Below are 243,793 nucleotides of genomic sequence, written 5' to 3' on the forward strand. Positions count from 1 at the left end.
ATTTCATTTTCAAATTTGCTGCGGCGTTAGTGCATGCAAGAATTGTCACTCTTTCTTTGCTATGTTTGTAGCCTGGAGCTGCCTTTTTGGCCTTTGACACTGATGTTTCTTCTGGTAACATTTTGTAATTGAGACCAGTCTCATCGCAGTTAAAAATTTGATCGCCTGTTAAGTTTTCCTTGTCCAATACCTTGTGAAGTTTATTCCTAAACAATTGAACAGCTTCAAAGTTTTCTGAAAGCTTTTCACCACAGACATTAAGTTGCCAAATTTCGTATCTTTTCTTCCATCTATCGAGCCAGCCTACACTAGCTGTGAAATCAGGTTCACCTTCGTTTAGTTCGTTATGAAACTTTAAGGCTTTTTCCTGCAAAATAGTCCCCGACATGGGTACACCTTTATCTCTATGTTGAGTAAACCATAGGAACAAAGCTTCACTTACTTTTTCATAATTACATTTTTTCATGGTTTTCCGATCTTCCAAAACAGCCGAGGTTGCTCACTGAGAACACCACTTCTCAATTTCATTGCGATTCCTTTTCCAGTCTCCAACTCTTGTTTTCCCGACGTTATAATCTTGCACCACTTTTAATAAAGTTTCACCATTGTCTATTATTTTTAAAGCTTTAAGTTTTTCTTCCATTGAAACGACCACCTTTTTCGGTTTTGAAGCACAAATTTTTTACAATAAACAAAGTGCAACACGTTCACTCCACTACGGATCTAAGTTAGCACTGAGGAGTGAGGAGTAGCAGACAGTGACAATGAACTGAGTATCAACAAACAACACGTTAGTCACTGACCTGTCATCGGCTGGTGCACGGCTGGCGTGGTGAAAGGGTTGGATAACACAGAAGGTTGGATAACCAAAGATTGGATAATCGAGACTCTACTGTATATAAAAAATGTAGACCTCTTAATCTATATTTATCACTTCGTAAAGGTACATGATATAGCTCTTTGGCATGTCACTATCAATTACCTAGCTGTACTATGATCTTTGCCCCTGTTGTGATCTGGGAGCTGTTTTGCGGTTGCAGCAGTTGGGGTCAAACTCACTGTGAGGCGGAAGGATGTGCTCGTGGGAACGAAGGAGGAAAACACGCAGGCTCGGCCATCAGCGGTGCGGTCGGTCTACCTTGCAGACGGTTGCGAGTTTGTGGTGGACTTGCCTGATGTCAAATCTGGGCGCTGTTCCTCACATTGCCTTGGTGCCTGTTTTCTCGGAGAGAAACATCCCTTGAGACCATTTCGAACAACGCTCTCCATCGAAGGTGTAAGTGATTTTGGTGCCTTTGTTTCAGTGAACGATTTACGTTGCAGTGAGTGCACTTGTTGGTTGATTGCCCTAACATACACATTGCTGAAGTAAGAGCAACTGGCAAGATGTGTGACCACATGGAGAACAGTAGTCAATACTTCCTTTAAAAAATCAGTGTTCCCACATGAGGTAGTAACTGTAAGGTATTGAAGATACAAGGTCATAGTCTAGCTGTAATTTTCTGCATGCCAAGCTTACACAATTGGCAGCTACATTGCAGACCTATGCAATCAAATCAAAGTACACAAAACCTAGTATCATTGTGATGTTGTGCATTTGAATAATGTGGTATTATCTTGAAATTTTTTCCATTTCATCTTTGTACACATTGTCGGCCTTAATCACATGTGGAAATAATGTTTGGCAAACTATGAGAGTGTAAAAGTCTGATACTATATTTTCAGCATTGGAATTGTATACAGTTCTTAGTTTAAATGTTTTACAGCATTGATATTGCCATAAAACTTGTCACTTCTGTTGAAAGCATTTATTGGTTCTTCATTTATATTGTTGTTTATTGATCTCTTAACTTATATTTATTGATGTTTGCTTGGTGTTTGCCATGTTTTCTGCGATCTGTTTGTGTTCCAGTTTTCTGCGAGTTGGGGTGTGTGGGAGTGGCGCCACATTCTGCTTTGGTGCTCAGAAGCTGTGACTTGTCATCTAATGGGAAGTGACTCCCGGTTGGGCCCCAGCATTTAGGTGTTGTTTTGGAAGGCTGGTCTGCTGCTTCCCACATTTTAAGTTAAGTCACCTTTTGCCCAGGGCAGCCTGGCATCACTGCCCATTTAACCTGTGTCATGTATTTAAAAAAAGGCGGTTTTTTAATTTGCTTGTGAATCGATTGCATTAATTAACTTGTTGTGCTCCTTGTGTTATTTGGGTTCGTAACGAACTGGTGTGCTTGTAAATCACTTTCATATTGAAGATTCTTGCCTTAAAAAAACTATCTTTGCCACCTTTTAAAATCACCTTCAGATTGTAATTTATGTATCTTAAGTATTGAAATCTCCGTGGCTAATCTTATAAGTCATGTGATTGTGTATGTTGATATTGTTTTAAACATGGCCACACGTTGATTGCCTCTTATCTGTCTTATAAAAGCTCGTTTTGAATAAATTGTCAATTATTGATTTGCTAGTTGTTGTGTTAATGAGTGACATAGTAGGGCCCTTGACCTTCCATGCTAAGTGAACCCCTCATCCCGACTTCCTAAGTCACAGACATTATCGTCACTATCATCTTCCTCAGGCTGCCTGTACCACCCTGGTGGTGGTGCATCCTGCAGTGGTGGTGGTGGTGGTGGTGGTGGTGGTGCTAGGCGGTCCAGTATTTCTTCTGGGGGGTGGGGTGGGGGGGATTATTTCTATGCCTCACATGCACACAGCATCAGTTGTACACTGAAATCCACCATGAATTTTCTGTGTATTAGCAGACTCTGCCATAGATACTCAGGCATTTCGAGTCAGATACTATCGCTTTTATCATAAACCTTGCATATATTGATCGGTACTCGTAACTGCAAAGAGCACTAACCAATACCGCATGTAAGCTGTATAAAACTAGGTTCGCAGAATTTTATTTTCCCTCATTGAATGTGTTGTTCCCAGTCACACAGTATTGCTTCCAACCACAAGTGGACTTATGTATTCATTAGATTCCTGTAGGAATCAAGTAGTGTCAACATAAATTGAAATAAAGATGATGTATAATTTATATAATTAATGTATAATTAATTAATGTATAATTTAATCCCCCCCCCCTCATGAACCATGGACCTTGCCGCTGGTGGGGAGGCTTGCGTGCCTCAGCGATACAGATGGCCATCCCATAGGTGCAACCACAACGGAGGGGTATCTGTTGAGAGGCCAGACAAACGTGTGGTTCCTGAAGAGGGGCAGCAGCCTTTTCAGTAGTTGCAGGAGCAACAGTCTGGATGATTGACTGATCTAACCTTGTAACAATAACCAAATCAGCCTTGCTGTGCTGGTACTGCGAATGGCTGAAAGCAAGGGGAAACTACAGCCATAATTTTTCCCCGAGGGCATGCAGCTTTACTGTATGGTTAAATGATGATGGCGTCCTCTTGGGTAAAATATTCCGGAGGTAAAATAGTCCCCCATTCGGATCTCTGGGCGGGGACTACTCAAGAGGACGTTGTTATCAGGAGAAAGAAAACTGGCATTCTATGGATAGGAGTGTGGAATGTCAGATCCCTTAATCGAGCAGGTAGGTTAGAAAATTTAAAAAGGAAAATGGATAGGTTAAAGTTAGATATAGTGGGAATTAGTGAAGTTCGGTGGCAAGAGGAACAAGACTTTTGGTCAGGTGAATACCGGGTTATAAATACAAAATCAAATAGGGGTAATGCAGAGTAGGTTTAATAATGAATAAAAAAATAGGAGTGCGGGTAAGCTACTAAAACAGCATGGTGAACACATTATTATGGCCAAGATAGACACGAAGCCCACGCCTACTACAGTAGTACAAGTGTATATGTCAACTAGCTCTGCAGATGATGAAGAAATTGATGAAATGTATGATGAGATAAAAGAAATTATTCAGATAGTGAAGGGAGACGAAAATTTAATAGTCATGGGTGACTGGAATTCGAGAGTAGGAAAAGGGAGAGAAGGAAACATAGTAGGTGAATATGGATTGGGGGTAAGAAATGAAAGAGGAAGCCGTCTGTCAGAATTTTGCACAGAGCATAACTTAATCATAGCTAATACTTGGTTCAAGAATCATAAAAGAAGGTTGTATACATGGAAGAATCCTGGAGATACTAAAAGGTATCAGATAGATTATATAATGGTAAGACAGAGATTTAGGAACCAGGTTTTAAATTGTAAGACATTTCCAGGGGCAGATGTGGACTCTGACCACAATCTATCTGTTATGAACTGCAGATTAAAATTGAAGAAACTGCAAAAAGGTGGGTATTTAAGGAGATGGGACCTGGATAAACTGACTAAACCAGAGGTTGTGCAGAGTTTCAGGGAGAGCATAAGGGAAAAATTGACAGCAGTGGGGGAAAGAAGTACAGTAGAAGAAGAATGGGTAGCTCTAAGGGATGAAGTAGTGAAGGCAGCAGAGGATCAAGTAGGTAAAAAGACGAGGACTAGTAGAAATCCTTGGGTAACAGAAGATATATTTTATTTAATTGATGAAAGGAGGAAACATAAAAATGCAGTAAATGAAGCAGGCAAAAATGAATACAAACGTCTCAAAAATGAGATCGACAGGAAGTGCAAAATGGCTAAGCAGGGATGGCTAGAGGACAAATGTAAGGATGTAGAGGGTTATCTCACTAGTGGTAAGATAGATACTGCCTACAGGAAAATTAAAGAGACCTTTGGAGAAAAAAGAACCACTTGTATGAATATCAAGAGCTCAGATGGAAACCCAATCCTAACCAAAGAAGGGAAAGCAGAAAGGTGGAAGGAGTATATAGAGGGTCTATACAGGGGCGATGTACTTGAGGACAATATTATAGAAATGGAAGAGAATGTAGATGAAGATGAAATGGGAGATATGATACTGCATGAAGAGTTTGACAGAGCACTGAAAGACCTGAGCCGAAACAAGGCCCCGGGAGTAGACAACATTCCATTAGAACTACTGACAGCCTTGGGACAGCCAGTCCTGACAAAACTCTACCATCTGGTAAGAAAGATGTATGAGACAGGCGAAGTACCCTCAGACTTCAAGAAGAATATAATAATTCCAATCCCAAAGAAAGCAGGTGTTGACAGATGTGAAAATTACCGAACTATCAGTTTAATAAGTCAGAGCTGCAAACTGGTAGAAGCCGACCTCGGGGAAGATCAGTTTGGATTCCATAGAAATATTAGAACACGTGAGGCAATACTGACCTTACAACTTATCTTAGAAGAAAGATTAAGGAAAGACAAACCTACGTTCCTAGCATTTGTAGACATAGAGAAAGCTTTTGACAATGTTGACTGGAATACTCTCTTTCAAATTTTAAAGGTGCCAGGGGTAAAATACAGGGAGCGAAAGGCTATTTACAATTTGTACAGAAACCAGATGGCAGCTATAAGAGTTGAGGGGCATGAAAGGGAAGCAGTGGTTGGGAAGGGAGTGAGACAGGGTTGTAGCCTCTCCCCAATGTTATTCAATCTGTATATTGAGCAAGCAGTAAAGGAAACAAAAGAAAAATTCAGAGTAGGTATTAAAGTCCATGGAGAAGAAATAAAAACTTTGAGGTTCACCGATGACATTGTAATTCTGTCAAAGACAGCAAAGGACTTGGAAGAGCAGTTGAACAGAATGGACAGTGTCTTGAAAGGAGGATATAAGATGAACATCAACAAAAGCAAAACGAGGATAATGGAATGTAGTCAAATTAAGTCGGGTGATGCTGAGGGAATTAGATTAGGAAATGATACACTTTAAGTAGTAAAGGAGTTTTGCTATTTGGGGAGCAAAATAACTGATGATGGTCGAAGTAGAGAAGATATAAAATGTAGACTGGCAATGGCAAGGAAATCGTTTCTGAAGAAGAGAAATTTGTTAACATCGAGTATAGATTTAAGTGTCAGGAAGTCGTTCCTGAAAGTATTTTTATGGAGTGTAGCCATGTATGGAAGTGAAACATGGACAATAAATAGTTTGGACTGGAAGAGAATAGAAGATTTCGAAATGTGGTGCTACAGAAGAATGCTGAAGATTAGATGGGTAGATCACATAACTAATGAGGAGGTATTGGATACAATTGGGGAGAAGAGGAGTTTGTGGCACAACTTGACGAGAAGAAGGGACTGGTTGGTAGGACATGTTCTGAGGCATCAGGGGATCACAAATTTAGCATTAGAGGGCAGTGTGGAGGGTAAAAATCATAGAGGGAGACCAAGAGATGAATACACCAAGCAGATTCAGAAGGATGTAGGTTGCAGTAGGTACTGGGAGATGAAGAAACTTGCACAGGATAGGGTAGCATGGAGAGCTGCATCAAATCAGTCTCAGGACTGAAGACCACAACAACAAACAACAATTTAATTGATATTTGCTTTTAATAGATTGAACTGAGACCTCATAATTGATTAGATGGCTAACAAAATATTAATGCATGAAGCCTACAACTACCACCGTCACACCTTAGCAAAAGATCCAGCATGGAACTGAGAAAATTATGGTCATATGTAAAATCAGTAAGCGAGTCTAAGGCTTCTGTTCAGTCCCTTGTTGACCAGTCCGGTGTGACAGTTGAAGACAGCAAAACAAAAGCCGAAGTTTTAAATTTCATATTCAAGACATTGGTCACACAGGAGAACCGTACAAACACACTATCATTTGACTTTCGGGCAGACTACCTTATGATCACATATAAAGAAGTGTACCTGACATAGAGAAGCAACTGAAAGATTTCAAAACAAACTGAAATATTTGAAAATAAACAAATCATGAAGTCTGGGTGTAATCCCATTTTGATTTTACAAAGAGTACTGTAAGGCATTGGTCCATTACCTAGCTTGCATTTTATATACTTAAATGATTTGAATTATTAGCCCACACTCTTAGATGACTGGAAAAAATAAGTGCTAATGACGCCAGTATATAAGAAAGGTGAAAGAACAGACCTGCAAAATTACAGACCAATATCCCTAACTTTGGTTTGCTTCAGAATCGTTGAACGCATGCTCAGTTTGAATATAATAACCTTTCTTGAGGCTAAGCTTCTTATGTTCACAAATCAGCATGGTTTTGAAAACATCACTCGTGTGAAACTCAGCTTGCCCTTTCCTCAGATGATATATCGAGAACTATAGACCAAGGGCAACAAGCAGATTCTGTATTTCTATATTTCCAGAAAACATTTGACGTGATGTCCCACTGCATGTTGTTAATGAAGGTACAAGCATATGGAATAAGTTCAGAGATATGCGAGTGTCTCAAAGACTTCTTAAATAATAGAATCCAGTATGCTGTCCTCGATGGAGAGTATTCATCAGAGGCAAAGGTATCATCAGGAGTGCACCAGAAATAGTGATAGGACCACTGTTGTACACTCTGTATAAAATGATTCCAGTTGATATGCTGTATGGGAGCTAGCCGTAAATGTGGAAAAAATGAAAGTTTATGTGGATGAGTAGGAACAACAAACCTGTAATGCTTGGATACAGTATTACTAGTGTCCAATTTGACACAGTCAAGTCGTTTAGATATCCAGGCATAATTTTGCAAAATGATCATGTGAAAACTGTGATAGGGGAGGCAAATGGTTGACCTCAGTTTATTGGGTGAATTTTAGGAAGAAGATTGCATATACGATGCTGATGCAACCTATTCTTGAGTACTCCTTGAGTGTTTAGGATCTGCACAAGATCTGCAGGACATCGAAGCAATTCAGAGGAGGGCTCGAACCTCTAGTTTCAAACAAAATGCAAGTGTTACAGAAATGGTTCAGGAACTCAACTGGGAGTCCCTAGAGGGCTGCGTTCTGTTTGGGAAACTCTATAAGAGAATTTAGGGAACTCGCATTTGAAGTTGACTGTCAAACGATTCTATTGACACCAACATACAGCACACATAAGGACCACAAAGACAAGATATGAGAAATTAGAGCTCATATCAATGCGTACAGACAGTCGTTTTTCCCTTGCTCTATTTGTGAGTGGAACAGGAGGGGAAATGACAATTATTGGTATTAGGTGGCCTCTTCCATGCACCTTATGGTGGCTTGCTGAGTATCTTTGTAGATTTAGGTGAATCCAAAAATTGAACTACAGATTTTTTAATATTAATTATACATGGAGTCTACTGAACTTAAAGAATCTGAAACATACATTGTCATAGACACGTACAAAGAAAACAAAAACTCCGATAATATCTTCTCTATAATGCATTAAAATCTCAAATAGGAAATTCCCCCATGTTGCTCTTATCTAGTATTGGGACCAACATCGATCAGGAGCCGTGACTGAAATGACACATGAAAGTAACAACAGTAACAGTAAAATCGAAACCTAGGGATGGCCGTGTTTACTTGATTCATGTGCACTACCGCAAACATACCAGGCAGTCACAGTCTGGTGGTTTCCGGTGATTAAGGATGGCAGTGTGGTACTGGTGTGCAAGACTTACACTCCCTCTTGGCTGTCGAACTTGCTTGGAGTTGCTTTGCCGATCTTCTTTCAGCATAGCCGGCTGCAATATTCTGCCCAGCTTCTTCTCTGAAGAATAGATGCTACTCTGGGGGAATTTTCTATACTTTTAAGTAACCTGGTACACTTGAGAATACTTTGAACCCAATCTCACTGTATTTTCATAACACATGACAGTTTTCATACACTAAAACATTTCCCATAAGCTCGACACCTTCCGGTCCGACAGAAGCTATTACAATCATTTCTCTATAAATACAGTCTTATAAATCTCTCCAAGTTTAACAAGACAACTGTCCATATCTTATGACAGTAAGTGAGTGAATGAATGAATCAAAGTCCCTTCTTTTCTTTCAACACCCTTCAGATGTTCTCAACAATAACGTTTTACATCTCACTGAGTATGACGCATTTATTCCATGAGCGGGACGTGTAACTTTTAGACGGGCTCGGTGACTACCTGCTTGTGCTGGTCATCTGCCTGATACACGTCTGTCCTGCACACACATAACTGTGGGGCAGTAAACATAGTTCTACTTTACCACACTTATCCTTAAAATAACGTGTGTTCACGACGTCGGAATTACGAGTGTCTCTAGAATCTACCCTGAATTTCTCGAGGCGCTATATATCCCCCTCCTTAGCTCGAACACATGATATTTTATACATGTTCGTTACGTACATCAATATTGTATTTATATAACATTACTTTATAGTTCCAACAGTTTTCCTTTTAACAAGTGTGTAATTAATACTTAACTGTCTTCCTTTTTCCAATTTAATACCATTATTATCATGGATCTCTTGATCAATTTAAACTTTGTAAGGACAAGGATCTTTCTGTTCCCTTTCCAATCGTAAATTCTGTGTGTGCATTACCCAAGCATATACAGTTATTTGCTCTTACTTGACATACTACTTTCTCTGAGTATGGATTTATTCACTATTCATTACAATCTGGAGGAGCTTTGGGTCAATAAATGTGTTCTTTTCAACACAGATAACTTCACACAAATATACCAATGTGAGTGGGAACAAGAATTCAAACTTACCAGAATAATCTCTACAAAATGTGTGACTTTTGTCACGATACTGCTCTTTTCCTTGAGGCACAGTACCTATACCTTACCCAATGGTGGACACTATGAATAGACTACATCCTTCCATTTTGGTAGGTATGCCCCTTTAAACATATTCCTAATATGCTATGCTGCAGGTCAACCTCCTTCCTGGTGCCCCGGCCCGCACAGTATAGGTCAGCCTTTCTTGGGTCTGCCTACCTGCCCTTTTCCATCCAAAAAATTCTGAGTGCACCCTGCTTATCCTTCCTGAGTAGGCTTCATAGTCCATTGCCCTAGTATACATCTTTATGTGCACTATGACTCAAAACTACCTGGAAAAATTAATACCTTACTTTACCCCTCACACTCGCTACACAGTACTCCTTTAACCCTTTTGAGTCCTCCATTTCTCTTCCAGTTCTAAGTTTTTTCCATATTTCGGTACACTTAGTCCTATGTTTCCAATAGCCATCACACTTGGAAATATTATTTAATATATCTATATTCTCACTTATACACAACTCGTCCCACTATCATATAGTCGTTAGACTAACATCAAATCCAAACATATTTCCATTATCCTACAATTCATCAGAATAGTTGTTTGACTGACACCAATTCTGTCCACTTAAATATATGCTGTAACATGTTCTCCTTCTCCAACGTACACCTACTATGATGTAATACTGCCATCATAACCATGAATACTCTCAGTTCTTACCTATATAAATACCCCTATACATGACCATGAATACTCTTAGTTCTTACATGTATAAACATGTCGTCATAATAACCATGACTACCGTTCTGTACATACCTTTATGTGATGTGGAACCATCAACTCACATAACCATTTGCACATACCTATCACTAGGTGCACAATTCCTCCCCCTCCCCCTCCTTCCCAACACCTGACGGTTCTCATATTACCTTAAATTGTACTCTTTCTGTTTGTGTCTTTGTGCTTCACTGTGTGTATGCGTATGGATAGTCATGTAGCCTGATTCTTCGGCCATCTTATGTAAAATAAGTTGGAGGTTATAGAAAACCATAAAAATTGAGAAGGACTTCAGCAATATAAGTGTTTGCATATGAACAGAGGGAAACATAGATTGGTACTTAACAGAGAAGTAAGAAAGGTAAAAGTAGAAATAGTTGCTAAGATCGAAGAAGTGAAAGAAGATAGCCCCAGAGACAGGAAACCCTTCCCACCCCCCTTCACCAGGATCCCCACCTCGCTGATACTTGAGTGAGAAGCCGGAGGAGGTATGATGTTAAACATCTCCTGCAGAACAGACATTCTCACCTTCACCATTGAAGTCCCCAAAGAAAGATCTTAGTAACTCCTATGGAATGGCAAATGGTGAAGAATCAGTCACACTTGTCTATGAGGGTCATTTGAAAGGTGTTGTGTGTGTAGTGTTAATCTTGTGTACCACCACTACCCACCCCTATCAAAAGTGATACAAACTGTCCCCATTCATATGATATCTCACCAAAAGTATAAAATAATCTATAAAATTAGGAAATTATACACTATAATCAAATAGTTGTTCATTGAGTCACTTCACACTATATTGTTCTTAAATATACTACTATTATGCATTTTATGTCATCTAGGTATCATTCCCCCCATGAACCATGGACCTTGCCGTTGGTGGGGAGGCTTGCGTGCCTCAGCGATACAGATGGCCGTACCGTAGGTGCAACCACAATGGAGGGGTATCTGTTGAGAGGCCAGACAAACATGTGGTTCCTGAAGAGGGGCAGCAGCCTTTTCAGTAGTTGCAGGGGCAACAGTCTGGATGATTGACTGATCTGGCCTTGTAACATTAACCAAAACGGCCTTGCTGTGCTGGTACTGCGAACGGCTGAAAGCAAGGGGAAACTACAGCCGTAATTTTTCCCAAGGACATGCAGCTTTACTGTGTGATTAAATGATGATGGCGTCCTCTTACATAAAATATTCCGGAGGTAAAATAGTCCCCCATTCGGATCTCCGGGCGGGGACTACTCAGGAGGACGTCGTTATCAGGAGAAAGAAAACTGGCTTTCTACGGATCGGAGCGTGAAATGTCAGATCCCTTAATCGGGCAGGTAGGTTAGAAATTTTAAAAAGGGAAATGGATAGGTTAAAGTTAGATATAGTGGGAATTAGTGAAGTTCGGAGGCAGGAGGAACAAGACTTTTGGTCAGGTGATTACAGGGTTATAAATACAAAATCAAATAGGGGTAATGCAGGAGTAGGTTTAATAATGAATAAAAAAGTAGGAGTGCGGGTTAGCTACTACAAACAGCATAGTGAACGCATTATTGTGGCCAAGATAGACACAAAGCCTATGCCTACTACAGTAGTACAAGTTTATATGTCAACTAGCTCTGCAGATGATGAAGAAATTGATGAAATGTATGACGAGATAAAAGAAATTATTCAGGTAGTGAAGGGAGTCGAAAATTTAATAGTCATGGGTGACTGGAAGTCGTCAGTATGAAAAGGGAGAGAAGGAAACATAGTAGGTGAATATGGATTGGGGGGAAGGAATGAAAGAGGAAGCCGCCTTGTAGAATTTTGCACAGAGCATAACTTATACATAGCTAACACTTGGTTCAAGAATCATAAAAGAAGGTTGTATACCTGGAAGAATCCTGGAGATACTGAAAGGTATCAGATAGATTATATAATGGTAAGACAGAGATTTAGGAACCAGGTTTTAAATTGTAAGACATTTCCTGGGGCAGATGTGGATTCTGACCACAATCTATTGGTTATGAACTGCAGATTGAAACTGAAGAAACAGCAAAAAGGTGGGAATTTAAGGAGATGGGACCTGGATAAATTGAAAGAACCAGAGGTTGTAGAGAGTTTCAGGGAGAGCATAAGGGAACAATTGACAGGAATGGGGGAAAGAAATACAGTAGAAGAAGAATGGGTAGCTATGAGGGATGAAGTAGTGAAGGCAGCAGAGGATCAAGTAGGTAAAAAGACGAGGACTAGTAGAAATCCTTGGGTAACAGAAGATATATTTTATTTAATTGATGAAAGGAGGAAACATAAAAATGCAGTAAATGAAGCAGGCAAAAAGGAATATAAACGTCTCAAAAATGAGATCGACAGGAAGTGCAAAATGGCTAAGCAGGGATGGCTAGAGGACAAATGTAAGGATGTAGAGGCTTGTCTCACTAGGGGTAAGATAGATACTGCCTACAGGAAAATTAAAGAGACCTTTGGAGAGAAGAGAACCACTTGTATGAATATCAAGAGCTCAGATGGCAACCCAGTTCTAAGCAAAGAAGGGAAGGCAGAAAGGTGGAAGGAGTATATAGAGGGTTTATACAAGGGCGATGTACTTCAGGAAAATATTATGGAAATGGAAGAGGATGTAGATGAAGACAAAATGGGAGATAAGATACTGCGTGAAGAGTTTGACAGAGCACTGAAAGACCTGAGTCGAAACAAGGCCCCGGGAGTAGACAACATTCCATTAGAACTACTGATGGCCTCGGGAGAGCCAGTCATGACAAAACTCTACCATCTGGTGAGCAAGATGTATGAGACAGGTGAAATACCCTCAGACTTCAAGAAGAATATAATAATTCCAATCCCAAAGAAAGCAGGTGTTGACAGATGTGAAAATTACCGACCTATCAGTTTAATAAGTCACAGCTGCAAAATACTAACACGAATTCTTTACAGACGAATGGAAAAACTGGTAGAAGCCGACCTTGGGGAAGATCAGTTTGGATTCCGTAGAAATACTGGAACACGTGAGGCAATACTGACCTTACGACTTATCTTAGAAGAAAGATTAAGGAAAGGAAAACCTATGTTTCTAGCATTTGTAGACTTAGAGAAAGCTTTTGACAATGTTAACTTGAATACTCTCTTTCAAATTCTGAAGGTGGCAGGGGTAAAATACAGGGAGCGAAAGGCTATTTACAATTTGTACAGAAACCAGATGGCAGTTATAAGAGTTGAGGGGCATGAAAGGGAAGCAGTGGTTGGGAAAGGAGTGAGACAGGGTTGTAGCCTCTCCCCGATGTTATTCAATCTGTATATTGAGCAAGCAGTAAAGGAAACAAAAGAAAAATTCGGAGTAGGTATTAAAATTCATGGAGAAGAAGTAAAAACTTTGAGGTTCGCCGATGACATTGTAATTCTGTCAGAGACTGCAAAGGACTTGGAAGAGCAGTTGAACGGAATGGACAGTGTCTTGAAAGGAGGATATAAGATGAACATCAACAAAAGCAAAACGAGGATAATGGAATGTAGTCAAATTAAGTCGGGTGATGCTGAAGGAATTAGATTAGGAAATGAGACACTTAAAGTAGTAAAGGAGTTTTGCTATTTAGGGAGTAAAATAACTGATGATGGTCGAAGTAGAGAGGATATCAAACGTAGACTGGCAATGGCAAGGAAAGCGTTTCTGAAGAAGAGACATTTGTCAACACCGAGTATAGATTTAAGTGTCAGGAAGTCGTTTCTGAAAGTATTTGTATGGAGTGTAGCCATGTATGGAAGTGAAACATGGATGATAACCAGTTTGGACAAGAAGAGAATAGAAGCTTTCGAAATGTGGTGCTACAGAAGAATGCTGAAGATAAGGTGGGTAGATCACGTAACTAATGAGGAGGTATTGAATAGGATTGGGGAGAAGAGAAGTTTGTGGCACAACTTGACTAGAAGAAGGGATCGGTTGGTAGGACATGTTTTGAGGCATCAAGGGATCACAAATTTAGCATTGGAGGGCAGCATGGGGGGTAAAAATCGTAGAGGGAGACCAAGAGATGAATACACTAAGCAGATTCAGAAGGATGTAGGTTGCAGTAGGTACTGGGAGATGAAGAAGCTTGCACAGGATAGAGTAGCATGGAGAGCTGCATCAAACCAGTCTCAGGACTGATGACCACAACAACAACAGTTATCATTATTCTTAAACAGTGCCATCATATTATATCTTCTCCTAGAATGTTACTCTGTTATTTTTATCTCATTCTTAGAGGTCACTTTTACCGTGACTCCTTAAATTAGCCATAACCGTGCGATCATAATCACTCACTTAAACACTGATAAGATAGAATAATTTAAGAGGTTATAAAAAAATTACAGAATAGTTGAAGATTTGAAGGGAATTCGGTGTAGGAAAACTAATGCAGCAGTAACACCGAACCCAGCTCTGGAACCGATTGTCGTCACTCTACCCGTTAACACAGAATGTTAACGTCCCTGGGGTATATCCCACTTCATACCTTTGACATTATATTTTCCTTTTTCTTCTCCAGTTGTAGGATCCACTAAAAATAAGGTTTTTGGGTGGATTACTGATTGTACTCAGTAAGGCCCCACATACTTTTGAAAAAAATTATGTTTCTTTCTTCAGGGCAGAGCTCTGAAGATGTTGTTTTACTAAGACTAGATCATCTACCTTATAGTGAGGTTCTGTAGCCTCCTCGTTATGTTTGCTTTCTCTTAACTAAGTTCTTAGCAACTATCATTTGATTCAGTTGGTCATCAGTAGTAGGTTGTTCTGGCTATGTAAAACATTTAATAAGTGGTTCACCTATAAAGGGTTTACCTATTACTTCCAAAGGTGTTAGTCCAGTCGATAAATGAGGCATCTCATTTATAATAAGCTCGAAATATTTCATTTTTGTGGCATATGATGTATGGTTTTCATGGCAGTAACTGCATCATAATTTTCTAATTTCCTTCATAACTCTTTCACGTGAGTTAGAAGAAGGATTATAGTTGGATATTAGGATTTGACAAATCCCTTCCCATGCTAAAAATTCTTTGAACTTGTTACTAGTAAACTGAGGTCCATTGTCAGAAAGAAATCATTTTGGTTTGTCTACTTTGAGAAAGTATTGTTGTAGACAATGTATTACTGTTTGTGTGTTTGCTTTTTTAATTGGATAGAATTTAACATACTTCGACCAATGCTCTAAGAGGACAAAAATGTAGGCCACTGCTCCTCTTCCTTTTGGAATTGGTCCGAAGAAATCTGCAGCAGTTAGATCATGTAACGCTTTAGGAATAACTGGATGCATCTTATATGTAACGTGAGAGTTACCCTCTTTTACTTTCTGACAAATCTCACAAGTCTTAATGACTAACACCACTTTATGTCCTAGCTTTTTAAATTAACAGAACTTATTCATATGTGCAATGCATTTCTTTATACCGAAATGTCCATAACCCTTATGAACATACCACACTAAATCATCTTCCACTAGACTTGGCATGCATAAATGCCAATGTTGCGTTGTCTTACTGTCTCTCCAGAACAGATTATATTGCACAATCTTCCACCTTCCCTCTTGACTAGGTGGTAGCAATTTCCTATCACACATGGCAAAGATATCTGTAAAATAAGGGTCATTTTGGATGTTCTCTGTAATTTTCTGAGCTATCCTTTTTTTGTGTACTCCATACTATGCCTAATAATTCCTTTTCTGTTGCTGTATAATTTAATTCATGTTTGTTGAGACTCTGGCTGGCAAAAGATGTTGACCTATGGTCTATACTATTTAACCCCCATTCACCTTGGAACAGCTCTGTGGCTATACCATAGTCTGATGCATCGGTCAAAATCTTAAATGGTTCACCCATGACCAGATGGTGCAGTATCAGTGATTCTGATAGAGCTCGCTTTGCCTTTTCAAATGCTTCCTGTGCCTCTTGATCCCAACACCATAGTATTCCCCTTCGTAATAAATGCAAAAGTTGAATGTCGTTCAACTCTTGACTTGGTAAATAACGTCTATAATACCATGCCATTCCAAGAAATCCCTTCAATTGTCTTATATTTCTAGGTGGCAGACAGTCATTAATTGCCTTTATACATTCTGGATCGGGCTTAATTCCTTGTACACCTACAACATGTCCCAAAAATTTTAGTTCTTGCCTTGCAAAGTGTGACTTAGACAATTTTACTGTAATACCTTTTTCCTTAAATTTTTTCAGTCTTTTCTTCAAGGTTAGGCAATGCTCTTTCCAGGTAGGTGATATTATCAATATATCATCTACATATATAATTAAATCCTTTAATAACTCTCTACCTATAGCTTCGTCCAACGCACGAATAAACACTGATACCGAGATATTTAACCCAAATGGTAACACAATAAAATTATATGATTTTCCATCAAAAAGGAATGCTGTATATTTCCTTGAATCTGGATGTAACCGGATCTGCCAGTACCCAGCAGTCAGGTCCATCAAGCTAAAGTACTGTGTTTTCTCAAATTCGGATAATAACTCGTCGATGTTCACAGGTCTACCTCTTTCGGTTTCTATATGTTTATTCAGGGTGTGCACGTCCAGTATGAGCAGCATACCGCCTGTAGCGTTTTTCGCAATTACCAAGGGATTATTTATAATGCTTGTACTGCGTTCTATTACTTTATTATCTACCATTTTATTTATTTCCTCATTAACCGCTTCTTTTAAACTCACCGGTATCGGGTACGGTTTACAGAAAAATGTTGTATCATCTTTGATATTTATTTATTTCATATTTATTTGCCTGTAGACAACTGTTGTGTTGCATAGGCATCTTCAGATGGTTGTACAAATGATTATACATAAGGTCAGTAGTTACATAGTTATACAGATTGTGATACAAATGATTACACAAAAGTTAACAGGTATATGATTATACAAAAGGTCAGTATAGTTGTATGACATAAATTACAGTTTCTTTGATCACAGTCATATTTATAATATTAGAGAATCATATTTTTTCATTATGTAGGAATTCACTTATGCTATAGAATGCTTTCTCTTTCAACCATGTCTCTACCACCATTTTAAATCAGTTCTCATGCAATTCCCTCGTTCCATGTGATGTATTGTAAAATGTTTTGCCAGCATGTAAAAAATTATTTTGGATTTTACTCAAATGTGTCCAAGGAATGTCTAATAAGTTCCTATTTGTGGTTTCATATGAGTGCACATCTGACCTGCTTTCATACATGTGGGCATTCTCTTTGGCATGCATAAGTGCTTTAAGTATGTATAGAGTGGGAACTGTAAGAATTTTGTGCTCAATGAAGTACTGTCTACAAGAAGTTAAATTGCTCACACCAAATTTACATGTGTAATCACTTATACCACCTGGACTATCCGAAAATACCATCTCGTAGTCTAATAGAATTTCAGCTAAATCTGCTATCTGGTCGTTGGTTAATATTGGGGATTCATTTACTTTATTCTGTATGCCAGCTCGTTGTGATGCATGACTTACATTTTCTATCTCTGGTGACAATTGAGCTGTCGACGTTAATCGTAAACTCTGGTGTTCAGTTGTTTGTTTATCAACTAACTGTCTGCTAGAAACTTAATACAATATTTATCTTCCTTGAGTCTGAAATAAAGGCAGCTCTCTTCAAAATTCAATATAAGGTTAAACTCCGACAGCCAATCTAAGCCAAATAATACCTCTCTATTAATATTTTCTACTACCAGCAGTGTTTGCCGGAACGTAATATCACTGTTGTTACAGTTTTCTTGGGTTTCGTATTTAACAACCTACTTTTAGTTCCAGTTATACCGATTATATATACTCCAGTTACTGGTAATACAGGTAAGTTATTGCTAATTCTTAACGTATTAAAGAATCCACTAGAAATAAGTAACACTTCACTACCAGAATCACTAAATATGTCCACTTCAGAATCTTCTACTTTTTCCACCTGTAATAGGTTGTGGATTAATTGTAGCTGCGCTAGATTCTTCTAGTAGCAACCATTTTTTTGTTGGTACTTTATGCGTAAAGGAAACATACTCATAATGAGGTAGGCCTCTTAAGGTATTTCTACGACCTGGACCCCGGCCCTGGGTCCAGATTGCCCTATGTTTTCCTCACTATTTATAATTACTGGATGGGTACCAAACCTTGGTATGACATTTCCATTTTGAGCCCTATTATTGCCAGGTACAAATTCTTGTGTAGTTACTGGGCCTATGTTCGAAGGAGGATGTTCTTTGTGATAATTTCCATTACCCCTATTCCGCTTATATCGACGTACCCTAGCCAAATTTGTCTCATGTCTTTTGAAATTACTAGAGCTATTATTATTACTACTCCTGTAATTTTCATTCTCATTCTGATGCACATTCTCATTTCGGTCTTTATTTACCACATTAAGTACATCGACAAAGAATAATAGCTCTTCTACTGTCTTCCATCTGTTACATAATATGTCTTTCCTAGCGTAAGTGGGTAATCGCCATATCAAAATTCATACAAACTCCTCTTCTTCCATTGGTTTATCTAAATATTTAGCTCTTGTTAAATGCCAGTTGAAATATTTTCTCATTGAACCCCACGTATTTTTGTAATACTTTGGGTCCCATAAATCCGATATTAACTTCTCCTGGGCACTAGATGACCAATATTACTCCTTAAACTTTCTCCGAAAGTTCGCCCAAGACGAGAAATTTTCTATATTCACTGTTCCAGATTTGGAAGCCTCTCCTAAAAGGTAGCCTAAAGCAAACTCATCTTTTTTGCATCTTCCCAATTTTTCGGTAAGTCCTGATTAAATCGCTTTAAGAAATGGGTTGGATGCACATCTCCATCTGGTTTAAATTTGGGCACTTGTCTGGCGAGTCCAAAATTTGCTTCCCATTGTAAATTTGTTACTACTTCACTGGTCAACACTACATTCTGTGAAACTACCCCTTTTCCTACTTTATTCTGGATAAGTCTAAATTCTTCCCATAAATCATCTATGCCTTTCTTAGTATCGTCAAGTTCTGTTGCTAAACATGGTGGAACATTATCTGTGTTTACCCTCTCGGCCACTTTCCGGTCGATTAATTCCTCTGCTTGTTCCTCCAGACCACTTATATTTATGGTGTCTGAGGTTGCTAGCGTTTCCTTAAAATTTCTCTCTACTGCATCTGCACAAGTGTTGACCCCAGCAATTTGTGATTGGACAATAGGGATCAGTTTGCCTTGTCTTTCAATGGAATCATTTAAAGTATGTAATCTTTGTTTCACTGCGTTGAATGTAACGTTACACACATTTTGAAATTATCCTGATTTTTCATTAAACTCCAACTCTACACTACTACACTTGTCTTCAATGGTCAAATTCTAGTTTCTTGATAAAATTCTGTAATTGCTCCTCATGTCTTTGGTTAAAGTCCGTAAACATTTGATTAATTTGTACTGTTAAAGAATTACTTAATTCATTTTAGTTTTTCAAAAGCTTCACCATGTGCTTCAAGGTTTTCATTTAACAAAGCATTCTGAGCATCTAATTTGATGTTCAATCTGGCATGTCTTTGTTCACCGTCATGGCAATGGCTGGTTCTGCAGTTTCTGTAGGTTGTTGTTCCTTCTCCATAGTTTTAATTTTTTCGATTTTTTGATCATAAAAGAAAATAACCTCTGTAAATAATGACCACCCTAGTTTACATTCATTATCTTGAACTCACCCGGCATAGAATTGTAGGCTGTGTCGGTGAGATGTAGGATCGATACCATTGAACCACACGGGCGCCGGGAGCATCAAACATTGGTCGCGACATCAGCAGGCACAAAGTCAGCAATTCAAACAGCAACCAGCAACAATGGCATGTTACTGCGACTGCGTCGGTGCCAGCTGGTTACTGCGTGTGTGAGGGTTGTTTCCTTCCCACAATCATATCTTTTTGATCAAATCTTGCTGCCAATTTCTTCGTCTCATTATTATGTGTTATGGCAACTCTCAACTTTTCCTTATCTCAATCTTCTTCAAAAAAATTCCTCCTCCATGTCCTGCTCACCTTGGTCGCCACATTCTGGCGGTTTCCAGTGATTAAGGGTGGCAGTGTGGTACTGGTGTGCAAGACTCACACTCCCCCTTGGCCGTCGAACTTATTTGGAGTTGCTTCACCAATCTTCTTTCAGGTTAGCCGGCTGCTATATTCTGCCCAGCTTCTTCTTCGAAGCATAGTTGCTATTCTGGAGGAATGTTCTATACTTTTAAATAGCTCGGTACACTTGAGAATACTTTGAACTCATTCTCACTGTATTTTCATAACACACAACAGTTTTCATACACTAAAACATTTCCCATAAGCTTGACACCTTGTCAACAACAGAAGCTATTACAATAATCTTTCTGTAAATACAGTCTATAAATCTCTCCAAGTTTAACAAGGCAACTGCCCATACCTTATGACAGTAAGTGAGATAATGAATGAATCAAAGTCCCTTCTTTTCTTTCAACACCCTTCAGATGTTTGCAACAATAATGTTTTACATCACACAGAGTATGAAGCGTTTATTCCATGAGCGGGACATGTAACTTCTTAGGCGGGCTCGGTGACTACCTGCTCGCGCCAATCATCCATCCAATACATGTCCGTCCTGCACACACATAATTGTGGAGCAGTGGACATAGTTCTACGTAGCCATACATATCCTGAAAATAAAGTGTGTTTGAGACAGTGGAATTACGAGTGTCTCTAGAATCTACCCCAAAATTCTCAAGGCACTACAACAGTGCATCCCCCAAAAGGTTGATGAAGTTTCAGTGCTGTAAAAACGGGCAGCAAACATACCCTTTATTAGTGTCATTTTTCACTTATTTTTCTATAGAAGTAGTTTTGTGTTCATTTACCTCCATTTCCTTAATATCTGAAGTAAGTTCCCAATTTTCAATTCCTTTACTTTCTCTGTTATACGAAAAAATATATTTGTTATAGTTATGTATCGAGGAAGAAGAGTAATGGGTTGGACTGAAAGACGATGTCCTAAAGGTGCACAATTTCTGTTTAGATGACGTAATAGGAATAATATGGATGTTGACAACAATAATTCCGTTGATGTAATGAAACATAAATTTAAATGATCAGCTCACGTAGCTTCAAATAATTTGAAGGTTGTAACTATGGTTTTTGATGAATTTACAATGCGGATTCCATAATGCATATACTTTTGCTTCTGAGGTTACCTCATATAGGTACGAAAAGGGGGTTGCTACACTTTCAATTACCTAGTTTCAACTCCTTTCCAAGGTCAGCCATGTGCATGTATTTGGGGTGGGGAAAGTGGATAGTCAGGTGACCTTGAAAAGTAGTTGAAACTAGGTAGTTGAAAGTATAGCCAGCGTTGTGCATGTATTTGGGTTGGGGAAAGTGGATGAAAAGTAGTTGAAACTAGGTAGTTGAAAGTATAGCAACCCCCTTTCCATACCTGTATGAAGAAGCCTTTCTCCTCCCCATTGGTGGACGGAGGAGGCTTGAGGAAGAGAGAGACTTGATTTTCGGCAGTTAGTGACTGTACATCAAGGGGAACGCACATTCAATACCACCCCCTTTGCATTCTTTCAGGATGACAATTTTCCCCAGTGCATGTGCTGCATTATGACCCATTCATTAAGAATGCTGGTTTTTTTCATGACAATTTCGAAGTGTAATTAGAACTGTGATGCATTTTTTCCATCAGTTGTGGTATCATGTATTGGCTTTGATTACCTGAGCCGTAGGGTGGTTTTTGAGCAGGTGTCTATAGCGAACTCTTACATTAAGCAATGATAGATACTATAGGCTAACAGGTAATACACTTTTTAAACTCCTCTCTGTCCAACACCAGCAGAATAAAGATAGTACCTTACACCCCTGCCTTTTCCCCATCAGCTTGTAGGTGAAGGGTAGAGTTTGTGTGTGTCTATCACTAGTTTCCATTGGGATTGTGAAATTTTTTCCCAGCAGGATAACACTAGTTGTATGGCATCATCAATTTTTGAGCTGCATTGCAATTTTGGCCATCCTTGTGCAGTGCCATGGATATAGTTGTGTAATTGGGCCTGATGTTTATGATTAATTATGTAATTAGGATAGATCTTTGTGTCAGTTTCCCGACCAAAATAAATAAAATACACTAACCTAATCTTCCTCCCCTGCATCTGGACAGTTTCCATGTGTTGGGGGTGCACTTGGGCTCTCCATCCAGTAGAATCATGGTCCGATTTCTGGGAAGGGCACCACCATTTTTAATTTCATGTCAATTCCAAGTGCATCTGGTGGTATAATTGTGTTAGGGGTGGTGCAATTGGGCTTTCCATCCAGGAGGACCAGGGTTTGAGTCCCGGAAAGGGTACAGCCAAATTTAATTTCTCGCCAATTCCTGGGTGGTGGTGGGGGAGGGGGGAGGACAGGGGGGGGGGGGATGGGCTGTCAGCACAGCCCTGGGACAAAGACATTGCTGCTGAAATTCGAAATTCCTGCCAATAGGATAGGTTGGGGGAGGGGGCTGGGACCCACAAGCTGGGTGAGAAAAACATGTGTCATCAGAGGGTGGGAGTGGGCATGGTCAGGATGGGGGTAGTCATGGTTGGGGGTGATTAATTGATCAATTTCATTAATTTGCATATTAATTTGATATCAAAAGTGTCCTCGTGCCACCAACTCTCCACCACTCAGAGATTATTGCATAGTAGGTGTAAAACATAGTGTAGTGTCCTGCAGATAGAGAGAGATGCTGAATCAAACACATTTGGCTGTCAAGAGAGCAGTGCATTATGTCTTCATTGACTACTGCAGCAGAATATTGTCAAGTCATCTTTGATAGAACCCAAAGAGTTTCTGGTCATATGTAAAATTAGTGTCCATTTCCTAGCGAATGAGACAGGAACTGAAACTGACAACAGCAAAGCAAAAGCTGAAATGCTTAACACCAATTTCAGATGTTACTTTCCACAAAAAAACCAAGAGAATTGCCCCAATTTAATCTTTCTACCACTGAAAAGATGAATGAAATAAGTATTATTGTCAGTGGTTTATTGATTCATCCTATAAATCTTTCCAGATTGTGCCAACCCAAAGTTTGGTACAGATTTATTGATGACATCTTCATGATCTGGACTCACAGTGAAGAAGAACTCCAGAATTTCCTCTCCAACCTCAACTCCTTTGGTTCCATCAGATTCACCTGGTTCTACTCCAAATCCCATGCCACTTTCCTTGACGTTGACCTCCATCTGTCCAATGGCCAGCTTCACACGTCCGTCCACATCAAACCCGCCAACAAGCAACAGTACCTCCATTATGACAGCTGCCACCCATTCCACATCAAACGGTCCCTTCCCTACAGCCTAGGTCTTCGTGGAAAATGAATCTGCTCCAGTCCGGAATCCCTGAACCATTACACCAACAACCTGAAAACAGTTTTCGCATCCCGCAACTACCCTCCTGACCTGGTACAGAAGCAAATAACCAGAGCCACTTCCTCATCCCCTGAAACCCAGAACCTCCCACAGAAGAACCCCAAAAGTGCCCCACTTGTGACAGGATACTTTCCGGGACTGGATCAGACTCTGAATGTGGTTCTCCAGCAGGGATACGACTTCCTCAAATCCTGCCCTGAAATGAGATCCATCCTTCACGAAATCATCCCCACTCCATCAAGAGTGTCTTTCTGCCATCCACCTAACCTTTGTAACCTGTTAGTTCATCCCTATGAAATCCCCAAACCACCTTCCCTACCCTCTGGCTCCTACCCTTGTAACCACCCCCGTGTAAAACCTGTCCCGTGCACCGTCCCACCACCACCTACTCCAGTTCTGTAACCCGGAAGGTGTACACGATCAAAGGCAGAGCCACATGTGAAACCGGAACGACTCCCCACCCCCTCCCCCAAAAAACCCACATCCCCCCGTCCCTCCCCCTCCCCTCCTCCTTCCTGATGAAGCAAACTTGGGTTGCGAAAGCTTGAAATTTGTGTGTGTGATTTTTATTGTCTCTATCAACAAACCAACGCTTTCGATTGGCAAGTCACAGCACCCCCGTCCCTAGATATACACTCCTGGAAATTGAAATAAGAACACCGTGAATTCATTGTCCCAGGAAGGGGAAACTTTATTGACACATTCCTGGGGTCAGATACATCACATGATCACACTGACAGAACCACAGGCACATAGACACAGGCAACAGAGCATGCACAATGTCGGCACTAGTACAGTGTATATCCACCTTTCGCAGCAATGCAGGCTGCTATTCTCCCATGGAGACGATCGTAGAGTTGCTGGATGTAGTCCTGTGGAACGGCTTGCCATGCCATTTCCACCTGGCGCCTCAGTTGGACCAGCGTTCGTGCTGGACGTGCAGACCGCGTGAGACGATGCTTCATCCAGTCCCAAACATGCTCAATGGGGGACAGATCCGGAGATCTTGCTGGCCAGGGTAGTTGACTTACACCTTCTAGAGCACGTTGGGTGGCACGGGATACATGCGGACGTGCATTGTCCTGTTGGAACAGCAAGTGCCCTTGCCGGTCTAGAAATGGTAGGACGATGGGTTCGATGACGGTTTGGATGTACGTGCACTATTCAGTGTCCCCTCGATGATCACCAGTGGTGTACGGCCAGTGTAGGAGATCGCTCCCCACACCATGATGCCGGGTGTTGGCCCTGTGTGCCTCGGTCGTATGCAGTCCTGATTGTGGCGCTCACCTGCACGGCGCCAAACACGCATACGACCATCATTGGCACCAAGGCAGAAGCGACTCTCATCGCTGAAGACGACACGTCTCCATTCGTCCCTCCATTCACGCCTGTCGCGACACCACTGGAGGCGGGCTGCACGATGTTGGGGCGTGAGCGGAAGACGGCCTAACGGTGTGCGGGACTGTAGCCCAGCGTAATGGAGAAGGTTGCGAATGGTCCTCGCCGATACCCCAGGAGCAACAGTGTCCCTAATTTGCTGGGAAGTGGCGGTGCGGTCCCCTACGGCACTGCGTAGGATCCTACGGTCTTGGCGTGCATCCGTGCGTCGCTGCGGTCCGGTCCCAGGTCGATGGGCACGTGCACCTTCCGCCAACCACTGGCGACAACATCAATGTACTGTGGAGACCTCACGCCCCACGTGTTGAGCAATTCGGCGGTACGTCCACCCGGCCTCCCGCATGCCCACTATACGCCCTCGCTCAAAGTCCGTCAACTGCACATACGGTTCACGTCCACACTGTCGCGGCATGCTACCAGTGTTAAAGACTGCGATGGAGCTCCGTATGCCACGGCAAACTGGCTGACACTGACGGCGGCGGTGCACAAATGCTGCGCAGCTAGCGCCATTCAACGGCCAACACCGCGGTTCCTGGTGTGTCCGCTGTGCCGTGCGTGTGATCATTGCTCGTACAGCCCTCTCGCAGTGTCCGGAGCAAGTATGGTGGGTCTGACACACCGGTGTCAATGTGTTCTTTTTTCCATTTACAGGAGTGTATCTTTCCCACATGGAATGTTTCTCTCTCTCTCTCTCTCTCTCTCTCTCTCTCTCTCTCTCTCTCTCTCTCTCTCTCTCTATATATATATATATATATATATATATATATATATATATATATACTCCTGGAAATGGAAAAAAGAACACATTGACACCGGTCTGTCAGACCCACCATACTTGCTCCGGACACTGCGAGAGGGCTGTACAAGCAATGATCACACGCACGGCACAGCGGACACACCAGGAACCGCGGTGTTGGCCGTCGAATGGCGCTAGCTGCGCAGCATTTGTGCACCGCCGCCGTCAGTGTCAGCCAGTTTGCCGTGGCATACGGAGCTCCATCGCAGTCTTTAACACTGGTAGCATGCCGCGACAGCGTGGACGTGAACTGTATGTGCAGTTGACGGACTTTGAGCGAGGGCGTATAGTGGGCATGCGGGAGGCCGGGTGGACGTACCGCCGAATTGCTCAACACGTGGGGCGTGAGGTCTCCACAGTACATCGATGTTGTTGCCAGTGGTCGGCGGAAGGTGCACGTGCCCGTCGACCTGGGACCGGACCGCAGCGACGCACGGATGGACGCCAAGACCGTAGGATCCTACGCAGTGCCGTAGGGGACCGCACCGCCTCTTCCCAGCAAATTAGGGACACTGTTGCTCCTGGGGTATCGGCGAGGACCATTCGCAACCGTCTCCATGAAGCTGGGCTACGGTCCCGCACACCGTTAGGCCGTCTTCCGCTCACGCCCCAACATCGTGCAGCCCGCCTCCAGTGGTGTCGCGACAGGTGTGAATGGAGGGACGAATGGAGACGTGTCGTCTTCAGTGATGAGAGTCGCTTCTGCCTTGGTGCCAATGATGGTCGTATGCGTGTTTGGCGCCGTGCAGGTGAGCGCCACAATCAGGACTGCATACGACCGAGGCACACAGGGCCAACACCTGGCATCATGGTGTGGGGAGCGATCTCCTACACTGGCCGTACACCACTTGTGATCGTCGAGGGGACACTGAATAGTGCACGGTACATCCAAACCGTCATCGAACCCATCGTTCTACCATTCCTAGACCGGCAAGGGAACTTGCTGTTCCAACAGGACAATGCACGTCCGCATGTATCCCGTGCCACCCAACGTGCTCTATAAGGTGTAAGTCAACTACCCTGGCCAGCAAGATCTCCGGATCTGTCCCCCATTGAGCATGTTTGGGACTGGATGAAGCGTCGTCTCACGCGGTCTGCACGTCCAGCATGAACGCTGGTCCAACTGAGGCGCAAGGTGGAAATGGCATGGCAAGCCGTTCCACAGGACTACATCCAGCATCTCTACGATCGTCTCCATGGGAGAATAGCAGCCTGCATTGCTGCGAAAGGTGGATATACACTGTACTAGTGCCGACATTGTGCATGCTCTGTTGCCTGTGTCTATGTGCCTGTGGTTCTGTCAGTGTGATCATGTGATGTATCTGACCCCAGGAATGTGTCAATAAAGTTTCCCCTTCCTGGGACAATGAATTCACGGTGTTCTTATTTCAATTTCCAGAAGTGTATATAGGGTTATAATAGAGGGAAACATTCCACGTAGGAAAAATATATCTAAAAACAAAGATGATGTGACTTACCAAATGAAAGTGCTGGCAGGTCGACAGACACACAAACAAACACAAACATACACACAAAATTCAAGCTTTCGCAACAAACTGTTGCCTCATCAGGAAAGAGGGAATGAGGGGGAAAGACGAAAGGATGTGGGTTTTAAGGGAGAGGGTAAGGAGTCACTCCAATCCCGGGAGCGGAAAGACTTCCCTTAGGGGGAAAAAAGGACGGGTATACACTCACACACACACATATATCCATCCACACATATACAGACACAAGCAGACATATTTAAAGACAAAGAGTTTGGGCAGAGATGTCAGTCGAGGCGGAAGTGCAGAGGCAAAGATGTTGTTGAATGACAGGTGAGGTATGAGTGGCGGCAACTTGAAATTAGCGGAGATTGAGGCCTGGTGGATATCGGGAAGAGAGGATATATTGAAGAGCAAGTTCCCATCTCCGGAGTTCGGATAGGTTGGTGTTAGTGGGAAGTATCCAGATAACCCGGACGGTGTAACAGTGTGCCAAGATGTGCTGGCCGTGCACCAAGGCATGTTTAGCCACAGGGTGATCCTCATTACCAACAAACACTGTCTGCCTGTGTCCATTCATGCGAATGGACAGTTTGTTGCTGGTCATTCCCACATAGAATGCGTCACAGTGTAGGCAGGTCAGTTGGTAAATCACGTGGGTGCTTTCACACGTGGCTCTGCCTTTGATCGTGTACACCTTCCGAGTTACAGGACTGGAGTAGGTGGTGGTGGGAGGGTGCATGGGACAGGTTTTACACCGGGGGCGGTTGCAAGGGTAGGAGCCAGAGGGTAGGGAAGGTGGTTTGGGGATTTCATAGGGATGAACTAAGAGGTTACGAAGGTTAGGTGGGTGGCGGAAAGACACTCTTGGTGGACTGGGGAGGATTTCATGAAGGATGGATCTCATTTCAGGGCAGGATTTGAGGAAGTCGTATCCCTGCTGGAGAGCCACATTCAGAGTCTGATACAGTCCCGGAAAGTATCCTGTCACAAGTGGGGCACTTATGTGGTTCTTCTGTGGGACGTTCTGGGTTTGAGAGGATGAGGAAGTGGCTCTGGTTATTTGCTTCTGTACCAGGTCGGAAGGGTAGTTGCAGGACGCGAAAGCTGTCGTCAGGTTGTTGGTGTAATGCTTCAGGGATTCCGGACTGGAGCAGATTCGTTTGCCACGAAGACCTAGGCTGTAGGGAAGGGACCGTTTGATGTGGAATGGGTGGCAGCTGTCGTAATGGAGGTACTGTTGCTTGTTGGTGGGTTTGATGTGGATGGACGTGTGAAGCTGGCCATTGGACAGGTGGAGGTCAACATCAAGGAAAGTGGCATGGGATTTGGAGTAGGACCAGGTGAATCTGATGGAACCAAAGGAGTTGAGGTTGGAGAGGAAATTCTGGAGTTCTTCTTCACTGGGAGTTCAGATCATGAAGATGTCATCAATAAATCTGTACCAAACTTTGGGTTGGCAGGCCTGGGTAACCAAGAAGGGTTCCTCTAAGCGACCCATGAATAGGTTGGCGTACGAAGGGGCCATCCTGGTACCCATGGTTGTTCCCTTTAATTGCTGGTATGTCTGGTCTTCAAAAGTGAAGAAGTTGTGGGTCAGGATGAAGCTGGCTAAGGTAATGAGGAAAGAGATTTTAGGTAGGGTTGCAGGTGATCGGCGTGAAAGGAAGTGCTCCATCGCAGTGAGGCCCTGGACGTGCGGGATATTTGTGTATAAGGAAGTGGCATCAATGGTTACAAGGATGGTTTCTGGGGGTAACGGATTGGGTAAGGATTCCAGGCATTCAAGAAAGTGGTTGGTGTCTTTGATGAAGGATGGGAGACTGCATGTGGTGAGTTGAAGGTGTTGATCTATGTAGGCAGAGATACGTTCTGTGGGGGCTTGGTAACCAGCTACAATGGGGCGGCCGGGATGATTGGGTTTGTGAATTTTAGGAAGAAAGTAGATAGGAGATTGGATAGTTTTTTGAGGTGAAGGGTGGCATGCTGTTCTATCTCCTGGTTTCCCACCTCCGGAAAGGCAACTCACTCACCCTTCACAACCTATCCAGCAAACCTCAACCACCTCTCATTGCACACAAACCCAGTCTCTCCCATCTACTCAATCTCCCACTTCCAGCTCCACTCCCTCCAAAATCTCAAAATTCTAATCAACACAATCTGGTACCACAACACCCTAATTCAGTAGTTAACCTTTCCTCCAAACCTCTCTCCCAATCCGAAAACACCTCTGTCCTTCCCAAAGGCCTCACCTTCAGCCCCACTCCCAGATTCAACCAAACAGCCCTCGTCAAAGATTTACTGTCCTACACTCATACTCTCTGCTGGAAGTATCACTTTGCCACGAAGAAAAATGATCCTAATCCTACCCCTAATGATCCAACTCCCCAAGACACTATCCAAATTGAACCCTGCCTGGAACAGTTCCGTCCTCCGTCACAGCAGGACCCACCTCCTCTTCCTCAAAATCACCCTCTCTAAACCTTCCAGGAATTTCTAACTTCCAGCCTTGCCTCTCAATCCTTCTTAAAAAAACCTTAATCCTACTCCCAACATCACTACTGCTGAAGCCCAGGCTATCCGTGATCTGAAGGCTGACCGATCCATCGTCATTCTTCCGGCGGACAAGGGTTCCACGACCGTGGTACTTGATCGTCGGGAGTATGTGGCTGAGGGACTGCGTCAGCTTTCAGACAACACCACATACAAAGTTTGCCAAGGTAATCCCATTCCTGATGTCCAGGTGGAGCTTCAAGGAATCCTCAGAACCTTAGGCCCCCTACAAAACCTTTCACCTGACTCCATCAACCTCCTGACCCCACCGACACCCCGCACCCCTACCTTCTACCTTCTTCCTAAAATTCACAAACCCAATCATCCCGGCCGCCCCATTGTAGCTGGTTTCCAAGCCCCCACAGAACGTATCTCTGCCTACGTAGATCAACACCTTCAACCCATTACATGCAGTCTCCCATCCTTCATCAAAGACACCAACCACTATCTCGAACGCCTGGAATCCTTACCCAATCCGTTACCCCCAGAAACCATTCTTGTAACCATTGATGCCACTTCCTTATACACAAATATCCCGCACGTCCAGGGCCTCACTGCAATGGAGCACTTCCTTTCACACCGATCATCTGCCACCCTACCTAAAACCTCTTTCCTCATTACCTTAGCCAGCTTCATCCTGACCCACAACTTCTTCACTTTTGAAGACCAGACATACCAACAATTAAAGGGAACAGCCATGGGTACCAGGATGGCCCCTTCGTACGCCAACCTATTCATGGGTCGCTTAGAGGAAGCCTTCTTGGTTACCCAGGCCTGCCAACCCAAAGTTTGGGTTGATGTGACTTACCGAACGAAAGTGCTGGCAGGTCGATAGACACACAAACAAACACAAACATACACATGAAATTCAAGCTTTCGCAACAAACTGTTGCCTCATCAGGAAAGAGGGAAGGAGAGGGAAAGACGAAAGGATGTGGGTTTTAAGGGAGAGGGTAAGGAGTCATTCCAATCCCGGGAGCGGAAAGACTTACCTTAGGGGGAAAGAAGGGGTATACACTCGCACACACACACACACATATCCTTGCGGATGGATTGTCATTCAACAACATCTTTGCCTCTGCACTTCCGCCTCGACTGACATCTCTGCCCAAACCCTTTGCCTCTGTATATGTCTGCTTGTGTCTGTATATGTGTGGATGGATATGTGTGTGTGTGCGAGTGTATACCCGTATTTCTTGAATTTCAAAAAGCATTTGACTTGGGATCACACATATGTTTATTGTCAAAACTACAATCATAGGGGGTATTAACACTGCTGTTATCTTGGATGGAGTGTCATCGTTAGATGTATACTGGAGTGCCGAAGAAACTGGTGTAGGCATGAGTATTCAAATACAGAGATATGTAAACAGGCAGAATATGGCACTGTGGGTGGCAATGCCTATATAAGACAACAAGTGTCTGGCGCAGTTGTTAGATCTGTTACTGCTGCTACAATGGCAAGTTGTCAAGATTTGAGTGAGTTTGAACATGGTGCTATAGTCGGTGCATAAGCAAAAGGGCACAGCATATCAGTGGTAAAAATGAAATGGGGATTTTCTCATACACCCATTTCATGAGTGTGCCGTGAATATCAGGAATCCAGAAAAACGTCAAATCTCTGGAAGAAGATCCAGCCAAGAATGGGCAGAATGATGACTGAAGAGAATCATTCAAAGTGACAGAAGTGCAGCACCTCCGCAAATTGCTGCAGATTTCATTGCTGCACCATCAACAAGTGTAAGTGTGTGAACTATTCAATGAAGCATCATCGGTATGGACTTTCAGAGCCAAAGGCCCACTCGTGTACCCTTGATGTATGGGCCTTCAGAGCTGAAGGTCCACACACGTACCCTTGATGACTGCTTGAAACAAAGCTTTACACCTCGCCTGGGTGCGTCAACACTGACATTGGACTGTTGATGACTGGGAACATGTTGCCTGGTCGGATGAGTCTAGCTTCAAATTATATTGAGCAGATAGACATGCACAGGTATTGAGACAGTCACATGAATCCATGGACCCCGCATGTCAGCAGGGGACTGTTGAAACTGCTGGAGGCTCTGTAAAGGTGTGGGGCATGTACAGTTGGAGTGGTATGGGATCCCTGATACGTTTAGACACGACTCTGATAGGTGACATGTACATAAGCATTCTGTCTGATCACCTGCATCCATTCATGTGCATTGTGCATTCTGATGGACTTTAGAAATTCCAGCAGGACAATGCAAAACCCCACACGTCCATAATTGCTAAAGAGTAACTCCAGGAACACTCTTCTGTGTTTAAACACTTCTGCTGCCCACCAAACCCCCCAGACATTTAACATTATTGAGCATATGTGGGATGTGTTGCAACGTGCTGTTCAGAAGAGATCTCCATTTATGGACAGGCTTGCAGGACTCATGGTGTTAGTTCCCTGCAGCACTACTTCAGACATTAGTCGAGTCCATGCTATGTTGTGTTGCAGCACTTCTGCATGCTTGCAGGGGCCCTGTATGATATTAGGCTGGTATTACACTATCAAATTTCTTTGTCCAATATCTTTGTCAAAGAAATTTGATGGTGTAATAGGGAACTTAGTCAAATGTCTTCAAATATTTGATCAAACCTAGGGCCTCACTTTAGATTTGATCAGAGAAGTTGCTTGTCTTCTGTTCACTGCAATGTGACATGTTACCACGTGGAGCGCTAGCATCGCTTCAGCATTCTGTCATCTGTAGTGTTTTTATAAACATTATTGGTAAATGCAATTGGTAATACAATTGGTGTGTACCGACGACTACGAAATTAATAGAGATGTATGAAGCTGATGAGGTGCTTTACAACATGAGGCACCCTGAATACAAAAATAGATTAAGAAGATTGGAGACCTGACCTGACCTGACCTGACCTGACCTAACCTAACCTGACCTAACCTAACCTATCCCTCTCCTGTAGCAAGGAATTGGAGTGTTATTTATAGTGAGCCTGTATTCTGCAGATACAGCAGTTCTTGAGTGAGTATTGTGCTTTGTGATATGAGGATACACTTCACTGAGCACATACAGAAATATATGCTCATCCATTCTTAAGTAATTGATGTTGAATGCTTTTATTGTGTCATCGTAAAACCCACGGCTTCACCCAGGTACGTTTCCTTTTTTTCTCCCGCTTCTCTTCTGCATGTGCACACAGTGCAATTGTGGTTCATGCAACTGCTGCCGTTATTAACAAGTTGTTGTTGTTAGCCATCTTTGAACTTTGACGAAAAATATGATGACAATGTAATACCCCGTTTTAGCGCCACATCAAAGATCTTTGTCAAATATATTTGATGAATATTTGATCACACCTTTGATCAAATCTTTGACAAAGAAATTTGATACTGTAATACTGGCTTAGGCGGGTGGACAAGATGGTGGCAAATATGGGTGGGCGTGATTTTGCTGCTAAGATGAATTATAGCGGGTCGACCAAAGCGTCCGATCCCACCCGTCGGCTTTGACCCATGACATAAGGCTGTTGTGGTGTGTGATGTCATGATGGCGCAGAATTTAGTTTGTGAGAGTGGCGTGTTTGTAGGTGTCATTTTGATGTGATCGGTGGTGCTCTCTGGTGGTGTGTTAGGTGATATTTTTGGTATAGTTTGCATGCGTGTCGTGTTTATAGGTGGCGTATTGTTGTGGTTGGTGGTTCTCTCTGGTGGTGTGTTTATGGCTAGCATGTTACATGGCGTATGGGGTTCATTTGCATGATAGCATTGCAGATTGCAGGTGTGTGGTATTGGGACTGAGCTTTCAGTGGAATATTTTTCAGTGAGTTAATGATTTTAGTTTTGTTATTTCGATGCTATTGTAGTTTTTTTCTGTTTGTCATGTGTGAATTTTGGTAAATTGCTTTTTTTATGTCTTTGGTAGGTATGAATATGACTGACAATGTCAACAGTTCTCGGTTGTCGGTGATGATGGGGGACAGTGCGTTTCTTCAACTATTCGGATTTTTGGATGAAGTCGTGAAGTGTTCAGTATGTCGTGAAGAAATGAGGCTTACTAAAGTTCTGGCGTCTCGGACCAGGGACGGCTGTATATGGAGATGTCGTAAAGATAACAGATCAAGGGAAGTGTTCGATTCCAATTTGGTTGATTTGTTGTGTTTTTGAGGTAGTGATGATTGTGGACGTGGTTGTAGTTTTGGGTTTTATGATTTGGTTTCGGTAGTTTCTGTTGCCTATATAGGTCAAGGTAAGTGTTCGATTCCAATGTGTGGGATTGGGAGCTGCTGTTAAGCTATATAGGTTAAGGGAAATGTTATTTGTGGGATCGGGAGCTGATGTTGAGCTATATAGGTCAAGGGATGTGTTTGATTCCAATTTGTAGGATCAGGAGCTGCTGTTGAGCTATTTAGGTCAAGGGAAGTGGCTGATTCTAGAGGATATTGTGTTAAGTGGAATTTCGGGAGTTTTGGGTTGTCGATTTTTTTTCGTCATTTTGTGTGGTTTGGTATGGTGGTGTGTGTCTAAATTTGTTTATATTTATTTTGTCCCCACCAACCCCCCCGCCCATTTCCCATGCTTGTCTCATTAGTTTCATTGTTTTTTTTGTGGAACATGTGTGTGTAGGTTTTGCAATGTATTTTCGTGTTTGTGGTCATGTTTACGTAATGACGTCGTAGGCACCACATTGGAGTCGTAGTGTATGGTCGTTTCCGCTATATTTGTGACATCATGGCTCAAAGCAGACGGGTGGAATCGGATGCTTCTGTATTTCAATTATAGTGATGCAGCTAAAAGGATAGCATGTGTGAGGTGCAGAAGTGAAATCGCTAAATATAATGAACATATTTCAAATTTACAAAGTGTAATCAACGGCCTCAGAAGAGAAAACCACAACCTGAAGTATGAAATTATGCGGCTGAAATCGAAGCAAAACATGGATGATATATCGAAAAACAATGCCGACAATTTGGCTGAATGGACGAAAGTATCTAATAAACGGGATGCATTAGATGCAAAAATGCCACTGACAGTAAATGATACAAGGTTTGAGAATGGAAACAAATTTAATATACTCTGTTCTAGAAACAGTTTTCCAGTGAGTGCCTCAGAACTAAAGATGAATTCGAATGTTTTACAATTGACAATAACTTTTATCCAGACTGACACAGATTCAGATTCATTTATTTTACAATGATTCCTGGTCCTCAGAACCAACGGCATCGACGACAGGTAATGTGATTTACCCATGGCCTTGGCAAATGTTCCAAAAAGTGTAAATTGTGATAAAAAAGTTATGTTTATTTTGCCAAAGCCTGAACTTTCAGTGTCAAGAAGAGAAATTTCTGCTGTGAATAAAACAACAAAGCGTGTTCATATTTTTGCAGACAGTCATGGAAGAGGTATGGCCAAAATGGTAAAAAACAGTTTTAATAGTGCTGATGTTTGTGGAATCGTGAAACCTGGTGTGAAAATTCAGGATGTCATAGTAGGCTGCGATCCTGAAAGAGAAAAACACGATTATGTGATTATAATAGGTGGTTCGAACAATGTAGCCTGCAATGATGGTTTTGATGATACACAATCACTCAAGGAGAAATTAACAGCGCTTAAACATTCTAAGGTATTTATTGTGAACATTCCAAAGAGACACAACTTAATCCCACAGTCCTGTGTAAATGAAGCTGTCTATCAAACGAACTCTAAATTAGCAAAGACCTGTAAACAGTTTAGCAATAATTGTGTTGTAGATACAAATAATTTTCGAAGAGAATTATTTACCAGACAAGGCATGCACCTTAACAGGTCAGATAAACAAACCTTAAATACTCTTTTAAATGCAGCAATCATGAAATAAATCAACAAAATATCTCCTCACTCGGAACCTATTCCCCTTAAATGGCTCCAGCAATTCCATCAGACTAATTTTCAAGCTCAGAATTTCCATGAAACAGTTAACAATGAGCCTATTGTTTCCAAGCCCACAAATCCTTTTTTAGGGGACAGCAGCCGCTTTCAGCAAATACCAAAGCTATGACAATTTTTCACCGTAATGTAGGAGGACTTATAAGCAAAGTTAATGAAATTTCTGTTCTTTTAGGTGACCCACAAGAGATAAAGGATGCCGATGTTTTATGCTTTAGTGAACATCAAATGAGAACTGTTACAACTCAGTGGTTACTGTCTAGTAACATATTACTGTAGATCTATCATGAAGAATGATGGAGTTGTAATTTACTTAAAAAATAACATATCATATACCACATTGAATTTAAAGAGCCACTGTATTGAACAAGATACTGAAATATGTGGCATAGTAATTAATGTAAGTGACCGTACAGTTGTAGTGTTAGCAGTATACAGAGCTCCCTCAGGGAACCTAAAGGTGTTCCTGAGGCAGTTAGATTCTGTCTTATTGCAAGTGTACTCAAAATCCAAGAATCTAATAATTACAGGTGATTTCAATGTAGATTTCCTAAATGAAAGCAATGGTAAAGCAGTTCTAGAACATCTAGTTGATTCTTGTAATGTGACGACAGTAGTAAATTTTCCAACTAGACTTACCAAGAACTGTCAAAGTTTGATTGACAACATATTTATAGACCAGTCAACAGTATCAGTGTACAATCAATTCTTGGCCTTTCTGTTCATGGTGGTCAATTGGTTACTGTCACTGACATCAATCTGAGCAACAGGTTTGAAAATTCTTGGAAATCTTTTAGGATAATAAATGATGAAACCCTCCAAAGTTTCAACACCGGCCTGCAAGAGATAGACTGGAGTCCAGTTTTCAATGAAACAAATGTGTACAAAAAGTATAATACATTTCTGTATGAATTTATGTCTATCTTTGAAGCCACATTTTCCAAAAAAATAATTAGAAACAGTCATGTAAGCACTGTCAATAAGTCATGGATCACTGCAGGAATAAAAACATCCCGCAGAACAAAGAGGATGCTATATTATTCCCTCAGAACTTGTAATGATCCAAAGAAATGTCAGCATTACAAACTTTACGGTAGCATCCTAAAGAAGGTAGTAAATAAGTAAAGTAACTGAAATTGATAAGTCTGATAACACAATGAAAACAATTTGTAATGTAATAAAGCAGGTACAGGACACCCATTGAAATTAACCAAGGTACCAATATTGTAAAGAAGCCTGAAATGGTTGCAGAAATCTTCAACAGGTACTTTTTGTCAACAGCTGAGAAGACAGGCTGTAAAGGTTCTGTGGATGAGTCATTGGCTCTTCTACAGAAAGTTATCAGTAATAGACCTCCACAATTATGTTACAATAAAAGAGATTGAAAGAATTATTACCTCATTAAAAAATAAGAAGTCTGTTGGCGTGGACAATATTTCCTGAAAAATAGTGAAATATTGCTATAAATATATAGGTCCAGTCCTAAGCAACATATTCAATACATCTCTGCAACAAGGAATAGTCCCTGACAGGCTAAAACTAGCTGTAGTGGTATGACTCTTTAAAAAAGGTGATAAAAACAATGTTACAATCACCCAATCTCCATCTTCACCATCTTTTCAAAAATTCTTGAAAAACTCATGCATAAGTTGATTGTCAATCATCTTAGCTTCCACAATATCCTAAACAAGAGTCAGTTTGGATTTCGTGCTAGTCTTTCTACAGAACAAGCAGTATTCTGTATCACCAACCAAGTTCTGGAAGCCATGAACAAAAAAATGTCTCCAGTAGGTATTTTTTGTTACCTCTCAAAAGCATTTGATTGTGTAAACCATCTAATCCTTTTGAAAAAGGCAGAATATTATGGTTTCGGTGATACCATTGGTTTGTGGCTCCAATCATACCTAAAAGACCGAAAGCAGACTGTAATGCTGAATGGCTCACCTAGAAAACATGCCTCATCTGAGTGAGGCTCAATAAGTTGTGAAGTGCCACAAGGCTCTGTTTTGAGTCCACTGACGTTTCTCATCTTCATTAATGATCTCCCATTTTGTTCTGATACAAATAGTAAATTTACTCATTTTGCAGATGACACTACAATCATTATTGACGATTTTACAGACAACAATCTTGAACAAACTAAGAATAAAGTTTTCAATGATATTGTAAACTGGTTTTCTTCAAATGGTCTCTCACTCAATACAGATAAAACCCTTTATATGAGATTCCATACTCCACAAATAAATCTGGAAGAAATTAACATTAAGTGCAGAGATCAAGAAGTACAAAAAGCTGAGGTTACAAAATTACTGGGTGCTTATATAGACAGCAAATGTAACTGGTCAGCCCACATTCTTCATCTTTATAAAACACTTAGCTTAGAGGTATTTTCACTACATGTTATTGCTTCAGTGGCTGAAGTATACACAATTAAGGCTTCGTACTTCGGCTATTTTCATTCATTAATGTCATATGCTATTATACACTCCTGGAAATGGAAAAAAGAACACATTGACACCGGTGTGTCAGACCCACCATACTTGCTCCGGACACTGCGAGAGGGCTGTACAAGCAACGATCACACGCACGGCACAGCGGACGCACCAGGAACCGCGGTGTTGGCCGTCGAATGGCGCTAGCTGCACAGCATTTGTGCACCGCCGCCGTCAGTGTCAGCCAGTTTGCCGTGGCATACGGAGCTCCATCGCAGTCTTTAACACTGGTAGCATGCCGCGACAGCGTGGACGTGAACCGTATGTGCAGTTGACGGACTTTGAGCGAGGGCGTATAGTGGTCATGCGGGAGGCCGGGTGGACGTACCGCCGAATTGCTCAACACGTGGGGCGTGAGGTCTCCACAGTACATCGATGTTGTTGCCAGTGGTCGGCGGAAGGTGCACGTGCCCGTCGACCTGGGACCGGACCGCAGCGACGCACGGATGCACGCCAAGACCGTAGGATCCTACGCAGTGCCATAGGGGACCGCACCGCCACTTCCCAGCAAATTAGGGACACTGTTGCTCCTGGGGTATCGGCGAGGACCATTCGCAACCATCTCCATGAAGCTGGGCTATGGTCCCGCACACCGTTAGGCCGTCTTCCGCTCGCGCCCCAACATCGTGCAACCCGCCTCCAGTGGTGTCGCGACAGGCGTGAATGGAGGGACGAATGGAGACGTGTCGTCTTCAGCGATGAGAGTCGCTTCTGCCTTGGTGCCAATGATGGTCGTATGCGTGTTTGGCACCGTGCAGGTGAGCGCCACAATCAGGACTGCATACGACTGAGGCACACAGGGCCAACACCCGGCATCATGGTGTGGGGAGCGATCTCCTACACTGGCCGTACACCACTGGTGATCGTCGAGGGGACACTGAATAGTGCACGGTACATCCAAACCGTCATCGAACCCATCGTTCTACCATTCCTAGACCGGCAAGGGAACTTGCTGTTCCAACAGGACAATGCACGTCCGCATGTATCCCGTGCCACCCAATGTGCTCTAGAAGGTGTAAGTCAACTACCCTGGCCAGCAAGATCTCCAGATCTGTCCCCCATTGAGCATGTTCGGGACTGGATGAAGCGTCGTCTCACGCGGTCTGCACGTCCAGCACGAACGCTGGTCCAACTGAGGCGCCAGGTGGAAATGGCATGGCAAGCCATTCCACAGGACTACATCCAGCATCTCTACGATCGTCTCCATGGGAGAATAGCAGCCTGCATTGCTGCGAAAGGTGGATATACACTGTACTAGTGCCGACATTGTGCATGCTCTGTTGCCTGTGTCTATGTGCCTGTGGTTCTGTCAGTGTGATCATGTGATCTATCTGACCCCAGGAATGTGTCAATAAAGTTTCCCCTTCCTGGGACAATGAATTCACGGTGTTCTTATTTCAATTTCCAGGAGTGTATTTTAGGGGAACCAACCTCTCGCAAAGAAAATTTTCACTGCACAAAAAAAGCTATTAGAATAATGAGTGATGCCCATCACAGGCATTCTTGCAGGCACTTGTTTCGAAAGATGGGGATCCTTACCACCTCCTCACAATATATCTTTTCCTTGCTGACCCTTGTCTGTAAAAACCCTTCTATCTACAAAGATAACAACCAGTTTCATGACTATAACACAAGAACCAATAACAGTCTGCACATTGAACTGAAAAGCCTCACTATGGTTCAAAAAGGAGCTTATTTCTCCAGCATTAAGCTGTTTAATGCTCTCCAATCACACATCAAAAGGCCTTCACAAAAGATTGCCAGCATTCAAACAAACTGTCAAGGAGTACCTGATAGTGATATCTTTTTATACAGTTGATGAATATGTCAAAGAAAATGTATATAATCACTAAATTTGTAAATGCTGTAAACTTAGTATGTTGTTGTTGTTGTGGTCTTCAGTCCTGAGACTGGTTTGATGCAGCTCTCCATGCTACTCTATCCTGTGCAAGCTTCTTCATCTCCCAGTACCTACTGCAACCTACATCCTTCTGAATCTGCTTAGTGTATTGATCTCTTGGTCTCCCTCTACGATTTTTACCCTCCACGCTGCCCTCCAATGCTAAATTTGTGATCCCTTGATGCCTCAAAACATGTCCTACCAACCGATCCCTTCTTCTAGTCAAGTTGTGCCACAAACATCTCTTCTCCCCAATCCTATTCAATACCTCCTCATTAGTTACGTGATCTACCCACCTTATATTCAGCATTCTTCTGTAGCACCACATTTCGAAATCTTCTATTCTCTTCTTGTCCAAACTGGTTATCATCCATGTTTCACTTCCATACATGGCTACACTCCATAAAAATACTTTCAGAAACGACTTCCTGACACTTAAATCTATACTCGGTGTTGACAAATGTCTCTTCTTCAGAAACGATTTCCTTGCCATTGCCAGTCTACATTTTATATCCTCTCTACTTCGACTAGCATCAGTTATTTTACTCCCTAAATAGCAAAACTCCTTTACTACTTTAAGTGTCTCATTTCCTAATCTAATCCCCTCAGCATCACCCGATTTAATTTGACTACATTCCATTATCCTCGTTTTGCTTTTGTTGATGTTCATCTTATATCCTCCTTTCAAGACACTGTCCATTCCGTTCAACTGCTCTTCCAAGCCCTTTGCTGTCTCTGACAGAATTACAATGTCATCGGCGAACCTCAAAGTTTTTACTTCTTCTCCATGAATTTTAATACCTACTCCGAATTTTTCTTTTGTTTCCTTTACTGCTTGCTCAATATACAGATTGAATAACATCGGGGAGAGGCTACAACCCTGTCTCACTCCCTTCCCAACCACTGCTTCCCTTTCATGCCCCTCGACTCTTATAACTGCCATCTGGTTTCTGTACAAATTGTAAATAGCCTTTTGCTCCCTGTATTTTACCCCTGCCACCTTCAGAATTTGAAAGAGAGTATTCCAGTTAACGTTGTCAAAAGCTTAGTATAATTAATTTTATTTTGAGTACTATCATAGGCATATGACAATTTGGTATTCCTGTATTTAGTTTGGAATATTTAGTTTATCTTGACTCCTGTATATATTACATATCATTAACATGTGAAACAAAAATGTTCTGTTAACTGAATGTGCTGTTGTTTAGCTGATATCTTATTTACATTGTATCTTTTATTTATGTAAGATATATTTCAACTGTGTACAATCTGACACATTCCACATCATGAATATATTACTCCTCCTTAACATGTGAAACACAATTTTCTGTTAATTGATTGTGCTGTTGTTTAGTTGATTTTTATTTACATTGTATCTTTTTATTGTATTTATACAAGTTATATTTGAACTATGTAGAATCTGACATGTTCCATATCCTTGCGATTCACTCGCTACCAGGATCTATGGAACATGAAATTAAATAAATAAATATACCAGTTTCTTTGGCTCTTCAGTGAAGAAATAACTTCAAGTGTTCCCCAGGGAAGTGTATTAGGACCCTTGCCATTCATGTTGTATGTTAACGACATTGCAGATAATATTAATAGTAAAATCAGGCTTCTTGGAGATGATGCAGTTACCTACTGTTAAGTTTGATCCAAAAGAAGCTGCACAAATATTCAGTCAGATCTTGATAACCTTTAAAAGTGGTGTAGAAATTGGCAACTTGCTTCAAATGTTGAGAAATGTAAAGTTGTGTACCTTGCAAAACAGTAAAATGTAGTAGCCTATGACTATAATATCAATGAGTAACTGTTGGAATAGGCCAACTCATACAAATGCCTGGGTGTATGACTTTATAGGGGTATGAACTGGAATGATCACATAGTTTTGGTTTTGGGTAAAGCAGGTGGTAGACGTCAGTTTACTGGTAGAATACTGAGGAAGTGCAATCAGTCTACAAAGCAGACTGCTTACAAATCACTCATGCTGTCAGCTCTATAACATTGGTCAAGTGTGTGGGACCCATGCCAGATAGGACAAACAAGGGATATTGAATGTATACAGCGAAGGGCAGCATGAATGGTCAAAGGTTTGTGTTGTCCGAGGGAGAGTGTCACAGAGATACTGAAGGAACTGAGCTGGAAGACTATTGAAGGTAGATGTAAACTGTTGCAGGAAACTTTCATGAACCAGCTTTAATTGATTACTCTAGGAATATACTACAACCTGCTATGTATCGCTCACAAAGGGATTGTGAGGATAAGATTAGAATAATTACTGCATGCACAGAGGCATACAAACAATCATTCTTCCCGTGCTCCATACATGAATGGAACAGGAGGAAACACTAATAACTGGTACAATGGGATGCACCCTCTACCATGCACCTCAAGGTGGTTTGCAGAATATAGATGTAGAAGTAGGTGTAGATGAAGATTTAATTTCAATCAATAGTTCTGTTAATCGTCGTTGAATTGCTTTTATATTATCCCACATATCTCCATCAATATACAATCTACAGTTTAATTCAGATATTGCTCCATTCTCATATTTGCAAAATTAGCTATTCACAACATTTACATGTTCTCTTGTTACAAATTTCTTCAGATGACCCATGAACATGCTCTACTATATTCCATAATACCAAGTCCTAACCATAGCTTCATGGTCCTACATCATAATAATCCCTACTACATCATCATCATCAGAACCTATGCAACCATCATTATCCTCATCATGCCTAACATCAACCAAATAACCCACATAAAATTTCTAACATGCCATCATACTCGTATTGCCTCATATAATTACAATGTCATGAAAATAGCAAAACAACATTCATCTGATCATCATCATCATAACATAGACAACATTCTGTGCCATACCAGCCAATATTGCTTCATTCAAGTCAGGACAAGAGTAATATGTTTTGCTAACTTCTTTCTTACTGGACTTTCATAAAATTACAAAGTCAGACTGTTATAGATGACAGATGCTTTTATTTCCAGTTTAACACTTAATTACATCTGTACTCTCCCACTAGTCATTCATTTTCATTGCAACAGCATGGCAGTAGAAACAACAAAACTAACCCCCTGCTTATCCACAATTTTACCCACAGTGAATACAATTTTGCAAAAGGATTGAGAAGGATCACAATTTTCCGAGACCCATTATAATAATTATTGAAATGTGACCCAAGTGTGTGACAAAATGATCTGGCAAATCCACATACAGTGCAATTATAGTACTTCATATTCCTCACTTCTGGTAATGGAATGATAATAAAGAAAGCTTAATTAAATGAATGATATCAAAAGTATTACTCATGCTTCCACTCACAGCTAAGTTTTCACGAAAGTGTTTCAGTTAATAAAGTAAATCTGAAGCATTGACTAGCCTAGGCAGAGCAACAGCAAACAACACCCTCCTAAGAGCTCCTACTGTTAAAGGCAGCCAGCATATTTTTAAAAAAGTAAGATTATGTCCAAAGTTTCATTAATTACCAATTACCAACATAAATTTTAGCCCCTGACCTCCCATCCCCCTAATCAAATTCAGTGGCATCACTCATTCAACAAGACAAGAAATAAATTATGCAACTAGAAACATTGAAAATTTAATGTCATTCAATGCAGCTTACAACCATAAGTGTAAAAAAAATTCTTTATTTTTTTGGACATCCTGTAAGTAATAATTATGCTTAATTAAAATTGTACACAAGTTAATTTCATTAATTATACTAATCATGTTGTTAATTACAGCGAAATTAGTCATTAATCAACTTAACAAAATCTCCTTCCTCAAGTTAATTAGTACAGATCATGTATAGCGGGTCTGCTTATAACACAGTTTACAAATCTCAGCAGACTGACATGTAATTAATATGAATGTAAATTAAATTAATTACAATACTTAATTGATTCATCACACAGTGATAAAAAACATGATTAGTTATCAGTGATCCCAGTACAGTACAAGTTTTGCATGAACCTTGTTATCATTCAAAAAGTTTAGTCTACATTATTATACTGAAATATCTCTAATACTTGGCTTTTACGCAATGTTTGCCAAATTTATATTTTTCCTAACAGCTAAATTCTCTCACAGATAATCATTCCACCAATCAATTCTACGACAACAGTCTCTCACAAATTATTGGCTTTAGTTAATTGTAACTCAGTAAAACATTTCAACTTCATCATTCTTTCAGCAAAACCACCTCATTTAATAACTTAAATCATAAGATTCTCCCACCATATGTCAATCAACTTCATCATTCTTTCAGCAAAACCATCTCATTTAATAACTTAAATCATAAGATTTTCCCACAATATGTCAATCAGTTAATGTATCTTTCATATTATCCATTTCTGTGTCTAATCAGGATAAAACAAAATGCAAAGTTGCAGTTTTAATCTTTAATTACTCATAGTTTCTTTAAAGCACTGTTAAATAGATGTGAAGTACAAAATGAGTAAGTCCTCACTATATTCTCTGTTACTGTTCAGTATCAATTCCATGAACAGTCTTCATTATACATTAACTATTTATAATATTATTTCTTACTACAAAGTCATGATATACTCACTCAGTCAAGATAAAGAACACCATAACTAAAGTCTGTCTATAAACTGTGTCACTATAATGCATTACACCATAGAAACACCCCTGTCACTAAATTTTAATGTAATTGCCCACTTATTAGACAAAGGAATTAACTTTATTGATTATTTTTAATAATGCTGTATTTAATCAAGTTTACTGCAAATTAATTGGTTAATGACTTCAAATTAGAAAACAAAGTATTAGCAAAGACTGTAACAGTATTACTGGCAAATAATACGTAGTCACAGTTCATCGGTAGTCATTACCTCACAAGAAAAACAACAATTTTGTAGCTGTGTGAAACATGGTCTTCTATCATAATGCTATCTCAGTTATACTTAGCAATAGTAAAATCCCTTATTCTCTATGAGCTCATACTGGAACAAACAACTTTGACTGCAGACTACCTTTTTTACAGTTATCAACTACCAAACAACCTCCATGCAAAACTTAAGTACTTCAGTTTCGAACTTCACTTAAAGAATAATTATGGTGCAGTTTTTGGTATTAATCTTCACAATGCATTACACTGAGGTAACAAAAGTCATAAGAAAGCAATATGCATATATACAGATGACCATAGTGTCACATACACAAGGTATACAAGGCCAGTTCATCGACAGAGCTCTCATTAGCGCTCAGGAGATTCCTGTGAAACAGTTCCTGACGTTACTATAGCTGCATGATGGGAATTAACAGACTTTGAATGTGGAATATGAGTGGAGCTAGATACATGGTATAGTCCATTTTGGAAATCATTAGTAAATTCAAAATTTCGTGATCTACAGCATCAAGAGTGTGCCGAGAGTACTGAAATTCAACCATTACCTCTTATCACAGACAACGCAGTGGTCAACGGCCTACACTTAAAGACCGAGAGAGCAGCGTTTGCATAGAAGTGCCCTTGCTAACAAACAAGCAATGCTGCCTGCAATAATTGCAGAAATCAATTTGGTCTGTGTGGCAAAAGTATCTTTTATGACAGTGCTACAACATTTGACGTTAATGGCTTATCGTAGCAGATGGCTGACGCACAGTGCCTTTGCTAAGAGCACGTCATCACCTGCAGCACCCCTCCTGGGCTTATGACCATATCGTTTGGATGTTAGATGACTGGAAAAGTGAAACCTGGTCAAATGGTTCAAACAGCTCTAAGCACTATGGGACTTAACATCTGAGGTCATCAGTCCCCTAGAACTTAGAACTACTTAAACCTATCTAACCTAAGGACATCACACACATCCATCCCCCAGGCAGGATTTGAACCTGTGACCGTAGCAACAGCGTGGTTCCAGACAGAAGCGCCTAGAACCGCTCGGCCACAGCCGCTGGCGAAACCTGGTCAGATGAGTCCTGACTTTAGTTGGAGAGAGCTAATGGCAGGGTTCGAGTGTGGCACACATCCATGAAGCCATAGAGCCAAGTTGTCAACAAGGCACTTTGCAAGCTGGTGGTGGCTCGATAATGCTGTGTGTTGTGTTTACATGGAAAGTACTGGGTCCTCTCATCCAACTGAACTGATCATTGACTGGAAATTTTATGTTTGTCTACTTGGAGAACATTTTCAGTCATTCATGGTCTTCATGTTCCCAACAACGATGGGATTTTTATGGATGATAATGCACCATGTCACCAGGCCAAAATATTTGCAGTTGGTTTGAAGAATATTCTGGACAGTTTGAGAAAATGATTTCGCCACACATACTGCCTGACGTGAACCCAACGAACGCTTATGGAACATAATCGAGAGGTCAGTTCATACACAAAATCCTGTACTGGAAATACTTCCACAATTGTGGAAAGCTATAGAAGAGGCTTGGCTCAATATGTCTGAGGAGACTTCCAACAAGTTGTTGAGTCCATACCACATCGAGCCGTTGTCCTATGACAGGCAAAAACAGTTCACACATGATATTAGGAAGTGTCTCATAACTTTTGTCACCTCAGTGTACATTTCTTAGTATTACTCAGTACTTATCAGAACCACAAAATTACACAGTATACTAAAACACTTTTCACCAAATACTGATTAATATGAACAATATGTAATTATTAGTTCATTAAGACATCTTATTGTAGTATACTCCTTGATGTCAATCACTACATAGTATGTAAAGCTGAACAATACAGAGATCTACAAATGTCTAACTGACAAGACTATGTACAAAATTAATGTCCCCAGTAGTGAAACACAAAGATTTCTCAACATAACAACCTTCATAACAAAAAGAAAAAGAAAAGAACAGGAACTCATTCCACTAGAACTACACAAAAATTTCCTATACTAGCTATTACGTATCAAAACTGTTAATTTCCTATCATCACAGGTGAATTGGCATACTGTGCCAGATTGCCTAATATTAATTACTGGACACTGTAGATAACAAATTAATAACTAAAACTAATCACATATATTAGTAAGTATGATGAAAATAGCAAACAGCAAAATCAAATCAGCAAAAGAAATAAAGAAAAAGAAAAATGTTAGGTATTCTTGACATGACCTTAATCTTACCACAAAATCATGAGAAGCACACAATGACTAAAATTCAGCTATGCCCTCAGCATTCACAGTACAGTGTATCTCATATACTAAAACAGTCAAAAGCAACAAATATGAATCAGATTATCTCGTGCAACATAAATCAATGTCAAAAGTTACCATCTATACAGAAAACAGAGTAAAGCAAAAATTAACTCATGGAGACAAATTTCTCTGCTTTGCTAACCATATGTCAAGTTGTCTCCATAACCTCTCATTTAATACAAAACCACCATATTTCACGTCACAATTCCGCCTATTGTGCAAGTCAGTGTCATCTTTAGTACTCCTATAAAATTACTGGCAACAGCAAAGACAGACTACCAACTCAATGCAGATTAAAATCAGACTAAATTGGCGGGTGCTGCTGCCACAATTTAAATCTATACTACTATACAAAGACAAATCGATGCTGAAAATTATTGTTATGAAAACTCTCAAAAGGTTCTTGATGGATTTACTTCAAATCTTTACATGATACTCTAATAAGCATTCAGATGGACATAGGCTACATATTTTAATAGGTATATTTCATAACATAAATAAAAAAAGAATCTCAAAAATCTCTTGGCTGATTTACTTCGAATTTTAACATGATATTCTAATAAATATTTAGACAGATGTAGTCTGCATATTTTTTAAAATAATAATGTACGAGGCTTTCTGTTAAAACTGTCTGCAATAAGAAAATGTTGTGCTATGCTGCCCCCATGAAAATGTGCAGTTTCCTTTTCTTTCTCACAGTCAGTAGTTTTAACTGTGATAGCAGTGCATTTAAACAATTAGGCATATTGTTTCTCCCATATACACTCTTGCTCCTTATCTATGTAAAAAAACTGTATACACAACTACATAAATTGCATACACAACTACATGCTGTTTGGTTTTAGTTATCACAGTAGATTTTAACAGAAAAAAGGAAAGTAGCATTTATGGCTTATCAGCTTATGATTAGAATCCTACCCTACTACAGAATCTAAAATGGCAGAAACTTTATAATCCTACCCATTTTCAGATTAAAACTATGTAATGTATTGTCACTGAAGCTACTATCCTCACAGATCCAGTTGCAGGAGAGGTCTCTCATACACTGTATGATTGCAATCAAGAGTTCGTTGCCTATAATGACAGTGCTCAAGGTCAGCGAGAGGGGTAACAGGAGATGGACAGAGAGGGAGGGGAATGGACACAGGCTGGAGGAGGAGATGGACTGAGACAGGAGGGAGGAGGAGGTAGAGACAGACAGGGGGAGGAGGAGATGGACAGAGTGAAGAGGAGGAAGTGATAGACAGAGAGAAGGAAGGAGAGGGAGATCAGAATGTATATCCAGTTCCCTTTTATGTTTAGCAGTTGTGAAGCATTACCAGGTCCACTAGTAAAAAATTCTAAGTAAATCAGCCAGGAGATTTTCGAGATTATTTTTTTTTTTATCTGTGTTAGGAAATATACCTATTAAAATATGTAGCCTATGTCTATCCAAGTATTTATTAGAATATCTTGTAAATATTTTAAGTAAATCTTTCAAGAACTACACTCCTGGAAATGGAAAAAAGAACACATTGACACCGGTGTGTCAGACCCACCATACTTGCTCCGGACACTGCGAGAGGGCTGTACAAGCAACGATCACACGCACGGCACAGCGGACACACCAGGAACCGCGGTGTTGGCCGTCAAATGGCGCTAGCTGCGCAGCATTTGTGCACCGCCGCCGTCAGTGTCAGCCAGTTTGCCGTGGCATACGGAGCTCCATCGCAGTCTTTAACACTGGTAGCATGCCGCGACAGCGTGGACGTGAACTGTATGTGCAGTTGACGGACTTTGAGCGAGGGCGTATAGTGGGCATGCGGGAGGCCGGGTGGACGTACCGCCGAATTGCTCAACACGTGGGGCGTGAGGTCTCCACAGTACATTGATGTTGTCGCCAGTGGTCGGCGGAAGGTGCACGTGCCCGTCAACCTGGGACCGGACCGCAGCGACGCACGGATGCACGCCAAGACCGTAGGATCCTACGCAGTGCCGTAGGGGACCGCACCGCCTCTTCCCAGCAAATTAGGGACACTGTTGCTCCTGGGGTATCGGCAAGGACCATTCGCAACCGTCTCCATGAAGCTGGGCTACGGTCCCGCACACCGTTAGGCCATCTTCCGCTCACGCCTCAAGATCGTGCAGCCCGCCTCCAGTGGTGTCGCGACAGGCGTGAATGGAGGGACGAATGGAGACGTGTCGTCTTCAGCGATGAGAGTCGCTTCTGCCTTGGTGCCAATGATGGTCGTATGCGTGTTTGGCGCCGTGCAGGTGAGCGCCACAATCAGGACTGCATACGACCGAGGCACACAGGGCCAACACCCGGCATCATGGTGTGGGGAGCGATCTCCTACACTGGCCGTACACCACTGGTGATCGTCGAGGGGACACTGAATAGTGCACGGTACATCCAAACCGTCATCGAACCCATCGTTCTACCATTCCTAGACCGGCAAGGGAACTTGCTGTTCCAACAGGACAATGCACGTCCGCATGTATCCCATGCCACCCAACGTGCTCTAGAAGGTGTAAGTCAACTACCCTGGCCAGCAAGATCTCCGGATCTGTCCCCCATTGAGCATGTTTGGGACTGGATGAAGCGTCGTCTCACGCGGTCTGCACGTCCAGCACGAACGCTGGTCCAACTGAGGCGCCAGGTGGAAATGGCATGGCAAGCCGTTCCACAGGACTACATCCAGCATCTCTACGATCGTCTCCATGGGAGAATAGCAGCCTGCATTGCTGCGAAAGGTGGATATACACTGTACTAGTGCCGACATTGTGCATGCTCTGTTGCCTGTGTCTATGTGCCTGTGGTTCTGTCAGTGTGATCATGTGATGTATCTGACCCCAGGAATGTGTCAATAAAGTTTCCCCTTCCTGGGACAATGAATTCACGGTGTTCTTATTTCAATTTCCAGGAGTGTATTTTAGATTTTTACAAACAACTTTCTACTTTATGTGATATGTATGTATTTATATACATACATATTAAAAGAATATGTAGCCTATGTCCATCTGAAAGTTTATTTGAGTATCATGTAAAGATTTGATGTAAATCCATCAAGAATCTTTCGAGAGTTTTCATAACAATAATTTTCAACATCGATTTTCTTTGTATACCAGTATAGATTTAAATTGTGGCAGCAGAACCCGCCAATTTAGTCTGATTTTAATCTGCATTGAGTTGGTAGTCTGTGTGTGCTGTTGCCAGTAATTTTATAGGAGTACTAAAGATGACACTAGTAAAATATAACACCTGTTATATCCCTGGAGGACCTAGTGGGCAAGATTGTTGTAGCAGCAAGATATCTTCAACATACACCACGTATCTTTGAGGGGGTGCGCCGTTCAATGCAGTGATAGTGTCAGGTGTTTCTTGATGCACTGGACAAAACTTGGAACATCTCCTGTAGTGGTTGTCCATTTGTAGCACATGACTAAATTATTGCAATGCCTTTTAGTAGCCCCATATGGCCTCTGCAACCTAAGGTTCCTACATGATTACTGATCCTTGTTGTCTCCCTGATGTACCATGTCAGTTGAACCACCCTGTATATGTATACGTATTTTTGTGTGTGTGTGTGTGTGTGTGTGTGTGTGTGTGTGTGTGTGTGTGTGTGTGTGTGTGTGTGTGTGTGGTGTGTGCGTCTACAGGTCTATGTATATATTGAAAAACTTTTTTGAAGACTACTGTAAATTTAATTCAATATTTGATCTCTATTCAGAGAACATCTAACAATTTGACTGATGTACATACACTTTTGACACATGACCAAGTTTATGATGACAGTACAAGAAAAAAGGATGCGAGGATGAGGCATATTGTTTAAATGATTATTAGAATTACTTTACTTCAGTCTTCGAAAAAGTTACAGAAATAAATGATAAGCTACACAGTTCTCTACTAGACTAGAAATACAAGTTGCTGTGACTAAAAGTCATGATCACAGGGACGTAACTGTGACATTGCTCTGTACCATGTTTTTATTTGACAGAGCACATATGTTTTCTCATGGTGGAATTGGAATAACCAAGAATACAACCATTTTGTTTGCATTGGGCAAACTGTGTGTTTTTTCGTCCAAAGAGTGGGCTACGGCAGTGAGCTTTTTCCACCATTACTCTTTGTGCAAGGAAGAACATATGCAATTGTATGCATTGCATCTCTTACTTTTCGTCTTGCACTCTCCATAATTTCACAAAATGTAGCTTTGTTAGACATCATCTGATACCAATAATCAGTCGTTTCCCACTTTCAGTGCTACATTACAGTAGGAAGATTATGCACTTCCATACTAAGTCATGACTTGCCTTACACCACTGCACACTTCAGTAAGGAGAACAAGTCGATGAATAGGAACAGATCACAGTTCCACCATTTTCAGACTCTTCATACTTGAAGAACGACAGTGGGAAGGAAGAAAGCTAATATAGCACTGACATAGTAATGGACTCTTGATTTTTAAGGTATGCAACCCTCAACATTAGACTCATAATCACTCTGTTTCTTGTCTCTACTCTCAAGACGCATTTTAATGTAGACCAACCATCACTCTTTTCAGTGCAGAGCCAGGAGATGCCATATTGTATTTGAATTGTAACATGCATTTTTTGAAAGTATGCCATTTCAAGGGAATGCCACAAAGATCCATCAAAAACACATTGTTCTTAGTAAGATTTGTTATAATTAAATGTCAGTTAATCACGTATCTACTTTAAAGCCTTTAGGACATTGTAATGTACAAGACATGTCGCATGGTCTCATCTAAAATCTGAATCAAATCCATGTATAATTTGATCGCTATCATATCCTAATAAACAGAGTGAAGTTAACAACTGAATTCTTAATCACATTACCATGTAAACTATAGCAACATGAGCAAAGCCCAGTTTACAACTAGCACTCCCTTGCAGAATTTACGCTGAAATTGATCAATGAAATTGATTCAGTGGACCTGCACTTCATCATGGAACAATTATATCTCATATATCAAGAAAATTAAAACTGAATCCGAATTATTAAAGCTTTGTTCTAATTGTAAGACACATTGTGGAACTTGCCAAAATCATTCATCTCTCACCATGTCCTGGATGGCAGTCTCACTTCTGCTTTGTCCCTTAGCCTGCTTCAAACTCTCTGGGCTGGGGGAGGAAGAGTAGGCTGTCACTACGTGCACTTTATACAATGGTGACTGACCATTCTCTTACTGAAAGCAATCTCTCTGAATCTCACCAGAAGCAGATAAGCCAACACCACTGCACTATTCTCTGGCTGTGATGAAGTGCATTTCAAACAAGCTTGCAAAACCAGTTATTTATTCCACTTGCTTACTGGAGAAAATGAACAGAAGTAAGACAGGCTGCAATAAGTAAGGAAATAAATGGTAAATGGTAAAATCCACTACAGTTGTAAAAATTATTTATTTCTAAAAAGGAAAGCACTGTCCAGTTTCAGGACATATGGCTCACCTTCAGGTGCAGCCACAAAATTTTAAATCAACAATAATACCTATCCACATGGTTAAGATAATCAAAGCTTAACAGTATCAACAGAAATTCTTAGAAAAAAACTTGTACGTACATTAAAATGTCAGTCCATACAGCATGCATAACTAGATAACCTATTTTAACCTTAGATATGCATTCTTTGGGGTCTCACATTTTAATGTACTTATAGGGGGCTTTTCTATGAATTTCTGTTGGTTCTCTTTAGATTTGATTATTTTAACCTTGTGGAGAGGTAGTGGGCCATTTATAATTCATTAAAAATTTTGTGGACACACCTGAAGATGGGGCATATGTTCTCAAACTGGGTAGTGCTTTCCTTTTTAGAAATAAATAATTTTTACAAATCTAATGGCTTTTTTCATTGACAATGAACAACAGTTGTGGATGTCACATCAAAAGAAAGAAAGAAATATGACATAAGCATTCTCCTTCACCACTGGCAGACCTATCAACTTCCAGCAGTACAAAAATTAAGACCAGTTAGTTGCTGGCAACAAATTGTGGCACAAATTGCACACTAACTTTGTGAAAGCTGGGCATCCCTTTCAACATAGATCTACACAGTGATGGTTGATAGGAAGCTTGTTCACTTTTCACTACATACAAATTCTTTTACTTACCTTTTGAGTTTTCTAATAGGTTCTGAGACCTGCTTATTAATTTAATAAAAGTATATTCTGTAATATTCGGTGGTCTGTAAATATAAGTATTCTCTCTCTGGAGTTAATTTGTTCGAGTGGCTTTTTTACAAGAGATCTTACATTTACTGCAGTAAGATTTTTGTAATTTCTTGTTTCAAGTCTTGTATTTAACATGTTCCAAAGTGGCTACTGAATAGAAATAATAATCAAGTCAGAATGACTTTAGAGTTTGACTAAAAAGCGAGAATGATGAAATCATTTTTGTCTTATGTGGAGTAATGTTGTAAAATAGTATTATACTATTTGTAATGGAAATTTTATGAACTGATGTCCTTAATGACTGGAGATGAATTTTACTTTTTGCCTTATAACATGTTTGTGGGTACTGAAATTTTTGTTTACGTATATTACAGACAAAACAAAATGATTAGCATATGGACAAGGGAGGAAATATAAAGCTAATGTAGGAATTTTATGCCTGTCCATTTTCTAAATAAACTGTGTGATTTGCGAGCTGCATACAGCCGAAAACTGCCACTGGAGAACACTGTAATTGCAAATCACAAAGTATACAGGCAAATCACATTAACCAACACCTCCAATGTAATGTTGGCATTGTGTGTTGTGTGGTTGGTTTTAGCGACTGCATCGATGTCAGGCTACCTCCTCTTGTGTGAGAACAGCTTAAAGCTATCACAGCAGGTTTAAATGTATGCATTTCAAGAAATCATGTGTCACGTACTGTGTAGTTTGCACATATCACCTATAGCTGCAAATTATCACTGAAGCACGATGTGCCCCCCCCCCCCTTTCTTTTTTTTTGAGAAAACTCAACATTCATGCCCAAGAGGGGATTCAAAACCAAACCTCGAATGGAGCAGCTTCGGGAACTGTGGCATGGTGCCTTGACTACCTGCTAGCCACCCCTGTTGAACAAGGGGAGGGAGGAGGACTAATTTCTTCCTCGCCAGTGTGGCAGCACTGTCATGTTTATGCTGGAGGAACAGTCTAGCGTACACGCCAGTATTCTTATGAGTGGAATGCTGCCAACCTGTTACACGCCGTGCGTTTACTCACAATTAATTTTGCAGAAGACGAAATCTAATTTGGAAATTCGAATGCAATGTTCGATACTGCGGTTACATGTTAAGACTGAAGCAATTTTGCTAAGCCCTTCAATAGCAGCTTCTGAGTGGTTTATTCTTCCCACATTATGGAAAAAAAAGGTTGAAAATTACTACAGTCAAACGTGTCCAACACATGCAATGGCTAGAAGTATTCCAATTGGGTAAATACGCTGCGAGTAATTACAAGGGATAAAGACATTACTAATAAGCCTGGGATAAGTTGGGTTTTGATGTATTTTTGAACATTTTTGCTATCCGTTTCTGAGTGATAGTCGAACGTTTTGTTTTTGAGCCATGATACACCTGTCTCCGCCTACATGAAAAACAATTAAACTCTGACTAGCACTTTTGTTTGACAATACTACTCACACACTATCACTTTGCCAACATTTATTTACTGTATAATGTGTGTGAATCCATGTTTCATCTTAGTAAACTACTGGTCGCTTTGATTCTGATGAAAACGTGAGAAAGTATGGTCTTTTAGAAACAATGCCCTCTTGTCCGCACAAAACAAAACGTTAATTTTGACATCTTCTAAAATGGAAATCGATAGGCAGAACATTGCTTCTAAGGGTTTCCTTGCTAGCTTTGAAGCTCATTTCTGTTTGACAAAAGTTGTGCAGTTTTCACGAAGTTCATATTTCTTTCTATTGTTCATAATGCCATAGAAATTGCTGCCTCATAATATATTTATCCATAACATCGGCCACATACTTATTGTGAGCTTCTTGCTTCTTCTTCTCCTTGGGTGCTAGTTTAATCGTGGCCTCGCTGTAGCTCGTCACGTGACCTAGTTCCTGGCACTGCTGCATCGCCACTTCGCCTTTCCAGGCAATAGGTATTGTTACGTTCTCTACAACAAAAACTACAGAAATCATTTCGGTAGTTGGCCAAGGGAGTCAAGATTGGTCAGAAGCACTTTCATTGCATTTTATAAGAACAGAAGAATTGGTGTGTCCAAATTTCTTGCAACTTGGGATGTAATAGGTAAGTGCTTTTCATATAATGTACAATTAGTATTGCCCATGCACGTTACTCATAAGTTAGAATTTTTCTCCTTCAGAAATTGGCAAGTCGGTGAATAAGCATGCGTCGCAAAAGCTAAAATGAAAATAAAGTGAAGAAAAGTGAAATGATACGGCGATGACTAATTTGTTACCCCTTATTCCATAATCAGACATGAAAGAAGTGACACATGGAAATTATGACAGATGTTGAGTGTCAGTTGTTTGAAATGAACAACCGCAGTGCAGTGAGTTAATATATTTTGAATAGCATTAGTACCCGTCGATGCCCAGGTGTGTATTTATTGCATTATTATGTTACTCCATTTCCTTATACTTCCTCTCTCCATTGTCTCCCGCCCCACTCTTTGACCTGCGCCTGTAGTGAAATTCGGCCTGAAATTCAGTTTCATGCAGCTCAATTCTTATGACTTCATCTCCTGAACAGTGTATCTTACAGTAATATAATTTTCCATTTACATGCAGTGGACTATCAGGAAATTGTCTGTGAAGTGTGTTGCAAATAAAGTTAGTACACTGACATCAACAGTTAGTTTCACATAATCCTTCTTTACAGGCTGGATTGAAACATGTCCGTTGGTAGAAAAAGACTGTCTGGCAGTGAATATAGGAAAAGACAGGTGCTGAAGGAAGATGATGATAAGAAGCAAAAGGATGCACTACAATGATATTTCAAGCCAAAGAGAGAATGACCTAGCAGCAGCGAGGGTGGAAAAATAGACCCTGAAAGTACAGAAGCTATTGGAGCTATTGCACCTACATCTTCATCTTCAGGACATGACCAGAAAGTTGACGAACTCATTACTGCGAACACTGCATACAGTAACGATGCTGATGGTGGGCCATCCACAACACATTCAACAGACCTCGTCTGGACTCAAGACCTGCTTTGTGACAAAAGCTCCGAGATTGAAACATCAGGCAGAACTGAAATTAGGTGACCCGATTCGGAAAATACTGGAGGAACATCAGCTGAGGTACTCACCACTGGAGAAGGGATTGAAGGCGAGCCTAAACTGGAAGACACAATTGACTCAGATCCAAGAAGATGGCCAGAAATTGTTACCGACTGCATTTGAATGACTTTAATCATGCGAGGTCCTCCCAAGCGCATTAAGAAAGCTGAAGAATGTCCTAAAACCGCGGACAACCGACGATTCAGTCCTGTGCGCTGTAGCTATTCTTTGAAGAATTTAGAAGAAGCTGATAGACATTGGTTGGTGTACTCAAAGAGCAAGGATGCTGTGTTCTGCTTTGGTTGCAAACTTTTTTCGTCATCTACAGTAAAAATTGTAAAGAATGGTATAAGCGACTGGCGGCACCTTGCTTCGTATCTCTTAAGTCAGGGGAAGTCTACTAAGCATCTGAATGCACATAAAAAGCGGATCATGTTATCTGAGGGACTTAAAAAACCATGAACTGTCGACGCCCACCATCAAAGACTTCTGAATACTGAAAGCAAACATTGGAAAAATGTTCTTTAGGTCTTAAGAGCAATAATTCATTTCCCGAGTCGGCAGTGTCTCTCTTTGAGAGGAAGTACAGGTACACTCTTTCAGCCTGACAATGGAAACTTCTTGAAACTCATTGAATTATTTGGAAAGTTCGACACTATGATGATGGAGCACCTGCACAGAACAAAGCAAGGTGAGAACAAGGGTCATCATTATCTTGGAAAAGAGACACAGAATGAAATAATTCATGTTATTGGATCATCTACAACCAACAACATTCTATTATTAATGAAATCTGCAAAGTATTACAGTATAATTCTGGACTGCTCACCAGATATTTCAAAAGTTGAGCAGATGACAGTTGTGGTACGTTTCGTCCAGGAGACAAGACTCGACAGGGTATATGATGTCCAAATTTGGGAGCATTTCCTGGAATTTCTTCCAGTGCTCGTTTCTTAAAGCTGCACTTTGACGCAGGTCATACTCAAGTTCTTGGAAGATAAAAAAATCCTATTGCGTAATATGAGAGGGCAAGGATACGACAATGGAGCAAACATGAAATGAAAGATGTCCGGACCACAGAAAAGAATTTCAGATATGAACAAGAGAGCATTTTATGCACCATGTAGCAGTCACTTATTGAATCTTGTAAACGATGCCACTATGTCTTCTAAAGCTGTTTCCATGTTTTCGACAGTGAAAAGCTTGTATGACTTCTTCTCGTCCTCCGTTCGACGTTGGGATGCCTTGAAGAAGTATCTGCCTAACCTGTCACTGAAGCCACTGAGCGATACTAGGTGGGAAAGTCGCATAGATGCACTTACTCCCCTGAGGTTTCAAATTGGAGGCGTTTATGATGCACTGGTTCAGATATCAGAAGAATTTGATGGCATGACCATTCACGAAGCAATGTAACTTGTGAATCAAATGAAAAATTACACCTTTCTCACTTCTCTGGTAATCTGGTACGACATTCTGCTTCACATCAGTGTAGTCAGTAACACCGTCCAGACCACTGACATAAATGTTCCTGAGACCGTGGAAATGCTTGAAAAAACAAAAGCATATTTTGAGACCTGCAGAACAGAAGAAAAGTTTGTGTCTTTCTTGATGGATTCCAAAGAATTGGCTACAGAATTAGAGCTAGAAGATCTAACATTACCACAGGTAAGTGTTTCCCGGCAACGAAGTAAGAAGCCAATACACTTCACCTATGAAGGAAGGGATGAGACAATAGATGACCCAACAAAATGTTACAAGATTGAATTCTACTATTATCTTTTAGACATAGTAACCACATCTTTGGATGAGAAATTCAATCAACTGAAATCTCATTGGGATTATTTTGATTTTCTCTACAACATTGGCAAGCTGAAGAATGCACTTTCTGACAGCCTGGACACAAAGTGTAGAAACCTCGCAGCAATTTTGCAAGATCATGAGTCAAGCAACATTGATGCACTGGAGTTGAGGGAAGAACTAAAAGTGCTTTCAACATTGTTGAAACCTGGAATAGGTCCAAAAGAGACTCTGAAGTTTATAGGAAGACATAATTTTTGCCCTAATGTTAACATTGCTCTGAGAATTCTCCTAACACTCCCAGTGACAGATGTGAGTGGAGAGAGGGGTTTCTCAAAACTGAAATTGATAAAGACATACCTCTGATCAACGATGTGCCAAACTCGTTTGAATGATCTTGCAACAATATCGATTGAGCACGACCTTGCAGAGGACCTAAATTACACAGATCGTGTGAAAGAATTTGCACAAGCAAAAGCCAGGAAGGTTCAATTTGTCTAGTATTTTTTTAAATTTTTATATTATGATCAGTGTTTTTGTTATTTACTGTGTTGTTTCTTATTTTATTCAACATTAAATAGTTATTGTAAATATTATTGTTCAAACCATATTGTTAAATTTTAAACATATTTTGTTTTCCATTGAATACATTATCTGTTCACAACCATTGAAAAATGTTTATTTACATTAACTGTAAGTTCATGCCGTGTGGTATTAGCCGAACGGTCTAAGGCGCTGCAGTCATGGACTGTGCAGATGGTCCCAGCGGAGGTTCGAGTCCTCCCTTGGGCATGGGTATGTGTGTTTGTCCTTAGGATAATTTAGGTTAAATAGTGTGTAAGCTTAGGGACTGATGACCTTAGCAGTTAAGTCCCATAAGATTTCACACACATTTGAACATTTTTGTACATTCACAAGGCTTATTAAAAGTAGCTAGATTTCTTCAGTCAGGTTTGACTCCATTTTTGAGCTGGTGCCCAGCGACTGTTTTGTACAAATCTGTAGAGAATGTCACCAATCAGTCACAATTTTTGTTTTTATTTTCCAGGTATACATAGATTTCGGGCACAGTGTGGCTATTCTCAATGCTTTGAGTTATGTTTACATCTATACCGTCATGCTGAACGTAACTGTCAACATGACGGTTTAGATGTAAGCACATATTAAAAGCTTTGAGATTGCCCACTCAGTGGCCGAAACTTAGGTAGATCTGAAAAGTAAAAACAAAAATTGCAATTGATTGCTGACATTTCCTACAGATTTGTTTAAATAAAATTCCACAAACGTTTTGTAAAAAGCAGTTCGCACGAGGCAGCACTTGGGCTTGCACCGGCCCTGACTGTCTGTATGTGCATCTATGTTACTAGTGAAACATAAACAATTGTTACAGGGAAAAGTGAATGTTTGAAGCATATTTTACACGTAAGTTAGTTCCTTTCATTTTCTTTGTTTGGGCAGTTGAAGATTTCATGATTTGAGGTTTCATAATCAGACAAGGAGTGAGAGGTAAGTGTAGATTGCAGGTTGGAATTCTACTGTGGTGACTGCAGTGAGGAACTCCCATGGAACTGTAGGCTCTGAAAAAAAGACAAGAAAATCACTTAACAGGAAGCAAAGAATTGAAGCCCTGATGCTAAATTATAGCTTGTGAAATTTGAAGTACATAGGTGGGAGGGGGAGAAAGAGCATGGGGACTGGGTAAAGGTGACAAGGAATAGGTGAAAGGGAAACAGCTCTTCAACTTCTCAAAATACACTCAAGTTTACAGGATCTAATAAGTTTGACTTGTTACCTGAAGTAGGAGGGGAAGAGTCTCATCCAGCTGTAGTCCACAGCCAGGTGCGGAAGGCTTCTAGTAAAGAAACTAAGTGTAGGTCAGTGACAAAAGAGATAAAAAGGAAAAGAGTCCTGCTGCTGCGTAGTAGCCATGGCAGAGGTGGGGTTCAGATGGTACAGTGCAAATTAGGAACAAGGTGCTAGGTCACAAGTATTGTGAAGCCAAATGCTAGCCTTGGCCAGATGACAGAGGCATAGGGAATGAGTGTAATGATGTTCATAAACAAGATCAAGTGTTCATAGTAGATGGAGCAAGAATCAACTTGGCTAAAGACATAAATTATAGCATTAGGGGTGACATGGATGGAATAGGAGTATCAGCTTCACCCTCAAGTGTGAGTTTTGTGGAGGTCCGACAGTGACATGATCAGCTCTGGATCAATACTGCTGGGACCTGTGTGAACGAGTTGAGCAGGCTGCTGCTGAGTGCAATGATATCTCATATGTATGTTGTTATGGTTGTAAGATGGGAATTTTCTGGAATTGGCGTGTACCTGAATAAGAGGAGGAAAGATAGGTTGGTTGAGCTTCTTGCAGAAAATGAACATGGAGCCACCATCATACAAAGCAACATCCCAGTGGTTCTTGGTGACAGAGGGGTACCTTTATTATATTAGAGTGAGAAATCAGACATCCTGTTGTGAAATAAGTTAAAACAATTGAAGAGCCCCGTAAAATGCTTAATAATGCATTTAAAAGTAAGGTTAGTTTATTTCACAAGAATATAAGAGGACTGAATGAAAGGTAGAGGAGTTTCTTGTCTCTTTGGAAAATTTAGAGTTCTCTGTTAAGTTACACAGTGTTAAACAAGGTAAATATATAAGATTACACTTTAGCATCTTAATCATGTAGTGCTAACATGGGAAAAGGAGGAGCCGTTACATATATTAAGAAATGACACAAATTCAAAAACAATGAAAAAGCAGATTCTACAGTGATTGGCAGACAGAAGTGTGTGCTCATGAATTAATACTGAGAAATAGTTCACTTTTAATTATAACTGCGGGAAATTTTGAACTGTTTTTGAGGGCTATGGGTTACCTATTATGCAATATGTCAGACAGCAGCAAGCAGTTAATAGTCTGTGGTGATTTCAATGTGAATTTTGAAAAGGATTCTGAAATGAGAAATGATTTTGAAATCTTATTTGTATCCTACAGTTTGATCAAAATAATTAACTTTCCAGCATGGGCAGATAAGAGCAGAAGAACCTTAATTCATAATCTTTTAATATGTGACCTGGTATGAAATTTACAATGAACCAAATGCTGACATAAAATTTAATCTATTCCATTTGTGTAATTATTTGAAAATAGCTTTTCACATAAGCTAATCTGAAATGACATTATTAAAAAATAAAAAAACATACACATTAATCAGAAATCAATAATTCTGAAAACAGACTTAAGGCTATTTGGAATGTAGTAAAACTAGAGATCAGACAACAAGCCTCAGAACAGGATAACATTACTATCAATTTAAATGGAAGGGCTATAAATGTTCAATAACAGGAAGCAATTAAGTTTATTAAATGTTTCTTAAATGTAGTAGAAAATATAGTGACAAACCATTCACGGGAAAAATCCAGAGAGCAACTTGAACTAGCAACTCTCTCACAAAATTCAAACATATGGATGTCTCACCCACTTCTCATACTGAAATGAGGAAAATTATATGTTATCTCAAAAATAAAAACTTGTCTGGATTTAATGAGGTTTCCAACAGAGTATTAAAGAGTTGTTCACACGTAATAAGCAGTCTTTTCTGAAATACGTAATGCATCACTAAGTAAGAGCATTTTTCCAGAGCGACTGGCATATGACAATGTTAGACATCTCAATAAGAAAGGTGACAGGAGAGATGTCGATAACTACCAACCTGTTTCATTATTGAAATAATTTTCCAAAACTGTTGAGAAGGTCATGTGTTCTAGAATAGGGTCACACCAGAGCAAAAGTAATAACCTCAGTAAATCACAATTTGGATTGCAGAAGAGTTGTGCACAACTGAGAATGCCATTTACACACACACTCACCAAATTTTAGAATCACTAATAACAAAACAGCACCTGTTGATATTTTCTGTGCTCTGTCTAAGGCATTTGATTGTGTGAATCATAATATTCTCTTAGATATACTGAAGGTTTATGGGATTGATGGTGTGGCCAGCCAATGGATAAAGTTATATATAACTAAAAGAATGCCGAAAGTTGTATTTAATGTAGGGAAGATTCTTCCAGCTGGGGGAAACTCACTTACAGTCTTCTACAAGGCTCAGTCTTAGGTCAACTATTGTTTCTCATATATGTAAATGATCTCTCTAGCATACAACAAGTAGAATTAGTCTTTTGTGCATGAAACTAGTATTGTAATCAATCCATACATACATACAGCAGCAGAAGAAATAGTAAATAATTTTCTTAAAAGTATTATTGAGTAGTATTCTGTGACTGATTCCATTTTCCATTTCAAACAGACAGAACATCCAGAGGTATTCCACCAATGATAAGTAGAACACACGCTAAGGACATAATAACTAGAGCAGAAATGTCAAAATTTTTAAGTATCTATATTGATGAAAATTTAAACTCAAAAAAAAAAAAAAAAAAAAAAAAAAAAAAAAAACGGATTTTGGAACTCCTAAATCAACATAGTTCATGCACATTTGCGCTTCAAATCATTGCAAACCATGGACAGAGACATATCAGAAACTTCACACATTTTAGTATTTTAATTCAATAATGTTCTCAGATAACTCAACTTTAAGAGAAAGGAAGTGTTCAAAGCTCAAAAACATGCTGTAAGAAAAAATGTGTAATACTCAACCTCGATGATCTTGTTGGCATCTGTTGAAGTAGAGAGGTATTTTGACTAATGTTTCACAGTATATTAATTCCCTCATAAAAGCTGTCCACTAAAGTTCAAAAGAAACAACGATGTACATAATTACAATCTTAGAAGAAAAACAATTACATACATTACTCCACATTAAAGCGGCTATTAGCCCGAAAAGGGGTGAACAATGAAGTCACCAACATTTTTCATTACTTCCCCAATGCTATAAAATGTCTGATAGCCAGCAAAACTAATTTTGAAAACAAAGAAAAAGTTTCTCATTAACAACTCCATCAATTCTGTTGAAGAATTTCTAATTTTATAGTGTGAATATAATAGAGGGAAACATTCCATGTCTTTGAATATGTCTGCTTGTGTCTGTATATGTGTGGATGGATATGTGTGTGTGTGCGAGTGTATACCCGTCCTTTTTTCCCCCTAAGGTAAGTCTTTCCGCTCCCGGGATTGGAATGACTCCTTACCCTCTCCCTTAAAACCCACATCCTTTCGTCTTTCCCTCTCCTTCCCTCTTTCCTGACGAGGCAACCATTGGTTGCGAAAGCTAGAACTTTGTGTGTATGTTTGTGTTTGTTTGTGTGTCTATCGACCTGCCAGCGCTTTTGTTTGGTAAGTCACAACATATAATTTTATAGTGTGTAACAGGTGATGTGTAAGGATTATGAAACCATTACACTACTAAAAAAATAAAAATAAAAATCTGTAGATAATCAGATGTAGCTATATATACACTTAAATATTTAATGTGAACAACTAATTTCAAATCTTTATGATTAATCATACAAATGATGCAAAGAACATGAAACTAACTATTTAACTACCATACAGGAAAATCTGTACATTAATTCTTCCTTCTTGTTGTCCATGAGACAATCTACATATGAAAGAATGTAGACTCTCCAAGCATATACTCTTGTTGAAAAGTTTCTGGATCTCCAGCTGCATGGCAACATTGCAAATTATGTCATACTCATCATCTTCTGGCAAACTATTGTGATTATTTTCTTTTTTATAAAGAGTGGACTCCCTCCATCCCACACTATCACGATGACCATCACAAAAAGTTCTACTGCTAACTCTGCAAATGATTAGTTATTCAATCGAGGCGTTCACAGAATGTGGGTCTTGGATGTTGTCCATACATCTTGGTAAGATTACACACTAATACAGGCCGATTGTGAGATAGCAGGCAGAAACATTGGAAGAAATAGTGGGTCACAGGCAGAGGGAAAGAAGTGCCATGGCAAACACCATGGCAAAAATACCTCTGAACCAGTCAAGATGGATAGTGGGGGCAGTTAACGGACTTGCTTGTCATCTGCGACATAGCGTGCCAGGGTAGGGTCATGTTAGTAGTGGGTATCATGCAGCTCATTACCTGTGTCATTGCCTCTTTTATCATAAAAATGTCAGTTTGAATCAACACAGTAGTGCCATGTGCTGCTGTGGGGACCACTCTGTTGCAGTCTGTCATTGTTGGCTGGGCACCTCATGATGGCTGTAGTTCCTTTTCCAGTATTGTCTCCTGTAGGCTGCATCATGACCTGCAGCCACCCTCTTCCATGCAGGAGATTTTGGTTGGGGAACTCTGCTGGTGCAGTTCTGCTGTCCACAGAGATGTCTGACTATTTGGCCACTACTTCTTTCTTTCTGGTGGCTTCCAGGGGAGGCAGCCAGATGCTATGGGTGTGACTGCATGAAGTCCCGCATGATTTTTCTGCAGATGTCATCCGTCTTGCTGTGTTGCCTCTGCTGGATATTTGCTGCTGTTTGAGTGGCGCATGATGGGATGACTGTGGCAGACAATCTTTTCTTAGCTGTCCCAGTTGATTGAGCAGCAAAGATGAGGGTAGGAGACTTCTGGTCAGGACCCCCCCCCCCCCCCACTCCCACTCAGAGTGGGGCGGTTGTGGTGGCAGACTCCTCTTCAGTTTAAGCTCAGAAGCTGTGAGTAAGTGCTAGTAACAATATTATAACTTCCAGGAGATGATGAGTATGACAGTCTTCGAAATGTCGTGGTATTTTCACACTGCCTTCCAGCTGGAAACCCGAAAACTTTTTGTCATTGACATATGAAGATTCTATTCCTTTTGCAGTTAATCTGTTATTACCTGCTATTACAACTTGCAAGCCTATTACTGTTTAAACATTATTATTGTCACATGGTTATTTGGACATGTGCACTGATGGGCCTGACCCTATATACTGTTCCCTATATCTTTACCTGCAGCTGCAATTGGAAAGAATGTCTAGTAGCTTTCTGTCTTGGCTGGAGTTTTTGCTGCAAAGGTTTTTGTGATGCCTGTACTCGTTGCAACTATAGCACCTTGGACATTTTTAGATACAAACAGCCCATCTTTCTCTTTAATTCTCAGATCAGCATCACTAGTCCACTGTTTATTAAAGGCATCATCATTTATTTCACTCAGTGTTTTATTTTTTATGGAATCTTACATGATTGACAAGTTTAAATTTTCTAAGCTCACAATTATAGGTTTATATTTGTCTGGTAGCCATACAAGTAGAACATAGCCAACACAGTTTTCTTTAACACATGAGCCTTAAGCCATTTAATTTTTATGTTGTGGGAATAATCTTTGACGCCTATTCTTCCTATCGGCGAACACTTTTCAGTTCTGGTTGTCAGCAGTTTTTTTAGTAATACTGTTCATCAGAAGTAGCAAGAATCTTTGTAGATTTGCTTTAGCCCTGTGGTGACCAACACAAAGTCCACAGGGTGCATGTGTCTCATGGGGTGCTAATTTTTGACCCATGGAGATGATTCATTCCTATGAAAAATTTAACTTTTGTTTCACATAAAACTCCCAAAAGAGCAATCGATCAGGCATTGCTTGTATCATATCCCTTTACTATATGAATATCTCAGTTCATTGATGCTACAATTGTTAGGTTTTCTTCTATATTTGTGTCTGAAGAAATTCACAATATTCGGTTTACTTTGAAATGCCTGCATGCCATTTTGATATATACAGCCCATCTTGCCAATGTGCACCCAAGAAACAGCAAGAATATAAATTGCGAAGTAGGATCCATCTGTTTTACTCTACAAGTGAGACAAACAAAAAACTTGCAATGCTATCAGCAGTAAACTCACATCCCTCTACATGTATATATAGTGCGATAGACCTACTTTCAGTTCATGTAAGTAAAGCCAGCTTTTATTTTTTCCAATTAATCTATAATGTTGTCATTAATGTTTGCAGGCTTTTATCTTTACTTTACGTATCCAGTTATGGTAGGCAGGTATACCAACCAGCATTAGCACTGTTTAATTTATTAATTCAAATTTATTAGTCCAAATAAATAAGTACTAAACTGCAATAATATGTTTTACTGGTGATTAATGTGTTTAAACGATCTTCATCAAATCCTGAAGGTCTTCCTGAAAGTGGGAAATCACTAATGTCAAAACGATCCTCCTCAAAATGGGAAAATCATTTTCTTGCTATGATCTGTCCAATCGCATTATCCCCATACAAGGCAATCTCTAAATGACTAAATGACAATATGTCAACTCAAATAGCAACAGTGCACTATAAATAAAAAATGATGATAAATAACCACACATCAACTGGAATACCAACGTGCAAAACAAAAACGCTATAATCTTATGCAACAACCTAATATTAATAATATTATCAACTTTTAAGTTTAGAATAATTTAAAAAAATATTCATTGCAGAGTGAACATCAAATTTTAAGGTAAAGCTGTTAGGTCAAGTGAAACATCCAGAATGAAATTTTCACTCTGCTGTGGAGTGTGCACTGATAGGTGACGAGGTACTGGTGGAATTAAAGCTCTGAGGATGAATCGTGAGTTGTGCTTGGGTAGCTCAGTTGGTAGAGCACTTGCCCACAAAGGCAAAGGCCCTGAGTTTGAGTCTCCGTCCAGCACTCAGTCTTACTCTGTCAGGAACTTTCAAATAATTGAAACATCATATGAAAAGGATTCAGTTGCAAATTGTAAAATAGTTTTCCATTTTCTTTTATGCCTCAGTTTCCGACTTAAGCTGACTGCAATTAAAGTATCACTACAGCTAATGACATACTGTGTATGAACACCCAGTTTTCAGTTCTGTCATTCAAGTGTCAGAACTTTTGTCAGGGCACAAAACATTCAGTACCATGTACATTGTGATGCCACTTGTCTACCCCACAGCTCCATCATGGCTGTATTTTGAAACATGAACATTCTGTCACAGCCGTCATGGAGTAATTACTGCTGAAAACTGTGTTCGGCCAGTACACTGTCACAGCTTCTGGAACTACAAGAACAAGAACCTAACATTACTGTTAAATTCTCTATAGCTTTGTGTGTGTGTGTGTGTGTGTGTGTGTGTGTGTGTGTGTGAGAGAGAGAGAGAGAGAGAGAGAGAGAGAGAGAGAGAGAGAGAGATTCAATATTTGCAAACGAATGATGTATCCCATCATCTTTAAGTTCGTTACCAAAAAAATGTTAGTTGTACAGTGTTGTGGTTTGTGAGAAAAAAAAACACTGTATAAATCATGGATTGTATGCAAAAAAACAGCCCCCGAGTTTGGTGTGGCAGCTGTTAAACTAAGAACTAGTCATTTAAAATGCCTACATTAATGAATGCAATAAGATTCTAAAATCATGGGTGTGGCATGTCTGCAGATGTCTTTTACATGACAGATGTTGGTTTGCCATGGCAGACAGCATTTTTGTCTTTGAGTGTTATTTCTTTTATAAATGTGTTTGAAGCCCCTGATTTATCCCTGTGCGAAATCCATTTTCACATCCAACATTTGTTTCATCTTCATTGTATTTAACTCTTTTCACAGCTCTAATGCCATAATCTGCACTGTAACATTATTAATCTTAGGCCCAATTTTTCAGGTATAGAGGTTTTGAGTTTTAACGTTATTTTAAGTGCATTATGTTACTATATCAAAAGTATACACATATAACTTAAATCATTCTTGTGATAAATAGTTACTAGAATATTGCTGGTATTGTCTAGATAGATTTTGTAAAAAGACTGTAAACAACCATGAGTGAGAAGTTTTTGAGCTGCCATAGGTAAGTTAGTTCTGGAGTTTTATGCAACTGTTGTGACAGATGGTTACATTGTGGAAAATGTAGTAGCATGGGAACTGGGGAAGTAAATGGGTCACTTCTGTGTTATTGCAAAGTATGTTCAGGGGATAGGAAAATAGCTGGACAGGAAGGGAAAATTAGATCGCTTAAGGCTGAACTAGATAGTGGTAGGGAGGAACTGATGAGGTTATGGGGGAAGAAGGAAGAAGATAGATGGGAACAGAATGGTAGCAAGGAACGGGAGCCACAGGAAGAGAACAGTATCTGACAGTTTCATTATGGGCACAAACAATAGATTTGCCTTGCTACCTCAGTTAACGAAGGAAAAGGCTCAGGTAGATGGAAGTGTACTCAGTACTCAACAAACTTTCTCTAGAAAACCAACTGTTTCAAAAAAAGTATAAAGTAGGAGGAAAGTTCTGTTGTTGGGTATCGCCCATGGAAGAGGTGCGGGCCAGATCCTGTAGGAAAAATTAGGTGACAGACACTAGATCACAAGTTTTTTTGAGCCCATTGCATGACTTTTCCACGTGATAAGAGGATGTAAGATCATGTTGTGATAATGGGTGGAGCAGGAAACAGTATTGATAGGGATCAATGTTGGGTCTGACCTGGTAAAAATAGCATCTGCAGTGAACCATACAAATGTTGGCTTGGTTTCTGCTTACTTGTGGTATGATCGGCCCCAACTGAACAGCTCTGTCAGGAGGGTCAATATGGAGCTAGTTCAGCTGCTTTGGGCGACTACTTTGTCAGGCATAGATCTGGTTCCTGTTCATGCTATTGGTAGTAGGTAGGTGGGACTTCACATGGCATGGCCTGCATCTCAATAGGAAAGGGTAGGATACATTGGCCAGAATGCTAGCAAAATCTTTAAGGGGGGCACTGAAACTCATGGGAGTTCTTCTTTTTTAGGCTAAGACCAGTGTCCAGTGATTCAACATCAAATGAAAATAAGCTTTAAAATGAGAAGCTCGGACAGGTGCTAGAGATGTTAATATATCATAAGATTCTCAGTGAAAAATAATGTTGGTAGGCCTATGTCACTAGTTCTCATAAAAGCAAAATAAAAAATAATTTTACTATATTGAATCAAAATATTGGGGAATAAAAAAAAAGAACAAAGTAGATGAGCTTCTTCTTTGTTTAGAAGATTAGAGACTGAGGGTGGAATTGATGTACCATGCCAGTCTGAGCATCATATGGTCACAGATATGGAAAAGGTAAATGTAGGTGTCAGCTCTGTTCCTAAACAATTTTTTGTTTTCATGTATCGATCTCGTTTGTGGAAGATCAGTCAGTGCAAAAAAAGAAAAAAATCCAAATCACCATGCAAGATTTGCAATTTCACACGGAAACAAAGCATAATAATAAAATACAGTTTAAGAAGAAACAACAGCACAAAATCTATCATTCGTGAGCGCAGTGAAAATTGGTTAACTTTCGACGTTATCACACGAAGCCACTGTCAAACCTTTTTCCAAAGAAACCTTGACATGGCATGGCTGACTGATGTAGTTTATGCAGGTTAATGCAGCTAAATGACAGGTAACACGATTTAAGGGACAAAATAAACTTATGCTTTATTCGCACAACACATATTAATACATCTGACTACCAAATTATATTATTTGCCCCAACAACAAACACAGAACATGTATATTCCATAGAGTCTAATGAACTCTGCACATCATATCTTGTGTGCCACTATGCATGCTGGAAAATGTTTGTTCACATATCCCCAACACTCCCACTTGAACAAATATTTTTCAGCTACTCAACAGTATTACATCCGTAGTTAAACCATAATGTTTCACCAGCTTCTGAAATTTGTCCTTAATGAGAGGCTTGGTTAGGAGATCAGATAACATTTCTTCTGTGCATAGATAACTGAGGATTATATTCCCCTGTTCCACATGATGTCTCATAAAGTGATGCCTTATGTCAATATGTTTGGATCTTACACTGGTGACATTATTTTTTGCTAGTTTAATAGGTCCCATATTGTCACAAAATATCACAGTTGGCTTCAATACAGGAGGAGATTCTATTTCACTCGTCAGTGTACGGATCCAAAGAGCTTCTTGGATAGTGGAGGACAAGGCCATGTATTCAGCTTCTACAGTACTCCAAGCAACAGTTCTTTGTCTCTTACATGACCATGATATCAATCCACCCATTAGTCTAAAAAAAAAATTCCAGTAATGGAGTGCCTGCTTTCCAAGTCATTTCCCCAGTCTGCATCACCGTATCCTTCCAAATTTATGTTTCCAGTTTTAGAATATTTTAACTTATAATCAGCAGTTCCATTTTAATATCTGAATATTCTCTTGACTGCCATCCAGTGCTTTTCTCTCGGATCACTGCAAAACTTGCTTACTGCATTTGTGGCAAATGTGATGTCTGGTCTGGAAGTGTGTGCTAAGTACAGTAGACTTCCTACAGCTTCCAAATAGGGTACACTTTCCTTACATTTCTTGTCATCATCAGTTATTAGAAGTTTTGCATTGTTTTCCATAGGAGTAGAAATAGGTTTACAATTTTCCATATTGAACTTTTCTAAGATCTTCCTTGCATACAGAGACTGATCAATCCATAATTCTTCTCTGTTGGCACTTCTTAGAATCTTCATGCCTAAGTATTGATTAATTTCCCCTAAATCTTGCATATTAAATCCTTACCGTAACTGTTCTTTAAAAAAGTCCATCTGGCTTTCACTATTGGTTAAAATAAAAAAAACATCTACCCATAAGGCCATGATTGCAATTTCTTCATTGCTCCTTTCATGATATATACTGGGATCTGCCTTTGACTGTAACATGCCTAGTTTTATCAAATTTTTTGCAAACATTTATTCCAGCAATGGCCACTCTGCTTTAATCCATATATGCCTTTCTTCAAACGCCAAATTCTCCTTTTTCCTTGATAAGGTCACTTAACTTCATCAGGTGGACTCATATGTATTTCCTCTTCCAGTCTTCCATTCAGGTAGGCTGTTTTCACACCCATTTGATGAATTAAAAAGTCTTCCTCTACAGCCAGAGCTACAAGATTTCTTAATGATGAATACTTCACCACTGGTGAGAAAGTTTCATTGTAATCTATTCCTTCTTTCTGGGAACATCCTTTAACTACCAATCTGGCTCTGAATTTTGGTATTGCGCTCTTAGGATTTTTAATACTAAACACCCATCTTGTTCTTAGTGGCTTTTTATTTTCAGGCATGTCAACCCATTCATATGTATCATTATCTACAAAGGATTGCAGTTCCTTTTCAATAGCTTTTCTCCAATCTTGTTGAGCATTTGAACTTGCTAAAGGTTCATCAGTTGTGACTGGTTCATTGTTGATTGTTTGGGCAGCATACATTTCATAATCTGGATATTCTTTCAGTTTTGCTATACGTGAAGACCGCCTTAAACTGACTTCCTCTGTTGAATCATCTTCCTCAATTTGATTCTCAGGTAGCACATCAGCTTCCTCTTTATTCTCGTCTTCCTCTGTTTCAGTTTCCATCTCTGTTTCAGCATTATCACACATTATGCTTGGCTGTATTACTGTGTCATTTTGACTACTTTTCTTTATTTTAGGTCTATAATCCTCCAAAAATACTACATCTCTACTACTTATTATCTTCTTATTCACAGGATTATAAAATCTGTAGCCTTTTGAATCCTCACAGTAGCCAACCAAAATATATTTTTGAGATTTTGCATCCCACTTTCCTCTTAATGGTTTTGGAATCTGAACCATGGCTTCACATCCAAAGACTTTTAAGTGCTTTAGATCCGGTTTCTTCCCAGTCCATACTTCATAAGGTGTCTTGTGTCTCACAGCTTTGGTAGGTGATCTGTTCATTAAATATACTGCTGTTGACACAGCCTCTGCCCAAAAACACATCGCTTAACATGCTTCTTGCCTTTTCTACAATGGTTCTGATGGCTCGTTCTGCAACTCCATTCTGAGGAGCACTGTAGCGAATGCTAGTCTGATGCCTGACACCCATTCCATTCAACTGTTCCTTAAACCATCTGTTTACATATTCTGATCCATTGTCTGATCTAATTATTTTGATTTTCTTCCCAGACTGTCTTTTGACCATTTTGCAATAAACAGCAAATACATCATTCACTTGATCCTTGCTACTTATAAAATAAACATGCATGTATCTAGAAAAATCATCTATGAATGTCAGGAAATAGAAGCTACCTCCTAAGGATTCATTCTCCCTAGGTCCACAGAGATCTGAATGTATGAGTTGCAAGACTTCAGTAGATCTGCTCTGACTCGATTTAAATGGCAATCTAGCCTGCTTCCCTTGCAAACACACCTCACATTGAACATTATTCATTCCATAATTTTCCACCCCAGTTGCCATATTCTTCAGTAAAGTCATACTTTTCCTGTTCAAATGTCCAAGTCTCCTACGCCACAAGAAACCTTTTGCAGCATAAACAGAGTGATTTCCTGTTTCAGCAGTATTTTGAACTGTATTCACTTTGTAAATACCTCTACCCAGATAGCACAGTAAGCCGGTTTCAAACTTGTTTCCGGATGTAAAGTTCAAGTATATAAGCTTGATCAAAGCTGGAATATTCAGGCCTGGTAGTTGGATTAAAGCTTGAAACAAACATCAAAGTTGGCAGAGTTCAAGCGATATTTCAAGCTTGACTTATCAAGTTTGGCTCCAGCTGTATCTACACACGTGGAATACAGCTTGGTATTTACAGCTTGTTTTAAGCTACATAATTATTAATCTGAATTTATTGAACCTATATAATTAAGAAAATATCAGAATGGAAATGGTGTGAAAAAATTATCAAGACATGTATGTTTAAAAAATTTTATTTTCAAAGTGTTTAAAATTGTTTTATTTTAAAATTTAATTATTCTGAAGCCCCCCCAGCCCCAGCAGACAGACCAGAGCAAATATCACTGACTTCTGCTGGTTTAATGATCCTGTAACAGGTAAAAGAAAATGTTAGCCATACCTAAACATAAAAAATGTAAAAAGTTGAAACTGATCAACCTAAATATAATTTATGCCCCAGATTAGCAAAATAACTTCAAACTCACTGATGTAGTAAGAATAATTAACTAGTATAAACGTCACTGAGTAAGCAGTTGCTTCTGGTGACTTCATTCCAAAGAGTTTTTAAAGTAATTTGAAATAACTTTTTGTTTGAAATTTTGAAAGTAAAGATGAAATTTGGGTAATTTTGCGATGACTTCATGAAGAAGCCACACATCACTATTTCTAACAGTTTCAGAGCCAATTAATCTGAATTATAAAGAAACAATTACTTGAAATCATATACACCTCATACTGTAAGCTTATAAGAAAACTACCGTTTAGAAAAATGTGGACATTTTATTCTACCCACAATTATATTTTGGTGAGTAAAACTGAATCAAAATGAAATAAAAGATGAAATTGAAATGAATTTAAGAAATTACCAGTTCAGTGGAACTGAAATGTAAAAGAACAAAAAATGTTCTCCTTGTCACATTTTAATATTGCCTTTTATTAGATTTCAGCCACATTACAAATAACAATAAAAGTAAGAAGTACCAGTAGGCCTAGCAGTATTATTTCACCTAGGGAACAACAAAATTAAGAGCAATTGAAGACCAGTCAAAGCTATGTAAATAAAAAAGACTGACACCTACGCAGTGTCTGGTTCTTGATGCACTTTTCCCGTTCACCATGTCATTACTATTTGTATTAGCAAAGAAACTTTTCACACTTCATGATTATTCATTCATGGTGTGACACACGCGAGTATTTACAAGTAAACAAATGCAATAGGGCGATATATATAAAAAGGCGAAGTTTTAAAAAGGTAAAATAACAATTAAGTTTTAATTTATTGGTGCCACATACTAGAGAGCTAGTTTAAAATGACCTCTTTTTGCTGAACAACTTGTAATATGTTTTCTTAGCTGGTAATCCATTTCACGTTCATCCAGGTTCAATTTTTCTACGTAAAAGAATATGATATTTCGGGTCAACAGAAACATCCGATCTCACGCGTCGGCTTTGACCCGTGACGTAAGGGTGTTGTGGTGTGACGTCATTACGGCGCGGAGTTTGGTTTGTGAGTGTGGCGTGTTTGTAGATGTCGTGTTGTTGTTGTGGTCTTCAGTCCTGAGACTGGTTTGATGCAGCTCTCCATGCTACTCTATCCTGTGCAAGCTTCTTCATCTCCCAGTACCTACTGCAACTTACATCCTTCTGAATCTGCTTAGTGTATTCATCTCTTGGTCTCCCTCTACGATTTTTACCCTCCACGCTGCCCTCCAATACTAAATTTGTGATCCCTTGATGCCTCAAAACATGTCCTACCAACCGATCCCTTCTTCTAGTCAAGTTGTGCCACAAACTTCTCTTCTCCCCAATCCTATTCAATACCTCCTCATTAGTTACGTGATCAACCCACCTTATCTTCAGCATTCTTCTGTAGCACCACATTTCGAAAGCTTCTATTCTCTTCTTGTCCATACTAGTTATCGTCCATGTTTCACTTCCATACATGGCTACACTCCATACAAATACTTTCAGAAACGACTTCCTGACACTTAAATCTATACTCGATGTTAACAAATTTCTCTTCTTCAGAAACGCTTTCCTTGCCATTGCCAGTCTACATTTTATATCCTCTCTACTTCGACCATCATCAGTTATTTTACTCCCTAAATAGCAAAACTCCTTTACTACTTTAAGTGTCTCATTTCCTAATCTAATTCCCTCAGCATCACTCGATTTAATTTGACTACATTCCATTATCCTCGTTTTGTTTTTGTTGATGTTCATCTTATATCCTCCTTTCAAGACACTGTCCATTCCGTTCAACTGCTCTTCCAAGTCCTTTGCAGTCTCTGACAGAATTACAATGTCATCGGCGAACCTCAAAGTTTTTACTTCTTCTCCATGAATTTTAATACCTACTCCGAATTTTTCTTTTGTTTCCTTTACTGCTTGCTCAATATACAGATTGAATAACATCGGGGAGAGGCTACAAGCCTGTCTCACTCCTTTCCCAACCACTGCTCCCCTTTCATGCTCCTCGACTCTTATAACTGCCATCTGGTTTCTGTACAAATTGTAAATAGCCTTTCGCTCCCTGTATTTTACCCCTGCCACCTTTAGAATGTGAAAGAGAGTATTCCAGTCAACATTGTCAAAAGCTTTCACTAAGTCTACAAATGCTAGAAACGTAGGTTTGCCTTTTCTTAATCTTTCTTCTAAGATAAGTCGTAAGGTTAGTATTGCCTCACGTGTTCCAACATTTCTACGGAATCCAAACTGATCTTCCCCGAGGTCCGCTTCTACCAGTTTTTCCAATCGTCTGTAAAGAATTCGCGTTAGTATTTTGCAGCTGTGACTTATTAAACTGATAGTTCGGTAATTTTCACATCTGTCAACACCTGCTTTATTATATTCTTCTTGAAGTCTGAGGGTATTTCACCTGTCTCATACATCTTGCTCACCAGATGGTAGAGTTTTGTAATGGCTGGCTCTCCCAAGGCCATCAGTAGTTCTAATGGAATGTTGTCTACTCCCGGGGCCTTGTTTCGACTCAGGTCTTTCAGTGCTCTGTCAAACTCTTCACACAGTATCATATCTCCCATTTCATCTTCATCTACATCCTCTTCCATTTCCATAATATTGTCCTCAAGTACATCGCCCTTGTATAGACCCTCTATATACTCCTTCCACCTTACTGCTTTCCCTTCTTTGCTTAGAACTGGGTTTCCGTCTGAGCTCTCGATATTCATACAAGTCGTTCTCTTATCTCCAAAGGTCTCTTTAATTTTCCTGTAGGCGGTATCTATCTTACCCCTCATGAGATAAGCCTCTACATCCTTACATTTGTCCTCTAGCCATCCCTGCTTAGCCATTTTGCACTTCCTGTCGATCTCATTTTTGAGACGTTTGTATTCCTTTTTGCCTGCTTCATTTACTGCATTTTTATATTTTCTCCTTTCATCAATTAAATTCAATATTTCTTCTGTTACCCAAGGATTTCTATTAGCCCTCGTCTTTTAACCTACTTGATCGGTTTCTGCTTTCACTACTTCATCCCTCAGAGCTACCCATTCTTCTTCTACTGTATTTCTTTCCCCCATTCCTGTCAATTGTTCCCTTATGCTCTCCCTGAAACTCTCTACAATCTCTCGTTCTTTCAGTTTCTCCAGGTCCCATCTCCTTAAATTCCCACCTTTTTGCAGTTTCTTCAGTTTCAATCTGCAGTTCATAACCAAGAGATTGTGGTCAGAATCCATATCTGCCCCTGGAAATGACTTACAATTTAAAACCTGGTTCCTAAATCTCTGTCTTACCATTATATAATCTATCTGATACCTATTAGTATCTCCAGGCTTCTTCCATGTATACAACCTTCTTTTATGATTCTTGAACCAAGTGTTAGCTATGATTAAGTTGTGCTCTGTGCAAAATTCTAACAGACGGCTTCCTCTTTCATTTCTTCCCCCCAATCCATATTCACCTACTATGTTTCCTTCTCTCCCTTTTCCTACTGCCGAATTCCAGTCACCCATGACTATTAAATTTTCGACTCCCTTCACTATCTGAATAATTTCTTTTATCTCGTCATACATTTCATCAATTTCTTCATCATCTGCAGAGCTAGTTGGCATATAAACTTGTACTCCTGTAGTAGGCATGGGCTTTGTGTCTATCTTGGCCGCAATAATGCGTTCACTATGCTGTTTGTAGTAGCTAACCCACACTCCTATTTTTTTTATTATTAAACCTACTCCTGCATTACCTCTATTTGATTTTGTATTTATAACCCTGTAATCACCTGACCAAAAGACTTGTTCCTCCTGCCACCGAACTTCACTAATTCCCACTATATCTAACTTTAACCTATCCATTTCCCTTTTTGAATTTTCTAACCTACCTGCCCGATTAAGGGATCTGACATTCCAAGCTCCGATCCGTAGAACACCAGTTTTCTTTCCCCTGATAACGACATCCTCTTGAGTAGTCTCCTCCCGGAGATAAGAATGGGGGACTATTTTACCTCCGGAATATTTTACCCAAGAGGACGCCATCATCATTTAATCATACAGTAAAGCTGCATGTCCCCGGGAAAAATTACGGCTGTAGTTTCCCCTTGCTTTCCTATTTCACTTACTGACAACAAATTAGTTGCGATATTCTTTGCATAATGTACATCATGAGCAGTAACAATTTCCTTTTGCCCATTCACAAGCAAATTAAGATCCACTTTTCCTGCGAGTTCACACCTTAACTTAGATCCGTCAACTGTAGAAATTCCAATGTCAGTCCTTGACTGAACATCATACAAACCAGACGCAGCTTTGGTAATGTGCACAGATGCTCCTGAATCTAGGAACCTTTCTGCATGACCGTCACTCGCTTCATTAAAAAAGTAAAAAACAGAAAATGCCTTACCTTTATCGGTAGTCTTTCTCTCAGGACTACTAGAATTAACATGCTTCTTTTCTTTTATACTTAACTTTTCGTTACACTTTGAAGCAATATGTCCAATTTTCTGGCATCTGAAACATCTTATTGGCTTCGTCTTCTTGTACTTAGAGTATAAAGCCGACCCCTGTTTCTTTTTCTGAAGCGTTAGAATCTGGTTAATTCTTCACGTCCTGTAGAATCTTTACTTTAGCACTATCCGCTGTAATGGATATTCCCGAACTTTCCGAACCCATAATCATTGGCGAATATTTCTCAGGTAGTCCAGCTAACAATAAAGTTCCAATCCATTCATCCGCAATTTCAAAACCAATATTCCTCAGACGAGTGGAGATTCAAATTATTTTATTAACATATTCATCGACGCTTTTACACTTATTCAGTCCTGTGGTTATCAGCTCAGGAAGTAATCCTACTTTTCTGGTTAAACCACCATCTTCAAATGCGTTTCTCAGTTTGTGCGATACCTCATTTGCTGACGTAGCCTTTTCTATATGAACATAATTCACTGGATCAATCAAAAGGCTTAGTTTTGATTTCACCTTACGATCCTTAGCAGCAAAACTTGATTCCGTAGGTGTCAATTTACCGTTTACGATGTCCCATAAGATATCCAGGTGCAAATACGCCTCATCGGCAAATTTCCAGGTCACGTAATTTTCGCGCCCTACAAGCCGCGCTATTTGCGGTATCTGTGTTGTACTCATTTTACAGTTATTCTCTTCTTCGTATAGCGTACACCAAGTTCATACGAACTTCCGCACACCTTTTGCGCAAATACACGTCACCTTAAAGCTTACTCGTTCCACATCATTACGAAATATCGTATTCATGATCCATGGAACTAGCATTAATCTAATCTAATCTGATTATTTCTTTAATCCAGTACCTGGGCCCATAACCTGTTGTAGTTTATGCAGGTTAATGCAGCTAAATGACAGGTAACACGATTAAGGGACAAAATAAACTTATGCTTTATTGGCACAACACATATTAATACATCTGACTACCAAATTATATTATGGTGCCCCAACAAACACGGAACATGTATATTCCATAGAGTCTAATGCACTCTGCACATCATATCTTGTGCGCCACTATGCACGCTGGAAAAAGTTTGTTCACATATCCCCAACACTGACATGGCGTGACAGTCCGTTAACGAAGCGTCTTAATGCTAACATTTGAAATGGCATAGTGGAATGTTTTCACGTGACTTGAACTGGGCTTCGGAAGTATGGAGCCCAGCCATCAAGGAATTTTGGACATAAAGGCCGTGGTAATCATGACAGCTGCAATAGTTGGATGTCGATGAGTAGATACATTTGTGATAATCGATACACTCGTATCGGTTTTATCTTCACAGCTTCGAGATTAGGTGTTCTGTGATAGGTGATGTTGGTGTCACCGGTGTGTACTGTGTAGTGTGTACAAGTGTTGTAGTTGTTTTGCACATGTGAGTTACTATTTTCGTGAGTAGTGTTATAGTTGAAACGAATAGTTTTTGTCATCAGTCTAATATGCTTAAGAATAAATCGGCATAGGCCGAAAAAACTAATATTTAATTAAGCTCCGGAATTAGTATTTTGTCCTTGTTAGGCTGGAGTAGGATTCTGACTTACGCCCTCAAAATGTGACTCAGTAGTCGAAGCTAATACCGAGCGAAATGGCGCAGTGGTTAGCACACTGGACTGGTATTAGGGAGGACGACGCTTCAAACCCGAGTCAGGGCATATACGTTTATGTTTTCCGCGATTTTCCAAAATCGCATCCGGCAAATGCCGGAATAGTACCTTTCAAAGGGCGCGACCGATTTCCTTAGCATAATCCGTTCATATGCTCTGTCACTAATGACCTCGATATTGACAAGACGTTAAAATATATATTATTTCCTTCGTTCCGTCGAAGCTAACAATGCCAGTATGTTTGTGTTGTGTTTGAAGGAGCTTCACTGCGTAGAATAGTGAAGGCCATAAAGCCTCTGTTTCATTGTTCTCCGGAAATGTTCTGGGACGCAACATTTACTGAGTAAATGCTATGGGTACGCATTGTCTAACAGATGTTTTGTGTTCATATTGAGTACCAGTCTCTCAATCAGGTATCTGAGTGATGCTTTCTTTACAGTTATACTCGACTTAACTGTATTGTCTTGGATTGAATTTCAGCAACAGTGAAAACTCGGGCTCATGGCTGGTAGTGACATTTGAGTAACCTTATTTCAGGTAATTCATAACATGATGTTCGTGCTACTTCTTACAGAGATTGTCTAGTCTGCTTTCCACCTCATCTTTTGCCTGTGAAAAATGAGAACTGATACTCATTGTATTTTGCTTCAAATGCTGTATAGCAGCTCACAGAGTATAAATATAGATCGGTGATAATTGGTTATAGTGTACTGCTTGATTTTGAATGATAGTTATGACATGCTATCATCAGTATTAGCAGTGTTAATTCTGACACTAAAGGAGAATACCAAGTACTTTCTTTTGAGGGACAGAAATTGTTTTTTTGTAGGCTCAGCAACATTAGTCTACCCGAGCGGTTATATCCTACGACTCGTGATGTGTTCATATAGTAGAATTCACTTGGCAAAGATCTAAAAACGTGTGGGTTCAGTGAAGTTGACATAAAACAGTTGTCAAAAATTGTATGATTGTTTCCTGATTTAGAAGACACACTTTTATTTTATTTTACTAATATTTATTGTATTAATTATAATTATTCAGTGTGATTTTAATGCTGATCAGAACACAAGTTTTGGTTATATTTTTTGTCTCACTTTTTAAACACCTTTTCACTATGTTTAGTGATTACTATACTAAGGTTTTACCTGTATACTGAATTTCCAATAGTCATTATGTATGTATGACTTTTGTTAACATACTGCACTCAGGGACCAATGAACTGTGCTCATCCATGCTTATTTCATACGTACCTTTTGCTCTGGATATCTGCACTAGTGACTTTTTTCTTTGTTGCTTTGAATTTTTGTTAGTTAAAATCTCAGAATATTATTTTAGTTTCACATACTTAGTGTTTTATCCCTTTGCTATGGATATTTCATTTGACTATGAATGGAAACTGTGGAGTTGACATCAAAAGTAGATAGTGTGATGCATTGTTGGAGCTGTAGTAAATGGTTTGACTGATGGGAATGTAGTGAGGAGAACTTTTCGGGAGGTTACTGAGACACTCTTGTGCATCTGAAAAATATGCAATATGAACAGGTTAATAGAGGAGCAGAAAAGGAAGATCTCTCCCCTTCAGGCACATTTGGACGAAGCCAGGAGAGGGCTAGTGAGGAGGAGGTGGTGGAAGAAGTGGCTGTTGATAATAAGGCTAACAGGAGGATGTCAATCTGTAACAGGTTCCAACTGCCAAATTGACATGCTTGAAGATTGTGTAGGAGTAGGAAATGTGTGTCAGTAAATGTGTGAGTAAGAAGGCTAGGAATAACCTAATGAAGAAGAGTGTGCTGCTGCTGTGTAGGAATCGTGGCAGAGCAATAGGCCCTCAATTACAGTCGAATTTAGGAGAGGAGTATGAGGTCACCACCATTTTCGAGCCGAGTGCTGAATTAGGTGATTGAAGGTTTAGGGGGTCTCTGTGAAAAGGATTTCAGGAAAGTTGATCAGCTACTATAGTGATGGTGGGTGGAGTGGGGAACTGCTGGTTGGATAGGGATAGGGGGATAATGCTACATAGATGGTGAGCTATAGAATCTGTAACAATGTGTGCAAGGTTAAGCTGTTCTAGTGGCAGATGGCCTGATCTTGACAGTGCTGTATGATGCAGGGTTGGAGACGGCACTAAAGACTGCTGTCCGGTCACACATTGCACTAGTGCCTATGGGGCTGTCAGGAGATGAGGCTATACTAGGCATGGTCTGCACCTCAGTAGGAGTGGAAGTGAATTAGTGTATAGCAGTTGGGTGTGGTGTCATATGTGGCCAAATACCTATTGTCATTCATAGGATAATTAGCCTTTTTTAGTATATACACATATATAAACCCTGACATCAGGCTCCTTAAGTATGTCAACCAGTTTAGAGATTTCTTCAGTGTGTGTATGGAAGAGAGAATGTACAACACCAAAGAGTGCAAACAGCACAGAAATTTGCTCTGCATTATCTGTTTTTCATAAAAATTGACAGTCTGTTAAAAAAAAGGAACACCAGTTTGAAGTTGAATTATAGCCTTTGAACAGCTCAGTGGTATGCATTATAGAGCACTGGTGTGGAAACAAGGATAAACAGCATATTGTGCTATCATCATATGAATGTGCAAGTTGCTACTGTAAACCAAAGATTGCGATACAACCCGTTGGCTTTGATCCATGATGTCATCAAGGTGGTGGCCACCCTTCGTCAAGCGTATAGAAAATGGCACTTGTGAAAGTGGTAACTGAATGCTACTATAAATACAGCTCAGACATCAACAGTAGCAGAAAACCTATAGGCCTAATTCATTAATGGCAGCCACTGGTCACTTGCCACTTAACACTTGTTTGATAGGGTACACTAAAACAGAAATGTGACAACAGCGTAAGAAATAACTAATAATATGTATTAAGAGTGTTTTACAAAATGAGACTTTGGTACAGTTCGATGTGTGGCACTTAATATCCTAAACCTAGTACAGTAATATCTAATAATTTTGCTGTCTCTTGGCAGTCTGCTAAATAGTTATGTTGCAAACACTTTTTACAGTCCAATTACTCTGTAAATAGCAACCACTAAGCCAGAAGGTAGTCTTCAGAGAGTTGTAATGAATGGAATGCAGGTACTGAACTGATTGATTGCTGGTTTGTTACTGTTTGTGTTTGTCCATGATATGTTGTATTGTGATGTCTGTCAGTGAAAGGATTTCCGTGTCCAGCAGTACATGGCAGAAACTATGCAGTCCATGGTTGACAGTGCTCCATTCAGCAGCTGTCTACAGTATCAGTGCGCTACAGGAAGTGGCACAGAAGCAGGAAGAGGTTTAGGTTTGTGAGGGCCATCTGGAGGCTGCTGCATGGACTTGAGGAATGCCAGCCTCGTGGTTACACCTGTATGGTGGCAGTACTTGTTATGTACCTCTTGCTTGGTAAACAACTGCACCCATAACATCACTCATTACTCATACAAAGAGACAAAAATAATGGAAAAATTTTTAATTGCAGAAATAACATGAAACTTGTGAGATAACTGTGATAATTAAGGGGGTTTGGGAGGGGACAAACTAAATATAGAACAATTCTAATAATGAAGACATACCAAAAAAAACACTGATGCAAAAAATAAAGCAAACAAAATCATCAGCAACCAAAAACAAAACCAATAATAAAAAAAGGTATTGAAAATTCACTTGATCTGTCTTGTGACAGCCAGAGCGAGAGCACCAGCAGCAGCGAGTACTGTTTGTATAAAGCGTTTATTTTGCATTTTGTTTACGACCTTCCACTAAGGAAGGGATTCTATTAGTGTTTTTCTGCTCTGCATAGTAACTAACAGTTCTTGATAAAACTTTACGTAGTTTTCGTGTTAGATTTCTTAGTGTTTTCTTGATCGTTTAGAACAGAAAGCGCCCTAAAACCGTCTTTTGTTTGTTTCGTGGCCGTTAGCCACTAGTCACTTGAATCAGCAGTTGTCTTGTGACAGCCAGAGCGAGAGCACCAGCAGCAGCGAGTACTGTTTGTATAAAGCGTTTATTTTGCATTTTGTTTACGACCTTCCACTAAGGAAGGGATTCTATTTGTGTTTATCTGCTCTGCATAGAAACTAACAGTTCTTGATCGTTAGGAGAGAAATTTATTTTGTACTTATTTGCTGCGCTTAGCTTTTAAATAGTTTTTCTGGGAAAACCTAGCATAGTTTTCGCGTCTCGTATTTCAGTGAGTGTTTCTTGATTATCAGAGTAGCTCTTCAGAAGATTATCTTGGGAATTTGTCACCGTATAGAGTAGGGTAAACATAGTCATGTGTAGGGACTGTGGTTGTTGTGAGCGGACGCAAGGAGAATTGGCCACTCTTCGGGGGCAGGTGGAGGCTTTGTCTGTTAGGCTCATCGAGCTCGAGGCGCAGGCGTCGGCTCGTAGTGGCGTTGGGGCAACTGTGGTGAGACCTATGCCTACTTCGGTGGCCTTGGAATCACATGGAACCCCTGATGTCGCTGCGTCTTCCGGCAGCGAGCATCTTACCGGTCAGCCATCACTCCAGGGTGAATGGCGGACAGTGGTGGGCTCGCGCGTGCCTGGCCGAAAGGCGAAGGTGGGATCTGGCCGCGTGGCAGCTGCCTTACCCCTTTCCAACAGGTACGGGGTGCTTCCTAGTGGTGATGACATCGTTTCCGAGCCACCACAGGATGCCTCGCCTGTTGGGCCAGTGGCCGATTCTCCGGCAAGTTCCCGACAGTCACAGAGGGCGGGCCTATTAGTTATAGGGAGCTCCAACGTTAGGCGGGTTATGGAGCCCCTCAGGAAAATAGCGGGTAGGTCGGGGAAGAATGCCAGTGTGCACTCGGTGTGCTTGCCGGGGGGTCTCATCCGTAATGTGGAGGAGGCCCTTCCGGCAGCTATTGAACGCACTGGGTGTGACCGGCTGCAGATAGTAGCACATGTCGGAACGAATGACGCCTGCCGCTTGGGTTCTGAGGCCATCCTTGGTTCCTTCCGGCGGCTGGCTGATTTGGTGAAGACAACCAGCATCGCACGCGGAGTGCAAGCTGAGCTTAATATCTGCAGCATAGTGCCCAGAGTCGATCGCGGGCCTCTGGTTTGGAGCCGTGTGGAGGGTCTAAACCAGAGGCTCAGACGACTCTGCGACTATAATGGTTGCAAATTCATCGACCTCCGTTATTGGGTGGAGAACTGTAGGGCCCCCCTAGACAGGTCAGGCGTGCACTACACACCGGAAGCAGCTACTAGGGTAGCAGAGTATGTGTGGCGTGCACACGGGGTTTTTTTAGGTTAGAGGGACCCCCCCTTGGGCGAAACGATAAAATACCTGACGGCTTACCAGAGAGAACATCAGCATCGTTGATAAAGAACGTCCGTCCTCAGAGACCAAAAACAGGAAAAGTTAACGTAATATTGGTAAACTGCAGGAGTATCCAGGGCAAGGTTCCTGAATTAGTATCGCTTATTGAAGGAAATAGTGCGCATATAGTATTAGGAACGGAAAGTTGGTTAAAACCGGAAGTGAACAGTAACGAAATCCTAGACACAGAATGGAATATATACCGCAAGGATAGGATAAACGCCAATGGTGGAGGAGTATTTATAGCAGTAAAGAATTCAATAATATCCAGTGAAGTTATTAGCGAATGCGAATGTGAAATAATCTGGGTTAAGTTAAGTATCAAAGGTGGGTCAGATATGATAGTCGGATGCTTCTATAGACCACCTGCATCAGCAACCGTAGTAGTTGAGCGCCTCAGAGAGAACCTGCAGAACGTCGTGAAGAAGTTTCGTGATCATACTATTGTAATAGGGGGAGACTTCAATCTACCAGGTATAGAATGGGATAGTCACACAATCAGAACTGGAGCCAGGGACAGAGACTCTTGTGACATTATCCTGACTGCCTTGTCCGAGAATTACTTCGAGCAGATAGTTAGAGAACCAACTCGTGAAGCTAACGTTTTAGACCTCATAGCAACAAATAGACCGGAACTTTTCGACTCCGTGAATGTAGAAGAGGGTATCAGTGATCATAAGTCAGTGCTTGCATCAATGACTACAAGTGTAATAAGAAATGCCAAGAAAGGAAGGAAAATATATTTGCTTAACAAGAGTGATAGGGCACAAATCGCAGAATATCTGAGTGACCACCATCAAACGTTCATTTCTGAGGAAGAGGATGTGGAACAAAAATGGAAAAAATTCAGAAACATCGTCCAGTACGCCTTAGATAAGTTCGTACCGACTAAGGTCCAAAGCGAGGGGAAAGATCCACCGTGGTATAACAATCATGTACGAAAGGTACTACGGAAACAAAGAAAGCTTCATCATAGGTTTAAGAGTAGTCGAATCATAGCTGATAAGGAAAAGCTGAACGAAGCGAAAAAGAGCGTAAAGAGAGCAATGAGAGAAGCATTCAACGAATTCGAACATAAAACATTGGCAAACAATCTAAACAAGAACCCTAAAAAGTTTTGGTCATATGTAAAATCGGTAAGCGGATCTAAATCCCCTATTCAGTCACTCGTTGACCACGATGGCACCGAAACTGAGGACGACCGAAGAAAGGCAGAAATACTGAATTCAGTGTTCCGAAACTGTTTCACTGCGGAAAATCGTAACACGGTCCCTGACTTCAGCCGTCGCACGGACGCCAAAATGGAAAATATTGAAATAAACGATATCGGAATTGAAAAACAACTGCTATCACTTAGTAGCGGAAAAGCATCCGGACCAGACGAGATACCCGTAAGATTCTACAGTGATTATGCTAAAGAACTTGCCCCCTTTCTATCAGCAATTTATCGTAGATCTCTGGAAGAACGTAAAGTACCTAGCGACTGGAAGAAAGCGCAGGTCATTCCCATTTTCAAGAAGGGTCATAAATCAGATGCGAATAATTATAGGCCTATTTCGCTTACGTCAATCTGTTGTAGAATAATGGAACATGTTTTATGTTCTCGTATTATGACGTTCTTAGATAATACAAATCTCCTTCATCATAACCAACATGGATTCCGCAAACAGAGATCATGTGAAACTCAGCTCGCCCTATTTGTCCAAGAAATTCACAGTGCCGTAGACACTGGCGAGCAGATTGATGCCGTATTCCTGGACTTCAGGAAGGCATTTGATACGGTTCCGCACTTACGTTTAGTGAAAAAAATACGAGCTTACGGAATATCGGACCAGGTTTGTGATTGGATTCAGGATTTCCTAGAAGAAAGAACACAACATGTCATTCTTAACGGTTCAAAATCTGCAGATGTAGAGGTAATTTCGGGAGTACCGCAAGGAAGCGTGATAGGACCTTTATTGTTTACAATATACATAAATGACTTAGTTGACAACATCGGTAGCTCCGTGAGGCTATTTGCAGATGACACGGTTGTCTACAAGAAAGTAGCAACATCAGAAGACTCGTACGTACTCCAGGAAGACCTGCAGAGGATTAATGAATGGTGCGACAGCTGGCAGCTTTCCCTAAACGTAGATAAATGTAATATAATGCGCATACATAGGGGCAGAAATCCATTCCAGTACGATTATGCCATAGGTGGTAAATCATTGGAAGCGGTAACGACCGTAAAATACTTAGGAGTTACTATCCGGAGCGATCTGAAGTGGAATGATCACATAAAACAAATAGTGGGAAAAGCAGGCGCCAGGTTGAGATTCATAGGAAGAATTCTAAGAAAATGTGACCCATCGACGAAAGAAGTAGCTTACAAAACGCTTGTTCGGCCGATTCTTGAGTATTGCTCATCAGTATGGGACCCTTACCAGGTTGTATTAATAGAAGAGATAGACATGATCCAGCGAAAAGCAGCGCGATTCGTCATGGGGACATTTAGTCAGCGCGAGAGCGTTACGGAGATGCTGAACAAGCTCCAGTGGCGGACACTTCAAGAAAGGCGTTACGCAATACGGAGAGGTTTATTATCGAAATTACGAGAGAGCACATTCCGGGAAGAGATGGGCAACATATTACTACCGCCCACATATATCTCGCGTAATGATCACAACGAAAAGATCCGAGAAATTAGAGCAAATACGGAGACTTACAAGCAGTCGTTCTTCCCACGCACAATTCGTGAATGGAACAGGGAAGGGGGGATCAGATAGTGGTACAATAAGTACCCTCCGCCACACACCGTAAGGTGGCTCGCAGAGTATAGATGTAGATGTAGATGAAGTTCACAATACCACAAACCCTCTCTTAGCTCCAAAACGTAGTGCAGGAAATTTCATTTGATCGTTATAACCAAAATGATGTCCGCAGTAATAAAACCAAAACTCACCCATATAGCTAATTTCGGAAACCTAACCTCACTAGTGTAGGTAAAACAAACTCCACAATACCTACCAATCACAGTCCAACATCATTACCAACAACACAACCAAAAAATTTATAAAATATTGCATTAATAGTAATTGTGATATACCAAAAACACAAAATTATGCACATAAATGCACGTACCTCATACATACTACAGTAAAAAGAAACACACCTACCATTCAAAGTCAGCCAACACGTAAACCTAGCAATCTAATGATAGCAGAAATAATATATCATCAACACAATATTTTTATTGGGTAACCTAGACTTCTCAGACCAGGAACCCCTTCAGATAAAATATCATACATTATTCTGTTGACAAAATCACATCTACTAGACCCTGATCTGAGATCCAGCACATTTGGTCAATCTCACCATGAACCTAACACTTCACATACTCTGTAATGAAACCAAACAACTGTAGGAATTTAATCATAGTCAACATGTTGTCACCCATTGAGGATGCAGGAACCTGTTCATGAACTTCATTGTCATATCCATAACGAACAAAATACAAAACATAAAATTAAATCTCCAACCATAAACAACAAACCACACTAATATTTCCAAACCCGGAAACAAACCTATTCCCTATAACTGCCAGCTTTAATATAGCTCACTAGCAAAGTGCCACAAACTCTACCTATGTAATCTCACGAACAGCGGTCAAGAGGTATGAATTACTAACAGCACTTATAAGCTATTTAAAAACAAGTGTCCCATGCTAGGGAGTGCCATCTCATACTGCATAATGCCCTCTGCAAACACAAACCATTAAAAAAAATATGCTGCGCCACCATGACATCGTACAACATAACAAAGTTATGTAACGTTTCAAAGCAGACGGGTGGTACCGCAATCTTTTATTGATCCTCTTTAAAGGATGTGTTCATGTGTTTATATCAGAGGTGGCACACACTTTAAAGCTAAAGATGATGTAATCACAATTAGTGTAGATAAACATTTTGAATTGAACCAACAAAGATAGACAGCTATAAGAAGTTATTCATTCATTGCATGTACTGCCTATCTGGTGGTAACATAGATAACATAGGTACTTTTTTTCGTGAAATTAATTGAATTCCCAGAAAGAGTGTTGGCCTTCAAAACTAATATAATAGTATGTGACTACTGAATATTAATACAGGTGTTGAGAGTGAAATTAGTAACTTCCTAAACATATCAAACACATTTGGCGTGGCTTAGGTGGTAAATGCTGTTTGCAGGAGAGCTTCTGTGAAGTTTGGAAGGTAGGAGACGAGGTGCTGGCGGAATTGAAAGTTGTGAGGACAGGGCGTGAGTCATGCTTGGGTAGCTCAGTTGGTAGAGCACTTGCCCGCAAAAGGCAAGGGTCCCGAGTTCGAGTCTTGGTCCGGTGCAGCACACAGTTTTAATCTGCCAGGATGTTTCAAACCCAGTTTGGTTTCTGAAGTGGGAGAAGTACAATATTGACCATTACAAAGTTAAAAAAGTGGTAGTTGAAGCTCTTGACAAGGATGACTGTATTACAGGCAATTCTTAGACTTATCTGAGGCTTTTGACACTGTTGACCATAAAATACTACTAAACATGTTAGAAGCAGCTAGTTGTAAGAAGAATAGTAAACATTTAGTTACAGTCTTGTCTGGAAAACAGGGTGTGAAAGGTAGAGATAGTAGATGATGGTAAATTTATAGTAAAAAAACTGTCAGACAAGAAGCAGATAAACACAGGTGTTGCCTACGGTACTATATTGGCTCCAGTTCTACTCTTAATGCAAATCGGTGACTTTGTAGACAGCACAAGACATGGAGAAAAAGTACTGTTTGCTGATGACAGCAACATCATAGCCAAAAGTCCCAGTAGAGAAACAAAAGAAACCCCCACCCCCAAATCTCTTGGTCAGCGCAAAGTCCCATGTGACCAATATCCTTAACATCAGTTTGCTGCAGAGTTGGTGAACATATTTTCAGTTTGAATTTTATAAATTACCTTCAGAAGGGAAATACATCCACAAGTCAGCACAGTTTTAGAAAGCATCACTTGTGTGAAAGTTAGCTTGTTCTTTTCTGACATTGTACCCTGTGGTCTATCAATAAAGGGCAACAGGCAGATTCCAGATTTCCAAAAAGCATTTGACACGGTACTCAAACGCAGACTGTTAACAAAGGTACAAGCGTATGCAATAGGTTCCCAGATATGTGAGTGGCTCAGAGACTTCTTAAGTAATAGAACCCAATACGTTGTCCTTGACTGCTAGTGTTCACCAGAGACTAGAGTAAGATTAGGATTTTCCCAGAAAAGTGTGATAGGATCACTGTTATTCTTTATATACATAAGTGATGTGACAGACAGGCCGAGCAGCAATTTGTGGCTGTTTGTTGATGATGCTGTGGTGTATGAGAAGGTGTTGTTAAGTGACTGTAGGAGGATACAAGATGACTTAGACAAAATTTCTTGTTGGTGTGATGAATGGCAACTAGCTCAAAATGTAGAATAATATAAGTTAATGGATATGAGTAGGAAAAACAATCCGATAATGTTCATACATGGCGTTAGTAGTGTGGATAATATTGCAAAGCAGTATGAAATCCGGGAGAATTTTAGGAAATTGTGGTTCATCCGTAAAGGAGACCACATATAGAACACTTGTGTGACACATTCTTGGGTATTGCTTGAGTATTGGGTGCACATAGCGTATGCAGTGATGGAACCACTAAATTTTGTTCTGTGTTATAAGTTATCTGGAGAAACTTGAGTGTAAATCAAAGAACGTTATGTGATAGAGACCAACGGAATGAGGCAGAGCAGTTGTTGAGACATCGATCTCACATTCAGGGGGACAAATGACAGTGTAAATGTAATGTGCAGTGGAGAGGACATAAATCAGACAGTAGTATGCAGACTTTTTACGTCTTTTCTGTTCCTCAAAAGGTGCAACATAATCTACAGCACCCTTGGTCTGCTAATGTGAAAAGATGTTATACTTGTTACCATCACCAGCTATGTAAACTAACAGTTGTCCACCTGAAGATTATAGTGCGAACCACTTAACTGTATAGTGGCAGAAGAAAAAAGTGGCTTCTGCAGAAACTGTTTTATTTGTAAAGTAAGAACAGTTCCAGATTTTCCGAGTCGTCAGCACATTTGTGATGTAAGAAGATTTCTCAGAAGGTTCTCATACTACTGTCAATGCATAAAAGACTTCTATACCAAGGCGTACCCTTGCTAGAACTACTGTAGGGAGGTGCATGTATGATCTTTCCTTCCACTTAACGAGGCACTAACATTTTCTACAGTCCCAGCACCATATGACGACACAGAATTTCAGACCCACACAAACAGTTATGGGATAAGTGCAGTTCTACTGCAGGTTCAGCAGGTTTGCTGAAAAGATTATAGCTTATGCTTCCAGAGTACTCTCAAACTCTGAGATGAACTGCTGTACAACCAAGAAAGAGTGACTGGCAGTTGTCTAGGGCATCAACAAGTTTTGGCCGTATTTATTTGCCAGATAATTCACTATTGTGACAGATTACCATTCTCTGTACTGGCTGATGAGCTTGAAGCCTCTATTGGGTTAGCAAGTGAGATGGGCACTGAGGTTTCAGGTGTACAATGTCACGGTAGTATACAAAAGTGGCTGCAACCACAAGGACGCCGAATACGTTTCAAGGAATTCTTTGGTGGAACACAGCATCATGGATGAAATCGCAGTCATTGCTGCTGAACATGGGGGGAATCTAGCTCTGCTGAATACCGAGGATGTATGACCAAACAATAATTCCAGTTAGGAAACGGTGCATTGAGTAAGAGGCACTATGAGCCAGTGGAGCAGAAATGTTTGCTTGTCATGCCAGCTCATCCATGGCTAGGTATCCTGAAGTATTTCCTCTATGCTCTAACATCTGGTCGTCTGGGATTCGTGAAAACTAGACAATCAGATGCAGTGATTACTGGCTGGGTCTATTGATCTGTTAGATTTTATGTGAGCCACTGTAAGCCAGTGATGAAAGTATGTGCAGTAGCTAGCTCTGGGGCGTCTGGTACCAATCCCACGTGCAACAGTGTCATTCCAACAAATTGAAGTTAATCTCTTGAGGGCCTCCTGAAATCAACAAAAGGGAATCGAAGGATAGTAGTCTTCAGTGAGCACTGCATCTGTTATTGGATTAGATTGTTTTCGTTCCATAGACTCTAAAAATGAGATGATTCTCATGGGTGTAGAACAGGTCAGAAAGTATGACATAAAAACATAAAACATTTGAATATAATACTTACTACCCTGATCATTTGTCAGGAGATAGTCAAAAATAAGTTAATGCAATGCAGTAAAATGGGACAGCTAATATTTACAGAATGAACACACTGTCAGAATGAAACACTGTTATCCACTGTTAATAAAGTTATCATATGCAAAATACCTAATCTTGACTATTGTGACCAAGTGTTGTCAGAACTGAAATCTAACAGATATTTTAACTTAGGCTGACTTAACAGTCTCTGTTAAGATATTCATCTATGAATTAGGAGTAGTTGCCTATCAAAAAGTCTTTTGAACTCTGTTTAAACCATGCTTTATCTGAACAAGTTTTTAATGGTTGCTGGCAATTTATTAAAAATGTGTTCCTGAATATTGGGCCCCTTTTTGGACCAAGGTTAGTGATTTTAGGCCTTTATGTAGATTCTTCTTATTCCTAGTATTGATACTGTGTACTGAGCTATTGGTGGGAAATAGGGATGTATTACTTGCAACAAATTTCATTAAGGAATAAGTACACTGAGAAGCAGTGGTTAGAATACGAAGTTCCTTGAACAGGTTTCTACAAGATGTTCTTGAATTTACATCACAAATGATTCTTATCATATGCTTTTGCACCCTAAAAACTTTTGCTCAATTTGATGAGTTGCCCCAAAATATGATTCATATGACATAATAGAATGAAAGTAAGCAAAGTATACAAGTTATTTTTATATTTATATCTCCTACATCTGACATCATTCTCAAGGCAAATACAGACTTGTTTAGGCACTTAAGCAATTCTGTGGTATGCCCTTCCCAACTGAATTTATTATTGAGTTTTAATCCTAGAAATTTAACACTGTCAACCTCTTTGATCTGCATGTCTTCATACGTTACACTAATGCTGGAAGGAAATCTCTTACAGGTTCTGAACTGCATATAGTGGGTCTTCTCAAAGTTTAATGACAAAGGATTAGCTTTAAACCACTTATTAATATCAGTGAAAATTTGATTAGCAACTATTTCTAAATCTGTACTTGACTTGTTACTTATTGTTAATTCTAGTATCCGATACCACCCGTCGGCTTTGACCAATGACTTAATGTGTGATGTTATTTTGTTTGTGCCGCAGATTGCTGTCGATGAATATTAAATAATTTCTCTGGATTTCCTCGTTACGCGCCTATATTAAAAATTTGGTGTAGATTGTTCTGTTTTCATCTCATAATTTGTTTTCGGCATTGTTTGTTAATGAAAGTAGTCGTGATTTATAAATAGTCGTGATTTAATTTCTTGATTTCTCATGCTTTTCATTATGGATGAGTCAGTTGTTTTTACTGCGAAAATTCTGCTTCAGAAAATGAGTGACCGTAAATCAACTATAAAATTTTTTCAATCATTGGGCGAGAAGTAACTGTCATGCTAACCTACTATTTTTGTTATGAGTATTCTTGCAAATCTGTCATGCACTAAGCAGGGGTTTCGTGTGGCACTGTAGTCGACTGGTTCTCGTTTTGTAGAGAAGTCTGCGGGGAATTTATAAAGTATAGGGGGTCATTGTAGGGGCCAGAGGTCATAGTTTAAGTAGGAAGTCTTGACATCTTTAATAGAAGAATATGTGGAAGAAGGTTCTGTAGTCACATTAGGTGGGTTTGCTTCGTACAACAGGGTGGGTGAAAGAGGTTATCATCATTTGGTCGTGAATCACAATATTCAGTTTAAAGATTATAAGATGGGGGCATGTACTAATACTGTCGAGGGGTATAGGCGGGCTGTAAAATCTGTTGCGGGGGGAGGGAGAAGGCTTTCAGTTTTGAAAGGCCATTTAGATGAACACTGTGAGAGGAAGAGTATTCCTAAAGTTTATTGTTTATTTCTTACATTTGTGAAAGTAGTCAGCAAAATGTACAAGCCTCGTTTTGTTAGTTAGGTGTTGGTGGGTCTGATACGTTTTTCTTGTTTTACATTGTGTTTTTTTTTATGTTACTGTATTGTGCGAGTGCTACTTTTTTGGTTTCTCTGGAGGGAGGTTTTTATGCCGTTTTAATATTTTCTGTGGAGGGTTTATGTGACTGACTTGTAGTTTCATTTTTTTTTATTATTTTAAAATTTTACATCTGATTGAGGGCGGGTGGTAGGGTAGAACTGATTTGGGGTGTACCTCAATCACACCTGGCAGTTTGTGTTTCTTATTATTTTTTCATTAGTTATTCTGGATTTCGGTTCTTTCGTTACAGTTTCACCTTCTAACATTATTATGTCTTGTTATGCCCTTATCTCATTCTTGTCAGCCTCGATCTTTGACTCCTTTGGAAGTTCATATGCGGTAAGTTTCTTTTTATGTATCCACATTTATGTTTTCCTTTTCGATGATTTTGCTATAATGCTCTTAATTTTAATTTCATTCCTGAGGTATCAGTTGCACTGAGTGTTGTTTTGGAGCTACTGTACCTGGTGTGACTTTCGTGTAGTATAGTTATCGGTTCCAGGATTTGGTCATTTTTGCATTTTATTTCTTTGCGTGTGCAGTAATGTGTGTAAAGATTTTCATTTTTTGAAAGTCTAGTCGCATTCTGTAGTTCACTGGAATCAGTAACTAGAAATGACCTTCATAGGTTGCTTCTAGTTACCGATTCCAACTATTTGACGGTTCATTACATAGATCATTTTTGCAGTACATGTGGAAAATATAATATATGCACTCGTAATTGCTCTCGTGTTCTTATTTACTTCAGTCATCTTCAATTCATTTAAATGAAATTCATGCATAAATAATAGTCACATTAAATGTATTATTTTATGGCTTGCTACTAACGTTTGTTTACGAGTATGATCTGTTCCATTCATAGATTGTCCATTGCAGCATCTTTGCCTTACGTATGATGTCATTGGTCAAAGCTGACGGGTGGTATCGGACAATAGAATTTATCCCAGTGTTTGTATCATCTACTAACAAAACAAACATAGCATCCGGCAATGAACAGATGAGAGGTCATTAATATACACAAGAAAAAGCAATGGACCCAAAATAGAACCTTGAGGAAGACCACATGTAATTAATTCCCAGTCAGATGAAGACTGACTGCTTACTGCACAGGTATTTCGCAACAACACCCTTTGTTTCCTGTTAGACAGATAAGACCCAAACAATTTCGCAGCATTGCTGGTGACACCATAATACTCTAATTTACTTAGGAGAATGCTGTGGTTCATGCAGTCAGAGGCTTTTGACAGGTCACAGAAAATGCCAGTAGCCTGTAATTTATTATCTAATGAATTACGTACATTCTCACTGTAAGTGTAAATAGCTTTCTCTATATCAGAATCCTTCAGAAATCCAAACTGTGACTTGGACAATATATCATTTGCAGTCAGGTGCTTAAAGAGACACTATGGTGTCACCAAAGCTGTGCCAAGTGCCAGAGATCCAGAAATTGCAAAGTTCCTAGTAAGACAATGTTTTGATGCAAAGAGCAACCCACGTGATGGTCTTTGATCATGAAAAAGTTTTCCAGTAAATATTCGTATGAGAAGTAATTTCACGTTGTGACACCACCCACAGGATAACAACTGTGTACCATCTGCAATTGAATGTCACTACAGCATGCTTCAGTAAGATGTTGGCATATGTATTCTCAATTTACGTTAATGTTGAACACAGAGATTGGGGTTTAATACTGCCCTTTGTGACATTGGCATACAACGTAACTGAGCAACATACTGCAGGCTTCACACTATTCTTTCTATTGCGCGGGTTTGAGTCCGATATGATGATGGATATCATCATGATAATGCCCAGGGTGACTACTGAAACACCTCATCATCAGAACTGAATAAACAAGGTAGCTGCTTCACATAAGGACCCTGGACACCCAAAAGAAAGACTGACAGCACTATAATGCCAGCCAATGATATACAGCCATGGTGGCTTGGTATGGACTTTTATGTCTGTTTGGAAAATAGGACTATCGGAAAAGCTAATAAAGCACTACTTTGGGCACATTGTATCTGTTACTTATCATACATCACATACAAATTCAAGAATTATGCCCCTTTATCGAGAAAAGTGCAGAGATGTTGTCCTTTTCTTTCGTATGAAGTCCGATTATGATGGGGGCTTCTCATTCAAGGAAACTGAAGACCTGCTCGATGACCACAAAGGAGGGCATCACAGTGAAGTGGACGTAACAACATGACTAGGATCCAAGGATCTACCAGCACTCCCAACTGAGGACCACTAATAAGATCTAGATCCAGGATGCTGTAGTCAGCTCCAATGAGAACTTCTGAAACATTGGATCCCTATTTCTTTAGGAAATGGAGCAGTGCCATGAGCTGTAGTGTATGCAGTGTGGTGTACCGTTAAGTGTCACTGGCTGGTGTGCTGCAGACACCAATTCAAACTCAGACATCAGCAGTTACTATTTATTTAAGATTTGTATTTGCTAGAAGAGTCTCAAAATTTCTTATGTTTTTATATTCTGGAATATTCAATGTTTTATAAATATCAGCACATTCTGTCCAGGAGATCAGTTCAGCCTTGCATCTCAATCCTTCTTAAAAAACCTTAATCCTACACCCAACATCACCACTGCTGAAGCCCAGGCTATCCGTGATCTGAGGGCTGACCGATCCATCGTCATTCTTCCGGCGGACAAGGGTTCCACGACCGTGGTACTTGATCATCGGGAGTATGTGGCTGAGGGACTGCGTCAGCTTTCAGACAACACCACATACAAAGTTTGCCAAGGTAACCCCATTCCCGATATCCAGGCGGAGCTTCAAGGAATCCTCAGAACCTTAGGCCCCCTGCAAAACCTTTCACCTGACTCCATCAACCTCCTGACCCCACCGACACCCCGCACCCCAACCTTCTACCTTCTTCCTAAAATCCACAAACCCAATCATCCCGGCCGCCCCATTGTAGCTGGTTACCAAGCCCCCACAGAACGTATCTCTGCCTACGTAGATCAACACCTTCAACCCATTACATGCAGTCTCCCATCCTTCATCAAAGACACCAACCACTTCCTTGAATGCCTGGAATCCTTACCCAATCTGTTACCCCCGGAAACAATCCTTGTAACCATTGATGCCACTTCCTTATACACAAATATTCCGCACATCCAGGGCCTCGCTGCGATGGAGCATTTCCTTTCACGCCGGTCACCTGCCACCCTACCTAAAACCTCTTTCCTCATTACCTTAGCCAGCTTCATCCTGACCCACAACTTCTTCACTTTTGAAGGCCAGACATACCAACAATTAAAGGGAACAGCCATGGGTACCAGGATGGCCCCCTCGTACGCCAACCTATTCATGGGTCGCTTAGAGGATGCCTTCTTGGTTACCCAGGTCTGCCAACCCAAAGTTTGGTACAGATTTATTGATGACATCTTCATGATCTGGACTCACAGTGAAGAAGAACTCCAGAATTTCCTCTCCAACCTCAACTCCTTTGGTTCCATCAGATTCACCTGGTCCTACTCCAAATCCCATGCCACTTTCCTTGACGTTGACCTCCACCTGTCCAATGGCCAACTTCACACGTCCGTCCACATCAAACCCACCAACAAGCAACAGTACCTCCATTATGACAGCTGCCACCCATTCCACATCAAACGGTCCCTTCCCTACAGCCTAGGTCTTCGTGGCAAACGAATCTGCTCCAGTCCGGAATCCCTGAAACATTACACCAACAACCTGACAACAGCTTTCGCATCCCGCAACTACCCTCCCGGCCTGGTACAGAAGCAAATAACCAGAGCCACTTCCTCATCCCCTCAAACCCAGAATCCCCCACAGAAGAACCACAAAAGTGCCCCACTTGTGACAGGATACTTTCCGGGACTGGACCAGACTCTGAATGTGGCTCTCCAGCAGGGATACGACTTCCTCAAATCCTGCCCTGAAATGAGATCCATCCTTCATGAAATCCTCTCCACTCCGCCAAGAGTGTCTTTCCGCCGTCCACCTAACCTTCGTAACCTCTTAGTTCATCCCTATGAAATCCCCAAACCACCTTCCCTACCCTCTGGCTCCTATCCTTGTAACTGCCCCCGGTGCAAAACGTGTCCCATGCACCCTCCCACCACCACCTACTCCAGTCCTGTAACCCGGAAGGTGTACACGATCAAAGGCAGGGCCACGTGTGAAAGCACCCACGTGATTTACCAACTGACCTGCCTACACTGTGATGCATTCTATGTGGGAATGACCAGCAACAAACTGTCCATTCACATGAATGGACACAGGCAGACAGTGTTTGTTGGTAATGAGGATCACCCTGTGGCTAAACATGCCTTGGTGCACAGCCAGCACATCTTGGCACAGTGTTACACCGTCCGGTTTATCTGGATACTTCCCACCAACACCAACCTATCCGAACTCCGGAGATGGGAACTTGCCCTTCAGTATATCCTCTCTTCTCGTTATCCGCCAGGCCTCAATCACCGCTAATTTCTAGTTGCCGCCACTCATACCTCACCTGTCTCTCAACAACTTCTTTGCCTCTACTCTTCCACCTCGACTGACATCTCTGCCCAAACTCTTTGTCTTTAAATATGTCTGCTTGTGTCTGTATGTGTGGATGGATATGTGTGTGTGTGCGAGTGTATACCTGTCCTTTTTTCCCCCTAAGGTAAGTCTTTCCGCTCCCGGGATTGGAATGACTCCTTACCCTCTCCCTTAAAACCCACATCCTTTCGTCTTTCCCTCTCCTTCCCTCTTTCCTGATGAGGCAACAGTTTGTTGCGAAAGCTTGAATTTTGTGTGTATATTTGTCTTTGTTTGTGTGTCTATCGACCTGCCAGCGCTTTTGTTTCGTAAGTCTCATCATCTTTCTTTTTAGATATATTTTTTCCACGTGGAAAGTTTCCCTCTGTTATATTCTAAACATACTTTCAGCATTAAGTGTTGTGTTTCATTGACAACCGTGCTTTTGGATTTGGACTTGAGTGTGGTTATGCCCTTATAATTTTTTGACCTCTTTATTTTCATTCTATTGTGATGATAAAATCCTATATTATTGTGAAATGATCTCTAGATGAATAAATCAAATTGTAAGAAATGACACTGTGGTTAAGATGCTGAACTCTTATTTGTGATTGAGCTTCAAACCTGGCAATACTGATTTTGGTTTTGTTGTGTTTTCCATAAATTATTTGTGTCAAATGCCAGGATAGACCCCAATCTTCCCCACTTTTAGCTTATCTGTCATGACCTTGATGGATTCTGAAACTCCTAACTTTGTACAGTATTATAGTCTCCCCCTAATCTCAGTCCATTAAATTTATGTCACACACAAAGATGTAGATTCTGAGCTCAACTCGTGACCAAATTTTTGTCTAGATTTTCCATTATTTACTGCGAGCACCAACTAGCAGCTCCTATGTGAGCTAAGCAGATTTTGTTATCATCATCTGTCAGAAGGGATGCATTGACATGACCTGTGTGTTCTGTTAAAGGAACAGCTTTTAGTTAACAAAAACAAGGCAGAACAGTTGTTGTGGCCTTCATTCTAAAGAGTGGTTTGAAGCAGCTTTCTATACTAGTATATCAGTTGCAAGCCTTTTCTCTATATTTTTATTAAAAATGAAACTCCTCCAGCTGTACTAAAGATTTTATTTAAATAAAATCTTGAGTACAGCTGGAAGAGTTTCATTTTTAATAAAAACTATACCAGCTGTGTCCCACCTTCATCCAATTTAAATATGGATGTACAAAGATTTTCTCTCCATGGCTATTTCAACATATATCCACTTGAACCAGCTTGCTGTAGTCAAATCTTGATTTCTTTCTACAAGTTCCCCCCTCCCTTCACACCCACCGCCACCATTTCCTCCCATAACCAAACTGACTAGCCCTTGATGCCTCGTGGTACGTCCTATCTACCAAGCCCTTATTTTAACCAAGTTATACTATAAAGTTTTTTGTCCCCAGTTTGATTTACTACCTCTTCACTAATTATTCAGTCTATGTACCCAATTTGCAGCATTCTTCTACAGCAATACATTTCAGAATTTTATATTCTCTTCTTGTCTCTACTGCTTATCACCTATGTTTCACTTCCATGTAAGGCTGTGCTCCAGACAAATACTTAAATTTATATTCAGTGTTAAAAAATTTGTGTGTTTATTTTCAGAAAGCTTCTCATGCTATTACCAGTCTGCATTTAATATGTCCTTGAATTTGGGTGTTGTCAGTTACCTTGCCGCCCAAACAGCAAAACTCACCTGCTACTTTTAAGGTCTCATTTGATGATCTAATTCCCTCAGTATCACATGAATAAGTTACAATTTACAGGATTTCAGTTTTATCGACAAACCTTAAAGGTTTTTTTTTTTTTCATCATGAACTTTATTTATCCTTCCAGGTTTCTTCTTGGTTTTCTTTACTGCTTGATCAGTGTTGTACGGATTGAATAACGTCAGAAGGTTATGACTTGTCTCACTTTCTTCTGCACTACTGCCTCCCATTCATGTGATTTGACTCCTGCAACTGCAGTCTTGTTTCTATCCAAGTTGCAGGTAACCTTTTGCTCTCTATATTTTGTCCCTATTACCTTCAGAATTTCATAGAATGTGTTCCAGCCAACACTGTCAAAAGTTTTCTCTAAATCCATAAATGCTGTAAATGTAGGTTTGCCTTTCTTCATTCTGTCTTCTAAGTTGTCATCAGTATTGCCTCATGTATTCCTATTTATCTCGGAGATCCAAAATAATATTCACAGAGTTTGGCTTCTACCAAACTTTCCATTCTTCTGTAAATAATGTGTGTTATTATTTTGCAGTCATGGCTAATTAAACTGATGGTTCTGTAATATTCACACTTTTCAGCACATGTGATCTTTGGAATAGGAGCTATTAGATTCTCCTTGAAGTCTTTGTGGACTCTGCTTATTCCTCATATCTTATATACCAGGTGCAATAGTTTTGTAATGGGTGATTCTCTCAAGGATCTCAACAATTCTGAGGGAATGCCATCTATAACAGGTGCCTTTTTTTGACTTAGGAGTTTCAGTGCTCTGTCAAATTGTTCTCATGGTATCACATCTCCCATCTCATCTTTTTCCACTTCCTCTTTCCTTTCTCTAATATTACTTTAAAATTCCTTATCTTTGTACAGTCCTTCTGTACAGAGAGAGTCACATAAGTGTAACACCCATTTTATTTAGTGAATAATTCAAAATTTGTAAATGGGGATTTCCTCAGATGATAGTACACAGAGGAGCATGTAATTTTGGTGCTTGTTTAATCCACTTAAGTCGTGTGTTAGCTGAGATATTAAAGTTATTCTGCTTCAAAATGGGCTACACAGAAAATAGTTGTTCTCTCTGTTAGATTTTTTGATATTGGATATAATGTTAAGATAGACAACAATAATAAACTCTCTGACTTCAGAGAATTATTAAATTACCCTGCTGCATAATAAAATATGCCAGTAGCCTTTAGAAAAACTTATTACAAAACTGTGGAATCTAGTTTTCAGACAAATAACTGATTCAGCAACTTACTTTCTCCTCTTTTTTTTTTTTTTTTTTTTTTTTTTTTTTTTTAAAAAAAGAATCGAAACTTTTGAGTCAAGTGTAGTTTAAGATTTAGTTACTCACTTTACCGTACTACAAAAGATAGATAAACAGTAACATTATGAAAGACTTTATTGAAATAACACTACACGAGACATAGATACAAAACACATGTTGCTCTCTCCTTTTCCGCTACTTCAACCCACTACCCCCCGCCCCCCTCCCATCCCCACCTCTCCCCAGCTCTCAGTCTAACCTGCAGCACTTCGCTGACCACCACCACCACCACCACCACCACCACCACCACCACCATACTATCCTCCCCTTTCCCACTCCAGCCTCCTCCTTACCCCCACCTACTTGCCACTCCCATCATGCACTGGTGCTGCTCCTCGAAGTGTGGTTTCAGTTGCCTGAGACTGCAGTCGTGTGTGTGAGTTGCATTTCCGTGTGTGTGTGTGTGTGTGTGTGTGTGTGTGTGTGTGTGTGTGTGTGTGTGTGTGTGTGTGTGTGTGTGTGTGTTATTGACGAAGGCCTTAACAGCCAAAAGCTATAATTGTTAGTCTTTTTGACTCAGCATTCCCCTATATGATGAGTAGCAACTTACCTTCTCATAGTATTGTTGCATTTCATCCTAGATTTTGCATTTGTCATGAACCAAACTGCAGTTGTCAGATCGAAGCACACTCTTATCACTTACCTCAACTTCTCGCACTGTCAGTGTTTGATGAAAGATATATTGCTGCAGTAACCCCCTGTTTTTGAGTGTGGAATGGTGAGTGACCAACTGTGTGATTCTGTCAAGGGAAGAGTTCTGGTTTTCTGTGAATGCAGGATAGCAGTTGAGCCCCGTCATTACTGCTGACTGAAGAGTCTGCTTGTGGATTCTGGGTCCGCTGGGAATTGAAGGGAATTTGGCGCATACTTGCCGCATTACTCTAGTTAGCAGGACTCTGGAAGATTCCGACACTGTAGTTGGAACTTTGTTGGGGGTAGGTGGTTGCCAGGGGTGGCGACAATGATGCTGGAGGTCGTGTGATGCTGGTGGAGGTTCCTCTGGGTGTGTCCATCGGAAATATGTTCATGCTGGGCTAAAGAGTGGAGTGCCTGTTATACACGGTACGGTGTGCTTAATTTTTCAACCTGCATGAGAAATAAAACCCGGTGGAGGTGGAGCTTTGAGTGTCAGTGAGTCGCATCCCACAGGTATTTCTGATCTAACTGTATCATTAGCCTCTTCACTCACTGAAGCTGTGGGGGTGCTGTTCTCTAAGAGATGCTTGCCAGTGGGTTTTGCATTGTGGAGGCTGTGTGGGGCATCTCTGAAGCTGTTTGCTTGTGATGTAAGCAGACTTCACTCTCTGTACCGAGACTGTTGTGGCTTCACTGCTTTGAAGTATTATGAAGGTGTGCAAACAGCAGTGTAATATCTGATACGGCCTAGTGTAATGGGAAACAACAATGACTTGACTCCGCCAACACACAACCAAATGTGCAAACAATTCTGAAGATCATTGTGAAAAAATATTTGCTTGATGCCATGGCAGGCTGGTGCTGCTGGAATGAGTCACTGGGTTGTGTGCTGCAGTGTCTGTGAGAACTGTTGCAGTATGTGGATTGAGGCTGTTGTTACTTCTTGGTGCTCTATATGAGATGTGCGGGAACGGGTATTTGTTGTCTGTAGATTGGCTTTGGGCCAGGTCAGTGTCTTGTTTTTACAGTCATTCTTAAACCCCATAGTGTGACAGACAGTACTTCACTCCATGTACTTCTGTGGCGTAAGAGCACTACTTTGAGTGTTCTGTGGAGTCGTTCAACCATTTTGGTGCTTGTGGTGGTAGCTTGTAATTTCAGAGTGGACGTAGTCTTGTGAGATCAGTAAAAAGCAAGCACTCAGATTGTTGGCCACAATCTGTGGTCTCTGTGGCTGGAACCGTGAATCTCATGATCTGTGTGGGGATGAATATTTGCTGGCCGGGGTGGCCGAGCGGTTCTAGGCGCTACAGTCTGGGACCGCGCGACCCCTACGGTCACAGGTTCGAATCCTGCCTCGGGCACGGATGTGTGTGACGCCCTTAGGTTAGTTAGGTTTAAGTACACTCCTGGAAATGGAAAAAAGAACACATTGACACCAGTGTGTCAGACCCACCATACTTGCTCCGGACACTCCGAGAGGGCTGTACAAGCAATGTTCACACGCACGGCACAGCGGACACACCAGGAACCGCGGTGTTGGCCGTCGAATGGCGCTAGCTGCGCAGCATTTGTGCACCGCCGCCGTCAGTGTCAGCCAGTTTACCGTGGCATACGGAGCTCCATCGCAGTCTTTAACACTGGTAGCATGCCGCGACAGCGTGGACGTGAACCGTATGTGCAGTTGACGGACTTTGAGCGAGGGCGTATAGTGGGCATGCGGGAGGCCGGGTGGACGTACCGCCGAATTGCTCAACACGTGGGGCGTGAGGTCTCCACAGTACATCGATGTTGTCGCCAGTGGTCGGCGGAAGGTGCACGTGCCCGTCGACCTGGGACCGGACCGCAGCGACGCACGGATGCACGCCAAGACCGTAGGATCCTACGCAGTGCCGTAGGGGACCGCACCGCCACTTCCCAGCAAATTAGGGACACTGTTGCTCCTGGGGTATCGGCGAGGACCATTCGCAACCATCTCCATGAAGCTGGGCTACAGTCCCGCACACCGTTAGGCCGTCTTCCGCTCACGCCCCAACATCGTGCAGCCCGCCTCCAGTGGTGTCGCGACAGGCGTGAATGGAGGGACGAATGGAGACGTGTCGTCTTCAGCGATGAGAGTCGCTTGTGCCTTGGTGCCAATGATGGTCGTACGCGTGTTTGGCGCCGTGCAGGTGAGCGCCACAATCAGGACTGCATACGACCGAGGCACACAGGGCCAACACCCGGCATCATGGTGTGGGGAGCGATCTCCTACACTGGCCGTACACCACTGGTGTTCGTCGAGGGGACACTGAATAGTGCACGGTACATCCAAACCGTCATCGAACCCATCGTTCTACCATTCCTAGACTGGCAAGAGAACTTGCTGTTCCAACAGGACAATGCACGTCCGCATGTATCCCGTGCCACCCAACGTGCTCTAGAAGGTGTAAGTCAACTACCCTGGCCAGCAAGATCTCCGGATCTGTCCCCCATTGAGCATGTTTGGGACTGGATGAAGCGTCGTCTCACGCGGTCTGCACGTCCAGCACGAACGCTGGTCCAACTGAGGCGCCAGGTGGAAATGGCATGGCAAGCCATTCCACAGGACTACATCCAGCATCTCTACGATCGTCTCCATGGGAGAATAGCAGCCTGCATTGCTGCGAAAGGTGGATATACACTGTACTAGTGCCGACATTGTGCATGCTCTGTTGCCTGTGTCTATGTGCCTGTGGTTCTGTCAGTGTGATCATGTGATGTATCTGACCCCAGGAATGTGTCAATAAAGTTTCCCCTTCCTGGGACAATGAATTCACGGTGTTCTTATTTCAATTTCCAGGAGTGTAGTTCTAAGTTCCAGGGGACTGATGACCTCAGCAGTTATGTCGCATAGTGCTCAGAGCCATTTGATGAATACTTGAGCTGCTGTTTCTGCTGAAATATTGATAAATGATGTAGCTTTGAGCCAACGAGTAGATCAGCCTATTATTGCTAACAATTATTGGTACTTGTTAGAGTAGGAAAGTGGGTTACAATGTCCAGGTGCACATGCGTAAATATTGTTGTGATAACTATATTGCCAATAGGTCCAAAAGTGAGCCAACCAACATCGATTTGTTGACAATGTAAACAACCTTTTGCCAGCAGGCAGCACTGTTTGTCATCTCATGGCCATGTAAAGTGTTGAAATGCAATGCTTGCAGAAGCGTGAACTTCAGCTGGGACAGACCATGAGCAACTTGGAACGTATTTTCACTTTGAGTCCCAGAAATGTGTGGGCTTTGTTGATGTTTTTCAGGGTCACACCATAAGGTGATTTGGAATGCCAGAACGAAGATCTCCTTTCGCTTAATGTCATGCCAGCACCATACAGAAGTGTGACTTTGTTGACTTCTGTCTTGTGGCTGTGCTGTTGAGGAGACGGAACATCATTTGCACTGCGGTTGACAGTAATTTTTTCTTCTAGGATACTGAAACAGTACTGTAAGTCTCTTAAGATGAAGAGAAGTTTATGTTTTTCCCAATCTGCTTCAGCTTGGGTGGCATCAATCCGAGGTTCTGATGTTTTCCTTTCATTCTGTAACATTGCCATGAATCGGTGTCTGGCACTACATTTGTTGTAACACATTTGAGTAAATGAACAATTGTGTCCACCTTTCTGTGAAAGTAATAATGATAAATTGCCATGTACCATCAAAACCATACTTATTGTAGATGGCAGGTGATAGAACCACATGTTATGTATTGCATTTCCTGACCCACCAAATTACATAGGCGCCATAACAATTCTCATGGGCTTCGATTTCCGAAAGCCTTTTAATGTAGGATGCATTGGAAATGCTGTTCCTTAGGTACTGACAGGCACTTTATTACTGTACCTTTAAAGTTCTGATATGATTGCTTGGAGATGGGCAATGATACTAAGTCTTGATCCATGTTAGTAAAGGTAAGGTCTAATTTGTCTTTGGCATTGCTCAAAAATGCACTGCTCTCAAATGAAACATTCTGTTGGAAAAGTTGTCCACAAAACTGGTATCTGTATTGGAGTTGCTGGAGTTATTGATGATGTAGTTGAATTTTGCATTTGTGATGAAGTCACCGGCAACATTTGGATGTTGCAGCTGTATTAATACTGATCATCTTGTTTATATGTAGTCATTGGTGATCTTCCATTGTTGTGGTGGTGTGTTAAGTCATGCAACATGGAAGACATTATTTCTGTAATTTGAGGTCACATGTGTACTCACTCACTTTACCCTACTACAAAAGATGGATAAACATTAAAAACACAAGAGTACTTTATTGAAATAACACTACATAGGAGATATGCACAAAACACACATTGTTGTCAGGGAGTCATGAACCAAACTGCAGTTTTCAAATCAAAACAAATTCTATATCACTCAGTTTTATTATTGATGTGTGACGAATGATATGTCACCACAAAATAAATTCTTCTGTAACAGCACTATTCAAACCTTTCATATTGTTGAGTGGAATGCATATCACATATTCCTTGGATTTCATAATGTTTAGAGTTTATATATGTAGTTACTAAACATTTTCACGCCTTTGATTGTTGTCACTTGACTGTTTCAGTTATTAAAAAGGGTTGGCTGACAGCAGGATCCATGCAAGTATCTATCCGTTCGAAATGGATGTTGATTTATTGCGACCAGGAACTGTGCCCATATCTCCAGACACAATATTGTGGTTTGAGTTCCTACTAAAACCAGATTTGCTACAAGAACATCTTCAGAAAAGCAATCCTGGTATGTATTTATACGAGGAGTGTTTTTTAAGTAAGTACTGTTTTGTAATTCAAAAAAGATATGCTAAGATATCTCAATAATTTTATTTTTACATGAAAGCCTGTACTTTAATCTACACACTGACACCATTACAGTCTGATTATTCCTTGTTTACATTGTGTACTGAGTGTTTAAGGTGCCTCCGATAATCGTGAGTCCCGCCAACTGTGAAGTACGGGCTGTTATAAGATTTCTTATTGCTAAAGGCCTAAAAGTGATCAATATTCATAATGAGATCTGTTCAGTTTACGGAGAAAACATTATGAGTAATGGAATGGTAAAAAAGTGGGTGAGAGCGTTTAAAGATGGTGACACAAATGTGCATGATGAACAACGGAGTGGGTGTCCTTTGGTCGTTAATGAAAGTCTGGAGCAGGAAGTGGACAATAAAGTGAGAGAAAACAGACGCTTTACGATTTCCTCCTTGTGGGATGACTTTCCTAATGTTTCTCATAGTGTTTTGTATGGCATTGTGACCGAGAACTTGAATTACCAAAAATTGTGGGCACATTGGGTACCGAAAATGTTGATGGATGTGCACAAAACCAAACGGTTAGACAGTGCATTGACTTGCCTTGAGTGGTACCACAACAACAGTGATGATTTCTTAAGCCAAATTGTTACGGGCAATGAAACATGGGTGGCCTACATCACACCAGAATCAAAGCAACAGTCCATGGAAGTTGAGCAAGGGCATTGTTTTGCTGCAAGACAATGCCCGTCCGCATGTGGCGAATCAGACCAAAGATCTCATCACATCTTTTCGATGGGAAACTCTAGATCATCCTCCGTACAGCCCCGATCTTGCGCTCAGTGCCTACCATCTGTTCCTGCACTTGAAGAAACACCTGGCCGATCAGCATCTTCAAGACAATGATGAAGTCAAAACAGTGGTGATGCAGTGGTTAACAAGTCAGGCTTCTATGAGGAGGGTATTAAAAAACTGGTACAGTGTTATGACAAGTGCCTCAGTATTGACAGAAATTATGTAGAAAAGTAGATTAAGGTACAGGCTTTCATGTAAAAATAAAATTATTGAGATATCTTAGCATGTATTTTTTAAATCTCAAAACAGTACTTACTTAAAAAAAACATGCCTCGTAATACACTTTCTACATATTTGGGGAAATACAGAGGAGACTTTTGTAAGTAAATGTTTTTCAGATCCATCTCCAACAGATCTTATCATCAAGTTCTTGTCAATTCATAATGAGCAAAAGGATCAAGAAACCAAAGCCACTGATTCAGAAAGTGATATGGTCAAGCCAGATGATGGCGTTGGGAAGAGAAGCCTCAAGAACTTGGCTTTGAAAATATTGTCATTAAAGATAGCAGCGTATCTTAAATGGGACCTTGATATATTGGAGAACAAGTAAGTAATTATTTTTTTATCTGATATTACTTTGCTTCTTAACAAGGTCTGAAATGAAGATGTCAAACAGTAAAAATGCACAGAAATGGATGTTTGTGACTGCCTCCTAAACGGATAAAAAAATCTGACAATCTCGTTGTAGTCTTAGCTGAAGATTTCTTTCTTTCTTACACTAATGAAACTAAATGTGGAAGATACAATATACTCAGTAGCCATGAAATACTGAGAAATAATTTTGTAGAATTTTATTTTTTATGATCAGTAGTGATGAATAATGTGACTTACTACTGTCCCAGTAGCCTGAGTTCTATTTCCTTTGATAAGGGCTCTGGTTCAGGTGTGAGGATCCTCAAAATATTGGAAAAGTCAACACACTTTTGTTTAACAGGTTGTTATTTAGCATTTTGGGATCACAAAGCCCATTAAAATATTTGGTATCAGATTTCAAACAATACATCTTTAGCTATGATTTTCTAATATTCTCACATACATACACACATCAAAAAAAGTTTTGCATCAACCCTGTTCCCAGAACTCCTGAAGGTAGTCGTTGACTGTGGATATTGTATTACAGACACAGTCCCTTTGACTGTTCAGAGATGTCACTAAACCTGCCCAAAGATGTAAACAACCATGCATGAGCAGCACCTATTAGACAGAGGGGGTCTGAAAGCTGATCAGTTCCACTCATTCCACCAGGAAGGAGGTACACGGCTTGTGTTGTCTGAAGTTCAACCATGCTTAGATGGTCAATACCATGGTTCAGTCGCAACCACATTGTTATTTTGTGCCAGGAAGTGATCTCAACAAGGAAATTGTCCAGGTGCCTCGGAATGAAACAAAGCAATGTTGTTTGGACATGGAGGATATACAGAGATACAGGAACTGTCGATGACATGCCTCGCTCAGGCCGCCCAAGGGCTACTACTGCAGTGGATGGCTGCTGCCTACGGATTATGGCTCAGAGGAACCCTGACAGCAATGCCACCATGTTGAATAATGATTTTTGCACGGCCACAGGACATTGTGTTGCAACTCAAACTGTGCGCAATAGGTTCCATGATGCACAACTTCACTTCCAGTGTCCACGGCGAGGTCCATCTTTGCAACCACGACACCATGCAGCGCACTACAGATGGGCTCAACAACATGCCGAATAGACCGCTCAGGATTGGCATCACGTTCTCATCATCGATGAGTGTCGCAATCATCTGAGACGTGTTTGGAGGCAACCTGGTCAGGTTGAACTCCTTAGACGCACTGTCCAGCAAGTGCAGCAAGGTGGAGGTTCCCTAATGTTTTGGGGTGGCATTATATGGGGCCGACGTACGCCACTGGTGGTCATGGAAGGCGCCGTAAGGGCTGTATGATATGTGAATGCCATCCTACAACCGATAGTGCAACCATATCGGCAGCATATTGGTGAGGCATTCATCTTCATGGACGACAGTATCCGCCCCATAGTTCACATCTTGTGAATGACTTCCTTCAGGATAATGACATCGCTCAACTAGAGTGGCAGCATGTTCTCCAGACGTGATCCCTATCGAACATGCCTGGGATCGATTGAAGCGGGCTGTTTATGAATGATGTGATCAACCAACCACTCTAAGGGATTTACACCGAATCGTCGTTTAGTAGTGGGACAATCTGGACCAACAGTGCCTTGATGAACTAGTGGATAGTATGCCACGACGAATACAAGCATGCATCATTGCAAGAGGACGTGCTACTGTGTATTAGAGGTTCCAGTGTGTACAGCAATCTGGACCACCACCACGGAAGGTCTCGCTGTATCGTGGTACAACATGTAGTGTCTGGTTTTTATGAGCAATAAAAAGGGCGGAAATGATGTTTATGTTGATTTGTGTTCCAGTTTTCTGTACAGGTTCCAGAACTCTCTGAACTGAGGTGATGCAAAACTTTTTTTGATGTGTGTAGAATGGTCACAGCCTTTTCTATCCATATGTTGTTTTCAGTGAATTGTGTAGGAAGTGCAGCATCATTATTCTCGTGGGTTTTATTTTCAAAACTGGGTTTCTTGTATGTACTTGCCAGGTGAGTGATTAATGTTCATTCATATCCTTGAGAGAAATGTTTATTTTATATGTTTGCAGATGACCAGGAATTTACCTGTACTGTACATTTGTTCAGATACATTTGGTTTGTAATGAACAGCAAATGTTATTAATAAAACTTGTGTTATTTACAACCAATGAGACATATACATTTCAAAATACATTTTTATCCTTCTCCATACGAAACAGTTTTGTACTTAGCAGTGCTGTCATGCATGGGCCATAAGCTTAAGACAAAGTGATTGGTTGGAGACTTTTCACTGGTGGTCTCTTGCGAAGGTGTGAATGTGTAATTTATTGTCCTTGGCCAGGGCTACCTGCCGACATTAAACCTTTAGGCACCCATAACTCCAAATAGTGCAGAATGCACCGTTGAGTTAGTCAGATATAACAACCAAACATTTGATGTTGGAAAATTCCCTGGCCTCTTAAAAGCCACTATTTTTTTGCATTGTTGCACAATAGCTGAGATAAAAACAATTTTGACAATTGTTGGTCAATAACTCACATTTCTACATTATTTATGGTTTCTCAAATGTTGCATTAGAGCACAATTCTACAGTTACGTTGAAGACAGGAACTTAATTTCCACTCCCTTGTTTGGTTGTAGGCTTGTTTTGTTCAACTGCGAAACTTCTCAATACCACTACTTCCTGTTGACCATTTTCTTCAGCGCATCTAATGTATTTCCATGTATCACTCTAAGTAATTTGCCCGTTAAGTGCAATACATTAGTTCTATATAATTTTAGCCTTATTGTACCTGACTTTGACAGACTTCTTTCAATCAAGCTGTATTAAGTTCCCCCATTAGTTGTTGAAGTTTATTTGCACTAGAGGCAAACATAACAGCGTCATCAATAAAACTTAGGTTTGAATCTAGACTTTACAGCATATAATACTGATGAAATCTTCTTGAACTTCTGTCATAGTGGCTGTGAGTGCCACTCTCATCATCCCCTGGCAAAGTATACCTGAATCGCAGCCATCTCTGATTCGTGGCATATAGCAGCTAGTGCAGGGTTCTGAGCCAAAGTTAGTTGCTCGCCTTGTCACTGTTAACAAGATTGTCATGGAGCATTATCTCAGTTGATTCTTTAGTGATGCTCTCCCAAAAGCCAATAGCCAAATACAAAATCTTTCTTTCCTCAAATCTGAACAAATGTCCTTCGTTCAGAGTGTGTTCTGCCAATGATGTACCTTAATGCCCTAGATGTATGCATCTCATGCATTGCATGCAGCAATCCCTGACCTCTTGAAAGCCATTATTTTTATCTTGGTATGCAAGAGATGAGATAAAAACAATTTTGACAATTATGGGTCAATAATTCACATTCCTACAATATTTATGCATTGGGAGGGCTGTGTTTAATCGATGTACTGGTGGTCACACTCTCAAATGATGCTATATGTGCCGGATATTCCCTATTGTAATTTGTTCTTTATTAAGCCAAAAATATCTTTCGTTTTACATGGTGGTCGAAAGATGACCTTGATATTGCTGAACCCTGTTCCTTGGGGAAGGCATGGTGAATGACAGCCACCACTCTGGGTATGTATATGGGATGCCTGTACAATCTAGACCCTTCGCCAGAAGAGATGAAAATGACACTCTTCGAGACATCGTGGAATTTCAGTGCAATCACTCAGCTGGAGGCTTGAGAAGATTTCATCACTAAAACAAAAACAATGGGAACTCCAGGTAGGAATATCAACAATGTAGGAATAGATATACTGCTACTTACCACAAAGAAGACTCATTGAGTTGCAGATAGGCACAATTAAAAGACTTGTATATAAAGTTTTCGACCACAGACTTCATCAGCAAAAGAAACACACACCATTCATACACACCTCATGCACACATGACCACCAACTCCAGCATCTCGGGCCAGAATGCAAGTATCATGTGGGATGCAAGCAGAAATCTGCAGGGGGCAGGGATGAGGAAGAGATATTAGTGTAGAGGTGGGAAGAGAGATGCACATTGTCAGGCAGTGTGTGCAGGGACTAGAATTCTAACAGATGCAGTGTCAGGAGGTTGTGGAGCAGGGAGGTGTGGAAACAAAGGAGTGAAAAAGGAGAGGAACAGTGAAAGATAGGTGGGTCCATTGGCAGAGGGCAGCAAACGAAGAGGGTGGGAGATGAGAATGGTGAGAAGGTGATAAGGCAGAGGGAGTAGAAACTGTTGGGTGGAGGGTGTGGGGACAGATATTACTGTAACCTGAAGCCAGGATAATTACGGGAATGGAGAATGTTTGGTAAGGATAACTCTCATCTGTGCAGCTCAGAAAAGCTGGTGGAGCAGGGGAGGATCCAGATGGCTTGGGTAGTGAAGCAGCCATTGAAAGCAAGCATGTTATATTCAGTTGCATGTTTTGCCACAGTGTGGTCTACTTTGCTCTTGGTCACAGTTTGACTATGGCTGTTCATCCTGTTGGACAGCAATGATTTCAGCAGAGCTAGTAAACAACATGGCTGCTTTCACAGATGGCCTGGTCCCTGACAGGGTAGGATAAACCTGTGAAAGGCTGAAATAGGATGTGCTGGGTGGGTGGATTGTGCAGCTCTTGCACTTGGGTCATCCATAGGCATATGATCAATGTGGCAACAGTTTGGGATTGGGAGTTGCATATGGATGGACTAGGATGCTGTGGAGGTTGGGTGGGTGACAGAACACCTCTTTTGGAGGGGTGGGAAGTATCCTGTGTAGGATGTCCCCCATTTTAGGACATGACGATAGGTAATCAAAGCCCTGGCAAAGAATGTGGTTCAGTTGTTCCCATCTGGGTAGTACTGGGTGACGAAGGAGACACTCATTTGTGGCTGTTGTAGGCGGGTAGTGGGAGGTTGAAGGGTGTGATGGGAAATGGCATGGGAAATAGGAAGCAGACTAGGTCTGAAGGATAGTGCCTGTCAGTGAAGTCCTTGGTGAGAGACACAGCATACCCTCCCTTCAAAGGAACAATAGTTGTAGGTTAGGATAAAGTCAGTAAGACGATGACTCAATCGTCCTACCTGCAGGCAAATGTTCCACAACTTCTGTCATGAATCGCAGTGGCTTCCTGACAGAAGGCCTCTACCAATTAACTGACTCCTCTACTATAAAACTTCTAACTTTATCCTAACTCACAACTATTTCTCCTTTGAAGGGAAGGTATAAAAACAAATCCATTTCACAGCCATGGGCGCCCACATGGCGCCCTCCTTGACAACCTGTTTATGGGCCATATAGAGGACCTTCCTGTTGTTGTGGTCTTTAGTCCAGAGACTGGTTTGATGCAGCTCTCCATGCTACTCTATCCTGTGCAAGCCTCTTAATCTCCGAGTAACTGCTGCAACCTACATCCTTCTGAATCTGTGTAGTGTATTTATCTCTTGGTCACCCTCTATGATTTTTACCCTCCACGATTCCCTCCAGTACTAAATTGGTGATCCCTTGATGCCTCAGAACGTATCCTACCAACCAATCCCTTCTTCTAGTCAAGTTATTCCACAAATTCCTCTTCTCTCCAATTCTGATCAGTGCCTTCTCATTAGTTATGTGATCTACCCATCTAATCTTCAGTGTTCTTCTGTAGCACCACATTTCAAAAGCTTCTATTCTCTTCTTGTCTAAACTATTTATTGTCTATGTATCACTGCTATACATGGCAATGCTTCATACAAATACTTTCAGAAATGACTTCCTGACACTTAAATCAATACTTGATGTCAACAAATTTCCCTTTTTTAGAAACACATTTCTTGTCATTTCCAGTCTGCATTTTACATCCTCTCTACTTCGACCATCATCAGTTATTTTGCTTCCCAAATAGCAAAACTCGTCTACCACTTTAAGTGTCTCATTTCCTAATCTAATGCCCTCAACAGCACGTGACTTAATTCAACTACATTCCATTATCCTCATTTTGCTTTTGTTGATGTTCGTCCTGCATCATCCTTTTTGCTGTCTCTGACAGAATTAAGATGATGTCTGCAAACCTTGCAAGTTTTTATTTCTTCTCCATGGATTTTAATTCGTACTCCAAATTTTTTGGAAGTATTGCCCTGGCAGTGTCTGTAACCCTCAGGATTATGGAAGAATGATGATGACAAAAAAGTCAAATTGTTGGGTTCGGCCCTGGAAAGAAGGAACGGATGCAGGGGCACAAGAAGAAAGACCCGAATATCCATAGCAATTTTGGAACTTTGTGAGAATGGGTGCAATTATTTTGACAAGCTTCTGTCAATAATACCGGAAGTAATTCACTCAATTGACATAGTAATGTAGGAGGCAACTTGACCTCACTGGAAATAAGAAATAAACAGTTTGTTTCTTTATTTTGTGAGCAAACTTTCTTGCCGACTACAACTAGTTTCTCTTTCCAAGCATACTGAAGTAAAGCAAAAGATGCCATCAAATCAAACGTGATCTTGTTCCAGTTAAGGTGCTACATATACAAACTGAAAATCACACATATAAAGTTCTATGTATGTTTACTCAGAAATAAGTGAGTGCCATTGTGCCTCCTTATGATACAGCGGGTCTTGATTATCATAGACACCATACCTCGCTATATTTCCATCTTAGGAAGTTTAATACGTTTTTGTTCCTTTCCATTTGTAGAGTGCTTTTCGCAAACAGCTTGTATAAAAGAAATTCTACTAGCAAAAATTTATCAGTTGGTTAGTTACTGCATGTATGAAACTTTATTCATTGTAAAGTGCACGAAAGCTCCTGTATGAACACCTGGAGGTGGTAAACATATAGGATGTACGATGTATCTCAAATTGAACATTTTCAAACCAATCTACACCTTAGGAGTAAATAACAGATTTCTTCAAAGAAAGATGCTCTGCTTACATAGTTGCACGGTCAGCCTACAATCCTGGATAATCTAATAGTGAATTTTACAAAGAAATGTGTTTTACGTTAACTCCAGGGACCATTCACTGGAACAAACTTCAGCTACATGCATTTAAACTTTCTTAAAGAAATACTGTAACTGCAACATTCCCAAGTAGTCCACTCTCAGGAAGAATTACCTGGATTCTTGTTGTGTTGAGATATTGGAAAAAAATCAGGATTGTAATTGGCAAAGCAGCTATATGGATTTCTGCTGATGGGGTGATGGATACTGTAGGCTGTTTCATGGCTAATCTAATTGTGGGCAAGTTGGACACTGAGGCTGAATCTAAAACTTAATTAATTTATTATAAACTTTTTGGGGCAACAAATAGTTCAACAGTTGCTAAATTCATTAATGATGGACTAAGATACTATGACCGCTGACATAAAAGAAAAGAAGGTTCTGTTGATGTACATAGATCCATTCGTGTTGAAAGTGGGAAAATCATTTAATGTATTGTATCCAAACTCAGTGAAAATGACATATACGGCTTATGCGTTGCAATAAGTGGCAGAGACAAGTAGACATCAATTTACAGAAGTAAATACTGTACTCAGATATCAGCAATGAAGAAGGTTTTCTTAAAATATCCAGCACCAGGTAGCTGCTGATACCTGATCTACTTCTGCCTCTGGAGCCAGTGATAACAAGGTGGGCAACAGGATCTAAGCTGTGATTTTCTACAGTAAGCACTTTCAATCTGTGAAGTCAGTGATGGAGAACGTTTCTTCTGATCCTGCAATGTCTGTGAGTGAATCCGTGTCAGCATTCTACAGTTATGAAGAGAGCTCAGTTCAGTTTTGTACATTACAAGTCACTTCATCTGGCTTGTTGACAGTCTCAAGTAACCGGAGAATTTAAGCATGCCTATCCAAGAGGCTGTGGGAATAATAGAAGATCCAATTCGGAAGGTCAGTGTTGTACCAGGTGAAATGGGTAATGTAGTTTCCAGTAAACTACAGTCTGTGCTGAATAAAAAAACTTGGTTACTTATATCTCGTTATTTTGTCTCACTTATTTAATCATGAAATAGAAGAACCCTGAGAATTCTAGCACAGTGCCTCTGTATAAAGTTCAGGAATCTCTATTTATAGAAATCATATTGACAGACACTAGACTGTGCATGGTAACATAGCATTTGGGAAAGTGCATTATAGTAAACTGTGCATCCCATTCCACCGTGACTTAAATGCATGAATAAGAGACACTTGTACTTCAGTATTTTTTAGCAGAAGTGAACTGATTAAGAATTGCCATAGATATTTGACTAGCCTGCCTGTGAACTTGTATTTTCTAGAAAAAGAAATTGTTTTCACATATAATTGCTTTGTTACATATTTATTTATGTATTTCACCAATTTTATTTGTATACATATTTCTTAATTTGATATTACATAAAATCTGGGCTCCAGTAATTACAGTGCCATGCAAATTTTCTTGGACTGCAATTTTAGTATCTTGTTTAGTGTCCTGTAACTATAAAGCACTCCTCTAAATCCAGTATGTAATCTTTGAAGTTTGTATTTCACACTGTTGGTCGTACACTCTAAGAAGGCTGTTGGTGTAGTGGCTAATTAGAGTCTCTGATTATGACTGTGTGAAATATGACACTGTGATCATATTGTGGCATAAGAGCCATGGGATCAAGGATCAAGGCTTGACACCCTGTTAGTGCTCCTTTTTTAAATTTTACTTAAGAGTGGCTTCTCACACCAGGCAACATGTCTTGTGTTGGTTGAGTGTTGTTTGGCAGACTGAGACATTTCTCGGTAGGACAGAGGAAAGGCTGTACCTCTCCAATAGGAAAACACCTAGTTTTATTTCTGAAACTAATTTTGAAACTGATTGCTGCCGAATGTTAATAATCTTTTTGCCCAGCTGTCAGCGACTGTCTTCAGTTTTTGTTTTTTTGTTTGCAGGCTACCATTGCCCATGCAAGTTACACTTCTCCATGACTTACAGTATCTGGCACATGAAAAGGATTTTGATGTGAACAGCATGTCAGAGGCAGCTGTGACATCAGGACCATCTCATTTAGTATTTGCTGTAGCTCTGTATAACAGATGGGTGCTGAGAGCAATAGTGCATAACCACGTGTCACCAAAACAGAATCGTCAGAACTCTTCATCAATGTAAGTAAGCACAGTTTGATTCTGCTGTTTTTCAACCATACCTGTTGGACTGCTACATACTTCACCTTGGAGATGACCCCAGACAGAAAAATTTGTAGGATTGAGGTCAGGTGATCTCGTAGGCAATGTACAGTGTGTGCTGGATTTGCTTTTCTTTGAATGCCATTGACAGTGGCCAACGCATGACCTCAGCTTCAGCACTAAATATGAAAGGGCTAAATATTATTAACTGTTGCAGTAGAAAGAGATGGAGACCATGTGAAATGTTGATCACTGACTAACCACTACAGGCCCATGTGGATGAGTGTATTGTATATAATGTTCTACCTTGGTAGACACAAGCCAGCATAACCTCTTGTGATGGAGCGAATATGGTATACCATTTTTGTTTATTCTTCGTATTTATCCGTTTTTGTGTGTGCTGCAAGGTAAATGACTGTCAGTGTGCATTTATACAATCCAAAATTTCTTTAATTTATCAACATGGGCAATAAATAGATTTGTTTGCTGAAATTCAATTCTTATCAGTAATTTTTCTTTGTTTTTCCAGAGACTAAATGAAATGTTTACGATATATTTCATATATCAAATAAAATTCAGAATGAAGATAATATTGTTAAGTTCAAAGTGGTTTTTATGCAGCATTTTTAGAACTCAAATTTAATGCAGTTTTCATGGTTTTTCATAGTTATTCTGAGAAAACTCAATTTAAATGGAATAGGAATTATGCCATATTATTCAGCATTTGATTTAGAAACAATGTTTATAAATTTTTTTATGCCATCCTCAATAGGGAACTGTAGAAAAAATAAAAATAGTCGCAGCAACCATGAATCATGACAAGATCATTGTTGATCACCTGCTGTTTGTTTCATGGCAGCCCATTCAAACTTAAGTACAGTGTGAGCTTGAATATTTATTATTTAATTATTTTTTTCCAAGTTTCGGACAAGGGGCTCCATAAAACTTAAAGCTGATATCGATGTGTAACGAAAAGAGGTTCTGTGCTATGTAAGTCTTATCTTTATGAAAATTGTGCTTATGCTTAAAACATAAATAAAAGCTTTTTCAAAATTATATTAATTGTTGCTGTAGTGTTGCATACCTGCATCAACAACAGACGTTCAGCTTCAAAATAAATTGGTAGTTCACTGAATCAAGTGTAAGATTCTTGAGTTACATGGCAGGTTGTGAAAACTAGTAAACATTTAAGAGCTAGTCCTGTCCTCATTAAACACATGTAAGTATTCATATGACCCATGTTTTATTATATTAAGCTGACAGATCCTACATCATTTTAATATGATACTTGAATACATAAATTACTGATTACTAATCCTAATAGAAGACTTGACTCCAGTTATAGAGTATTCTAGGAAAGCATGTTAATAATAACATGCCAGAAATGTGAGCTGCTCATTGTGGTGCTTTCTTATAATTGACAGCTTCTGTTGTATATGGTTTCATATGTACAATATCAAGATGAAAAGTTGTGAGTCTAACAATGAGTAACTGTATTTTAACGCAGTTGTTTTCAGTGTAGTCTATGTACTCCATCCACCATTTTCTAATGAGAAGAGTCCATCCTTGAAGAGCAAATCTAGAACAGCTGTTAAGTAATCATCTGTGGGTGCCATTACCCCTTCATTACAATCAAAATGATTTCCAGTGACAAATTTCTTTAGATATGGGTAGACATATAAGACAAAAACTGCCAGACTTGCCAACTACGGTGGATATTCTAACAATCTCTATATTCTATATATCTAAAAATAAAGATGATGTGACTTACCAAACGAAAGTGCTGGCAGGTCAATAGACACACAAACAAACACAAACATACAGACAAAATTCAAGCTTTCGCAACCAACGGTTGCTTCATCAGGAAAGAGGGAAGGAGAGGGAAAGACGAAAGGATGTGGGTTTTAGGGGAGAGGGTAAGGAGTCATTCCAATCCCGAGAGCGGAAAGACTTACCTTAGGGGGAAAAAAGGACAGGTATACACTCGCGCACACACACACATATTGGTGATTGTTCCGCCCTATGTAGGTCAGTGTCAACAAAATATTTTCGCATTCGGAGGAGAAAGTTGGTGATTGGCATTTCATGAGGAGATTCCGTCGCAATGAAAAACGCCTTTCTTTTAATGATTTCCAGCCCAAATCCTGTATCATTTCTGTGACACTCTCTCCCATATTTCGCGATAATACAAAACGTGCTGCCTTTCTTTGAACTTTTTCGATGTACTCAGTCAATCCTACCTGGTAAGGATCCCACACCTTGCAGCAGTATTCTAGAAGAGGACGGACAAGTGTAGTGCAGGCAGTCTCCTTAGTAGGTCTGTTACATTTTCTAAGTGCCCTGCCAATAAAATTCAGCCTTTGGTTAGCCTTCCCCACAACATTTTCTATGTGTTCTTTCCAATTTAAGTTGTTCGTAATTGTAATACCTAGGTATTTAGTTGAATTTACAGTTTTTAGATTAGACTGATTTATCGTGTAACCAAAGTTTAATGAATTCCTTTTAGCACTCGTGTGGATGACCTCACCCTTCTCGTTATTTAGGGTCAACTGCCACTTTTCGCACCATTCAGATAATTTTTCTAAATCGTTTTGCATTTTGTTTTGATCTTCTGATGAGTTTATTAGTCGATAAACGACAGTGTCATCTGCAAACAACCGAAGACGGCTGCTCAGATTGTCTCCCAAATCATTTATATACATAAGGAACAGCAAAGAGCCTATAACACTGCCCTGGGGAACACCTGAAATCACTTCTGTTTTACTCAATGATTTTCCATCATTTACTACAAACTGTGACCCCTCTGACAGGAAATCGCAAATCCAGTCACATAACTGAGATGATATTTCATAAGCAGGCAATTTTACTATGAGCCCGCTTGTGTGGTACCGTGTCAAAGCCTTCCAGAAATCCAGGCTTGTCAATAGCACTCAGCACTTCATGTGAATAAAGAGCTAGTTGTGTTTCACAGGAACGATGTTTTCTAAGCCCATGTTGACTGTGTGTCAATAGACCATTTCCTTTGAGGTAATTCATGACGTTTGAAAACAATATATGTTCTAAAATCCTGCTGCATATCAACATTAACGATATGGGCCTGTAATTTAGTGGATTACTCCTACTACCTTTCTTGAATATGGGTGTGCAACTTTCCAGTCTTTGGGCACGGATCTTTCATCGAGCGTACGGTTGTATAGGATTGTTAAGTATGGAGCTAATGCATCAGCATACTCCGAAAGGAACCTTGAGTTGCTTCACTACTCCGAGGATATTTACTTCTACGTTACTCATGTTGGCAGCTGTTCTCGATTCAAATTCTGTAATATTTACTTTGTCTTCTTTTGTGAAGGCATTTCGGAAGGCTGTGTCTAGTAAATCTGCTTTGGCAGCACTGTCTTCGATAGTATCTCCATTGTCATCGAGGAGAGAAGGCATTGATTGTTTCTTGCCACTAACATACCGTATTTACTCGAATCTAAGCCGCACTCGAATCTAAGCCGCACCTGAAAAATGAGACTCGAAATAAAGGGAAAAAAAATTCCCGAATCTAAACCGCACCTGAAATTTGAGACTCGAAATTCAAGGGGAGAGAAAAGTTTTAGGCCGCACCTCCAAATCGAAACAAAGTTGGTCCATTGTAATATGAGACACAATTTAGGTCGAATGAATGACGATACAGCTACAGTAGTTTGGTTCGAGTCGTAACCTTAGCAGTTAAACTTTACCAGGTAGCTATTGCTATGCGTCAGGTGCTCCGTCCGTATTTATACGGGTACCCTTCCTTTTTCACGTGCTTCATCTGGTTTGAATCGATTGCTTATTTTGCTTTGATCTGATAAGTGCCGTTTTCTTTGTTATAGGCGTTTACGTCACTCTAAGCTGAAAATGCATTACTGTACTGCGTCATGCATTGTTTGACGGATTTGATAGTGCGTGTTTACGGCCTGTCGCCGCTCGCGGCATGACTTGCTTTTGTGCGCTCTACCGCCGATTAAAAAAAAAAGAGGAATCGTCTCATTAGCGAAACAATGGCAAGAGACTGCTATTTGTTGTTACTTACACTGCTGCTTTCTTTGATAATGATCAACAAGAACCAAATAATAGACTGCGTATGATAGAACATGTTCTGAACGAGAGTATAGCGAAAATTTTTCTCCTTTTGAAAATCTTTGCGGCCGCTTCTTTAGTACATCAAATTCTGCACAGAAATTAGTCATCTTACATTTAAAATCTAGTCGGTTGCCGTGCTTCATTTCTGACTATCACTATTAGGCATAAGAATAATACGAATATAAACATGACACGATACGTATATTCTTCCGCATTTGCTGTTGTCTCACTCTAGTTTCGTAGTTTATTAGGCAGACAGGATTTAAATGAGATAGCAGCAAACACGAAAGAATACATGACAAAATGTTTATATTCGTATTATTCTTATGGTGAAGATACTACTGCATGTGATTTACATTTCATCAGGTTCCTATTAGCAACCATCTCTTCTCACAGGTAGGAAAAAACTCGGAACGTAGAGTTGGCCATATTGACAAACATCCCTAACAGTCTTGCCAGTCGGATTTTCGTAGTACATTGAAATTCTGCTACATTCGAAGATGAACAATACGGAATTTGTATTTACTTCATTGGATAATGTATGAAAATGCAGTGGTCGAAACTCGAGGCGGAGAAAAAAGAAAGCTCGTCTTCTACCTTTTTTTTTTAATTTATTTACTGATGCAGAGGTTTTGGCGTCAGTATTTATCTTTATGCCCACAAAGCATGCTTGTGTAGCGCTATATATATTCGAAGGCAGAAGTTAGTTGTGGCGGCACCTACCAACATTTTTCAGAACTTCCGCTTGCTTTGCACTCGATTCTAAGCCGCAGGCGGTTTTTTGGATTACAAAAACCGGAAAAAAAGTGCGGCTTAGATTCGAGTAAATACGGTACTTCACATACGACCAGAATCTCTTTGGATTTTCTGCCAGGTTTCGAGACAAAGTTTCATTGTGGAAACTGTTATAGGTGTCTCGCATTGAACTCCACGCTAAGTTTCGAGCTTCTGTAAAGGATCGCCAATGTTGGGGATTTTGCATCTGTTTAAATTTGGCATGTTTGTTTCGTTGTTTGTGCAACAGTGTTCTAACCTGTTTTGTGTACCAAGGAGGATCAGCTTCATCGTTTATTAGTTTATTTGGTATAATCCTCTCAATTGCTGCTGGTACTATTTCTTTGAATTTAAGCCACATCTGGTCTACAGTTATATCATTAATTTGGAATGAGTGGAGATTGTCTCTCAGGGAGGCGTCAAGTGAATTTTTATCTGCTTTTTTGAATAGGTATGTTTTTCGCATATTTTTCGAGAATTTGGGGACTATAGTATTCAATCTCGCTACGACAACCCTGTGTTCACTAATCCCTATATTGGTTTTGATGCTGATTATTAACTCAGGATTCTTTGTTGCTAAGAGGTCAAGTGTGTTTTCACAACCGTTTACTATTCGCGTGGGCTCATGAACTAACTGCTCGAAATAATTTTCAGAGAATGCGTTTAACACGATTTCGGATGATATTGTATGCGTACCTCTGGAATCAAATATGTATTTTTGCCAACATATCGAGGGTAAATTAGTCACCACCAACTATTATCGTATGAGCTGGGTACTTGTTTGAAATCAAACTCAAGTTTTCTTTGAACCTTTCAGCAACTGTATCATCTGAACTGGGAGGTTGGTAAAAGGATCCAATTATTATTTTATTCTGGTTGCCAACAGTGACCTCTGCCCATACTAACTCACAGGATGTATCTACTTCAATTTTGCGACAAGTTAAACTACTTCTAACAGCAACAAACACGCCACTACCAACCGTGTTTAGCCTATCTTTTCGGAACACCATTAGGTTCTTCGCAAAAATTTCGGCTGAGCTTATATCCGGCTTTAGCCAGCTTTCAGTGCCTATAACAATTTGAGCATCATTGCTTTCCATTAGCGCTTCGAGCTCTGGTACTTTCCCAACACAGCTATAACAATTTACAACTGTTATACCAATGGTTCCTGTATCTATGTTCTTCCTGTGTTCAGCCTGCACCCTTTATGACTGAAGCCCATCTTGTGTTTTCCTGAGACCCTCGAACCTAAAAAACCGCCCAGTTCACGCCAAACAGCCCCTGCTACCCGTGTAGCCGCCTCCTGCGTATAGTGGACACCTGACCTATTCAACAGAATCCGAAACTCAAGCACCCTTTAGCGCAAGTCGAGGAGTCTGCAGCCTACACGGTTGCAGAACCGTCTGAGCCTCTGATTTAGACCCTCCACTTAGCTCTGTACCAGAGATCCGCAATCAGTCCTGTCGACAGTGCTGCAAATAGTCAGCTCTGCTTTCATCTTGCAAGCAAGACTGGCAGCCTTTACCACTTCTGTTAGCCGCTTGAAACTAGAGAGAATCTTTTCTGATCCAAAGCGACACACATCATTGGTACCGACGTGAGCAACCACCTGCAGTTGGCTGCACCCTGTGCTCTTCATAGCATCCGGGAGGACCCTTTCCACATCTGGAATGACTCCACCTGGTATGCACACGGAGTGCACATTGGTTTTCTTACCCTCCTTGTCAGCCAAGTCCCTAAGGGGCCCCATAACGCACCTAACGTTGGAACTCCCAACTACCAATAGTCCCACCCTCTGCAATTGCCCGGATATTGCAGGCTGAGTGGTTTCCTCTGAAACAGGACAGGCAACAGCATCCGGCTCAGTGACAGTGTCAGCCACAGACAGCACCTGGAACCACTCAGGACGCCCCGTGGTGGCTGGTTACTGTGCCCTCACTGAGAGAATCTCTGCTCTTGTAGACCAAAACCTTCAACCTATTACCCGGACCCTATCCTCCTATATAAAAGATACCAACCATTTCCTCGACAGACTCTCCACAGTTCCTGTACCACACGGTGCCCTGCTCGTCACTATTGATGCCAACTCCCTGTACACTAACATTCCTAATGCCCATGGACTTAATGCTATTGAACACTACCTTTCCAGACGCCCTATGGATTCCAAACCAACAACCTCCTACCTAGTCTCCATGAACAACTATATCCTCACTGAGAATTACTTCTCCTTTGAAGGCATTACCTACAAACAAATCCGCAGTACTGCTATGGTCACCCGCATGGCATCATCCTATGCTAACCTATTCATGGGCCATCTAGAGGAATCCTTCCTAAAAACCCAGAATCCTAAACCCCTCACCTGGTTCAGATTTATTGATGACATCTTTCCTATCTGGATTGAAGGTGAGGACATCCTATTTACATTCCTCCAGAACCTCAACAACTTCTCCCCCATTTGCTTCACCTGGTCCTACTCAACCCAACAAGACACCTTCCTAGATGTTGACCTTCACCTCAGAGATGGCTACATCAGTACCTCTGTCCATATCAAACCTACTAACCACCGGCAATACCTCCACTTCGACAGCTGGCAGCCATTCCATACCAAGAAGTCCCTTCCGTACAGCCTAGCCACCTGTGTTCGTCACATCTGCAGTGACGAGCAGTCCCTCTCAAAATATACTGAGGGTCTCACTGAAGTCTTCACTGACCGTAATTATCCTCCCATCCTTTTACGAAAACAAATCTGCCGTGCCTTATCTTTCCAGTCTCCCACCACCTCCCAAAGTCAGGGTTACGATTACCTCTCGTCGTACCCTGAAATGAGAAATGTTCTGCTCGCTATCCTTCCCACCCCTCCTACCGTGGTATTCCGCCGTCCACCGAACCTACACAATATATTCGTCCATCCTTACACAACCCCTGCTCCCAATCCCTTACCTCATGGCTCATACCCCTGTAATAGACCTAGATGCAAGACCTTGTCCCATGCATCCTCCTACCAACATCTATTCCATTTCGGTCACTAACATCACCTATCCCATCAAAGGCAGGGCTACCTGTGAAACCAGTCATGTGATTTACAAGCTAAGCTGCAACCACTGTGTTGCATTCTATGTAGGGATGACAACCAATAAGCTGTCTGTCCGCATGAACGGCCACCGACAAACTGTGGCCTAAAAGCAAGTAGTCCACCCTGTTGGTGAACACGCTGCCAAACATATCGCTCATTTCAATGACTGCTTCACAGCCTGTGTGATATGGATCCTTCCCACCAACACTAGCTTTTCTGAATTGCGCAGGTGGGAACTTTCCCTGCAATACATCCTACATTCCCGTAACCCTCCTGGACTCAACCTTCATTAGTCACTGTCCTCACCCATCCAGCCCCCTCCCTGTTCCCATTCCAGCACTACACAGCCGTCATTTCACTGCTACACGCAGTCTTTTAATTTCTTTTTATTTCTCTCCTTTCTGCTACTTACCCAGTCCCCCCTCAGCACCTTCTCTCCTGCCCTCCGTCTAAACTGCAACACTTCACTGTCCGCCACTCCCACCATACTATCCCTCCCCCTCCCCACCCCAGCCTCCTCCTTACCCCCACCCATTTGCCACTCCCATCATGCACTGGTGCTGCTGCTCACAATGTGGTTTCAGCTCTCGGAGACTGGAGACGTATGTGCAAGTTGTATTTACGTGTGTGTGTGTGTGTGTGTGTGTGTGTGTGTGTGTGTGTGTGTACTGCTGACAAAGGCCTTAATGGCTGAAAGCTATATTTGTGTGAATCTTTTTACTGTGCCTGTTGTGACTCAGCATCTCTGCTATATGGTGAGTAGCAACTTTCCTTCTCTGGTATTGTTATATTCCATCCTGGATTTTCCATTGTTTGACCAAGATATTCTCTGTTTTTGTTTTGCTTTGACAAAATCAGTAATGTTCCTTTTAAAATGGCCCAAATATTGCAGAGAATTTTGCACTCGCATTTTATTCTGATAAGAAAAATGTGGCATTCATCATGCACCGTGCTTCCTCAGACATAATTCTTCATGTAAATTATATTATATTCTTTCTGGTACATTCATAGCTTCAACTATTTCTTGCACCTCCATTCCCTTATCACCCAATGCAGTATTACATATGTTCTTGATACTTTTGTCTATGGTTGCAGTTTTGTGACATTGTTTGCATGAACCATCTGCAAGAGAAGTATTGCTACATTTGAATTCTGTCACACGTTTCTTAAGTGCTGTGAATGAAGGAACAGACTACTCATAACCGGTTGTCAACTTCATATGAATTTACATTGATGGTAATCTGTCCAAACAAAGAACTTCCCAGTGGTACAGCGTTTTAATTCAACCATTCAAACTAATAGCATACGGAATGACCACTACAAAAAACATATAAATAAAGCTACTTGCAGACATGGTTCACATTTGACTTGCAGTATTGCACAGTATCTAACAATGCAATAAATACATAATTTCATTGCAATCGAAATTGTCTTTGTAATGGCATAAAACTTCCAGTTTCCTTGAGGCTGATGAAGATGCCATTACTTTTGTTGATTATGCCACAATAGTTACTGTATCTGTTAATATTCCATTCTTATGGTGACTTAACCAATCTAGTAGACACACAGAATGCACTAATTGAAAATTTCCTTTTTAACCAAATTTATTGCATCTATAGAGGCGGAGCCCGCATCTCGTGGTCGTGCGGTAGCGTTCTCGCTTCCCACGCCCAGGTTCCCGGGTTCGATTCCCGGCGGGGTCAGGGATTTTCTCTGCCTCGTGATGGCTGGGTGTTGTGTGCTGTCCTTAGGTTAGTTAGGTTTAAGTAGTTCTAAGTTCTAGGGGACTTATGACCACAGCAGTTGAGTCCCATAGTGCTCAGAGCCATTTGAACCATATAGAGGCGGAAAATGATGTATAGAAAATTAGATTTCAGCAACTTCTAATTTCTTGCACATTCTGAATGTGTACTGAACCACATGATGGCACAACCTTAGACATTATGTAATCACTGGTGTACCTTTGTTTGCAGCTCCTGCTGCTCACAGAAGAAAAGTTTATATTAATGACATTATGACACAGGTACAATAATTTCATTTCAGTTAAACAATATCTGAAACATCTTGATATACTCTTTATAACAAGTTTGAGAGAAATAGATGATAGGTTGATTATATCTAAGAAAATAATATGTATTTACATTACTTTCTGTGTCCGGGCAAGAATATCTAAACTCTATTCTTCTAAAACTCTACAGCTTTAATAGCCTTGTCACTGGATAAAAAGAGATCTTCCACTGTGAAAATAAACTCCATCCTTGGGCGCATGAGCAAATGTTGAATTGTGTGTGTTTCTCTGCATTCACACTGCTCATCTTCAGAGTAACCTCACTTAATCATGTTTACTTTGTATTTTGCACTTCTGTTCTTAATCTATTTAGTGCTGTCCATGTATTGTATGATTTCCCCTTTGGGGTGAATATTTGTAATTTGCAGAATGTCTAACCATAAAGTAGGCGGCATGACTCAGGTCGGCCCTCTAGAGGTACTATCCATTGGTTGAAACTCTTACTTGTTTTAACACAAGTTGGAACTGTTTATTGGTTACATAGTAAGTGCCATGGGTTGGATTGCTGCTTTTTTCCTCTCTGTTTCATTGGCTGCTTTGTGCCTGATATTTGATATGCTATGTACAGTTTTTATGGTTTCATGACAAAACATTCATCCATTTGCTCACTCACACATTCATTCATTGATTGTGAACAAAAGTTCCCATTAAAAAAGAGATCCTTCAGGAATGTTAAGAGAATCAAAGTACACATTAACAGAGGACAAGCAAATAGTAGAAATCTGCTCTGTCTACTGTATAACTAATAAACTATCACTATACTGCTCTCTTTTTTTTTAAAAAAAAAGAAAAAAATCCTCAAAATTCTGTGCACCATAACAAATAAAGAGGCAAATGAACAATCTCTGCTTCAAAGCATGCTTTTCTTTTTTGGTTAATGTTATTTTCACACTCAGAGAGAAGTGAATTTTGTTTCCATGAAAAGTGTATGATTATTTGCTTGTGAAAGGAAATGACTAGTTACTGTATGTATTGAAATTAATATAATTGTGTTGTTTTCCTTCTCACAGCCCTGGTCTGCAGGACAGCAATTATGTGCCGCCACATGTGTTAGATGAGCTCATGCACAGCCTGGAGAAGCAGGCAGCCAATAGTATAGCAGTTCTGAATCGTCTCACCACAATTCCTGCACCACTTCTACCAACCCCAGAGACATTTAATGTGCTTACAGAAGATAGCACAAGCGTGTGCCAGAACTGGGCGGAGGGTATCACAATATCTGATGATGAGTTTCACTGCCAGGTTAGTCCCTTTATGACACTTTTCTCATTTGGTGTCAAACAGTTAGGCTAGTCATTATTAACACTCTAGGTTACAAAATCAAACAGGTGTTAGTTCATGTCCAGTATCTTGTTGTGAAAAAATGTTAACTGTGCTATATAATTAGGATAAACGAAATAAAGTTGATAAGTGCAGCAACTGCTAAACACTGCAATTGGAATGAGATGAAACATGGTGTCAAGAATTTGAGGGGAAGAAAATTAAAGAGTATAATTCATCAAACAATGAAAAATCCAGGATGGAATGTAACAATACCAGAGAAGGAAAGTTGGTACTCACCATATAGCAGAGATGCTGAGTCGTGATAGGCACAACAAAAAGATTCACACAATTATAGCTTTCGGCTATTAAGGTCTTTGTCAGCAGTACACACACACACACACACACACACACACACACACACACACACACACACACACACACACATATATATATATATATATATATATATATATATATATATATATATATATACGCAACTTGCACACACTTCTGCAGAGAGCTGAAACCACACTGCGAACAACAGCACCAGTGCATGATGGGAGTGGTGACTGGGTGAGGGTAAGGAGGTGGCTGGGGCGGGGAGGGGGAGGGATAGTATGGTGGGAGTGGCAGACAGTGAAGTGTTGCAGTTTAGACGGAGGACAGAAGAAAAGGTGCGGAGGGGGTAAGTAGTGGAAAGGAGAGGCATAAAAAGTAATTAAAAGACTGAGTGGTGCGGTGAAATGACGGCTGTGTAGTGCTGGAATGGAAACAGGGAGGGGGCTGGATGGGTGAGGACACTGACTAACGAAGGTTAATGCCAAGAGGGTTACGGGAATATAGGATGTATTGCAGGGAAAGTTCCCACCTGCGCAATTCAGAAAAGCTAGTGTTGGTGGGAAGGATCCATATCACACAGGCTGTGAAGCAGTCATTGAAATGAGGGATACGTTTGGCAGCGTGTTCAGCAACAGGGTGGACTACTTGCTTTTAGGCCACAGTTCGTCGGTGGCCGTTCATGCGGACAGACAGCTTATTGGTTGTCATCCCTACATAGAATGCAGCACAGTGGATGCAGCTTAGCTTGTAAATCACATGACTGGTTTCACAGGTAGCCCTGCCTCTGATGGGATAGGTGATATTAGTGACCGGAGTGGAGTAGGTGGCAGTAGGAGGATGTATGGTACAGGTCTTGCATCTAGGTCTGTTACAGGGGTATGAGCCATGAGGTAAGGGATTGGGAGCAGGGGTTGTGTAAGGATGTTGTTGTTGTGGTCTTCAGTCCTGAGACTGGTTTGATGCAGCTCTCCATGCTACTCTATCCTGTGCAAGCTTCTTCATCTCCCAGTACCTACTGCAACCTACATCCTTCTGAATCTGTTTAGTGTATTCATCTCTTGGTCTCCCTCTACGATTTTTACCCTCCACGCTGCCCTCCAATGCTAAATTTGTGATCCCTTGATGCCTCAAAACATGTCCTACCAACCGATCCCTTCTTCTAGTCAAGTTGTGCCACAAACTTCTCTTCTCCCCAATCCTATTCAATACCTCCTCATTAGTTACGTGATCTACCCACCTTATCTTCAGCATTCTTCTGTAGCACCACATTTCGAAAGCTTCTATCCTCTTCTTGTCCAAACTGGTTATCGTCCATGTTTCACTTCCATACATGGCTACACTCCATACAAATACTTTCAGAAACGACTTCCTGACACTTAAATCTATACTTGATGTTAACAAATTTCTCTTCTTGAGAAACGATTTCCTTGCCATTGCCAGTCTACATTTTATATCCTCTCTACTTCGACCATCATCGGTTATTTTACTCCCTAAATAGCAAAACTCCTTTACTACTTTAAGTGTCTCATTTCCTAACCTAATTCCCTCAGCATCACCCGACTTAATTTGACTACATTCCATTATCCTCGTTTTGCTTTTGTTGATGTTCATCTTATATCCTCCTTTCAAGACACTGTCCATTCCGTTCAACTGCTCTTCCAAGTCCTTTGCTGTCTCTGACAGAATTACAATGTCATCGGCGAACCTCAAAGTTTTTACTTCTTCTCCATGGATTTTAATACCTACTCCGAATTTTTCGTTTGTTTCCTTTACTGCTTGCTCAATATACAGATTGAATAACATCGGGGAGAGGCTACAACCCTGTCTCACACCTTTCCCAACCACTGCTTCCCTTTCATGCCCCTCGACTCTTATAACTGCCATCTGGTTTCTGTACAAATTGTAAATAGCCTTTCGCTTCCTGTATTTTACCCCTGCCACCTTTAGAATTTGAAAGAGAGTATTCCAGTTAACATTGTCAAAAGCTTTCTCTAAGTCTACAAATGCTAGAAACGTAGGTTTGCCTTTTCTTAATCTAGCTTCTAAGATAAGTCGTAAGGTCAGTATTGCCTCACGTGTTCCAACATTTCTACGGAATCCAAACTGATCTTCCCCGAGGTCGGCTTCTACCAGTTTTTCCATTCGTCTGTAAAGAATTCGCGTTAGTATTTTGCAGCTGTGACTTATTAAACTGATAGTCCGGTAATTTTCGCATCTGTCAACACCTGCTTTCTTTGGGATTGGAATTATTATATTCTTCTTGAAGTCTGAGGGTATTTCGCCTGTCTCATACATCGTGCTCACCAGATGGTAAAGTTTTGTCATGACTGGCTCTCCCGAGGCCATCAGTAGTTCTAATGGAATGTTGTCTACTCCCGGGGCCTTGTTTCGACTCAGGTCTTTCAGTGCTCTGTCAAACTCTTCACGCAGTATCTTATCTCCCATTTCGTCTTCATCTACATCCTCTTCCATTTCCATAATATTGTCCTCAAGTACATCGCCCTTGTATAAACCCTCTATATACTCCTTCCACCTTTCTGCCTTCCCTTCTTTGCTTAGAACTGGGTTGCCATCTGAGCTCTTGATATTCATACAAGTGGTTCTCTTCTCTCCAAAGGTCTCTTTAATTTTCCTGTAGGCAGTATCTATCTTACCCCTAGTGAGACAAGTCTCTACATCCTTACATTTGTCCTCTAGCCATCCCTGCTTAGCCATTTTGCACTTCCTGTCGATCTCATTTTTGAGACGCTTGTATTCCTTTTTGCCTGCTTCATTTACTGCATTTTTATATTTTCTCCTTTCATCAATTAAATTCAATATTTCTTCTGTTACCCAAGGATTTCTATTAGCCCTCGTCTTTTTACCTACTTGATCCTCTGCTGCCTTCACTACTTCATCCCTCAGAGCTACCCATTCTTCTTCTACTGTATTTCTTTCCCCCATTCCTGTAAATTGTTCCCTTATGCTCTCCCTGAAACTCTCTACAACCTCTGGTTCTTTCAGTTTATCCAGGTCCCATCTCCTTAAATTACCACCTTTATGCAGTTTCTTCAGTTTCAATCTGCAGTTCATAACCAATAGATTGTGGTCAGAATCCACATCTGCCCCAGGAAACGTCTTACAATTTAAAACCTGGTTCCTAAATCTCTGTCTTACCATTATATAATCTATCTGATACCTTTTAGTATCTCCAGGATTCTTCCAGGTATACAACCTTCTTTTATGATTCTTGAACCAAGTGTTAGCTATGATTAAGTTGTGCTCTGTGCAAAATTCTACAAGGCGGCTTCCTCTTTCATTCCTTCCCCCCAATCCATATTCACCTACTATGTTTCCTTCTCTCCCTTTTCCTACTGACGAATTCCAGTCACCCATGACTATTAAATTTTCGTCTCCCTTCACTACCTGAATAATTTCTTTTATCTCGTCATACATTTCATCAATTTCTTCATCATCTGCAGAGCTAGTTGGCATATAAACTTGAACTACTGTAGTAGGCATGGGCTTTGTGTCTATCTTGGCCACAATAATGCGTTCACTATGCTGTTTGTAGTAGCTAACCCGCACTCCTATTTTTTTATTCATTATTAAACCTACTCCTGCATTACCCCTATTTGATTTTGTATTTATAACCCTGTAATCACCTGACCAAAAGTCTTGTTCCTCCTGCCACCGAACTTCACTAATTCCCACTATATCTAATTTTAACCTATCCATTTCCCTTTTTAAATTTTCTAACTTACCTGCCCGATTAAGGGATCTGACATTCCACGCTCCGATCCGTAGAACGCCAGTTTTCTTTCTCCTGATAACGACGTCCTCCTGAGTAGTCGGAGATCCGAATGGGGGACTATTTTACCTCCGGAATATTTTACCCAAGAGGACGCCATCATCATTTAATCATACAGTAGAGCTGCATGTCCTCGGGAAAAATTACGGCTGTAGTTTCCCCTTGCTTTCAACCGTTCGCAGTACCAGCACAGCAAGGCCGTTTTGGTTAATGTTACAAGGCCAGATCAGTCAGTCATCCAGACTGTTGCCCCTGCAACTACTGAAAAGGCTGCTGCCCCTCTTCAGGAACCACATGTTTGTCTGGCCTCTCAACAGATACCCCTCCGTTGTGGTTGCACCTACGGTACGGCCATCTGTATCGCTGAGGCACGCAAGCCTCCCCACCAACGGCAAGGTCCATGGTTCATGGGGGGGTGTGTAAGGATGGACGAGTATATTGTGTAGGTTTGGTGGACGGCGGAATACCTCAGTAGGAGGGGTGGGAAGGATAGTGGGCAGGAGATTTTTCATTTCAGGGCACGACGAGAGGTAATCGAAACCCTGGCGGAGAATGTAATTCGGTTGCTCCAGTCCCTGATGGTACTGTGTTTCGAGGGGAATGCTCCTGTGTGGCCGTTCTGTGGGACTTTGGGAGGTGGTGGGAGTCTGGAAAGATAAGGCACGGGAGATTTGTTTTTGTACAAGGATGGGGGGATAATTAAGGTCAGTGAAGGCTTCAGTGAGACTCTCGGTATATTTTGAGAGAGACTGCTCATCACTGCAGATGTGACAACCACAGGTGCTATGCTGTACGGAAACGACTTTTTGGTATAGAACAGGTGGCAGCTGTCGAAGTGGAGGTATTACTCTTGGTTAGTAGGTTTGATATGGACCATCAAACCATTAAACCTAGTAACCACCAGCAATACCTCCACTTCGACAGCTGCCACCTGTTCTATACCAAGAAGTCCCTTGTGTACAGCATAGCCACCTGTGGTTGTCGCATCTGCAGTGCCGAGCAGTCCCTCTCAAAATATACCGAGGGTCTCACTGAAGCCTTCACTGACAGTAATTATCCTCCCATCATTGTACAAAAACAAATCTCCTGTGCCTTATCTTTCCAGTCTCCTATCGCATCCCAAAGTCCCACAGTCCGGCCACAGAGGAGCATTCTCCTCGTAACTCAGTACCATCAGGGGCTGGAGCAACTGAATTACATTCTCTGCCAGGTTTTCAATTGCCTCCCGTTGTGCCCTGAAATGAGAAATGTCCTGCCCACTATCCTTCCCACCGCTCCTACTGAGGTATTCCGCCGTCCACCAAACCTACACAATATACTCGTCCGTCCTTACACAACCCCTGCTCCCAATCCCTTACCTCATGGCTCATACCCCTGTAACAGACCTAGATGCAAGACCTGTACCATACATCCTCCTACCACCACCTACTCCACTCCGGTCACTAATATCACCTATCCCATCAGAGGCAGGGCTACCTGTGAAACCAGTCATGTGATTTACAAGCTAAGCTGTATCCACTGTGCTGCATTCTATGTAGGCAGGACAACCAATAAGCTGTCTGTCCGGATGAATGGACACCGACAAACAGTGGTCAAGAAACAAGTGGACCACCCTGTTGCTGAACACGCTGCCAAACAAGATATCCCTCATCTCAGTGACTGCTTCACAGCCTGTGTCATATGGATTCTTCCCACCAACACCAGCTTTTCTGAAATGCACAGGGAACTTTCCCTGCAGTACATCCTACGTTTCTGTAACCCTTCTGGCCTCAACCTTTGTTAGTCAGTGTCCTCACCCATCCAGCCCCTCCCTGTTCCCATTCCAGTACTACACAGCCGTCATTTCACCGCCACACCCAGTCTTTTAATTTCTTTTTATTTCTCTCCTTTCTGCTACTTACCCCCCCCCCCCCCCCCCAGCACCTTCTCTCTGCCCTCCGTCTAAACTGCAACACTTCACTGTCCACCACTCCCACCATACTACACCATGAATACAAATTATACTGGAACAGAACCATTATAACAGATAAAACAACACCACATAACAAACCTGACATCATACTCACCAATAAAAAGAAGAAATTAACACAACTAATCGAAATATCCATACCCAATACAACAAATATTCAGAAGAAAACTGGAGAAAAAATGAAAAATACATCCAACTGGCTGAGGAAGTTCCTTGACATGTGGCATCAGGATAAAGTTGACATTATACCAATTATACATCAACTACAGGAGTCATACCACACAATATCCACCAGTACATCAACGCAATATAGCTACATCCAAACGTATATATACAACTACAGAAATCTGTAATTATTGATACATGTTCAATTACCCAAAAGTTCCTAAATGCAATGTAACATATACCGTACGGTTAAAAGGAAGGCCCGCTTGATCAAGGTCCACGTCACTTTCCATTCTTAACCAGACATAACGTCTGAGAAAGGAAAGAAATAATAACACTCTGAAGAAGAAAAGGAGATGTAATACATGTTCACCTCATGAAGATAAGTATTGGCCAATCGATATATCTCTTTGTGAACTGGATAAGTTTCTGAATGTAACTTCCATTTTGGTAGCACATGTTAACTTACCTATATAGTAGGTCAAAAGTTTGAAATTATATTATTATTAAAAAAACATGTAAAATATAGTTGCTAGGGTGCAGATGAACTTATAACAGTTAGAGGCTCAGGTATATGTACTTAAGGATGTTGTTCTGAAATTAGGTTGAATTGTTGACAAGCACACACAAAAAAGACTGGGAACTTGCTGCTTTTGGAGTGAACCATTTGTTGAGCTAGAGCACTTGAAAGTACATGTGCTCTCCCCCCTCCCCTCCCCCCCCCCCCCCCCCCCCCCACACACACACACACACAAAACTGTGCCCCCGCATAGTGCCAGCTGGATGCACAATGCCAGGAGTGCAGTTCAGGAGGATAGGTTGGGGCAGGGACTGTCATGTGGGATGTTTAGAGGGAGAGAGAGGTGAGAGGTAGGTCATTAGCAATCTGGAGATAGGCAGCCAGTTTGCTGGTTAGAAATGCAGGAGGGTGTGGTGCCAAGCGTGCAGGCTAGGCATGTGATGCACAGGTGTTGGAGCCAGTGGGGAGCAGTGCACAGTGAAGGTGGTGTGGAAAATGGAAGAGGGTGAAAGGATAGAGGAAGGGGAAGCTGTTGGAGGGGGGTGTGAGGACAGTCCATTATTGGATATTAAGGCTATTATTATTCTGGTAGTGAAGGCTGTATTGCGAGGATAACTCTTCACCTCCACAGTTCAGAAAAGTTGGTGGTGGAGAAAAGGATCTAGATCAGTGGTAATCAGCCTGGTCCCTTATGCCCACTAATGGGCGTTCTAGCTTTCATGATAGTGATAGGGGTTTTCATTATGTTTTCATAAAATGTTGATGTAAAGTGTTTGATAGGTAGTTATTACTATATGCTTCGTTGTAACTCTGCTTTATCAATTTTGTAATGTTACTTACCTACTTCACAAATCATTGTTGCTATGGAATTGATGGGCTGTTAAAAAATTTTACTACTGACAGAGATACAAAAATGGGTGGTAGGTAAAAATGGTCTTTTGCCCTGATCTAGCTGGCACAGCTCATGGAGCAGCCATTGAAATTTAGCATGTTGTGCTCAGTTGTATGTTGTTCCACTGGGTGCTGGCCGTGGTGGTCGAGCAGTTCTAGGCACTTCAGTCTGGGGCTGCGCGACTGCTACGGTCGCAGGTTCGAATCCTGCCTCGGGCATGGATGTGTGTAATGTCCTTAGATGACCTCAGATGTTAAGTCCCGTAGTGCTCAGAGCCATTTTTTTGTTCCACTGGGTGATCACAGTTTGGTGTAGCCACTCATTCTGGTGGGCTGCTGGTTGGTTATAATATTTACATAAAAATCTATGCAGTGATTGCAGCAGAGTTGGTAAATGATGTGGCTGGTTTCACAGGTGACCCATCCTCTGATGGAGTAGGATAGTACTGTGACAGGACTGGAGCAGAAAGTTCTGAGCTGATGTATTGGGCATGTTTTGCACATGGATGTTTCACAGGGATACATCCCTGTGACAAGGGGCTGGGATTGGGAGTGGCATAGATATGGACTAGGATGTTGCGGAGGCCTGATGGGTGACAGACCACCACGTTAGGAGGGATGGGAGGGATCTTGGGTAGGATGTCTCTCATTCCAGGGCTTGGTGATAGATAATTAGTTAAAGTCCTGGTAAAGCATTTATTTCAGTAGTTCCAGTCCAGAATGGTATTGGGTGATGAGGAGGGCACTCTTTTGTAGCTTATTATTGTTTGTGTGCGCCTGTTGATGACTCAATGCTTCTGGTTTTTGGTGTGTGATCTCCTGTATACCTAAAGTATTTACATTCTGCCAGACCTTTCCTAATTCAATGATACTGATATTAAATTAAATTTGATCTTTTATGTTTTACATATAATCATCATAATAGATTCTGCCTGTGATTGTTGCAAAAATGTATAAAATTGTTTCAGCTGCATTTTGATCTGGCACAGTACCATTTCTTTCGCGAAGATTACCATGCAGTTCAAGATAATATATCAAAAGCTGCTGCTCTTCACAAGAAATTGGTTGCCTGTGGAACAAATCTGATATACTGCACAGCAACAGCAGTGCAAATTAAGGGATACAGCAATGCTTGTGAAATGATCCGTATACATGTACCAACTGTTTCTCCTCAGTCAGATTTGCTTCACCAGCTGCATCGTTCAATACGTGATCAATATACAGTAAGTATTTCTATACTGACACATGTTTGCATTACATTGTGGTAGCGGGTGGGTTGGGGAAGTGGCACTGAAGAGAGACAGTGTGATACAAAAGATAGTAAAGCTGCTTCTTATCTTGTATGTGGCATATTGTAATGTTGTGGCAGTGGACTTTTTTCCAGAAGGTGCTTTATATCCCCCCCTCAAAAAAGAAAAAAAAAAAAAAAAAAAAAAAAAAAAGGGTTTTTACTGGCTGCCAATTAGTGATACTGCAGTGGGAGGCAGCTACATTCATGATATTATTTTTATTATGCAATTACTTTCATCTGATATTTACATCTAGAATTTGTGGAAACATTCAGAAAGTTCTGCATGACAATAATGCTGATATCATTGCTGTGGTATGATTAATATTCCTCCCACGAGATTCCACATATGTTTTGTCAGTGACTTTGAGCTGAATAATTTTCTTGCTTAAATCATAGTTTTCCATGACTGTTTATTGTTTATTTTTCCAAGAATCATTTTAGTACATTGTTCGTACATGTGATGCAGGACAGTGATAAACGTAGTTAATGTACAATACAGTAGTCATTTTGACTACATTGTTGACATAATCACAATGCATAATAATGTAGGTTGGTGTACTACTAGCTTCTACATGTGATAATAGCAGTTATTAAGTGAGATGACATGATAAGCACAATGTAAATTGTATTATGAAAAATTGACAATTAGTAAAATTTGGTAAATGAGGTTTACTTATTGCGATGTTCCATAAATTCAGATAAAGAATAAAAGCAGTAGTCAAGCAAGAACTATTTTAACTTTATTTTAAATGCATTTAATATTGGTATGCATTGTAGGTAAGAAGGCAAATGGTTATATAACATAGCTCCAGCATGATACACTCCTCTTTTGCATAAGTTTGCATTTGCTGTGTTCATGTATAGGTACATCTTCTGCATAGTTTCATATGTGTGTATATCATAGTTGTGTCTGAAGAGATTTTCCTTTTTTTAAGATGCTCCCTTTTGTGAAAATTAGTATTTTGTATATACAGCGTGATTAACAAAGATATGAAAATATTTTAATATGTTGTTTTATAAGTAAAACTAAAGAAAAAAGTTCATATTAACATATGTCCACAAGTGTTTAGTTACAGAGCTAGAGCTAATAAGATTTTGCCTGAAATTTAGCAACTTCACTAATATGAAGCCATCGCAAAACTGCGAGCTTAAAGCAAAGCATGATTTCCACTTGTTTTATTGTTATTGATCTGGGGAATCTAATAAAACATGTCCCAGACGTGTATCCACACTAGTTTTCGTGAACATCCAGAGAAGCAAAGACATAATTTTGTAAAATTTTTTATTTATTAACTATTTGGCCCAGATTACTTAAATTCCAGACAATGGCACAAAGATTTCAACAGGCATGTTGAAAATACTTTGCACTGCGTAGCAAGTGGAACATCTTTGAGCAAGTGGGGCATTTCTTCTTGAAGGAATTGTTATTACATCTTGCCAGTTAGATGTCCTAGGAAAATGAAAGGTCCAGTGAAGTGTGTGTGATTTTATTACACCACACATTTATGCTAAATCACTGCTGGTAATTTCATTGCACTGTTGCATGTGGATTTGCTTCAGACCTTAAGTGCTCGTTATGTAAATTGTTTATACCATCTCAAGTCAACTGTGCCTCATCAGTAAATAAAATGTATTTTTGTAACTGCTGATTACTGCTTCTCTGGATATTCTGGAAACTATTGTAGATACACCTCTGGGACATGTTTTATTAGATTTGCCAGACCAATAACAACAAAATGAATGGAAATTGTGCCTATTTTTAACCTCGTACAGTTTTGCGATGACTTCGTATTAGTGAAGTTGCTAAATTTCAGGTAAAATCTTTTATTAGCCATAACTCCATAACTAAACATTTGCAGACCTATGTTTATATGACTTTTTTCTTTAGTTTTACGTGTAGAATAACATATTAAAAATTCGCATATCTTCGTGAATCACCCTGTATACAAGCAAGGCAGTGGTAATATTTTGAGAGTTTTAAAAAGGGATGTACAGGAATCCTTGCATTTAGCTTTTTTATCTTCCTGACAATCTTTTTCTGTATTTTAAATGTTTTTTGTAGAATTTGTGGGAAAAATTATTCCGTACATAAGTAGCGACTATATACTATGATGGTACACAGTCAGCCCTGACGAGCAGCTTGTATTCTGAGTGAGGTTCCTAACAGCATATGGTGGTGAATTCAGTTTCTTATTTAAATTGTTTAGCTGCACCACCCACTTCAGATCTGCCCGAACGTGACTGCCTAGACATTTTGTATGTCTGACCTTCGACACAGTTTTTTCCTTTGATAGTGAAAACAGTGTTTGCAGGATGGATGTTTTTGTGTGGTGTGGAAGGTAATCGCCACAGTTTTTTCAGAATTTATGATGAGCCTTTTGGTCCTGAACCAGTGCATAAAGGCATGCATAACTAATGTTGCAGTCCCCTGCCGATTTTTCTCATTTTGTGATTTAGTAGAATATTAGTGTCATCTGCAAAGAGTACAGTGGTTCCAGCATGTATTTTACTAGCCAAGTCATTTATGTACAACAGAAATAGGACATGTCCCAGAACTGACCCTTGTGGGATTTCATACTTGATTTCTCTCCTCATTGCTGTAAAACCTAGAATTTTTTATGTTTCACTATCTTTGTGTTTTATTACTGTAATCTGCTTATGATTACTGAGGTACAACTGGAGCCACGTTTCAAACTGGCCTCTAATTCCATAATTACTTCATTTATGCAAGAGAATGCCACGATCAGTAACATCAAAGGCTTTACTTAGATCCAGAAATATCCAAGATACATGTTGCTTATCATCCACTGCTTTTAATACTTCATTTAAGAAGGCAAAATTTGCTGTGTGAGTTGACTTTCCAGCTCTGAACCCATGCTGGGAGTCACTTAGCAGCCTCTCTTTATTTAAGAAAACTGTTAATCTTCTAAGGAACATTTATTCCATAATTTTGCTGAAGCCTGACAATACTGAAACTGGCCTATATTAACAATATCACTTTTTGCACTCTTCTTATGCAAAGGTGTTACTTTTGCAGTTTTTACATTATTTGGAAACAAACCACTATCAAAAGATGAATTTACTGTTTCTGTTGGTGGTTCAACAATAAATATTGCACTAACTGTAATAATGGCATCTGGTATCTCAACACCCACTGAATATTTATTAGATAATTCTTTTAGGATTCTTGACAGTTCCTCAGGTGTTGCTGGATACAAGAATAATGTGTTTTGATGACTTTTTGATCTGATTGACTGGCTGGCCGTTTGTCAAGGTGTGTTTTTATTAACAGCTGTACTATACTAGAGAAATAATTGTTGAAAGCACTGGCCACATGTTTGGGGTCAGTTTATTTTTATTTGTAATCAGCTCTATATTACTGTGATTAACTGGCCTGGTGCCCATTTCTTTCCTTTGTAATTTACCAGGTTGCTTTAGTTTTGTTCTTGTAATTACACAATTTTTTTGAAATAACTCATGTTAGTATTCTTTTGTATCTTTTGAAATACGTAACAAAGTCAGGATTAGTATTTTGCTTGCAGTACTCATACAATCTCCTTTTATTGTGATATGATATCCTTATCACTTTCGTTATCCTTGTGTTTGTTTTTTCAGTACAGTTAAACATAGTTATTGTCTTGGGAAAAGCCATTTCAAAAACAATGTTTGAATGTAGCAATAAACTTATCATATTTCTCATTGGTATCATTACAGTCTTACACATCTTTCCAACTTTCACCCTTTTGTTTGGAACAAGTGACATGGAGATAGTCAGTGAAAGCTCTTGCTGGTTGATGAACTGTACTCCTGGCTGTATAGTTACTTGAAATTGTACTGCCATTCATTGGATTAATTTTGCTATAATAGACATTCATCTTTATTGAAGGCTATATGCTGAAGTTCACCATGTTGTGCCATCCACATATTTGATTGTGAAGATCTGTGTTTTCACATCTCAAAGATCTTCTTTCTTGGCATCTGTGAGCAGCATTCACAGAAACTAGCCTTTAATGACAGTTGTTTTCTTTTTCATATGTCAGTTGTCATGTTCTAATTTAACAATGGTTAAGATCTTTTGATGTGCAGGGTTTTTAGTTTTTTCCTGTATGCTCTCTGCAGTAACAAGCTACGTGACCATGGCACTGTCATTGCATACTGATACGCTGTTCCGTTTTCAGAAATCAACTCCCCAAAATGGAAAATCGTAAATTTTCTGTAATCCGAGGTTTGCTGCTTCATAACTTATTATGAGGAAGAGATTTCATAGCTGATTTGACTCTGCTGCTGTTATTATTCCAAATAAAAATTTCAGTTTATATTTTACTTGTTTACTTGATTAGTTCCACTTCCTCCTTGTCTTCGCTGCTTGGAGTCATAATATCTTTACACACCAGACAACAAATCTTTCATTTAGGTAGCATGAAACATATTCTTTGAGCAATCAATCCTTGAAAAAACCACCAGTCAATTTGCAAGGGAATCTAGATGGTATAGCCGCAGTCCAGCAGGTGTCTCATCATTGTATAGGTAATCATTGTTCTGTTCATGACATCATCAGTCCATGTCACAACAGCGACAGCCTTGAGCTGCCTTCATGTGCATATGCTTCATTCAGCACAAATGTACTGCACGCCCCAAGCACTGGGCAATGTGTAATAGGTCCCGTAAGAAAGAACACATTGCTACTGTATTTAACTCCTTTTCAAACGTGGAACAAACAGCATGTCAGCAGTGACGGTGTCTCAAAGCAAGTTATGAATTGAAGTGCGAGTGTTTAACATGTCATTGAGAATGCAGATGGACATGGGTGCAGCAGCAACGTTAGTGAACTCTCAAGACTTGTGTGGCCTTCGGTTCTCCTCCTCTGACTACAGTGTCATGGAGGCTGGTGACTTACAACAAACAATAGATTCTCATTCTTGGACAGTTTTCTGCATCTGTGACTTACAAGGCTGTGGTTCATTCATTAACATTCCTAGTTGTGGACAATGCTTACATTGAAAATCTGTTTGGTTTGGGCACTTTTAAACTGTGTGGATTCTCCATTGATGATGAAGTGCATTTGTTTTCTGATCAAGTTCCATATCAACAGTTAGATGCTCTCTGCACTGAAATTTCCTCTCTATTTGCTCTAGGACTGGATTGTGCAACAGAATATTATGATGAAACAGTCTGCCTGCCCCCTTTTTTTCTGGGCCCACCTCATTCCAGTAACTTTACAGGATCAGAGAAAAGCAGAATTAGATCATCTTCAATCCCTTGATGTTCTTCAACCTCTTTCTTCCAGTGAATGGTCAGCACCACTGGTGATATCAAGAAATCTACCGATAAATTATGTATCTGTGGTGATTTTCAAAAATCTATTAATGCACCAACCCCTTGTCACGCTCTGACGAGCTGTTAACAAAACCGCACCCTGAAGAGCTGTTAATGATATTAGCAGGAGGCCATAATTTTTATAAGACTGGCTTATCAGAGACATATGTACACGTGCCAGTAAATGAGGAATCTAAATGCCTCAATACCTCATTTGGGCTTTATCAACATCAGCAGTTGCCTTTTGGTGTGGCAAGTGCACCAGCTATTTTTCAACACTTTTTAGAGCAACTTACTACACCAGTTCCAGGCTGCATCAGCTGTTTAGATGATGTAGTAATGTCTGGCACATCAGCAGAAGAACATTTGCACAACCTTCATGTTCTGTTTTCTGTTTCCCAGTCTGCAGGGTTAAAGTGCAATTTGGACAAGACAGTTTTTTCAACCAACCATTATTTATTTGGGTTTTTAAGTGTCGCATTCTGACATTAAACAATTGTACCAGCATGTTAATGCTATGGTTGCACTGTCACACCACACGTCTATCATGGAATTACAGAATTTTTTTAGGCAAAACTGTGTATACCCACAAATTCATACCAGATGCTGCTACTGTGGCACAACCACTCCAAGCATTATTATGTAAAGATGTTCCATTCCACTGGCCCCTGGTTTATGGTGGGCATTGAAGTTGTTGAAATTTAAGCTGCAGTTGACCTCTTGTTTGGTAACTTTTCTGCCAGACCAGCACTTTGTGTTAGTGACGGATGCATCTGTGTGGCCTTGGTGCCTTATTGCATTTACTGACTGGTCTGGAAACAACGTTTGACTAAGAGGAACTGCTTTGTTTTCCCTTCGACGTGGAAGTTCAAAATGTTGCTGGTGGATTTCGTATTACTAGAACTAAAATTGCAGCTGCAGTAGCCGCGAATCCTGTTTTAAGTAAAGTTGTGGGTCGGTGCCCTCACCTTCTACACCATGGCTGCTGTCTTCAGAACTGTCTCATCTGCTATGGGCACCTCCTGCAGAGAGAGAGAGAAAGAGCTACACTATACACACTTGCACATTTAAACAGTACTAGAACTGTAGCTCGTCTGGGGTGAAGGCTGTTTCAGATGGAGTGAGTGAGTGTAGAAAGGAGGCAGTAAAGCAAAGGAGGGTTGGAGGAAAGGGTGGCTGACTGGAGGGAAGGAGAGGCAGCAAATGTATGTGATAAGAAAATGGACCTGATGGGTTCACTTTGGTGCAGGCAAGGGGAGTTTCTTGGTGGCACACAATGATGTGGAGCAGTATATTGGTGGGGGGAGATAGAACATAGGAGCAGGGAGACTGCAGAGAGGAGGGTGCTAATGTAGAATGAATGAAGTTGCACCACTGGGGCCAGAGGGTGGTGGTGGTGGTGGTGGTGGTGGTGGTGGTGTAACAGGGACTACTGGATAGTGAGGCTAAGAGGATTGTGTGACTGAAGGATGTGTTGCAAGAACAGTTCCAATCTATGCAGTAGAGTGGAAAACTGGTATTTGGGGAATAGAGGGAATCCAGATGGAACACATCATGAAGTAGCCATGGAAGACGAGCGAGCAAGTTGCTTTCAGCAGCATGTTTTGCCATTACATGGCCAACTCTGCTGCTGTCCACAGTTTGAAGGTAGATGGCTGGTTGGTAATCACACTTCACAAAAACCTCCACAAAAGTTGCATTGGAGCTATAATTCCGTACAGAAAAATCGTGACAATTGAAGTGTGCTCAGCATAGCTGTTTTGCTCACCTACTGTTAGTCTCATAACATGAGTGTGTATATCTCTTTACAGCATTATCTCAGTTTTATCGCAGCTCTCTGGACTACTGTTGTTTTCAGTCATTTAATTTTGGTACGCCAGCAGCCTTCTGTACTTCATAGCTTTCACCATACAAAATATATTATGTGGTGTGCCTGGTTTCACAGAGTGCTCTACCTTTGACAAAATAGAATATACCTGTTACAAGAAAAGTGAGGGATATGCTTGGGGGAAGGGGGGGGGGTGCACAGGTGGGGCAAGTTTTGCACCTGTCTTCTACAGGGGGATGATAAAGTAGCAAGGGATTGGAAACAGATGTGGCAAATGATGGGCCAGGATATTTTGTGGGTTGGGAGGTCAGTGAACTACAACTTTGGCATGATTGGGAAGGGTTATGGATAGGCTGCTCATTTACGGGCTCAATGATAAGTGATCAGAGCTCTGACAAAGGATATGGTTGTTACACTCATTTTAATTATACCATACAGAACAGATGCACACAATGGTTGCAGATGTCCATATGGTTCTAGGTTGAATGCAGCATTATATTCTGGGCAGTTTTACTGCTCCTGATGGGAACTTCCAATTCACAGTTCATGCAACATTTCTTGTAATTAAGAGAGTACCACAGTACTACAACTCAATTACTGACCACCCTATCTTCAACTTATAAACGGCTTCCTTGTTTATCAAATGAAAAGCACATATTTCTGGCTCCGAGGGGTTGGTGCAAGCCATTTTGTGCAGTGTAATCTTGACAGACCATCAAGGGCATTAATGATCCTCTGAAGAGATACAGATGTTGTGCTCTGGGTGCCAATAGTGAGATCATCAGCTTACAAGAAACTCTGGTATTGGGGGCCAGAGGCTGGTTGTCCATATATTGAACAGAACTGAAGAAATAACATTTCATTGGGGATGCCCATTCTTCTGTTATCTTCGTAAACTGCACTGTTCTTGGAAATTAATGAGGGGCCAGTGATTCTGTAGGAGAGTGGCAATGAACCTGGGTTACTTTAAACTCGTTTCAGGTTGTAGACTTTGACTGGTAATATACGATGGTTTACAGTGTCCTACACTGCTGACAAGTTGACAAATTTAGAAACCTTAGAGCCAGCTCCTGTAAACTGTGTAAGATTTAGAACTTGGCTTACACAGCTTATATTGGGCTGAAATCCAGTTTGTGAGGTATGAGAAAGTGGTTAATTATGGATAGGAGGCGATTTAAGACCAGTTTTTCTAGTAGGTTATGATGATGGTGGAGTAGTGCCATCGGTCTAAGTCCTCTGGCAGTTTTCCTTCTGTGCTAACTTTCAGCAGAGAAAACACTTGGCTGCTCTGCCACAGCTTTGGAATTTGACATTTGCTTACACAGTAGTAGAAAAGTTAGAGAATTCATTTTTCTGTTGTTAGGGAGTAGTGCTTTATTTGCTCTGTTTGTGTGTCATCCAAGCCAACTGGTTCAAGTGATTTTCCATTTTTATTCTGTTTGATAACCAGTCTTGTGTAATGAATGATGCTATGCTGCCATAATACCCATATTGCCCGTCTCTTAGCAGTTTTGTCTTCTCATATTTGTTGATGGGCATCACATTCAGTAATAACTGATACATATTTGGTTATTAGTGATATTGTGATGTGCAATGGTCCTTGTTGGGTACGAAGCAAACAAGGGGCAGTTGTAAGAAACTGGCCTCTTATTTGGGAAGATGGCTGTTCACATCCCTGCCCGACCATCTGAAATTATGTTTCCCTAAATTACTTAAGGTATGATCTCTCTAGTTTTCTCAACATGATTGATTAATAGTGGGCTTCTGGGTGCTCTGCCATGTTGTTGTTTCCATTTTCTACATAATATTTCGACGACCGACCCAGGTGATATGAGTTTCCCTATCATGTGTTCTTGCTGCCTGGACTCCAACCAGACTGTAAACCATTGTTGCTCTCATGTCACTATTTGTAGCAGAGTTCTATTCCTGATGCACACTATGCCCTTTGATGGTCTTTAGTTTCTCAGAATTTGCACAGATACTTGATGAAATGCAAACTGTGTCTCAGTTTTCCAACTCTGGAGGATGTGCTGGCCAGGAAGATTTTAGTAAATTGATTGCCAGATCCCAAGCATTAGTTAAATTGAAACTTCCATCCCTGTATCATTCATTTTCTGACATCTTTATTTCAATAGACTCCTTAATTATGCTGTTCCAGAAACTTGGTGTTTACACCAAGAGAACTGTCTCATCACATTTCTTCCCATAATTGTATGTGATACAGAACTTCAGCAACAGATAATTTTCATGGTTGTTTTAGTCAGGTGTGTTGCTGATATTCTTTGCATTTCTCCTCAACTGCCCCATGTAAGATATGCCTCATTCCGATTGAATGTGATAAACTCCTGGCTTTTGCAAAGAATATTTTTTATTGTAATTGAGCGGAGTGAAATACACTGTATGCCATGTTTTCATAGGAGTCTACTGAACTCTCTGGATATTTGACCATCTTAAGGCAGATAAGCAATTTTTGGCTTCTCGGTGACTGTCTCCACCTCTTTCTCAAGTGTTCCCAAGTTTGATTACATCGTCTGTTCATTGGATGCTCTGAGTACACATTCTTCCAGAACACCAAGTGTTGTAATTCTCTGGTGCAGCTCTCCTTGTCTGAAAGTGTTCAAGCTGTATGGATGAAAGTTTTCAACACTGAATTTCCCTGTGATGGACGGTGATGGCTTGATGTGTGGAGACAGAGGTCAGTGTGCATAGGTTTTCTATACACGCTGTGGCCCAGGGATCTGCCCATTCTCTTAACTAACATGTCAAGGGTAGGTAATTGGCCCTGTTTTTCAAGTTCCATAGTGAATTTTATATTGCAGCATACAGAGTTTAAATGTTTCAGGAAGCCTTGACACTTTTCCGCTTCATGTGGCCGCATCACAATTGTGTTACCCAAGTACCAATAAAAACATGTACGAGGTGAGTTCAATAAGTAATGTAACACATACTTTTTCTGAAATCAAGTTCATTTTATTCAGGACTCCAATACATCACCCGTTTGGCTACAACACCCTATATTTTAGCATAATCTTATTTGAATGTGACAAGTTTTCAATGTGACACCTTTTCCCCACCTACCTGGAAGGGCCTATATGCCTGCATGGTACCACTCTACTTTTCAGTGTCGGAGCTTAGCTCTTGCAGCTTCACTAACCTCCCCATCATCCATATACTGCTTCCCGCAGAGTGCACCTTTCAATGGCCTGAATAGATGGAAATTGGAAGGCGTGACATAAGGGCTGCAGGGTGGATGAAGAATAACTGTCCAATGAAGTTTTGTGAACTTCTCTTAGGTGCACAGACTTGTGTAAGGAATTGAATTGTCATAGAGAAGTAGAAGTTTGTTTGCATTTTTGTGGCAACGAATATGCTGTAGTTGTTTCTTCAGTTTACTGAGCATAGCACAATACACTTCAGAGTTGATGGTTGCACCGCAAGGGAGGACATCAAACAATGTCCCAAAAGACCAATGCTATGACTTTACCAGCTGAGGCTGTGGGTTTGAAGTTTTTCTTCGGAGGAGAGGTAGTGTGATACCACCCCATGGTAGCTGTTTTGTTTCTGATTCAAAGTGATGAACCCAGTTTCATCACCTGTGACAGCGTTCGACCAAAAATTATCACGATCAGGCTCGTAATGCACAAGCAATTCTGCACAGATGGTCCTTTGTTGCTCTTTACGGTCTTTTGTTATGCGGTGGGGAACCCAGCGGGCGCACACCTTTGAGCATCCCACCTGGCGAATGAGTGTGTCAGCACTACCAACAGAGACATCCAGTTGAGCAGCAAGGCATTTGTGATTCCTCAGTCACCTTGAATGAGTTTGTCCGCACATTCCAATATTGCAGGGGTCACAGACGTGTGCCACTAGCCAGCACATAGGAGATAGGATAGGTGTGCATGATCTAGCTGCGATAATGACAGATGCCTCACCCAATTACTCATTGTGCTTTTGTTCACTGCCAGGCCTTCATAGACATTCTCCAAGTGCCTATGAATATCTGCAATTTGCTGCTTTTCTGCCAAAAGAAACTTGATGACAACTCTCTGCTTGGAACGCAACTCCCTTACAGACACCGTTTTGAAGGCTACATATAGTGCTACTACCTATTGAAACTTCATGAAAGTATAGGGGCTTAAGTGAAAATATACCAAGATGTCCCATAACAAATACTGGATTTTTTTTCAATAAAAATTGGCCAAGAGAAAAAGTGTTCCATTACTTGTTGAATGCCCCTTGTAAGTTTCAACTTAACAGATTTTAGTACCTTTGCTTCAAAGTGTCTCGTGTAGAGGTTCACTACAACAGGTTATAAAGGATTACCCATTGCCATGCCGTCAATTTGTTCATAATATTTATCACTGAATAGGAAATATGTAGATGTCAGAACATGTCTAAAAAGCTCTGTCAAACAAACATTGAACTTTTCCACAGTTAGTTCCAAGGAATAATCACATATTTGCTGAGAATGTGTTTCCATGTGAACACCACATTAACGACTCTGCTGACATTGTACATCACATCAGTCAATTGCGGACCCAGGTTACGGATATTGTAGTCAGTTTCGCGGCAGTCTCCCTCTTTTCGTGAGTTCCGTTTTCTGATTATGTGGAATTATTTGTGAAAAACTTCCAGTGATTGTTTCACAGAACTTTTAAGGCACATACTCACATCTACTTATTTCCCTTCCAGTGATTGTTTCACAGAACTTTAAGGCACATACTCACATCTACTTATTTCCTATCTGACAGAAATTATTATGAACAAATCAGTGGTGTGGTGATTAGTAGTCCAGTATTGCCTGTCATGACAAACCCAAACAGGTGACATTTAGAAGCAAAGACACTGGAATTCACCAAGTTGAAATTCAAGTGTTACTATTGGTATATGGATGACACATCTGTAGTGTGGCAACATGGAGTGGAAAAGCTTCAAAACTTCCTGGAACATTTAAACTCTGTCCATCATAATATAAAATTCATGATGGAACTTGAAAAAGAGGGCCAACCCTTTCATTGATGTATCAGTTAAGAGGAGGATTACAGTGCATATACGAGGGGGTGATTCAAATGAAAACCTTGAAAGTTCAACAACATTTTGTAAAGTTGTGTGATGAATTGGTAGGTGACAGTAGTGTTCCTTGAGGTTCAGAAAGTGACCAACAGGTAGCAGAGCAATACTACAACACAGGGGAAGGCAGCAACATCCACAACAAGATAAACTAACCTTCCTGCTGTCAGCATGCCCTGCTCTTGAGCAGCGGTCTGTGATGCATTTTTTGTATAGCGGGGGTGTCAGACCAATTAAAATTCATCTCAGAATGACAGTACATGGTGATTTGTGTTTGTCATTGCAGAAAGTGTACAACAGGTGTAGGAAGTTTAAAAGCAGTGTAACTTCTGTGGAGGATGCCCCAAGAACAGGGCAGGCTTACTGGGTAGTGATGGACGAGAACGTTGCATTAGCGGAGGAGCGTGTGAAGGAGAACAGTTGCAGAACTCTGAATGAAAAAGCTATAAGTTTGAAGATTAGTATTGGTTTAGCACAGAATATTGTTCACAATACACTGCACTTTAGTAAAGTGTCTACAAGATAGGTGCCAAGTCAGTTGACTGCTGAATTGAAAGACCATCATGCTGATGCCTGTGAAGAACTTTTGCATCATTTCCATGTCAAATGTGATGCTTTTCTGGGAAACCCTGTTACAGGCAATGAGACTTGTGTCCACTATCACCAACCAGAAAAGAGGTCAAGCACTGAATGGTGCCACAGCTCATTGCCAAAACCAAAAAAATTCCATGCTCAACCGTCTTCTGGAAAAGTTGTACTCATTCTCTTCTGGGGTGCAAATGGTAAATTTTAGATCGTTACATGGGTAGGAAAGTGACAGGAACTAGTACTTCTTATTCAGACATGCTGAAAAATCAACTTTGGTGTGCAATCAGGAGTAAACAATGAGGACTTCATACTTTAGGAGTATTTCTACAGCGTGCCAACATTCAACTGCATACAGCCCGTAAGACGGTTGGGACTGTTGGGAATGCAGGAGAATGGCATAGGTTATCTTCGGTCAGAAAGGTTTCTGGCACTTAGTAATAAAATGATATTTATTAAATATGAAGAAATACTCAACTTAAATGATACTGCTTCTTGTGAAATGTCCAGCTCAATTTGAAATGACTACAAGCCCTCTAAAATATTAAAGTCATGTCAGTATGCCTCTGAATGATGCTTCTGTAGAGTCCAGAGCTGGCCTATGACGCCTATGGAGCCTACCATATTTACTCGAATCTAAGCTGCACTTTTTTTCTGGTTTTTGTAATCCAAAAAACCGTCTGCATCTTAGAATCGAGTGCAAAGTAAGCGGAATTTCTGAAAAATGTTGGTAGGTACCGCCACAACTAACTTCTGCCGTCAAATATATGTAGCGCTACCCAGGCATGCTTTGCAGACACAAAGATAAATACTGGCATCAAAACCTCTGAGTCAGTAAATAAATTTTTAAAAAAGGTGGAAGGCGAGCTTTTTTCTCCGCCCCGAGTTTCGACCACTGCATTTTCATACATTATCCAACGAAGTAAATACAAATTCCATATTGTTCATCTTCGAATGTAGCATTATTTCAGTGTACTACGAAAATCCGACTGGCAAGACTGTTTGGGGTTTTTGTCAATATGGCCAACTCTACATTCTGAATTTTTTCTTACCTGTGAGAAGAGATGGTTGCTAATAGGAACTTTTATGAATTGTGAATCACATGCAGTATTCTCTTCACCATAAGAATAATATGAATATAAACATTTTGCCATGTATTCTTACGTGTTTGCTGCTATCTCATTTAAATCCTGTCTGGCTAATAAACTACGAAACTAGTGTGAGGAAGCATGTGAAAAAGGAAGGGTAACCATATAAATACGGACGGAGCGCCTGATGCATAGCAATGGCTACCTGGTAAAGCTTAACTGCTAAGCTTACGACTCGAATCAAACTACTGTAGCTGTGTCGTCATTCATTCGACCTAAATTGTGTCTCATATTAAAACGGACCAACTTTGTTTCGATTTGGAGGTGTGGCCTAAAACTTTTCTCTCCCTTGAATTTCGAGTCTCAAATTTCAGGTGCGGCTTAGATTCGGGAAAAGTTTTTTTCCTTGATTTCGAGTCTCATTTTTCAGGTGCGGCTTAGATTCGAGTGTGGCTTAGATTCAAGTAAATACGGTAAGTCTCGGAGACTATGGACGAACACTGCAGCCTGTAGACTCAGCGTTAGTTGGAGACTATATGCGACTCGGCACACTGAAGAGAACTGTCCGCCATAGATCAGAGCTCTGGTATTTAACATGGCATCGACCAGTTGCTATCCACACATAATGCCCATAGGTTGGCAGCTGTGGAGGGAAATCTTGTGGCAGAAGCATCATAATGGTGCTAATGACAGATGTGACCAGAAGCTGACGTGGCATCGTAATATGCCTGACCGTGAATGGTGACTACAGTGCATGGCTCCCAGGCATGTTGCTAATTGTATATGTGGAAGTATACTTTGTCAGACACTGTGAGCTTTGTGTGAAATTGCTGAGGAGATGGCACAGTTTGAGGATGCAATAAGCTCAAAATAGTACCATGAGGATGTCCTTGTAGAAGCTCTGCTAGAGACCTGCCATTAGAAGGCAGAGAGTGATAAGAACTGAGGAACAAGAGAAGAGCATTCACTCTGGAACATTCTCGGCAGAGATTCGTCATCTGCATCTTAAATATTCTTACGCAGCATTCGGCTTCCCCATTGCTTTGTGGTGAAAAAGATACTGTAGTCAAATGCTTGATTCCATTGAAGGAACAAAACTGGCAAAATTCTGTAGAAACAAACCAAGCTCCATTGTCAGAAACTGTCACTTTTGGTAATCCCTCTAAACAGCAAATAGTCTCCAATGCATGAATGGTGCTCGTTGATGATGTAGAGTGCAGAGGAATGCAGAATGGAAGTGAACTGTATGCTTCCACTACAGTCAGCCATCTCGTATTCCAGAATGGTCCACAAAAGTCAATATGAAGACGTATCGATGGAACAGTAGAACGAGACCAATTGAAATACCGTTGCCGAGGCACTGCAGAATTCTCCGAACACACACAACAGTGCACAGTGATGCGTTCAATCTGCTTATCAAGTCCAAAAAAGTACAGTGTCGATGAGCAAGCTGTTTGAGCTTGACCAGACAGCAATGCCCCATGTAGAGCTGACATAAGACAGAAGCTTGACATTTGTGAGGAACTAGGACTCGAGTATATCCATTTGATGAGTGAACCAGAATAACACCTTGCTGTATTGACAATGCCTGACATTACAGAAAGTAACAGTGAATGACAGCATCCATGATCTCCAGTATGTTAGTTGGTCACCCATGTTGAATGAGTTTGACAAAAGCCATAGAGATTCATCAAACAAAATTTGAAATTCATCACATAGGCATTAACATCAGGAAAAGATGTGTGAGATGGCAGGTGCAGCACATTGCCCTGAATTTTCAGACCAGAGAGATCAAAAGCATACAAACCAAAAGTGTTCTGACTCAAAACTACTGGAAGGACAGTAAATGGTATTGATTTTTGTAGTGTTCTTATAAGTAGTATTTAAGACACATTATTGAAATGTCAAGTTTAGCACCCCAATAAGCCGTCACACACAAATTTGAAGGAAGAAATGGTGGACTGCCAAGTAATTTGTAAGTATTTTGATTCAGTAACGCAAGAGGTGCACCTATGTCCAGTCGCACTGATCAGTCATCAGGGAAATGAACAATTCAGTTGAAATTCTAGTAAATTTTGATCGGCTGTGGACAGGTTTTGCTTTATGTGCATCTTCATGTTTTCATGACGTAAAAACTGTTCCATAAAATTTTGAGTGTACAGCCACATAAATTCAGCTTCTTCTTCTTCTTCTAATATTTTGGCTGAATACCGCTCAAGGACCAAACCATTGTGTATGTGGCCAAAGCAAGTGCTGGAGCGTTAGTCACCTTGGCTCACTATGAAGATGGCTGGACAGTATTCAGCCGAAATATTAGAAGAAGAAGCTGAATTTATGCAGCTGCACACCCGAAATTTTATGAAACAGGTTTTGCTTTATTAACAAAGTATATACAGGTGCAGATTTACAACGCCTGCGTCAACTTGACATCTTGGTGGCATTAATAATATTTACGTCCATGCGTAATACTTGCTGTTTTTGTGCTGAATGCTTTTACGAGTGTAACTTTTGAGAGCAAACTTGCTGTACATGATCAGATTTGTTACAGGAAAAAAAAAGTACAGCACCTTGATGAGGACAAAGTTTACATCCATGGCGGACAAAGTATTGTGGGCATGATATGAAGTTATTTCCGGCTGATGGATGTAATGACTGTTTGTTCTTGTGCCAGCACATATCTTGTTTATGAGAACACTGTACCTGTGCCAGCCTGCAGGAGTGTGGCTGGCCGCACTTGCTGGCAGCTGTTTGGCATGGCACTTTGTCAGTAATTGCAGTTACAGGACATGGCATGTCAGCTTTTGCTGAATCACAAGTTTCCTCTGGTTTGAGAATTTGCACGACATGTAATGGGGTTGGATTCCAGCGCTACAATATTTTAGAAAGGAATCTTTCATCAAGAATGTTCTGAGCAGTTGCGTCATGGAGCATTTCATCAGCAAATGATTTTCCAGCTGAACAGTCAAATTTGCAATTTATAGTAAGGCCACATAGCTCAGTAAGCCATTCCTTGTAGGTTTTCTGTGGTCATTTGGTACATCCATAGAATTTTAATCGAACAACAGCAACATTAATTTGGCTGTCATAGTAATCTGTTAGAGATGTTAATCTGTCCATAAGTGCCCTTGTCTGGCTGAGGTTCAGGAAAAAGTTTGACAACTCAGCTTGGAAAAAGTAATCGACAATCCTCACCTTTGATACTGTAAGCCACTAAGTGTTGCTGCAGTTGCTGAAGGTAGCTTTTCCAGTCTTCTACCTTCTTGTCATAACTACAAAAAGGTGGCACAGTGATTTTGTTCCTCTTTTCTAAGCAATAGTGTTTGAAGAGCCGCCATGAACTGTGTCATCTGATGTAACTGAGACAAAAGTAATTAATGTAAGTTCACATTCTCATTAGGCATCATGCTAAATAATGAATCTCACAAATAAATATGATAAATACGGTTAGATCTGAAACTGAAAATTCCCCACATGCACAGTAAATAATTGCACATGAGCACATGCTGTGCCTGATTTTTGTGGGGTGAAATACTAAGGTTGCACTTCGTAGCTGGCAGTTGAAATTCATGGATGGTTATTTGTAATGATTTCTCATTGTTGCATTGTCGCAGTTAGTATCTACTTACCAACATTACAAATATGAGAGCTGTCATATAGTTAGTATTAATATGTTATATAATTCTTGTTCTTCTGCATCCAGTACCACTGCACATCCGCTTTATAAAGTTGGAGTTTGGCTACAGTTCTATTGTACACCACATACAGCACCAGTAATACAGTCACTGAAAATCTTCTACACCTTTTGCAACAAAGTAATTTATATTTTTGTGTTTTTATTTGTATTATGGTTCGGCCATTGCCTTTTTGTCTTTTACTGTAACTAAATAAAGCTATTCTCAACCAAGATTTGTTAAACGCTGCGGTGGTTTACTAGACATGATCATATGAGGTGGGGCATCAACTTGCCTTTTTCGAATCTGTGAACTGATTTATCCCACCAGTTGTAGGGAGATCTACAGCTTAATGTAGACCCCAATTCCAGTGCACCTTGGCATTTTTAACATTAACATGTCATTGTCAGAGGTGAAAGAGGCAGTAAATGAAAGAAAAAATCCTAGAACTGAAGACTGAACCCCAGACTTTGGGATTTGTAGTCAGACCCATACCTATTAGTGATCAAGCCACAATGTCTATGTAGTGCATTTTTATTGTCGTTAAAGAAATAAACTTGTTTCTAAATCATTCATTGAGATGCAGGTCAACACACTAAAAATGTGGACCTGTGTCACCTTTCGTGTTCTTTTTTAGTGTATACTTGAGATAGATATCTAAACTTTGTGTGCTTGCTTTGCAGGGTATTGTCTCCATTCTTCAGGCTGATAATGTTAGACGTGAAATTCCTCTAGTGTATAGAGCCACTTTAGAACTTGACATTCAAGGTGCACTTTCAAGTGGGAAATTCACAGTAGCACGTGACTTACTTCTGCAAGTTCAAACACTTAATGTTGTGAGGAAAGTGATTGGAGGAGAACCACAGTGCACGGAGTATATTCAGGTCCTCAAAAATCCTGCGACTGCAGACAAAGCAGCTGATATGCTGATTTCTGTAAGTATCTGCATTCACTTTCTGCATTTTAATATTTAATGTCATTCAGACTTACAAGAAGATTCTTCTGAATATATCTGAATCATTGGCAAGGAATGGAATTTGTGTAAAAATGTTCCATATAATTATTTTATATGTAGTCCCAAAGAACAAGCTGTGTTAATGGAAAAGTATGTATGACTGTAGCTTGACTGTGGTGAAGATTACTGCAGAAAGACTGTACTTGTTGAGGTGCAGGATTAGGTTATATTGTGAGGTTTTAGATAAAAGAGGTGATTTGTAATCATACAGAAGAACTGGAAACCAAGAAAGACAAATGGCTTCACTGATTAAAGAGAATGATATGTCAAACAAGATAGGAGGTCCATACAACCAGATGAAGAATGAGTAATAACTTTGACTCTATATATATATATATATATATATATATATATATAAAACAAAGATGATGTGACTTACCAAACGAAAGCGCTGGCACGTCGATAGACACACAAACATACACACAAAATTCAAGCTTTCGCAACAAACTGTTGCCTCATCAGGAAAGAGGGAAGGAGAGGGAAAGACGAAAGGATGTGGGTTTTAAGGGAGAGGGTAAGGAGTCATTCCAATCCCGGGAGCGGAAAGACTTACCTTAGGGGGAAAAAAGGACGGGTATACACTCGCGCACACACACACACATATCCATCCACACATATACAGACAGGTGTCTGTATATGTGTGGATGGATATGTGTGTGTGTGCGAGTGTATACCCGTCCTTTTTTCCCCCTAAGGTAAGTCTTTCCGCTCCCAGGATTGGAATGACTCCTTACCCTCTCCCTTAAAACCCACATCCTTTCGTCTTTCCCTCTCCTTCCCTCTTTCCTGATGAGGCAACAGTTTGTTGTGAAAGCTTGAATTTTGTGTGTATGTTTGTGTTTGTTTGTGTGTCTATCGACGTGCCAGCGCTTTCGTTTGGTAAGTCACATCATCTTTGTTTTTAGATATATTTTTCCCACGTGGAATGTTTCCCTCTCTCTCTCTCTCTCTCTCTCTCTCTCTCTCTCTCTCTATATATATATATATATATATATATATATATATATATATCTAAAAAGAAAGATGATGAGACTTACCAAACAAAAGCGCTGGCAGGTCGATAGACACACAAACAAACACAAATATACACACAAAATTCAAGCTTTCGCAACAAACTGTTGCCTCATCAGGAAAGAGGGAAGGAGAGGGAAAGACGAAAGGATGTGGGTTTTAAGGGAGAGGGTAAGGAGTCATTCCAATCCCGGGAGCGGAAAGACTTACCTTAGGGGGAAAAAAGGACAGGTATACACTCGCACACACACACATATCCATCCACACATACAGACACAAGCAGACATATTTAAAGACATATTTGGTCTTTAAATATGTCTGCTTGTGTCTGTATGTGTGGATGGATATGTGTGTGTGTGCGAGTGTATACCTGTCCTTTTTTCCCCCTAAGGTAAGTCTTTCCGCTCCCGGGATTGGAATGACTCCTTACCCTCTCCCTTAAAACCCACATCCTTTCGTCTTTCCCTCTCCTTCCCTCTTTCCTGATGAGGCAACAGTTTGTTGCGAAAGCTTGAATTTTGTGTGTATATTTGTGTTTGTTTGTGTGTCTATCGACCTGCCAGCGCTTTTGTTTGGTAAGTCTCATCATCTTTCTTTTTAGATATATTTTTTCCACGTGGAATGTTTCCCTCTGTTATATATATATATATATATATATATATATATATATATATATATAAACAAAGATGATGTGACTTACCGAACAAAAGCGCTGGCGGGTCGATAGACACACAAACACACACACAAAATTCAAGCTTTCGCAACAAACTGTTGCCTCATCAGGAAAGAGGGAAGGAGAGGGAAAGACGAAAGGATGTGGGTTTTAGAGGAGAGGGTAAGGAGTCATTCCAATCCCGGGAGCGGAAAGACTTACCTTAGGGGGAAAAAAGGACGGGTATACACTCGCACACACACACATATCCATCCACACATATACAGACACAAGCAGACATATATATATTTAAAAAAATGAAGATTGGAAGATTGATAAACAATAACACCCTTACATGATACTTCTGAATGTTACATAACTGCTTTTTTTTCTCCAGGCTTTAAAGGCAGTAATGGGAAGTTTGGGACCAGATGAACGTCATCGTGTAAAACTATTTATCTTGCACCTGATCACCCAGAGTGACAGAGGACCTCTGCTGAAGGAACTTGTACTGAATTCTCCAGATCTCTCCATTTTGTTTGCGAAATCAGAATTAAAGAAAGATGATTCTGAGGGAGTCACTATCCCAGAATTACTTCTTAACACCAACTGGAATGTTCCTGTTGCATCACAGAGTAAGTTTATCATAGGTCCATGTCTTCACAGGGATAATAAAAAATTAATGTAATTGGCTAGAATAGAATTCATATTAGCACTTGAATATTGTAATAAGTCTGTTTATTTATTTACATAAAATGCGTATATTAGAGTTTTCCACGCATCTCAGACAATCTTTTTTGTGAGATTTATGTAATACAATTCAGCTGTAAAACTGTAAAAACTCATGAAGTTAATTTTTTCCACTTAGTAAGTTTACCACATATCATTGTACTATGGATACTTAAAAAGTGATTTTTTTAAATGTAATTGTTCCCTGCTATAGTTTACTTTGCAGACTGTTGCGCGGTTTCTCACTAGTATGTCATTTGTTTTTATGTTGTGGTGTTTCCTTCTAATCCCATCTGTTACGTATCCCCTGACATGGGTTCGTGGGTGACTTTTCCAAACTCTCCCCATTTCCTAACCATTGCCAGTCCTTTTCCTTTATCTCTCTTCCTTTCCCTTCAACCCTTCTGCCAGAAGAAGAAGCCACTGGCATCGTAAGCTTGCACATTTCTTTAACCTTTATATGCGTGTTCTCCTACCACCTCTTGATGAGTAAATTTTCTTATCTACACAGCTATAATATCACAATTAGTAATGTTTCTGTCTTCATGCTTCTCTTGTGACAACATAACAACTTAAATTGGAACCATTACATAAAGAATTTTGTGGAGAAGTCAGACCGAAGAAAGTGATTTTTTTGGCAAAACACGTAGAAGGTAGAAGACATCTGCTAATGAGATTGCCTGCATTGTGCCTGTGTGCCCTCTTCTGGAGTATTGCTGACGGTAGGGAACCCTCATCAGATAGGATTGATGAGGACATCAGTAAAGTTCAGAGTAGGGAAGCATGTTTTGTATTATCATGCAATAGGAGTGAGAGTGTTGTAAAGGTGATAAACAAGTTGTCTGTGGCAGTCATTAAAACAAAACCATTTTTCATTGTGGCGAGATATTTTCACAAGATTTCAGTCACCAACTTCCTCCTCCAAATGCCAAAATATGCTTTTGACTCCTACCCACTAGGGAGAAATGACCATAGTGATGAAATAAGAGAAATCAGACTCTAAAGAAAAGATTTGTTTGTTCATTTTCCCCACATGCTATTCAAGAGTGGAACAGTAACTAAATAATGTGATGTGGTTGTGTATAACTGCTACCCAGTATTTGAGTGTGAATTGCAGAGTAATGATGTAGATGTGCAAATGGATATTTAGTGCCTTTCTGGAAATGAAATATTTTCTCGAGTGTTCACTTCTTCATTTTTTTCATTGTTTGGCTTGTGTTAAGTCCTATGAAAACATTGGAGCTACAATTTCCCCAAATACCTTCACAAATCAGTTCTGTATCAGGTCTGACTTAGTGAATGTATTAATTGATCAGTATGATGTGACACAGGTCCTGTGCAGAATTCCTGGGTAGGGATAATTATCAACTGTAAGCCAATCATTGTGAAATCTTTGTTGTAAAAATGATGAAAAATGAAACTAAATAACTACATGAAAACAAATCAGTAATAATGGACTAAATATGGCTACTCCTCAGGCACTATGTCCTGCTTAAAATTAAAGTTGTCAAGTGTGAACCATGGACCTTTCCATTTGTGGGGAGGCTTGCGTGCCTCAGCTATACAGATAGCCGTACCATCGGTGCACGTAAACATAATTGGGGGTGGGGTGGGGTGGAGGGGGGGGGGTGGTATCTGTTGAGAGGCCAGACGAACATGTGGTTCCTGAAGAGAGGGAGCAGCCTTTTCAGTAGTTGCATGGGCAGCAGTCTGGATAATTGACTTATCTGGCCTTGTAACATCAACCGAAATGACCTTGCTGTGCTGGTACTGCGAATGGCTAAAGGCAAGGGGAAACTACAGCCATAATTTTTCCCAAGGGCATGCAGCTCTGCTGTATGATTAAATGATGATGTCGTCCTCAGGGGTAAACCTCTCCCCGATGTTATTCAATCTGTATATTGAGCAAACAGTAAAGGAAACAGAAGAAAAATTCGGAGTAGGTATTAAAATCCATGGAGAAGAAATAAAAACTTTGAGGTTCGCCGATGACATTGTAATTCTGCCAGAGACAGCAAAGGACTTGGAAGAGCTGTTGAACGGAATGGACAGTGTCTTGAAAGGGGGACATAAGATGAACATCAACAAAAGCAAAACGAGGATAATGGAATGTAGTCGAATTAAGTCGGGTGATGCTGAGGGAATTAGATTAGGATATGAGACACTTAAAGTAGTAAAGGAGTTTTGCTATTTGGGGAGCAAAATAACTGATGATGGTCGAAGTAGAGAGGATATAAAATGTAGACTGGCAATGGCAAGGAAATCGTTTCTGACAAAGAGAAATTTGTTAGCATTGAGTATAGGTTTAAGTGTCAGGAAGTCATTTCTGAAAGTATTTGTATGGAGTGTAGCCATGTATGGAAGTGAAACATGGACGATAAATAGTTTGGACAAGAAGAGAATAGAAGCTTTCGAAATGTGGTGTTACAGAAGAATACTGAGGATTAGATGGGTAGATCACATAACTAATGAGGAGGTATTGAATAGAATTGGGGAGAAGAGGAGTTTGTGGCACAACTTGACAAGAAGAAGTGACCGGTTGGTAGGACATGTTCTGAGGCATCAAGGGATCACAAATTTAGCATTGGAGGGCAGCGTCGAGGGTAAAAATTGTAGAGGGAGACCAAGAGCTGAATACACTAAGCAGATTCAGAAGGATGTTGGTTGCAGTAAGTACTGGGAGATGAAGAAGCTTGCACAGGATAGAGTAGCATGGAGAGCTGCATCAAACCAGTCTCAGGACTGAAGACCACAACAACAACAACAAACACAAAATCAAATGGAAGTAATGCAGGAGTAGGTTTAATAATGAGTAAACAAAAAATAGGAATGCATATTAGCTACTATGAACAGCATGACGAGATAAAAGAAATTATTCAGATAATTATGGGAGACCAAAATTTAATAGTCATGGAGGGCAGGAATTCAATAGTAGGTAACGGAAGAGAAGGGAAAGTAGTAGGTGAATAGGGACTTGGGGGGGGGGGGGGGGAAGGAGTGAAAGAGGAAGCTGCCTGTAGAATTTTGCACAGAGCATAATTTAATCATAGCTAAAACTAGGTTTAAGAATCATGAAAGGAGGCAGTGTATGTGGAGGAGACCTGGAGACAGACACTGGAAAGTTTCAGATTGATTGTATAATGGTAAGACAGAGATTTCAGAACCGGGTTGAAAGTTGTAAGACATTGCCAGGGGCAGATGTGAACTCAGACCACAATTTATTGGTTTTGAACTGCCGATTAAAATTGGAGAAACTGCAAAAAGGCTGGAATTTAAGGAGATGGGACCTGGATAATCTGAAAGAACCAGAGGTTGTCGAGAGTTTCAGATTGAGCATTCAGGAACAATTGACAAGAACATGGGAAATGAATACGGTAGAAGAAGAATGGGCAGCTTTGAAAGATGAAATAGTGAAGGAAGCAAAGGATCAAATGGGTAAGAAGATGAGGGCTAGTAGAAATTGTGGGGTAACAGAAGTGATATTGAATTTGATTGATTAAAGGAGAAAATATAAAAATGCAGTAATTGAAACAGGTGAAAGGGAATACAAATGTCAAAAAAATGAGATTGACAGGAAGAGCAAAATGGCTAAGCAGGAATGGTTAGATGACAAACGTAAGGATGTAGAAGTATATCTCACTAGGGGTAAGATAGATGCTGCCTACAGGAAAATTAGAGAGACCTTTGGAGAAAAGAGAACCACTTGTATGAATATCAAGAGCTCAGATGGAAAACCAGTCCTAAGCAAACAAGAGAAAGCAGAAAGGTGAAAGGAATGGGTAGAGGGCAGACATACTTGAGGGCAGTATAATGGAAATGGAAAAGGTCATACATGAAGATGAGAAGGGAGATAAGATACTGCGTGAAGAATAATTTGATAAAGCACTGGAAGACTTAAGTTGAAACAAGAAACCGGGAATAGATAACATTCCATTAGAGCTACTTGTAGCCTTTAGAGATCCAGCCATGACAAAACTCTTCCATCTGATGACCAAGATGTATGAGACAGGTGAAATACCCTTGGACTTCAAGAAGAATATAATGATTTCAATTCCAAAGAAAGCATGTGGTGATAGGTGTGAAAATTACTAAACTCTCAGTTTAATAAGTCACGGTTGCAAAATACTAACACAAATCCTTTACAGAAGAATGGAGAAAATGGTAGAAATCAACCACAGGGAAGATCAGTTGGCATTCCAGAGAAATGTAGGAGCATGTGAGGCAATGCTAACCCTGTAACTTCCCACAGGTTAAGGAAAGACAAACCTACATTTATAGCATTTGTAGACTTCGAGAAAGCTGTTGACAATGTTGACTGGAATACTCTCTTTCAAATTCTGAAGGTGGCAGGGGTAAAATACAGGAAGAGAGAGGTTATTTACAATTTGTTCAGAAACCAGACGGCAGTTATAAGATTCAGGTGGCACGAAAGGGTGGAATTGTTGGAGAAGGGAGGGAGACAGGGGTGTAGCCACCACCAGTGTTATTCAATCTTTATGTTGAGCAAGCAGTAAAGCAAACAAAAGAAAAATTTAGAGTATGAATTGAAGTCCAGGGAGAAGAAGTAGAAACTTTGAGGTTTTGTGATGACATTGTAATTCTGTCAGAGACAGCAAAGGACTTGGAAGAGCAGTTGAGCAGAATGGATAGTGTCTTGAAAGGAGGATATAGGATGAACATCATCAAAAGCAAAATGAAGGTAATGGAATGTAGTCGAATTAAATTCGGTGATGATGAGGGCAGTAGATAAGGAAGTGAGACACTTAAAGTAGTAGATGAGTTTTGCTATTTGGGAAGCGAAATAACTGATGATGGTCGAAGTAGAGAGAATATAAAATGTAGACTAGCAATGACAAGAAATGTGTTTCTAAAGAAGAGAAATTTGTTAATATCAAGTATGGATTTAAGTGTCAGGATGTCCTTTCTGAAAGTATTTGTATGGAGTGAAGCCATGTATGGAAGTGAAACATGTACGGTAAATAGTTTAGACAAAAAGAGAATAGAAGCATTTGAAATGTGGTGCTACAGAAGAATGCTGAAGATTAGATGGGTGGATCACATAAGTAATGAGGTGGTACTGAACAGAATTGGGGAGAAGAGAAATTTGTGGTATAACCTGACTAGAAGAAGGGATCGGCTGGTAGGACAAATTCTGAGGCATCAAGGGATCACCAATTTAGTACTGGAGGGAAGTGTGGAGGGTAAAAATTGTAGAGGGAAACCAACAGATGAATACAGTAAGCAGATTCAGAAGTATTTAGGTTGCAGTAATTACTTGGAGATGAAGATGCTTGCAAACTATAGAGTAGCATAGAGGCTGCATCAAACCAGTCTTAGGACTGAAGACCACAACAACGACAACAACAACAAGTGTGCTTCAAAACTTCAAAAGCAAATATTGGAGTTTATTTAGTATAAAAACTAGCAATAAATTACGTGATAATCATAAAATTCATACGTTGAAACTGAAGAATATGGAACAAGAAAACACATCTTGGTTTGTTTCAGAAGAAACTGCTCTTCTAACCCAAAACATAAACTGTGTTAAACAAGAGGTTGAAATATATAGACAAAAAACTGTGTTTTTGTGCTTAAGAACTACACTATTTCATTGTGAATACACTGACAAGACAATTAAATTGAAGAGTATCGTAAGACACAATTAGATAATGTGGTTACCAGTTGTTAAAGCCAGGCCAGTTGGAGGAGATGATTCAGACTTTTGAAGATAATGCTTTGGAGCTATAATTTCAGGATTAGGTGGCTGTTCAGACAAGTTTAAAAACAATTATAGAACTAGAGAAAGGAAGAAAAAAATTGCTAAGCAGGAAAACCAACTGGATACACACAATTATCAGTGATCAAGAGGTGTTTCTCCTTTCTTATGTGTCATATTGTAGCGACTGGAGTTTTGATCACTTGATCGTAATGGAGTGTTACAATGATGATGGCTATTGTCATGATTGCTAAAGGATTATAACCTCTGCAGGAAGAACAGTCTCAGTGGGGAGAAAGTTAAAGGAGAAGAAGTCATCTTCATAAACAACTCATACCACTCCTTCTGTCTCTCTGGCATGACCATTTTACAAGATGTTGCTCTGTGTGCAGCATAGGGCTACTATATTGTCGTTGATGAAACAATACACCGTACCTGACTTCTTCGATTTTCTGAGTTTCTGTCAGTTGCTGTACCTTCAATTATTGTGGGAATGGCAACTTTTCCATTCTTTTCAGTGAAATGAACAGGAGAGAACACACTGTAATTCAAACAAGGTGAAAATGGGTGTAAACTAATTGTTACTGCAAAAGAATCTAATACCATGTAATTGGAATGATGGAAGCTGCAAGAAACTGTTTAAGGACAATGCTGTTTGCAGTAGGATGATTGCAAGGCCAGAAGACTGTAGTAAAAAGCAGGAAGACCTGCAGAGAATTGAAGATTGGTGTAGCGGCTGGCAGCTGTCAATCACTGTCAGAAACAAATCTCCACTTTCATACACAACTTTAAAGTGTGCAGCAGTTTTTTCTCAGCAAAAAGAATGTCTTGTGAATCACTGTCCATTTTTATCAACTGAAACCTTGATTCAAGGACTGCATACCAATGTGGAGCGATATGTAACAAGCAATAACAGTGTGCTTTCCCTGCACGTGTTTTTGTGCGTATGCTGCAGATTGACCCAGGTCAGTTGCGTGGTATTGCTTGTTCAACGATGATATATTTCTTTTATCTGCACCCCCCCTCCCTCCCCACCCTCACTGAATCAGCCGACCAAGAGGATCCCACTAACCTAATTGTGCAACTCCCCCACCCTTTCCATTTTAATGCTCCTCGAGCGTACACTTTAACACAGCCACAGGGTTGGTCTGTGCCATCAGTATTTCGTTATGCTCTCCATCATCCTGTGCACACACTGCTTAGTGGGAAGTGCTCCATGCGATGCACTGAAGTACCCACACAAAGCCGTGGCGCAGTGGCTCAAAGAAAGTTGCCAAGACTGGCACAGCAAGCCAAACTGGGCACTGCACAACCTCAGGGTCATGTTTGAACATAAGAGACAGCATCTAGGAATGGGTGGATCACATCACTGGTGTGATCCATTTTGCTGCTGATTCATCCCTGCCAAAGTCTTCAGGAAAACTTAGAAGGCAGCTTGCTCTCTGTTGGAGCAAAGAGTATGGCTCTGCAATCAGAGAAGAGTGTGAGGCACTGTGTAGGTTCAAGTGGAGATCATCAAATTAATGCAGCATTTTCCCACTTAGGTTGTATTTATTTATATTTATTCTGCATTTCTCAACTAGTTTCAGCTTTTAGAGCCATTATCAAATGTTTAACTGAATAAAGAAAACACACTACATAACTGTCAAAAAGTGGGAACACAGTTAAAAACCCAAAACTAGTTTTGGAATAAAGAAATAGTCAAAATAATTACATCCTCAGTGGAAAAATGCTGCATTCATTTAATACATTTTTAAAAATTGAGAAGTCTTCAGTTTTTTGGGTGCTGAGAGCAAAATACCATCATATTTCAAAAGATAACAAGAAGAAATCATGGTAGGAAATGCAGAACTCATTAGCCATTACATCACCCCTTCGATTGTAAGATAGACTTTAAGAGGATCATAGGAAAAGATGCCCACTTCCTGTTCTACTCTACAATGGCATTCTGTAGACTGACTAAGGAGACAGCAAAGAGATTGTGGCAGATCATTCGGTTCACACACTGTATTTACTCGAATCTAAGCCGCACTTTTCTTCCGGTTTTTGTAATCCAAAAAACCGCCTGCGGCTTAGAATCGAGTGCAAAGTAAATGGAAGTTCTGAAAAATATTGGTAGGTGCCGCCACAACTAACTTCTGCCGTCGAATACATGTAGCGCTACACAGGCTTGCTTTGCAGGCATGAAGATAAATACTGCCGCCAAAACCTCTGCGTCAGTAAATTAAAAGAAAAAGGAAGACAAGCTTTTTTTCTCCGCCCCGAGTTTCAACCACTGCATTTTCATACATTATTCAACGAAGTAAATACAAATTCCGTATTGTTCATCTTCGAATGTAGCAGCATTTCAGTGTACTACGAAAATCCAACTGGCAAGACTGTTTGGGGTTTTTGTCAATATGGCCAACTCTACATTCTGAATTTTTTCTTACCTGTGAGAAGAGATGGTTGCTAATAGGAACTTTTATGAATTGTGAATCACATGCAGTATTCTCTTCACAATAAGAATAATATGAATGTAAACATTTTGCCATGTATTCTTTCATGTCTGCTGCCGTCTCATTTAAATCCTGTCTGCCTAATAAACTACGAAACTAGATTGAGACAACAGCAAACGCGGAAGAATATACATACCATGTCATCCAGAATGAGATTTTCACTCTGCAGCGGAGTGTGCGCTGATATGAAACTTCCTGGCAGATTAAAACTGTGTGCCCGACCGAGACTCGAACTCGGGACCTTTGCCTTTCGCGGGCAAGTGCTCTACCATCTGAGCTACCGAAGCACGACTCACGTCCGGTACTCACAGCTTTACTTCTGCCAGTACCTCGTCTCCTACATCCCAAACTTTACAGAAGCTCTCCTGCGAAACCTTGCAGAACTAGCACTCCTGAAAGAAAGGATATTGCGGAGACATGGCTTAGCCACAGCCTGGGGGAGCACTTGCCCGCGAAAGGCAAAGGTCCCGAGTTCGAGTCTCGGTCGGGTACACAGTTTTAATCTGCCAGGAAGTTTCATATCAGCGCACACTCCGCTGCAGAGTGAAAATCTCATTCTGGAAACATCCCCCAGGCTGTGGCTAAGCCATGTCTCCGCAATATCCTTTCTTTCAGGAGTGCTAGTTCTGCAAGGTTCACAGGAGACCTTCTGTAAAGTTTGGAATGTAGGAGACGAGGTACTGGCAGAAGTAAAGCTGTGAGTACCGGACGTGAGTCGTGCTTTGGTAGCTCAGTTGGTAGAGCACTTGCCCGCGAAAGGCAAAGGTCCCGAGTTCGAGTCTCTGTCGGGCACACAGTTTTAATATGCCAGGAAGTTTCATATCAGCGCACACTCCGCAGCAGAGTGAAAATATTCTGGAAACATCCCCCAGGCTGTGGCTAAGCCATGTCTCCGCAATATCCTTTCTTTCAGGAGTGCTAGTTCTGCTAGGTTCGCAGGAGAGCTTCTGTAAAGTTTGGAATGTAGGAGATGAGGTACTGGCAGAAGTAAAGCTGTGAGTACTGGACGTGAGTCGTGCTTCGGTAGCTCAGATGGTAGAGCACTTGCCCGCGAAAGGCAAAGGTCCCGAGTTCGAGTCTCGGTCGGGAACACAGTTTTAATCTGCCAGGAAGTTTCATATCATGTCATGTTTATATTTGTATTATTCTTATGCCTAATAGTGATACAGTCAGAAATGAAGCACGGCAATTGAGTAGATTTTTAAATCTAAGATGACTCTAATTTCTGTGCAGAGTGTAATGTACTAAAGAGGCGTCTGCAAAGATTTTCAAACGGAGAAAAATTTTCGCTAAACTCTCGTTCAGAACATCTTCTCATACGCAGTCTATTATTTGGTTCTTGTTGATCATTATCAAAGATATCAGCAGTGTAAGTAACAACAAATAGCAGTCTCTTGCCATTGTTTTGCTAATGAGACAATTCCTCTCTCTCTCTCTCTCTCTCTCTCTCTCTCTCTCTCTCTTCCCCTCTTCCCCCTCCATCCCCCCCCCCCCATTGTAAGTGGTGGTAGCGCGCACAAAAGCAAGCCATGCCGCGAGCAGCGACAGGCCGTAGACACTCATTATCAGAATGCGACAAACAGTGCATGACACAGTACAGTAACGCATTTTCAGCTTAGAGTAACGTAAGCACCTACAACAAAAACGTCACTTACCAGATCAAAGCAAAATATAGCAATCGATTCAAACCAGACGAAGCACGTGAAAAAGGAAGGGTACCCGTATTAAATACGGACGGAGCACCTGACGTATAGCACTGGCTACCTGGTAAAGCTTCAGTGCTAAGCTTATGACTCGAACCAAGCTACTGTAGCTATATCGTCATTCATTCGACCTAAATTGTGTCTCATATTAAAACGGACCAACTTTGTTTCGACTTGGAGGTGCGGCCTAAAACTTTTCTCTCCCCTTGAATTTTGAGTCTCAAATTTCAGGTGCGGCTTAGATTTGGGAATTTTTTTTTTTTTCCTTGACTTCGAGTCTCATTTTCAGGTGCGGCTTAGATTCGAGTAAATACAGTAGCCACTACTGCTAGCCAGGACTGAGCTTTCTGTCAACATCAAGCAATTACTGTGAATTTTCTGTTGGGGTGCTATCTTGCACTGACTATCATTTGTGGCTTGAATGTGAGTTCTTCAGTATGTGTCCTGTGATTTTGTATTGTATGGACACACTTTGTAGCTGCAGTTGTTTACGTGAATAAATAAGTATTTATCCTTGAATTGATATTTGCATGTTATTCCAACCTAAAGTCACACTAAGGATCTACATTGGTAACTGCAACAGTGGTAAATTCAAGTCGATCCAGATACTATGCATCAACAGTCCAGTGTGCAAACATAGTGCATTGCAATTCATGAATTATGCAAGTGAGTGCAGTGTTGACGTTTAGAGTGTATCGCAACTGACTCTCGGACAACCCAAATTCTTCAAAAATGACTGTCATACTTGCCAGTACAGTGCACTGACAATTACCAGAAATGCCAAACAATGGTGTTTTATGAATGACCTGTTTTGTGACTTCGTCACCACACACGTCTCGCAAGGGGCACATGCCGAACCACATGCATCCACCTGATCAAAAGTTCTTCTGCACCGCATGAGCTATCTTCCAATCCAGTGTTGGCGCAGTCTTCGCCACCAGTCACACCATGTAAGAAAATGGAACAGTTGTCTACATTACCTCTACCAACACTTCTGTGGAAACTGCCACCTTTTCATACCAACCAACCCACCATTTGGTTCATGACATATGATGTCGGCAGTGACAGTACAAAAATTTTCGTACTGCTCTGTCATTTAGGTGAACACATGGACATGATAAGTGACATTCTCGCACAACCAGCAGACAACAAATATTCTGTGGTGGGATCGGCTCTTCTCCAGTGCCTCTCCTGGAAGCATGAAGATCAGCTACAACAAGTTTACTGATGGTATCCTATTCAAGTTATCCTTCTGCTATGCCTATCTAGATGACTTCTCAGTTTTTCCCAAGATATGGACATCCATATCTCTCACCTAAAACAAGATTTTGACTCACTTGTTGCAGGCAGTGCTGTAATTAATGAAGAAAAAGGCCATCTCTGACAACCTCAAGTTTTTTTTTTTTTTTTCCAATCGTATTATCAACACTGCAGGTGTCCACCCTGCACCACAACAAATGGAACTCATTTACCAGTTGCCACCTCCATTAAACTGTCAGAAAGTACGTCAGCTTCTACTGCCACCACCTCCCGTAGGCATCTGCCATTCAGCTCCCACTCACAGAGGCCCTCAAAGGAAAGAACACTAACAATAAATGGAGGCTAATGTGTACCATGAACAAGCAGCAAGCCTTCAACCATCTCAAAGAACATCTCACTCAAGCAGTGACTTCGGCACATCTGCTTTCCCATGCTCAGCTAAGTATAACATCAGATGGGAGTGACTTTGCAATTGGTGCCATCATCAAGCAGGAAGTGGGAAGTGTACAGCAACCAATTCTTGTCGTGTAAACTAATTTTATCACAGAGCAAATGGTCCGCATATGACCGCGAACTCCTAGTGGTCTATGAAGCATGCCATCAGTTGAGGTACAATGTGGAAGCCAGGCCACTAGTCATTTACACAGATCACCAACTGTTAGCAGACTCAGTCTGAAACCCATTGAAAGACTGGTGCCTCAAAAGATTCCGCCACCTAGATTACATTGCGCAATTTATGACTTACACACATTACTTGAAAGGCACAAACAGTGTAACTGCAGTTTATTTCTCATGGATCAATTCTATTTCCTCATGAATTGAGTAATAATTTCACAAAGTCACAACTACAAGACAAACTGTTCCAAGAACTCAGTGATACCATTATTAACCTCAAACTCAAACATTGTCTGGTACCGGGTACAACAATCTGGTACTGGGTACAACAAGACTGATCTTGTGTGATGTGTTACAAAACTGAACTCATCCCCTTGTACCTCATCTGTTTCAGAAGATCATCTTTGATCTGTTGCACAGCTTGTTGCATTCCAGCGTTCAACCGGAAACCTGTCTCGTTACAGGTCATTTCATATGGCCGAATGTCAAAAAAGACTGCAAGGAATGAGCATGCATGGGCTTATGATGCCAAAAATGCAAAGTTGGATACCACAGACAACCACCTTTTGGACAGTTCACAATACCTAAAGGTCAGTTCCAACACATGCACCTTGACCTGGTGGGACTTGTCTCTGAGTCCGAGGGCTATCAATACATTCTTTTAATCATCGAGTGCATAACGCAGTGGTTAGAAGCTGTTCCTCTCTGAAACATGTCAGCATATTCAACAGCCAGAGGACTCATATGCACTTGGATTTCCCAATACAGGTGCCCGGTGTCTGTAGTCATTGATAAAAGTTGACAATTTGAATTTACTCTTTTCAGTGACCCAAGCAACCTCTGAAGCATTTATTGTTATCAAACAGCTGTTTATCATTCACAAAGCAATGGTCTTGTGAAATGATGGCACTGCACGCTAAAAGCGTGCCTTGGCAGCCTCTGGGTAGAAGCTTTACTGTGGGTGCTATTGAGCACGTGGTTGCTGAAGTCCTTTATGGCAAGCCATTTGCTCTCCTCACTGACTTCATACTACAGGTACCACCAGCAGAAACCACTGAAATTCTTGTCCTCATCACCTGTGTTCAACAACACACCACACAGCTCAAGATACCACCTTCATAGCCTCACATCTCCCCAGAAGTCTTCATTCATAAGGCACGTGTGGACTGCAACCACATTATGCTCTGTGTTGGTACTATTCAGCCTACCTTACATCCCTGGTACATGGGCCTGCACGAAGTACTAAAATGTGGCGCACACAAATTCAAAATACCACTGAAAGGGACACCCAGTACAGTATCTATCAACTGCTTAAAACCTGTGTAGCCTTTCCAGGGCAAGTCATCCACGGACGATACACCAACCTCTACTGCTCAAACTGTTGACTCCTGTGAACAGCTATACGATGTGGACATGGCGGCTGTCAAATAACGGCTTCCTTACAGTCACCTCTCCCAGGACACCGTGCCTCTCCTTCACCATAACTGGGGACCACAAAACCTACAGACTGCAGACTGACCATGCTGGACCACCTCCAATGACTGGCATCCTCAACCAGTCCCACTAAGCTGGACTCAGTGCCCACCCACACACCTTCAAGCTATCACCTCTATGCAATGCAATGGGAGTCATCCCCACATATAACCATCTATCACCAACATCACCCTGACTGATGTTGACAACGCCTTACCCACCTCCGCACTGCCATATGGGTGTCAATTGGATGCACCATGTTCCAATCACAATAACAACCGTCCCCCTGGGCTCCACACTTGGGGGGGAGGGAGGTCATCTTTGGGGATATCTCATTGTTAATAACCCCCACTGACTATCAGTTGTGGCTCATGACAAATTATCTCTGGTGTTCTTCTTTTTGCCCTGTGCATATTATACAGAGCATTTTGTAACCACAGTCATATATACAAATAAATAAGCATTTATCCTTGTCGTGTTATGTTGTAATCATTGCAACCTCAACCAGCACTATGGATCTACAACAGGTGCTTTTGATTTTAGTTCTACCAACAATGAAATTTAGAACCAGGGTTTTTCAGTATTGGAGTTCTAGTCAGCATGGCTTCCACCATGCGGTATGTCACCAGGTTATAGCAGCATTCATTGCAGCATGTGAGGCATCTCTGTGTAATTTCATTTACGATACAGGACTTGTGAAAATAAGTTGTTTTAATTCCTCTTCTCAAATATGGGAAAAATCATATGTGCTCAAGTAGTTGTCATAGTGTTGTCATTATCAGCTGTATGGGAAGGGCCTTTGAGCAGGTAATGAACAGCCATCTCATCTAGAATCCAGGCATCTCTTTAGTCATGTGCAGTTTATTTTCATGAGATCGTTCTTGCTTGCACTATAAAGGTGGAGCTCATCATCTATAATATCATTAACAGGACGTATTGCAGATCTTCAGTACAAAGCCAGGTGGAGAGTCTGAATCAGAGGTTTTTACAGTTCTGTGACTATGTAGGCTGCAGATTCCGTGACTTGTGCCATAGGGTGGAAGGGTTTAACATTCTGGGTGCTATGCGGGTCAGGGTCCATTATACAGTGGAGATGGCCACACAAGTAGTGGGTCCTGCGTGAAGTGGACTGGCTGGTTTTCTAGGTTACAGGGTCTCAGGAAAGGTCTTTGGTACCAGAGGGTGCACGGCTAACAAAGGACAAGGGTAGACCTAAGTATATTTAGTGTTATACTTGTAAATTGTTGTAGTAGTGTTAGTAAAGAATGAGAGCTCCAAGCACTAGTAGAAAGCTATGAAGCTCAAATCTTTATAGGTACTGAAAGCTGGTTAAATATGGAGATAGTCAACTGAAATTGTTACCATGGACCTAAGCATGTTCAGAAAGGAAAGATTAAATACAGTTGGTGGTGGAGTGTTTACTGCTGTCAGAAGTAATTTACCATGTAATGAAATTGATGTAGAGGGTTCCTGTGAGTTAGTATTGGCAGTGGTTATACTTGACAACCAGAATAAGTTAATAATTGATTCCTTTTACCGACCTCCTGACTCGGATGATTCACTTGCTGAAAGATTTGAAGAAAACTTGAGTCCTGTTTCAAATAGGTACCTCACTCGTGCAGTTACAGTTGGCGATGACTTCAATCTACCCTCAGTAAATTGTCAAAAATGCATGTTTAAAGTCAATGGCAGGCATAAAAATTATTTAAAATTGTACTAAATGCTTTCTCTGCTAATCATTTTGAGCAGTTTAATGGTTGCGAAAATGTACTTGACCTATTAGCAACAAATAATCCTGAGCAAGTAGGGAGCATCATGACAGATACAGGGACGAGTGACAAACTAACCATGTAAACATAGACCAGATGTGGCGTGATTTCGACAAAAGGTTTCAATGGCAATAGAGAGTTTCATACCAGATGTATTAATAAGAGTTTTTTTATTATGGGAAACTGCAGCTTAAGTAATCCATGTTTAAGAAATAAATCCTCCAGCTGTATCTGAACTTTTACTTACTGGAGCATGACTGGTTTTGTGACATCATATCACATCTTCAGGCGAATATCTACAAGATAGGAAACATACATTTGACGTTATAAGAGAGAAAATCTCTTTTTCTCTGTACTTCATTTCAGTACCTCCTCATTCGTTACACAGTCTCCCTGTCTGATTAGTCTTCATCTACAGCACCATATTTCAAAAGTTTCTAGTCTATTCTTGTCTGAACTGCTTATGAACCATGTTTCATTTCTGTGCAAGGCTAGAGTCCAGACAGATATCTTCAAAAAAAGACTTCCTAAAACTTAAATTGATGTTAGATGTTAACAATTTCCTGTTTTTCAGAAATGCATTTCTTGCTGTTGTCAGCACACCTTTTATACCCACTCTACTTTAACCATATATGCTATTTTACTGCCCAAGTGGCAAAACACATCTAATATGTTTAGTTTAACATTTCCTAATCTAATTCCCTCAGCATCACCTGATTTAATTCTATTATTCTAAATTGCTTTTGTTTTACTTTTGTCAATGTTCATCTTATAGTCTCTTTTTGAGACGTTGTGCATTCTGTCCAAGTCTTTTGCAGCTCTGACAGAATTACAATGTCATTGGGAAACCACAGAGTGTTTACATCATCTCCCTGAATTCTAAATTCTCTTTCTAAATGTCTCCTTGATTTCCTTCACACCTTGTTCAGTTGACTGATTGAATAGCATTTGGGATTGGCTACAACTGTGTCTCACTCTCCACACTACTACTACTACTTCTCTATCATTTCCTTTGACTCCTATAGTGGCAGTCTGGTGTCCGTAAAAGTTATATACAACCTTTTGCTCCTTGTATTTTATCTCTGCTACCATCAGAATTTGAAAGACAGTAGTCCAGTCAACATTGTCAAAAGCTCTCTCTGAAACTACAAAAGCTATAAACTTAGGTTTGCCTTTCTTCAACTTATCTTATAGGATGAGTTTTAGGACCAGTATTGTCTTGCTTGTTCCTACATTTCTTTAGACACCAGAGTGATCTTTCCCAAGGGTTGGAGCATTATCATGCATAAATCCAAATTAAAAGATAGTTCCCATTCCATACGTACATTGGAACTACTGTTTCAGTCAGGCTGCATTTTTCTTTTAATCATCTAGCAACTATACTGCCCCTTTTGATTATTCGCCAGAACATACTGTGTTCTATTGGCAACAAATTCTTTGGACCAGTTGCTTACCTCAGAAATTATATCATGTCTTAGTTACTAGTTGACAGTGTGGTAGTCTGTCAAACACTTTTCAAAAATCTGGGATGTACACACTATTTGTAAGGTGTTGTCCATAGTAAAAAGTGCATTATTGTACATAGAGGGTTTCTCAAGAAATGCAAATTTGACATATCCTGTAGAATTCTGCATCAAGTTGATGTTATGTGCATCCATTATTTTGCCCTTATATAAATAGGAATGACCCGTGATCTTTTACTACCAAGTGGAACTGTTTATTACATGAGCCATTTTCAATAAAAACAAGCTGAGGAAGTGTCTAGCTGGACTGTCCATTGCTGTAATCATTGATAAAATAATCCCAGTCAAATTTGCTGTGATAAGTTGCTAACACTTAACAACATTCGTGGAATCTGGGTTTTGGAGAGGCCTCAAATTGGCTGCAGCTTCATGGATCTGACAAAAGCTTCTGATACTGTATGGTGAGAAGGCCCAACATTAAAGTTTGTTGATGTAATTTTATGGGGTAGTGATGTGTAAAATATTACTTTAAACAAGTGAAGGTCACTTCGCCTCTCCTACTCAGTTCCATCCCTCATCTCCAAGTTGGTGAATCCCAGGAACCTGAGAAACCCTGTGGAAGATTAGGTATCTAACCTCAGAGGGAAACAGTTTCAGGGCAGACGAGAGCAGGAGAAATGGTCCTCTGAAGAATAGGGGGCTGGGCTATGCGCCAGTAACCCATACCTGGAAAAAAGTCTTACTATGGAAGCTCAAGGAAATGCAGCTGGATGGGTCCTAAGGTAAAGATATGGCCAAATAACAAGGAATAGGAGAACTGGGTCATGGAACATACAGATGTTACACAGAATTGAAGCCATTGGAACTTTCATTGAAATAGCAAAAACATGAGGTAGGTATCACGGCCTTTGCAAGAGGATACCTTCCAGAAACAGCAGTGTTCTATGTACTACAGTGGCCACAATAGTGAACACATGCTTGATGTGGGATTTATAGTCAACCAAAGCACTGAACAACTAGTGATAGGATTTAAAACAATAAGTCCAAGGATATGTTATATGTGAATAAAGGGGAACTTATTTAACTGCAGCCTCTTAAATGCACATGCCCCTTACTGAAGAGAGGACAGCAGGAGAGGAGATCTTCTATGAGGAACAGGAGCGAGCTTATCATCAGTGTCCAAAAAAAGATATAAAAATGTGATAGGAGATATGAATGCTAAGGTAGAGCAGGTGAAGTTCTGCTCCCCTACCGTTGTCCATAAAGAGAGCAATAACAATGGACTCTACCTGATAAATTTTTCAGCATCACTTAACATGACTGTTTCTAGCATGTGGTTCCAGCATAAGACTATACATAACATGACCTGGGTGCCACCAGACAACAATACAAGGTACCAAATTGATCATATATTAGTAGATACCAGCCATGGCTTGATGTACTAGACTGCTGTAGTTTCAGTGGTGCCAAATGGACTCTGACCACTACCTCTTCATAGCAAAAATTACAGAGAGAATTTCAAAAGCATGTAAAGTTAATGGAGAAAGACAAAATAAGTATAATATCTCAGAACTTAAAGACCCAAGGAAGGCTGAACACCTAGCTATTAATTTGCAAAATAGATTGACAGGAATCCTGCAGAACTATATCCATAACATAAATGACCAGTGGAATAAAGTCAGAAATGAAATACAGGCTGCTGCAGAGGAAGTGATTAGTATGGAACAACAAACCATAAGGAATTAATGGTATGACGAAGAGTGTGAGATGACAACAAGAGCAAAGAATGAAACAGATGAAAAGATGAATGCTTCTGGATTACTGTAGAGAAAAAAGGCATGCAGAAAAGCAGATTCTGAAAGCAAAGAAGAGAAGCTTTTTCAAAAGATAGTTGCAGGACACTGAATCATTGAATATCGCTAATGAAAGCTGTAAATTATACAGGAAGTTCACTAACCTCAACCAGAAAGAAAACAATGTAGAGGAAAAAATGATGAGCTAATAGCATCATAGGAAGGGGCGTTACATTGTTGGGCAGAGTAGTTTAAGGAATTATTATACTCAGAGAATGCTCAAGTATGGGAACTAACTGAAAACCAGCTAGAGGAGGAAGAGGAAAATGGGATGCCCTCGATGCAAGAGATTTGGCTAGCAGTAAAGAAAGTAGCCAACATTGAGTCACCTGCCAATGTCAATCTGCCAGCTGAGCTTATTAAGTGTGATGGAGAGCAACTGGTTAGATGCATGCACACCCTGATCTCAGGTATATGGACGCAAAAAGTCATCCCAGACAAATGAAATACTGGAGCGATATGTGATATACATATGAAAGGGAACATCCTAGAATGTACGAACTACGGGCTAATTATATTATTGAACACCACATATAAAATATTATCCTCCCTGCTTTGTACCTGTGTAAAACCTTTTGCAGATAAAGCAGTTGGGAGATACACAGATGAGCAAGAGCAGACAGTGTCACTGTCCGCCACTCCTACCATACTTTCTCTCCACCTCCCCGCCCCAGCCTCCTCCTTACCCCCACCCAGTCGCCACTCCCATCATGTGCTGGTGCTGCTGCTCACAATGTGGTTTAAGCCTTAATGGCCGAAATCTTTAATTGTGTGCATCTTTTTATTGTGCCTATTGCGACTCAGTATCTCCGCTATATGGTGAGTGGCATCTTTCCTTCTCTGGTATTGTTACAGTCCATCCTGGATTTTCCATTGTTTGATTGGCATTCTAATAGCCTTACATGAAGTTACTCTGTTATGATGATCTAGTTGTCAAATGTAAACACTAACCTGTAACTTCAATTTTTATGCATATGTTCCGTAATGCCACACAATAATAATAATAATAATAATAAATAATAATAGTAATAATTTTTGCTTAGAAGTTCTCTGGCTGAGAATTACGAGTGTTTCCTTAATAAACCAGTATTTCTTTAATTCTTGCCCTCTTATATTTATACCCACCGCTGCTCTCAGCTTATTCCTCACTGTCCCGAACACTCTATGATCCTTTGCATTACATTCAATCTTGCTGTTCTATCAATTCCTCCAACATATTTAGCCTTTCTTGTACCTCTCCTCTGCCATTTCCCCACAACATTAAACCATCTTCAAATGTGATTGTTTTCATATTTTCATCTCCTATTTGGGCTGCCACTCACGTGATTATCTCGTCCAGAACGGTGATTACATGTAATAGGCACTGTGCGCTCCCTTACTTCAGTCCATTTTCTGTTCCAAGCAGTCTGTCTTCTCTCCTCTCACTTTTACACAACTCACTTTTTCTTGTTACATTTCCTTTCTTCTTTTCATAGTATGCCTTCCAGTTTGCCTTTCCTGAAAGGTTTCCCACTATCATATGCCTTCTCAATGTCCAGAAACTCTATTACTAAATTCTTACCATATTTTTAGTGTGTCAGGGAAGCCTAGAGAGACAGCAGATCCTTGGTGGCAGATCAGGAAATGCTGGTCAACCGCTCCTGGAATATGAAAGGTAGGAGGGAAATAAAATACCTCCTGCAGACCAAAAAGGCTGGAGAAAAAACTTTGTTAAGAAATCCAGCTACAATAGACATAGGTGGATAAAATTACATTCTTTCAAATACGGAACAAATTGAAAATAATAAATTACTAAAATGTAGTCTGTCAAAACTCATCAGATAACATTGTCAAACATTATAGTAATAGTTTCTGAACCTCTGCTGAACAAATAAATCAATAAATGCCCCTTCTAATGAATTTGATTCTTATCCACTGTTATAAAATTGTGCACAAAATCAGATGCATTCCTCTTCCAACTCTACCAGAGGAACATTATTGTCCCATTGCCACTATCACTGATTCAGTTAAATTAGACACAGTTTTTTATTCTTGAAGATGAATGTCGTTTTGGGCATCCAACAATAGTGAATGCTGAAGGAAACACATTTTGCATTTGGAGAATGATAAAAGTGAGGTGGCCACTGCACCTACTAATGCACTCATAGGGTTGGATCAGTAGCAATTTCTAATGTCTCACATGTATTTGTTAATTTCTGGAAAGTTTATACTGAGAGATTAAAAAAACAATGTAGGTTGTTATTGATATTTTACATCATAATTTATTGGTGTTAAAACATCCAGATATGAAATGACTACAGTGTGTCAGAATCTTACCTGATGACATTTGATCATTGTTATTGTTGTCATTATTATTATTATTATTATTATTACACACGTCACAGGCCTTTCATCAGGCCACATGAAATATTCATGACTACTTGTTCCTGTTCTTCCAGTACTCCTTCATTCGTTCACTAAAGGCTCTCTTCCTTTCTTCTGTCCACTTTGTCCTTTGGGCTTTAGGTACTGTTTTCTCTGACATCACTTCTCACTTGTACACCTTGTGTCTATAGACACCTTTGTCCATGATGTCTGCTGAATCTATCTGAGGTCTTTTCAGATCAGTTTTGACTTGTGTCATTCAGGGTGTAGTGGTCTTGAGTCTCTGGATGTACCTGAGGATTCTGTTGGTGAGTCTGGTCTGTGGGAGTCTGCTTGTGTGTGTATAAAATTTTAGTCGCCTCTTTCTAATGTCCGCTGCAATGGTGGAGAACTTCTCTGTGGTGTCCCTGGAGTGAAGCCTATATCCGGAGTGATGCCTGTAGCCGCCGTCCATGAGTTTTGGCCCAATAATTTTCCTAATGATTTTTCTTTCCTGTGTGAGAATGTTCTCAAGGTCGGCCTTAGTGTGTAATATCAGTGTCTCACTAGCGTATAGCACCTCATGTTTGATAACAGTGTTGTAGTGCCAGAGAACTTCCAAGCAAAACTTTTTCACAGTTAAAGAAACTGAAACGTATGAATTATTATTATTATTATTATTATTATTATTATTATAAACTTTTTAAAGAAATACTATTTTTCTTTTGTGGCATACAGTTGCTTGCACATAGGCTGTAATATTAAGCAGAAAACTATGCCTGAAGACCATGATGTAAGTCCCACAATACATTCGTCATTTAGATAGCAAACATTGGCCGTAAAGGTCAAACATTCTATCAGAAAATTGTGTGTTATCAAATATGGAAAGAGATTATTTTTATGTACTCTTCGTAAGTGCCCAGTTCTTTCATTTTAGGACAGAGTGTCTGTAATTGGTTACTTTGTTTAAAGTATCACAGTGTTCCTCCCTGTAACTCTCTTAACGTGTTGTCTATGCCACCACACAAATTAATTTTGTATATGACTTTGTAATGAAGACAATGTTTGTGGAGTTGTGGTACGCAAGAAAATTGAAATGAATCATGCTTTGCTATATAAAACCACCAAGGTAATGCTTGGTAAACCTATAATCATTTTGGTCTTCACTGTAGGAAATATCAGGAATTATGTTGTAATTAAATTGAATGGTGCTTTCTGAAAGAATAACAATTACTTTTACTCTTGTAGATAAGGGTCGCCTACCAGCTGGAATGGTGGAGCAACAGTTGATCTCCACCTGTGACTCAAAAGAAATTAAAGATCTCATTGTCAGACTTGGAGGAATGAAACCCATCCGACCACTCTGGAAGATAAATCCAAAGGTAAAAATGTTGTATATTGCAGTAAGAGTTGTTGTGTTGTATTCTCATTTCCTCAGTGTTTCTTCTCCCAAATGCGTATTTGATACTTTGCTGTGGGTAATGTTGGTTTTTTTTTTTTTTTTTTTTTTTTTTTTTTTTTTTTTTTTTTCTCTTCTGTCTGCAGTGGGATCTGCCTATTCCACTCAAGAACATCGTCTCTATCCTTCCTAGAGGGTCACTGCAGGACTTCTCTTACATACTTATGGCAAAAGCCAGAGAACTTGTTGCACAGAAGGTTCTTAGCCTTAAAATTTTATAATATTTTCTACTATTTTTGATAATATCTCCCAGTAAACATGTGTAACTAAATTTTGCAGGATTATGCACAAGCGATTGAACTATTGGGCAAAGTGGAGCAAGAGACGAAAAGCAATGGGTCAGTTTCTAACAACATTATGAACAAAGTCACAAAGCTTATTTCATGGGAGATATTGCTTGTGCAGATTATTCAGTTCTTTGTAGACTGGCCACAAAGTTTAATTGGTGAGTTTGTTTTAAGAATTTCAACATTATTCAGCCAAATAGTTTTAAGAAGGAAACCGTGCTTAGATGATCTATATTATAAAAGTACATAATAGTTTAAAGAGTCGAGTTCATTTGTAACACCTTTGGTCATGTTGTAAAGCTTTACAGTATGCATGTGTTGATGGTTAATGGGTTTCCTTCTTGCCAAGCTATGTGCTAAATATATTATTGGTCACTTGGATGCACTAGTATTCTCTTTGACATCTGTCTTTTGGCCTTTTCTGAATCAGTGGGCAGCATGCTTAGACATTTTTCTTCTGGTAATTGGTTGAGTTCACATCACCCAACAAGCAGAGCTGCAGTGTGTGAATTGAGTTCTTAGTATTGCTTGTAAAACTGATATACTTTGTTAATTTTGTTGCTTTCCATTTATCATAAGGGCTACTAATGTCCGTACAGTTGCTTTTATTTCTGAAGTTCATTCAAACAGTGCACTACATGCATATTCACGTGGGAATGATTCAGGGCGACATTGCTCAAAAAGTAGGAGAACTCTGTACACTGATGCTTCCAGGACTTACGATAACTCATATTTAAGTTACAGCATTTACATTTAAACAGTACAATAGGTTCTTCACATTGTTTTTGTGAACCCCTGCCTCAGATCTACATGCAGCAGGTTTGTGATTTTAGCCTTCCTTCTTTTTGTGTGTCAAGACGGTATAAATTGTAGAATTTAACCTCCAGACAATAAACGTTTTTCTAAGATATAGAGGGATACAGTCTCTCAGCTTTTCTCAGCATGATTGATAAATTGAGTGCTTCCTGGTGTTCTGCCATATTGTTGTTTTCAATTTATGCACACTATTTCATTGACGAACCCAGCTGTGTTCATCAGGTCGGAGTCCAGGCAGTGAGTAAACACAACAGCAAAACGTGCAGTACCTGAAAAAGATGACGTGGTTGATCATTGATGTACACCATCTCATTAAAATTATCCAGACGTTTCTATGCAATGCAGAGTTGGTCACTAAATTTAACAAGAGGCAGACCTGCCATTATAAGAGGAGACAGGTAGTGTTGTGGTGTCAATAGAAAAACAGTAATAGCAGAATGGGTTGGTCAGGAGAGCTCAGTGACTTCAAACGTGAGCTAGTCATTGAATGCCACCTGAGTAACAAATTCATCGAGGACATTTCAAACCTTCTGAAGCTGCCCAAGTTGATTGTTGGTGGTGTGATTGTGAAATGGATGCAAAGGAGCAACCACAGCTACACCAAGACCTGACAGACCTCATATAGCCTCATATAGTGACGGACAGGGGCAGTCCAGCATTGTGGAAGGCAGTTCTAAAAACTGCAGGAAATCGGTAGAAGGAATCATTCTTGAGTTCCAAAAGTCTGCCAGCAGTCCAGCTAGCACCATGATTGATTGTAAGGAATTAAAACAAATTGGGATACAGTGATCAAGTGGCTGCTCATAAGCCACACATTTCCATAGTTAGTCCTATGTGACACTTGGGGTGGAGTAAAGAGTGATGCTGTGTGAAGCCTGGGGTGGAGTAAAGAGTGATGTCACAGGACAGTGGATGACTGGAAGTAAGTGATTTGTAGTGACAAATCACTCTATACCCTGTGGCATGCTGATGGAAGAATTTGGGCTTGGTGAATGCCTGGAGAACATTACCTGCTGTCATTTATAGTACCGGCAGTGAAATACGGAAGAGGCTGTGTTGTAGTATGTGACTTTTTTGTTGTTAGGATGTGGTTCCCTTATTGTGCTTAAAAATACTAAATTTGGAATGATATGAGCACATTTTACAGCATTTGTGTACTACATACAGTAAAGGAACAGTTCAGAGATGAGATTGTTTGTATCAGCATAACAATGCTCTATGGCATAAAGCAGCATCTGTGTGACAGTGGTTTTTGGACAGATAACATTCCTGGAATTGACTGGCATGCCAAGGGTCCCAAACTGAACCAAATGGAACATTTTGGGATTAATTAGAATGTTATGTTCAACATCACTCATTACCGTCTCTGGTTTTGGCTCGTGAGGAAGAATGGGCTGTCATTCCTTTACAGTAATTTAGACACCTCATTCAGACTGCTCCCAATAGAGTTCAAACGGTCATAAAGATGAAGGATGGACACACCCCATATTAATGTCAAGTAATAGATGTCCAGATACTTTTGATTAGATAGTGAATTGTGCGTAAAATGCAAACAACAACTCAGCAGAACACCCAGGAGCACACCATTAACTGAGGGATGCTTTCATCATGTAATGTACTTCACATAGTTTTGACTACCTACTGCTCGTGTATTTATACCCTTATCCATCCTCCCAGGTTGTCTACTGATATTATGATTAGAATCATACTGGTAAATATTCAGCATAGAGTGCTCACACTCCACCCTCTCACCTTTCCTGATCCAGTAATATCATTACAGGCAACATTTAAAATCCCTGCATTGGAGAAAAAACACAGATCCGTGCCTTTTGAGTGTTCATTTGAGCTATTTAATATTATATTCTGTTTTTTCTTTTGTCTTTTACCCATTGCTACATGGGGTTAGCATTGTAATTATTGGATTTGGCATTATTAATGTTAGAGGGTGGCTGGATGCCCTGCCTGTTGCCAGTTATTTAGTCTTATATTAAATTTTAAAAAATCTTCACACAGAGACAGGCTCAAAAGTAATGAGTGATTTCCAGGGAAAGTGGAAACAGACATGTTTATCTAATGATGCAGTCTAATGGTTGTTCAAAGTGATGCTCATAGGAAAATCTAAACAGGTAAATAGGGCAAGATGGCTGGACACGATGACCTTCACATGAATAGACTTGTTGGAAACCATGATCACTCGCCAAAGATACTGTTGGTGAATTAATAATAATAATAATGATGATCACAAAAAACTATACTTACTGGACCATTGTATATCAACAGTCATATACAATAAGCCAAAATAACTGGGGGCTTTCATCATGTGGGACAACAGTCCCCCTCACATGGACCATCATCATCAATGTCATTTGCCATTAGTAAGTAAGACAATACAAATATATTTGGAACTTAATGTACGCATTGAGGCTCAAGTCTGTCAATTGGAAATTTTACACTACCACTTTTCCTTTCTTTACCAGCCAAACAATGGTTGTGATAATTTGTTATACCACCATTATTTGAACCATCTACCCGCAAGTTTATCACAAGTGTGCATTAGTGCATTGGCTATAGATGTTTTAAAACAAAAAGTGAAAAAGTTGCACAGAATTATGATACACATTTTTATGGGCTACAGTTACCTGTAATGGTCCTAACACTCTGAATCAGTTTGTTGCCTGTTGTCATGCTTACTTGATAAGCACACGCTACAAGTACTGGAGCTACGCTCAACAATTGGCCACACTAGTGTTTTTTATGCAGCTGTCAGGTGCATTGCACTTTCCCAGAATCCTCCCAATACATGTAATTGTCCCATTCAGCTTCCCAACACTGATTTTGTATGCTCATCCCATTTCATACTGCTTCTTAGTATTACCCCCAAATACTTACATGATAACACGTGCTCAAGATGTTCACGCTAGTCTCATAATTGGATAGTGTTATGTTCTTTCTACTTGCTATGGGCATTGGTTTTTATATCTCCTCATCTGTCTTAAGTCTTTCTGCATTTCCATATGATTATCCAATTATGATACCTTCCTGTAGACAACCGCATTATCAGCAAACAAATTTATGGTATTATTGATCCCATCTGATAAATAATTTATACATGTTGAGGTTTTTCATTTCTGTAGAACATTCGCAGTCCTGTATAATGTATTGGATTCTAATGGTCAAAAGATTCATCAAGCCAGTCACATGTTTCCAAAGAAGATATTCCATAGGATTGATAATGTGGTACAGTGTCTAATACCTTATGGAAATATGGGAAGACAGAACCTACCAGTTCACCTCCATTTATTGTTTGCAAGATTCTGTCTATGTGTAGAACAAACTCTGTTTTACACTTGTGATTTTTTCCTGAATCCATGCTGATTCATTGAAGATAAAATCATAATTGCAGAATGAAAATTTCACTCTGCGGTGAAGTGTGTACGGATATGAAACCTGGTAATTAAAACTGTGTGCCATATAAGACACAGACGTGGGATCTGTGCTCTTTGCAAGTGATGTCCTAAGCTCTAGTGGTGATTTGGCACCCGATTTTATTCTGCGAGGAAGTTTAAACATCATAATTGTTAGAGTTTGGAATACGATCTAGAATCCTGCTACTGACAAGAGGTTGATGATATTGGTACACAATTCTGTATACTCAATCTTTTAAATTTTTTTGTAACTCTTTTTCCAGTCAATCAGGACTATTTGCTACATGAGACATTCCCTATAAATATGAGTTAGGAAATGAGCTAATTCCTCAGCAATTTCTATGTATAATCTAACTGGAATTTTGTCAGGGTTAGATGCCTCTTTCACTTTAAATAGTGTTAACTGTTTTTCAGTACTGGTAGTACTCAAACATTGATTTGTAACATTCTCATACATAAATACAATTTCAAATATGGAATTTAAAGTTTCTGTTTTCTGTCTGCTACCTTCAGTTTCTACACCATAAAGATGCATGAGAAGTTGAATAGGACGTTTCAACCCCTTCATTGACTTTATGCATGACCTGAACATCATAGAATTACCATGACAATTGATGTACAGTATGCTTTACGTTTGCCTGTCTTCTTAATGCTCGAGTTGCTATTAGGTTTTTTCTACCAGTTTACCTGCTTTCTTGAAGACCTTTTTGCCTTTAGTGACCAACATTTCTGTAACAGCACCATTGTTGCTAATCTGTCTCTAATCAGTGAGCTTTTTAAAAATATTGAAACTGTGTGTAAGCAGGGCGTCTAAAATGTTTTTTTCACTTGTTGTTGTTGGAATAGTTGTTTGAGGCATGACTGCAGAACCCAAAGAGTTACTAGAGGTAGCATTACCCTGCAGACAGTTGTTTCTGAGAGGCATATCTCAGTGGAGACAGTTACTGGAAGTGCGGTACCAAAAGCAGCAGCCAATGAAACCAATCATTCAATTGGGTTGTTTCTCCATGTTGCCTCTCAGGCAATGTGAAGTGGCTCAGCGCTCTGATAAATGGCTTTTTACTTTGAAGGGGAAACCAGTACCAATTTTTAACTCCTATTTTGAGATATTAAAATTATACACTGATAACAGAGATGAAATTCGCTTCTGAGCACAATGCCAAATTTTACATTGTGTCTGCCTTTCAATGTTGTATTCTTGTTGTGATAAAGGACATCTGATTTCCAACTCACAAATCATGCATGTAATTACTTTAAAGTACTGTTATCTGTTTTGTTGTTATTTCATCTATCAATTGAGTGACGTGTCTGGAATACCATTGCACACTTAAAATTATCGTGTCATATATGTTACATGATCCCTAAATTGTGTCGTCATGTATCATTATTTTTGTTACAGGAACAGAACAGTTGATAGCAGGATGTAAACAGTGTTTGGCTGCAATACAGTCTGGAGAATCTGTGGTACCGCGTGTTGAGGTCCAGGAACAATGTATGCTCTGTCTCTTGAATCTGGGACAATGGGACTACCTTGTGGCTTCAGATAAAAGGTGGACACATTTTGAACTTCCTCAGGCACTTGCTGCTGCATGCCAAGATGTCATTAAGTACAAGGGCACTAAGAAAGTGTGCAAGGATGCTTGGGACATAGGTAAGTATCTCTTATATTTAGTGTTGAAAAAATAACTACATGAAACAGTAATCTGAAGGATGACAGGTCTTCAAAACTGAATGCATTTTCTTTGCTGAAGAGACAGAAATTAATGCAAGAAATAAGGAGTAAGTGATTGATAACTTAGAAGGTCTATCTAGATGCTACATGAAAATACCTAGCTAGTAGAAGTCTGAGATATTTTTATTCCTACTTGAATCTGCTAACCATCTGCTTTACAGAAAAATGTTATTGAAAAACTGCTGATATGTTTTCTGTAAATGCAAATTTTCATACTGACTCATACATACATTCATTGTAGAACTATATTCTCTAATGTTTCTTTTGGCAATAAGAATGTGGATATCAGAATGTGGTAAATATTGCCTGTACAGTTGGTATTGAAGGTTTTTGCCAGCCAGTCATATGAATTGTATCCATCACCCTTTCCTAAATGTGCCATTGGATGGTGTCATTTAGAACAACAGACCCACCAGGTATGCACCAGGACTTTTTGCCTTTACTGCATGCAGTACTCATTCATAGCCTTGTGTAACTAACTCTGTTAGCTAATGAGTGAGACGGTGGTGTTTCGTGATGTAGAAGTCACACTATTGGTGTGACTGCTGATATTCTTCATCTCAGAACACCGTTGACACTGGTTGAAGAACCACTGTACACTTTACGTGAGGCTGTTTAGCTTGTGGACCTGCCAAAGAGCATCCAGGTGGGCACAGGCACAGTGCAGGCAGGCACGACCAAATGGCTGATACACGAGTACTCTTGCAGCTGAGCCATAACGTACACAATCGTAGTCCTCCGGTTGAGCTCAGGTGGCCAGGGGTGGCCGAGCAGGTCGCATATGTGCAGAAGGCGTGCAGTCGTGTCTTCTGGTGGGATGCCTACACCACCAGCATCTGCCTACAGGCGAGCTAAAGGGCACTCGCAGACACCTTCAGGTGATGGGGCAGCTTTGGAATAGCCTGCTTTACATTCTTGTGTATTGCCAGCACTAGCATATTACTTACCAATAATATTTATAGCTGAAATGATACATAGTCAAAATTTGCTCAATAAATAATGTTCTATAGTTACTAGTGATTTTTGTGTGCCATACTGGGATCACGTGCTGTCAGAACGTGACACCCCCTCACATTTATTGTTCACATATTGAAGTCACAATGCTGCGGGTGGGAATGATTTATCAGATTGATTATATGTTGACTGTAACTCTTTGCACTCAAAATAAAATCATAAATGTATGTACATTTATGTGTTAATTTCCTGCTGTGAAGAACGAATAAAGGAAACCCCAAAAAGTCGTCATTATTCTTTTGCCAACAACACAGCACTTCCTTACAGAGGTGAGTGATAGTCTTCCATTCACGCCTTATGTTCTATGCAGGTTGTGTTATTTTAATAATTACAGTGTACCTAATAGTGCAGATAAAGAAAGAGAAAGTTGTGAAGCCATGGAACAAGTCCTCTAGTATCCAATAGAATTAGTTACCCAATGATTTATTAAATGACTGATTATTCACTTTAGAAAAATATTCTGTTTCTTTAATCAGTTCTTCCTGTGTTTGGGCCAAGTACTCAGCAAAAGCGATCTAGTTCGGGTGCATCTGTCCACCGTGATTCGCCGACAATGGGTAGTGGATACACACGTGCAAGTTTGCATCAACTGCTCATGCGTCTGCGTGAACCTACTGTCCTTTCAGTGGCATTATCTTTGTTGGCACGACTCCATAATGTGCTCAAAGACGACAATCACCAAGAACTGTCATGTGAGCATGTCGGTCTCTGGCCTGCTGTTGTAAGCAAGTAAGTACGAAATGAGTTAGGGTTTGTTGCCTTTGCACTTTAATGTAGGGCTGTGTCACTTGTTCAGTCATACTTGCTTAGCAGTCATCATATAAATGTATGTGTTTGGTTTCTGACTTTTGTTCCAGAATGTGTGTGTGTGTGTGTGTGTGTGTGTGTGTTGTATATAACTGAATGTTCTCATAATACATTTTTCAGATTGTGAACTTCAGCGAAACCATCTTCATTGCTGCAGCAGTAATAGTGTTTGCGTGCAGGTTTCATGTTTTGTTTCGAACTATGCATTAGCAGAGGTTCTCATTCCACTATACATTAAAAGTTCATGGTATACATGAACTTTATGTGAAATAATATAAGTGATAATTTTAATGAAAAGTGTTATCTTCATAGTGTATTTCATCTTCTACATAATTCCAGAACAATGCAGTGCAGTATTACTTTATAATATGGTAACAAGCATGCAAGTAACGCGTGTATTACCAGGATTTAGCATTTATATTTAGGAGTCTGAAAGACATTTCTAGTTTCTACAGTCTCTCTTTCACTGTAGCATATCTAATAAAGTCAAATGATTGAATAATTAAATCTCTGTTTGAATAAATTGATTATGAAGGGAAAATGTGCAGAGGAAAGGATGGGCCATGCAAATGAAAGAAAAATATTTAGCTAACTTATATTTCCCTCTGTGTTTTATAAGTCGGTAAAAGTATAACAATTCTTCAGCATCTGGAACAGAATACTTCTCATGAGTTCAGTACAAGTACAAATGTTAATGCCATTGTATGTTATGTTTCAGTTCAAATTCATACCACTCCAAAGGGGTTGCAGAAATGCTTTCTCAGCTGCTGCTACAGGGACTTAAATATCACCCTAACAATGTGTCTTGGCTCAAGTTAATTGCTGATCTCTGTTTTGGTTAGTAGTCTACTTTTATTATTATCTTGAGTTTTTTTGCATGTTATGAAACATTTGGATAAAGATCTATTTAGTTCACCTTGGATTTCTGGATATGGTTACTTAGTACTTACACATTTCTGTTTCTGTTTTTTTGTTTCATTTGAAATTTTAAACCACAAAAGTCAGCTTGAAGTTTGTTCTGTGCTCTTCATTATATTTAACATGGCATTGGTTATTTTGCTGAATGGTATTAAATTTGATGGCAGAGCTGTTAAGCCCGTAACTTGAATTTGGGCAGAGTGGTTTCAAATTGCTGTTCAGTCTTTCAGATTTAGATTTTTATAAGTCACTTATAATTAATGCGAAGGAAAGCACAGCGGGGCCCACGGAATGGCCTGTGAACAACACAAACGGGAGAGGACGGACACAAACAAGGAAGGACAACTGAGCAAGACCGTACAAACCTCAACCAGCAAGAAACCATGGAGCCACAAGAAAACCTCACGAATCAAACACATCCACTAATAAACGGAAGAAAGTAACGTAAATACACTGTCTGAGGCGAGATGTTAATAGACGCACGCAAAGATTAGACTGACTGACTGCGCGAGAGGCAGGTGCTTAAGTATGTTATCGAGGATGCTGCTATTGGCCACTGGGACCGCATGTTCCACCTTGGCGCCCTCACATTAAACATGGGCCAGGAAGTGCGCGCCACCACGGCTTATGGTACGGTGGTGCCGAGATCTCTAGGGGTGTTCAACATCCATGCCGTCTGGTGCGGATCCAAAATCCACGGGGCACTGTACCATATCCCTCCCCCCTGAAACTTGTGTGTAGGGGTGGAAACGCCCCGGACGGTGCCAATGTGGGCAGCAGTGGGAAGAAGAGCCGGACTCATCAATCACCATTGGCGGGGAGGAAGCGACGCCCAAGGTATCCATGACGGCTGACCTAGAGTCCAAGGCGGGGGATGGAGCTGCCGATCCAATCGGGGATGGGGACGGGGAGGGCCAGCGGCAGGGCCGCGGGGAGACGGAAACCGGGGGCAGCGGCGGCGACTCGAGGACCACGCCCGTACCCGAAGGAGGTAGGAGAGGAGGAGGTGGCAGCACAGATTCTGTGGAGGCACGCAGGCGGAGCTGGTTATGATGGCAGCGCTCCAACTCCTTCAACGTCTGCACAGACATCACCCACCGCCCATGGGCTGCGACGACTGTGGCGGGCATCCAACCTGCCTTGTGCCCGTTCTCGCGGGCCCACACGGCCGCAGCAGGGGTGTAACGCTGAGAGGGCCAGGAGTGGGGGCGGGAGGGGGATGGCATCAGCAAATGGAGCAGGGTCCGCATCTGTCGCCCATGAAGGAGCTCCTCCAGACTACATACGTCAATTGGCGTAGTGCAATAGGCGCTCAAAAACAGTGTCAGGGCCGACGTGGTGGGAGATGTGTTGACCGCCTTCAACTGTTGTTTAAAAGTGCAGACAAGCCTCTCCGCTGCACCATTGGACGAAGGGTGGAAAGGTGGGCTACGGATATGTTTGATACCATTGGCCTGACAGAAATTGTGGAAGGAGGACGTCATGAAGTGGTGGCCATTGTCGGAGACCAATGTGTGTGGCAGGCTCTCAATGGTGAGAACCTGGTCCAGGGCCGTGAGTGTATCCTCCGTGGTGGTGGATACCATGCGGACGACATATGGGTATTTGGAGTAGGTATCAACGATAAGTAACCACATAGACCCCAAAAACGGGCCTGAAAAATTGATATGGATGTGATCCCAGGGCCGGTGAGGCACAGGCCAGGGTGCAAATGACCGAGGGGGGCTTGCCTGGTGACACGCACACACAGGGCACCCACGGACCAGGCGGTCAAGATCGCCATCAATGCTGGGGCAATACACATACCGACGAGCTGAAACTTTCATACGGGGCAAAACCCAGAAACCACAGTGTAACAAACTGAACACCCGAAGTCGCAATTCGGGAGGGATGACCACCTGATGGGCATCTGACTCCGTGGCCAACAGAAGTACATCATCAACCACAGATAGCCTGTGGGACAGGTGGCACCAGGGGCTGAAATCGGACTGCACCCGATGAGTAATATAGGAGGGCCACCCATGGACCCCTTAGCAGAGAACCTGCTGCAAGATAGGGTCGCGGCAGGTAGCCATGGCAATGTGAGCGGCCATAAGAGGCAGACCGTCCAGCGCATCCCAGCGGGCGGAATCAATGTGAAAGCGGAGGACGCCCTGTTGGTCAAAGGCAGGATCGGGACCTAGTGGGAGACGTGACAAAGCGTCCACATTAGCATGGTGGGCGGTGGGCTTATACCTGATCGTGTAAGTGTAATTTCGTAAAAATAACACCCAGCACTAGAGAACGTTGAACCATTTGCACTGGAAAGTGAGAGTGGGGTCCGAAAAGCGTAACCAAGGGTGTAAGGCCCATCAGGAGGGTGAACTTTGCCCCAAAGAGATAGGTGTGAAATTTTTGGACAGCAAACACGATTGCCTGGGCCTCCTTTTCAATCTGGGAGTAGTTCCTTTGTACTGGGGTCAACGTCTTAGATGCATAAGTGATGGGCTGTTCAGAGCCATCGGCATTCCGATGTGCGAGGATGGCACCAATTCCGTATGGCAACACGTCAGCCGCCACGACCAAGGGGCAGTCTGGAAAGAAGGGAGTAAGGCAAGGGGCGGACTTCTGCACTGCCTTTAAATGGAGAAAAGCCTGGTCACAGGCAGGAGTCCAATCAAAAGTACCGCTTTGTTACCCAAGTGATTGAGGGGTTGAGCAACAGAGGCAGCCTGGGGCTAGAACCTTAAGTAATAAGTAACCTTGCCCAAAAACACCTGGAGTTCAGATAAGTCCTTGGAACAAGGAAGGGCCTCAATGGCCGCGACATTGCAACCTGAAGGGCGAATGCCATCCTCGCTAAGCCAGTGGCCTAAGTATTCCACTTCCAGTTAAAAGAAACACTTGTCCAGACGACAGTGTAAACCTGCAGATTGCAGAGCATGAAATAAGGTGCTGAGGTTTTGCAAATGTTCCTGGCGGGAACACCAGGTGACCAAGATGTCATCCAGATAATTCACGCAGGCAGGGATAGGCTGTGTAAGCTGCTCCAGGAACCGCTGGAAAATGGCCGGCGCTGAAGAGACAACAAAGGGAAGATGCTTGTACTTGTATAACCCGAAAGGCGTGTTGATAACCATGATGTTCTGGGACTCGTCACCCAAGGGTAACTGGTGGTGTGCCATAGCCAGGTTCATCTTGGAAAAGTACTCGCCCCTGGCACGCTTAGCGAGAAGGTCTTCCTGTCAGGGAATGGGGTAAGCGTCAATGAAGGACTGAGCATTGACAGTGGTGACAAAGTCCCCACACAGCCGAAGGGACCCATTGGGTTTCCGTATGACCACCAATGGTGTTGCCCAGGCACTGTATCTCACAGGCTCCAGAACGCCAGCAGCCTGGAGCCGATCAAGTTCCTGCTTCACTGCTAGCCATAAGGCCATGGGCCCAAAAAAAGCAAGGCTGCGCACCCAGCTGAAGTGTGATGTGCGCCTGAAAATCGGAAGCACAGCCGAGATCTGCAGCAAACAACAATGCAAAATCGGAGTACAGATCGTCCAAGTCCTGTAAAGAAACTGTCGTGGAAATGACCTTAACTTCATCGGAAATTGAAAAGCCAAACAGTTGAAATGCATCCAGGCCAAAAATATTCGAAGCCAACGGATGGTCGACGACAAATAGGGTAAGGAGCCGGGGAACACGTTTGTACGTCACCTGGATAACGAACTGCCCACAAAGGGGAATGGAACCGTCTCCATAGGTGACCAAACGCTGAGAGGGAAATGGCAACTCATGAGAGCCCAGGTGGTTATAAGTCGCCATATTAATCAGCGACTGTGGCCCAGTGAAAACTGACATCCTCAATGAAAAGGCAGAGTGTGAGGAAAAGCTTCCACACTGATGGGTCATCCTGTGGGACTACAGATTGCAGAGCATGGACGGAATCTTGAGGCCCAGTAGGGGTAGGACTGGAGCGAGTCGAACGACTATGACGAACTGATCAGATGTGTCCCTCCTTGTTACATAGCGTGCACGTTTTCCAGCGGTGGGGACAATCAGTTCAAGAATGTGCGATAAAGCACTGTGGGCTAGATGGAAGTGGGCCGTGCGACCCGCGCAGAGGGATGACCGGAGGCGCCAATGCCATAGAGATGTCGGACAAAGAGGAGTCAAGATGGCACTGGCCTCTGTCGGCAGGACCACGTTGACGTCACGAGGGCGGAACCCGCCAAGACACATCGATCACCGCCACTTGCGGCTGCGCCATAAGATGCTAATTAGCTGCCTCATCAATTTCAAAGGAGTGTGCAATGCGGAGAATCTCTTCCAAGGAGGGGTTATCGAGTTTCAACGCTGCAGTGCGGACCTCAGGATCAGGAACCAGCTGAACCACCACATTCCGGATCATGGAGTCCACATACAAAGCCTTACACTGCCAAAATCATATCGACGGCTGAGACCCTGCAAGTCCGTGACTGGAATGGTCGCGGGGTTGCCGTGAAGGAAAGCGCAACGGGACCCACGGAGCAGCCCACGAACAATACAAATGGGAGAGGAAGGACACAAACAACGTAGGACAACCGAGCGAGACCTTACGAAACACAACACGCAAGAAACAACGGAGTTGCAAGAAAACCCTCACGAATCAACCACGTCCACTCGTACATGGAACAAAGTAACGTAAATACGCTGTCTGAGGCGAGATGTCAATAGACGTGCGCAAAGATTATTCTGACTGACTGAGCAAGAGGCAGGTGCTTAAACACATTATTGGCGACACCGCTATTGACCGCTAGGACCATGTGTTCCACCGTGGCGTCCTCACATTAAACGTGAGCCAGGAGGCGCATGCTGCCACGGCTTATGGTGCGATGGTGCAGAGACCTTTAGGGGTCATCGACGTCCATACCGTCTGGCACGGATTCAAAATCTGCGGGGCGCGGTATCAGACCAGCCTTACCCAGACTAGGTTTACAGGTGTGTGCCACAAAGGCACCCAGTAGAGAGCTGACTGAGAATAATTTGTATAGTCTACAATTGCTGAGATGGTTACAGATGAAGAAATTGTAATGATGCAGAGGAAACTAGAAACTAGTATTCCTTCATTTATTGATCCTTTTTACACATTTCAGTGAGTCAGTCTGCTTGTACTACATTGCAAATCAACCTTGTAACTATTTAATCCAGTGGTCTTTATCTGAACCAAGTTTCTGATGTTGGGTAATGCTGAAAACTATAAAAATGGTTAATAAATGAATGAATACTGGTTTCTAGTTTTCTCTGCATTACAATTCCTTCACCTGTGACCAGTTCAGCAAATTGCAGATTACACAAATCAATCTAGGTTTGTCCTGTCATCAGTGACCTCGTCAGTGATGTGATGTTAAGTTTGAATCTCCCATCCATTTTTAAATATTGTAAAGTTGGTTAGTTTTATATACTGAAAAACTGGAAATTTTTGGTAGTGGATAAAAAATTGCATAAATGCTAAGATTTAATGTGGCATTTGGAATTTGTGATGTATTATCTGGAAAAATATCAGGAAACTATCTTTTGGTTTGTGGAAAAGAGTACATAGATCATACACAGCCTAGAATAATAGAAACGTACAGTAGACAATCAAGAAATTTTTTTATTTGTGTGTCCCTAAACAGTGGACTCAGTTATATAAATCTCTCCATGGTCTGGTTCTTCTCAGGCAAATTGTCTTGAGCAAACTGTACCTTAGAAACATATATGTAGATCAAACCATCTTTATAGGCAGTGCTTTGTCCAGTACTTGATTAGGTTGATGATGACTCTTATCACATATCATTGTTATCTCATGGAAACAGGTTCTGTCACAGTAATGTATTTGTATGAAACATAATCATGTTACTGTCGAACAGTTATCTAGATGTTAACTTTTTGTTAAGAAGAATAGGTACGTGTTTCAGAATAACGATAGGAAATTGAACAAAAAATCAAAATAAATTTGAGCACTCAAAAATAAAATGGGCTCTTCGTTTTATAGATAATTTATATATTGTCCAATAAAGCCTTTCGCATGCGAGAGAGAGAGAGAGAGAGAGAGAGAGAGAGAGAGAGAGAGAGAGATAAGGTTGAATACACTTTGCAAATATTGCCGGAAGTTGCCAAAGATTGCTGATGCTAATGACAGCTGCATGAGTGGCTCTTGTAAGCAGCCACGCAGATCTCACATACCTGCATTCCCGTGCACATAATCTGCGAATATGCGGTGTGTGAATGCTCAGTGCACTTCTCTTAACACCAGAGATGGGTGAAATTTATGTGAACAATCAATAATGGGTACTGATAAAAATTATTATTTATTATTCATGAATAACAAATGTTGTTTGGAGTATTATTCACTTCCACAAATAAAATTGCTCATTCATGATCTGTGAATAAAAAATGTTACAAACAATGGATAAATTTGAAATCCAATGTTCTTCCTACCATCCCTTGACACTTTATTGATACAAAAGTTGCCATTGTGCTGCAATATTATGAACTCAAACCCAGGGCTGTACTGAGACCATGGCAAGATTGGCCTCCACCAGGGGCGTGGGCACAGAGGACGTGAAAAAAATGACCCCCCCCCCAAAAAAAAAAGAAGAAGAAGAAGAAAGAAAAAGAGAAAAGAAAAGAGAAAAAAAAGAGAGTGAATGTGTGGTGTGTGTGTGTGTGTGTGTGTGTGTGTGTGTGTGTGTGTGTCAGAAATTAGGATGACATATTTGTATGAAAATTGCAATGAAAGAAAGGTGATGTTTAGTTTGACAGGTCTGCTGTCACGTGTTTTCATAACAACAACAAATTCTGCATTTTATATTGATATTTTGCGAAAAAGAATGCAGTACAACTGATATTGTAGTGTGTTGTCAGTGTTGATCCTATCTTCGGTATGTTGCAAAGATTGAATTGGTATCAGTTCGTGGCAATTTTGTGTGTTGCAGATATTCAATTGATTTCAGTTTGTGGTTTATTTCTTTGGAGAAAATGCCACCAGTAGGGCATCGGAACATTGGTCGGCATACACACAACACAAGCCAACCAATGAGGCCGACGAAGTGCATAGATAGCAGTGTTGGAGGCAAACTGAATAAGAATTGTACACTAAACACTCTCTGTTATACCACCTATTAGAAGGAACATGCAAAGTTGCACTGTGCCCATTTTTGTTTTCCTTTTCACAGTCAGTTTTAACTGAAAACAGGAAAGTTATGTTTATGGCTGTTTGTAGATTAAAACATGCAAGGTACTGTCAGTAAAGCTACTATCCTCACAGATACAGCAGCTGGAAAGGTATCTCTCATACACCAGGGTACTATTGATTCCAACCGATACACACATTAATTTTGACTTCTATTTCCGGGAGGAGGAGACGGATAGAGTGAGTGTGGGATAGGAGGTGTACAGTGTGGAGGGGAAAGGTAACGGACAGATATGTTTGTGGGAGGGGGAAAACAAAGGGAGGGGCAGAGGGAGAGGGGTAGAGAAAGGGAGGCAGAAGGAGATTAGGAGGTATATCCAATTCCCATGCATATTTAAAAAGTGTGAAGCATATCCTGGTTCACTACTTTTAATAATAATTATATCTTCCATTCCTGAGAGATAGTGTTCACACAGCCAATCTGGTTTCTGTTACTGGTGGATGCAACTGTTTAGACTGACATGCCCATAAGTGAAATGGTATCACATGAAAAAATCAGCATAAGTCTATGAATGACACAAAATGTACTATTACACAGGAGGATAACACAAGTGAAAGAATACAGTAATAATCTGTGGTTATGAGATGCCACAAACACTAGTGTGAATTATTGTTCTGGTTAGTACAAATGCATTTGAAATGTAAACTTTGCTATGAAGTCCCTGTCTAATTGGGCTTAAATTTCACCCACAGGATACTGCACCTTTCACTACATTGGGGAATGTGGCACAAACAATATGGGGTGCCATCACATTTTGCTGCTAATATAAGATGATATTTAATGCTACAGTATAGTGCAAGAGGAATGAGTCGAGTGGAGCCTGTATCTTGAATTCCAAATCCCTTGATCCTTATATGTTTGAGGTCATTTCAAAAGTGAAGCAGGTGGCACATTTGAAGAACTGGAGCATGAATTGAACAGTCATCTCACGATTTACTAGATTATGGGGGCGGGGGGTATATGAAAGAATATGTAACTCACTGCAGAAAGTGGTGCCATTTAGCATCCAAACGTAGGATGGTGCATGGAAAACCTAAAGAACAGGTACAAATTTACAGTAAACTGTAACATGTATCATGCTGAAGCACTATTGTATTTCTTGTTAAGGTAGACCTCAGGTGAAATTTAACCCAATTAAATGGGGACTTGATCAAAAAATTTACAACTACGATATGTTTGTACTAAACAGAAGAATACTTCTTTCTGATGTCACTGATGCTTCGTTACCACACATTCACAATTACTTAACAAACAACTTGATGTGGAACCATGCTTACTGGAAGTTACTTGCTTTTGTTATCAAAGACTTTCAGATGTGTCAGTTTCTGCTACTAATTATGATACAGGCACTATTCAGATTTTGCACTATGGTGCCCCTCACAGATTGGTGACCCAAGCGCATGCTTGTGCCTGTAACTGGCACTGGCTAGAGTGCATGAAACTGATAAAATTACAAGTGAAATGGAAAACAGATCTTACAGATAACACACAATTTCATCTCACTTTATTATCGTGTAGGGAACACCATAAATGAGAGATCTATATCTTATTTTCAGAAATACGTAGCAGATTATGGTGTGAAATATAGCAAAAATATCGATATGGCTGAACTAATTAACAAAATAGCAGCTCTGAAATTCCATTAGAAAGAGCTGATGAAGGGCAGTGACAAAGTTTCCCTTTTGGATATTTAGACCTTTTTCTCTCATAGTACGGGTTCCGTCAGATCACCGAAGTTAAGGACTGTCGGGTGGGGCTAGCATTTGGGTGGGTGACCATCCAGTGTGCCGAGCGCTGTTGGCAAGCGGGGTGCACTCAGCCATGGGGAGGCAAAACTGAGGAGCCACTTGATTGAGAAGTAGCGGCTCTGGTCTTGGAAACTGGGAGAGCGGTGTGCTCGATATCCGCATCCAGTGACGCCTGTGGGCTGAGGATGACACGGTGGCTGCTCGGTACCGTCGGGGCCTTCGTGGCTTGTTCGGGTGGAGTTACGCGTTATGAGGTGCGTACTGAAACATCAAAATAACTCTGAGGATAACTTGACAATTCCAATGACTACAGCATCTTGTCAATGCAGTTTCAGCAGATTAAAGATGATACTGGGTTATGCATAAGTTCATAGCATTTTTCCATAAGTTTAATAAACTCAACAGATGTATGTAACAGAGACTTTAGTCACTGATAATATATTCTCCTTCACTATTTACAACAGGTTGCCAAAACTGGTGTAAATTTTCAATTCTGTGACTGTAGAAATCACATGGTTTTGAAGTGAAAAACTCACCTAGCCATGTTCAGAGCACATTTTCATCTGTAAAGGAAGTTCCTTGAAGATTGTTTGATATAGAGTAGAAGAGGTGAAAATCTAAGGGCGCAAGATCAAATGAACAAGGTGGGTGCAGAATGATTTCCTAACTCAACTCCAGGATAGTAGTTTTTGTCAGTCTAGCAGAATGCATGCAGACATTACTGCAGGGTAGCGTCACTTACACAGTCTTCCTTGTTGTGTTCTTGGATTGCATCTGCAAGATCAACATTAACTTTTGTGGATGTGAGCAGGTCTTTGTTCAAGGAGTTGCTGCTTTGTTTCGGCTCAACCAGTCCTTTCTTTTCCTTACTTTATCCAGAAGACACAATTTCTCATCAGCAGTAATGATACGGGACAGAAATGGTCAGTGTTGTTCACAAGCCAGTTGATGATGAGTAAGCAGAGATGCACATATGGCCCTCTGCTGATTTTTGTGATTTTGGGTCAGAGCATGCTGTACAATACACCTGATTCTTGAACCTTCCCCATTGCGTTCAAATGTTGCACAATGTTGGAGTGATCAACAGTTCATCACAGTTGCCAGTTCCCTAGCACACTGATGTGGGACATTGTCGATTAATGCATTAAAAATTATCTTCATCAAATCCTGAAGGTCTTGCTGAACGTAGAGCATCACTAATGTCAAAAAATCCTCCTTAAAATGAGGAAACAATTTTCTGGCTGTGCTCTGTCCAATGGCGTTACCCCATAAATGGCGCAAATGTTTTTGACTGCTTCTGCTGTTGTCGCCTTTCTGTTGAACTCAGATGGAAGAATATGACAGAAATGTTCAGCTTTCTTCACTTGTTACTCCATTTTCTCGTGTCCTCAGCTCCACTCACAATCTGAAAATGACAATATGTAATCTCTGATAGCAACAGTGAACAACACATAAAAATTGACAGCTGATAAATAAACCCATAGCAACCAGCATACCAACATGCAAAACAAAAACGGTACAAACTTATGCACCAACAAATAATAAACTACTGAATGTCGAATATAGATGGAGCAGACTATCAAATCCAGTTGTCTTGTTGGTAGAATATGACACAGCTGCTAAATTTGACTTCTGTGATCTCATCAGTGAGTTTTATTCACCCAGAGCAAGGGAATGGAATGTAAAATTGTAATAAAATAACTTCTTGGGAAAGAATGTGTTACCGATACTTAACCACAGCCCCTTTTTTTATTTCCGTTTAATAATTTATGCAGTATTAATAACTTTGTAACATATCATCTCCTAACTACCCACATGTGTTAGCCCCATTTCAGTTAGTATCCGCCTTGGTCACTTTCCACGCATAGGGAAAGGAGGGTTTTTGTTTGGCCAAAGATGATGGGCTGAGGTTTTTCTGATGCTACTAAACGGTGGTGGCTGGAGCCTGCATAGCAGGCATAGTTAAAAATTTCAACGTGGTTACACTTTCAGAAAGGGATATTAATGTTGTGCCAGGGGCAGCACCTAAGAGAAGGGCTGTAAGCAGGAATAGGTGAATGGCCAGTGACAGGGTCTACATTTTGCTCTGGTTTTTACATTGGCTGAAAGGCCTATAATTTAAATGGTTTCATGATGCACAGAGGTGCTCATGGAATTGGAGCAGTTGGTTAGCAGCCCGTGATAGTTAGAGAGGACGTGTGCCCTCTGGGGTGGAGTTTGTACTTTGGAACTCAGGGTTTCGTGATCCATCGTGGTCAACATGGGCACTGAGTGCAGTATGGAAGACTGAGAGTACCTGTAGTGTGTTCTTGTGTGCAGGCAGCAGTTTCTGCTGAAGCATTTTCCAGTTGTTCTTCGTGAGTTGTGAGGAGTAGTACGTGTGAAATTGTGTGGTGAGATAAAAGCTGTGGGGAAGCTAGAAATTTTAGCTAGCTGAAAGTAGTAGTTACATAAAAAGTGACAGACTGGGTTTGGGGTATTCAATACTAATAACATTCATTTGTACCATTGCAAATCTGTGAGCGAGGTTTGTTAGTGATCTTTCCCATGTTGATATTGAACTCTGTTCCTGTTTGATTGTTGACAGATTATGAATGGCTATTGCTAATAGCCAGCTGACGGTGAGTTATTGAACTGTTAGCGGCGAACTTGTACAGCTCAGTGGTCGGCACTTGGAATCTTATCTGAAAATAGCTAGGTAGCAGTAAGGTTTTTTAAGTTTTGATTTTGGAGTTGTGAGAAGTTTACCATGCCTCACAGTTCAAAAGGAGGCTGGCATCCCTTATTTAATCTGATTGGATAGTGTGGTTCAGTACACCATTAATCTACATACAGCAGGAGCATTTCCAATTAAGTCTGCGGAACAGTGTGTCACATCATTGATCTCACACATTGGATATCGCCAAGAGTGCATGGATTATGACAGCAAGTGTGATTTTGTGTGACGCCACACAACCTTTGAGGATGAATGAGAGGAATGTTTTCATTTATGAAGAGAAAATCAAATCTTTTCTTTATTATACATCATACTAAAATCGATGCACTGTATATAGTAGTGGCATAAGCAATAAGGCATAGTTTTTATTTTATTTTATTTTATTTTCAATCTTTTTTAGGAAGCTTATAAAATTTGTAATTTATTTAATACAGTGATACATTTAGTTTGTTGTGTGCCATGTTTTCCATCTGTATAGCTCATTTAAGTAATATTCTTCAATAATGTTTACTTTTGATCAGTTCTACCTCATAAATTACAACCTTTTTTTTTTGGGGGGGGGGGGGGGGAGGTGTTGACACAGTTCTGCTAAGAGCACAGAACCACCTTCGTACGGCTCTGCTCAAACCCAGTCTCTCTTCCAAAATTTTGCATGAACGCATGTCAGATTGAAAAATTATGCCATATTCCAATGACAAGCTTACTTAATACGAGGTGCGGCTAGAAAAAAACCGGACTGATGCTGGAAAAAACATTTATTTACAATTATTTACAATTTCATGTTATCTCCTTCAATGTACTCTCCTCCTCGGTCTCTACACCGCTCCATACGAATTTTCCACTGTTCATAGCAATGCTGCAGATCATTTTCGGTAAGTCCATACATTACTTCCGTCGATTTTTCTTTTACTGCTTCAACAGTCTCAAATCTAGTTCCTTTCAAAGCTGACTTGACTTTAGGGAAAAGAAAAAAGTCACAGGGGGCCAAATCAGGTGAGTAGGGTGGATGATCTAAGATGGGAATGTTGTGTTTTGCTGAAAACGTCTTCACTGACAACGCACTGTGAGCTGGGGCATTGTCTTGGTGAAGGATCCATGACTTTTTTCTCCACAAATCATTCCGTTTTCTCCGTACTCGCTCACATAGGGTAGCCAGGACGCTAATGTAGTAATGCTGATTCACTGTTTGTCCCTCTGGTACCCAATCAATGTGCACAATCCCTTTGATGTCAAAAAAAACAATCATCATTGCCTTGAATTTCGATTTTGACATTCGTGCTTTTTTTTTGTCGTGGAGAACCAGGAGTTTTCCAATGCATCGATTGGCGTTTAGTTTCGGGATCGTAAGTAAAAAACCACGATTCATCGCAAGTAATAACATTTTGTAAGAAGGTGGGATCACTTTCAATGTTTTCCAGGATGTCAGAACAAATCATTCTTCGGTGTTCCTTCTGTTCAATTGTGAGACACTTTGGAACCATTTTTGAACACACTTTGTTCATGTTGAAACTTTCGTGAAGAATCTGCCTAACACTTTCCTTGTCAACTCCTGTTAACTCATACACTGCTCTGATTGTTAAACGGCGATCTTGTCGAACAAGTTTACCGATTTTTTCAATGTTTGCATCAGTTTTTGCTGACAATGGTCTGCCAGTGCGAGTGTCATCACTGGTGTCGCGGCCATCTTTAAATCATTTAAACCACTCAAACACTTGTGTTCGCGATAAACAATCATCGCCGTACACTTGTTGTAACATTACAAACGTTTCACTTGCAGATTTTCCTAGTTTGAAACAAAATTTGATGTTAACACGCTGTTTTTTCTGTACACTCAACATTTTCCGACACACAGACAAAACGTCAACTACTTAAAACAGACGCCACGGGCAGACTTGAGTGCAGGAGGCAGATGAAACTCGAGCAGTAGGCGGAGCGAGAGTCACGTGACAGGCCACGCGACTTTCAGCCTTATTGCATTCGTTTTATTGTTTCACCAGTACTAGTTCGGTTTTTTTCTAGCCACACCTCGTATTAAAACGCTTTTAGATGACTTTGCATGTCCAGTAGGATGTATGTAGGTTTAATGTCTATTGGTGTTAGTAATTAGCAACAGAGTTTTAATTTTGTTCACTCATTTTGTGGCACTACAAACATGGGAGAATTGTGTAATTATATCAACAATGTACCCATATTTGATAGCGTTAGCAATCTTCATATAGTGGAGAAAGGTGCTGCAGATTAAGAGTTTCTGTTGGTTACGTTCTCATCTTAAGTTAGTTGCATAGAGTATGCCCATGTTTTAGCATGGGGAGGGGGAAGATAGTGAAAAGTGCAGAGGCAGTTGAATTTGGCCATATTGGTAGTGTAACTGCTAAGGCCACTTGCCTGTGAACTATTTTTATGCTGCATTTGTTATGCTGTAAAGCAAGTAATACTGTGCTTAACCTGAAGTTTGGTTTGAACTCTGCATTGCACTACTAGACAGAAATCTGGTTTGAAGAACACTGCATTGCATTACTAGACATGGTGTTTTGTCCTTGACTTCTTCCCATTCCTGAACCGATTTATAAAGCCAATTAGAATGGGATCTACAGTATGATATGTACTCCGAAATACAGTGCATCTTGACTTGGCATTATTCCCATTGTTAGAGATTAAGGATGTGATAAGTAACAGACAAAATTGTTGCGCCAATGGGGGATCGAATGCAGAACCTCTAGCTATGGAACCACCAAGGTATATTTATTTACAATCCATTAATAAGTTATTTATCAAATAGAAATTTCACTGAGCCAAGCGAACAAACACTTAGTAATAGAATTCTGTACAAGAAGTAAACAAAGAATATAGATAGGCATTCCATGTTATTTATTATTTAAGTTACAAACAATTTATTCCTAAATAAATTTATTTGAATGATCTGCTTATTCGAATAATTATACAGATAGAACTTTATTTGAATAACATCCACTTCTGCTTACCACAATCCTTACATTCCCTTTCTCTTTCTGTTCATTGCAATTCAGATTATCAGCTGTAATAGGTCCTGTTAGTTCATTTGCTTGATTCAGTCACAAAAGAATATGGTGTAGCTGGATTTACATTTTTTTGTTAATTACAAATAAAGTTGACAATTACCGCCTGTTGTCAAGCTCCTGAACATAAATCTTTTTCATTTGTTCTGTTCAAAATGTGCCTGTGTCAATCCAATTTTAGCAGTAGACTGAATGTGAACATTATTTTCATCAGTCATCGTTCCATGCAAATTTGCAGTTCCACAGCTAAAACAATAACATTCAGTATTCAATTATTATTTTAATTTTACTTATACATGATCCTACTCAGTCACTGTGGTAACACTTGGTGAATCTTGGGTGAGTCAACAGCTAAAAGGAAATTTTAATGCTAGGTGCATTTGATTGCTTGCTGGGCCCGTTAGTACCACGTTGTTGTGACAAAGCTGTATAGAGTCTGTTGTCTTAGTCATGTGGGCTGCATGATTGTTGCCCAGCACTCGTTGAGTGGGCATTGGATGTTATCAAGTGAGGGAACTACCAGACGCGTGCTTTCATGTGCGCATGGGTAGCAACTGACAAATGTTACTCACACATATTCCCCTCATGGATGCAGTTCACTACAGCTGAAAGTATGAATTAAGCTACCGAGCCAATAACACAATTTAACATAAACATTGACTATTTGTGGGGCAGTGTGTTGAATAATATTCCTCTTCACAGTTTTTACAAGAGTCTGAAAATTATTTTTACAGTTGGCCAGAAAGTGATGGAGAACATACTGACCATAATCTTCAGTCTGCAAGTCCACATTCTTCTTGTACTCACTGAAAGAAAATATTACTACCAGCTATATACTGATTGAGATCAAGAACTATGACTATAAATAAAAGTTTTCTAGCCGGTTAATATATTCAGTAAGAGTCCACATGCACAAACATAATAATCTTCCTGACAATAATAATAATAATAATAATAATAATAATAATAATAATAATAAGCCCCGTGCAGGCCCGGGAAAAGAATAGGCCAGTCGTAAAAGGTGACGAAAAGAACAAACCACTAATAGGGCTAACCCCTCTTTTAGTGTGATTAGTTGGTTCAGGACAGAACTAATGAAGCCTCGGACAAGCGCTGTCACGGTCGGGGACGACGCTTGAACCCTATGCCCGTCCACAATGGTAACGACACTGCTAGCCACACGGAAAATGATTTAAATCCAAATAGAAGTGTTTTGCAGGATATGCTTCCTGCAACCACTCTAGAGGGAAAACAAAGACAGAGGATGAGATGGTCAGATGAAGTTAACCGACACCTCATGTTCTGTTGTTACGAAGCAACAAACTTAGGAACCAACACAACTGGATACAAATCACAAATATACACAACATTTATTACCAGATACCCAGAATTAAAATTTTTAACAGAACAACGGCTAGCTGATCAAATCCGTATAATAGTCAAAAATAACAGGATACCCCAGTCAGAATTAGAAAACATCAAACAACAAGTACTGGAACAAAATAATGTGCAATCTGATGAAGAAGAAAATACAGTAATGGACTTAAACATCCCAGAGCAAACAAACAAAGAACAACATGCATCAATTAAACAATCAGAGGAAAACAAAATCTTAAGACAGCCACCAGAACAAGCACAAATAGAACACGAAGTGACACACATGTTAGATATCGAAGAAAAATTTCAGCTGATGTATATGGAATACAAAGACACAAATACAGACGTTAGACCATTCTTGCATAGACCCCCAAATAACCCACAAGTCGAAACAACAACAACAACAACAACAACAACAACAACTATCAACACAATCATACACAACAAAATAAATGGAAATACAACTATGGAAGAGTTACAACTATTGGTTTATATAGGAGCACTCACTACACTAAATATACACACTAGGCAGAGATCAGAACCAACCAACCAACACACAGAAGAAACCCACAAAACCAGCATGGCAACACAGGCTACATACCAGAATAGAAAAACTGAGAAAAGACATCGGACAGCTAACACAATTTGTAAGAAATGAAATATCAGGCAAAAAACGAAAAAGGTTACGTAAAATCTCACAACAAGCAGCGAGAGCAATTAGATGAAAAGAAGCAGAAATTACAAGCATTGGCCAAACGACTTAGAAGATACAAAAAAAGTGAAAATAGAAGGAAACAAAACCAAACATTCAACACAAACCAAAAGAAATTTTATCAGACAATAGATAACACACACATTAAAATAGACAATCCACCAAACATAACAGACGTGGAACACTTCTGGAGCAACATATGGTCAAACCCGGTACAACATAACAGACATGCACGGTGGATACAAGCAGAAACGGACACATACAAGATGATACCACAAATGCTTGAAGTGATAATTTTGCAACATGAAGTCACCCAAGCAATTGATTCTATGCACAATTGGAAAGCCCCCGGAAAAGATAAAATAGCAAATTTCTGGCTAAAGAAGTTCACCTCAACACATTCACATCCAACTAAATTATTTAACATTATGATTATAATAGAGGGAAACATTCCACGTAGGAAAAATATATCTAAAAACAAAGATGATGTGACTTACCAAATGAAAGTGCTGGCAGGTCGACAGACACACAAACAAACACAAACATACACACAAAATTCTGGCTTTCGCAACCAACGGCTGCTTCGTCAGGAAAGAGGGAAGGAGAGGGAAAGATGAAAGGATGTGGGTTTTAAGGGAGAGGGTAAGGAGTCATTCCAATCCCGGGAACGGAAAGACTTACCTTGGGGGAAAAAAGGACAGGTATACACTCGCGCGCGCACACACACACATATCCATCCGCACACGAGCAGAATACACCAGAAGACATGACAATGTAGCAAAAATAATACATCAACAGCTTGCCTTACAACATGAACTTATAAAACAACACGTTCCCACATACAAGTATGCACCACAAAATTAACTGGAGAGTGATGAATACAAATTATACTGGAACAGAACCATTATAGCAGATAAAATAACACCACATAACAAACATCATACTCACCAATAAAAAGAAGAAAGTAACACAACTAATCGAAATATCCATACCCAATACAACAAATATACAAAAGATAACAGGAGAAAAAATTGAAAAATACATCCAACTGGCTGAAGACATGTGGCATCAGGATAAAGTTGACATTATACCGATTATACTATCAACTACAGGAGTCATACCACACAATATCCACCAGTACATCAACACAATATAGCTACATCCAAATGTATATATACAACTACAGAAATCTGTAATTATTGATACATGTTCAATTACCCGAAAGTTCCTAAATGCAATGTAACATATACCGTGCAGTTAAAAGGAAGTCACGCTTGATCAAGGTCTGCATCACTTTCCATTTTTAACCAGACATAACGTCTGAGAAAGGAAAGAAATAATAACAGTAGAAACAAGGGATGTTACTTTAGCTGACAACTCTCAAATGTAATTGATTTTAGCAAACTTTTCTTAATACTACACCCATGAAAATTAACCATACACATATACATGCACACATAGAAAAACATGACATAATGGATTTTTACAAATCATCTGCATAAAATAACATAGAAATATGAAATAAAATTTTTGATTATTGCTAAATTACTTTTGTGATTTAGATTTTTCAGTCTTTACCTGAAAGAGAAAAACAAAACATTTTACTTCACAGTATTCACTCATTTAGTCACAGTCATAGGCATCACTGTGAGTGACTGTATGAACCACATTCACTAAAAGATTTGAGGTAGCGGGTGGGAAGTCACTTTGTCATTCTTCATGATACTCAGCTACGGAAGGGAAAGGGGAGGTTGCCTTTGAAGATCTGTCCTTCTCATTCCTTCTCCAATATCTGCCTTAAGCAAGATTACACATTTCTCAACCTTTTTATGAGACGTGAGGGAATTACTCATCAGATTTCACGATTTTACCATATACATCAGCCTATTGGCTTAATTTCTCCTGTTTCTCCTTATTTTCATTTATTCATATGTATCGACACGTTTTCATTGCTTTTATCTTCATCAGCCTACTGACCTCATTATTTACATGTATTTTTAATGTGATCCTCACACCACTTCCACACATGTCCTTTAATTAATGTCAAAACACTTTGACGTGTTTCTAGTTGCACCATTTTATTACCCTCTTACCTACAGACAGTTTTACTTCAAACTGAAAACTGTTAATTTACGCAGAGTTTATTGCTTCAGATTTTAAAAAATGTTCAGCTTCCGGTACTTCTATTAATGTAAAGTATTAGTGGTTTACTATTATTAATCCTTTTTGTGGATACTGTTTATTATTTACCAATGTGATGAAAAGGATAGTCGGTACTCACCATATACCAGAGATGCTGAGTTGCAGAAAGCCACAATAAAAAAGACTGTTAGAAAGTTAGCTTTTGGCCAACATAGCTTCTGCCAAAAAAAAAAAAAAAAAAAAAAAAAAAGTGCACAAACACAACTAACATGCACACGACCACAGTCTCTGGCATCTGGCAGCTCGAGCCAGACTGTGAGCAGCAGCGCAGTATGGGAGAAGCAACCGGGTTGGGGTAAGTAGGACGCTGGGGTGGGGAGGGAGAGGTATAGCAGGGTAGGGGTGGGAGATGGTAAAGTGCTGCTGGGAGTGTGGGACAGCTAGGTGCAGTCGGGAGGTTAGACGGAGAGTGGGGGAGAGGGGGGGAGGAGGCTAGCAAAAAAAAGGGAGTAGTAAGAAGACTGGGTACTTTGATGGAATAGAGGCCTGTGTAGTGCTGAAATGGGAACAGGGAAGGGGCTAGAGGGGTGAGGACAATGCCTATGAAGGTTGATGCCAGGAGGGTTACTTGAACATAGTACGAGGGCAGTTCAATAAGTAATGCAACACATTTTTTTTCTCGGCCAATTTTGGTTGAAAAAACCGGAAATTTCTTGTGGAATATTTTCAAACATTCCCGCTTCGTCTCGTATAGTTTCATTGACTTCCGACAGGTGGCAGCGCTGTACGGAGCTGTTAAAATGGCGTCTGTAACGGATGTGCGTTGCAAACAACGGGCAGTGATCGAGATTCTTTTGGCGGAAAACCAGGGCATCTCAGATATTCATAGGCGCTTGCAGAATGTCTACGGTGATCTGGCAGTGGACAAAAGCACGGTGAGTTGTTGGGCAAAGCGTGTGTCATCATCGCCGCAAGGTCAAGCAAGACTGTCTGATCTCCCGCGTGCGGGCCGGCCGTGCACAGCTGTGACTCCTGCAATGGCGGAGCGTGCGAACACACTCGTTCGAGATGATCGACGGATCACCATCAAACAACTCGGTGCTCAACTTGACATCTCTGTTGGTAGTGCTGTCACAATTATTCACCAGTTGGGATATTCAAAGGTTTGTTCCCGCTGGGTCCCTCGTTGTCTAACCGAACACCATAAAGAGCAAAGGAGAACCATCTGTGCGGAATTGCTTGCTCGTCATGTGGCTGAGGGTGACAATTTATTGTCAAAGATTGTTACAGGCGATGAAACATGGGTTCATCACTTCGAACCTGAAACAAAACGACAATCAGTGGAGTGGCGCCACACCCACTCCCCTACCGAGAAAAAGTTTAAAGCCATACCCTCAGCCGGTAAAGTCATGGTTACAGTCTTCTGGGACGCTGAAGGGGTTATTCTGTTCGATGTCCTTCCCCATGGTCAAACGATCAACTCTGAAGTGTATTGTGCTACTCTTCAGAAATTGAAGAAACGACTTCAGCTTGTTCGTAGGCACAAAAATCAGAACGAACTTCTCCTTCTTCATGACAACGCAAGACCTCACACAAGTCTTCGCACCCGAGAGGAGCTCACAAAACTTCAGTTGACTGTTCTTCCTCATGCACCCTACAGCCCCGATCTCGCACCGTTGGATTTCCATATGTTTGGCCCAATGAAGGACGCAATCCGTGGGACGCACTACGCGAATGATGAAGAAGTTATTGATGCAGTACGACGTTGGCTCCGACATCGACCAGTGGAATAGTACCGTGCAGGCATACAGGCCCTCATTTCAAGGTGGCGTAAGGCCGTAGCATTGAATGGAGATTACGTTGAAAAATAGTGTTGTGTAGCTAAAAGATTGGGGAATAACCTGGTGTATTTCAATGCTGAATAAAACAACCCCTGTTTCAGAAAAAAATGTGTTGCATTACTTATTGAACTGCCCTCGTATATACTGCAGGGAGAGTTCCCACCTGTGCAGTTCAGAAAAGCCGGTGTCGGTGGGAAGCATCCATATGGCACAGGCTGTGAAGCAGTCATTGAAATGAAGGATGTCGTGTTGAGGCGGCATGCTCAGCAACAGGGTGGTGCAGTTGTTTCTTGGCCTCGGTTTGTCGATGGCCATTTGTGAGGACAGACAGCCTGTTGGTTGTTATGCCCACGAAGAATGCAGCACTGTTGTTGCAGCGTAGCTTGTAGATAATGTGACTGATTTCACAGGAAGCCCTGCCTGTGATGGGATAGGAGATGTTTGTAACCGGAGTGGAGTAGGTGGTGGTGGGAGAATGTATGGGACAGGTCTTGCATCTAGGTCTATTACAAGGGATATGAGTCATGAGGCAAGGTGTTGGGAGCAGAGGTTGTGTAGGGATGGGCAAGGATATTTGTTGGTTTGGTGGGTGGCAGAATATCACTGTGGAAGGGATGAGAAGGATGGTTAGCAGGACATTTCTCATTTCAGTGCCCAATGAGCGGTAGTCAGAAACCTGGCGGAGAGTGTAATTCAGTTGCTCCAGTCCTGGATAGTTCCGAGTTATGAGGGGAATGCTCCTCTGTGGCCGGACTGTGGGACTTTGGGAGGTGTTGGAAGACTGGAAAGATAAGGCACGGGAGATTTGTTTTTGTACAAGGATGGGTGGATAATTACGGTCAGTGAAGGCTTCAGTGAGATCCTCGGTATATTTTGAGAGGGACTGCTCGTCACTGCAGATGCGATGACCACAGGTGGCTTAGGCTGTATGGAAGGGACTTCTTGATATGAAATGAATGGCAGGTGTCGAAGTGGAGGTGTTGCTTGTGGTTTATAGGTTTGACATGAACAGAGGTACTGATATAGCCATCTTTGAAGTGGAGGTCAACATTGATGATGATGGCTGGAAGGGTTGAGTAGGACCAGGTAAAATGAATGAGGGTCCTGAAGAAATGTGGATAGTGTGTCCTCACCCTTGATCCATATCACGAAGATGTCATCAGTCAATGTGAACCAGATGAGAGGTTTGGGATTCTGCTTGTTTAGAAAGGATAGATTCCTCATGAATATGTTGGCGAAGGATGGTGCCATGTGGGTGCCCATGGCCTTACCCCAGATTTGTTTGTAGATAATGCCTTCAAAGGAGAAGTAATTGTGGTTGAGGATATACTTGGTCATGGTGACTAGGAAGGAGGTGTTTGGTTTAGAATCTGTTGGATGTTGGGAAAGGTAGTAATCAATAGTGGTAAGGCCATGGGTATTAGGATGTTAGTGTAAAGGGAGGTGGCATCAACAGTGACAAGCAGTGCCCCATGTGGTAAAGGGACGGAACTGTGGAGAGTCGGTGGAGAAAATGGTTGGTATCTTTTATATAAGACGGTAAGTTGCGGGAAATAGGCTGAAGGTGTTGGTTTTTGAGAGTAGTGATTATCTCAGTGGGGCCACACTTTGATCTCATTGTGACTTCATGCCAGTTTCAAATGGTTTTCACCTTTAACTATTGGCCTACTCCATCAGATTTCATCTTGTTTACCCTTATTTCATCCTTTTCGTGATTTTTCCCATGTGTTTGAATGTATTTTTACGAAGTTTTTTTGGACATAATTCTATGTTATTTACATATTTTTACACCATCAAGAGGAATCCTTCCTAAACACCCATAATCCCAAACCTCTTACCTGGTTCAGATTCATTGATATCTTCATGATATGGATCGAGGGTGAGAACACCCTGTCCACATCCTCCATGACGTCAACACCTTCTCCCCCATTCATTTCTTCTGGCCCTACTCAACCCTTCATACCACCATCCTCAATGTTGACCTTCACTTCAAAGATGGCTATATCAGTACCTCTGTCCATATCAAACCTACCAACCACCAGCAAAACCTCCACTTCGACAGCTGCCACCCATTCCATACCAAGAAGAACCCTTCCATACAGCCTAGCCACCTGTGACCAGTGCATCTGTAGTGATGAGCGGTCCCTCTCGATGTATACCAAATGCCTCACTGAGGCCTTTACAGATCACAATAACCCTCCCAACCTTGTACAAAAACAGATCTCCTCTGCCTTATCTTTCCAGTCACCCAACGCTTCCCAAAGTTTTCCCCTCGTGACTCAATACCATCCAAGACTGGAGCAAATGAATGGGGTCAGGGATTTTCTCTGCCTCGTGATGGCTGGGTGTTGTGTGCTGTCCTTAGGTTAGTTAGGTTTAAGTAGTTCTAAGTTCTAGGCGACTTATGACCACAGCAGTTGAGTCCCATAGTGCTCAGAGCCATTTTTTTTTTTTTTTTTGGAGCAAATGAATTACATTCTCCGGCATTGTTTCAATTACCTCTCATTATACCCTGAAATGAGAAATTTGTACCCAGATCCTTCCCACCTCTTCCACTGTGATATTCCGTCACCCACCAAACCTACACAATATCCTCATCCATCTCTACATGATCACTGCTCCCAACCCCATGCCTCACAGCTCATATCCTTGTAATAGACCTAGATGCAAGACCTGTCCTATACATCCTCTCAGCACCATCTACTCCAGTCCTGTTGCAAACGTCACCTATTCCATCAAAGGCAGGGCTACCTGTGAAACTAGTCATGTGACCTACAAGCTAAGCTGCAACAACAGTGCCGCATTCTTCATGGGCATGATAACCGACAAGCTGTCTGTCCTCATGAATGGCCACCGATTAGCTGTGACCAAGAAACAACTGGACATCCTGTTGCTGAACACGCCGTGCAGCACGACATCCTTCATTTCAGTGACTGCTTCACAGTCTATGCCGTCTGGATGCTTCCCACTAACACCAGCTTTTTTGAATTGCGCGGGCAGGAACTTCCCCTGCAATGTATCCTATGTTCATGTAACCCTTCTAGCCTCAACCTTTGTCAGGCATTGTCCTTACCAATCTAGGCGCTTCCATGTTCTCATTCAACACTACACAGCTGTCTATTCCACCAAAGCACCCAGTTTTTTTACCTCTCTCCTTTTTTCACTACCCCTCCCCCCCTTTCTCTCCCCAACCTTCCATCTAACTTCCTGACAGCATCTACTCTCCACCTCATCCCTACACGCTGCCAGCAGCACTTTACTGTCCCCCACCCCTACCCTGCTAACCCTCCCCTTCCCTCCCCCGTCTCGTCGATACCGCCACCCGGTTGCCTCTCCCATAATGCCCTGCTGCTTGCAGTCTGGCTCGAGCTGCCAGAGTGTGTGGTTAGTTTGTTTGTGTGTGTGTGTGTGTGTGTGTGTGTGTGTGTGTGTGTGTGTGTTATTTAGTTTTGACAAAGCCTTGTTCACCAAAAGCTAACTTTTTCTTTCTTGGTGGCTTTTCGCAACTCGACATCTCCGCTATATGGTGAGTAGCAAGAATCCTTTTCATTACATTGTTACATTCCATCCTGGATTTTCCATTGTTTAGTTTATTATTTATTTATGTGAGCCATTATTTTTCAATCATTGGTGCTCAAATGTTACCCTTTGAGATTTTAACCTTCTTCAGGGCACACAACCTACCTTAGTGAGCGGTGCATGACAGTTATTTACCGCATCACCATTTTTTCATCATCTTTGCTCAATTATCAGTCTAAAATTACCTAAACTGGTAATGTTTTCTTTTTAAAAACACATTGATGTATAAAATAATGGACCTTGAAGAAAAAAAAAAATGGAACTTGAACAACAGAATAAAATTTGTTGTAACTTTAGCAAAATGCATAAAAAGTGTGACATTTCACATCATAAATTTATAAATACTATAAAATATCATACTACAATAAAATCTACGAATTATGTGGATTAGAACAAAATAGGTAGATAAGGATCACAAAATTAAAAAATTACAGACAATGAAAGAAAAAAAATAAACTTTTAACAAAATTATCAGCCATTATCTGTGTCATTCACATTATTACAATAATTATTACATGTAGGAACTGAGTGTTTTTGGCAAACACTGTTGTCATGAGATTTACACCTTAGTCGAGTTTTTTCTGGAACTAGATTTCTTCTTCTTTTTTCTTCATGGTAGGCACCAAGAAAAATGCTCAAATCTTTAGGGAGTGATAGGGTTTTCGCTCGTTCCCTCAAATTTTCATCCATTAGTTCCACAGCCAGGTCAGAGATATATTTCCACCTCACTAAGGATTCCAAGGGCTTGTTCATCTGGTAAATTCACAAGGAGTTTATATATCCATATGAAGAAAATTGTCATTGGCCATCTTTTAGTTCTTCTAGAAGTTGAAATCCTTGAACACATAAGGTCGCCTGTGTCCACATCCCCTTTCGTGGCATTGTAATCCATAATTTGAATTGGCTTACCAGTTTTATCATCCAGTTCATGTCAGTCATGTAAAGTTGACAAAACCAGAACAACATTTTCTTGTTAGTAGCAAAAGAGACCAAACTTGAGATGTCATTGCATCCAAATAAATAACTGCCAGGAACAAGTTTTTCTATTTTCTGTCAAAAATTCAGTTGGGATTTTGGCCTTATTCTTTCTCAAAGTCCCCAAGAAAATAATTCTGACCGATAATAGATATTCAGCCAAAAGATAACTAATGAACCAATTATCTGTGGTTATGTTTCGATTGATTTTTATGAGTGGTTCAGTCAGATTTTTGACAATGTCAAATGGCCTGTTGGAAGTGAAGTATGGCCCAGGCTTTTGTATCCCACAGTAAATCATCATATTATATGTGTAAAAAGTTTGTGAATCACACACACAGCATAAACTTCGAGGCCATATTTGGCCGGCTTTTTGGCCATGTATTGAATAAAACTGCAGCAAGCACGGAACGCCACTAACATTTCGTCAGCCATCACACTTTCCCCAACGTTGTAGGCTTTTTGGCAGTTGACAAGAAAAGTGAACAACAATCAAAATCTACAATCGCTAAAATTAACGCACAAAATCATTAGTCCTGTTCCAGCGCTCGTGAAATACTCGGAAAAATCAGCCCGGTTTCCATGTTTCACAGCTATAAAAAATAAAGCCCCCAGCACTGCTTTTATTTCTGCTCTTAAAGTCTCTTTCTCGAACTGTATTGTTGGAAGACTTCATTTTTCATTTGAGCAATGAAAATATTAGTGCATCTAACCATCTCATCGATAATTTCTAAAGATATTATTTGATAAAAAAATTCTAGTTTAGTTTTGTTTTACAGTTCCTAGCCTGTCCTCTGGGGCCAGGAATTGTTTTTGTAATGGTTTTGGACTTGGTCTTTGCTTTTGGTAAAATAGGCTTGTTAGCCCAAATTGTTTCATTGTCTTTTCAATGAAAAATATCAAGTCTCGCATACCCAGAATATCTGTGTCATTCTCGACAAGAAGCTCTTCTGTCGCTTCAGATAACTCTTTCTCCGAGTCACTGTTGTTGTGCTCCTCTTCAATAGATGCAGGCACAAAATCTATATTGTTTCAATTGTCGATTTCCTCTTCCTGTTGGTGTTCATCCCGTTGTCTTTCACACTCTTCTTCCGTCTCATCCTCAAGTTCTTGGAGAAATCGGAGTATATCCTCTGGCTTGTGAAAATGTTCCCTAAGAAATGAGAGACAATTCTCTAAGAATTGGAAATACATAAATATTGTAATAAAATAAAAGCTAGGAGAAGGTTCCTTATTGATTATGATATGAAACTGTGTAGGTAAAAGTCTATGAAACATTATTTTTGTCAAGAAAAGCTACATACTTAAAAAAATTATTTACAAATGATACTGACATTTCACTTGGATGGAAGGTGAACAAAAGAAAATGTATATGGGTGTACAACGGTAATCTACCGGCAGCCGGCACTTGCAAGAACTTGTGAGAACAATGACTGAGGAGGGTGACTTGTCTGAATCTGCACACTGTTGTCTCTCTCTTCTGCCATATGTTGTAACTAGAGAATACTCCCCCTCCTGACCAACTCAGACCAGCCAAATGAAATTTTCATGAGGTTTTTTTGAAAAAGATGGTGAACTATTGCGTGTGCGGCCAGATGAAGGTTAACATTTAAAATTTACTTATACAAATTAGCTCTCTTGTTCTATTGTAATTCATCATTCAGGTATAATCACATTTGGGAATTATTCTTATTTACTAGGAAGACATTACAAACCAATAGCATATACACAACATGAAGACACACATTTCTTTCTTATTATAGACAGAACAGAAGAAGAAAATGAAATTTGAAAGGGAAATACAGTTTCATCCAGCTGGGGCCACACATTATGCCAAACTTGTGAATCCACCAAAAAGTGGCAGATTCTCTACAGAATCTAGTGTAGATAGGACAGAAGAAGAGAATGAAACTTAAAAGGGAAATAAAGTTTCATCCAGCTGGAACCGCACAGTACGCCCAACAGTGTATCCACCAAAGAGTGGCAGACTGCTTACAAGATCTAGTATAGATAGGTCAGAAGAAGAGAATGAAACGTGAAAGGGAAATAAAGTTTCAGCCACCTGAGAGTGCTCAGTATACCAAACTGTGTATCCACCGAAGAGTGGCAGACTCCCTACAGAAACTAATTACTGTCACTTCTCAAACATTTAAGATCTACAGTGTTTTGTAGACCTAGTTCTTTCTTTCTTTTTGGGTGTTCCAAATGGTATGCATTTGCATAAGGCTTACCTATTATCCTGAGTGGTCCATGATAAACATGCGTAAACTTCTTTGTTTCCACTGAAATTTTCTTAGATTTCTATTTAGTTTTGACTAACACTGATTCACAAATGCTGAAACTAGTGGAGGAAAATTTTGCATCATGCCATCTTTCTCTGTCCAAAGCTCTTTTATGAGAAATTTGATCTATTGACTGTCTCTTAGCCTCTATTTCATCCAGGATATAGTCCCCTTTCACATTGCATCTTGCACATTATTATTGAATTCAGTATCTTCTTGCAAGTACCCTTTAGTCCTCATTAGTCTAATAGGCAGTTCCCATGCTTCATTATTACTGCCTATATACTTTCCTATGAAAGGTTCTGTAGTTACCTGAGAATCAGGTAAGGTTAATACTGAGTGGTTCTGGTCAAAATCAGTCGTTCCTTGTTTTTTTTTAAAGAGATCTGTGCCAGTTAACATCTTAGCACTTACACTGAGCATGATTAAACGAGGATGATCTACACTACTGGCCATTAAAATTGCTACACCAAGAAGAAACGCAGATGATAAACGGGTATTCATTGGACAAATATATTATACTAAAACTGACATGTGATTACATTTTCAGGCAATTTGGGTGCATAGATCCTGAGAAATCAGTACCCAGAACAACAGTCAAACAGAGCTTGGATAGCATGTACAGGTACAGCTGCCCATCCAGCTTCAACACGATACCACAGTTCATCAAGAGTAGTGACTGGCGTATTGTGACGAGCCAGTTGCTCGGCCACCATTGACCAGAGGTTTCCAGTTGGTGAGAGATCTGGAGAATGTGCTGGCGAGGGCAGCAGTCGAACATTTCCTGTATCCAGAAAGGCCCGTACAGGACCTGCAACATGCGGTCGTGCGTTATCCTGTTGAAATGTAGGATTTCGCAGGGATCGAACGAAGGGTAGAGCCACGAGTCGTAACACATCTGAAATGTAACATACACTGTTCAAAGTGCCGTCAATGCGAACAAGAGATGACCGAGACGTGTAACCAATGGCACCCCATACCATCACGCCGGGTGATACGCCAGTATAGCAATGACGAATACACGCTTCCAATGTGAGTTCACCACGATGTCGCCAAACATGGATGCGACCACCATGATGCTGTAAACAGAACCTGGATTCATCCGAAAAAATGACGTGTTGCCATTCATGCACCCAGGTTCGTCATTGAGTACACTATCGCAGGTGCTCCTGTCTGTGATACAGCGTCAAGGGTAACCACAGCAATGGTCTCTGAGCTGATAGTCCATGCTGCTGCAATCATCATCGAACTGTTCGTGCAGATGGTTGTTGTCTTGCAAACATCCCCATCTGTTGACTCAGGGGTCGAGATGTGGCTGCACGATCAGTTACAGACATGTGGATAAGATGCCTGTCATCTCGACTGCTAGTGATACGAGGCCATTGGGATCTAGCACGGCGTCCCGTATTACCCTCCTGAACCCACCGATTCCATATTCTGCTAACAGTCATTAGATCTCGACCAACACGAGCAGCAATGTCGCGATACGATAAACCACAATCTCGATAGGCAGAATCCAACCTTTATCAAAGTCGGAAACGTGATGGTACGCATTTCTCCTCCTTACATGAGGCATCACCAACAACGTTTCACCAGGCAACGCCGGTCAACTGCTGTTTGTGTATGAGAAATCACTTTGAAACTTTCCTCATGTCAGCACATTGTAGGTGTCGCCACCAGTGCCAACCTTGTGTGAATCCTCTGAAAAGCTAATCATTTGCATATCACAGCATCTTCTTCCTGTCGGTTAAATTTCGCGTCTGTAGCACGTCATCTTCGTGGGTTAGCAATTTTAATGGCCATTGGTTTATTATTATGTCACTTACACCAAGTGGTATCAAAGCTTCATGCTGTACTGGTCTAGAAACTTTTCCAGTTGCACCTATTATTCTTAAACCACTTACTTTCATGACAGTTAATTCACTCTTATTGGGAATGAAATCGAAGAATACTTGGGACAAAGCACTTGCTTCACTGCCACTGTCAAGAAGACAACACACAATTACTCCTGAGATGTTAGTTTTTATAATAGGATGAGTTATTCTAGTCTGAACATGTTCCTCATAAAAGTCTTCTAAGAAATCATTTTCAATCTGTTTCCAGCTAAAGTAATTTTGTTCAATTGCAAGTACATTTACATTCAGATTCACGGGGACATCAATCTCTACATTTTCAGTTGCCTTTTCCAACCTGTCCACCAATTTTAAATTAAAACACTTGACGACTTCCTGTACTATCATTTGTTGCACATCAGCTAAACCACTCTGTATCGCTGAGCAGATGCGTCCCTGTGCAACATTGCTATCTGTAATACTGTCGGCGGATTTTACAGTTTGTGGCAAGTCAATACAGCTAATAGGTTCCTTGACCTCATAATTACTGCTAGCCCCTTCATCCACCAACTACTCCTCTTCAGAACCTTGCAAAGCTGACTCCGCTTCGTATACTGAAACTGCAGCCTTCAGATTGCCATTATTGTCGAAGATGTAAGCCTTTACTTCATTGTTGCCCTTATCTGATTCAAACATGTTAATTAGTTCCTTCCTATTGCTTGTAATGTTTTCTTACCCCTTCTTGACCCATTTTTCTAATGTGTCCAAAATGCTGTCAGCTATATAATGTGAGTGGTTTAGCACATCACTGGTACTGTCTGTTCCTGTTTCATCATCTCTGTTATCAGTTTGCATGTGCTGACTGACTGTGGTATGTGTTTTAGTTACTGGCTGTGTTACTATTTCTGCCTTGTAAGTGCCAGTTTCCTCATAGACAGGACTTAGTTTCCCACAAGTGGTCTGTTGTGTTATTTGATTCAGAGTGAGAAAGGGAGAATTCTGCTGTCTGTCTTGCCTCAACGGTACATTATTTATGTTTTGGCTTCTGTCATAATAATTACCGTGAAAGTGCAATGGCCGTGTACCTCCCCTTCCTGTGCCACGGTTTTGTCCAAGATAATTAGGTCATGTATTCTGAAGTTCCATAGTTCAAACATTCAAGTTCCCACTATCATTATTTCTGTGATTTACATGATTGTTAGAAGACCTATTATTATTTATTTATTTATTTATTTATTTATTGGTTTCACCCTCTAACGAGCATGTGGAATCATTAATTAGCACTGGTCTTCCTAGCTTTCTTGTTCTTCTTTTCTTCCCAAAACTTCATCATTCTTTCACTATGGGCCTGTCTTCTTCCTTGTGCCCATGCGTTTTTCAGTTTCAGATTCTTTTCTGCCAGGTTTTTGGTTGTGAACTTATGAGAGTTGATTTTCTGTCTGTACTCAGTCTGTGTGGTTTCTAGTGGGTCAATACTAAGTTCTTTGAGGTTACTTTGGATTTCTGTTAGCCACCGTGCCCTGGTTTGGCAAGTTCCTTTGATGATAAGGAAGATTTTCTTGGTCATTCTAGAGAAGTTCATTCTTCCTGAAAGGCTGTAGAATTTCAATTGTCTTTCAGTCCTTGAGTACAGTTCTTCAGAGCTTTTGCGCATCCAGATACCATCTTGAATCTTGGGTTCAAATATTTTCCTGAGTACTTGCATTTCCATTTTCACAGTGTCCTTGATGTTGATGGTTAATGATGATGTTTCAATTGTGTAGAGCACTTCTGGAAGAGTGACTGTACGGTAGTGGTGAAGTTTGGCTTGGATGGATAATGATTTCTTATTGTATGTGTTCCAGGTCATTGTATAAGCTTTATGTAATTTTTCTGCTCATGTTTTATGAGGTACTTCTTTGTTGCCAGTGTTGCTGATCATTTCGCACAAGTACGTGAAGTACTTAACTTGTTTGATGTCACCATATTTTGTTGCAAGTGGTTTCAAATTTGAACTTTTGGAGTCCATGAATTGTGTTTCCTCCCAAGAAATTTGGAGTCTAGTTTTGATGGTAATCTCATGAAGTTTCTCAATGGCATGTTTGGCTTCCTCGGGAGTCCACATAATTATTGCTAGGTCATCATCAAAAGCAAGGCATTTTATGTTGATTCGTTTGTCCTTTATTCCCATATTTATTCCAGGTATTTCTTTCTCCCGCATCTTGATAATCTTGTCCAGTACCAGGTTAAAGATGAGTGGTGACAACCCATCTCCCTCTCTCTCCTGTCCTAATTTGAAAAGGTTCAGAAATTTCTTCCATAAATTTTGCTTCTGAGGTTGCGTCTGTTAAAGTCTGCTCAATTAGTGAAGTGGTTTTATTATTTACACCATATTCCCGAAGTGTATTGAACAGACTGGTGCGATGAATTGAGTCATATGCTTTCTGGAAATCTACGAAGCTGACTACTGTGCGGTTTGACTGACAGTGTTGCTGTATCATCTTCAGGTTGCAGATGTGTTCTGCGCAGGATCGATGTGGGCGGAAGCCATCCTGATATTCACCGATCTGGTGTTCTAATTTGGTGACAAGAGCATGTGAGAGAATTTGTAAGCGACTGATAGGAGTGAAATGCCTCGATAGTTGTTGGGATTAATCTTGTTGTCCTTTTTATGTAGAGGGTGAATAAAAGCAGTTTTCCAATCTGCTGGTATGATTTCACTTTCCCATATTATTTGCAATGATAGTTTTTAGTCTGTTAGCCAAGAGTTCACCTCCAATTCAGATGTGATACAATGTTTTGTATCTCCTCATGCATAGGTGGAGTTTAATCCTGGTTCGGGGTCACAACATGGAAGACAAGTTTGTCTGCAGGTGGTTCACAGTTGTGTAACTTTGCGAAATATCTTATCAGGATATCACAGTTGGCCTTAGTATTCGTCTCAAGTGTCCCATCAGGGTGCCAAAATCAAAGAGTGGGTGGCTTGAAGGTTGCTAGTTCTGCCCTAAATGCCCTATAAAAGTTTCTTGTATTGTTTCTTTTAAAATCATTATCAGTTTCCTCTAATCGTTTTTGTTTTTCTTTATGACTGCTGGATGGTTCCAAGAAGCTCTTCCCATGTTTCTGTGTTAGTATCTAGTGACTGTGCAAGCTCCTCTGCATGTTCTTTTAGGTATTCCAGTTCAATGCACAGCAGTTTAGATTTTTGGCACTTCTGTTGATTAGGTATGAAGCGGATTTTAACTTGTGAAAGATGGTGATCGGACTCCACATAACCTTTGCGTAACCTCACATTCATGATTTCTGGAGAGAATTTTCTAGTTATCGCTACATGGTCAGTTTGATATTCCCCAATGTGGTTGTTTGGAGATTTCCATGTAATCATTTTCCTTGGTGGTTTCTTAAAGTGAGTGGACATTATTTGGACGTTGGCTATTAAGTTTGATTGCAGGCTTTCCATTGTAGACTCGATAGCCACCGGAATCGAAGTGATCACAATCACAAAAATGTGTTTCTTGTCCTGCAAGTGTTCTAATCCCAAATCTATCACAAGTATCTGTCAGTATCTTGAGTTTTCCTGTTTTAGTCAGTGTCTATACGTTCAGTGTACCAATGAATTGCTTCGCTTTGGTTTGAGGAGTTTTGGGAAGCTCCGACTATTCCCTGCATGATGTCCTGGTCTGCCAGAATGCAAATGACCAGGTTTACCTTCGCTCTTCTGAATTAGGGCCTGAGGTAGTTGCTTTGTTGTTTCTGCCTTAACCTCTGCAACATTTCAGTCAAAACTTATCACATTCCAAATGATTATCCCTACTCCAAGATTATACCCCCTGTAAAACATACCCCATATACCCACCCATGAATACCTACTCAAGCCTCACCCCTGCCAAAGCCTACAACATCAAAGACAGAGTTACTTTTATAAATGCGTATGTCGTCAATATAATTATGTCTATTGAAAAGTGTTTCAAAAAAGGCTGGACTACCACTAAATCGGCTGAATGTATGAATGGGTATAGAAGAACTGTCTGCCTTGGGGACACCTAGTACCTAGCTTCTTGGCAAATTGCCAGCGCTTCGTTTGGTAAGTCACATCATCTTTGTTTTTAGATATATTTTCCCACGTGGAATGTTTCCCTCTATATATATATATATATATATATAATATATATTGTTGTTGTTGTTGTGGTCTTCAGTCCTGAGACTGGTTTGGTGCAGCTCTCCATGCTACTCTATCCTGTGCAAGCTTCTTCATCTCCCAGTACCTACTGCAACCTACATCCTTCTGAATCTGCTTAGTGTATTCATCTCTTGGTCTCCCTCTACGAGTTTTACCCTCCACGCTGCCCTCCAATGCTAAATTTGTGATCCCTTGATGCCTCAAAACATGTCCTACCAACCGATCCCTTCTTCTAGTCAAGTTGTGCCACAAACTTCTCTTCTCCCCAATCCTATTCAATACCTCCTCATTAGTTACGTGATCTACCCACCTTATCTTCAGCATTCTTCTGTAGCACCACATTTCGAAAGCTTCTATTCTCTTCTTGTCCAAACTAGTTATCGTCCATGTCTCACTTCCATACATGGCTACACTCCATACAAACACTTTCAGAAACGACTTCCTGACACCTAAATCTATACTCGATGTTAATAAATTTCTCTTCTTGAGAAACGCTTTCCTTGCCATTGCCAGTCTACATTTTATATCCTCTCTACTTCGACCATCATCGGTTATTTTACTCCCTAAATAGCAAAACTCCTTTACTACTTTAAGTGTCTCATTTCCTAATCTAATTCCCTCAGCATCACACGACTTAATTTGACCACATTCCATTATCCTTGTTTTGCTTTTGTTGATGTTCATCTTATATCCTCCTTTCAAGACACTGTCCATTCCGTTCAACTGCTCTTCCAAGTCCTTTGCTGTCTCTGACAGAATTACAATGTCATCGGCGAACCTCAAAGTTTTTACTTCTTCTCCATGAATTTTAATACCTACTCCGAATTTTTCTTTTGTTTCCTTTATATATAACAACAAAGATGATGTGACTTACAAATGAAAGTGCTGGCAGGTCGACAGACACACAAACAAACACAAACATACACACAAAATTCAAGCTTTCGCAACAAACTGTTGCCTCATCAGGAAAGAGGGAAGGAAAGGGAAAGACGAAAGGATGTGGGTTTTAAGGGAGAGGGTAAGGAGTCATTCCAATCCCGGGAGCGGAAAGACTTACCTTAGGGGGGAAAAAAGGACGGGTATACACTCGCACACACACACACATATCCACCCACACATATACAGACACAAGCAGACATATTTAAAGACCAATATGTCTGCTTGTGTCTGTATATGTGTGGATGGATATGTGTGTGTGCGCGAGTGTATACCCGTCCTTTTTTCCCCCTAAGGTAAGTCTTTCCGCTCCCGGGATTGGAATGACTCCTTACCCTCTCCCTTAAAACCCACATCCTTTCGTCTTTCCCTCTCCTTCCCTCTTTCCTGATGAGGCAACAGTTTGTTGCGAAAGCTTGAATTTTGTGTGTATGTTTGTGTTTGTTTGTGTGTCTGTCGACCTGCCAGCACTTTCGTATGGTAAGTCACATCATCTTTGTTTTTAGATATATTTTTCCCGCGTGGAATGTTTCCCTCTATATATATATATAGTGAACTACTTTATTAATTTCTCTTCCCCTTAATCTAGCTTTACTTCTCACTCTCACCTTATCGTGTCGGGATAGAAGCTTGTTGACTGCTTACCGTATCTGACCTACTCTCTCTGATTCCTGCATCTCCATCCTTGTCTACACTTGTCCTCCCTACAAATGGATCCCTCTTATCCTGGTATCTAAGTGACCTGTCCTTTCATTTTAATGTTACCCAAAGTATCTCTCTCACCTCTCTGGGGAACCAACTTTCTGTTCTGAAGCGAGGAAATTCATCACTTTTATATGAGGGTAATCCCAAAAGTAAGGTCTCCTATTTTTTTATAAGTACAGAACTCTGTGTGGCAGTTGGTCACACGGTTACGAAGAGTGCTTCACGCGCTGTGGGTAAACATGCGCACGCCACACTGAGGCGCTCAGTCTTGGCTTGGCAGCTGTTGAGAATGGAGCTCCCATTGGATGTTACCCCCAAGTGCGAATTGCGCACAGTTATTTGGCTTTTGAATGCACAGGGCACTGTGCTGATTGAAATCCATCGCCAGTTGATGGAAGTGTATGGAGAGTCATGCATGGATGTCAAAAATGTTCATAAGTAATGTAGAGAGTTTGCAGCTTGTCGAACCGAAATTCACGACAAACAAAGAAGAGGAGACCATCAATTTCTAAGGAGACAGTGTTGAAGGTTGAGCAAAGCATGTGTGGATTATCTCTACACGTTGATTCCTGGGGTTTCCCAAAGCGCCACTCGCAGAATTTTAACGGAAACATTGAACTACCGAAAGGTGTGTGCAAGATGGATGCCACACAGGCTGACTGAGGACCACATGCGGCAACGAGTTGATGCTTCCTGCACATTTCCTCACCGCCTTGGAGCTGAACAGTACAACTTTCTGGACTCAGTTGTAATGGATGACGAAACCTGGGCATACCACTTTACACCTGAGACCAAGCAACAATCAGGCCAGTTCATAACTTCCTGAAAAGGATGGCGGTGAGCTGGTATGACATGGGAATGCAAAACTGACACAGCGTCTACAAAAATGCATCAACAGAAATGATGATTATGTCGAAAAATAACTAAATATTCAAGCTGTAAACTGATGTAAACCATTGTAGCAATAAACAGGTCTATGTACTTATAAAAAAAAATAGGAGACCTTACTTTTGGGATTACCCTCGTATGTGTACAGTAGTATCAGCTCCTGAAGTTATGACCGGCCACCAATTCCATCTCATAATTTATTAGTTTCCTCAACTGAATTTTCCTTTGGTACAACTACAGCTGTGTGTCACATAAGGACTTGAACCATATTCCTTCTTCCATACAGATAACACACTTACATACCCAGGCCACTGCTTATGGTCCATACAACACTCAATGCTTCAGTCTGTGTATTTGTCTGTGATACACTAACTGTCCTATGGTAAGAAAAAAATGTGTGTTTCTTTCCCAGATCAATCAGTAAAGGTATTAATTCCTCATTGCCAAGACTTTGTATGGATAAAAAATGCAATGTTGATACAGTGTGTGATGAAACAAGTGCTGTATCATTTGAGATATACAGAGGCGAGCAAGTGTGCTGGGACTTACCCCAGTTCACTGTTACTAGAGAGACGTCGTCATAATTCACCTGTGTGTAGCACACAAAGTATTGCGCCATAATCTAAGAATGAAATTAAAATTAAAGTACCTTTTCTAAACTTTGTCAGTATATTCTTCAGTATATTGTCACGTAGAAGAAGGTGTAAACAGATGAATGACGAACACTAACTTCACTTAATGAAGGTTTATTCAGCACTTGCGCATACAAGAGTGTGGAGTGAACTGCCTCCGACCAGAACACATACGGTATATATACAGCTACAGAACATTCCAGTACAATGATTCCATTCCAGTACAATGATCCTTGCCATTTGTGGATACTTCGAGAATGAACTTGAACCGAATATAGAAATTAAAATTTTACTGTTCAGGTGAGTTTTGAACTCACATCCCTCCATGCAATGGCCGAGTATCACAACCACTACACTACAGCAACTGTGCTGCTCAGCTTATTCTGCAACATTGCTCCCTCCTTAAGAGAACAGCGTCTCGGTGTTACGTCATCCTAGTCCGGGAATGAGTCATTGGTCCTGCATACTCCGACTCCCGATGACTGATGTTCACCCTGGCGGTAATCTTCTTAGAACTTCCATTGCCACTATGTTCTTCGTCACCTTTCCGCTTGTTGCCTGTTGCTGGAGCTTTGAATTTACCATGGGTTGCAGGACCCTTATAGGGCTTCATTCAAAGGACGTGGACTGTATCTCTGATCTTTCGTCCTCTTGTGTCGGGGTCAAAATCTTCAACTTCATAAGTAACATCAGACAACTGTCTTACAACCTTATAAGGTCCAAAGTAGCGCCTGAGGAGCTTCTCAGAGACACCAACCTTCTGAACAGGAGGGAAGATCCAGACGAGGTCACCAGGCTGGTGTACAACAGGGCGGTGGCTCACATCATACATTCGGCGATCGTTTTCTTGAGCCTACAGCATGCGGAGTCGATCTAACTGCCAAGCTTCCTCAGCTCTGATTAACACCTGGCCAACTTAGTTGTCATCCACATCATCAGGATGTAACGGAAACACAATGTCCATTGTCGTAGTTGCCTCACGCCCATGGACCAGGAAAAATGGCTAAATCCTGTGGTGTTTTGTTTGGCGGTGTTGTAGGGAAACGTCATGAAAGGTAGCACCTCATCGCTGCTCAACAATGACGAACATTGATAGCATGTCGGCCAAGGTCTTATTAAGCCGTTCAGTAAGCCCGTTAGTTTGCGGATGGTAGGCAGTCGTCATTTGATGAGTAATGTTGCACCAATGGTTTATCTCTGTCACAAGATTCGATTGAAAAACTTTCCCTCGATCTGTAATTAACGACCTTGGGGCACCGTGCTTTAATACAATGTCTTCCACGGTGAATTTGGCTACCTTGAATGCTTCGGCTGTTTTCACGGCTTTTGTAATGGCATAGAATGTCAGATAATCAGTGCAAACAATAATCCATCTATTGCCACTAGCAGACATTGGAAATCGTCTGAGGAGGTCAATCCCAACACAATGGAAAGGCGTTTCGGCTGGTGGAATTGGTATAAGTCCGCCACGTGATTTCTGAGGAACTGCCTTTCTCCTCTGGCACTCCAGACAGTGCGACACATAGTGACAGACACTCCTAAATAAATCTGGCCAGAAAAATCTCTTGCAGATCCTATTGTATGTCTTAATAAATCCTAGCTGTCCGGCCTCAGGTGTGTCATGGAATTTCTGTAGAACATCTAAGTGCATGTGCTTAGGATTCACTGGTAGCCACGTCTTTCCAAATGGATCAAAGTTTTTCTTGCAAAGTAATCCATTAACTACCTTAAACTGTCCTGTCACATCCTCTGACCGATTTAAGGCAAGCATAATTTGAGATATCTTGGTGTCCTCCTCCTGCTCAGCAGAGAGATCCTGGAGTGCAGCGAGACAGTCCCTATCTTCATCAAAGTCTTGATGGTCTTGCACAGGGTTTCTTGAGAGACAGTCGGCATCTTGGTGTTTTCTTCCACTTTTGTACACCATGGTAATATCATACTCTTGAAGACGTAGTGCCCACCTGGTGAGTCATCCTGTTGTGTCTCTTCTCCATTCGAAATTTGCACCAGAACAGCACCGATCCCATACCCACTGGCATCTGTGTGTAGTTCTGTAGGTACTCTCTCATCATACAGACCCAAGTACAGGGTCAGTTGTCAGAGCTTTTCGCAACACATCGAAAGAATCTTGTTGAGCACCACCCCAGATAAATTTAGCATCGGCTTTTAACAACTCTTAGAGCGGCCTAGCTTTGATACAGTAATCTTTGATAAAACAACGGAAATAAGGACATAATCCAAGGAAGCTTCTCACATATCTAGTACTACTAGGAATAGGAAATTCCGTTATAGATTTCACCTTTCCTGGGTCTGGCTGCACACTTCGTTTGACTCAAGGTGTCAAAGTATTTTGATTTCGTTTGCTCCAGAGAGACACTTTCTTGGATTAAGTTTCAGTCCGGCTTGTTGGAGACACTTAAGAATGGCCCTCAGTCTCTTTGTGTGTTCATCAAATGTCTCTGAGAACACTATAATGCCATCTAAATAACAGAGACACATCGTCCACTTCAGGTGATTATCCATCATCCGTTCAAAAGTTGCTGGTGCACTACACTAACCAAACAGCATTACCTTAAACTCGTACAGGCCCTCAGGGGGTGATGAATGCAGTTTCTCACGATCAGCCTCATCTACTTCGATTTGCCAGTATTCCGAGTACATATCCATGGTAGAGGAAAACTTAGCCCCCTTCAGACAATCCAGTATATCATCAATTTGTGGAAGAGGGTAAACGTCTTTTTTAGTTATCTTATTAAGCTTCCTGTAATCAACACAAATGTGCCAACTGCCATTCTTCTTCCTGACGAGAACTACAGGTGACGACCATGGGCTCTGCGAAGACTGAATGATGTCATTCTTCATCATTTTCTCTACCTTGTCTCGTATTATTCAACATTCTGTTGCTGACACACAGTATGCTCTCTGGCTTATTGGTTGATGGTCTCCAGTGCTAATCTGGTGCTTCACCATCGATGTGTCTAATTCTCTCTCCACCTGTGGATTGAATCATTCAAAGAACTCTTGAAAAATGGCAAGTAGCTTCTTCTGTTGTTCCTTAGTGAGATCTGGTGATAGTTGAGCTAGAAGATCTTGTCTCGTAGTGTTAGCACTAATTTTGTCCACAGACTCGGCATGGGAGGTTTCTATGATGCTCAGGTGTTCTGCAGTTAACGGCTAGTTAACTATCCACAATTCACCAAATCCATTCTTAAACGAGACGATAGAGGCTGGGATGACCAAGTTATTCTTCAGTGGTATGCTTCTCTTACATTGCACTACAAGATCCATGGGTTGATGCATGGCATGACACATGACAGTTACCTTTCTTGCTCTGACTGCAGGAATGATCACTACATCCAGCACAGTCTCCACACACTTGGATGCACATCTTCCTGTCCACAGTATCTCATCTCATCTAATGTAATCTTCGAGCGACCACAATTTATAATTGCCTGAGAAGCTTTCAAAAAGTCCCATCCGAGAATGACGTCATGACTACATTCTTGTAAGACGATGAATTCTAAGGGCTGTATAGGGCTACTTATATCCACACAAATGACACATCTTCCTGTAGGTTTTACATATTTCCCATTAGCCACCTTCTGCAGCGATGTTTTACTGTTGACAAATATGGCTTTCTGCAACTGGCGCTGGTACTTCTCTGAAATGACTGGTTATGGTGCTCCAGAGTCCACAAGAGCTTGGGCTGGTCAGCCATCCACGAGGATATCGACGTAGTTTCCTGTCATTTTTGTAGTGATCAACCTCCAAGGAAGGTCGCACCCTGTAGTTTTCCATGTTGCGGCGGCTAGGTGATCGGCTGCAGCTTCTAAACGGTGATGGAGACCTTGATCGGCTTGTTGGGGAGCGTCCTCTCCAGCAGCTAGCTTGCGGCGATGGTGACCTACATCGTCCTGCACCCACATCTTCTTGTTCATCTTCGTCTTCCCAGAGTTGGCGTCAGCTAAGATTGGTCTGCTATCTTCTGGTGCAGGCGTCATCAAATATCTGCCACCTTTCTCGACAATAGCGCACTGTCCCAGTCATTTGCAGTGGAAACATACTGGTTGGTTATCCTGGGTCCTCCAGATGTCAGTCTTCCTTGGTGCCCAAACAGGTTCCTCATGCGGCATTGTAGGAACATAACTTCACCTGGGTCTTGATTTTTTTTTTTATTTTTTACCGTTTTAAAGGGAAATGAAGGACGAGAGACTGAGTTCAATGTCGGTTCCACTTCCTCCATTGTGATCTCTTGAAGCGTCTCGGTTTTTTTACTCACTGTGCGATCCAAGTGCCTTCTGAACTTCTTCTCTCACTATCTGACTTAGAACACTTGTGAAAACAGTTTCTTCCTCCATCACAGACATCAATACGACGTTTGGAAGCTGTTCAAACTTCTTGCGCGTAATTCTTTTTTTATGCATTGTCTCGATATACTGACAATATTTTATGAAGTCGTCTGCTGTCGAAACCTCCTTCAGGAGTTTGGCTTTATATATGTCCTCAGCAATACCCTTCATGAGATGTGCAACCTTATCTTCCTCCTTCATTCTAGGATCCACTATTTTACACAGATCCAAGATGTCTTGAATGTAGGATACTGTAGTTTCTCCTGGATGCTGTGCCCAGCACTTTAATTTATCTTCAGCCTTGCACTTCTGTCACTGTGTGTCACCGAAATACTTGCGCAGTTCCACCTGGAATACTTCCCAGCTTGTGAATTTCTCCTCGTTGTTCTCCTACCATTGCTTGTCAGTGCTCTCCAAGTAGAAAAATACATTAGCCAAACACACGGTGTCATCCCATTTGTTAAATTTGACTATACGCTCATATACCTTCAGCCACTTGTTTGGATCATCACTAGAGAACTCGGAAGGATGTCTCATGTGGTGGCACACAGTTGCTGTCATCGTAACGTCCTCTTCTTCTTCTGTCTCCGATACATTGCGATCTGTTGAATATGGCTCGAACTCAGGTTTCTCGCCATGTAAATGGCAGCTCTATCGTGGTCTGATGGGAGCCACTGTGTCGTCGATAATGTGCGGTATCACAAGTTCCAATACCCAGTGCCTCCGCCAGAATAATGTCACATAGACGAAGGTGTAAGTAGATGAATAACAAACACTAACTTCACTTAACGTAGGTTTATTCAGCACTTGCACATACAAGAGCATGTAGCGAATGGCCACAACATACATTGTATATATACAGCTACAGAACATTCCAGTACAATGATTCTTGCCATTTGTGGATACTTCTAGAATGTACTTGAACTGAAAATAGAAATTAAAATTGTACAGTTCAGGTGAGTTTTGAACTCACGACCCTCCATGCAACAGCCTAGTATTAAAACCACTACACTATGACGACTGTGCTACTCAGTTTATTTTAATGTTAAAATTGTTAAATCTCAGAATGATTGTATTCAACTAAATTTATTCACCTAATGTTTCAAGAAAATAAACTGACACTAAATAATGCAGCTAGAAAGCTAAAAATTGTTCAGAATGTGCAAATGCATCTCATAATCAACTGTTACAAGTCTCAACTTGATTAGAACAACATTTTGGTCAAAATCGGCATTTTTACGAAAACTGAAGGCGCTACATATTAGGCTCAGAAAGATGAAAATTGGTATGTGGCCTCAGTGTTGTATAAAAACATTAACTTTGTGACTCCATAAAGCTATCTCTATTAGTTTTCAAATAATTTACTAAAAACAAAATTTGGAACAGAAACATCCTTATTTGTAAAAGATTAAATATCATATTTGTATTAATGATACAAAGTTCTAATTACAGCACTTGATTACATTCATTAAATAATACAACTATACCAAGTTTCAAGATTTTAATGCAAATAACAATCAATACAAGGACTCTTAAAGAAGTAGCTCAGAGGTCATGTTCTACTGTCGCTTCTGTTCTAAAACTTCTACATGCCAAAGTTAAAATGCAGTTGAACTGAAATTTTTTCAGTAACTAAAGCAAATTCAACTTTAATTATATAGAAATTACAAAGATTTTAAATTGTTTCACTAGATAATTATTTTTTTTAAATAATATATGTCTGAGAAAGTGGCCATATAGATGCTGCTGACTGTGCCTTGAGCTGTTGCGCCCATATATAAATATGTCCAGAGGGACAGCAGAGAGATACTATGCACTGAGTTATAAATCTGTACGCATCAGTCAAACGCCGGCTTATGTGCTGCCTCAGATGACGTTAGAACTAGGTACCTACCAAACTCATTCAGTAAAAGTAGGAAGTGAACTTGCAAAGACTGGCACTATCCTGAATCGCTTGGATTTCATGGTGTTTGTGTGCTGCCCATAATGTTGACAGAACTGCGTGGCAAGTGGGGAGATTATTTTCCATTTTTGTGACGATTAATTAACTTTGATTATTAGAAGTCAGGGCGATAGACCATTTTACTGGGATCTTACTATAGAGGTCGCCTCTAAACTGCTACGAGGGCTATGCCGAAAGTTTTTACCAGAATGTGTGAAAAAAAAATTTATTTGCAAAAAAAAATTTACAACTTTTCAAAATACTCTCCATTAGCATGTATATATTTTTCCATTCTCTGAAACCACTTAGAAAATGTGTCAGTCCAAGCTTGTTTTGGGATGTCACTTAGTGCACTGTCGTACGCTGCAATGGCCTCTTCATCTGATGAAAACCGCTGCCCTTGAATTTTTTCCTTAGTTTTAGGGAACAGAAAGAAGTCACAGGGGGCCAGATCAGGTGAATAGGGGGGATGGGGTAACACTCGCACTTTTTCCTTCTCCAGAAAGTCCATCGTTCTGCCAGCCCTGTGCGCAGATGCATTGTCGTGATGCAGCAGAAGGTGCCCACTCTTGGACTTTGGATGCTGTGACTTCCATGTGGCGATGACTTTTGGAAGACAATCATTCACTTGCCATTCAGCATTGACTGTACGATGTGTGTCCAAGGTCACAGAAGTGAGATGCCCGATCTGTGTGAAAAAAGTTGCCACCATCGTTTTTCCAGAGCTCCGACTTCGTCAAACTTTTGTGGGTGGTTCCTCCCCAGGAAAGCATCACACAGAAGACTGTCTCTTCGTTTCAGAGTAATAATGGTAGACCCACATTTCATCACCTGTGACGATATTGTAGATGTCTTGGGACTTCCCTCCATTGAATTTTTCGAGCATGAAATGACAGCAGTCCACTCTCGCCTCCTTTTGGCTTTCTCTCAGGGAATGTGGCACCCAACGGGCACATTTCTTAGTAAGACCTAAGTGACTATGAACGATGGTATGTGCCGCTGTTGATCCAATATTTAGGGTCCCTTCAATGTCACAAAATGTAAGATGTGGATCTTCTTTGATCATTTTCCTCACAGCATCAATTTTTTCAGGAGTCACAGCTATTACTGGCCAACCGGGACGAGGTTCATCTTCAATTGACTGCCGACCCCTCGAAAAAGTCGTGAAACCAATTTCCAACTGTGGCCCTAGAAGGGGAAGCATCACCAAAAACACGCAGCAAAGAAGAATGTCATTCTTCGGCACTTAAACCCTTTTTATAACCGTAAAAAATCATGGCGCGAAAGTTGCGGTGCAACAGCTCCATCCTGCACCGTCTCTGACTCAGCACTGCCTGTGCTTTCTTACCGCGCCGTGGGGGGATCACCGCTAGCCAGGGGCTGCGCGTGCTCGTCCCAAGGTCGAAAAACATCGCTCTTTCGAATGAAAACAACTCCATTGTCCTCTGCCTTACGGTTTACGGGCTGCTAAAAACTTTCGGCATAGCCCTCTTAATAGTGCTGTTTATGATAGGGACATTATTATTATTATTTTTATATTTTTTTCCTTTCTCAGTCGTTAATGTCTGGTTAAAAATGGAAAGTGACACGAACCTTGATCAAGCGTGACTTCCTTTTACCTGTACAGTATATGTTATGTTGCATTTAGGAACTTTCGGGTAATTGAACATGCATCAATAATTACAGATTTCTGTAGTTGTATATATACATTTGGATGTAGCTATATTGTGTTGATGTACTGGTGGATATTGTGTGGTATGACTCCTGTAGTTGATAGTATAATCGGTATAATGTCAACTTTATCCTGATGCCACATGTCCTCAGCCAGTTGGATGTATTTTTCAATTTTTTCTCCTGTTATCTTTTGTATATTTGTTGTATTGGGTATGGATATTTCGATTAGTTGTGTTACTTTCTCCTTTTTATTGGTGAGTATGATGTTTGTTATGTGGTGTTATTTTATCTGCTATAATGGTTCTGTGCCAGTATAATTTGTATTCATCATTCTCCAGTACATTTTGTGGTGCATACTTGTATGTGGGAACGTGTTGTTTTATAAGTTTATGTTGTAAGGCAAGCTGTTGATGTATTATTTTTGCTACGTTGTCATGTCTTCTGGTGTATTCTGTATTTGCTAGTATTGTACATCCGCTTGTGATGTGATCTACTGTTTCTATTTGTTGTTTGCAAAGTCTGCATTTATCTGTTGTGGTACTGGTATCATTAATAATATGCTTGCTGTAATATCTGGTGTTTATTGTTTGATCCTGTATTGCAATCATGAATCCTTCCGTCTCACTGTATATATTGCCTTTTCTTAGCCATGTGTTGGATGCGTCTTGTTCGATGTGTGGCTGTGTTTAGATGATACGGGTGCTTTTTCCAATTTACTTTATTCGTATCTGTTGATGTTATGTGATCTAAAGGGTTGTAGAAGTGGTTATGAAATTGCAGTGGTGTAGCCGATGTATTTATATGAGTGATTGCTTTGTGTATTTTGCTAGTTTCTGCTTGTTCTAGAAAGAATTTTCTTAAATTGTCTACCTGTCCATAATGTAGGTTTTTTATATCGATAAATCCCCTTCTCCTTCCTTTCTGCTTAATGTGAATCTTTCTGTTGCTAAATGTATGTGATGTATTCTTTATTTGTGGCATTGTGATCATGTAAGTGTATTGAGTGCTTCCAGGTCTGTGTTACTCCATTTCACTACTCCAAATGAGTAGGTCAATATTGATATAGCATAAGTATTTATAGCTTTTGACTTGTTTCTTGCTGTCAATTCTGTTTTCAGTATTTTTGTTAGTCTTTGTCTATATTTTTCTTTTAGTTCCTCTTTAATATTTGTATTATCTATTCCTATTATTTGCCTGTATCCTAGATATTTATAGGCATCTGGTTTTTCCATCGCTTCTATGCAGTCGCTGTGGTTATCCAATATGTAATCTTCTTGTTTAGTGTGTTTTCCCTTGACAATGCTATTTTTCTTACAGTTGTCTGTTCCAAAAGCCATATTTATATCATTGCTGAATACTTCTGTTATCTTTAGTAATTGGTTGAGTTGTTGATTTGTTGCTGCCAGTAGTTTTAGATCATCCATGTATAGCAAATGTGTGATTTTGTGTGGGTATGTTCCAGTAATATTGTATCCATAATTTGTATTATTTAGCATGTTGATTAGTGGGTTCAGAGCAAGGCAGAACCAGAAAGTACTTAATGAGTCTCCTTGGTATATTCCACACTTAATCTGTATTGGCTGTGATGTGATATTATTTGAATTTGTTTGGACATTAAGTGTGGTTTTCCAATTTTTCATCACTATGTTTAGGAACTGTATCAATTTAGGATCTACTTTGTATATTTCCAATATTTGTAGTAACCATGAGTGGGGTACACTATCAAAAGCTTTTTGGTAATCAATGTATGCGTAGTGTAGCGACCTTTGTTTGGTTTTAGCTTGATATGTCACCTCTGCATCTATTATCAGTTGCTCTTTACATCCTCGTGCTCCTTTGCAACAGCCCTTTTGTTCTTCATTTATAATTTTGTTCTGTGTTGTATGTGTCATTAATTTGTGTGTAATGACTGAAGTTAATATTTTGTATATTGTTGGTAGGCGTGTTATGGGGCGATATTTAGCTGGGTTTACTGTGTCTTCTTGATCTTTAGGTTTCAGATAAGTTATTCCATGTGTAAGTGTATCAGGGAATGTGTATGGGTCTGCAATGTAACTGTTAAATAATTTATGAATATAATAGAGGGAAACATTCCACGTGGGAAAAATATATCTAAAAACAAAGATGATGTGACTTACCAAACAAAAGTGCTGGCAGGTCGATAGACACACAAACACAAACATACACACAAAATTCAAGCTTTCGCAACCAACGGTTGCTTCGTCAGGAAAGAGGGAAGGAGAGGGGAAGATGAAAGGATGTGGGTTTTAAGGGAGAGGGTAAGGAGTCATTCCAATCCCAGGAGCGGAAAGACTTACCTTAGGGGGAAAAAAAGGACAGGTATACACTCGCGCGCGTGCGCACACACGCACACACACACATATCCATCCGCACATACACAGACACAAGCAGACAAATGTGCGGATGGATATGTGTGCGTGTGCGAGTGTATACCTGTCCTTTTTTCCCCCTAAGGTAAGTCTTTCCGCTCCTGGGATTGGAATGATTCCTTACCCTCTCCCTTAAAACCCACATCCTTTCATCTTCCCCTCTCCTTCCCCTCTTTCCTGGTGGAGAGATGACCAATTTTGAAGTATTTGACTTATGGGGTGGACAGCTTCTTCCAAATGGATTGAAGGGAGTGTACATTTACATCTGTACTCTGCAAACCACTGCATTATGCTGCAGAGGGCATGTCTCATTGTACCAGTTATTAGGGTTTTTCCTGTTACATTCACATGTGGAGCATGGAAACAATGATTGCTTAAATTCCTCTGTTTATACTATAATTAGTTTAATCGTGTCTTTATGATCTCTATGTGAGCGATAAACTCATTCTGCTAACAAACTGAGTTTATCACCAGCTTTACCTACAGCTGAGAGTGTTATTCCATTTCACGTCCATACAAATTTTTACATCCGGGTATTTGTATGAATTGATCAGTTCCAATTGTGATTCATTGATATGATTGGATACTATATTTTTTCTGTTCTGTAAATTGCATAATTTTACATTTCTAGGTATTTAGAGAAAATGGACAATCTTCAGTATAGAGTGAAAAACAGTTGATTCAAAATTTGAAAAAAAATGGTGTATTGCTTTAGATTTTGTTTTTGCTATGACACTGCATCCCTTTACTAGCATAGTACATTATGAATCTCGAGTTTTCACTATTATTATTTTTCTCATTGGCAGATTTAACTGTTTAAATTGCCAGTTATAAATATTTATTATACAAAATATTGGAATTCTTATAAAAATTGAGAAGTAATGGTTTAAACATAATTTCAGTTCTGGGTCATTACAAGGCCTCACTTTCCTACTATCTCAAAGCAGCAATTCTGGTGAGTGACTTTTTTAGCCAACCACTTCCAAGATCAGTGATGGATGATCTAACATTTCGCCGGATGATAAAATGTTGCAGCCAGCTTCAGTGTCACACTCAGGTAGCCTTTATGATCTTAATATAAAGCTATTGTGTAAATTCAAACAATGAAAACTCCTGGTAGGAATATTAACAATGTAGGTAGAGATAAATTGCTACTTACAGTAAAGGAGACATGTTAAACTGCAGACAGGTACAATTAAAAGACACTTACCTTTTGGTCATAGCCTTCAGCAGTCATTAAAGTGAAGACCACCAAGTTGCTGAACATACTGCCCAGCAAAATGTTCTTCACTTCGTTGACTGTGTCACAGCCCCTGCCATATGGATCCTTTCTACCAGCATCAGTTTTTTGAATTGCAGAAGTGGGAAGTCTTCCTGTAACATATCCTACATTCCAGTAAACACCTTGACCTCAACCTTTGTTAGTCCCTGTCCTTCACCCATCTATCCACCTCCCACCCCCACCCCCTCTGCCCCACGTTCTTACTGTATCTAGCTGCCCAACTCTGTCCCCACCAAATCCCTGCGTGCTTCCAGAAGCAGCACTTCACCATCTCCTACACCTACCCTGCTATCCCTCCCTGGCCTCCTCAATACCCCTTCCACTCATATTGCTTCTACCATCATGCAAAGTTGCTGAGATAATGGTCATGTGTGTATGAGTTTCGCTGTGTGTGTGTGTGTGTGTGTGTGTGTGTGTGATTTAGAGAAAGGCCTTCTGGCTGAAAGCTTACATTTGTAGCAGTCTCTGTTGTGCCTGTTCGCAACTCAACTTCTCCTCTGTATGTTGAGTAGCAGTCTATCCTTTTCATAATTTTCTTATTAAGTTATTTGATATAACTTTGTCGTCCATTGTTTATTCTGATTAAGAGTTTAAACAATCTCATACACAGTAGCTACTACTTTACATTATTTAAATAATTGATTTATTCTCTGTTTTCTGATAAATGATACTGCCTTGGATTTATAAACCAATCATAGATTCTAATCTAGAATGTTCTTATATATATTTTCGTAGCCATTTTATTACTTAATAGTGCTTCAGATTTTATGAGAACTCTTTTGAGCAACAGTGTTTATAAAAGATCATTTCTCATATACTATAGATCCGTATTTTAGATTTCAGTAATGTCAGTCTGATGTCTGAGGCAATTGTTATTATGGTTTTTCTTTCTGTGACTGTATTCCTTAGTGCGTTATTACATATCAATAATTGGGCATTTCTTCATTATTTCAGGCAGCTGTGTTGTGTCAGTTTCTTGAGGAAACAGATTATGCAACAGCATTTAAAAGCCTGGGAGATGTTAAAAGTAGCAGTTGTAGCGACTCAATGGATTCTTACTACAACTGTATCTGGGACATAACTATTCTTGAGTATCTTGTACACTTACATTCTAAACGTGGAGAACACCAAAGGAAACATCAAGCTGTAAGTTAAATCAAATAATGTGTTAGCATTAAGTGCAATTTATTGTTCTGTGGAGGAAAAAAAATATTAAAAGGTTGCACCTGTAACTTTTAAATTATTTTACGGTATATTGATAATTTTTACTTATGGACCGTCTGACAGCAACTGAATAAAACACCATTTTAGTTCCATACGTGTTTCGCCTTTATTTTCTGCAAGGCATCATCAGTGGCTTGGAATATGTACATATGATTGCTATTTTATTTACATTTTTGTCGCTGTGCCTATAGGTTATAAACAGTTCTGGTGGTTGCTATTTCCTATTAAGTAGTAATGTTTTGAACTGTACTTACAGGTTGGGTGAACAATTTCTTACATATTACTCTCCTGTTACATTTTTTGTGTTGTTCTTCTTATGAACGCCAATTTGCAGTTTTTTCCACATTCCACAGCACTATGCACTGAACGCTTGTTTTAATGCAATGTTTTGGTTTCTGTTGCCAACTGTCAAATGTTTTTGCCAAAGATCGAAACTTATGAGTGTAATTATTGAAGTATCTGTGGTCTGTTCGTGAATGCATTTGGGTGTGCGTTTGTGTGTGTGTGTGTGTGTGTGTGTGTGTGTGTGTGTGTGTGTGTGTGTCCAGATGGTGTGGGGAAGAGTTTTTATGTTATCATTTCCTTTATTAAGTGTAGTAGGGAGCCTGTGCTGAGGTGTGTTTGTTCATTTATCACATGTTTGTTCTCTGCTATGGCTTTCTGGATGTGGAAGTTTTCTTGTGTTTGTATAAGATGTTTGTCATGGTTGCTTATTCTCATTATTTTCATTTCTTGTTCCATGTTTGTAGGATGATGGTTGTAGTGTTTTAAATGTTCTGCAAATGTGGAATGGTTTGTTTCATACTTCCAACATCTGATATGTTCTTTGTATCTTGTTTCAAAATTCCTGCATGTCATGCCTATATATACTGCATCACAACTTTGACATTCAAGTTTATATATTCCTGATTGTTGGAATTTGTCCCTCTTGGTAGCTGGCTGGTTTAGGTGTGATTGAAGGGTTTGCCCAGGCTTATATGCTATTTTGAAGCCCTATCTCTTTAGGATGTGTGTAGGTCATGGTGTACCATCTGGTTCTTTTCTGTATGGTGTTGTCATTGTGTGTGTTTGTGAGTTTTCAGCTTGTGAGTTCTTTTGTATTCTGGAAATGTTGTGTTTGTTTTTTATTTGTGTTTTTATTTTTTGATTGAGCCTGTGTACCACATGTGTGTCATACCCGTTGTTCCTAGCTATTTGTATGATTGTATTCATTTCTGGTTCATAGTTTCTCTTGCTGAGTGGGATTCTGTTTAATCTATGTAACATGTGTGTTAGTGCTGCAAGTTTCTGGCTGTGGGGGTGGTTGGATGTGGAATGTACTATTGTCTCTGTGGCTGTTGGTTTTCTAAAGATGTTAAATGTATGTTTGCCATTTTCTTTTTTAATTGTAATGTTAAGGAAATTTATTTGATTTTCTTTTTCAAGTGTGAATTTTATGTTATGATGAGCTTTGTTTATTTCTGAATGGAGTTCATCTATTTTTTCACTTGGCTCATCTACCAGACAAATAATGTCATCCACGTATCTGTAACAATATATGATTTTGAAACTTTCATTTGTGGTTATCTTTTCAAATATCTGATTTTCTAGGTGACTGATGAAAATGTTTGCTAGTGTTCCTGATATTGGGGATCCCATGGGCAGTCCATCAGTTTGTAGATAATATTCTTTCTCAAACTGAAAGTAGTTTTGTTCAGTTGTCAGTCTGAGCATATCTGTTATTTCTTTTATGGTTGCTGTGGGATGAGAGATTTTGTTCTATGATTTCTATTGTTTCTGTGATAGGGATGGAGGTATACATATTTTCTATATCGAATGAAATCAGTGTTGCTGTGTGTGGTACCTGTATGTTCTCTATTAGGTTTCCTGTGTTTATCACTGTTCTGTTGTTTTCTACTTTATAGTGTTTTGTAACTAACTTTTGGAGGTGTTTGGCTATGCGGTATGTTGGGGCTTTCTTGAAGTTGATAACAGCTCTCATTGGCATTCCGTCTTTATGCACTTTCGGTTGACTGCGGAGAGTTGGTGCTTGTGGGTTTTTCTGTGTTAAGTAGTATTTCTGTTTGTCTGTGAGTGTGTGTTCAATGTTTTTCAGTGTTCATCTCACATTTGCCTGGAATCGTGTAGTTGGACCTGACTTCAGTTTTTGTATGGCATTGGTGTTTATGTATTCCTTGGTTTTTGTGATGTATTGCTCTTTATCCATTAGTACTGTTACATTTCCCTAGTCTGCTCTTGTTATTAATACGTTATTGTTTGTTAACTTTTGTTTTAACCTTTTCATAGTGGCTGCTTCTGTGTGGTTGTTCTTATTGTGTGTCTGCTGTGTTTCTTTTATTATGCCTTTTATTTCTTCTTTTACTAATTCTCTTGTCAGTCCTATGTTTATTTCACAATTATTTTGTTGTTCTTCACGTGTAAGGATGTGTTCAATTTCTACTATGAGATTTTGAGATTTGTCAGACGGTCCATAAGTAAAAATTATCAATATACCGTAATATTACACGCAACTGAGGAAGACGACTACAAAAGTTTTAAATTATTTATTTGTATTAATTACTATGTGGAAAGGATAGATTGCTACTCACTACATAGAGGAGGCAATGAGTCGCAGACAGGCACAACGAAAAATAATATACAGAATATTTAAGCTTTCAGACAAATTCTTCCTCTAACAAATACAATTATCACACATTCACAAAATAACAAATAAACATGATACCCCCTCCATACAGTGGGGTCCGACAGTGAGTGCATCTGATGTGGGCAGCAATCTGCTGTGAAGGGAAGTGCGGATAAGACGGAGGCCTACAGCCGGAAGGGGTATGGATAGCAGGGTAGTGGTGGAGGAACATGCTAGTCGTGCCCTGTGGGGAAAGTGAAGAGTTCGGATGAGGCTTGTTTCACACTGTTTCCAACTTGTGGCTGAGTTTACGTCCCAATAGTGAAACTTGGCAGGGGTTCAGTGATGATTTGGGTAGACCTCATTGTATCCCATGGGCTTCCCTCCCCCACCTTTTTCCGTTGTGGACATTGTTTCATTTGTGTAGGTTGTAGGAATTATAATTATGTTAACACAAAAGTGGGTATGTAATAATATTATGCATGTAAGAAATTTGTAGTGGCTGATAAAATGTTGTACACAGTAGGAAAACATTAATTTTGGGTTATACTGTGACTAGGAATTGAGACAGATTAGTTGGTTATGACAGTAATAAACCCTCACACCCAAGCAAGCTACAACACATAATGACAAGTTGTTTGTATCACTTTCTGGGCATGTTTTATTTTGGCTGCTCTGTGATAAGTACTTCATTGGAGGAATGTTTTGTTTCCTAATTTTTGTTGTTGTTGAAGTCATATATCATATTAATTTAATTTTGTATTCTTTTTCAGATGAGGGTGCTTGGCCTCCTGGAGCTCAATGCAAATAACAACAAAGAAATTCAGAGAGAGGCAGCAAATTTAAGAAAATCTCGTTTCCTTAGATCTTTAGCAAGGCAGTTTGTTTGCTAACTGTGGCAGCAAATTTTTCATTTACTTCTATGAAGTTATATATTGTAAATATTAAATTAGACAAAAACCATTTCAAATAAATTATGGTCTCACAATTTCTATCTCCCTTCTGAAGCTTTGGGACTGCATGCCTCGGATGTGCAGTGCCTTAACTACCTCCGCCTCTCCTATAACGGTCATCGGATGTCAGTTAAATCTTCCAGTGACTTTAAGGGGTGATTCAAAGACTGTAATATTTGCAGATGACACAAACAGAGTCATCAAGAGTAAGAGCTCAATCTCATGAGACCTGAACAGCAACACAACTGGTTCACAGCTAGCAGTGAAGCCTGAAGTAGTGGTTTGTTCACACCAAAACTCCGCTTATTGACAACAAGAATGAAGAAGAGCTATGAATGCACTCTTTGAAAGTAGATCTTCCACTTGCAATAGTTTTAACAACAGCACAAAATTATCCAGAGCCCTTTTTCAGACGTTACAAAGTCATAACAAATTTTCCAGTTTATTTTAAGTGTTATTCAACCTGAATAGTTTGAGATATGAAGATTCAACTCAAAATTGTTAGGGTAAATTCTGTTGTAGAGAATTTTGTAGGCCTGCTCACTCACAGATAATATTGTCAATTTTTATCCACTTCTATTTCAAACACTACATCTGCCACTTTTAGATTTTAGTGCTGATATTCTAGCGAAAAAAAGAAAACGATAAATTTGTGAAGCAGAGGAACTAATATCCAAAAATTATTGCACCTAATATTGTACATCATCATCTGCGTCTGGTCCCAGATAGCTTTGAATCCAAAAAAGGCTGAAATAAGTGCCTGTGTAGTATTGTGCTTATAGTTGTCACAATATTTTTGTCTGCTTATGGTGGTTTCATTGATAGGATAT

The 243,793-nt window shown here is 40.5% G+C and overlaps 2 protein-coding genes across 5 annotated transcripts; both read left to right on the forward strand.

Annotated features, from left to right (window-relative positions):
- Positions 1-58,180: 58,180 nt before the first annotated feature.
- On the forward strand, positions 58,181-58,801 carry LOC126195596 (uncharacterized). The gene has a single exon (XM_049934221.1). The coding sequence runs from the start codon at positions 58,181-58,183 to the stop codon at positions 58,799-58,801; it is 621 nt and encodes a 206-aa protein (XP_049790178.1).
- Positions 58,802-78,828: 20,027 nt separating this feature from the next.
- LOC126194749 (integrator complex subunit 8) lies at positions 78,829-242,988 on the forward strand. Of its 4 annotated transcripts, none has more exons than XM_049933020.1 (17): positions 78,829-78,960; positions 106,703-106,875; positions 108,079-108,286; positions 117,175-117,387; positions 128,444-128,675; positions 137,339-137,593; positions 155,903-156,154; positions 158,295-158,532; positions 180,568-180,701; positions 180,865-180,975; positions 181,058-181,223; positions 186,706-186,957; positions 188,529-188,781; positions 189,578-189,696; positions 237,784-237,938; positions 239,118-239,309; positions 242,784-242,988. In XM_049933020.1, the coding sequence occupies exons 2-17, from the start codon at positions 106,758-106,760 to the stop codon at positions 242,901-242,903; spliced, it is 3,018 nt and encodes a 1,005-aa protein (XP_049788977.1). In that variant the 5' UTR covers positions 78,829-78,960; positions 106,703-106,757; the 3' UTR covers positions 242,904-242,988. The 4 variants fall into 4 exon arrangements, with proteins under 4 accessions (XP_049788977.1, XP_049788976.1, XP_049788979.1 ...); XM_049933019.1 differs by lacking the exon at positions 78,829-78,960 and adding an exon at positions 79,041-79,137; XM_049933022.1 differs by lacking the exon at positions 78,829-78,960 and adding an exon at positions 79,884-79,903.
- Positions 242,989-243,793: the final 805 nt, after the last annotated feature.

The sequence above is a fragment of the Schistocerca nitens genome, chromosome 7 (genome assembly GCF_023898315.1).
Source record: "Schistocerca nitens isolate TAMUIC-IGC-003100 chromosome 7, iqSchNite1.1, whole genome shotgun sequence".
Taxonomy (NCBI): domain Eukaryota; kingdom Metazoa; phylum Arthropoda; class Insecta; order Orthoptera; family Acrididae; genus Schistocerca; species Schistocerca nitens.

Coding starts and splice junctions, on each gene's coding strand:
- LOC126195596 (XM_049934221.1), top strand. CDS start 58,181: ATGCTTGAAAAAACAAAAGCATATTTTGAGACCTGCAGAACAGAAGAA.
- LOC126194749 (XM_049933020.1), top strand. CDS start 106,758: ATGGATGTTGATTTATTGCGACCAGGAACTGTGCCCATATCTCCAGAC. Junction 158,533..180,567: donor TGTTCCTGTTGCATCACAGA/GTAAGTTTATCA, acceptor TTACTCTTGTAG/ATAAGGGTCGCCTACCAGCT. Junction 186,958..188,528: donor CAAGGATGCTTGGGACATAG/GTAAGTATCTCT, acceptor TTCTTTAATCAG/TTCTTCCTGTGTTTGGGCCA.